Below are 288,358 nucleotides of genomic sequence, written 5' to 3'. Positions count from 1 at the left end.
GAAGTTCATGTTGTTTCATGACAGTTACTCAGTGGTGTATTTATTCAAGGTGTGTGTGTTGCATATGCACTCCCTGACAGACCTACCCCCCCCCCCCCCCCCATCGTACTTTAAACTCATTTCTGCTCCAGTCTTCACCCGGGCAGTGGTAGTGGCACTGAAACTCATAGGCTGCCTGCGGCCTGCACTGAGACCTTCTCTCTGAACCATCCTACCCCTTTGACCCAACTTCCTGTTTTGTGAAGGGCAGGACAGTTCATGGAGAAAGCTCCAGTGCAGGCCACAGGCAGCCTATGAGTGCCGCTGCCACTACCCGGCAAAAATTCCTAGATAAGCCACTACAGCTACTTAGGGGCCTTTGTAATAAACCTAGGTGTGCCCATCAAAAACCACTTGTGCATGTAATAACAGCAATGCCAAGTTATCCAGTTCCAGATTGGAGACTTTTTGGCCATTCCTGGTTTTGAAATTATTTCCCAAAGCAGAGTGGGATTTGTCCCATAATGCACCAGGATGGGGGGGGGGGGGTCAGAAATCCAGGACTGTCCAAAAACCTCCAGTCTGGAACTGGGTAACTTGAAATCTCTGCAATAAATAGTGATCTATAGAGAAAATCTTTAGCATACAAATTAAAGGAGTCCTAGTAGATATTAGCATGTGCGTACTAAAATTTGTGACCCTGTGAGTGTGAAAATGAAGAAATGTCATATGTTAATGGAATATGGAGTTACCAAGTGCTCATTAAATAGTGTGATATGCCTATCTCCAGTACTTGTTAAATTGTTACTAATTAGCTCTTGCTAGGATCAAGTTTTAAGTAACCTCTAGGTCAGATCTCTGAATTAGGATCTTATCAATATCTGCCATTTTCTATAGATATGCAGAAATGTCAAGTTACCCAATTCCAGGCTGGAGATTTTGGGACAGTCCTGGTTTTGAACTTACATCCCAAAGTGGTGTGGGATTTGGAGTACCTGATCCTGTCTACCGAAATCAGTGCTGCAACTCCCATAATACACCAGGATGGGGTAGTCAGAAATCCAAGACTGTCCAAAAATCTCCAGCCTAGAACTGGGTAACTTGGCATATCTGGATAAAGTAGGGCATCGACTTGCTATTTATATACTTCTTTTTACAGCTTTAGGTGATGGCTTTACCATGGGCTTTTAATTAACAACTTGCACCACAAACATACAGCCCTCTTGTACAACTTAATCCAGACTACAATTAGAAACCGGCGATCAAGTTCCCTAATCACAGCTGTTCTAACCCAACATGGTACAGACTATAGCTTATGGGGTTTAATATAGTAACAGTAAATGATGGAGAGAGAAAAAGACCAGGAAGTCCAAATAGTCTGCTCAGTAAGGGCTCCTTTTACAAAGCAGCAGTAAGCCCAACGCAGTCTTACCGCTCGCTATACAGGAACTACTGCCGGGCTACTACAGCAGCCCGGTGGTACTTCTCACCCCTAGCATGTCATCATTTCTGGCGCTACAAAAATTGCAGAGCATATACAAAAACATGGACTGATGAGACAAAGTCAGCACGGATTTAGTGAAGGGAAGTCTTGCCTCACCAATCTAATGCATTTTTTTGAGGGGGTAAGCAAACATGTGGACAATGGGGAGCCGGTTGATATTGTATATCTGGATTTTCAGAAGGCGTTTGACAAAGTGCCGCACGAAAGACTCCTGAAGAAATTGCAGAGTCATGGAATCGGAGGTAGGGTATTATTATGGATTAAGAACTGGTTGAAAGATAGGAAGCAGAGAGTAGGATTGCGTGGCCAGTATTCTCAGTGGAGGAGGGTAGTTAGTGGGGTCCCGCAGGGGTCTGTGCTGGGTCCGTTGCTTTTTAATGTATTTATAAATGACCTAGAGATGGGAATAACTAGTGAGGTAATTAAATTCGCCGATGACACAAAATTATTCAGGGTCGTCAAGTCGCAGGAGGAATGTGAACGATTACAGGAGGACCTTGCGAGACTGGGAGAATGGGCGTGCAAGTGGCAGATGAAGTTCAATGTTGACAAGTGCAAAGTGATGCATGTGGGTAAGAGGAACCCGAATTATAGCTACGTCTTGCAAGGTTCCGCGTTAGGAGTTACGGATCAAGAAAGGGATCTGGGTGTCGTCGTCGATGATACGCTGAAACCTTCTGCTCAGTGTGCTGCTGCGGCTAGGAAAGCGAATAGAATGTTGGGTGTTATTAAGAAGGGTATGGAGTCCAGGTGTGCGGATGTTATAATGCCGTTGTATCGCTCCATGGTGCGACCGCACCTGGAGTATTGTGTTCAGTACTGGTCTCCGTATCTCAAAAAAGATATAGTAGAATTGGAAAAGGTACAGCGAAGGGCGACGAAAATGATAGTGGGGATGGGACGACTTTCCTATGAAGAGAGGCTGAGAAGGCTAGGGCTTTTCAGCTTGGAGAAGAGACGGCTGAGGGGAGATATGATAGACGTGTATAAAATAATGAGTGGAATGGATCGGGTGGATGTGAAGCGACTGTTCACGCTATCCAAAAATACTAGGACTAGAGGGCATGAGTTGAAGCTACAGTGTGGTAAATTTAAAACGAATCGGAGAAAATTTTTCTTCACCCAACGTGTAATTAGACTCTGGAATTCATTGCCGGAGAACGTGGTACGGGCGGTTAGCTTGACGGAGTTTAAAAAGGGGTTAGATAGATTCCTAAAGGACAAGTCCATAGACCGCTATTAAATGGACTGGAAAAATTCCTCATTTTTAGGTATAACTTGTCTGGAATGTTTTTACGTTTGGGGAGCGTGCCAGGTGCCCTTGACCTGGATTGGCCACTGTCGGTGACAGGATGCTGGGCTAGATGGACCTTTGGTCTTTCCCAGTATGGCACTACTTATGTACTTATGTACTTATTTATTTTTGTAGCGCTGGAGTGTACCCAGTGGTAATCGGCTGCCAGGTTACCGCTGGGTTAGCGCGGGAGCCCTGACCGCCACCTCAATGGGTGGCGGTAAGGGCTCACCCTTGAAATGCCCACACGGCAAATGCTTTACTTGCCGCATGGCCATTACCTGTAGGAAAGCGAGACTTCCCTTTTACCAGCTGCAGTAAAAGGGGCCCTCAGTACGCGTGTTAAACACAGCCGATGGCAGCGCCGGCCAACCTTTGAAAATTTTGGGACAGTACTGGATTTCTGACGACCTGTTTATGGGACCTGCATCACTGATTTCAAAGGGCAGGATCAGGCTTTAAAATTCCACCCTGCTTTGGGATGAAAGTTCAAAACTAGGAATGGAAGTTCAAAACCAGGAATGGCAAAAGTGTCTCCAGCCTCGAACTGGGTAACTTAGCATCTCTGCCACTTCTTCTGTGTTTCTGTGAAAAAGTGTCTCCTGATGCTACTCTTACATTTACCTCCCTGCATCCTCAATCCACGTCCTCTAGTTCTGCTACATCCCCATCTCTTAAATTGTTTGTACATTCATACCTTTCAATTTGGTACTAACTTCCCTGTCAGCTTGTCATTTGCTGAGTGCAACTCTCCCTATCTATCTCTGCATGTCACAAACCTTACTCTTTTAACATGAAACTATCCCAACCAGTGGCACAGCTGGGGGAGGGGTGCCAGGGGAGCAGCCGCTCCCCCAAATTGACTTCCACCAGTGCCTATTTTTTACTGAACATGTTGCATTTAAAACGCATGACAGCTGAAGTCCACTCTCGCTCTCCCCGTGCCTTCAACCTGGCTCTGCTTCTGATCCCAACCAACATTCAGCCAGCCCTCTGGCACAACTTTAATTCAGGGTATATTTTTAATTATTATTTATTGCATTTGTATCCTACATTTTCCCACCTATTTCCCAGCTTGTCTCTCTTTCTCCTGTGGTCTGAACCCTAACTGCTGTATCACTACATTATCCAGACTATCCTTAACTAATATGAGCTCACTTCATGCCAGTTCAGGGCTCTCAAAAACTATATCTAGGCACTACTACTACTTATCATTTCTATAGCGCTATAGAGTTTCATATGTGACACTTTTGTTGAGAGAACTGCTCTCAGAAGTTGAGGAGAATTGGATGATATCCAAATCCTCTATCACACCTCTGACCTCTCTTCTGCCCCTGTCATCTTGACCTCCTGTCTTGCCACTGTTTCCGCCTGGCTAAAGGATAATGGTCTTTTCCTTAATCAGTGGAATGTGAATCAGTCACTTTCAGGGGGCCCTACTCTCCCCTACCGCCTGCCCACTTTCTGGATAACATTCAGCTGGCTTTCAAAGATTCAGTCCAGATCTTGGGTGTAATTTTTGTTTCCAAACTCACTTTTAAGAAACAAATAGACAATGTGGTTGTCATCTTTCTTTGCATTGCATTGCGTCATATAAACATAAAGGAATCCTGTTCAGAAGGAATGGATCCTCAGAAGCTTAGTGGAGATTGGGTGGCAGAGCCAGTGGTGGGAGGCGGGGCTAGTGGTTGGGAGGCGTGGCTAGTGCTAGGCAGACTTCTATGGTCTGTGCCCTGAAAATGGCAGATACAAATCAAGGCCTGGTATACACATAAAATAGCACATATGAGTTTATCTTGTTGGGCAGACTGGATGGACCATACAGGTCTTTCTCTGCCGTCATCTACTATGTTACTATCCAGCTTATTTTCAAAACAGATCGCCGGCCATCTTCTGACATAAATCGGGAGATGGCCGACGATCTCCTGAACCAGGGCAAATCGGTATAATCAAAAGCCGATTTTGGCCGGCGCCAACTGCTTTCTGTTGCGGAGCAGGCGAAACTTCAAGGCAGGGTACAAAAGGCGGGATGGGGGCGGGGCTACAAGATAGCCGGCTTCGCCCGATAATGGAAAAAAGATGGCTGGCTCGAACGAGCATTTCACTGGCTACACTTGGTCTATTTAATTTTAGAACCAAGTGGCAAAAAAGTGCCCCAATTGACCAGATGACCACTAGAGGGAATCGGGGATGATCTCCCCTTACTCCCCCAGTGGTCACCAACCCCCTCCCACCCAAAAAAAAATAAAACAAATTGATTGCCAGCCTCTATGCCAGCCTGAAACGTCATACCCAGCTCCATCACAGCAGTATGCAGGTCCCTGGAGCACTTTTAGTAGGTGCAGTGCACTTCAGGCAGGTGGACTCAGGCCATAGGCGTAGTTTGACTGTTTCATTTGGGGGGGGGGCAAAGAATGGGCGGAGCATATTAGCATATCATTTGCATATATACATATGCAAATGAATATGCTAATATGGAGGAAGGAAATGAAATTTACAGGCAAAATATCACAGATGCACATTTCAAAAAGCTGACACATTTCAATTAATAAATTATGAATAAAATACTTTTATTTACCTTTGTTGTCTGATCATTTAGTTTTTCTATTCGCTTTGATCCCAGTGTCTTCTGTTTTATGCAGTGTCTTCTTTCCAGTAGGCTTCCCTCTGCTCCCCACCCTCCCAGTCCCATCCATCTCTTGCTCCTTCCCTCTGCTCCCCACCCCTCCCAGTCCCATCCATCTCTTGCTCCTTCCCTCTGCTCCCCACCCTCCCAGTCCCATCCATCTCTTGCTCCTTCCCTCTGCTCCCCACCCCTCCCAGTCCCATGCATCTTCTGTTCCTTCCCTCTGCTCACCATCCCTCCGTCCCATCCATCTTCTGCTCCTTCCCTCTGCTCCCCACCCCTCCCAGTCCCAACCATCTCTTGCTCCTTCCCTCTGCTCCCCACCCCTCCCAGTCCCATCCATCTTCTGTTCCTTCCCTCTGCTCACCATCCCTCCGTCCCATCCATCTTCCCTCTGCTCCCCCCCCCCCCGTGAGGTCCAAGATGGTGACTCCGTTTACCTCCTCTCTTCCTCCCTCCCTCCGGCGCAGGCAGCAGTCTTTTCCAGCGTTCCTGGCAGCGGTAGCGATGTACACGCTGCCTTCGGTCTGCCCCGGAAGCCTTCTCTTCAAGTTCCTGTTCCCACCTATGCGGGAACAGGAACTTGAAGAGAAGGCTTCGGGGCAGAGCCAAAGGCAGCGTGTACAACGCTACCGCTGCCAGGAACGCTGGAAAAGACTGCTGCCTGCGCCGGAGGGAGGGAGGAAGAGAGAGGGGTAGACGGACACGTTCCTCTCCGTCCGCTTGGCTTCCCTGCCCTCTCTGTCTGCGTCCCGCCCGAAAGGAAATGACGTCAGAGGAAGGCGGGACGCAGATAGAGAGGGCAGGGAAGCCAAGCGGATGGAGAGGAGCGTGTGCCTGCATGTGTTTTTTTTTTAACTAATGGCGCGGCGGCGCCTCGCGTCATTTGGGGGGGCATTGCCCCCCCTCGCCCCCCCCAGTCTACGCCTATGACCCAGGCCCATCCCCCCCTACCTGTTACACTTGTGCTGGTATATGTTGAGCCCTCCCAAACCCCCCAAAACCCACTGTACCTACATGTAGGTGCCCCTCCTTCACCCCTTAGGGCTATGGTAGTGGTGTAGAGTTGTGGGGAGGGGGTTTGGGGGGCTCAGCACACAAGGAAAGGGAGCTATGCACCTGGGAGCACTGCAGTGCCCTCTAGGATGCCCGGTTGGTGTCCTGGCATGTCAGGGGGCCCGGCTATCTTTTTCGATAATACGGTTGGCTCCGCCCCTTTTTTGTTATTTAATCTTTATTAGTTTTCAATTATACATTTACATAATATAAATGTCAGGAAAAAAAGGGAAAAAATACATTAAGGAAAATATTCTTTTTCTAATAAATAAAAACATAGGAAAAGTGCCTTTAAACTTAGTCCACACTAACATCAAGATATAAGGAAATTAAGAACAAAGAAGGAAAAAAAAATTATTATCCTCTCAATTGACTCAAAGAGAAGAGAGAGCACATTTCCAAACCAGCGGTTTCAGCTACCTGCAGGGGCTGTCGAGGTCAGTTCAACACCACCACTTTCTTTAGCAATAATAAATTGTTGCAACTTAGCTGGATCAAAAAATACATAGTTAATTGAATTCAAACAAATTAAACATCTACATGGGAATTTTAAGGTAAAAATTCCTCCCAATGCTAAAGTCCGTGGCTTTAACCCGAGAAATTCTTTCCTCCTTCTCTGTGTAGATTTACTCAAGTCAGGAGTGTGGTAGCCGTGTTAGTCCACTCTTAAGGTTATCAATAGAAATCAAACAAAATAAAACATGGAAAAGAAAATAAGATGATACCTTTTTTATTGGACATAACTTAATACATTTCTTGATTAGCTTTCGAAGGTTGATCTGACGAAGAAGGGCAACCTTCGAAAGCTAATCAAGAAATGTATTAAGTTACGTCCAATAAAAAAGGTATCTTATTTTCTTTTCCATGTTTTATTTTGTTTGATTTCTATTGCTAACCTCAAGTCAGGAAAAACCTGTATCCTTGACCCAAAACATTGCTTGGAAATATGTCTGAAATAAAGCCTAAGTATGTTATTCCTATCAGTCTCAAAGGCGAAAGTAACCAAAAGAGTTTTATGTTCTGTAATTACCTCCAACGAGGTTTCTAAGAATTCAGTAAAATTTTGATCAGGAACAGATTCTGCAGATGGTAATTTTATTCCTGTGATGTAATAAGTTTTTACTATAGGAGGAAACAAGTCTTTAGAAATACCTAATACTTCTGAAAAATATTTTTGCAACATTTCTGTTGCGGTTATCAAAGGCATCTTGGGGAAATTCAAGAACCTTAGGTTATTTTGTCTCAATTGATTTTCTAAATATTCCACCTTTTTCCATACTTTATCCTTTTCAGCAATAACATTTCCCATACAACTTTGAAGTTTTTTAATCTCAGTTTCATTTAACTCACTTTTATCCTCTTGTGTTTTCACCCTCGAATTTAGGACTTGCTGTTGTTGTTTAACTTCGGCTACCTCAGCCTTAAGTGAGTTAGTAGATTGCAGTAGTGTTGAATTTAAGGCCTGGATTGCATCCCACAGGACCTCTAAGGTTACAACTGCAGGTCTCAAATGTTCACCAAGTCTCTCCACGAGGGTTACCAGAATAGGAGAAGGTGGGAGAACAACGTCGCTCAAACTTCTTCCCGTTGTTAAATCTTCTGGAGTTGAGAAACCAGCAGGGCCTCCTTTAGACACTATCAATTCCGATAGTGACTCTCGAGCTGGCGTCAATTCTTCTCCGGGTCTTGATGGAGCCGTTTATAGAGGCAGACTCAAAGATGCCATATCTATGCTAAGGTCTTCCAATCGTCTCGGGGACCCAACCAAGGTCAGAACCTGTGCTCCTTGTGCTTGAGCACAAAAAGCCTCCATCGTCGTCTGCCGCAAGGCTGGAGTATTACCAGGGCTAGAAGAGGCTTTAGCCCTGGTTTTCTTCTTTCTTTTCCCCATAAACCGGGAGAAAAGATGAACAGCTCTGTGGTGCGCGATGCAAGGTTCAGGAGCGCTCAGATGACACTTCCTGTCACGGATGCCATCTTGATCTAAATGCCTGGCTCCGCCCCTTTACGACGCCGGCCGCATAGATGGCCGGCCATCTACTTGGCTGGTGCTGTTCGATTATGCCCCTCTATGTTACTATGTTACTATATGCTCTCTTGAACTCCCTCTAGCACCAAACTGTTGTTTAACTAGCTGCTTGGCATTTCACAGTACCTCCCATGTACAGTAAAGCCTGAAATCCTTACTGGTAACTGGCCCGAAATGAACACGCTGGTTACCAATGGGGATTTCCTCCATTCCTCCTTGCAACAATATTCAGTCTAGGCCAGTGTTTCTCAGCCCAGTCCTCGGGACACACCCAGCCAGTCAGGTTTTCGGGATATCTACAATGAATATGCATGAGATAGATTTGCATACAATGGAGACAGGACATGCAAAGTTTTCTCATGCATATTCATTGTGGTGTGTCCTGAGGACTTGGTTGAGAACCACTGGCCCAGGCTATGATTTCTCTCTCCATCCCTCCTACCTACAGCAAGAACAAGGCATATTGCTCCTCACAGAATCAGCAACTTTTCTACTCACCCAGCAGTAAAATCTCCAGACCATGCCTTTACTTCATTTTTAAAGATGTAAAACACAAAAGTTACATTTAAAAAAAAATTCTTTAGTCTGTTGTTTTGTGCCTGACTTATGTCTTACTTATGACATCACCCCATCTGCTTCTGCTTTTTAAAGAAGAAAGAGACTGAGGAAACACCACAACACTACTTTGCAAAATGAAAACTCTTTTTTTTGTGTGATTAGTCATTTTCATTCATTTGGAATGCTTTCAACCTCAGTTCTGATGTTTCTTTTAATCTGAAAACACCTTTGCATCTCAATCCACATATATTAGCTGCAGAAACTGTACATTTCAAGTCAAAGTGGTCTGGTCTCGATGCAATAAATATGGTGTCTGCTTCACCTAAAGGGGAGATCTCTGTGTTTAAACAAATAAGAAGACCTAGGGATCCTTTTAGTAAAGCGCACTAACAGATTTAGCGTGCACTAAATGATAAGATACCCAGAGGAATATACAGGGCCACCGAGAGACTAGGCCGGGCCCAGGGCAAGGCTGCCCCGCCTCTGCCCCCCCCCGCTGCCGCCCCCATTGCTCCCCCCGCTACTGCCGCCCCCTGTCACTCCCCCCCGCCGCTGCAGTCCGTGGTCTCACCTGCCTGCTTCCACGGCTCCGGGCCCCCTTCATTCATAGCGGCAGCCGCAGATCGCGTCTCTTCTGGCCTTCCCTCCCTGTGTCCCGCCCTCGTCTGATGTAACTTCCAGTTTCCGCAAGGGCGGGTCACAGGGAGGGAAGGCCAGAAGAGAGGCAATCTGCGACTGCTGCTTTGAATGAAGGGGGCCCGGAGCCGTGGAGGCAGGCAGGTGAGACCAGGGACTGCAGTGCTGGCGGCCTGACCCGACACTGGGCCTCCCTTGGAGGCTCGGGGAATTTTGCCCCCCCCCCCTCTCCCTCCTTCTCGGCGGCCCTGGGAATATAATGGGCATCTTATCATTTAGCGCACCTTAGTAAAAGGACCCTGTGGACAATTGGATTGTTCAGTTCCACTTCATCGTGCATATAAGTCTTGTCTGTGTAGGAAACCTATGCTATCTGCAGAACCTCAAATTGTGGAAATGTGTTTATAGGCAGGAACTGTCTGCAAACACAAGCTGCCCTATGAAACAGAATGTTTCTCAAAAACTTACCCAAGTTCTGTACCAGCATACTGATAGGCCCTAACTTTTTGAAACTCTGCATTGTTGCACCATTCTATTTCATGTTTTTACTCTTGCCTTTAATCTCTATGGATTGCCCAGTGGCTTGGAACAAATTGGCAATATTCTACAAAACATACAATTAATAAAATATGATTTCATATAATTCATAAAATACAATTGATATATGAATCAAAAAAGCAACATGAACATACCCATAATCTGGGACCCTATCCTGCAGGTGAATCTCTGCTCTATCTATTTTCACTAAAGAAGACATCGATGGGGATAATTCTATAACAGGCACTGAAACGGATGCATCAATTTCTAGGAGAAATGTTTAGAATAATGGCATCTATGCACATATGTGTGTGCTTAGCTACATAAAATGGCAAAATTCCATCTAAGCACTATTATGTAAATACAGTAATGGGTCATTCCATGTCAAGTGGTCTGGTAGTCCCTGCGTGACCATCACGGATTTCGATGAAATTTTCTGTGAACAATCTCAGCAAGTATTGCATCGGCAAACGTAAAACTTTACCAATGTTAATTGGGGACATGTATGAATGTTCACAGAAAATTTCATCGAAATCCGTGATGGTCACACAGGGCACTTCTCTGAAATCAGACCACTTGACATGGAATGACCCTAATTACCTTGGTTTTTCGGTTATTACCTGTTTCGGTTTTCGTAGATTTTTCCGCAAAAAATTTGTCTTGGATTTCGTCAGCGTGCCCACGTGACCTCGCTGCTAATTTTGCAAAAACAAAGGGCGATCTACGCGTTCTCCTGTTCAGTGAGGCATTGTTTCTCGTTGTGTGAGCATTTATTCTTTACATTAGTCTTTTATATTCATATGGAAATAATTGCCTCGGTTTTCGCTGGTTTTGGATTTTGCCGATTGTTTTTGAACGGATTATCGACGAAAACCGAGGTATCACTTAACATAGTAACATAGTAGATGACGGCAGAAAAAGACCTGCACGGTCCATCCAGTCTACCCAACAAGATAAACTCATATGTGTATACCTTACCTTGATTTGTACCTGCCTTTTTCAGGGCACAGACTGTACAAGTCTGCCCAGCAGTATTTCCCACCTCCCAACCACCAGTCCCGCCTCCCATCTCTGGCTCTGGCACAGACCGTATAAGTCTGCCCTCCACTATCCTCGCCTCCCAACTACCAACCTCTCTTCCCCTACCTGCTCCGCCACCCAATTTTGGCTAAGCTTCTGAGGATCCATTCCTACTGCACAGGATTCCTTTATGCACATCCTACGCATGTTTGAATTCCGTTACCGTTTTCATCTCCACCACCTCCCGCGGGAGGGCATTCCAAGCATCCACCACCCTCTCTGTGAAAAAATACTTCCTGACATCTTTTTTGAGTCTGCCCCCCTTCAATCTCATTTCATGTCCTCTCGTTCTACCGCCTTCCCATCTCCGGAAAAGATTTTTTTGCGGATTAATACCTTTCAAGTATTTGAACGCCTGTATCATATCACCCCTGTTCCTCCTTTCCTCCAGGGTATGCTGACCTGAACATGTATACCCTGGAGGAAAGGAGGAACAGGGGTGTGCGATCAGGTCATAGTAACATAGTAACATAGTAGATGACGGCAGAAAAAAAACCTGCACGGTCCATCTAGTCTGCCCACGATAAACTCATATGTGTATACCTTACCTTGATTTGTACCTGTCTTTTTCAGGGCACAGACCGTATAAGTCTGTCCAGCAGTATTTCCCGCTTCCCAACCACCAGTCCCGCCTCCCATCACCGGCTCTGGCACAGACCCCGTATAAGTCTGCCCTCCCCTATCCTAGCCTCTCAACCACCAACCCCTCTTCCCCCCGCCACCCAATTTCAGCTAAGCTTCTGTGGATCCATTCCTTCTGCACAGGATTCCTTTATGCCTATCCCACGCATGTTTGAATTCCATAAGCATAAAGGAATCCTGTGCAGAAGGAATGGATCCATAGAAGCTTAGCTGAAATTGGGTGGCGGGGGGAAGAGGGGTTGGTGGTTGAGAGGCTAGGATAGGGGAGGGCAGACTTATACGGGGTCTGTGCCAGAGCCGTCATCTACTATGTTACTATCCTTCAAGGGATTCAGTGAATCCCCAAGTCTGCCGCTATACCCTCTTTTTTTTGTTTGTTTTGTGTTGTTTTTTTTTTCTTTTCAGTCAAAAAGATTCATAGTAGAAATAACAAAGAAAATGAAATACCATATATACTCATGTATTAGTTGATCTCATGTATAAGTCGAGGGCAGTTTTAGGACTAAAAATTGCCAAAAATGCTGTGATCTGTGTATAAGACAAAGTTGGGTCCCACATTGCTTCCTTTCTCTCCCTCCCATCCACCTCTGGGCACGACGTTTCTGTTGCCATAAGAAGGGCTAGATTAAGGCTATGGCAAACTATGAATATACCTAGGGTCAAAAGTTTGGAGGAGGGGTGCATGTCAGATGTGCTTAGGACTCAGGAGATAAGCAATTTTTTATGTCCTAGCTAGAAGAAGATAGCAGAATGGCTAACATGTCTAGGCATTTTTCAGCATTTAAAAACTGTGGACCAGATTTAGTAAATAGCACCCAAAATTAGGTGCCGGAATAATCCATGATAAATTCATATTCTGTAAAGGGCACTCCGCACCAAGTGCCCTTTATACAATAAGGCTTAGTACCGATTCCCATACCCAACTTTGGGTGCAAGGTTTTATGCCTGCTGAGACCTGGTGTAAATCCTGGCACACAACAAAGGAATGGTATAACATTCAGTTTAAGGTTTTGAAATGTCCCTGACCCTCCCATGGCCACACCCTCTTTTTAGTTGCACCCAAGGCACTTTGGGCACATAGCATTATAGAATAATTGATAGAGAGATCCATATGTAAGCTCCCTCTCTCTCTCTCTTCCTCCCCTACAGAATCTCCCCTACCTTTCCCAAACCCAATCCTCTCCCCATAAACCACAGCTTCACAGACTTCAATAGTGGTCATAATAGACTTAAAGTCAGAAGAAAACAGCTAAATCATCAGATTTCAGTATGTGAGGATTATATATTTATCCTTCATTGATATGCCTTCAATACAGTTGTATTCACCACTCTTTTACTCTAAACTTTGGCAAGTTCACTAAAGCAAAATGTTCTAGAAAAATATTTTCACAAATCACTCACTCTTCCTATCCAAGGAGAATGTTTTACTCAGGAATCAGTATTTCTCAGCACCCATACACACTCCTGTTTTGCTTTTAACAAACAAAAAAAGCCATCAAAATTTTACTCACCAACTCTTTCCACACCAACTGTCTCAGCTAAAATTCCTCTTTGAACCTACTGCTCAAAGCCATACAATTAACCAATCAAATGGCTTTTAGCTGTCTCCGAGTCATTCCCTACAGGTATGCCCGCCTCTCAATATATATGCTCAGCACAAACTTTGAACCAGCCAGAACATTTAAAGATTTTAAACAATCACTACTATTTATTTTTATCACTCTCCAGTCTCATTTGCACACCTTCTCCAAACCTCTATAATTTGAACACTGTACAAGCTTGCCCTGAATTAAGAGTTCTTCCCGCACCAGGGACATATATAGCACTGGCTCTATTCTCTGAAGTAGTTTCAGCACAGCCAGCAGCTACCATACTTTCATGAAGCTAAAATACCTCCTTGAAGCTAGCAACAGCAAGAGTGCTATGGCACTGAATGACCCATAGGTACAACAACCCTGGTTTATTGATGGGGATTTTTAAGTCAAAATTTCTCTATATATGAGTATAGACAGTATATATATCTGAATAACTTACAGGGGTGGATGTGGGTGGTAGTTTGTGGGGGGATAGTTTTTGGGGTGGGGCAGTTTGTGGGGTTATGGAAGAGTTGTGTGGAAGTAAGTTGCAAGATGCTGAAACAGTTGCAGAGCAATATTTTCTCTAATTTTTGCTAGCCCATATGTGCATGAAAAACATTTTGTGCATACATTTTCAGCATTGACTCGATGTGTGTAATAAAGAAAACCGGGAAAAATATTGTATGCATGGTTACTCCCTTCCTGACCTGTGTGGGCATGCATATACACACAGCTTAGAGCAAACACTGTTCCAGGGGGATCATTTTTGTGGTTGGAACAGTTTATCGGGTGGTGGAAGAGTTGTAGGTATAGCTTTTAGGGTGGAGACAGTTAGCAGGGGAGTTGCACAGTTGCATGAAGTTATATTTTTTGAGTGGGCAGTTTTTAGGGTGGTAGGACAGTTGTAGGAGGTAGTTTTGGTGAAGGGCAGTTTTAAGGGTGGCAGGGCAGTTGTAAGGAGGTATTTTGTAGGGTGTGACATTTTATAGGGTGGTGGGGTACTTGTGAGGGGATATGTTTTGAACGTGGGAGCAGTTTTGGAGGTGTCAAGGCATAAAATAATATAACATAACATTTTAATTTATATTCCGCTACAACCAGTATAAGTTCTAAGTGGATTACAATAAAATGTCAGCTAGAACAATACTAGCGAAAAACAAGGTCAATATAGAACAGAACCAAAAAAAGTCTTAACAGTTCAAGATTACATCGTTCAAACATATTTTCTAAACAGAAACATGTTAAAATATTTTCTAAAAGTCTGATAGTGAGATACAGTTTGTAATTCTTCTGGAAGATCACTCCACACTTTAACTGCCTGATAGGCTAAGAAAGCATGAAATAAAACCAAATACTTCATCCCTTTAGGGGGAAGTAAAGAAAAAACTGTGTTTTCTGAGTTTTCGCCCTGGCAGTGCAATTTGAAAATGAGCATACATATATGGAGGCAGTAATCCATATAAAACCTTATGAAGAACACACAGAGGGGCATTTTCAATATGTCTAAATCTGACTTTAGACATTTTGCTGAAAACATCCAAAAATCAAGTATGGGAAATGACAATTTTCAAACCATAAAACATCTTTCTTCTTTGAAAATGGTCACTTCTTAGATATTGTTGTGTTTAGTACATCTAGATTTTTTAAACCATTAAAAAAATGTCCAAGTGAAAAACACACAAAATCAAGCCATTAGGAAGTAGGAGGAGCAAGCTTTCCTACTACACTGGCCATACAGGCATCCCAGCAAAGCAGTGGGGCATCCTAGGGGCCACTGCAGTGGACTTCATATAAAAGGTCCTAGGTACATATCTCACCATTATCCCCTTATATTGTATGGTGAGTCTTTCAAAACCCACAAAAACCTACTGTACTCAACTATACACCATTACAATATCCCTTATGGCTGCAGGTGTCACCTATATGTGTATACAGTAGGTTTAGAGGTTTTCTTTTGGGGGGGAGGGCTGACACTTTCCACCACAAGTGTAATAGAGTGTGATTTGGACCTGGGTCACCTTCTCTACAGTGCACTGCACTGACACTAGGCTGTTCCAGGAACCTTCTTGCTGCTCTAATAGGACTAATCATAACACCTAAAATGATATACTACCACAACTATGAATTATTCCAACATCTTTATTACATACTTCAAAATTTATATTAAAATACTATGAAAATATAAAATCACATTCTTATAGTGCTGTTTGCCACACAACCTACTTGTACAGCGCTGCGTAACCCTGGCAGCACTATAGAAATGCTAAGTAGTAGTAAGCAGTAGTAGTAGTAGTAACCTAAACATGTATCACCACTATCCTGTAAATTATACCAAATACTACCCGCAACCCTGCTGCTCAATAGAATTGATGCAAATCTTCACAAAAAGTAATGTACTTATCTCAACAGTCCTCCAACAGTTTGTTCAAACAGGAATTTCACATTGCTCCACACCATGCTGACCCAGTGCAGTGGTTATATATCCAGAACATGCTCCATAATCTGTGCATTGATCAGTTGAGTCAACTTTCAAAAGTGCAACAATCCCCAAAATGTCATATGCAGTAGGGTGCCATGACGTGAAATGTCACCATAAAGCAAAAGCAATAGAACTTGAGTCCTTCTCCAAAAATTACCAAACCCAACACGGTCCGTGTTTCACTCCTAAAGGCATCATCAGGGGGCAGATATCTGATGAATGAAGAGATTGTGTCAATAAGCCATATTTCAGCATCTCCCCTGGGCACATGGCATGCTACTGGTCAGTCTGAATAGAGGCAGCAAGGACATCCAGTACCATGAAGACCTGTGTGCCAGGAAGTCAGCAACGCCGGAGGATGCAGCAAAACCCACAGAATGTAAGTAAACATTAAACAAGGTAGGTGATAATGGTGAACCATGGGGCACTCTACAAGTACTCCTCCAACGTTCTGAAAATATATTATCTTTAATTACTCTGTATCAACTAAAAATTGATCGGACCAATTAAAAACCTTCCCAGGCAGTTGCAGGAGATAGTTTTTGGGGGGCGAGCTTTTTACATTGTGGTGGGGCTTTTGCAGGGGGATTAGTTTTTGTGGGTGGGAGCAATTTAGAGAATTGGAAGAGTAGAGAACAGGGAGAAGCAGTTTGAAAAGAGGAATTCTTTAACTGTGATGTTTCACTGTATATAAGCGTCTATGTTACAGAAACTGGAACTCTTCTCCTATGGAAATGCATTGGGTCATATTTTTTTTTTTTTTTGGGGGGGGGGGGGGGGTATTTCTAGGGATAGGCACTCATAAAATTTTGATTTTGTGCCATTTCCTGTGCCCTTTAGGGGAATGTCTGTTTTGTTTGGGGGGGTTCCCCTTCCTTTATCTTCAGAGGAGATGACACAAAATGAAACTTTCCTGGGCCTTCTCTCCCCCTCCTTGCCAGAAGCAGACAACCCCCCCCCCTCCACACACTTTCCCTATGGCCCCCTCCTCCCATTGGACCTGAGCCCTACCTGAATTACTGTTCAGTGAAACACTGTTTGATGCCTATTCACTCCTGCCCCTTGCCATGTCCACATTCAATATGGCAGCCGTAATATTTTGTTCAACTAGGGTGTTTCAGTAAGGATTACAAAAAGATAATATTTCACCTGACTAGGGTGCTTTCAGAAAAATTACAAAGAGACAGTATTGCATAAACCATAACAATAATTTCTACCACATAAGTGTTTTCTGACAATACAACCATGGTACAGTAGCCAGACACTTCAAACAACATTGAAACATTCCCCAAACCACTAAAGATCCTATGGACAACAGATGAAAGCCAGGTGTTGTACGAGCATTGTGCAAGAATAAATAGGTAATTTGAAGAAAGCCAAATCATTGTTCTGGGAATGCAGCCACATAGGACTTGGATGCCACAGTGAAAACATTGACAGTAGACCTGCCTGCCTTCATTCTCCATGCTCTCAAAACCTCCATTATTGATTTGGTCTCTAGCATCCACTTGGGGAGGGCACTCAATGTATCCACAACCTTGTCTGTCTTCTATCTTGGAGGTCTGCATTACGTTCTGATGTTTTAAAATTTCCTTACCCTGAGAAAAGCTGTTTTCCTTAATTTTGGCTGTTTTATTTCAGAGATCATATTGTTTTATTTTGTACTTGTTATACCACCAGTATCTGAAAATAGAAAAAAAATGGAAAGGTAGTCACCTGTACGCAAGTACCCAGTTGTGAATGACTTATGGGGGCCACCCCTTGTGTGAGTGGTTCCCATAAGCAGACTATTACCGAGGTGGTTTGCCATTGTCTTTCCATCGGGCAATCATTTACCAATTAAAAGTGGATGGCTGGCTGAGCTAGCCAGAGGCTAGTGTGTGATTTGAACTTAGATCATGGGCACAGTAAGCAAGGGACCTATTGATTGTACCATGAGGCCTAAAATGTGATGAAAAATAATAATTCACATCCCAAAGCATGAAGAAAAATTATACCTCTCACTATAAGAACCTTAAATTGAATCCCATTTCTCAAAATTATCCCAGGCTTGCATATGTATATTGTGGCTGAGCCGATTGTAAGATCAAGGATAACAAATACATTACAATAGTTCTGCACACTGAAGTCCTTTACTAGTCTTTTTTTCTGTGCTTTTTTATTTTTTAATTTTTTACATGAGTGTGCCGATGCTGTACTTCAGGTCAATTTTGTGGAGATCGAGGCCACAGGGAATCAAAAGATTCAGACGGGCAGAATCACCTCTGCTCAGTCTTAGATGATTTATGTTCTTTCCCTGAATAGAGATGAAAACACATCAAAAGGCTTTTCTGAACAACAGAGTTGAGAAAGCATTAAGGGACTCATCCCCTGGAAGGCAGCCCAGGAGAAAATATTGTTCTAAAACCTCCCCCTGCTGCAGGATCTGACCAACCCTCTTTTTCAAACATTTTTCATCGTTTCGATAATAAATATGTCACAGTGCACGCTTGATCTCTTCCTTTCCTTTGGCTGCCTTTACCCTTTCCTGGGGGAGGAAATGCAGTGGAGAGGTGAACTAGTGACTACTGATGTGCTGAGGTAGAGATGCTTAATGACTTAAGACTTGCTTTGTACTGTGCAGTTCTGAGGGTGTACCTCTGCTTACTTGTTTGTGTGTGTGTGTGTGTGTGTGTGTAACTGTCATGAAACAAGACTTCAAAACAGTTTTTATAGTCCTGCATCTGCTTCATTGATCCACATATGAAGAACATTCATATAGGACTTTCATCATGTGATACTCAGCCCTCAGTGGTCAGTGGACCACTGCAGGCTGACTTACACCTGGATATTCACCCATAACCAGGCACTATCATTAGCTATCTAGGTCTTCGCAGGACCCGGAAATTATGCAGATGCCAGATATATTCAGTGTCAGTAGTCACACATCTGGCTAGGTAAAGCTAGAACTGCTTTTTGTGCAGTCCTATCTGCCCAGTTAGGTATGTGGCCACTGAATATCACCAGAGCCCAGATATCTTTTCTGAATCCACCCATAGGCCATCCTTGCAGAGAAGCTACTCAGTGGCACTGCCCAGTTAACTGCTGCTGAATATCCCTTCCTGGTCCACTGATCTGGGTTTAATTGGGCAGGAGCCTCACCTACCCACTTATACCCCTTTGAATAACTACCCCTCATTTAATGCAATCATTTATGTGACCCAGATCATTAAAATGCATTAGGGGCAGTGGCGTAACAAGGGCGGGGCAGTGGGGACGGTCCGCCCCGGGTGCACGCTGCTGGAGAGTGCAGAGAGCAGCCGTGCGCCTGTCAGCTCCGCTTCCGGGGCAGAGGGAGCAGGGAGCCGACAGGCACTTGGCTGCTCTTTGCACCCTCCAGCAGCCAAGAATGCACCTGGGGCGGGGGGCTTGATGCGCCGGGGGGTGTGTGTGTCGTGCTGTACCCTGGGGGGGGGGGGGGGGGTGCACAGCGGCAATCCGCCCCGGGTGGCAGCCGACCTAAAATCGCCACTGGTTAGGGTTTCCTTTACAAAGGTGCACTAGCATTTTTAGCGTACGCTAAAAATAAGCACATGCTAAATGTTAGACGCCCATATATTTCTCTGGGCATCTTTAGCATTTAGCACGTGCTAATCATTAGTGCACACTAGTGCTTTTTCTTTGAGGATCTCTTAGTAAATTAATATATTTGCTTCAGTTATTAACTAAGGGGCCCTTTTACTAAAAGTTAGCATGCACTAACAGACATTAGTGTGCACTGAGTGCCATGTGACCCAAAAGTATAAAATAGGCCATGCAGCATTTAGTGCATGCTAATATTTGTTACCACATGCTAAGCTTTAGTAAAAGGGCCTCTAAGTATCTCATGACTTGGTCTGATTTTTGCTGTGGTGGTACCATAACCCTGGTAGCTGTGAGATGCATAAGATGGGACTTACGTATGCAGATGGCTCTATCACTGGGAAAGCCCTGGGAAGAGATGTCGATGCCACAGTGGAGGTAAAATTGTGTTCTTTGTCTATTTTCTAAACAGCAAAAAAAAAAAGGATCAGGAGCCTTCACAAGCAGGGCAAAAAACTTTAATTCTACATGATATATTATTGACCTGACACGGGCCGTGTTTCGGCGCGAAGTGCCTGCGTCAGGGGTCGTTTGCTCTAAATTGACTAAGATGAAGATAACAGCTGAAAGCTGAGTTTGCATCAAATGTGACTAAAATCCACGGAGCAAGCAGGCATTTCACACTTGTATTTGGAATGGATTTTAGTTTCATTAGCGCTATAATGTCTTCACTTTAATTTGAATCGCAATATAGAGTGGAACGCCTACTATTAAAGCTCATAGGCCACCTTTCAGTCATGGAACATTTTGATTGGAGCAGCCCTTAAGGAGGCGGGGCGTTTCCAGTCTGTAGTTGTTACGAGGCAGGATTTAAACTTCCGGGTAGCGATCTGCTTCTTTGCGCCAGTCTGAGAATTCAAATTGTGAATAAGTTCGGTTTTTTCTAGGTCCTGAGTAGGATCCCGGTTACGAAATTTTCCTGAAGCAGCCAGATTTTGGCGAAACAAGGCGCACTTGTCGGAAGAGGGATTACAACGATAACTGGAAGAGTAATCGTTAAAGAGACACGGAAGGTGTTTATGTAACTGAACAATTAAGTACTAGTACCAGCTCCACGTTCAACTATCTACAGCCTGAATTTAGTATTTCTAAGGAGTCCTGCGTCAACAGCAAGCAGATAAGTGACTGTTGAACTATTTGAACTAACAAGGAATATTTGTATATAAAAAAGAACAATTGAGAATTAGTTCTATGTTATGTGATATGATTAAATAGTTGCTAGAGACCGCTTCAGGTTAGTGATATAAAAGCAGGCAGAGAGGTATTTGTTCAGGTGGTTGTATAGGAGTAGTAGTGGGGGGTCTATATGTTAGGGGAGGTGCACCTATCTTAACTGTTGATAATAGTGGAGAGGCAAGGAGTTTTTAGACCATCCGGTTTTCTCAATTATATTTGAGTTTTTTCGGGTGGCTTTTTTTCTCCAATCCTCCCCACCTGAACCAATGATAGTAATTTACTCCTCATTTGAATGGCAAACCAAGCTTGAATAGCAATGGGTGTCCATGAGGTGGTTTGAGGTTCCTTTGTTAAAGTATAATCCAGGTTTTTGATTTGGATTTCAAAGTTAAGAGTGGTGATACACCTTTTTCATGATTAAGTTTTCCAAACCTCTTGATAATTATAGTATCAATTTATTTATGCAATTATTTTAGAAAATACATTATATATGTTTATGTCTATTCTCCATGTAGATTTATCAAGACCCCTGAGGCAGGCCTTTGGGCCAAAACACGGCTGTGTTGGGTCGTTTTTAAGTACTTTCAATAAAGACTTTTTGATTATCCTCCTTGGATTCACCTCACTGTTTTTCTTTCGCTTCTCACGGCTTTGTGAGGTCCTTTCTTCCTTCTTGCTGATTTTTGAATAATGTCCATGCCTGATTTAGTGTGCTAACCTTTGCAGCCGATCCTTTTAGTTTAACCATTTTCCTCATTTTATAATAGTCGCCCTTTCAAAAACTAAAAGCAGCTACTGTAGATTTCCTTTGCAAGTTCATCCCAGATAGTAGCTCAAACTTGATTATGTTATGATCACTGATTGCCAGGGGACCCAACACCACCACCTCTCATACTATGCCCTGCACACCACCAAGGACCAGATCCAAAATGCTTCCCCCTCTTGTCAGTTCCTGGACAAGTTGATCCAAGAAGCAGTCATTTATTACATCTAGAAATTTTATCTCTCTGGCACACCCTGATATAACATTTATCCAGTCAATATCGGGGTAATTGAAACCACCCATTATTATAGCTTTGTCCAATTTGCCAGCTTTCCTAATCTCTGTAAACATTTCTTCATCCTTCTGTTTGTTCTGTCCCAGCGGATGGTAGTGCAGCCCTACAAGAACACTCCTTCCTTTCACAGATGGAATTTCTATTCATAATGATTCCACGTTGCTATCTGTTTCATGTGAAATGTTTATTTTATTTGACTCAATTCCCTCTTTAACATATAGCACAACCCCCCCTCCAATTTGATCCTCCCTATCATAGAGATACAACTTGGACCCTGTTAACACAGTGTCCCATTGATTGTCCTCTTTCTACCAAGTCTCTGAGATGCCTATTATATCTACATCATTTAGTGCCATATATTCTAACTCTCCCATCTTAGGTTTATACATGCACGTCAAATTGTGTTTTTTCCTTTGATCTACAAACTGCTTAGAAGTTGAAGGGGATAATGTGCATTCTTTATCCTGCTCTCTCGCTAAGCACACCTGGCTTACTTTTAGCACTGTTGAAACCTCTCTACTGAGATTCCCTAAATGTCCTGCTTCAATAGTATCCTTCAAGGATACTCCACACCGAACTGTGGGTGACTGTTGGCTCCCCCCCATTCTAGTTTAAAAGTTGTTATATCTACTTTTTAATAGTTAGCGCCAGCAGCCTGGTTCCATCCCAGTTAAGATGGAGGCCATCCTTTCGGAACAGTCTCCCTCTTTCCCAGAATGTTGCCCATTTCCTAAATCTACTACTACTATTTAGCATTTCTATAGCGCTACAAGGCGTACGCAGCGCTGCACAAACATAGAAGAAAGACAGTCCCTGCTCAAAGAGCTTACAATCTAATAGACAAAAAATAAATAAATAAAGTAAGCAAATCAAATCAATTAATGTGAACGGGAAGGAAGAGAGGAGGGTAGGTGGAGGCGAGTGGCTACAAGTGGTTACGAGTCAAAAGCAATGTTAAAGAGGTGGGCTTTCAGTCTAGATTTAAAGGTGGCCAAGGATGGGGCAAGACGTAGGGGCTCAGGAAGTTTATTCCAGGCGTAGGGTGCAGCGAGACAGAAGGCGCGAAGTCTGGAGTTGGCATTAGTGGAGAAGGGAACACATAAGAAGGATTTATCCATGGAGCGGAGTGCACGGGAAGGGGTGTAGGGATGGACGAGTGTGGAGAGATACTGGGGAGCAGCAGAGTGAGTACATTTATAGGTTAGTAGAAGAAGTTTGAACAGGATGCGAAAATGGATAGGGAGCCAGTGAAGGGTCTTGAGGAGAGGGGTAGTATGAGTAAAGCGACCCTGGCGGAAGATGAGACGGACAGCAGCGTTTTGAATCTAAATCTGTCATCCCTACACCATCATCTCTACCAGTCACTGAGACTTTGGAGCTCTGCCTGCCTTTTGGGTCCTGCGCGTGGAATAGGAAGCATCTCTGAAAATGTTACCCTGGAGGATCTGGACTTCAGCTTTCTACTTGAGCGTAAATTTGGCTTCCAGAACCTCCTTGCCACATTTTCCTATCTCATTGTTCCTATCTCATTGGTCCTGGAGTACACCCTTGCCAGTTGGGTTTTCAGGATATCCACAATGAATATGCATGAGATTGATTGAACACACTACCTCCATTGAATGCAGATCTCTTTCATGCATATTGATTGTGCATATCCTGAAAACATGACTGGCAAGGGGATACTCCAGGACTGACTTGAGAAAAACTGGCATATAGAATCTAAACCTATATGCACATAATTTTACTTGCATATAATCCAGACAATTTTATAAAACTCTATTTCTATGTGTAAAACATGGCTTTACTTGTGGAAATACCTTTTAAAATTATCCCCTTTATCTACAATATTGCTATAAAATTAAAAAAAAAAAACTATAACGTTATTAGCCTCTTTTCCTCTACCTGGAAAATAGTCAAAGATCAAACACAACAAATGATTTAGGTTTTATTTTGTACACTGGTCCCATGCTTTTTCATGACAGCTGCTCTAAATATCAGGGCTATTATACTAATTCACTTACAGAGGGCTAAAATACAGGATGTCAAAAGGCACAGTGGCTTAAGGAATAGCTGCCCTCAAGCACCTTTTTTATAAGCTATGGTTTTGACAAGGAATTGGGGTTATATGGCAACAGAGCCCATCTTGCAAGATATATATAAGAGCTGCAAGTCTGAAATAACTTTATGTGGTCATAAATACAGGAACAATTTTTAAGAAAAATAAAGGTAAGAATGTTGTAGGGTAGAAGTTTAAAATATTCTGGAAAAGAAAATGTGTATTTTTTTATTCTTTCCAACCCAATGGAATGCTGGAAAGAAATTATACTTAAGGGATTAAGAAGGGAGGGGGGGGGGGCTTGATCTTAGGGGGGGGGGGGTGTAAGACAGGGGGACCCTGCTCTGCCAGCCTAGGAGCTGCAGCTTTGCAACCTGATGCTCCCAGGCAGTGAAATAACCCTAGCAAAAAGGTGTGGTTATTGTATCATGATTTTTTGACCCTAACACAACTTGGGGCATATCACTGCAAGTCACATTAGGGTATCTGCATAGTTATGAAATGCAAAATAAGCATTTGCATGTTTTGCATCTCATTACAATGTAACCTGCGGCAACTTAAATATCACTGTTGTAATTGGGAAGCAAAGCAAGTGCTGAGCAGACTTCTACAGTCTGTGACCTGATCGTGGCTGGACAAAATCAGCTTCCATAACTGGAGGACAAGGTTAGTACTGAGCAGTCTGTGTGCCCTAAAAATGACAAGGACAAATCAAGATCAAGAGTACGTATCATACCTTATACTATGAGTACCATACGTATCATACCTTATACTTTCTCCCCAGACTCTGGCTGAGTACTTTCATGATAAGTTTCACAAGATTAAACTTGAATTCTCAACCAGGTCACCTCCACCTCTCCTTCACTTAGTCCATTCTCTCAACCCTCCAACCCCTGCCTCCTTTTCTTCCTTCTCTGAAATCACTGAAGAGGAAACTACACATCTTCTTTCCTCCTCAAAACTATCTGTTCCTCTGATCCTATTGCCACCCATCTACTTAACACTATCTCTCCTACTGTCATCCCTTTTATCTGTCATATCCTCAATCTTTCACTTTCCACTACGACAGTTCCTGATGCCTTCAAACATGCCATAGTCACACCACTCCTTAAAAAACCTTAATTGGACCCTACCTGTCCTTCCAACTATTGCCCCATCTCCCGCCTCCCTTTCCTATCCAAGATACTTGAACGTACTGTTCACCGCTGTTGCCTTGACTTTCTTTCATCTCAAGCTATTCTTGATCCACTTCAATCTGGCTTTCGCCCCCTTCATTCAACTGAAACAGTGCTTGCTAAAGTCTCCAATGACCTGTTCCTGGTCAGATCCAAAGGTATCTATTCTATCCTCATCCTGCTCGATCTATCTGCTGCTTTTGACACTGTTGATCACAGCCTACTCCTTGATACACTGTCCTCACTTGGATTTCAGGGCTCTGTTCTTTCCTGGTTTTCTTCTTATCTCTCGCAGTGTACTTTTAGTGTATGCTCTGGTGGATCCTCCTCTACTTCTATCCCACTGTCAGTTGGTGTACCTCAGGGATCTGTCCTAGGACCTCTTCTTTTCTCCATCTACATTTCTTCCCTTGGTACTCTGATCTCATCCCATGGTTTTCAGTATCATCTTTACGCTGATGATTCCCAGATCTACCTCTCCACACCAGAAATCTCAGCAGGAATCCAGACCAAAGTATCAGTCTGCCTGTCTGACATTGCTGCCTGGATGTCTCACCGCCATTTGAAACTAAACATAACCAAGACTGAGCTTCTTATCTTTCCCCCTAAACCAACCTCTCCTCTTCCCCCATTCTCTATTTCTGTGGATAACACTCTCATCCTCCCTGTCTCATCAGCTCGTAACCTTAGGGTCATCTTCGACTCCTCCCTCTCCTTCTCTGCACATATTCAGCAGACTGCTAAAGCCTGTCATTTCTTTCTCTATAATATCACCAAAATTCACCCCTTCCTTTCTGAGCACACTATCAGAACCCTCATCCACACTCTTATCACCTCTTGCATAGACTATTGCAACTTGCTTCTCACAGGTCTCCCACTTAGCCATCTCTCTCCTCTTCAATCTGTTCAAAATTCTGCTGCACGATTAATATTCCACCAGTGTCGCTATGCTAATATTAGCCCTCTCCTCAAGTCACTTCACTGTCTCCCTATCCGTTTCTGCATACAGTTCAAACTCCTCTTATTGACTTATAAGTGCATTCACTCTGCAGCTCCTCAGTACCTCTCCACTCTCATCTCTCCCTACACTCCTCCCCGGGAACTCCGTTCACTGGGTAAATCTCTCTTATCTGCACCCTTCTCCTCCACCGCTAACTCCAGACTCCGTTCCTTCTATCTTGCTGCACCATATGCCTGGAATAGACTTCCTGAGCCGGTACGTCAAGCTCCATCTCTGGCCGCCTTCAAATCTAAGCTAAAAGCCCACCTTTTTGATGCTGCTTTTAACTCCTATCCTTTATTCACTTGTTCAGGACCCTTATTGTATCATCCTCACTTTTAATATTCCCTTATCTCTTATTTGTCCTGTTTGTCTGTGCTAATTAGATTGTAAGCTCTGTCGAGCAGGGACTGTCTTTTTATGTTTAAGTGTACAGCCCTGTGTACATCTAGTAGCGCTATAGAAATGATTAGTAGTAGTAGTAGAGTTTATCTTGTTGGGCGGACTTGATGGACTGTGCAGGTCTTTATCTACCGTCACCTACTATGTTACTAGAGGCTCATTTTCGAAAGAGAAAAATGTCCAAAAAACTGTCATAAAGCACCATTTGGATGTTTTTCTTCTCAAAATGTGTATCTATGAAATTTGTTTGCATTGAATCCTAATCACAAGGGGGCATGTCAGGAGCATTTCGAAGGTGGAATTAGGGCGTGCCTAACACTTGGATGTTTTACAGCCATAATGGATAAAACAAAAAAGTCCAGGACTGAAACTAAGATGTTTTGGCTAGATCTGTTTTTAGAATGAACAAGGCACAAGAAGGTGCCCTAAATGACCACTGAAGGGAATCGGGGTGATCCCCCAATACCCCCCCAGTGGTCACTGCCCCCTTCCCACCCCCAGAAATCATGAATAAAAAATATGACTTACCAGCCTCAATGACAGCTTCAGATGTTAAAAAGGTATATTAGAGCAGCATGAAGGTCCTTGGAGTAGTGTAGTGGTCGGTGTAGTGCATTATGGAGTGGGGGACCCAGGTCCCTATCTCCCTTTCCTTGTCACACTTGTGGTGGAAACTATGACCCCTCCCAAAGTCACCAAAATCCTACTATACCCAAATATAGGGGTAGTGGGAGACAGTGTGTTTTGGGTGGGTTTTGGAGGGCTCAGGGGACAAGATAAGGGAGCAAAGGTGAGGTGCACCTGTGAAAAGTTTCATGAAGTGCACAGAAATGCCCTCTATGGTGCCCCATTGCTCTCCTGGGATGTCTGGAGGATCCGTCTACTAAAAATGTTGGCTCCTCCTACATCCCAATGGCATGAATCTCTACATTTTGCATATATGCGTTTGTTTTTTTTTCAAAAACAGATCGATCAAAAAGCAAAATGTCCAAAGCACCTTGTTTTAAACAGTATTTTTGAAAAAAAGAGATGTTTTTCTTTTTCGAAAATGACCTTCGTCGTATTTGGATTTTGGACATTTTGTGTAAAACGTCCAAAGTCGGAGTTAGATGTCATATCGAAAATGCCCCCTTTTGTTACTTTAGGGCTATTGTAATGGTGTACATTTGAGTGCAGTAGGTTTTTGGTGGGTTTTGGATAGCTCCCCATACAATATACGGGGGTAACGGTGAGATGTGCACCTGGGAGCTTTTATGTGAAATCCACTGCAGCACCCCCTTGGGTGCACCACTGCTCTGCTGGGATGTCTGTTTGGCCAGTCTACTAAGAATGCTGCTCCCTCCACCCCCCCCCCCCCCCCCCAATACATTCAAATGGTTTGTTTTTATGCATTTTTTCCTTGGACTTATTTTGAAAATGGCCACAAAAGAAAAAAACGCCCTGAACACAAAAGGTCTAGGAAATGGCCATTTTCAAAACAAAAAGACACACATTTTTCTGGTTCAAAAATGGCCATGTTTGCCACTTGATTTTTGGATGTTTTCAGCAAAACGTCCAAAATCGGATTTAGATGTCATATCGAAAGTGCCCCTCCACATAAACCATATTATCACACATGGTTTAATTTCAAGATTCTTTCTAAACCAGTGGAATATTTGGGTGCCTCACCATTCAAACCACCCTATCCCTTTCTCCCCTCCAGATACAAACATACAGTATATACATACAGGGATTGAAAAGAATTCTATGAGCCATTCTTAGCATGCTTTTCTCATTTGTCTTAAAATGCAGAAGACACTACTACAATAGTGCACCAGGCAATAAAATCCTTAGCAATTCATTCTATCAAAATTGTTCTATATATATTTATGATTATGAATTATTAGATGTGTGGGGGAAGAAGAGATGCCAAGATCTTAAGATGCTGATGTGATATACTGTCAGTAGAAAATATACAAGCTAATGCACTGGAAAACAGGTTATTCTACTGTCAACAATTTTGAAATACTGTGCAAAATGCATGACATGGTGATATAAGCTTTACCATGAGCACATTTTCTTTGTCTTCCTGATGTAATCTCTCAATCTCTCGTTTATTTAGCTTATATTTTCTTTGACAGCAGCATAGTAATGTAATATATCACTGGAGAAGTTACTGCCCATCTATTGTGAAAATGACTAATAGGTAGAAAATATTTTTTCACTCAATACATAATTAAGCTATGGAATTTGTTGTCAGAAGATGTGGTCAAGGCATTTATCATACCTGGATTTAAGAAAGAGTTTAGACACTTTTCTGGAGGAAATTGTTGTGACAGGTTCATTGGTCTTTGTATGGGGAGCACCTAAATATCTGAGTGATAGGATTTCAATATGTGCTTTGTACTTTTTAATGAAGCTCAGTGTTTTAGCCTTTCTATCAATATGAAATTGACTATGACCCACTTCTTTTCTTGGCTTGTGCCAATTCTTTATAATTCTTTGTTTTGGAATTAAGGAGAATCCAGGACTGTTATGGATTTGAGTATTAGTTAATGACCTAGCTGAGAGGTCCTTTTACAATGCCGCAGTAGAGCTACCATGGCATTTTTGCATGCCAAATCAGGACTACCATTGGGCTACTGCAGGAGCTCAGCAGTAGTTCCCACCCCCAGCCTGTGCCATTTTCAGCATGACAAAAAAATATATATAATTTTTTGTAGCACTTGGGCTTACCCGGCTGTAATCGGGCAGCGATTACCACTGTGTTAGTGCGGGAGCCCTTACCGTCACCTAAATAAGTGCTGGTAAGGGCTCCCTCTGGAAATGGCCGCATACCAATCCCTGTGATTAGCGCAGGACCATTTCTTTTTTTTTTTTTTGCCAAAAACAACCTTTTACTCACTGTGGTAAAAGGGGCCCTCGGCGCATGGCAAATCCACATGCTGAGGCCACCACAGGTCCTCTTTTACCACAGCTTGGTAAAAGAGACCCTGAGAGAGGTGACTGTTTTTTTTGTGGGATTTAGAAGGCAGAATTTGGTTTTGGTTTGGATTGGAGTTTTAATGTTGAGTTATCTGTTTTGATTTTATGGGTTTTATAATGTACTGTTTTATTTATATTACTGTGTACTTTTGCGGATTGATTTATTCATTTTTGCTTTTTTTATATTATGTACTCCATTTTGGCCTTTTGTATTGATTGAAAGGTGAAATATAAATGATGGAATGAAATCAAATTAAACAGATCTAGAAAATGATCTAGATGTCATCGTGGACAACACACTAAAATCTGCCCAGTGTGTGGTTGCAGCCAAAAAAGCAAACAGAGTGCTAGGAATAATTAGGAAAGGGATAGAAAATAAGACAAAGAATATTATAATGCCTCTGCATCGATCCATGGTGCGACCACACCTTGAGTATTGTGTGCAATTTTGGTCATCGCAGAATTAGAAAAAGTTCAAAGAAGGGTGACCAAAATGATTAAGAGGATTGAACTCCTCTCATATGAGGAAATGCTTAAGAGGTTAGGACTCTTCAACTTGGAAAAAAGACAGTTGAGGGGGGATATGATAGAGATCAAAAAATACTGAGTGGTGTAGAATGGGTAAATGTAAACCTTTTTTTTTTACTCTTTCAAAAAAATACAAGGACTAGGAGCACTCAAGGAAATTCCTTAGTACTACTTTTAAAATGAACAGGAGGAAATATTTTTTCACTTAATGTATATTTAAGCTGTTGAACTTGTTGCCAGAGGATGTATTATCAGCGGTTAGTCTATGTGGGTTTAAAAAAGGTTTGGACAAGATCCTGGAGGAAAAGTCCATGGTCTGCTATTGAGATAGACATGGGGAAGTCACTGCTTGTCTCTGCAATCAGTAGCATGAATCTTGCAACTATTTGGGGTTCTGTCAGGTACTTGTGACCTGAATTGCCACTGTTGAAAAGCAGGTTTCTGGGCTAGGTGGACCACTGGTCTGACTCAATATGGCTATTCTTATGTTCTAACAATTAATAGCTATGCAGGCTTGGGAAAGTCACTGTTTATCTCTGGGTATGAGCCACTGCCAGGGTATGACCTGGATTGGCCACTGTCAGAAACAGAAAGCTGGGATGGATGGACCTTTGGTCTGACCCCGTATATTAATGCTGGACATGAAAGCAGAAGGGTAGAAACAGGACAAGCACTATTTGCCTATCATTTCATAATATATTGTACAGAATTAAAACTCCTTTCCACCTTACATATAGCATAGAAAACAACAAACAGTTTAATCTGTTCTATTTATTTTATTCATTTATTTAGATTTTGCTCACACCTTTTTCAGTAGTAGCTCACAATAGTCTTCAAACTTTTAATTTTAAAACTTTTGTGACAACTGTTTTAGCATCTATGTCATACCAATCAGGAGCTTAGCTTAGTACTCCTAAATTGAAATCTCCCCACACAAGTACCAGCCTCCTACACAAGCACCCTGTTCCTTCCTCCAACCCCCTAATGCCCTGTTCAGAGTTCTCGGTTTTTCCACCAGCTCCCCAAATGGCCAGTTCAGGATCCCAAAACTTTCCTTCAATTCTCAGATGCCCCCCATCAAGAAAAATGGGGAAATATCTCAGCCATGTAAACCACCATGTAGAGTCCCTTAGGGCTCACCTATTTCAATTATGCTGTTTAATATTCTTATGAGTTCACTGGGGTTTTTTTAATTTTGGAAAGTGATGACATTTTGGGCCCTGTTTGCTAAGCCAGGCTGTAGGCGTGCTAAAAATTAATGCACAATAATACTAGAGACATGCATAGGAATATATGGGTGTCTCTATCATTAGCGTGTGCTAATTTTTGGTGCACACTAAAAATGCTAGCCCGCCTTGGTAAGCAGGGCCCTTTATTTTCTCATGTGGACGAAACCTTTGTACTAGTTCCAAATTTGATTAATCAGGATCAGACTTATCAAAAGATTGCTAATTGTATTAATAAAATTAAAATCTGAGCAGAATCTCAGCTATTAAAATTAAATACAACCAAAACAAAAGTACTATGGTTTAGTAACATACCCAACAAAATTGTAATAGGACCTAATCAGCAACTAGGCTGGGATTTCATTGCTGAAGAAACTTCAACTGCTTCAAAATACAGCAACCAGGCTCATTGTTAAACTGAAGAAGTTTGATTAGGTTTCATCGACATTTATAAAACTACACCGGCTACCGGTGAATCCATGGATAGTGTTTAAAATATCTTCTTTTGTTTTAAAATACTTAGGGGGCCCTTTTACCAAACTGCAGTAAAAAGTGTCATTAGCACGTCCTTACGAGGGTCCTTCCCATGCACTAAGGCTATTTTTATTGCAGGGGAAAAATAGCCAATTTTCAGAATTTTTGCATTAATGTCCATGCGCTAATTTTCCCATTAGCACATTAGCTGCTACCACCATTTTTTGTAGGCCTTAAGGGCTTGCACGCTAACCAAGTGCTAATCGGTTACTGAGCGTTCACTCTCCACCCCTAGATCCATCCCAACGCTAAAAAATATATTCTATTCTTTAGTGTGTGGGTAGTGCGCACCGATCCCCAAATTACCACAGAACACATGATCTTGCCCTGTGGTAAATCCATTTTACCACAGCTTAGTAAAAGAACCCCTTAGTGGAGAAGCTCCACTGCAGTTGATAGATCTAATATCTATTCTATCAGGCAAGAAAGCTCATGATCAAAGGACTCTCTCTCATATTAAGTTTTCCTTCATATAGGGGAGTACATTTTAGGAGTTTGTTGAATAGTTCTTTTTCTTATCTAGCAGTTCAACATTGGAATATGCTTCTGATATTTGTAAAACAATTATCCTCTTACGCTTTATTTCGTAAACATTTGAAAGCTATATTATTTCAGAAATATTTAAAAGCAGCTTAAGCGGTATTCAATTTATTTTTCTTTTTGATTATAATGTTTTCCTGGATATAGTCCTGCTTATAATCGAATGAGAAAAACGCCCAAGTTCCGACCTAAATCGGGAGATGGACGTTTATCTCACAAAAATGAATAAAGCAGTATAATCGAAAGCCGATTTTTGGACGTTTTCAACTGCAATCCGTCACGGATGCGGACAAAGTTTATGGGGGCGTGTCAGAGGTGTGGCGAAGGCGGAACTTGGGCGTGGTTATCTGCCGAACAGAGATGGGCGCATTTCACCGATAATGGGAAAAAAGTATGCGTTTTTAGCTAGAATTTAGGACACTTTTCCTGGACCCTGTTTTTTCACGAATAAGGCCCCAAAAAGTGCCCTAAATGACCAGATGACCACTGGAGGGAATCGGGGATGACCTCCCCTGACTCCCCCAGTGGTCACTAACCCCCTCCCACCACAAAAAATGAAGTTTCTCAACTTTTTATTTTCACCCTCAAATGTCATACCCAGCTCCCTGGCAGCAGTATGCAGGTCACTGGAGGAGTTGTTAGGGGGTGCAGTGGACTTCAGGCAGGTGGACCCAGGCCCATCTCCCCTACCTGTTACAATTGTGCTGCTTAATGCTTATTAGTCGTCCAACCCCCCAAACCCACTGTACCCACATGTAGGTGCCCCCCTTCACCCCTTAGGGCTATAGTAATGGTGTAGACTTGTGGGCAGTGGGTTTTGAGGGGGATTTGGGGGGCTCAACACACAAGGGAAGGGTGCTATGCACCTGGGAGCTCTTTTACCTTTTTGTTTGTTTTTGTAAAAGTGCCCCCTAGGGTGCCCGGTTGGTGTCCTGGCATGTGAGGGGGACCAGTGCACTATGAATCCTGGCCCCTCCCACGAACAAATGCCTTGGATGTATTCGTTTTTGAGCTGGGCGCTTTCATTTTCCATTATCGCTGAAAAACAAAAACGCCCAGCTCACACATCGTTGAATAAAACATGGGCGTCTATTTTTTCCCAAAATACGGTTCGGTCCGCCACTTCACGGACCCGTTCTTGGAGATTAACGCCCATGGAGATAGGCGTTTTCGTTCAATTATGCCCCTCAGTGTGTGTTATTATGCTTCTTTGTTAGCCGCATAAAACCAGAGATGGGATTGGCTGCCTATAAGTTCTGTGATTATGATTATGAAGAGTCAAGGGTTCCCAGTTTGGTCCACCACTGTCCCCTGAGGCATAGAGTGTTATAAAAGGAAAGATGGAAAGATCAGCATGGTCCCATCCTCAGCAGAGAGAGACAAAGAGGTGAAGAGTGAAGCTGCTAAAGCCCACTGTCTTCATTGGGAAAGGATTGGAAGCTGGAGAGTAGTGGATCTGGTGAGTGCTTGGTCCCAAATTTTTAGAAAGAGAAAGCATTGTTTTTAAGATGTAGGTTTTAAGGAGTTGATATTCAGTGTCTATATTCCTATCTAGACAAGCCCCACTGACTGGGTACACACCTGGATTTACAGTGGCATTATCTGGATGAGTCTGGTCAAACTTCCACAACATTATCCAGGTGTGGTCCAGAGGCAGAGCTTTGGTGAAGTGTAGTTACCCAATTAGTGGTGATGTTCAGTCAGCTAACTAGGGGTTCTTTTAGTAAGGTGCACCGAAAAATGGCCTGCGCTGTTGTAGACGTGTGTATTGGACACAAGCAGGTCCATTTTTTAGCGTGTCTAAAAAAAGGGCCTTTTTCTTTTTTGGCCGAAAATGGATGTGCAGCAAAATGAAAATTAACAGATTTATATTTTTGGGCTTGTGATGTTAACACTTATAGTCATTTATTTTTTTCTTCCGAAGACCTCAAGCTCTGAAAAACGCATATTTAAGAGCACATTTCACGCAGAGAGAATTATTATTGCGGAAGACACTAGATTCAGCGTCAGATCATATGACGTGTATTACCATATTCCAATGTGACAAGGGATATAGTGAGATCATTTAAAAATCATTGGCATATCCTTCAGTTATTCCCAGGATTTGAACAACATCCTATAACAGCATATAGACGAAGTAAGACGATAGGAGAAATGTTGGCAGGTCAAAGATATAACACAACAGTCCCTATGACAATGAGAGGGGAACAAGGAACATGTGGCTTATGTCAATGGTGCCCTTTGGCAATAACAGGGTATTAATGGACTGATCCAAAGTTGAATTACACAATCCGAGCAAAAGGGAAGGTGTTGTGCAACTCTAAATAGGTGGTATACTTACTAGAATGCCCATGCCATTTATACTATATAGGACTGAGCAGTAGAGCCATTAAACTTAGGCTTAATGAACATAAAAGCCATATTAATACTGAGAACCTACAAGCACTGATAGTGAGCCACTGGATAGAGAATCAACATAGTTGGAATGACATCAGATGGCGTATCATTGATACTATATATGAAGGGTGGGAGAGAGGCAATGTAGAACTGAGATTAAATTATAGCGAAAAATTTTGGATATTCACATTACAGACAATAGCCCCGCTAGGACTAAATGCTGAGCTAGAATGGATGACGTTGATTTGAGGGTGTATACTGAGGGGTGGGGAACCTAACAATGAATGATATATAACAGCTGTAAAAAAATGCCGCCGCCATCTTGCATCGGTAAAGACAGTGATAACACTGAGACAGTTGGTAGCAAGGAGATTGAAGCTAAGTAAATTTGTTAGCAAAGAATATCATGCGAAGCATTATTGTAATAATATATTTTGTGCAGGGGACATAACCATGAAGCAGCCAAACAGCGAAACATGGTGTCGTGTCGGACAAGAGATCCCCTTGACAAGAGATTAACCTAAGCTAAGTGCTTTTTGAAGTACCAACCTATATTAAATGTTTATGCTTGAAAGCTATAAAACAAATTCATATTTGAAGGTTGAATGAAACTCTTTAAAAAAACAAAAAAGATATAAAAAAAACTAAATGAAAAATTACATTTGAAGACCAGTGACGAGTGGAGAGCGGTGTAAAAAAATGTTATGTACACCATGGCTCTGTAAAACAGGTCTTCGGAAGAAAAAAATAGATGACTATCCTGCTTATAATCGAAAGAGAAAAATGCCTATATTGCGACCCAAATCGGGAGATGGGCATCTTTCTCCCGTGGGCGCCCAAATCGGTATAATCGAAAGCGGATTTTGGGCGTTTCCAACTGCAATCCGTCGCGGAAATGGGTAAAGTTGACGGGGGCATGTTGGAGGCGTGGTGAAGGCGGAACTGGGGCGTGGTTATCGGCTGAGGAGAGATGGGCGTCTTTAGCTGATAATTGAAAAAAAGGCGTTTTTACTGCGATTTTGGGTCACTTTTTTTGGACCCTTTTTTTTCAAGAACAGGTCCCCAAATTGCCCCAACTGACCAGATGATCACTGGAGGGAATCGGGGGTGACCTCCCCGGACTCCTCCAGTGGTCACTAACCCCCTCCCACCAAAAAGACCCCACTTTAAAAAGGTAGTGGCCATTTTTGTAAGCTAGTTTTAGATCCCTTTCACGTGTTAGCCACGTTACAGAACTTAGTTCTTACCTTGAATGTTGCTGAAAGAGGGCATTGTACACCATTCTGCCAGCTCGGACCTACTGCTCATCTCAGTACCAGGGAGACTCGTTGCCAGTGGGGCACAACCTCTGATCTGCAGTTAACTGTGAGTAAGCGTGCTTATTCCAATAAAGGACGTTTTTGGAGAGATTAGTCTTCAGGTGTCAACCGGTGTGCCAATGTTATATAGCAGCAACAAGTCCTAGAGGCCTGCGTGTATGCAGGTCCCTGGAACACTTTTAGTGGGTACCGCAGTGCACTTCAGCCAGGTGGACCCAGGCCCATCCCCCCCGCTACCTGTAACACTTGTGCTGGTAAATGGGAGGCCTCCAAAACCCACTGTACCCAGGTACCCCCTTCACCCCTAAGAGCTATGGTAGTGTTGTACATTTGTGGGTAGTGGGTTTTGGGGGAGGGGGGTTGGGTGCTCAGCACCCGTGGTAAGGGAGCTATGCATGTGGGAGCGTTGTCTGAAGTCCACTGCACTGACCTCTAGGGTGTCCAGTTGGTGTCCTGGCATGTCGGGGGGCAAGTGTACTACGAATCATGGCCCCTCCCATGACCAAATGGCTTGGATTAGAACGTTTTTGAGCTGGGCGTTTTTAGTTTCCATTATCGCTAAAAAAAACAAACGCCCAGCTGAAAACATAGACGCCCAAGGAGATATGCGTTCGCGTTCGATTATGCCCCTCCACAAGTGTTAACATCACAAGCGTGAAAATATAAATCTGTTAATCTGTTAAGCTTGTGCTGTTATGGTTTGGTAAGGTTATGAGTGTGGTTTTGCACAAGTTTGTGTATAGTGTTTTGCAGTGGAGAGATTGTGTGTTGGCCTTACTGAGGTGGCACCAAAATATCAGAAAGGGTTTTAGAGCCTAAATCATGACACACTACCTCTTGAAGGATCTACATATAGAGCTTATGCATTTCTACGGTCTACACTTGCATGGTATGGGAAAGGGGGTGGTGAAATTCTACTGGACAGGAAGAGGCAGTTCCGGATAAGGAGGAAGGAAGGAAGGAAGGAAGGAAGGAAGGAAGGAAGGAAGGAAGGAAGGGATAAAGAGCTGGCTTTTTTGGGTATATCCATAATGAAGGAGCATATTCATTATGGTCATTCCCAAAAAAGCTAGCTCTTTCTCCCTTCTTTCCTTCCTCCATATTAGCATATTAATTTGCATATACAGTATATATGGTTCGTCCTCCTCCCCTATCCCGCTCTCTGTTGGAGTTCCTCAGGGATCTGTCCTTGGGCCCCTCCTCTTTTCAATCTACACCTCTTCCTTAGGCTCCCTGATCTCATCTCATGGTTTCCACTATCATCTTTATGCTGACGACACCCAGCTGTATCTCTCCACACCAGACATCACTGCGGAAACTCAGGCCAAAGTATTGGCCTGCTTATCCGACATTGCTGCCTGGATGTCCAACCGCCACCTGAAACTGAACATGGCCAAGACTGAACTTATTGTTTTTCCACCCAAACCCACTTCTCCTCTCCCTTCACTCTCTATCTCAGTTGATAACACCCTCATCATCCCCGTCTCATCTGCCCGCAACCTCGGTGTCATCTTCGACTCCTCCCTCTCCTTCTCTGCGCATATCCAGCAGATAGCCACGACCTGTCGCTTCTTCCTCTACAACATTAGCAAAATTCGCCCCTTCCTCTCTGAGCACACCACCCGAACTCTCATCCACTCTCTCATTACCTCTCGCCTTGACTACTGCAACCTACTCCTCACCGGCCCCCCACTTAGCCACCTATCCCCCCTTCAGTCCATCCAGAACTCTGCCGCATGTCTTATCTTCCGCCTTGACCGATATACTCATATCACCCCTCTCCTCAAGTCACTTCACTGGCTTCCGATCAGATACCGCATACAGTTCAAGCTTCTCCTACTAACCTACAAATGCACTCGATCTGCAGCCCCTCCTTACCTCTCTACCCTCATCTCCCCTTACGTCCCTACCCGTAACCTCCGCTCTCAAGACAAATCCCTCCTTTCAGTACCCTTCTCCACCACTGCCAACTCTAGGCTCCGCCCTTTCTGCCTCGCCTCACCTCATGCTCGGAACAAACTCCCTGAGCCCATACGCCAGGCCCCCTCCCTACCCATCTTCAAATCATTGCTCAAAGCCCACCTCTTCAATGTCGCTTTCAGCACCTAATTACAACACCTCTACTCAGGAAATCTAGACTACCCCAACTTGACATTTTGTCCTTTAGATTGTAAGCTCTTCTGAGCAGGGACCGTCCTTAGTTATTAATTTGTACAGCGCTGCGTAACCCTAGTAGCACTCTTGAAATGTTAAGTAGTAGTAGTAGTATATATATATATATATATATATATATATATATATATATATATATATATATATATATATATATATATATATGCAAATGAATATGCTAAAATGCCCTGCCCCATCATTTGCCCCCCACAAATGAAACAGTCAAACTACGCTCATGCCCTTTTCCCCTTTCTCCTTTCTCCAACACTATTGCAGGACCTTCCATGAAAAATACTCAGTTTTTACAGTACCTAGACATACCATGTTTTTCCATGTTTAAGTTTTTTTTTTAACTAGATCTGATTCCAAACTGGCTAAATAAGTCCTAAAACCCTTCAGAGTTACGGTAGAATCTTGGAGTCCTTTACTATAATTGATGAACAAATATAAGTTATAAATAAACATAACAGATTCTGAAGAGAAGAATGCATTGCATTCTAACTAACTCACAAAGATACAGCTGAATGTATTATCATGTCCGTCATCAATCAAGTCTCTTCAATGTTCATCCCATCTCTCTTCCCTGTTATTAGGTATTCTATGACCCCAGTATGATTCTTTTATAGATAGTTCTATAAAATACAATGCAAAACAATAGTGGAGCACAAATGAAACAGACAACTTGCTGAATAGATCTTGAATAACAGTGACAGCTGTGTTTTGACAATGGCTACATCAGAGAACTATCTCACTATATATAATTTTTTATTAAGCAATATATATCTATATCAATATCTATATATCTATATCTATCATAAGAACCTAAGAGTAGCCATACTGGGTCAGACTAATGGTCCAGTATCCTGTTTTCCAAACAGTGGCTAAGCCAGGTCATAAGTACCTGGCAGAAATTTATCTATATCTATAGTCATATTCAGGAGAATGCCAGTGCCCCATGAATCTGTCTCCAAGATTGCTTTACCATGAAGAGCAGGGGTTCTCGAAACAACGAGTTCACCAGTAGATTCTAGACAAGGAATTCCCAGGATGGAGGGGAGGAGAGGAGAGACCTTATAATATTCATATTGACCTTATTAATATTTATATTAACCGTATTAATATTAATTTCAATATTAATATTGGAATTAATACTCAATATGGTGCTTGCTCACACTTCTCATCAAAATATCCGTAAAGAACAAAGATGGATACACAGATTACAAGCTTTGAGTCCCATAGGGTTAAATACAAGAGTAGACTGGAAGGTTTTCTTCTAGCTTAAGGGATAGTCTAGCTCTTTAAATAGCAAAGAGCATATGATTGGATAGCCATTGACGGCGTCATGTTAAATAGCGTCCACCATCTTGAAAGGCAGGACACTGCATCTGTTTAGTACAGGAAGGTCTCAAGTAAGTTTCCAAGCAGTTGGTGTATGACTTTCTCTACCCTCTTTAGTATAGTAATAGTCTGCTTGTTATATATTTTTAGAGATAGACGGTACTGCTCCTTAAGAAGCTGTTGGCGAAACGGGAGCTCGCTGTAGGGCGTACCTGGAGTCCTGTATGAGAAAGCAGCAGTAGATAAGTGTATTTTTTAAGTAATATGAAGTAAAGTGACATTACTAAGGATGCTCATGGTAGGCGAAACTTTGCATAGTAAAGTAATCAAAGTGCCTCCAAACGAGTCAGTGAGCCTATAAATTTAAAAAGATTGGCTCACTGAGCGTCTGAAGCCTTTTCCTCTGTAGTAAGATAATAGAGGGAAGTTGTCTTGCTTTTTGAGAATATTTTAATATTCATATTGGGCTATTTTGGGGAGCTGCTTTTGGGCCCAAAAATATTTGGTCACCTGACAACTCTGGCTGTAATAATCCTTTAAACTTCTACAAGTCTTTCTTCTCGAAGCCTCTGTTTACTTTTTCGGTTGACTCGTTGCTTTAGGGTCTATTCACTACCCAAGAATTTCAGCCTGTGGAACACCTTTCTCTTGGGTGGTATTCCCTGCCCCAAGGGATTTCATCCACTTGTCCTAAGAGGCTCTGTTCTCTGCGCCTAGCTGGCTGCTGGAGGTACCTTCTGTGTGATACTTCCTGCTACTACCTTCCCCCCATGTATTCTGCTTTGCCTGATTACAGGGAGTTCCTTGGAAGTAGACAGAGAAGCAAGCAGGTAAGGATATATTACTGAAAGTTTTCCATTTAACTTTCCTGGGAATAGAGGGTCTCCCAAGTGATAAGGTTTAAATCCTAATCTCTCTGCTCTCAGGGGTTTTGGCCCGGGGGGGGAGGGGGGGGGGGGCTTGATCAGATCCTTAAAATCTTTGCAGGTGGTAGGAAGAAGGAGGATCAGGATCATGGAGGAGAGAAGGAGATCAGAGGTGGGTGAGGGCACCTGCTTCAATTTATGTGGTCCCTAGCCAATATTCAAGTAGTTCCCGCCTAAAGATATTTTGTAGGTTCCAACTGAATGTCTGCTCAGGCGGCCAGCACATCAGTGGCATAGACAGAAGGCAATTTTGGGGTGGTCCAACAGGTTGGATGGGTGGGCAATAGAGAAAAATCTGATGCATCCATGCCCTGCTCCTGTCTCTACCCCTACTGCACATGTACCCCACTCAGAATAATTTCAATGAAGGTAGCAGTGCTGGCTTCAGTGGCTGCAGGCCATGTGGAGGGCTAGGAGAAGTAAAAAAGAGTGCACTCTTCATTTTCCATTGAGCCACAGTCCTCCAACACACATATGCATCCCCCAAATATTCTGCATCCACAGAACCCCCTGGCCCTCCCCCAACAGTGGATGTACAGCAGACCTAGGACATTTCCCTATAAAACATACCATACAAAAATGTATGCTTCTAGTGTTATCTCAGTAACAGGCATATTGTAAAGTAATAAAAAAAATCTAGAAAACAAAGTTACCCAGAACCTAGAGCAAATCTACCATGCCAGCATTAACCTGCAAAACAAGGATTCTACCTATGATATTTTAGGGCCCTAAATATTACAGTGGGGCCCTAAAATATCAATACTTCTATCTAGAAAACTGAACAAGCCAAATTATTAAAGAATACAACATAGGAACTTCATGCTAACAGAACACTTTAGCCACACACAAAGAACACAAATGGAGGAGTGGCCTAGTGGCCTAGTGGCCTGGGTGGTGGACTTTGGTCCTGGGGAACTGAGGAACTGAGTTTGATTCCCGGCACAGGCAGCTCCTTGTGACTCTGGGCAAGTAACTTAACCCTCCATTGCCTGCCTCATTGAGCCTGCCATGAGTGGGAAAGCGCGGGGTACAAATGTAACAAAAATAAAAAAATAAAAATACAGAATAAGTGACCACAATCCATAAACACATTAAATCAAAATCCCAAGAGGCCAGACCTTGCAGGCAGCACAGCACCAGAGAAATAGAAAAAGAAGCGTTTTCTCCTGCATTGTGCAAAATATATAATGATAGCACATGCCAAAGTTGGTGTTGTATGTGTGGTGGTGGTGGTGGGGGTTACAACTAGGGTAACTGCCCTTGGCCCCCTGGTCAGAGAGAACCCTAGTCCTGCCGGAAGCTGACAGAGGTGCAGTCTGGTTGTAAACTTTGGGGTCCCCTAACAAATTTCTGCCTTGGGTCCCAGCCATATCTAACACCAGCTCTGGCAGAATGTACATGTCAAATCTGGCTTATTCTAATCACAATAGACAAATAAAACTATTTTTCTACCTTTTGCTGTCTGGTCATTTTATTTTTCAAATCATATTGGTCCCAGGCTCTGGTTTCTGCTTCCCTCTGTCTTCTCTTAACTCACTCACCAAGGTCTCCTTTCTATTTGACATTTATACCCTCTCCATGTCCACTATCCATCTTCTTCCATCTCTGTGCCTCTATCTTCCTCCATGTTCAGTATCTCCCTTTCTCTGTGTCCCTATTTTTACTTGTCCATCTTCTCCCATCTCTTCCTCCCCCATGCTTATATATATCTCTCTCTTCTCCGACCCTACCCCATCCAGCTTCTTTACCTCTCACTCTCTCCCCCCTTTCCAGCATCTGGTTTGCTTGCTTGATTGCCTGCCTGCACTCCATCCCTCCTGCTGTGGGTTCAATATTTGATCCCCTCTTCCTTTATCCCCTTGGTCTGACATCTCTGTTTCCCTTCCCTCCACATTTGTGCTGTTCCAGCAGCTCTCTTCCTTCACTCCCTTCCCTCCAGCCCCCTTCTCCTCTTCTTCACACAAGTCCAGCAGCTTTTCCCCTTCCCTCCATCTCCCTCCTCTTCCTCCCACATCCAGCAGTTCTTTCCCCCAGTCCCCCTCCTCTTCCTCCCACGTCCAGCAGCTCTCTCCCTTCCCTCCAGCTTCCTTCCTCTTCTTCCTCCCACAAGTCTAGAAGCCCCTTCAGCCCCCTCTCCCTTCTTTCTAGCCCCCTCCTCTCCCTGCAAGTCCAGCAGACCTCTCCCTTCCTTCCAGCCGCCTCCCTGATCTCCCCCCTCCGCACCACTGCTGCAGTGCCTGCAGCTTTCAATTTCAGGCCATCACTGGCAGCAATTCACAAAAGCACATCAGGGCCTTCCCTCTGCCATGTCCAGCCCTCGCATAAACAGAAAGTTGCCTCAGAGAGGACCAGACGCTGCAGAGGGAAGGCCCTGAAGTGCCTGTGTGAATTGGTACCAGCAATGGCCTGAAAATGAAAACTGCAGGCATAGCGGCAGGGGTGGGGCAGGCAGGAAAAGGCAATGATCCTGGATGGCCGGACCTGCAGGAGATGTGATGATGCCAGACCTGTGGGAGAGAAGGCAGATGATGTTAGATTGGGATAGCTAGGATGGGCCTTGGGCAGATAGATGCAGAGAGAAGATGCAATAATGCCTGACCTGTGGGAGGGAAGGCAGAAAGGGATGTTAGATTGGGGTAGCTAGGGTGGGCCTTGGGCAAATGCGGGTGGGCCTGGGCCTACCCAGGCCCACCCGTGACTATGCCCCTGCAGCACATGCACAAATTGTCTCTCATATTCAATGCTAGTGCCCAGACATGACCCGACATTGAATATCCAAGGCTAATTCTGCATATTCTGAATATTGACTGACCACTTTTTAAGCTTCTAAATTTAGGATTTTAGTGAAATTTTGAGTGCAAATTAAGGCAGCCAGCCCTAGTAAATTTTTTAAGAGGCTGATTTATGAGAATAACTCTCAAAGTTAGGAGCATAAATCTTTTGAATATTAGGCCCTAGTTACGTCTATTTTCTTGGAAGAGAAACTCAATTTCCAGTTTCATTTTTGTGTTGTTATTTTTTAAGTGAAATTCAGGTTGTGATTACTGATAGATAACTGTGAGCTAGAGTACATTAAAAAGCAATCCATGGATCGTTTTAAGGAAGAAACGTGGATATCCAACTGTTTTCCTGTAGATATTATCTGAAGAATTAACACTATGTCTGACCTGCTTCTGGGAGATAAGACTGAAATGTCTAATGTCAGGTGCTGTGGCATCAGTCTTGCACCAGACTTTGCTACAGAGGATGCAAAGGTCTATCAGAGTTTCATCACGCAGACAAACTCAGTGCTGAAATAAGGGTCAAAAACCAAGTTCAAGTGACACCTTTTTATTGGACTAACTTAACGTGTCTTTGACAGGCTTTCAAGACTTATTCTCTCTTCACCAGGTCGATGAAGAAACAATGCAGTTATACTGGGTTTAAATAAGAATGAAAAGGTGTCATTCGAACTCCTAAATGGACTAACACGGAATCAGAATTCTAAAGTCAGTGCTTAAATCATTGCGAGGGTCCTTTTAAAAAAGACATGCTAGTGTTTGTAGCGCATACTAAAAATAAACACGCGCTTATTTGGTTTTTGACCTAGGGTTACCATATGTCCGGATTTACCAGGAAATGTCCTCTTTTTGAGGGCATGTCCGGACAACAGGGCGGGTTTTGCCAATCTGCCCGTTTCTCCGGATTTCTGGACAAATGGGCAGGCTGGTGGGCTGGCCGTCCTATAGGATGGCCCGCCCGCCAGCCTGCCCGTTTGTCCAGAAATCCGGACAAACGGGCAGATTGCTAGCCTCCCTCCCCTTACTTACTAGTGCCCTGGTCCGCCTTCGGGGCAGGAAAGAGCCCCATGTTTCCTGCCCATAGCGGTGCCCCGCATGCATCCTTCCTGTTGGTGATCCTCGGCACCGTTTCAAAATCGCCACTGAGAGTTGAAGTGACCTCGCGAGACTTCAACTCTCGGCTGCCATTTTGAATTGGTGCCGAGATCACCAACAGGAAGGATGCATGCAGGGCAGTGCTCCGGGCAGGAAAGAGGGGGCTCTTTCCTGCCCGAAGAGGTCACTAGACCACCAGGGCAGTAGTAAGGTAAGGGGAGGGGGGTAATGGGGAGGGGGGCGATGGGGTATGTGACAAGGGGAGGGGAAAATGTGACAGGGGGCGGAGCGAGGGTGTGAAAGGGGACGGGGCGGCGTGTGAAAGGGGCAGGGTGGGTGTGTGGTGGCGGCGGGGTATGCGTCTTCCTTTTTGGGGGACAAAATATGGTAACCCTATTTTTGTTGGATTATTTGTAGTAAATAATTAGCAGATTTTAGTACACACAGCTTCAGCTTTAGAAATGTTAATTTCTTTCTTCATCTCTCTCTCATTCACCCCTGAATAATTCACTGCTGAGTCACTTTAAAGTTGAAGTAACAAAACATCTGTTTACTCACAGTTTGCAGTTAGATTATAATCAGACAGGCTTATATATACATATTACTATACATTTGTATTATCAGCTCCTTCCATGTGCTTAGATGGTAATGGATGCTCACACCACCATAGATCCTCTCAGGTTAGGAGAGATCATGAGCTCCATGTGCTCCATGTGCTCCATGTGCTGCATCTAACCCCCACAGGAAGTTGCATAGCTGTGTGACCTCTCTAAGTAATTCACATCAGAGGTCACAGAGCAATCACAGAGAAATAATAGGTGACAGGCAATGCATGTAAAATACAATAAATTCCAACAAACCCCTTCTCATGCATAACTGTCATGCAATTATTTATTCATACAAAGTCCAAGCTTTATACGCAGATTCACAAAATGTTCTCTGGGTAACGGTTTGGTCATGATGTCAGCTGTCATCTCACTGGTGTGACAATAGTGTAGACTGATGACCCCTTCTTTTGCCAACTCTCGCACGTTGTGGTATTTCGTTGCGATGTGCTTGGTGCGTGACTGAACCTTGTCATTCTGTGACAGTCGGATGCAGCTCTGATTATCTTCCATTATCTGGATTGGTCTCTGTTCAGCTATACCAAAATCCAGCATAAGTTTTTCAATCCACATCAGTTCTCTGCACGCTTCCGATACAGCCACGTATTCAGCTTCTGTAGAAGACAAACTCACAATACTTTGTTTATGACTGGCCCATGAAATTTGTACATTTCCATACATAAACACATATCCACTTGTGGATTTATAATTAGAATGATCCCCTGCCCAATCTGAATCACAGTAACATATTAGTTTTGGATTACTATTGGCTGAAATCTTTAATTTACAATCAATGGTACCCTTTAAATACCTTACCATCCTTTTAACTGCAGTCCAATCTGATTTGGTAGGTGAGCTGACCCTTCTGCTCAAAATTCCTACTGCATTTGCTATATCAGCCCTGTATGTGGTAGCTAGATATAAAAGCTTACCTATGGCTGATCTATATTGGATGTTATCTGGTAAAGGTTCTCTTACTGTTTCATCCTTCAGAAAATCAGTGATCATGGGAGTGCTTACAACTTGGGCATCTTGCATACCTAAACTTTCAATAAGCTCATTTATTTTCTGCTTCTGGCTTAGAAGATAAGAACCATCATTTTGTTTCTCAATTTCTATACCAAGATAGTATGTCACATTACCAAGTTCTTTTATCTCAACATTCTGGTTTAAACACTTTACAATGTCCTTGTACTCTTGCTCACTTTCGCTTGCAATGAGCAGATCATCAACAAAAGCTAAAATGTATGCATATTGTCCATTTGTGCACCTAGTGTACAAACATTTATCTGCTTCACCTTGCTTAAATCCTAAATTTGTCAATATTTCATGCAATTTATCATTCCAACATTTTGCACTTTGCTTTAATCCATAAAGACCTTTGTTTAATTTACACACTAGCTGTCTTTGTTTTGTATTTATGAAACCTGTTGGTTGTTCCATGTACAAGTCTTCAGTTATATCTCCGTGAAGAAACGCTGTTTTCACATCAATGTGTTTGACTTGCATGCCTTTTGAGACTGCAATGCTCAGAAGTGTTCTGATTGTCGTGTGTTTCACTACAGGTGCAAACACTTCATCAAAATCTTCTCCATATTTTTGAAGATATCCCTTTGCCACTAATCTGGCTTTATACCTTTCCACTTTTCCTTGTGCATTCCTTTTTAACTTGAATACCCATTTGCATCCTATAGCTTTCTTGCCAGGAGGTAATTTTGTAAGAATCCAAGTATTATTTTTATCCAATGCATCAATTTCTTCTTGTGCAGCTTTATGCCATTCAGCAGCTTCTTCTGCTGACATTTTCTCAATCTCATCCCATGTTAAGGGCTCTTGAGCTTCTGCTGACTTTGTTAGGTAAGACAGTCTTGGGGGTGGAACACCTTTGTTTTCCCTGGATGAGCGTCTGACAACAGGTTGGTCTGACCTTTCCGCATCCTCTAAATCTGAGAGTTCTTCTCCAATTGATTCCCCTTCTCCAACTGTACTGTCTTCTTCAATGATCCTTTCTGTGTCTGTTTCCTCTGCCTGTTCCTCGTTAGATACAGATGAGTTGCTTTCAGACATCTGCCTTGGTATGGCATTTATATACACTGGCATGTCTATTATGGTTCTAGTTTCATATTCTGGATGATAAGGCTCATCTGGGATAATCCAGCCTTTATCAACCCTTTTGTTTTCATCAAAATATGTAACATGTCTTATGCCAACAATGCCAGTTTTCAGATTCAAAATTCTATATCCTTTGTGTCCTGGAGCATAGCCAACTAAAATGCCCCTTTCTGTTGTGGAATCCAGCTTACGCCTTCTTTGCTTTGGTATATGAGCATATGCTGTACTTCCAAATGTTCTTATGTGTGACAGGTTTGGCTTCCTACCATGCCATGTCTCATGTGGTGTGCGCTCAGCGCCTTTAGTTGGCATTCTGTTTTGTAGGTACACTGCTGTGAGAATTGCTTCCCCCCATAGTCTTTTAGGGAGATTGCTATCTGACAGCATACATCTGGTCATTTCCACAAGTGACCTAAATTTTCTCTCTGCAACAGAATTTTGCTCTGGTGTATAAGCTACTGTTGTGATATGCTGAATGCCTTCTTGTTCTAGAAATGTGCGCATGCTTTGTGAAGTGAACTCACCACCATTGTCAGTCTGAAGAACCTTTGGTTTTCTTTCAAATTTATTGCTCACCATGGCTACGTATTTCTTCAGCATGTCTGTGACTTGACTTTTCTCTTTCAGCAAATAGGCCACACAATATCTAGAGAAATCATCCAAGAATATTAGCACAAATCTGTTATTTCCCAATGATGGGATATTAAACGGTCCACATAAGTCACTGTGTATTAAGTCCAGCACTTTATTACTCCTATTTCCTGTGTATGCAGGAAATTAGGGTCTCACACCTTTTTGAGTAACACAGTCTATGCATTTCTCCATTTTACCAGCATCTGCACTTATCTGAATGCCGGTGGCCAGTTGCTTACTGTAAAGATCCTGGATCACCTTAGAATCACGATGTCCCAGGCGGCGGTGCCAGATTTCCAGACTACATTTACCATCATTCTTCCTTACTTGCGCCATATGTGAGGCTTCACCTGAAATGTTCAGCTTATAAACATCATTATGCATAAAAGCTTCAGCATACACTTCATCATTTTTAGAGATTGTGCACTTACTGTTTTCAAAATGAATCGCAAATCCCTTCTTATCTAATGTAGATACACTAAGCATATTGCAAACTGCTTGGGGAATATACAAGACATCACTTACAGGAATTTCTTTAACTTCATTAGACACTTTGCATTTTAAGAATCCAATACCTTTTGCTTGGATCTTAGCAGTCCCTGCGTTTGCAGTTTTAAGAATACCTTCCTCTGGACACATTTCCTGAAAGAAATCCTTACAATTGGTTAAATGGCATGTGCTCCCTGAATCCAAAATCCAAGTACTTTCATTTGAATTATTATTTACCATAGTCAAAGATTTTTCTGCCATTAGAAAACCCTTGTGTTTATCTTTGTCCTTCATACATTTCCTGGTTTGAAAATTCTTTAGTTCCATTGGCTTAGGTGAGCTAGAGGGAGTGTTTTGTGTTTCCTTACACCATTTAGATACATGTCCCTCCTTTCCACATGAGTAGCAAATCAGCTTGCCCTTGGGTGGAGTTTTCCCATAGCTCCGCCTTCCTCTGTTCTTTGCCAAGAAATTTGTTTCATTTCTCTCTGACTTGCTTTGAGAACACATCTCCTCAGAATCATTTATTATGCATTCCTGCCTTAGTTTTGATGTTGTCTGTTCAAAAGATTGCCCTTCAATGGCCTCATTTACAGACCTAAAAACATCAAACTTCTTTGATAGTGAGGTAAAAAGAAATGCTCTTTTCAATGCATCACACATGGGAATTCCAGAAAGTTCTAACTTTTGAAATGAAGACATAAGATGCATAATGTGATCATTACATTCACTTTTATCCCTTAATTTGGTTTCATTCAACTCTGCCAGCCAAATTGGTTGCTGCTTTGCATATGTAGTTGCATACATAGTTCTCAGTTTATATAAAATGTCCTTTGGTGTATCTTTTCCCTCCACTAATATGGCTTGTTTCTCTGAGAGAGCTTCCAAAAGCATGCACTTCACATAATAGTTTGCATTGTCCCATTCAGCCATATTTTCAGCTGTTCTGTCTTGGTCTAAGCATATATTTAATCTTTTTGCTCGAAGGAGACATATGAATCTTAGTTCCCACTGCTGATAATTAAACTCAGTTAATTTAGGCACCTTGAGAGAATAGAACAATGGTGAATTTCTTCCCTCAGCCATTTTCTTAGCCTTCTGTCTGCTGTGTGGGGGGAGAGAGAGACAGACTGAATTTTTCCTTTAAAACTTAAGAGAAAAAATGTGGCCTTTTTTTCTGCCTGGTAATATTTCTCTTCTTTTTCAATTCCTGGCCCTGGGCCCATAACCCTTTTGTTGGATTATTTGTAGTAAATAATTAGCAGATTTTAGTACACACAGCTTCAGCTTTAGAAATGTTAATTTCTTTCTTCATCTCTCTCTCATTCACCCCTGAATAATTCACTGCTGAGTCACTTTAAAGTTGAAGTAACAAAACATCTGTTTACTCACAGTTTGCAGTTAGATTATAATCAGACAGGCTTATATATACATATTACTATACATTTGTATTATCAGCTCCTTCCATGTGCTTAGATGGTAATGGATGCTCACACCACCATAGATCCTCTCAGGTTAGGAGAGATCATGAGCTCCATGTGCTCCATGTGCTCCATGTGCTGCATCTAACCCCCACAGGAAGTTGCATAGCTGTGTGACCTCTCTAAGTAATTCACATCAGAGGTCACAGAGCAATCACAGAGAAATAATAGGTGACAGGCAATGCATGTAAAATACAATAAATTCCAACAATTTTGACTCTTATTTCAGCACTGAGTGTGTCTGTGTGATGAAACTCTGATAGACTTTTGCATCCTCTGTAGCAAAGTCTGGTGCCACAGCATCTGATGTTAGATATTTCAGTCTTATCTCCCAGAAGCAGGTCAGACATAATGTTAACTCTTCAGGTAGTATCTGCAGGAGAACAGGAATATATGGGTTTCTGTAGTCTTTAGCACGCACAAAAAATGTAATGCATGCTAAAAATGCTAGTTTGCCTTTGTTAAAGATCACCTGATGGATTTGGTATAAAAATTAAGAACAGGCTGAACTGAAACACAAGGCAGCTCACACTTGAGTCTGCAGCAGCTGCCTTAAAGAAATAAACCAAAAAGACAGGGCCAACCTAGGTTAATCAGGAAATTGCTTGTACTAGTTAATGGTGGAGTGACAGCCAACATGGAAATCAAGCCTGAATTCTAAACAACAGTAGGCAGGGCTCACCTTAGCATGTGGGGCTCTATGTGGACCAGTTTTATGGGGACCCCCCCCCCCCCCCCGCTCCGGACATAAGACTTCAAATGAGGTGCCAGGGATTTATTTCTCCTGAAGTCACTTCACTGGCTCCCTATCCGTGTTCATATAAAATTCAAGCTCCTCTTATTGACTTATAAGCACATTCACTCTGTGGCCCCTCACTACCTCTCCACCCTCATCTCTCCTTACACTCCTTCCCAGGAACTCCGTTCACTGGGCAAATCTCTCCTAATTGCACTCTCCTCCATTGCTAACTCCAGACTCCGGTCCTTTTATCTTGCCGCACCTTATGCCTGGAATAGGCTTCCTGAGCCGTTATGTGTAGCTCCATCCCCGGCCGCCTTCAAATCCGGGCTAAAGGCCTACCTGTTTGATGCTGCTTTTGACTCCTAACTTGTCACTTGCTCGTAACCTTTATCTTGTCTTCCTCTCTTCAATAGTCCCCCTTTCCCTATATGTCCTTCTGTCTGTCCTACCCTTATCCTTATTGGTCCCGTCTGTCTGTCCTGATTTAGATTGTAAGCTCTTTTGAGCAGGGACTGTCTTTTCTTCATGTTCAATTGTGATAGCACTATAGAAATGATTTATAGTAGTAGTAGTAGTTATTTAAAGGAATTCTTTAATTGCTGACTACTATTGTAATCTTAATGGTTTTCAAGCTTGGGATACCCTGGATCTAAAGGCAATAAAATAGCACTATATCTCTGAGACAAGAAACCATGGGGTGAGAGGTAGTAAGAGGGAGGCATTGTAAAGGCTGGCCTGCAGTGCAGTGGGAGGAGTATAGAGCATCAGTACTGAGGGGAGAGGTGGAGTCAAAGAGGGAAAGGAAAAAAGAAGTCTTATCTTTTGGTCAGCTGCCAGCTGCAAACCTGATTCGGTTAAGCACCGAGTCTTTTACTAACATGTGGTAAATTTACTGTGTGTTTACCACAAAAATTAACATGTGATAAGTGCAAAACTTGTGCAGTAAATGCAAGGAGTGTGCAAGGAGTGTGGCCACACAGTTAAGGAATGGGCACTATTTTACATATGTGGGATGATAGTGTGGGCTCTCTATGCTATTGGCCCAGGTGTGTAGCGCAGTCCTGGGCACTAACTGTCACAAATTTATTTATTTATTAGTATTTATTAACTGCCATCATGAAGAGATTCACCCAAGGTGGTGTACAGCAGGTACAGTTTAATATAAAACTTGCAATTTTGTTAACAGCATAACGATAGTAAAAATAAACATGAATACAATAAATAAGGTAAACTTGAGGACACTAAATTAAAACCTAATAATAGGATTACCATGAATCAGTTTCTAAAATATACACATTTAACAGCACTGAAATTCAAATAACAGAGAGATAATACAATGTCAGCATATTACTAATACAATGACAGCTGTCTGGGGCAGTGCAACTATTTTGCAGTCCCCCTCCCCTGACACACTCCAAACACTCCTGATGTGTCGATCTCCCCTCCAATCTGGCAACATCCCCTCCCCTCCCCCTCCCCCCGACACACTCCCAACACTCTCGATGTGGCAACCATCCCCTGCCAAACTCCCAATATCCTCGATCTGGCAATTATCCCTCCCCCTGACACACTCCCAACACTCTTGATGTGATAACCACCCCCTGACATACTCCTGATACTCCCAGAACACCTCTCATGACAAGCCCAACCCCCAATCAAAAATGGGACAATGGCATAGCATGGCCTTCTCTTTCCCAAAATCTTGCTCTTTAGACCTTATCATCCTGCCCCAACCAAAGCCCTTACCCCCCATATCACTCTCTATATGTGTAATCCCCCATTATATAGGGATTACTAAACAGATGAGAAACCTATCCCTAGAGTCACGGGAGGGAAGTGGGTTGGAAAGGGGAGTGTTTATGGGAAAGTGCTGAGGGAAATGTTTCTGGTTATTGAATGATAATAGGGATGGAGTTTGGAGTTAATAAATGTTAATGTTGTGGATAGCATGAGGTCTTTGGTTGCCTCTACCCCCGCCATGATCCTTGTGGAGAGGGGGTGTCCTGGATGGGTTGAAGAAACAATAGCTGAACTAAGTGGAGGTTTCTGCCAGTATAAGCATTAACCATGAACGTGGAAGAGTGCTAGTGGCGTACCTAGGGTAGTTGACACCCAGGGCTGGTTATTTTTTAACACCCCCTTCCAAAATCCAGTACTAGGCATACTGAGAATACAAAACACTCAGGACCTATAGAGCAATTCTACCATACCATAAGCAGTAATTTCTATGAGTCACACAAGGAAAAGGAAAGCATCTTAAACACTACAGTGAGCACTAGAACATCAATTCACCTATTGTAAAACGAAACCAGACAGAATAGTATAGATCGTCGATCCTGCACAGTCAATGCCAACTGAAAGCTATGTCTTTTTCACAAACACAGATACACCCTAATCCACTATAGAATAAATAATCATAAACTTTATATTTAGACAAAAATTAAACTGAACCCCCCAAGATGCCAGACTCTGTATACAATGCAACACCACAGAAACAGAAAATGTCCCCTAGTACTGTGCAAAATATAAAGACAGCAGATGTAAATTTGAAAAAACTAACAAATACCAATCACCACTTTACAAATTAACAAATAGAAATAAAACAAATATAAAAAATAAAATAATACCATTTTATTGGACTAATACATTTAGCTTTCAGAGGCCAAAACCTCCTTCCTCAGGCCAATACATTATAGTGCTGTTACAGTATCCTATCCTGACCTGAGGAAGGGGGTTTTGTTCTACAAACGTTGGGCAAAATGTATTAAAATTAGTCCAATAAAAAGATTACCTTATTTCCATTTTCTGTTTATAAACATTTATTAACACAGCTACAATACTACTTTATCCTAAAGCAAAAAAAATACAAAAATATATTTTATTTACAATTTGTTGTCTCTGGTTTCTGCTTTCCTCATCTTCTTTTCACTGTCTTTCTTCCATCCAGCATCTGTCTTCTCTCTCTCCCTGCCATCCAGTGTCTGCCCTCTCTCCCTGCGCCTTCCATCCACATCTGCCCTTTCTCTCCCTTCCATCTAGCGTCTGCCCTCTATCTCTGCCCCTTCCATCCACCATCTGCCCATGTCTGCCCTCTCTCTCTCCCCCTTCTATCCACTGTCTGCTCTTTCTCTCCCTTCCATCCACTGTCTGCTCTTTCTCTCTGCCCCTTTGACCCACCATTTGTCCTCCCTCTCCCATCCATCCAGGGTCTGCCTTCCCTCTCGCTCTCCCTTCCATCCAGAATCTGTCCCCTCTCTCTCTCTCTCTGCCCCCTCTTATCAGCCCCCATTTCTAGCCCCATTATCCCACCTGCCACTAGTTCCAGCCCCACTATCCCAAGAGTCCCAAGCCTCAGCCCCAGCCACTTCTCCCTGTCCCCTTTTCAGTCCCCAGTTTCAGCCCCAGCCCTTTTCTCCCACCAGTCCCAAGCTTCAGCCCCAGCCACTTCTCCCTGTCCCCTTTTCAGCCCCCAGTCCCACAGTTTCAGCCCCTTCCCCCTTTCAGCCCCCAGTTCCAGTACTAACCCCCTAATCCCACCTACCCTCCTTTTCAGCCCCCAGTTCCAGTCCCCTTCATCCACATGCCTTGCATTAGGACCCCCCTTTTCAGCTCCAGATCCATTCTCCCACCTGCTCCTGCCCCAGGCATGGCCCCATTCTCCCTCCTACCCCCTTCTTAGACCTCAGTTCCAGCTCCAGTCCCATTCTCCCATCTGAGCCCCCCTGACCCAGTCCCCACTTGCCAACCCTCAGCTCCATTGACAGCCCTCTTCTCCCTGCCACCCAGCACCCTGCCTTTAAAAAAAATCTCTGAAGCGGCGGCGCAGCGCCTCGCGTCTGCGTTTAAAAGAAGTGGATCGCCTCTTCGGGCCTTCCCTCACTGTGTCCCGCCCTCCTCTGATGTAACTTCCTATTTCCACAAGGCGAGAAAATAAAGTGGGAAGTGGACCAATGACTTCAGGATGTAGAGACTGAGATGATATTCATGAAGCAAATTTTATTGTAGACTCGACACAGTACTGTGTTTCGGCCACAGGCCTGCCTCAGAAGTCTTTAACAGTGTAAAAATGTTGTTTGAAAGGTTGTTCGTCTTGGGTAATGCGCCAAGAGGATTAACACAGAAATGTCCAATGCTTTTTTGTCTCCAAAAAATCTTAAAGATCATGAAGATCAAATCTAGCCAAACTCATTGAAACATCTTGGAAGTAATTTTCAGTCCTCTTTTAAATCCCTCTATTTCGTAGCTAATTGTAAAGAAAGAAACAATGTGGGACAGTTTCCTTTGAAAACTGCTCACGCTCCGCAGTTTAAAAGTATTTGTGTACAGTTTGATGCAGTTTTTCTGTGGGCTAAAAAAACAGGGGCAAGACAAAATACATATGATTGAAAATCAGATCTATACACATTAAGAATATGCATTCATGAGTGTATATTTGGGTCATTAGTACACCATGAAAAATTTATTGTAAGCATAATTATGAATTAATACACATAAAGTTAAATTGCATGCATGAAAAGTTTTAACACACATTAAAACTTTTTTTTTTGTTAACATGAATGTGTGATCAAAGCAGAGAAAAAGGCCAAAAAATGAGAAAAAAGGGGCAGGTACAACAGAAGAAGAGGGACTGGGTTAGAAAGTAGGGTGGCTGTTCTCTGCTCTGCTCTAGGCTCATTTCCTTCCATCCTCTTCTTGCAGGCTGTTTGGAAAGGAAGAACCGGAACAGAACTGTGAAGTCTGAAAAGTAATGGAACTGTGTTCCAGGCTGTTCCTCCAGAATTAAGTCCTCTATACTTGCAGTAAATGCAAAAAAGTGCCAGCAATTTTAGAAACAAACCCACCCTAATACTTAACTTTTCCAGATAGGGAACACGTAGGGGACAATTTTGAAGCAGAGCTGTCAAGATATCCATTCCAGGAGGGAGTCTATTTGTCTGGTCCTGGATTTCTGCCAACCTCATCTTGGTGCATTAAGGGAGCTGCAGCACTGATTTCAATTGATAGAATCATGGACTACAAATACTACACTGCTTCGGGATGTAAGTTTAAAACCAGGACTGGTCAAAAAGTTTTTCTCCTGACATGGGTAACTTGGCAACTTTGCTACTTACATATGACTTACATGAATGCTGTATGTTGCAAACTTTTGAAGTTGACAATTAAAAACAAAACAGGATGTTTCTAGCCGATGATTGCATGAGCTGGAAGCTAATAAAACTGGAAAAAAAGTTGCTTCCAAAATCAAGAACATCTTTTGCAAGAACTGAGGCTGTTTCCTCCTTGAACTTAAAAAATGTAATAAAAAAATAAAACTAATATATACAAATTAGATTGAGTTAGAACATATACATCAGGTGAAACAGGATTTTTCCATTATTGAGTATTTGGTATTCATTATAAAACAGAGACCATACATATGCTTTAAAGGTTAGAACACATGTCCTTTCCATATGTGGAAATCTCTATGTCTTGCAGAGCACAAACAACACTTGTACCCTTTATAAAATCACTAGCTGGCTATATTTTGCTGATTTCATATGTTCCTGTCTTTTTTTAGATGTGTAAGGTTTATGAACGTACCACCATGGTGTGAAAATTAGAGCTCATGGTGATGGATCTCAGCCCCAATTATGAATGAATTAGAGGTCCAAAAGAAAAGGAGGAAATTGCTGAGCTCCCCCATGGCATGGCTTGGTACCCAAGGAATATTACTGCTTGGAACAAGCAAGTCAAGACAGCACAGACAAATACAAACACTAATTAATCCACTGTGTACTTTTAGCTTCCCAGTTAAAATGAAACAGCAAATAATAGAATGATTTATACTACACAGAGGACAATTTTCAAAGCCATTTACCCAGGTAAATAGTGATTTACTTGAGTACACTGGCTTGGTTAAAAATTGCTCTCCTCTGTTCGCTAAAAGGATATGCTGGCTATCACAGTGTACAGTTGGCTACGGTATATTCCCAAGGGTATGTTTGGATTGGCAGAGCAAAACAACTCATGCATATCTGATTTTCAAATCAACATGCATTGCTTTGCCCCCTTCTACTCCCAGCCGCTTGTACAAGTGGCAGGTTCAATGTAAGTAACCTTGTGTGACCAGGAATTTAGATCTGCCATTTTTCAAAGGGTAATTGCCCTTAAAACACGGGGTAAAAGCTCACATTGGAAGTTATGCAAGCCATTCAAAAAGTTCTGTGAGATTCAGGGAGGTGATATAAAAACATTTTTTTAAACAAATACATAAATAAAAATCACCCTTACCACAACCTATTAATTTTAAGAATCTTGTTTTTTTTTAAACAATTATGTCTACAGAAGCTACTGTAACAATGACAACAGTGGATATCCAAAAGAAAGTACATTGTTAGGTTTCAGAAAAGTACAGATATTCCCCAGGATTCTATACATGTCACCTAAATTTGGGCGTGGATCCCAGATCTGCGTATAAATTAATTAGTCAATTAGGCATTAACAATCAATTATTGGAGTTAACAAGTGCTTAATTGGCAGTGATTAGGAGTTACACATGGATCTGCCCCATGTCCTATTCTATAACATGCAAGCCTAAATGTCAGAGCGCACAACTCCAAAGGGGGTGTGGCCATGGGAGGGGCATTGGTGGGTCAGGGGCATTCCCAGAAATTAGGCATAATGTTATAGAATTTATGTATTTATCTATCACATTTATATCCTGCTTTTCCAGCTCATCTAAGCGGGTTCCAACTAACACTCATAACACTATAGCATTCAATTTTACAAAACATATAACATCCAATTGCCATACATGTGGCTTAAATGCCTCTTCAATAAAATGCATCATGAAACAGATTTGTTATTAGCTGTTTTTAAACATTAATAATGAAGTCATTTAGCACATTTCCAAAGGTAGGGTGTTCCATATAATGGGTCCAGCCATATAAAAAATACGAGTGAACAATCTTCAAGTTGAACTTGCCAAAAAGAAGGAACATTTAAAAGACACTGACCTTGCAATCTCAAATCCCTTGAGGGATGATAGACTTTCAAATTGTGTGCAATGTTAAATGGAGTATCATTATGTAAAGCCTTAAAGACTAACATAGAAATTTTAAACTTAAGACGCCAAATGATAGGAAGCCAATGGAGCTTGATAAGCCGTGGAGTAATATGATCAATCCAATTCATACCTCCAATTACCTAGGCTGCAGAGATTTTGGCCACCTGTAATGTCCTCAAAGACATTTGAGGAAGACCACAAAAGAAGGGATTACAGTAGTCCAAATGGAGCATAACTTAACTCTGCATCACAGAACAAATATTTTCTGCAAAGGTTAAATTCTTGTCTTACGATTAATATTTTTAAAAAATACAGTTTCGGTGACAGCAGCAATTTGTTGCTTAAATGACAATGAAGAACCCCAAAGAATTCCTAAATGTCTCACTGAATTCAGGATAGGAAAAGAAGCACTTTCAAACTGCACACTCAATAATAGACATTTCTCTCTCTGCTGAGACAACCACAAAATTTGAGTTTTCTCTATGTTCAGGGAGAAACCATTGGCATTCATCCAAGCTCGTATTGTTCTAAGATATAGTTCAATCAATTTAACTCCTTCTTCTACTCTTAATGGTATGGGGAAATAAAACTGGAGATCGTCCGCATATAAATGATAGCTAATACCAAAAGGGCTCTTTTACAAAGCAGCGGTAAGTCCACTGTGGCCTTACTGCATGGCAATCTGGAACTATCACTGGCCCAACATGGGCATGGGTGGTAGTTTCACCCCTGGTGTGCAGCATTTCCAGCTCTAGCGGAAATATTTGAAAAATATTTCTGCAAGGGGTTACCCAGCAGTACTCACAGCGGTTACTGCCAGGTAAATGTAAGAGCCCTTACCGCCACCTCAATGGGGAGGTGGTAAGTGCTCCCCCCTGCACGGCCACACGGTAAGTGCAATCTTACCATATGGCCATTTTTTTTTACCTTTTTTACCCACTGCAGTAAAAGGGGCCTTAACATGTGGCAAAAGTTCATGTGGCTGTGCCACATGAACTAGATCTTACCACATCATCACCCTATATTTGTTCACACCGGAGCCTGCAAAGGCCTCTCCGGTACTATGTAAGCCACATTGAGCCTACAAATAGGTGGGAAAATGTGGGATACAAATGTAACAAATAAAATAAAATAAAATAAATAAAATAAAATAAAATAAAAACGGCATCCGCCGCTAGCGCAGGGACCCTTTTACCGCAGTTTAGTAAAAGGGCCCCTAAATTAGCTAATAATTTGCCAACTGGGAACATAAACAAATTAAACAAAAGTTAAGCTAGGGAAGAGCCTTGTGGTATATTTGACTTCACTGCAGTTCAATCTGACTTTGAAGAATTTTGAATCACTTGAAAATGGCGATCTACCAAAAAACATTTAAGTTGTAGCAGAACTTTACCAGGCAGTCCCAAACAATTTTAAATGCTCAGTTAGTAGAGCACGATTCACAGTGTCAAATCCAGCTGCTACCTCTGGTGATTTAAAAAAACAAACAAACCCTTTTGCCTCTTTCAAAACCTAATCAAAATATCTGCATTTGCACAACTAACTGCCATCAGTTGAGCGTAGCTGAAGTTAGGCGTCAGATGCGCACTAAGCTATTATTTTATAAAGGATGCTTTGCTCAGAGGGCTTTTACAGAATACTAGCTTAGCGCAGGTTATCTCAGCGCCTAACTTCGGGTGCCATTTATTGAATTTAGCCCATTGTGCTCTGCCTCTACTACTACTACTACTACTTATCATTTCTATAGCGCTACAAGGCATACGCAGCGCTGTACACCATACACAAAAGACAGTCCCTGTTCAAAGAGCTTACAATCTAGATAAGACAGGTAAACAGACAGAACAATTAAGGGTAAGGGAATAAAGAGGATAAAGGACAGGGCAAGTGAGTTAGGAGTCAAAAGCAGTGGTAAAGAGGTGGGTTTTGAGTTTGGACTTGAAAACGGCTAAAGACGGGGCTAGACGTACAGGCTCAGGAAGTCTATTCCAGGCGTGAGGTGCAGCGAGATAAAATGAATGGAGTCTTGAATTAGCAGTAGAGGAGAAAGGGACAGATAGGAGAGATTTATCTACAGAACGGAGTACTCGAGGGGGGACGTAGGGGGAGACAAGAGTGGAGAGGTATTGGGGAGCGGCAGAGTGAATGCACTTATAGGTTAATAGGAGAAGTTTGAATTGAATATGGAAACGGATAGGGAGCCAGTGAAGTGACTTAAGGAGAGGGCTAATGTGGGCATAGCGACTTTGGTGGAAGATGAGTCGCGCAGCAGAGTTTTGGAATGATTGAAGAGGAGAGAGATGGCCTCAGAGGTGATATTGAAATTAAGGTCCTCCAGTAACAATTTTGGAAAGATCCCTGGGAAGGTTCATCTCAGAAGATCTGGAAGGGTCTGCAGTTGAGTTCCCTTCTTCAATGCTCCCTTCTGCTTAGGTAGAATTTATGCCTCCTGCTCTCTGTGCTTCTGAAAATAGACAGCCATCTCATTGTTTTCTTAATTGTATTAAAATGCACTGCAGCCACCTTGGTGCCCTGAAATATTGGCATTATATGTCATCTCTGCAAAATTCTTATGTGATCTGATCCATAATTACAGCTTTGAAGCAACACATAAGGATATTTCAGACCTACTAATTGTCCTGCCTTTATGGTCTATCTTACTGATTAAACATCTGCTGGTGTTTTGCCCAAATGAGGATTTTCTTGCTGTGGAATGTGTCTGCTATATTAAATTTTGTGTAAACCACTCCTAAGTCCATGTTTGAACAAACATGCATTACAGTTTAAAATTCTATCAAGATCTGCTCCCTGGTTGTGTTTGATAAAGAGCTCTCAAGCATTCTGCTGTTTTATCAAGTATAGTCAAATGAACTCACAATGATATTGACTGACTTCTTTGAGATCCAGGGATTGAATGGAGGAAAAACTGATCCGTTCCCTGGATCTCAATCTGCAATGGAACTTTGAACACACAGAAGGCATGTTGCTAACTGTTGTTAGCAAATATGTGAATTGAGCTTTGATAGCTGATTTTAAAGTGGAGAGATGACAATCCACGTTAAAGCCAGCTGCAGCAGTTACCATACAGACATTATCTTTTGCGCTTTGGGCTTGAAGAAAGGTCCATGATAGCCATGCTCTTCCTTCATCTCTCCAAACCTCATTTACTACTACTAGACCTGCTATTATTAAACTGCAACGTGCACACAGCTGTTTACAGACACATAAAAGGGACTGTCCCTGCATCCTGAAACTTACAGCCTGGTACTGAGCACAGGTGGCAAAGTAAAGATGTCATCTGCATTTCCTCTCTTTTCCTCTCAGATGATTCCATTAGAGGTCTTGTACCATAGAAATGTGCAGATGTTCAACTTACTAAAAAAAAAAAAAAAAGGTTCAGCTGAATCCAAATATAAACAACCAGACAAGTAAATGACAAGTTTCAGGTGTAATTAGAGTACAGGAGGATAACATAATGATAATTTGGCACTGGCCCTCTTCTAGCTTGAAATCTTCATCGTTGCTTTTATTTAGCATTTCTATAGCGCTACAAGGCGTATGCAGCGCTGCACAAACATAGAAGAAAGACAGTCCCTGCTCAAAGAGCTTACAATCTAATAGACAAAAAATAAAGTAAGCAAACCAAATCAATTAATGTGTACGGGAAGGAAGAGAGGAAGGTAGGTGGAGGCGAGTGGTTACAAGTCAAAAGCAATGCTAAAGAGGTGGGCTTTCAGTCTAGATTTAAAGGTGGCCAAGGACGAAGGGGCTCAGGAAGTTTATTCCAGGCGTAGGGTGCAGCGAGACAGAAGGCGCAAAGTCTGGAGTTGGCAGTAGTGGAGAAGGGAACAGATAAGAAGGATTTATCCATGGAGCGGAGTGCACGGGAAGGGGTGTAGGGAAGGACGAGTGTGGAGAGATACTGGGGAGCAGCAGAGTGAGTACATTTATAGGTTAGTAGAAGAAGTTTGAACAGGATGCGAAAACAGATAGGGAGCCAGTGAAGCGACTTGAGGAGAGGGGTAGTATGAGTAAAGCGACCCTGGCGGAAGACGAGATGGGCAGCAGAGTTTTGAACCGACTGGAGAGGGGAGAGGTGACTAAGTGGGAGGCCAGCAAGAAGCAGATTGCAGTAGTCTAAATGAGAGGTTACAAGGGTGTGGATGAAGGTTTTGGTAGAGTGCTCGGAAAGAAAGGGGCGGATTTTACGAATATTGTTTCGAGCTGAGGAGACAGGGAGAATGAGAGAGCCATCAACAGAAATAGAAAATGGAATGGGGGGGGGGGGGGAGCGGGGAGGTGGGCTTGGGGGGAAAATGAGAAGCTCGGTTTTGGTCATATTTAATTTCAGGTGGTGTTGAGACATCCAGACAGCAATGTCAGACAAGCACGCTGAAACTTTGGTTTGGATGCAAGGTGAGATATCAGGGGTAGAAAGGTAGATTTGGGAGTCATCAGCATAGAGATGGTAGGAAAAGCCATGGGATGAGATTAATGAACCAAGGGAAGAAGTGTAGATAGAAAAGAGGAGGGGACCAAGAACAGAACCCTGAGGTACGCCGACAGGCAGAGGGATAGAAGTAGAAGAGGATCTACCAGAGTGAACACTAAAGGTGCGGAGGGAGAGGTAGGAAGAGAACCAGGAAAGGACAGAGCCCTGGAATCCAAGTGAGGACAGGGTATCGAGAAGTATGCTGTGATCGACAGTGTCAAAAGCAGCGGAAAGATCAAGAAGATTGAGGATGAAATATTGACCTCTGGATTTAGCCAGTAATAGGTCATTGGAGACTTTAGTAAGCACAGTTTCGGTTGAGTGGAGAGGGCAAAAACCAGATTGTAGTGGGTCAAGAATAGCATGTGAGGAGAGAAAATCAAGACAACTTTAATTTCCCTTATATTATGGCTTTCCATGTCAAATGATGAAATACAAAAATGACTAGCTGGGTATTGCTTTATTTAATGAACCCCATTTAAACTGCCCATTTCATCACTGATCGGGGTGGAAAGGTTGGGAAAGTGAAAGGGTCTTAGGAGTGTGTCTACTAAAGTGTGCTATTAAATGGGCTTAGCACATGCTAATGTAGGACTACAGCATCTGCAATATACCATGGCATAAAGGTCTTTATTAAGACCACTCGATTTTGAGATCCCTTTTGAGTGTCAAGGATCTCTTAAGGAATGACAGACCACCAACCCTGAGGCAGTTATCAAAACGCTGGCCACCGTTGGTTGTGGTTGCACACAAAGGTGTTTGAGAGACCCAGAAGGCAGCCAGGGAAGCTAGTTAATAACGCGACCTGAGCTAAGTACTTCTTTGATTTGCATGGCTGATATAGTGAATGAAACCTAAAAGAGAAACATTTTTGAAAAAATAATAAGTTATTCTAGTAGAGGTTTTTGGCCCATGATGATGAAGCCCAGCCCCTGAAGCTTAAATATAAAAAAGCTGGGGGCTTCTCGAGGCCTTTTCCTCTAACAGCTGATTGCACCCAAAAGTTTGGGTGATGTTTTGCCGGATTAAACTTTAGTCGGACAAAGTAAATTATTGAAGATCTCCCTCTGTTTAAAGTATATGTTGAAGTTTGGAAGAAGGGAGGCCACCTCTTGTTCTGTTTATAGTTGAATGTAGGACTTTCCCACATGCTAAGCCCATTTTTAGCGCATCCATGAAATAGGGCAATTTAAAGTTTATAGTTTATTTCGATTTGCTAGACCACTCTAGCTGCTAAAGCAATACAGAGTGGTGTACAGGCTAAAAAATTGAGACAGGAAAGGAACGCCAATTAAAAACAGTAAAGATCAACATTCACATCAAATAATTCAGACAAGCAAGGAGAACAGCAAAGGAGGGTCTTTAGCTAGTTAACACTCATGCCATCTAATCAGTCTAATCCTCTGAAAGCCTGCCTAAAAAGCAAGGCCTTCAGGTTGGCCTTAATAGTTTTAAAGGAAGATTCACTACGAAGGGGAAGTGAGAGATTGTTCCATAAATGTGGTGACAGTGCCAGTATTTCTCTTTCAGCTCATGCGCTAATGTTGGCATTTGTGTGCATAACCTGAGAAAAATTAAGGGGGGAACACTTAGGGGTCCTTTTACTAAGATGCGCTGAAAAATGACCTGCGGTAGTGTAGACATGTGTTTTGGGCACGCACAGAATTATTTTTTAGCGCACCTACAAAAAATGCCTCTCTTTTTTTGCCGAAAATGAACATGCGGCAAAATGAAAATTGTCACATGTCCATTTTGGGTCTGAGACCTTACCGCAAGCCATTGACGTAAGGTCTCATGCGGTAACCGGGCGGTAATGGTCTGCGCGCGTCAAATGCCACTTGATGTGTGTAGCTGCCATGCGCCAGAAAATAAAAAATATTTTTCATATGCGCATAGCATACATGCACCAAAATTGAAATTACCACAAGGGCCACACAGTAACCAGGTGGTAACTCCAATTTGGCATGCGTTGGGCGCACATAGGTGCCTACACAGCTTGGTAAAAGGGTCCCTTACTGCCTCCGATTTTAAGAAATGGTAAGAACTCCTGTGTTATAGAAGCACTAACCAGTTAGTGCATAGTAATCAGAATGTGCTAGCTGGATAGTGTGTCCACACCCATTCTCCACCACTGACGGAAAAAAGTTTTTGAAAAAAAATACTGCTTGCTTAATTTGTGCAAACAAGTTACTTACCACAACATGCTTTAATGCGCTTTTCAGTATGCATTTTCACATGCACTAAGGGCACTTTAGGACTTAACTCCCTTTAGTAGACATGCCCCTTAGTATCCGATTCCTTGCTTTTAAGAATGCAACTTGGACGGTATTATATTAAGTGGCAAAGCTATAGATTTGAAACATCACTCTTTGATTGCTACAGGTTCTCTCTCTGGTACTGTTTGTGTGCATTTTGAGGACTAACGTTTGCATTTACAAAATCTGTGCAACCTTCCCTTAACATAAATCTTAAAGCCATGATTAAATTAACAAAGTTATCTGTCATTGCTCAGTTCCTAGCCTTAATCCCTTAGAGAAAACAAGATAAACAGTCAGGAGAGCCAGCATAAACAGACAGTGCTATTATTTTTCCTTTCTCCACATCTGCATTCCATCATGCACCCAATGTTCATCAGTTGGGACTTCCCAAACCACAGTGAATATCACTTTGCATGTACTGGGCCTCCAATGCATTCAAATTTATCTCAGTCATACTTATTGTTAATATCCTGAAAACCTGACTGGCTGGCTTAGGAAGTCTTCCCATGGGCTCTGATATTCATGATGTCATTGTTGAGTAATTGCAGTTCTCCAAAGAAATGACTAGGACCAATGATTGATCAACTCCAACCATATCAGTCTTCCCTCTTGTTATTTACACTTGATGCAGTGCCCTTAGAGTTCAGTAATACTCATTTTATTATGTGAGCTCTATGAGGGCCATTTTGTAAAGCGGTCTTTGTAGATAAGCAGGTGTTTATCCACAGAAAAGGCTCTTTTAAGAATTGCCTGGACCCTCTGAGGGGAAGAGAGGTAGCACTGGGGTAGGACCAGGTCAGGATTCAAAAGTAAGCACAGGAAATTCTGCAAGGTGAGTGAGTTAAAGAATCCCCACCAACACCAACCACTGCAATTTCTGAAAGGGAAACTTCAGTGGCAGGCAAGCAGGAGGAAAATTGACCTCTAAGGGGGTACATTTTCTAAGCATTTTCCATATGTAAACATATTTTTACAGGCAAAAAGTGGATTTTATAAAATTGGATGACTGGTTACATGTGCTAATAAGGTCATTCCTCACAGTACCACACTTTGATGTTCTGTAGTAGTCTAGGTGTAGGTGGGAAGGAATTGCATTGGACAAGTAGGGATCAATTCCACAACTGGGTATCTCCATTTAGGCACCCTGAAGATGTGTGGTAGGGGCCTGTTTCATAATGGTACTTGGAAATACATCAAAAAGCACCAAGAGCCTTCAAAAACGGGACACAGTTCCTTCATTGATCAAAATCAATATTCCAGTATAGACCCGACACGGGCCATGTTTTGGCGCATAGCGCTTGTGTCAGGGGTCAAATGTGATCAATAATAAAATGAGTATTTTGACCAAACTTCTTCTTAGTGATATAGGAGTGCAATATGCTCTACAAAAAAGCATAGTAGGAACAGTGAGTCCCTTCATTCCTTAATCATGGCATGAACCCCTGACGCAGGCGCTGTGTGCCGAAACACGGCCCGTGTTGGGTCTATACTGGAATATTGATTTTGATCAATAAAGGAACTGTGTTGCGTTTTTGAACGCTCTTGGTGCTTTTTGTTGTATTTCGGACTCTTTCTTGTACTTTGAACCCTCTCGGTACTGTTTCATAATAGTACTTGCACATCCAGGTTCTATTATAGAATATTAGCATAACCCTGGTATCAACACGCCTAACATTTATGTGTGCACAGTTACATCAACTATAGAGCTGGCATTAACTCCAGGTACCTAAATGTAGCAGAAACTTATGTAACATGATATTTTGTAAGTTACATGTGTTACTGGGAGCCCCTTCTATGTCCCTCCCAATCCCATAATCCACCTATGTATACCCTTTCCTTGCATTTAAGTGCTATGCAAGTTGGACACAACATTATAGAATAGCACTTAAATACCCTGCTGGCACTTTCACTAGTAAGTGTACACTTATGTGTATATGTTCTACTATTCTATATGGGTGCATAAATGTGGGAGCCTAGATTATAGAAATGCCTATCACAAGTACATATGTATATTTCTTCTTGGAGTGGGTGTAAATTTATGCATGAGAAATTAGGGATAGTTCTGAAACCCTATTTTATAAGAATACAGAGGTGCCAATACTGTCAAATGGAGAATTATTTGGAAAAGGTTGATATCTTAGATTCATTTCAATATGGATTCTGGAAAGTACATAGTACGGACTTGCTCTTGTTGTCAACTGTTGATAGTATGAGACAAGGGTGGATCATTGCTATAGTTATTTTTTCATAATGTTAGATTTATGGTATCTTAGACTTAAATGTTGTGGCATTTCAGGTACTGTTCTCCAGTGGTTGGCTTTTTTTCTTGGAAATAGCACAAGGTACAGCTAGATGATTGTGTTTCTGAGAAAAGAGCTTTAGACAGGAGGCTCCTCATTGTCTCCTACTCTATTTAACGTCTATCTTCAACCATTGAGTCGCTTGTTAAAGTCTTTGAGTGTCCACTATAGAGTATATGATGAAGACATGAAGTTCTTTTGTTCATTTGATACACACATTTCTGAGGCCATTAGTGGGTTACAATCAATTTTTGTTACACTTGCAGATTGGTTAGAAAGAAACAGATTGGTTTTGAATGTTAACAAAATGGAATTAATGTTGGTAGGACAAGTTTTTGAGGAACATATTCCTGAAAAATTAGTTTATATGATGAAGAAATCTGTAGTTCAAATTCTGTAAATGGCGCCTAAAACAATTGGCGCCGAGTCCTCCCCGCTAAAGTGGTATTCTATAAGCCGCGCCTAAAGTTCAGCATGGTTTCTACATGTTTAAGCACAGAGTTGCGTGTAAATTTAGACACGGAAGACCATTATTCTGTAATTACACATGTAATTCGAAGACACTCCAGTTCTGGGGTTTACATCCATAATTGTCTGACAACACACACAAAAAAATAAGTAAAAATAATTACAATTAATACTGTTTATTAAATTTAGATATTAGATATGTATCATATGTCAAAGAATAAAGTGGTTGCTCAAAGCATATACTAACCACAATCGCTCAACTGCAAAACACTATGCACAACTTTGTGCAAAAACACACTCAGAACCTTACTGTACCATAAATATTACACTGGGCAGAACCTAATACACCAATATACCACCCATATGGAAAATGCAGACCGTCTTCCATAGAGCACCAGCAGTGCAGCGGTACACCAAGGCCACCTGAGGTCTGCTCAAGAGCGTGTCCTCCAACATGTCCCTCCCATGCCTCAACAGGAAGTTGAAGTGAGTTAGAGGGCGCTCTCCAGAGCAGACCTCAGGCGGCCTTGGTGTACCACTGCACTGCTGGTGCTCTGTGGAAGAACTGAAGGTATGTGGAGGGGGGTCAATTTAGGGAGAGGTTGATTGTACAGGTTCAAATAGACTGGAGTTACAGCCAACTGCTTGGATTGGCCAAAAATATTCCAGAGATGAAACACAAATTATTTTTTTATGTTGCCCTCCTCTTTGTGAAGAGTTATTCTAAAATTCTGGGTAGAAGAAAGGGACCCACCCCCACAGTGCTGGGTGCAAATTTAAAATGAAGCCTTAATAGATGCTGTATAAAGAAAAGTGAATGAAGGCTAATTTCATTGATCTGAGCAGGTACTACCCCTGGCGAGAAAGCTAACGTTTGGCAAAAGGCTCAAAGTGTGAGTGTGAGAGGAAATGTGAGATATGGAAAATGGACATGACCGTGTGGCTATAAAGTGTGTGCATGTGGGAATAAAGCCAAAACTGCAGACAGGGCATTTGTAATGCTGATTTTTCATTTGGTATTAAAAGAAGGGGTTGGGAGAAGGAGGAATACTTTGTAAAGGCAACTCCTTTCCCTCCAGCCCACCTCCAGTCCAAGCCAATAAATAGGGTTGCAGCTGCAGGACAGATGATGATGATCCAGAGAACCTTTCTCCACTTGGTTTTCGGTACATTTAGTTCTCCTTACAACTGAGCTGATGCATCTTTTTACAAATTGTTAACAAAAAAAGTAAAATTTCAGTTCCTACTCACGCTAACATCGTATTACAGCTTGCTTCGGGGCTTCGGCCTCACTGCATGATGTGCCCGCCTCCTCTGACCAAACTTCCTTCTTCCGCAAGGGCTGGACAAATCATAAGGAAGGCTGGTCAAAGGAGGCGGGGCACGTCATGCCGTCAAGCCGAAGCCCCAAAGCAAGCTGTAATATGATGTTGGCGTGCCGCTACCGGCAGCGACGGGCGATCTGAATCACATTGAAGGGAGTGAGAGGGATAGAGACGCTGCATCAGGAGAGTAGCAGTGATTTAATCAAATTATAGGGACTGAAGGGAGGGAGTGCGAGAGATAAACGGTGCATCAGGGGGGATGAGAGAGAGAGAGAGAGAGAGAGAGAGAGACGCTTGGGGCTTGTGGCTGGGAAGGCTTAGCCTCCCCAAGCCTCTTATACCGGGCGCCTATGGCCAGCACCGTGTACTCCTCTGAGTCACAAAATTAGCTACTTCCGGTTTTGTGAAACCAGAAGGTTGTTAATCTGTGGCTCTGAGGAGCATGCATTGCTGGCGCATCAGACCCATTTGACTAGAGGCAGAGCTGGCGGCGGGAGCTGATCCAGTGGACGGGTGAGATAATGGAGCTGGAGCTGTGCCTGAAAAAGGGGGCAGGTGGGAGAAGGGAGGAGGGAGAAGAGAGAAAGGAGATGCTAGGCTGGGCTGAACTGTGGCAGGGGGTGACTAATAGTGTGCAGGGGGGCGTCACAGACCCTAACACCAGCCCTGGCACATTTATCGTGTTAATGCGATTAAGGCGTTAACCACCGGATTCTATATAGTGTACCTAGATTTACTCACAGTTCTGCAAGTAGATTAATTGTTTTTACAAGCTGTTATGCATTATTAACAGCTCTTAACAAGCAATAATGAGCACTAATTGGCAAAAATTATAATTTATGCACATACATTGCCAAGCATATTCTGTAATGTACTGCACATAAATTCTAACACACACAGGCAAAAAGGAGTGGCCTAATGGTTAGGGTGGTGGACTTTGGTCCTGGGGAACTGAAGAACTGAGTTCAATTCCCACTTCAGGCACAGGCAGCTCCTTGTGACTCTGGGCAAGGCACTTAACCCTCCATTGCCCCACGTAAGCCGCATTGAGCCTGCCATGAGTGGGAAAGCGTGGGGTACAAATGTAACAAAAAAAAATAGGCATTCCAAAATATATGCACGTTGTTATAAAATATGGACTAGTGCATGTAAATCTACACACAGGGACTTACACCAGCTTTTTGTTGAGGTAAATGGAGGTGCATAGATTCAGTCGCATAAACTATGCCTAAGCGTATTCTAAAAACCATATGTAGCTTTACACGCAGTATTTAAAATATGTTTAGGCATAATTACCTAGCGTGCATTAATTTTAGGTGCCATATATAGAATCGGACCCTAAATGTTTAACTTGCGTAAAAAGTTTTAACGCAAGTTAAATTAGCACTTTGCGAAGTCTCTCTCCTTTTTTATTCTTCCTGCCGGGATCTTACTTCTCTAATGCTCCAGCAGCCCCCTCTCCTTTATGTGCTTCAAGCCTCTTTCTGTAACAGGAAGTTCTGTCAGAGGGAGCAGAACTTCCTATTACAGAGTCTTTGGGCGGGTGAGGCAGGGAGATGGAGCTGCCGGACCAAGAAACTGCTTAGTGTGAAAGATCTGCTGGGCTAAGAAGATGCCGTGCCATAAGAACTTACTGCAAGCAGGGAGAGGAGCTGCCAAGTGAGACCCACAGGTCTATGGGGGAGTGGTAGAACTAGAAGAGGTGCCGGGAACCTCTTTGGCTGAGATTAAAAGAGAGAGAGAGAGAGAGAGAAATGACCATGGGTGGGGGGAGGGGGCTACCGCAGGAGAAAAAGGAAAGAGAGAGCGCGAGAGAGAAAGAGATGGGGGGAGGGGGACCACAGCAGGAGGAAGAGGAAAAGAAGAGAGAGAGAGAGAGAGATGGAGGAGGGAGTGTTAGAGAGACAGATAGTGGTAGAACTAGAAGAGGTGCCGGGAACCTCTTTGGCTGAGATTAAAAGAGAGAGAGAGAGAGAGAGAGAGAGAGAGAAATGACCATGGGTGGGGGGAGGGGGCTACCGCAGGAGAAAAAGGAAAGAGAGAGCGCGAGAGAGAAAGAGATGGGGGGAGGGGGACCACAGCAGGAGGAAGAGGAAAAGAAGAGAGAGAGAGAGAGAGAGAGAGAGATGGAGGGGGGAGTGTTAGAGAGACAGATAGTGGAAATAGGAGATAGAAGAATTAAAGAAAGGAGATGGTGGCCATAGAAGGGAGGGGAGGAAAAGGGAAAAAATGGTGATTATGGATGGAGGGAAGGGACGAGATGGTACCAGGGGAGGGGAAGGTAGGAGATGGTGCCCATGGAGAGGAAGGAGATGAGAGCAGATGGTGCCAAGTGAAAAAATGGTGATTATGGATGGAGGGAAGGGACGAGATGATACCAGGGGAAGGGAAGGTAGGAGATGGTGCCCATGGAGAGGAAGGAGATGAGAGCAGATGGTGCCAAGGAAGGGGAAGGGAGGAGATGATGCTCATTGGATCATGTGATTAAAAATGTTAATCAATATACAATGCTACCTTAATTGGATCATGCAGAACTCAAAAAGGGGTGTGGTCATGAAAGGGGCATGGGTGGGCCAGGAGTATTCACAAAAGATGCACACAGTGTTACAGAATAGCAGGGATCCGTGCCCAACTTGAGCACCAGATTTACACTAGATTTCAGCTGGCATAAGTCCCCACGCCCATAGTTGCGGATGGATTTGAATCTGCTCTTCCCATTAGTTTGCATAGGTGCACTGTTATGTACTTACCCCCATAAAGCATAATATTTTGAGGGGGACAAATATAATGGAAATATATAAGATTATAAGCAGCAAAGACTGGATGGGGAACAGCATTATGATAACTGGATGGAGAAACTGTTACAGGCAGCTGATGTACTAAAAAGCATTAATGCATTAAACACTATCATATGTGGTTAACACTGGTTAACAGTGCTCGTAACACCAGGAAAATACCTTACATTTAGTGTTATTAAAATCTTTGTATATGAGGTAATGCGATGCAAGAGTATGAAAAATAGTTCACTGAGTATTAGTATAGTGAGAACATGCATGTGTTAAAATATACATAATGTAAGACAGACATATTAATGCAAAAAAAGATAACTAATTCTTCATTTGCATCTCACTACCTTTGGCTGTTTTCAAGCTTGTTAAAACACTGCATTTATGCATGTTGGTGGCTGAAAAGTTTAAATATCTCCTCTCATGCCCTTAGGAAAAATCATAATGAATTTGTTTTTTGAAACCCCATTTATTTGTTACACGGCGCTGACCTTCCTTTTTCATCATGATGGGGAAAGATATACCTTCTTTCCTTTGTACTGAACTTTGATCTTTTAATTTTAATTTTCTAATGATGTCACCAAGCACTGTTGCTGAAACATAACAGTGCATTCCAGAGTACATAAGTAAATTATGCTATTATTATTATAGACAGTGATCTGTGATATCATTAGAGGAATCAGTCCAGATGAGAAAATGGATTAGAAAAGAGTGAGTTTGCATTATACATACAAATGTGAAATAATCATCAAGAATGGAAAGGCAATATATGATGTGTGAAAACTGAATGGACTCTTGTAAAAGATTCCATTTATTTATTATGGTTTTTTGGGTGGTGTAACTGCAAGAATAACCTGGACATACTGCAGGCAATACATGAATAAGATAATAAAACACACTCAAATAACAGTACATACTATAACACTATCTGCCAGATTCTATATATCGCGCCTAGCATTCTGCAACTAAATCTAAGCATATTCCATAACAATGTGTGTAACTTAATTGGCTTAAAAAACCAATCAGCCTTGTTAACAGCTCTTAAAGAATAATAAGCACTAATTGGCAATAATTAGAATTTACGCGCATATTAGTGGAGGAGTGGCCTAGTGGTTAGGGTGGTGGACTTTGGTCCTGGGGAAATGAGGAACTGAGTTCAATTCCCACTTCAGGCACAGGCAGCTCCTTGTGACTCTGGGCAAGTCACTTAACCCTCCATTGCCCCATGTAAGCCGCATTGAGCCTGCCATGAGCAGGGTACAAATGTAACAAAAAAAAAAAACAACTCACTAAACATATGCTGTAACTCACTGCCTAAATTCTAATGCGCACATCCAAAAAGAGGCATGGTTATGGGTGGGGCAATGGGCATTTTGTGGGCATTCCCAAATTTACATGTGTTGTTTTAGAATATGGCCCAGTCTGTGTAAATCTGCATGCAGGGATTTAAGCCACATTTTTGTTGGTGTAAAAGGATGCACATAGTTTTAGGCGCTGGGATATCAACTAAGTGTATTCTGTATACTGCGCATAAATCTTATAGGATATGTTTAGTTGAAAATGATTTCCGTGCAGATTTTCCAGGTACCATATATAGAATTTCCCCCATATACTATTTCCCATGTCAACACAATACACTTAAAATATCTTAATAGACAGCACAGGAGTTAAGTAGATCTAGCAGGGAGAGACAGGCATTAAGTATCTCATATTACATTCAAAGCATATGCTGTGCAGGTGCTGTGTATCTCTATGGGGGGAAGGGGTAGAATCCTATAGTTGATATTAGTGAATAATTGATGCTAGTTAGTGGTGGGGGAGATGAAGATATTCTTAAGAGTTGAAAACAATGGTCTCAGGAAGGGAAAACACTCTAGGTTCAAAGCAATGGTATCGTGGCAGTATGTTCCAAGATTGTGTCATATAACTGCCTATGGGGTCCTTTTACAAAGCCACGGTAAAAAGTGCCCTGCAGTAGTGCGGGCACTTCTTTTGGGCGTGTGCTGGGCCACTTTTTACTGCGGGCAAGAAAGACTGGGGATCTTTAATCCACTAGACCACCAGGGTGGCTGCCTTCAGGTATGTGCTGGGATCCTACGGCTCGGTGGGGAGGAGAGGCAAACTGGCTCACCCTATCTCAACAACCGGTTCGCAAAATGTCACAAAAATTAACAAATGGCTCTTGCGAGCTGGTGCGAGCCGGCTCCAGCACACCACTGGTTGTAGCTGCTGACTGAGGTGCTGTAAGGCAGTACCTTGTACGTCATTCCTGGTCAGTGAGATCCAGGAAGCGGGTACTGGATCTAAATACTCTGATAGGGGTTTCTCCTCCTCAACCTCCCCTCCAAACTCTCATCCACATCCAGCAAAGCATCAGCCACAATAGCATTCAGTGCATCCATGATTGCCTTGCAGGTGTCCCACCACCGCAGGTGCGACCCACTAACCCCAGTAACACTGTGCATACCTCCACCTACTGCACCTAGTGAGACCCAGCATCAGCACAGAGCACACATTCTTCCAGCACCAGCAAACAGTCCTCACACACAGCAGAAGCACACAGCACTCACTTTTCCAGCAAAAGCACACCGCCCTCACATAAACAGCAGCAGCACATAGCACAGTGACAAACTGGGACAGGACAAACAAAACAACGAGAGACAGAAGACAAGCAGGTAGGGATGTAGAATGGGAAGTGTGGGGATTTGACGCATGCAGGTGTGCCCATTTACACATGCCATTGACATGGAGTAAATAGTCATGCCTAAACTGAGGCACACCCATTCCAACTTAAGCTAGTATTCTATAATAGCATCATAGTGCACAGATGCTGTTATAAAATTGGTACCCAGCACATTGCATCGGTGTAACTAAATGGAGGCAAAAATTTATAAGATTGCCCCCGTAGAGTGTTTTATTTCATAGGTATACATGCACAGTATCAGATTTGCCCACACTAAAAATTTTAAGATGCTCAAACAAACCAAATGGGCACTAATGAATGCCCATGCCTAGAGCAGTGCTTCTCAACCCAGTCCTTGGAATATACACAGCCAGTCAGGTTTTCAGGATATCCACAATGAATATGCATGAGATAGATTTGCATACCAAAGAGGTACTGCATGTAAATCTATCTCTTGTATATTCATTGCAGGTATCCTGAAAACCTGACTGGCTGGATGTGTCCGTAGTACTGGGTTGAGAAGCACTGGCCTAGAGCCTACAACACTTCAGATCTGATCTACAGAGTCTACCATGGAAACCAAATATTTTTGACTCATTTCTTGTATATCCTTCTTTATCACCCTACTTGACTTCAGTGCTATATCTTATAAAATGCTTATTACCCAAAAAATAATGTGCCAGTGTTTTTCTCTGTATATAGATGCTTCTTGCTTTTACTTTTTTTTTTTTGTTCATATTCTTGCTGTGCTTACATCTAGGTTTTTAAAATTGTGTTTGTTACTACAAATTATGATTCCACTGCATCTTCAGATTTTCAGAAACAAAGAAGGGCAAGATTTTAGTAGACCAGCAGGATTTTACCAAGCTACAGTTTGTGTGACTCCATACTGTGCCCCTTCACCCTGTCCCACTGAATTTGCCTCTGCCAATGAGAAAAACTGGTGGGCTGAGATAAATTTTTTGCAACCCTCCATGTTTGTTCTCTGTGCGGCCTCATTGCTTGTACAGCCCTAGGTAGGACACGGCACACTGGGCGTAAAAAGTGCAGAATGACATTCTTGCTCTGGATTTTTATCAATGAAAAGCACCCTCCCCCCCCCCCCCCCCCCCCGATATTCAAAGCTATTTAACTGGTCAGACATGGCCGCTCACCAGTTAAATAGTATATTGACCTCTAACTGCTAATATTCAGCAGGAGATAACCAGTTATCTCTGCTGAATATTGCTGGTTAGCGCTTAGTGCATAAATGGCTATATTGCACGATTTATTTGGTTAGGTGCTGATATTCAGCACCTAACCGGATAGGTTTAGTGGTCAAATAGGACTGCATAAATAGTTGTCCTATCTTTAACCACTAAAAAGATAACAGTTAACCGGTTAACCGGTTAACCTTTTAGCAGTTAACCCTCCCCCCCCCCCCCAAGATATTCAATGCCAGTCACCAAAATGGCTAGTATTGAATATCCGGGTTTAATGCCAAAGCTGGACAGCAAAAGCGCTGCCAACCATAAGCTGAATATTGGGCCCACAGTGTTTTCTGGTCAACAGTCACTTTGTTGTCATTGTTAATTTGTGAACTACTCATTCCAGCAGCTGAAATAAACTTGGGGCCCTGTTTACTAAGGCGTGTTAGTGTTTTAATGCACCTATAATTAGCATGTACACTAACTGTGTAGGCCCCTTAGAGATATTGTAGGCGTGTACACAGTTAACGCGCCTATAACGTGGCTTAGTAAACAGGGCCCTTGGAGCCATTTCTTCCCTTAAAAATATCTGTTCACAGTGGGGCCCTTTCACAAAGGCACAGTAGGCTCTACACGCATGTGCCAAAATGAGACTACCACCAGGTTAGCGCACCCTGGCAGTAATTTCGGATTTGGCGTGTGCCCATTTCACCGGGACAAATTATTTTTTAATTTCCTACTGTACACTGCATTTCTGTTGTTAAGCAGCAGTTGGCGCACACCAACCAGTCACCGCGTGTGTAGCACGTGAGCCCTTACTGCTCGAGAAATGGGTGGCGTTAAGGGCTCAGGCCGTAAATAAGTGCTCGCTGGTTTCAATTTTACCGCATGCTTTTTTCCTGGCCCATTGAAAAAAAAAGCCCTTTTTACCAGACGTGGTAAAAACTGGCCCGGCATTCGCAAAAAAACACAAGCCCACACTACCTCAGGCCACGTTTTGCTGCGGCTTAGTAAAAGACCCCAGTATAACATAACCAGCTTCCAGCAAGGCTTGCAGTGCTCTGTCTAACTCTACAGAGTTCCACTTAGCTTTCACCACCTGCAGAACAGCTGTACTCGGTCTTTGAATGCCAGCTCCCAAACTGTCCAGCCCCTCTATGGTTTTTAGTTCCCAAATTCACAGGAATGTTTTAGAAACAACTGATTTTTACTTTTGCTTTTGTCATTCATAAAGATTGACTCAGGCTATATAATTTCTACACTTCCTCATTCCTATTTCATAGTCCAATTACGTATACTGTGAATGTCGACCTTCTGAGCCCCCAAGGCTATTAATATTTGGCTTCTGTTGGTCTGTAATTAGCATTTGGCATAGGAATTCTTTTCTATTCCAAAGTCTTGCATTGTTAAAGTAATTAAAAGTATTTTCCCTTCATAATTCAACTCAAAGGAAAAAAGTATATAAAAGGGTACCTTTTTGCACAGGGTTTCATTTCATGTTTTATAGCTCACTTTTTGGGAAAAAAATATTATGGCATTAATCTAAAAATCAAGGGAATAATGTAGCTTACATAATGGATGTGCTTCTGTTTTAGGGGTCTCAGTTCTCTAGTTTCTACCAAATCATTTCAAGAAACGCTATAAAATGTGCTCCCACTGAGGGGAAAAGAAGCATTTTCCATTGCTAATAAAATGCTTAAAAATAATTAGGCCACTCTCATTACTTTAGGTTTGTGCTTTAAGTATAATTATGAAGAATGCAGCTCTACAATATCGGTCCCTCTCTGTGTGGTAACACTTCATTTTAAGTGGACACAATTGCTGTATAATTATCTACTTCTTAAGTTGGCATAACAAGATTTTATTTATTTATTTATTTATTTATTATATCCAGGTGCACCGGGGAACAGAAAAACATGTGCTCATAGTAGTGGACCTGCATTATTTATGAACAGAGCAATCCTGGATGACTATGGATGGATCTGACTCAACCGTGACCTTTCTGAATGGTAAGCACCACAGCTCCATGAGGGAATCTTCTACTTTAGATGCGTCAAGAATGAATGAAATAAAATGTTCAAATTCCTGGTCATTTTTCTGAGCCATATTGGAACCAAGGGGGTCTTTTACTAAAGCTTAGTTCGAGTTATCTGCAGCAGGGCCCATAGGATTAAAATGGGCCCTGCTACAGATAGCTCAAGCTAAGCTTTAGTAAACCCCTTAATTTGCTAGGATTTGAATTAGATTTGTCAAGCATATAAACTGGATTTCCTCTTTACTTCAATAAACAAGTATTTCTGAAGTATTTTTGTGGCTGTAGTGGTTATTACAAAACTTGGTAATAAGACAGGGAAGGGGACCTGGGTGTCGGATTAAGTTTTAATCTTGGACGAATCAAAGTTGAAGATGAGGCCTGAAATGATCTACTTGTGGAGATGAAAGAGGACCTCCTGCCAGAGATTTGGAATATGAAGGGCAGTGTTTAAGAGTGTGCACCCTTCTAAAAGAGGCCGCACTGTTTGTAAATAGTGTACACGCTTTCAAAGAGTAAACTCTTTCTGAAAAGGCATGTGTCATAAGGACTTTGCTTCAATGACGACATAAGAGAAAAAAATACCCAAACTTGGAAACAGCGTGGGGAAAATATGAAACGAAAATGTTCTGCTGTACACCCCTAATGTATATTCCCACATGCAACCCAGTGTGTTGAGCTGCAGTGTATGGGGCCAGAAATTTTTCATTTTGTGTCATTTCCCATGTCGTTTTCTGGAATGTTTGTTTTGTTCGTTTCCTTCTTATGTCATCATTGGAGCAATGTGTTTAAGAGTCCATGCTCTTTCAGAAAGAGTGCACACTTGCCCTTTATTGAAAGAGTGTACACTATTTACATATAGAGCATTCTCTTTCAGAAGGGTGCACACTATTGATGACACACAAAAACAACAAAATTTCATGTTTTTATTTCTTATTTTAATATTCTAATGACAAGGATATGCCATTGACATTTCTTATGTGTTTCAAATGAATGCATATCCCTAATATATATGCACATCATCCCAAAGTAGGAAGAATTTCTGGGTAAACTAGACGGGCTTAGTTGATCTTTAATCTGTCATCATCTACTATGGTGTAAATATTTAGCCGGTGGTAGTCAGCAATTGTTTTGCCACCACTGGCTTTGTGCCCAGATACTTTATGCTAGCCCATGTCCAAGTACCAGTTAAGTGCCGATACCCAGTCTTAATCGGTATCGCCCTGCTCTTTATGCAGTCCTAGTTGGCTGGTTAACTTAACTGGTTAAGGGCTTGTTTTATCAAGCCACGCTAGCAGTTCCCACATGCCAATACCGATGAAGCCCATTCGAAGTGCTAGCCCAACGCAGCCACAGTGGTAGTTCTGCCTTGACCATGCTCCATTTCCAGCGCTATGGAAATTTATTCTGTAATTATTAGTGCAGCACTAACCTGGCAGTAATCGGGCAGTGCAGCATACTGCCCGGTTATCGCTGGGTTACTGCGGGAGCCCTTGCCACCACCTCAGTGGGTGGCGGTAAGAGCTTCCCCCGCATAGCCATGCGGTAAATGTAATTTTACTGCTAGGCTTTGACGATTTTTGGCCTTTTTCATCTGCTGCGATAAAAAGGGCCATGGTACATGGCAAAAACAGCCCTGCTGTTACCACAGAGGCCTTTTTATCATAGCTTGGCTAAAGAGCCCCAAAGTGACTGAAAGACAGACACACATTCTTGGCCGCTTTGTATAATTCTTTCCAACACCCATTGGATTGGGAAACATCATAAAATTGGTGCTACCCTGCCAAACTCCCTAATGTTTTGAGTAGGTGAGTGGCTGAATTTTGAACCAATCAAAACTTCCTTAAGATTGTTATGGCTATGGTATTGAGGTAGTAAGTGGTCTTAGAAAGTTTTTTCATGATGTAAACCAATTCTTCCTTTCTAATGTGCAACATTGAGTCAAAACCATTCCACATTAAATTGCAAGCTGGATGCTCAGTTCTCTTTTCCTCAATTTCTGAGTTGTATCAAAAATAATAATCAGAATGGAGTCAGTCCAGAGGGCAGATACTAAAAGGTCAGTGATCCTCATCATAAAGATCTAAATATTGAAGAAAGGCGGGAGAGGAGGAGAGGGGAGATATAGTAGAGACATTTAATTACCTCTGTGGCATAAATGCACAGGAGGCAAGTCTCTTTCAATTGAAAGGAAGCTGTAGAATGAGGAGGCATAGGATGAAGATAAAAGGGGATAGACTCAGGAAGTAATCTAAGGAAATACTTCTTCACTGACAGGATGGTGGATGTGTGAAATGGCCTCCCAGTGGAGATGGTGGAGATGAAGACTCCCCTGAATTTAAGAATGCAGGGGACAAGCACATAGGATCTCAAAGGGCAGACTGGATAGGCCGTATGGATTTTATCTGCCATCATTTTTCTCTTTTACTATGAACAGAGACAGGGTTGGTACAATTAATCTTCACTGCTTTGAAACAATGGGGTTGTGACTCAGAAAAATCCAGCAGTACAATTCTTCATCTTGTTCTTTGAAAACTTGTTTCAAATCTCATTCCACTTATCATCACTAAATCTACAGCAAGCACTTGCAGCAATTAGAAGTATCCTCTTTATGGAACAGATGGTGTAGAGAAAGACAGAGGTACGTCTTTGAAGACAGAAAGCTATGAATAAGACTGACATTTTAGTTAAAAATCCAAGTAATTTTTCTGTTTTCTATCTCTAAACTTTGCTGATGAGCAACTCTTAATGTAACATTTTAGTTTCATTTCCATTTACCTTTCTATAAAAGCTCAATGCGCAGGACAATAGGTTAAAAACAATGAAATTCACCACTTTCAAACATAAAACAAATAACCATTAGAATATAAGATGGAGAAAGAATGCAAATCAGGAGGAAATGATAAGAAATCTGAGGTGTGCAAGTGAGATTCTAAAATCTGCAAAAGAACCAAGAAAGACTGCAGTTCTAGAGGGGCATAATCGAAAGGGACATCCTTGTTTCGATTTGGACGTCCTCGCAAAACGTCCCCATCCAGGGGTGGGGAAACCCGTATTTTCAAAACAAGATGGACTTCCATCTTTCGTTTCCATAATATGGTCAGGGATGCCCAAATCCTGAAAGTTGGTTGTCCTTAGAGATGGTTGTCCCTAGACTTAGTAGTTTCTGATTTTCGGCAATAATCGAAACCAAGGACGTCCATCTCAGAAATGACCAAATACAAGAATGCTGGCTCCTCCCATTTGGTCATGGGAGGAGCCAGCATTCGTAGTGCACTGGTCCCCCTGACATGCCAAGACACCAACCGGGCACCCTAGGGGGCACTGCAGTGGACTTCATAAATTGCTCCCAGGAACATAGCTCCCTTACCTTGTGTGCTGAGCCCCCTAACCCCCCCCCCAAACCCACTACCCACAACTGTACACCACTACCATAGCCCTTACGGGTGAAGGGGGGGTACCTAGATGTGGGTACAGTGGGTTTCTGGTGGGCTCGCTGTTTCCTCCACAAACGTAACAGGTGGGGGGATGGGCCTGGGTCTGCCTGCCTGAAGTGCACTGCACCCATTAAAACTGCTCCAGGGATCTGCATACTGCTGTGATGGACCTGAGTATGACATCTGAGAATGGCATAGAGGCTGGCAATCAATATTTTAAAAGATGTTTTTTGAGGGTGGGAGGGTCTTAGTGACCACTGGGGGAGTAAGGGGAGATCATCCCCGATTCTCTCCGGTGGTCATCTGGCCATTTCACGCACCTTTTTGTGCCTTGGTCGTAAGAAAAACACGACCAGGTAAAGTCATCTAAGTGTTTGTTTCTTTTGATTATGGGTCGAGTACGTCCTAGTGTTAGGCACGCCCAAGCCCCGCCTTCACTACACCTCTGATACGCTCCCTTGAACTTTGGCCGTCCCTCCGACGGAAAGCAGTTGGGGACATCCAAAATCGGCTTTTGATTATACCGATTTGGATGACCCAAGGGTCCTTATTTACTAAGGCACGTTAGCCTTTTTAACGCACCTACAATTAGCGCACTAACTGTGTAGGCACTTATAGGGATATTGTAGGTGCGTACACTGTTAACGCACGTACATGGTTAATGTGCATTAAAAATGCTAACACAACTATAACGTGGCTTAGTAAACAGGGCCCAAAGATATTTAAGGGTGTAGTTATCAACATGGGCTACCATTAAGATATTTTATTTTACCACAAACTCGTGCAGTTTTAGCACAGCACCCATTTTAAGCAAGGAGACCTAGGGGCCCTTTTATTAAATTACATTAAACACCAGTGAATGGTAATCACGCGCTATTATTTTTTTGTTATTTTTTCAGAAGGGGCATATCATGGGTTGTGAATGGGTATGGAAATGTTATCTGCTAGCGTGTTTGTATTAGCATGTGCTAACTGGATAACGCAGACTTAACACAGGAGCATTAGTGCCTCTTAAATAGGAGGCAGTAATTGCTCCCATGTTATTATTTTTGTAGGTCTCGCATGCTAATGGAAAAATTAGCATGGGTTCAAAAAAACAGATAGGCAGATTGTGAAGATAATATTCAAACCAAGTCTAATTTTCCATCCTAAAATAATAGACAAATAATTAAAAGCCCAACATGGCCATGTTTCGTCCTCTCAAAGAGGCTTTTCTGGGAAAGAAGTTGTTTAAAACCAGTAGGTGAAACTGTGTGACTACATCTCTAATTTCTGTTACAAGCCCCTGATGCAGCCTTTGAGAGGGCAAAACATGGCTGTGTCGGGCTTTTAATTATTTATCTATCTATTGTTGTAGTGGTGAATAAATTGGACTTTTTTTGTCTCCATGCTATAATTAGCTTGAGCTGCATTAAAAATGGATAGTATGTGGAAAAGTCCTGTGTTAAGATATTTTAATACAAGGGCCCTCTAGTTACTAATAACTGGTGTGAACAGTAAAATAACATGTTTAGTTATAACGGTAGTCCATGTCGATAACATTCTCCCTTACTGGCTGGTAGGTAATTTCCTCCAAAACACAGCTATATATGTGCAAAGAAGAAAATGAATTTGTTTGAATATAATTTCATGGTTTCAGGTCTGAAAATTTAACAAAAACAAAGAGGGGGGGGGGGGGGGGATGAGAGAGAAACAGTTTGACCCTGCTCTCAGAATCCTATTCCTTTTCATTTTACACAGCTTTAGCTGCTGTGAAATGAACTTCAGCCCCAGACTGGAAAAGCAATCTTTTTTGGTTAGAAGATGGTTTAATCTCTCACCCTTCTCCTTTCATGGATAAGATCACTAGTTGTATTAAACTGTCTTAAATCTGGGGCTTCTAACTTATAGTATCCTCAGACAAACAGCTGAGGCTCTTTTGCTTTGCAGGAGGCAGACACAAAGCTCCATTTGAAAGGTGATAGGCCATTACATTAGTCAGTTTATTTTATTTATTAGGATTTATTTGCTGGTGTCCAAGGGGGTTACTGTGTTAAATTATGAGAGATTTTGAATCCAAGATATCAGAAAGCACCAGCTGGGTTAAGGACAGTTTTGTCCATTTGTATCGTTGAATTTGGTGCAAGGGTCAGTCATGGTAATTACATTTGCTATCTCTACAAGGCGGTCAGTAGAAAAATGATCTAGCTGCTGTGTTTTCTCATTTTTTTTATTTAAGTGCAGAATCTCAGCCTAGATGGAAAAACCTGGAAACATGCTGGTCTAAAAATCTCTGATTCTTCAGACAAGTGAGACAAAAGTTAGGTGGGCTTTGTCATATCACCCTGTGACTCCTAAGTGATGATGGTTGCCCGTTAGAGATATGCATTCATTTAAGGATGAATGGCAAAATGTAACCAGTGAGGACATTTTCAGTTTGTACTCTTTTTATTGTGGTTTTATCACATTGTGCACTGAACTAATTGGCCTTGGTACTGGTAGTATATGGAATGGAATGACCAAGGGAGCAGAAATTAACTGAGTCCTTAATAGAGCAATTTGTTTTTGGCAACAATATGACTAGAGGTGGAAGAGAAAATAGGTGGGGGAGTCAGACACAGTGGAGCCACTTTGGGAAGGGAAGAAGGCAGAAGCATGAGACACTTCACCAATCATGTTGAAAGGTTTTGACGCCAAACAAGCTTATACCTGCCTCCCTTCTCCCAAATTCCTAGTCTGAGATCAGTAGCTCAGTGGGAAACTCAAGCACAGCACTGCCAGAGCACCATTAACTCTTACTGGTTCAGAGAGAAAAGCTGATTGCAAATTGCTGCTTCACAAATTTACTCTGCTACAGTGTAAAAGGTGTAAATAAACAGAGAAATCGTTCAAAGCTGAAAAGTAGTCCTAATGCAAAAAGCATAGGGGCCTTTGACTGCTTAAATCGCTTGAAAGGGATTAGCCGCTAATATTCAGTGGCATTGAGGGGTCCTTTTACTAAGCCATGTAGGCGCCTACGCATGCCCAAAGTATGCCAATTTGGAACTACCGCCTGGCTACCACATGGCCCAGGTGGTAATGCCATTTTGTACACATGTCCAATAGGTGCGCCGGAAAATTTCCGGCGCATAGCACTAACCAGGCGATAATCGGCATTGTACGCGTGATGACGATTACCACCTGGTTAACGCATGAGACCTTACCGCTAAGTCATTGAGTGGCGGTAAAGTCTCATGCCCAAAATGGACGCGTGACAATTTTCATTTTGCCGCACATTCATTGTCGGCCAAAAAAAAGGCCTTTTTTTGCAGGTGCGCTGAAAAATAAACTTGCACATGTCCAATACACATGTCTACACCAGCACAGGCCACATTTCAGTGCACTTTAGTAAAAGGACCCCTTAACTGGCTAAGTACCGCCAAATATGGTTAGCACCAAACACAAAGCCGGATATGTTGCGAGCATTCTGGAGGCAGAGTAATGCTTGGTCGCTTAAAGTCTGATATTCAACTCTTAAGCAGCCAGGTTTACTGCATAAATGGAACTGCATAAGTGTCTGTCCTATATTTATGTGGTAACCCATAGCCGCTTAAGTGATAACTATCCATTTAAGTGGCTATGTGTTAGCCGTCTTATAAATAATCTGAATCATGGTTACCCGATACTAGGGTCCACCTTAGGAGTCAGCACTCAAGAAAAAGATCTAGGTGTCATTGTGGAGAATATGCTGAAATCTTCTGCCCAGTGTCCAGTGGTAGCCAAAAAAGCAAACAGGATGCTAGGAATTATTAGGAATGGGATGCAAAATAAGACCAAGAATATTACAATGCTTCTGTATTGTTCCATGGTGTGACCTCACCTTGAGTATTGCGTTCAGTTCTGGTCACTGTATCTCAAAAAAGGTTCAAATAGGAGTGACCAAAATGATAAAGGGGATGGAATTCCTTCCATATGAGGAAAGGCTAAAGAGGTTAGAGTTCTTCAGTTTGGAAAACAGATGACTGGGGGGGGGGGGGGGGGGGGGATATGATTGAGGGCTATAAAATCCTGAGTGGTATAGAACGAGTAGAAGTGAATTGATTTTTCATTCTTTCAAAAAGTACAAAGGCAGGGGGCATTCAGTGAAATTACATGGAAATACTTTTATTAAAAAAAAAATAAGAGGACATATATTTTCAGTCAATGAATAGTGAAGCTCTGGAACTTTTTGCCAGAGGATGTAGTAACAGCGGTTAGCACATCTGGGTTTAAAAAAAGGTTTGGACTAGTTCCTGGAGGAAAAGTCCATAGTCTGCTATTGACATAGACATGGGGAAGCCACTGCTTGTCCCTGGGATTGGTAGCATGGAATGTTGCTACTATTTGGGTTTCTGCCAAGTACTTGTGACCTGGATTTTCCACTGTTGGAAGCAGGATACTGGGCTAGATAGACCATTGGTCTGACTCAGTATGGCTATTCTTATGTTCTTAACTGGATATTCAAAGTCGAAGCCTGCACAGGTCCCAGCTTTAAATATCTGGGAATAATGCCATCGGCTTAAGCAAAACGTTCACCATTGATGGCTGAGTATTTCTCAAAAGGTCTCCTGTCGTTAGGTGCCTAAAGTTTGTGCTCTAAGAGTAAATTCTGTAATGGCAATTATGCACGTAAATGCTATTATAGAATACAATATAAGTCCATAGTTATCACTCTAAGTCTATAGAAGTCACCAAAAATTGGAATATATGGGCATCTCAAGCGTTTAGCACACACTTATTTATAGTGTGTGCTAAAAATGCTAGCACACCATTGTAAAAGGACCCCTAAGGTTCTAGAATACCGACTAAGTGCAGTTACGTGTGTTACTGCAAATTAGTGCCAATTAACTCCAATTATAGGCAGATATTGATTGTTAATGCCAATTAGTACCTAATTTACCAATTAAGTTAACTGGCAGTATTCTATAACCTGGGTGTGCAATTTTGCACGCAAAGGGCAAAAATGGGCGCACAAGATTATAGACTTAGGGGGCAAGGCTATTCATATATGAGGGGAATTATATAAATGGTGCTTAAAATTATGCATGTAAATTTGGGTGCACACCCAATTTGCATGTGAAATTTAATTGGGTGACGAACCTGTTAACACCAATAATTCGGTGCTAACAATTATTGGTTGTAATTGACAACAATTTGGATTTACACACACATCATGCTAAGCGCTATTCTATAAAGATGTGAACACAAATCTTTTATTGTGCAACTCAGTGCAATTTCAGTTTAATCTAATTTATTTTATTTAAAAAATGTATATGCCACACATTCCATGGTTCATGGCATATTACAGTTAAAAACATGCATACAGTACAGTCTTGATTATCTTTCAGTAAGTCGACCATCTGGCATATCTGACAGACCCATCTCGTGGCATCATCACATTTATTTCTATTAAAAGCCTTTGTTTTAGAACAATTTTTGAAAATTGGGAAATCTATGCCTTGGTTTATGTAATATTTTCCATATTATCTGACTTTTCAGTTATCCGACAACAGGTCAGTCCCGTTTATATTGGATAATTGAGACTGCACTGTAATTAAAAATCAAACCAAACCAAACATAATTAGACCAATAACACTGTATCTAATATAATAAAACGCACCGTGAACGTTCTAATGAGGACAACGTTCTGTGAAGCCCTGAAGCCCTGAAGCCATGCCCTGAAGCCATCTGACGTCACTGAAGCTGTAGGGTTCGTGGATTCGTGGTGTGAAGCCTTCAAGCCAGCCAGCCGTCTCTGCCCCGCCCTCGCGAAAAAAACAAACAAATCGGGAAGCGAAACGTCAGGGAAGGAGGCGGCGCTCCCGACGTCTAGCCTTCCCTTCGCTGTGTTCCGCCTTAAGGCGGTTACACAGCGAAGGGAAAGCTAGACGTCGGGAGCGCCGCCTCCTTCCCTGACGCTTCGCTGCACGAACCGCCACGGAGGTAAAGTTAAAAAGAATAATAAAAAAAAAAAAGGGATGCATGGATGCGAGGCATGGATGCGAAGGGGGGGGGGGGGGGGGAGAAGAGGGCGGGCCAGGCTGGGACATGGGAGAGAGAGTGGCATGGATGCGAGGGGGGGGGGTCATGGAAGGGCGAGAGGGGACTTGCTGGAAAAGGATGAATGGAGGCGGCAGGGGACAGAGGAGCATGGATGGGTATGGATTAGGAGGACAGGGCACAGGGAGAGAGGGGAATTATTGGAAATGGATGAATGGAGGGGGCAGGGGACAGAGGAGCATGGATGGGCATGGATTGGGAGGGCAGGACTCAGGGAGAGAGGGGAAATGCTGGATAGGGAAAAATGGAGGGGCCAGGTGACAGATGAGCATGGATTGGAAGGGCAGGACTCAGGGAGAGGGGAATTGCTGGATAGGGATGAATGGAGGGGACAGATGGGCATGGATGGATATGGATTGCAGAGCAGGCCTCAGGCAGAGAGGGGAAATGCTGGATAGGGAAAAATGGAGGGGCCAGGTGACAGAGGAGCATGGATGGGCATGGATTGGAAGGGCAGGACTCAGGGAGAGGGGAATTGCTGGATAGAGATGAATGGAGGGGACAGATGGGCATGGATGGATATGGATTGCAGAGCAGGCCTCAGGCAGAGAGGGGAAATGCTGGATAGGGAAAAATGGAGGGGCCAGGTGACAGAGGAGCATGGATGGGCATGGATTGGAAGGGCAGGACTCAGGGAGAGGGGAATTGCTGGATAGGGATGAATGGAGGGGACAGATGGGCATGGATGGATATGGATTGCAGAGCAGGCCTCAGGCAGAGAGGGGAAATGCTGGATAGGGAAAAATGGAGGGGCCAGGTGACAGAGGAGCATGGATGGGCATGGATTGGAAGGGCAGAACTCAGGGAGAGGGGAATTGCTGCATAGGGATGAATGGAGGGGACAGATGGGCATGGATGGATATGGATTGCAGAGCAGGCCTCAGGCAGAGAGGGGAAATGCTAGATAGGGAAAAATGGAGGGCCCAGGTGACAGATGAGCATGGATGGGCATGGATTGGAAGGGCAGGAGTCAGGGAGAGGGGAATTGCTGGATAGGGATGAATGGAGGGGACAGATGGGCATGGATGGATATGGATTGCAGAGCAGGCCTCAGGCAGAGAGGGGAAATGCTGGATAGGGAAAAATGGAGGGGCCAGGTGACAGAGGAGCATGGATTGGAAGGGCAGGACTCAGGGAGAGGGGAATTGCTGCATAGGGATGAATGGAGGGGACAGATGGGCATGGATGGATATGGATTGCAGGGCAGGCCTCAGGCAGAGAGGGGAAATGCTGGATAGGGATGAATGGAGGGGGCAGGTGACAGACAAACATGGATGGCCATGGATTGGGAGGGCAGGGCTCAGGGACAGAGGGGAATTGCTGGAAAAGGATGAATGGAGGGGGCAGGGGACAGATGGCCATGGATTGGGAGGGCACGGCTCACACTCTCTCTCTCATATACAATGTCTTTCTGACTCTCACTCTCACACACTCTGTCTCACACTGTATCACATTCACTCTCTATGTGCCACACAGTCACTCACACACTCGCTTGGTGTCATACACTCACTCTCACAGAGAATCTGTGTCTCACACACACTCTCTCTCTTGCCCACACACACACACTCTCTCTCACACTGTGTCTCACATACACACTTGCACACACTCTCATTCTCACACACACTCTCTCACAAACACACTCACACCCAGACTCACTCTCTCTCTCACACACTCACACTTTCACTCTGACTCTCAAACAGTCACTCTCACATACACTCTCCCAAACATACACACTCCAAGGAAAACCTTGCTAGCGCCCGTTTCATTTGTGTCAGAAACGGGCCTTTTTTACTAGTATAGTCATAAACATAAAACAGAGTTTTATTAATTCCACAGTCTGAGTGATAATAAATTATTCTGTACAAAAATGAGGAGCCATCATGAATATGCCTTTTGAAACAAAGAGGTCTTAAGTTGTTTCCTAAAAAGCATAGGAGAGTCTATTTTATGCAAATCTAAAGGTATTGTGTTCCATAATTTTGAGTCAACAACCTGAAAGGTTGGGTAATTTTAACTTACATTTACATGATCCAGATGATGTTATGCAAACTATTTTAAAGACTTGATGATTTTATTAGATCTTTCATGGCTATCCACTCCTGCAAATCATAAGGCAGATCACAAAATAACTGACTTGGCAATACATAATAAATAAATGTACTTATTTACTGATTGATTGGGATTTATTAACCGCCTTTATGAAGAGATTCACCCAAGGCGATGTACAGCATGTAACATAAAACTTACAATTTTGTTAACAGCTTAACAATAGTAAATAACCAAGCATAAACATAAATACCAATAAATGAGGTAAACTTGGAAGCAGTAAATTGAAACCTAATGAAAGCACTACCATGAAATAGTATCAGAAATATACACAACACTGGAATTCAATTACCAGAGATATAATACAATGTTAGCATAATACTAACAATACACCTAATAGACATGCATGAGAACATTCAACTAACATAGATATAATGCTAAAGATTTTCTACAATAGAGCATACCATATAGTTGAGGGACCAAGAGCAGGATATATGATGGCAACAAGATGTGTGGTACAGAGTCAGTTGGGATAATTTGATGGTTAGCTAAACTGAAGGCAAGTTCTTTGTATAGTTAAGCAAGAGATAAGGAACTGATCTAGATTACATATACAGAATGAATGTATAGAGGGGCAAAATGGAAAGATCGTCCAAGTACGAATTAGGGCGTTCTTACGATAACGTCCAAAAATAGACCTGTATAATGGAAAAATAGTGTGGGCGTTTTTCGATAATCGATTATCCCTGTAAGAAAACAATCAAATGACGAGCGCATAAGCGTGACTAAATTGGGCGCCCTAACACGGTCGACTATTGCAGGTGCAAACGACCAAATCACGTGGTGTGTAAAATAATGTACATAGGTGTATCGCAAGTACTACAGTACATGTTGTTCAGGCCATCCAGGTAGGGAAATATATGACGAACGCATATATGTGTCAACTACAGACATATCATGCTGCTCCACCCATTCATTCATCATATGTGCCCATCTGAATGTGCGGATCTGCATGCACTGTACACCTACTGAACATGCAGTAAATGTATATTGTGTATATGTGAAAAGGGTCGGGTGGGGTGCGTCATACTCATCTATAGAAGGCACGTTTCACACTCCTGCAGGCATGTGCACGTCAAAGACGTCTATGCTTACGAGGGCGTCCACGTGCTGATAGGGGCCATATATGGAATGGTCATCCATATATGGAGCTGTGCATGAAACGACGTCCCTCACGCAAGGTCGTCTATATAAGGCACTTCTTTTCCAACACGTGGGAAAAATGGCACAACGGCGAGAGCCGAATTTTGGGGAACAGGAGAGCTTGCTGCTCGTCAGGCTGTGCCTAAGGCACCGGCACACCCTGTTCATACAACATCACCACCTGCCCCCCAGGCTGCAGGCCATGTGAGCCTGGTCCCGCATCCGGGAACGATTAGAAAGGTAAGGTTATGGCCCAACCCCCCTCACCTCCTGTACCTACACATATAACAGCTCCGTCATCAATGTTACCACCAGTAACTGGAGTGTCCATGCAAGGATCATGAGTAATATAGGAACATGCACAATCACTAATAATTTGTATGTTATTTAAACGACCACCATTCCCACATCCCTACAAGAATGTATTTCGTTAGGTTAGTATCGTGACTATGCTATTAGTGTTATGTGAAAATTTCGTTAGTTATGTGAAGCCACATTTTCCAACCCCTCTTTGCAGCCAGTGGGTTACAACGCCTCCAAATAGTGGAAGCATGAGACCAATGAAACCTATACCATACTTTATAACATGGTCATGATAACACATATAAAGTAGTTTAACAAGCATACATTATAATGTATACAAACGGTACTGTCTGGCCTCATGCCCACCTCTCTGGCATCATCTGCATAGGAACCAACTCGGTGGCTGCTGTGGGTGCTTCACCACCCCACCCCCAATATCAAATATGTATGGAGGGAGGGGTCATCTCCACTGGGGGTTCCACCCCCCAAAATGGTAAAAAGGTGGCTCCTATGATTCACTACCAATGGAGGTACCCCCCCCCCCCCAACACTGTAGACCCTCTCTCTCTGGTATGTGAATAGTAAATGAATGTGTGCAGAGGACAAAAAGGACCAACACCCCTGACCCCTGCTCTACAAACTTATATCTTACAGACGCTTTGGAGTCCACCGGGACCTAGAGTCCCTGCGGAGGCGGTTCCGCAGGGTGAGGCGGGAGAGGCCTGACATCATCCGGGCGGTGCGAAGGCACCTCAGGGCTCGCCGTAAGTATTCAAAAACAGGACACCTGTACACATTACTACATACATTTCATGAATAAAGCAAATGTGTTGTACAATATCACTTCCCATGTGCCTAATAGCCACCTAGTAATACCATATCTGTCCCAGATCAAGGATGCAGGTTGCAGGGGTTCTCCCATGAGCGTGCTTGCAACGTCCGACCATCCCCCCGAGATGAATGAGATGATATGCCACACTTTACTATTCCCCTTATTGTGGTGGCTGATTACTGTGTCCTGGTACAGCTGCCTGAGGCCCTACTTTTACTGCATGTTATGGCCTAAATCACATAAAAGAATTGTGCTCAACACCCTTCCCACTGCCCCCCCCCCCCCCAATAACTCCTACAACAACTGCCCATCAACCCCTCGTTGCATCTCACAATGCAAACATGCTGGTCAGCAATGAATTTGGTATGCCCACATGTCCTGCGTGGTGTGTGTCAGAGGAGGGTCCAGGGTTCTGTTTCATGTCATCTGATGCAGCTCATTCCCCGTGGGCATAGGCTACGCCTTACCACACCCTGCCCCATCCCCTGCCTCACACCACCCAGCTACTGCACTATGCAAGCCATGGTGTATGCACTGATCTCAATCACACTCCTTTTACATACACAGGGCTCCACCAGCAGGAAGCTGAGCGGCACGATGAGGAGGGCCACCACCTCCAGGAGGAGGAGGAGGAGGAGGAGGAGGAGCAGGAGCAGGAGGAGCAGGAGGAGGGGCACATGGAGGAGGAGGAGGAGCAGCAGCCAGGCCAGGAGGCGGGCCACCAGGGAGAAGAGGAGGAGGAGGACTCGGAGGAGGGAGTCCTCATCATAGACATTCCTGAGGACCCCTCCCCACCTGCAGCTCCTTATGAGGGCTCTCCCTCCCCACCTGCAGCGCCATCGCCTGGCCCACCTCCATCCCCTGGGCCAGCTTCTGTGTCCCCTGGCCCACCTCCATCCCCTGGGCCAGCTTCTGTGTCCCCTGGCCCACCTCCATCCCCTGGGCCATCTTCCGTGTCCCCTGGCCCACCTCCAGCCTTTGGCCCGGCTACGGTAGTGCGCCTCCTGCAGCAGCTGGTAGATGGCCAGCACCAACTTATAGTTGGCCAGCAGCAACTTCTAGTTGGCCAGCAACAGCTGCTGCAGGAGGTGACAGCCCTACGGCAGGGCAATGAGCAGCTCCAGGGCCCACTAAGGGTACTGCTGGGGCTGCTCATTGCCCTGCTACAGAGGGCCTTACTAAGAGGGCGTGGCCGCCCTTAATTTAAATAGGGGGGGGCCTGTTGGGGTTGTGTGTGTGGGGGGAGGGAGGGAAATGTTGGGGTGTGTGGGGGGGAGGGAAATGTTGGGGGTTCTGTGGGGGGTGGGGGAGGGAATTGTTGGGGTGTGTGGGGAGTTGTGGGGGGGAGGAGGGCATTGTTGGGGTTATTTTGTAGGGGTGGGGGTGGGGGGGGGGGAAATAAATGTTTGTTATAATATAACTATCAGGGTGTGTGTGTGTGTGTTTGGCTCCCTTGTGCATTACATATCACCAAATGGTGCTGTTGAGTTGAGAGGAAGGAGGCAGCAATATGCATAGCATTAAATGTGCTGTGTGAATGAGAAGGTGATGTATGTCTGAGAATGTTGGCCAGACAGAACGCCACCTGTTCATTCCAACCTGCATGGCTATATGTGCAGGGGGGTTGGGCCGGGGAGGCTGGATGGATATTTGTGTTCATGAATAAAAATGGCCAGCCAGCATCTCTCTCTCCCTTCCTCCCTCCCCTCCACCATACTGACCCACAATACAGAGTGCCATCAATAAGAGATGAATATTGTACCACGTGTGATCTGCCAGGTACACACTTCCACATAACTCCAGGTACCACATACAAAGTGTTTGCTGTCTGATGGACACATATCCTTACCCACAAGCCACATTGGTGGGGGAGGGGGGGGCCAAGAAGGACCTACAAACAGCTGGCTCATATTTTCACATTGAATACATCAGCTATGGTATATAATGCTGAGGAGTAAAAGGGAAACAATGGGAAACCCAATAGATGGATGGTTACTTCATCACAGTTGCAATGTAATACTTGTGTTAGGGAAGGGCACAAATAAAAATGGTGCTCATTATTTGCAGGTGTGATCACACTTTCTCCAGTAGTCGATCAAGGTGTGTTACATTCAAGTATTCTGGGTTTGTGTCAAACTTTGTCCCTGAAGTGACTTGCCTTAGGTGGGATTTGAACCAGCAACCTTATGATTATAAGGCTGGTGCTCTAACCACTAGGCCACAGCAGCCACCAGGCTTTATCCACCACCAGTTACTTTGGGTTGGTACCTGTACACACACCCCTTTCCCTCACCACCACGTCATAGGCCTCAGTGGCACTACCTGTAGCCACCTCGATCATTTTGTCCAGGCTACCGATTAAAAACAATGTAATGTGCATGTTCCCTACCCTACTACCTATGGAGCAATTTAGGAAGGTGTTGCATAAAGTGCTATACACATCCATTGCATTAATCATTCTCCCCTCCCCCGCCTATGGACCTTGAGAATGGGTGGCCACTTCATAAATGGGGACTGGGTACACCACATAAACAAGGAAGATGGAAGCTACCGGGAACCAATACAGCACCTCCAACAGCTGGCCCACACCACTGAGGACCTGCCAACCCCACAGTACAGTGCACAGGAACCTGGTGAAAACAGAGCTACCTAACATCTGACTCCAGACTACATACATACAGTGAATGCACACTCCTTGACTATGAGCACAAAGAGAAGAGGTGGCAGACAAATGAGAGCTTACCATGAACGTCTGTTTCAAGACTGTGTAGTGCGCCTTTTATCTTCTGGAACATTAGCTGCACATCTCCCTGATTGAAATGACCCTTACCGAGGGGTGCTTGATTTGGGGTGAGTGTAGCAAATTCGTGGCCCCCACACACTGCCTGCTACAACCAGGCAGAGAGAATGGGAGAAAGGAAGGGAGCATCAGGCGATGTGGAAGACAGGAAACGGAAGGCGTGGTGGCTGAGGGCCAACAATAATTCCCCCCCCCCCTAAATACACAGGTGTACCCAAGCATGCTAAGTGAGGGTAAAACCCTGTAAATGATTATTATGAACAACCGGCAAGGTCTCAGTGCAGGAAATGGCAGGTAAAATGGCAATGAAGAAAGGGAAGGCAGGTGGAGACGCCCATACTTATCTACTCATAATCGAAACCATGTGTTCCTAATCGCTATCTCAGCTGGGCACGCTTAGGAATTATGTGTATAATTGAAAAAGTAGCGCCCAAATCAGAAACGCCTATTCCCCCGTCTCAATGGGCGTTCTTGGCGCCTATATAAACGCCCACTCCGTATTTTCGAAAACCCCATTGGTACAATGCCACCACGCATGCCGCCGACCCGGAAGGGTAATTTTCTCGAGGCAGAGGTGGAGCTCCTGGTACAAGAAATTGTACAGCGGCATCGGAGTCTGTTTGCTCCCACAGGGCAGAGGCTGGCAGCAACAGTAAAGCAGCGGGAATGGGAGGCAGTACGGGACAGCCTGAATGCTGTCTTCCATGCTGGGAGAGACATGGAGGACTGCAAGAGGAAGTGGCGGAAGCTGAGGAGGGATGTTCGGAGGAAGGCAGGGGCCAATCCCCCAGGCAATGACACTGCCAACCTTACACCAATGGAGCTGATGGTGTACTCCCTCCTACCCCAGGAGGGCATCCACGGGATTGGCTCCATGGACACCTCGGGCCAGGCTGAGGACTCAGGTAGGTGTTTCATTATGCAGTTGGGGTATCTGTTGTGCTGCAGTACACTTGTGTTATAGAAGTTGGGGTCAGGGGGAGGGAGGTGAGGAGTGGGGGGCAGGAGGAGGGAGGTAGGTGGGGGGGGGAGTATCTCTGGCTGTCTTTCTGTATATTAACAGGCCACCTTTATGATGCTGTTGTGACCTGGTAACCCCTACTCCCTAGCTCTCTACCCTTACTCCCTATCCCTACCGTTGTCATTGGGTTTCCTCTTACTTGTCCTGTGTGCCCATATTTATAGAATTAATTGTAAGCTCTATTTGAGTAGTGGTAGTGGTCATGTGTGTTATAGGAGCAAGCAGACAGGGTGGGTGCTGTGTGTGTGTGTGAGCACCCCCAATAATGAGGAAAGATCATGTAGCTGTGCAGGGAGGAGGGTTGGTCACTGGGCTTAGCACCCCCAATACTACTTTCCAGTTGGCTCCTATGGGTGTGTGTAGGTTACTACTGTGGCAGAACTTTGGGGGCCGTCCTTCCCTACTACTCCTCTATTTTCCCATTACCAACCTGTGCCTAGTTCCTCCTGTGACCTCTGTGCTCTACTGAGTGTGGGCCACATGCATTCAACTGAAGGAGCCTGTAATGGGGGTCATAAAGCAGTTCTATGCAGTTTAGCAAGTCAGTAGTAACACAACACATGCTGCAATGTTGTTCAATTTAACATTTATACAACTAACAGCTTGAGCACAACGTTGTGAGTGGTGTCCTTCTCTTGGCTGCTCATCCACCACCTCTGCCCAGCTGCCTGCGGGGCTCTCTCTTTCGTACCCGTGTCAATTCCATTCCTCCTCACCATCTCTTTGCTGGGTCATCAGGTTGGGGGACATACCAATGTATATGAATGCTGAAAGACAAAAGTGGGTTATTTGCACCAACACTATTCCTCACTCTTGTGCTATACAGGTGAAGACTCGGAGGAGGCCGGCCCTAGTGGCCTGCAAGGCCAACGCCCTACACCATCCGTCCAGCCTGAACCTCCACAGCCTGCAGCACCAGCAGTCCAGCCTCCACCACCTGCACCAGCTATGCATCCTCTGCGTCCACCACCACCTGCACCAGCTGTCCAGCCTCTGCCACCACCACCTGCACCAGCTGTCCAGCCTCTGCCACCACCACCACCACCTGCACCAGCTGTCCAGCCACCACCACCACCTGCACCAGCTGTCCAGCCTCTGCCACCACCACCACCACCTGCACCAGCAGAGGCCGCACCTCCAGCACCGGAGGACTTTGTTGAGGAGGAGGAGGGCCCAGCTCCCCGCCAGAGGCCATCTGGCCAAAGGAGGCAACTCCTGCGGCTGGCCACGGAGCTACTCCGCCACAACGTGCGCTTGGAGGAGTACCGGCAGCAGAAACTGGAGCTGCAGCGCCAAGCACTGGAGGCACAGCAGCGAGCACACCAGGAACTCCTCCAGGCGCACCGTGAAGGCCACCAGGAGGTGCTCCAGCAACTGAGACGGCTGGAGCAGAGCATCCAACACCTGCGCCCTCAGGGCACCGTGCCTACTCCAGCCCCCGTGCTGCTGGAGCAGCCCCTGCCATCAACATCCTCCTCCACTGACCACCAGCAACCACCAGCTAAGAGGTGGGCATTGCGCTCCTCAGCCTCCGCACCCACTCCTGCAGCACCCGCGAAATCTGCTCCCATTCTGGGTCCTGTGGCCAGACCACTAGAAGCAAGAAGGTGGCCCGATTTCCACGGTGCAGCCGAAGCCGCAGGCTGCCGTGGGGATACGGAGGAGGACACTGGGAGCAGCAGCTCAGAAGAGACTTCCCATGCAGCACCAGCTGCAAAGGAAGGGCGTGGGAGGGGTAGGAGGGGACGGGGGAAGGGAAGGGGAAAATGATGGGACATGCTGTAGGGTGAGGGTTGGAGGGAGGGGGGTGGGTGTGGGAGGGGGGTGGTGGTGGTGGTGGTGGTGGGGTTGACCAAACACATATGCACTGTATGTACAAAATAAATGTTCACTTACATTCACCTAAAACTTGTTTCAATGAGTCTTTGTCTTGCTCTTACGCCAAGCTGGTAGGCATTGAGCTCTGCTCTGTGGGCTGGGGGTGGAGGGGGCTCCTCTTCCAGCTCATCTGGGGCCTCTTCTGGTGGTGGCTGTGGCTCCTCTGGGAGAGGCTGTCCTCTGCGCTGGGCCAAATTGTGTAACATACAGCACGCCACAAAGATCTTGGCCACCTTTTCTGGACTGTAGAGCAGCTCTCCTCCAGACCGGTCCAGACAGCGGAAGCGGTTTTTCAATAAACCAAAGGTGCGCTCAATGATCCCCCGGGTGCTGCGATGTTTCCTGTTGTAGGTTTCTTCTGGCCCTGGTTGTGGGTGGATCAGGGGGGTCATAAGCCATGTCCTCTGCGGGTAGCCTCGGTCACCTTTGCGGAAAAGCAGAATGAGATAGATGAGTGTGTATCGCTTGGAGCAGGTACAGGGGGGGCGGGGGGATTTGGATAGTGGGTTGTGGTGGAGGAAGCCAGGGCGGAGGGTTGCCCAGTGGAGGAGGTCTAGTATGGGTGGTACATGCATGTTGCACTTACCTAGTAGCCATCCACCAATGAACTCCCCTCGCTCGAACCTGCGGAAGATGCCCGAGTGCTGTAGGATGTAGGCATCGTGGCTGGAGCCGGGGTACCTGGCACACACGTCTAATATCTCCCCCTGGGCATCACATACAACTTGCATGTTCATAGAATGAAATGCCTTCCTATTTCTGTAGGTGGCTTCGTGTGCCCGGGGGGGTCTGAGGGCTACGTGTGTGCAGTCTATCACACCGATGACCGAGGGGAATCTAGCAACAGCATAGAAGGCGGCCATGTTGTTGTGCAGGGCCTGGGGGGTGGTGGGGAAAGTGATGTAGTGTGAGGTGTGAGTTATGAAGGCATCCAGGAACTGGGTGAGACAGTGTGAAATAGAAGCCTGGGTGAGGCCTGTGTTAGCAGCTAATACGGATTGAAAACTGCCAGTGGCCAGGACAGAGAGAGCGGAAGTGATTTTGAGGTGGGCAGGGATGGGGTTACTCCTACGTGTCTGGGGCTGAAGGAGGGGGTTCAGCTGCTCACACAGCTGACGAATGGTGGCCCTATCAAACCTGAACCTTGTTAGACACTGCTGGTCAGTGAGTTGTAGGAAGGTGGTGCGGGGCCTAAACTCTCGGGGCCGTGAATACCTCCTGCGGTGGGTGGCCTCTTCGTGTAGCATGCCTGCCACAAGTGCATTAAGTGCATCCATATCCCCACCACCAGTGCAAGTATTAGGACTAGTAGTCAAACAAACAGCAACACACACAGATCTGTCACTTCCAGCCACCACGCCCTCTGGCCACTCACTCGCCAAACAGTACAGGAACACAGAGACAAACGGAGGTCAGGGAATAGAGTATACACGTGGGAAGAGTGAATGGGGAGGGATAGGGGGAGGGGAAGGGGGCGATGGAGCAAAGGAGTAGGAGTAAGGAACGGTGAAAGGGTAAGACACAAAAAGAGGCAGGGCACACAGACGACCGTCACAGGTACTCAACACGCTCGGCTTTCTCTCTGCAACCACCACTTCAGCTCTTCCACCAACAATATCGCCACTCTCCAACTACACACAATCGCTAATGGGTCTAAAGACGATTTCCTCCTTGCTCTGGTCGCTTTTATTTCGGGTCCATCATATTACGCCCATCTTCCCGCCCAACCAGAGCCCTTTCGCTATTCGTTATACGTTGTACCCGTCCACGTCGTATCACCGCCCCTAACACACCCCCGACACGCCTCTTATTTGGACGTTTTTATGTCCACGTACGAGCGACACGGACGCACTGAAACATTGCTTTCAATTATATGGATTTACTCGTTTTTGTGAGATTAACGTCCATCTCCCGATTTAGGTCGACTCTTGGGCGTTTTTTTTCGTTCGATTATAAGCAGGATAGTCAGTCACCCTATGTCTTAAAGGCTTGGGAGAACAGCCAGGCTTTCACATGCTTCCTGAAGTAGAGGTAGTATCGAGTTATATGTAGCACATCTGGGAGCAAATTCTAGATCGTGAGGGCTACTCCTGAGAAGACTTGCTGGCGGGTATCACATCATACAATTTCTTTTGATGAGGGTACAGATAGTGATGATCCTTGAGAGAGCCTTAGAAGTCTTAAAGGTGTGTAAAGGGCTAACTTTCTCTTTAAGTACTCTGGCTCATTTTGTCTGAGGACCTTGAAAATCAAACACAGTTTTAAATTTAGTCCTGTAAGGAACTGATAGCCAGTATAGCTTTTGCAGGAAGGGTGTGATGTGGTCATGTCACTTGCAGCCTTCTATCAGTCGTTGGATACAAACTCTTTTTGGTTTGGCCAATGTACAGGGTTTTACAGTAGTCTAGTCATGATGTTATCATGGCATGGACACTGTGGTCAGACTTATCTTTTCAATATATGGAGAGAAATTTCACAGCTGGCATAGGTGATAGAGACAATTTTTGAAAGTTGTTTTGAATTTGTGGGATTAGGATGAGTGATGAGTCTAGCCGTATCCCGAGATTCCTGACCTGTGATTTTAGGAGGAGATCATACTTCCCAAAAGGTATTTTGAAGTTGGATATTTGTCCACTTGTGTTTGGTACCCAAATGTTTTATTTGGGTTCAGGAAAAGTTTGTTGTTTGCCCATTCCAGAGTTGCGGTTAGGCAGGCAGGCAGCTTACTCAGAGCTGTGGGTAGATCTGGTTCAATGGGTATGAGTAGTTGCACATCATCAGCATAAATGTAGAATTTTGTGTCCATTGACTGAAGCAGTTCAGCCAGAGGCTTGAGGTAGATATTAAATAAAATGGGAGACAGTATGGATCCTTGTGGCACCCCACAGTCCAATGCCCAAGGTAATGATGTGATGTTGCTCAACAGAACTGATTGTTGTCTATCTGACAGATAAGATTTGAACCAAGTAAATACTGTGTTACTGATACCTGTTTCTGCCAGTCTTGTAAGCATGATATTATGATCCACGGTGTCGAAGGCTGCTGAGAAATCGAGCAACACTAGTATCGATGCAGATCCCCTGTTACGGTTTATGTGCAGATCATCGAGAAGGGACACAGGACACAAGAATGAACTGTCTCTGTTCTGTACCCAGGTCTGAAGCCAGATTGACACAGATCCAGCTAGTTACTTTCAATTAACTAGTCATTGAGTTGACTGCAGACTGTCCATTCTATAAGTTTTGCCAGGATAGGAACGTTAGTGACTGGTTGGTAGTTTTCAATCTTGTCCTGTCCAGTGAGCTCATTTTCAGTAGGGGGCACACCACAGCTCTTTTGGCAACTGCCCTTCCATAAGAAAGGAATTAACAATTTTAGTGGCTCCTTCAATGAGGCCTGTGCTCGCTCGTTGTACAATCTTTGTTGGGAAGGGATCAAGAGGGCAGGTTGTTGGCCATAGACCTTTCAGAATATTTTCAAGAGCTTCCTCTGTGACTTGGTTGAATGAGTTCCAGATGGCTGTGCATGGCGGGAAAGAGGGAACGTTCTCTTCGTTAGCTAGTAAGAGCTTTGATAGGACTCTGTAGGTCCTGATGGAGACCTTTAACTTTATTGGCAAAATAAGTGGCAACATCATTGCTGGTTAGTTGTGAGTGGGAAGGTTGGTTCTATTGTGGGGTTTGCAGTAGCTGTTTACTATTTTAAATAGCTGTTTGGTTGAATTTGCAGCTTGTTCTATGTGTTGAGAAAAATATTGGTTTTTTGGCTGTTGTTATGGCCTGGCGGTACATTGTCATGTTTCTTACAGTTGAGCCTGTCTTCATCTAGAGGAGATTTTCTCCATTTTCTTTCAAGTTGACGTCCTTGGCGCTTAAGGATCAATTAAAATTCATTTTTTCTATTAGAGGATGACTTAAAATCTAAGTCAAAAACAAATGGAGTATGGTGAAGACCACATGTAGGGGCCCCTTTGTCAAAGCTTAGTATGGACTAATGGAATTAGCATTTTACATCTATGGGCTTCTTAGCATTTAGCATGTACTAATTCTGTTAGCATGCATTAAACTTTAGTAAAAGGGACCCACAGAGACAAATAAGTTTCAAGCTGCTACTAAATTGATCTTTAAAGAGAAAAAATTGGAAAATAATGATGTAGAAACATTGATCAATGTTTGGAAAATGTTATTAGTTCACCTTGGTTTACCTCTGATCTAAATACCAGAAAACAGGAGTATAGAAATTTGGAAAGACAGCGGCATTGCTCTCAGCTTGACAGTGATAGAGCAAAATTGAGAGAAAATATTAATTTCTACAAATAAGAGATTCAAACAGCTAAAAAGCATTATTACTCAAAGAAGATTACCCATAGAAATAATGATTCAAGAGATTTATTTAATGTAGTAACATCACTATTTCAGGCTTTAACTAATAACACTAATGTTTTAGGCCCATCAGCAGAAGATCTAGCAAAGTACTTTAATGATAAAATTCAGATTATGAAATCTCAATTTAAGAACTGTATAATTGAAGATCTGATGCAGGATTAAATTTCATAAGATTCCTGTCAATCACAATTGGAATACATTTCCTCAAGTTGAACCAGAACAACTTAAACCATTAATTTTTAAATTCAGTAAGGGTCTTTGTGACCTGGACCTCTGTCCCATTATATTGTTGAAACATCTTTCTTTAGAAGCTTGTAGTTGGTTAATTTATTTACTTAATTTGATGTTTTCAAGTTGAACCAGAACAACTTAAACCATTAATTTTTAAATTCAGTAAGGGTCTTTGTGACCTGGACCTCTGTCCCATTATATTGTTGAAACATCTTTCTTTAGAAGCTTGTAGTTGGTTAATTTATTTACTTAATTTGATGTTTTCACTGGGTACATTCCCACAAACTTAGTGCCATAACGTTGACCCCTTTACTAAAAGATAGAACTAAATCTTAAGGATTATGTAATTACAGACCAGTTGCTAACACTGTTCCCTGTAAACTGAGTTGGAGTCCTCCAACTGCATTGCTGCCAGAAGGGGGTGGTGCTTCAATATTGTATTTTGAATTGTCAGGGACAGGCAAGCTACCTGGAGTCCTGCAGAATTTGCCTGTCCCTCTCTATTGAAAATGTGATAGTGAAACAACACCCTCCACTAGTAGGACTGTAGATGGAGGACTCTAGCTTAGCTTAGAGGGTACAGTAGTTGCTAATATTTCATTTCTACTGAAAATTACTGAGGGGTCCTTTTACAAAGGCTGGCTAGCGTTTTTAGTGCGCGCTAATGATTAGCGAGCACTAAACGCTAGAGACACCCATAGAACTATATGGACATCTCTAATGTTTAGCGTGTGCTAGTGTGCCTTTATAAAAGGACCCCTGAATCGGTTGTGGCACAGCAGTTACAAAACTATTTAGAAGAGTCTAACATTCTAGATTTACGATAATCCAATTGTAGTAAATGTTTTAACATGTCCAAACTGCATATGATATTGGATCAAGGAAAATGTGCATTGCTAATGCAACTTCTGGGAAGTGGTTCTTTAGATGTTCAAAGAACTGATTTTATAATGTTAAACACCATGGGCTATTCTCTTCTCGGTCTTGGAAACCAGACTGTGGAGTGCCTCAGAACTCTCCCCTGTCCCCTACCCTTTTTAATGTGTTTTACAGTTCATTGGGCAGCCTACTTCAGTCTCACAAAGTGTTGCACTACATATATGCAGATGATGTTCAGATCATTTTTCGTATAACTACTTCAGTCTCTGAAACATTCCATTTTGTAAGTGGCTGTTTTTGTAAGATCTCCCAATGGATGATTAACCACAAGTTTAAACTAAGGGGCCTTTTACTAAGCTGCGCTAAAAAGTGGCCTGTGCTATGACAAGCCTGTGGGTTTCCCACGCACTGAGGCCACTTTTAGCGCAGCTGTAAAATGGCTGCATTTTCTATTTCTGCAATAATGGCCATGCACTCATTTTCCCATTAACACGTGGCCATTAGTGCATGAACCCTTAACTACATCTATTTTCTAGAAGGTAAGGGCTCACACTTAAACCATGCGCTAATCAGTGTACGGCAATGTAGCTGCGCTAACTGATTAGCGCTGAGCATGCCTACTCTCCGCTCCCAAACATACTCCCAGTGCTAAACAAAAAAATATATATATTTTAGTGCATGGGAAGCGCATGTGATGTCAAAACTACTGCAGGACCCCTGGACGCATCCCATGGTAGTGGTTTTTAACCTGCGGTAAGCACAGGTTAGTGCTTACCACAGTTTAGTAAAAGGGCCTCTAAATGTAGATAAGGCCACAGTACTGTGGGTGAGAGGCAAGAATCACCCAGCTTCATCTGGGAAATTAGGTTTAGGTGGTACAGCTATAACATTACAGACCACCGTTCAGAGTCTGGGGAATTATGTTGGATTAAAATTTGTGTGATGCCTCAGATATGTTGTGTTAAAACAGTTTCTTTTGTAAAGTTACATTTTCTTCATTAGATTTGGGCTTATTTTTCTATAGATGATTGGTAGCAATTCGTACGTGCCTTTTTTTTTCTTCTTTTCTGGATTATTGTAACGTTCTTTAGGACTAACATAAAATTCATTAGCCTGTTTACAGTTAATTCAAAATACAGCTGTAAAGGTAATCCTGTTTAAATCCAAGTTTGATAGAATCACTTCATTGCTGACATTTCTACATTGAGTAGCAGTTAGAGCTTGCATTGAGTTCAAGATTCAAGTGTTTTCTTCACAAAATTTTGAATGGAATATGTCAGGTTTAGTCCTCAAAACAGATTAGGCAGACAGCTGCATTGAAATTAACCTCCCTGTTTACAAAGCCACGTGGCAATGCTAACACAGCCTATTCAAAGTGAATGGGCTGTGTTGCATTACTGTACCGGCAGCTGCTAGCATGGCTTTGTAAATGGGGTGGGGGGGGGGGGGTAGGGTTGTAAATTTATCATTACTTCTGCAAATTCAATTGTTATCCTCACTGAAAAAAATATTTGTAGCTGTGGTCTCTCTCTGTAAAACTGAGGTCTGAACAATTTTGTTTTAATTGAAATTTCAATTTAAGTACAAACAAAGGTACTCAGAAAAATATTAGTCCACATCACAGAAAGGAGAACAGTGCTAATATCATTAGAAAAACAGAACAAGAAAAGGTAAAACACAAAAGCAATAGAGAAAATTCTGAACAACATCACTCTTCTTGACTTTATCCTAAGGCGATCTTAAAGACAAACACCACCCTAAATTGACTATCTAACACAAACCTTTCTAGCTGATCTGGTTCAAAGAAAACAAATCGAGTATCAGGAAAAGAAATTAAACATTTGGAGGGAAACTTTAGGAAAAACATAGCCCCTAGAGCCAAAGCTCTTGACTTAAACTGAAGAAACTGTTTTTGCGTAGCCTAGATTGCTCTGGAAACACCAGGAAATATCTGCAGCTTATCTCCTCAAAAAAGGAAATATTTTTTCTTAAAATAAGCTTTCAAAACCATTACCTAATCTACATCCAGGGCAAAAGAAAGTTTCAGGGTAGAGTGCTGAGTAATATCATCCTGTGAACTCTCTCAAAATGTAGTCAATCACATTAGGTTGAGATGACAAAACATCACATTCCCTCTCCCCCTATTGTGATTCCAATTCTCTGTTTGGCAGATAACATTTAGAAATCAAAATAGAATCAGCATTACAGCAGAAATATGGGACAAACTGGAAAATTTAAGAATCTCAGATTACAAGACCTCAAATGATTTTCTACAACCTTGAGTTGCTCATGCAGGTATAGGCTATCCTTAATATTGGAAGCCCCAACTTGTTGCACAACAACAAGCGGAGACTCTACTTTCTTTAGTGAAACATCTAATAAAGATATGTTTATGTTTCAAATCATCTACTTTAGAGACCATAGTCTGGGAAAGATCACAGAGTTGCTGTACAGGTCTTTGAAACAATGCTTCAGTCCTTTTCACAATCTTCCAAACATCCAATAATGATACTTGTGAAGGACCAGTATCCAATACTGGTACTTCTTTAGGAAACAATACTGGGGAAACTGAACTAAGTTTAGGAGATGAGGAAGGTGAGGATTGTTGCGCTGCCATAGTTGCCTCTGTGGGAGAAAAAACATTCTTGGATAAACCCCCAACAGGAGAAAGATGGGAAGGATGGGGGTGGCTCAGGGGTCAGCCTTTCCCCTGGACTTAAAGAAGCATCTGAGTCTCCTCCAGCAATCAGAGGAAAGGAAAGTTCTTTACCCACAGGTATAAAATTTCTTTCAATCGGGCCTGGCAATACAGGAGTACTCACACTTAGAAGTTTGGTCTTTGACTTACGTTTCTCCATTCCGATTCATAGCAAGTAAAGAAGATGTCAAAATCCACTTGCCAATTAAGTCCTGTCCCATCAGGGCTCCAAAGGGTCTCACAAGGGGCCTGGCGTGCCCCTTAAGGCATGCCCTGCTGTCGCTCCCTGCAGCAGTGCCACAGAAAGCTGCAGACTTTTAATACTGAAGCCGGCCCACCAGGATGATGTCAGCAGGCTGGAAATGGTGTTCCCGCATCAGGGGGAAGCCCAACAAGCGTTTGGGTGCTCAGCGTTCTGTCAGATATGCAGTCCTCCTCCTTCAACCAGTGCAGAAAGCTGTTGTTTTTAATGCTGAAGCCAGCCCACCAGGATGACATCAGGGGGACTGAAATGGTGTTCTCGCATAGGGGAGAAGCCCATCAAGCCTTTCAATGCTCCTCTGTCAGGTACGCAATTCTCTTCCTTCCAATCTGAACAGTTATGTGCACTTCTGTAAACAACTTAAAATGTGACTTTTTGGATACTATGTTACATGATACATACTTTTGTTGAATGTTGTTTGCTGCTGGTTTAGTATTTATCTTGTAAACCATCTAGAACTCCTGATACTTGATGGTATATAAAAATCATTATTACTATTACTTTGCACAATGGTTTAGATTAAATTGTCCACTTGGTCATATGACTGACATGTTTTGGCACATTTAATGCATGCATATCAAGGGCAACTTAATAAAGTTTTCTAGGACATGATTCACACCTTTACAGAAATCACTTAATATTCCAAAGGCTGCCTACAGAGAGCTCCCTTAGCTCAAAGTCTACTTTACAAAATTGCTTAAAATTACTCATTTTACATATAAAAGTACTCTTATCTACAGCCAGTGATTGACATTGTGCTCCTTATACCTTCTGGCTTGGAGATTAGACCAGCAATAGTACATAAGGGAAAAAACATAACTATGCTCCCCAAAAGATAATATACAGACAAAAAGAGCAATATTAATGTGACATTCCTTAAGAAACCTTGAAAATAAAAACAATAACCTTACAAATAAAAGGAACATGGAAGCATCAGATACACACCAGAGGCAAGGCTATTGGATCTCCTATAATACACAGCTATTTCAAATCCATGAGCCTACTGCATATGATCAATCACTTGCGTCCATGATCCAAAGTCTCATATTCAACAAGAAATTGTCATCAACCTTTATTCTTATTCATCAAAAAACTTCTGAAACTGAAATATATATTAGACCTGTTTTTATATATATATATTATATATATATATATATAAATATATATTAGACCTGTGTGCAGTGCTGAGGTGGCAGTTGAAAGAGAGAGAGAGAGAGAGAGAGAGAAGACGTTTGAGATGAGAGGAAGGTGCTGAGTGACTGAAGTCTGAGAGAAAAAAAATGATTTGTTAAAACTTAAGGGAGAGGCATGCCAGCCAGTCAGGTTTTCAGGATACCCACAATGAATATTTATTAGAGGGATTTGCATGCACTACTGCCACTGCTACGTCACATCGGCATTCAGCAAGAAGGCTTCAAGTGACAAGTTCCCGGCGGTGGTGGTGCAAGGCAGCCCGAGCAGGCAGAAGGCTGCAATTCATTGGTCTCCATCCTCAGGGCTATCATGTTAACATGTAATGCGTTGTCTTCTCTGCTGCTGCCACAGCTGCTATAGGTCCTCATCCTTCTTCCTGACTCTGTGGCTACTTCCTGTGGATCTGTGGGCTGTGGCGTCAGAGAGAAGACAGGCTACAGGAGTTAACGTGAATCAATAATCTGGGCTGGCACACAGCACAGCAGGACTCAGGAGACAGACAACCTGTCCAACTCCGAGCAGGGGGAACACTAATTTGCAGACCGAGGTAGGTAGCATATTTGGTGGGGGCCCTTAGGATTGTTTGTCCTGGGCTCGGCTTTGTCTCTCAGCAGCCCTGGCATCCAGGACCAGGTTTGGGAAACAGGTTAAATATTTGAGTATAAGTTGGTAAGTGTGTTTTTGAGAGAATAGAATGTTGGGTGTTATTAGGAAGGGTATGGAGTCCAGGTGTGCGGATGTTATAATGCCGTTGTATCGCTCCATGGTGCGACCGCACCTGGAGTATTGTGTTCAGTACTGGTCTCCGTATCTCAAAAAAGATATAGTAGAATTGGAAAAGGTACAGCGAAGGGCGACGAAAATGATAGTGGGGATGGGACGACTTTCCTATGAAGAGAGGCTGAGAAGGCTAGGGCTTTTCAGCTTGGAGAAGAGACGGCTGAGGGGAGATATGATAGAAGTGTATAAAATAATGAGTGGAATGGATCGGGTGGATGTGAAGCGACTGTTCACGCTATCCAAAAATACTAGGACTAGAGGGCATGAGTTGAAGCTACAGTGTGGTAAATTTAAAACGAATCGGAGAAAATTTTTCTTCACCCAACGTGTAATTAGACTCTGGAATTCGTTGCCGGAGTACGTGGTACGGGCGGTTAGCTTGACGGAGTTTAAAAAGGGGTTAGATAGATTCCTAAAGGACAAGTCCATAGACCGCTATTAAATGGACTTGGAAAAATTCCGCATTTTTAGGTATAACTTGTCTGGAATGTTTTTACGTTTAGGGAGCGTGCCAGGTGCCCTTGACCTGGATTGGCCACTGTCGGTGACAGGATGCTGGGCTAGATGGACCTTTGGTCTTTCCCAGTATGGCACTACTTATGTACTTATTAAATTGTTTTATTCACAGTGTGTGAATAAGTAATACTTAAAGGGTCCAACATTCAGCATGAGGCAGCCACCAACTGATTAAATCATGTCTCAGTGAAAAACCAGTCATTTTCAGCCACATATATTTATTTAGATTTTGCTCACACATTTTTTAGTAGTAGCTCAAGGTGAGTTACATTCAGGTACACTGGATATTTCTCTGTCCCAGGAGGGCTCACAATCTTAAGCTAGTACCTGAGGCAATGGAGGATTAAGTGACTTGCCCAAGATCACAAGGAGCAGCAGTGGGATTTGAACTGGCCACCTGTGGGTTACAAGACCAGTGCTCTAACCACTAGGCCACTCCTCCACTCAGTTATCATTGCTGAAAATGCCCAGTTAGTGCCGAAAATAAAGCCGGTCATGTTGGTGGCATTCTGGAGGTGTGACCGGTTAAGTCCCGATATTTGGAACTTAGCTGGTCAGGTTTACTGGCTAAATAAGGCCACATGAAAAGCAGGCCTACCTTTGCCTTCTAAGCCATGGCCAGTTAAATTTGAATATTAACTTAACCGGTCATGTGCTAGTCAGTATTGAAAAACCCTGATATTCAATGCCAGTTGTTGGAAACAGACCGGCATTAAATATCCAGTTTGAATGTTGGAAGTGGGCAGTCAAAGCAGTGCCCACTGCCAGCTAAATATCAGGGAGAAAGGGTTTTGTGAAAGATTCAGAGAATTGGGAATATTATGAGAGGAAGCCCGTTCAATTCTTATGGCTTCCTCTCATTTGCCACACTGAGAATCAGTGGTGCGGCTTTGTAAAAGAGGACCTAAATTTACAGCTGGGAAAAGTGGTTAAGTTTTACCAGCAGAATAAAGCAAGTCCTGTACAGAGTTGTCCATATCACTGTGCTTTGCAAGTTGATCAAGGTATGTGGTGATGTCTTGCAATTAAAAGTTGGCTCTTCTAACTAAAACAACTTACCGTATCTATCTCCTACCATAAATAGCTTGTACCATGTTAACCCAGGAGTATTCTAAACTTTATGAATGCTGAGCCAGTTATTTTGTGTTCATTTTTCTTCCTGAATGGATTTAGTCATTTTGTATTCATGTTTCTTTCTCAATGTATAATAAAACAAGTCTGATCTGAAATTTAAAAAATTGGGAATATTATATTTAAAATGAGAAGCTCAGTTAAAGAGAAATAATATTATGAGACTTTCCAGTGATTTTCTGTAATTTGGAAAATCTTTACTTAGAAAAGGCAGTTTATATAAAGTCATAAATTTCAAACAAATCCTTGACAGGATTATAAGTGAACAAGTTTTTGTAAAAGTGAGATTTAAAAGTTGTAATTCAGTTAGAACAGATGCATATGTTTTATTGATTTTTTAAGGGAAATATGTGAGACTTCTCAGGTTTGATAGCCTAATTTAGGGTCTGTTTTACTAACCTGTGCTAGTGATTACCAGCGCAGCAAATATACTGCAGCCTATTTATTTTGAATGGGCTACCTCGCATTTGCCATGCGGGAATCGCTATTGTGGTTTAGTAAAACAGGCCCTTAAGGATTTATCTGAGAATAAGAAATATAATTCTCTTGAGATATAAAAAACAAAAACAAAAAAGAAAGAATATTTTACTTTAATTTCCTGTTTAATCTTCAAATTTAAACAAATTTAGAAGTATATGACAGAGGAAAAGGAGAGATTACAATAATCTCCAAATCTCCTTAATAGAGTTTTCCTTTTTGATGAGTAAAGTTTTTGATAAAGAGGAAACATTTTAAAGTGAGTTTTCTTAAAGAATTGTCTGAAAGAGCTAAAGACTCTGTGAGTGATTTTGTCTGAGTGGGTTCCTGTCAGAAGCAGCACTGAAACTGAAAAAGCCCTGGAAGATTAGTGAAGCTTAGGGAAACTGAAGTTTAGTTACAGTAAGGTCACTAGAAAGGGTTTTATAACGACTTATGTGGTATTTTAAAGTTAGTTGACACAGTATTGAAGGAATCCTGAGAGAAGATAGGAACATATTAGAGAAAATAAACCCACACACAAATAGAGACAGGAAGCCAGTTTTATTTTATTTATATAAAGAGTAGGTTACAGGTGCCTCACAAGCTGCAAGTGAAGAATCAAGGGCCCCAAAGTTACAAGAAAGGAGAAGAACTGAAAATTTAAGAGAGCTGGAAAACCTGGACAGGTAAGTTATGCAGCACTGAACTGACATCATAGAACTTACATACACAGAAAAGCAGGGAAACACCTCTATGCGAAGTCCAAGAAGAAAAAAGAAGTACAGAGTGTGACACAAGCTTCAACATGGGAGTGTCTGTCACAATTCCTTTATTGCACCAAAGACCCAACACGGGGCTGTGTTTTGGCAGTAAGAACCACCTGCCTCAGGGGTCAAAAATATAATATCTGTTGCTGATTGAATTAGAAATCAATGTTGCCCAAAAGGAAATATGTTGCAACAGTGGCAATTTTGGAACCATGGCGTTTTCTGCACACATTTGGAATCTGTGTATTCAACATATTCCTTTTCGGCACCATTGATTTCTAATTTATTCAGTAACAGATACTGTATTTTTGAACCCTGAGGCAGGCGGTTCTTACCACCAAAGCCCCATGTTGGGTCCTTGGTGCAATAAAGGAATTGTGACAGACACTCCCTATGTTGAATCTTGTGTCACACTTTCTACTTCTTTTTTTCTTCATCATAGAACCTACAACACAGAACTGAGTCTGAATTTAATAATACAGTAGATCCTTCTCATTTAGAATCTATTCTTTTAGATAAACCAGTGCTTTTTGGGCAAATTTCCTGAATTATTAAGTGATTGAAAAATGAACTTGCAGAACTATAGTTAGTAATATGTAAGTTATCTTTAAAATCAAGTATGGTATCGGAAGATTGGAGGGTGACCAATTTAATGCTGATTTTTAAAAAAGGTTCCAGAGGTGATCTGAGAAATTATAGATAGGTGAGTCTGATGTCAGTGCTGGGCAAAATGGTAGAGACTATTATAAAGAACACAATTACAGAGCATATTCAAAAGCATGGCTTAATCAGACAAAGCCAACATGGATTTAGTGAAGGGAAATCTTACCTCACTAATCTATTACATTTCTTTGAAGGGGTGAACGAACATGTGGATAAAGGTGAGCTGGTCGATATTGTGCATCTGGATTTTCAAAAGACATTTGACAAAGTACCTCATTAAAGACTCCAGAGGAAATTGGAGAGTCATGGGATAGGAGGTAATGTTCTAATGTGGATTAAAAACTGGTTAAAAGATAGAAAACAGAGAGTAGGGTTAAATGGTCAATATTCTCAATGGAGAAGGGTAGACAGTGCGGTTCCCCAGGAGTCTGTGCTGGGATGACTGCTTTTTAACATATTTATAAATGATCTAGAGATGGGAATATCTATGGGTCTTTTACTAAAGTGCGCTGGTCTCAAGATCTACTATTTTGGGGGCCCTTTTACAAAGGTGTGGAGGGCCTATGAGCATATAACGCGTACCAAATCGGCATTACTGCCTTGCTAGCGTGTGAATTGGGTGGTAATTCTGTATTTGGCACACGACAAATCCCGTGGTACAAAAATAATTTTCTATTTTCTACTGCGGGCCTCTTACCTGGCAGTAAACAGCAGTTGGAGCATGCTGCATGCTTACCGCATGGGTAGCATGTGAGACCTTACCGCTATATCAATGGGTGGCGGTAAGGTCTCAAACTGAAAATGGACGTGTGCTGGTTTCAATTTTTGCACACATCCATTTTATGGTCCCTTAAAAAAGGCCCTTTTTCCTAGACGCGGTAAAATATGGCCCAACGTTCGCCCAAAAGACATGCTCACAATACCACAGGCCAATTTTTACTGCGGCTTAACAAAAGAACCCCCTTGGTGATATTTGTATTTCTTCAGGATAAAGAGGCACTTCGGCATCTCTTTTTCAGAATCTCTGATACCACTTTTTTGGGTGTCAAGATTTCTATATTTCTTGATATTTCTAAATGGACGCAAATAAGAAGGAAGAGACTTATGGTATATGAACAGCATGTTGCTGTTTCTTTGGGGGCAAGGTTTCAGCTAAGATTTCCTTGTAAATGTATAGCAGCCCTTTTACTAAACTGTGGTAAAAAAGTGGCCTGTGCTAGTTTGGATGCATGAAATTGGCATGCGCTGGGCCATTTCTTGCCGTGACTGGGGAAAAAGGCCTTTTTTTAAAAATGTGGCAGTAAATGGCAGTGCACTAATATGAAAAGTAGCTCTTAATGCCACCCATTTACTTGCAGAAAGGACTCACGTGCTATCAGGCAGCATGCGCCAATGTGGCTGTGCTGCCAGGAACACCCACCACGGTAGAAAATTATTTTCTATCACAGGAAACAGCATGCACCATCTTTGTAATTACCGCCAGGCACCCATGCTACCCCAGTGGCAGTGTCGATTAGGTGCACACTTCCTGCACATTAGCCCTACTGTGTCTTAGTAAAAGGGCCTCTTCGTTTATTTGGATCAACATTCCTATGTGTTCTATGAACCCTCACAGTTACAGTTGTTTTTTTTTTTTTGGAAGGGAGAGGGGTAACATTATCTGGGTCTTAAATTGCTTAGGGGATCTTTTACAAAGGTGCGCTAGCCTTTTTAGCGTGCGCTAAAAATTCACACACGCTAAATGCTAAGGTGGAATATAGGAATATATTTATTTATTACATTTGTACCCTGCGCTTTCCCACATACAGCAGGTTCAGTGCGGCTTACATTGTAAAAGAAAGCATCTTACATGGTAGAAAATAAAGCAAAACAAGAAAATGTAGGAAGAGTATTATAAACTACTAGTAAAAAAGGCCCGTTTCTGACACAAATGAAACGGGCGCTAGCAAGGTTTTCCTCGGAGTGTGTATGTTTGGGAGAGTGTATGTGAGAGTGACTGTTTGAGAGTCAGAGTGAAAGTGTGAGTGTGTGAGAGAGAGAGTGAGTCTGGGTGTGAGTGTGTTTGTGAGAGAGTGTGTGTGTGAGAATGAGAGTGTGTGCAAGTGTGTATGTGAGACACAGTGTGAGAGAGAGTGTGTGTGTGTGGGCGAGAGAGAGAGTGTGTGTGAGACACAGATTCTCTGTGAGAGTGAGTGTATGAGACCAAGCGAGTGTGTGAGTGACTGTGTGGCACATAGAGAGTGAATGTGATAAAGTGTGAGACAGAGTGTGTGAGAGTAAGAGTGAGAGTCAGAAAGACATTGTATATGAGAGAGAGAGTGTGAGCCCTGCCCTCCCAATCCATGCCCATCCATGCTCCTCTGTCACCTGTCCCCTCCATTCATCCCTATCCAGCAATTCCCCTCTCTCCCTGAGGCCTGCCCTGCAATCCATATCCATCCATGCCCATCTGTCCCCTCCATTCATCCCTATCCAGCAATTCCCCTCTCTCCATGAGCCCTGCCCTCCCAATCCATGCTCATCCATGCTCCTCTGTCCCCTGCCCCCTCCATTCATCCCTTTCCAGCAATTCCCCTCTCTCCCTGAGGCCTGCCCTGCAATCCATATCCATCCATGCCCATCTGTCCCCTCCATTCATTCCTATCCAGCAATTCCCCTCTCTCCCTGAGTCCTGCCCTCCCAATCCATGCCCATCCATGCTCCTCTGTCCCCTGCCCCCTCCATTCATCCATTTCCAGCAATTCCCCTCTCTCCCTGAGCCCTGCCCTCCCAATCCATGCCCATCCATGCTCCTCTGTCCCCTGCCGCCTCCATTCATCCTTTTCCAGCAAGTCCCCTCTCTCCCTTCCATGACCCCCCCCCTCGCATCCATGCTCCTCTCTCTCCCATGTCCCAGCCTGGGCCGCCCTCTTTCCCCCCCCCTTCGCATCCATGCTGTCGTTTCTCCCCTGCCCTCCCGCTCCCATTGTTCTTCTTTACTTGCCACCCTCTTCTCTCCCCCCAACATCCCTTTTTGTTTTTTTTCTTCTTTTTAAATTTACCTCCGTGGCGGTTCCGGCAGCGAAGCGTCAGGGAAGGAGGCGGTGCTCCCGACGTCTAGCTTTCCCTTCGCTGTGTTCTGCCTTCTTTTGACATCATCCTTGACGTCAGAAGAAGGCGGAACACAGCGAAGGGAAAGCTAGACGTCGGGAGCACCGCCTCCTTCCCTGATGCTTCGCTGCCAGATTTTTTTTTTTCCGCCCTCGACGTCATGACATTTGACGCGAGGGCGGGGCAGAGATGGCTGGCTGGCTTGAAGGCTTCACACCACGAATCCACAAACCCTTCAGCCTGGGAGTGACGTCAGATGGCTTCAGAACGTTGTCCTCAGAACGTTGAGGGTGCGTTTTATTATATTAGATGATGATCATAACTACTTACATAGTGAAAAAGCATTAAAAAGGACATGTGAAAAGAATATTATGAACTAAGAAAAACACAGTGGCAACAGTGCCCAGGAATATATGAGTTGGAATAGGGAAGGTAGACAAGGATAGGATAGGTAAGAGGGAAGGAGATTGGGAGGGAAATGGTAAAAGGATGGAGGGGAGAAGATAAGGGATTAAGTATAAGGGGATTTGAGAATAAGGTCAAATGTGTCATTGGGGTCAAAGTTAGTGTTGACATCATAGCAGGAGTATGGTAGTTGGGCTGGTAGAATTAAGTTGGTCCATTAGGGTAAGCTTGCTTGAAAAAAATGGGACTTTAACATTTTCCTGAAAGGTAAATAGTTGTTAATTGCTCAGATGGGCCTTGGGAGAGCATTCCAAAGTTGACTACCCAGGAAGGAGAAACTGGATGCATAGTATGTTTTGTATTTGGTTTTGCATATAATGGGCATCTTACCATTTAGCGCATTCTAATTTTTAGTGTGCACTAAAAACGCTAGCATGCCTTTGTAAAAGGGGCCCTTACTGTGGCCTCTCTATTTTGAATCATCCTATTGGTGACAGGAGGAGATTTTCACTGCTTTTCCCTTTTTTTTTTCCTTTGGAATGTTCCTTTGTATCCAGCTTTCTCTGGTATTTCTGAATTGATTCCCCCATAGTGTAGTCTAGCAAGAAACCTAATATTGTTTTCATGTATAAGATTTGTTCTTTGATTTAAATTGTAAATTGGGCTTTAGATGGGTTTCAAGGAGTTTTATATGATGTGTCATTTTTTTCAAAATAAATAATCATTTTAAAATATAGCACTTTTTCAGTGCTAATTTTTGCGTCACCATATATAGAATCTATCTCTTTATGTTCGGTGCATCTATCTTTTTGGACCGTTTTCAAAACAAAAAGTCTATGAAAAAAAGGCACAGAAACAAGCCAAGGTGCTGTATGGCTTAGTAGACTGGCCAAACAGGCATTCCAGTAGTGTAGTGGGACACCGTAGGAGCAACTGCAGTGGACTTCACATAAAAGGCTCGAGGTGCTCATCTCACTATTACCCATTCCCCTTATATTGTATGGTGAGCCCTCCAAAATATACTGTACCCAACCATACACCACTACAATAGTCATTATGGCTGCAGGTGTCACCTATATTATTATTTTATTTATTATTAATTTAGATTTTGCTCACACCTTTTTCTGTAGTAGTGCAAGGTGAGTTACATTCAGGTACTCTGCATATTTCTCTGTCCCAGGAGGGCTCACAATCTAAGTTTGTACCTGAGGCAATGGAGGGTTAAGTGACTTGCCCAAGATCATAAGGAACAGTAGTAGGATTTGAACTGGCCACCTCTGGATTGCAAGACCAGTACTCTAACCACTAGGCCACTCCTCCTGTATGTGAGTACAGCAGGTTTTTTGTCGGTTTTGGACAGCTCACACTTTCCACCATGAGTGTAACAGTTAGAGTGGGATATGGGCCTGGATTCCCTTCTCTGCAGTGCACTGCACCATCCACTAGGCTACTCCAGAGACCTGCTTGCTGCTCTAATAGGAAGGACCATGACTTTTGAAGCCTTCAAAGAGGCTGGTATGTACTGTTTCTTTTATATCTTTGGTGGGTGAGATGGGATCAGGTGACCAGTGGAGGAGTAAGGTGTGTGGGGAGGTCATGCCTTAATCCCTTTTTTGGTCATTTAGGGCACCTTTTTTTGACCTAGTCATATGTGAAAGAGGTCTAGGCAAAAATGTCTAACTTTTAGCCCTGGAAGTCTTTGCTTTGTTCCATTATGGAAGAAAAATGTTCAAGTTTTGGGAATGCCCAAATCCCACCCAAACAGAACCCCAACATGCTCCATTGTGATTTAGTTTAGACTGTACACCACTCTGTTACTGTCATGCCAGCTAAAGCAGTCTAGCAAGTTGAAATAAACTATAAACAATAAGGATGCACTGCAGACAAACTGCATAGAAAAACATCTTAAAAATAGGTGTCAAAAATAGCAATTTGGATGTTTTGGCAAAAAAATAAAAATCCATCTGCTGATTTGTGCTGATTTCTGGATGTTTTACTATTTAAAAAATGAGCCCCGTAATGACAAACTTCTTAACTAGAATAATGCATTTATTTAAATTATTTATACTGCTGGTCATCTTTATTCAACATCAATATTTACAATAACACTGATACATATCAAATGTAATATCTTTTCTCTTTTGAGAGATTGTATTTCATATTTAGTACATATTTTCCTCTCAATTTCTTTGAGAAGTTGAGAAGAGGGTAGTTTTTTTTTTTTTTTTTGTAATGAAGCCTTTTCATTCAAGAACACTTTGAGGTATCACTCCGGTCACCAGTGACATTCTCAAAATCTGGTAAAAAGTAAGATAGGGTGTGCTTTTGAGCACTGAGAGGCTTACATTATTTTGGGCTATTTGCTCATTTTCAATGGCATTTAAATGGTTAGTGCTGCTGAAAATGAACAGTTAGCACCTAAAACAACACCAGCTATTTGGGCGGCATTCTGAGGGCGGAGTCAGTGGCGATTTTGGCGCCAAGGCATTTTTTAGTGTTCATTTCAGATACGTGTAATTACAACTTACACATTTGGTTCAAATACTTGGCACCATTGGTCTGCAATTCATTCAGCAGCAGATATTGTAATCTTGACCCCTGAGGTAGGCAGTTTTCACTGCTGTAACACGGTCCTGTTTCAGGTCTCTGGTGCAATAAAGGAATTTGTGACAGACATTCCATGTGTTGAAGCTTGTGTCACACTCTTTACTTCTTCATTTTCCCCCTGCTTGGTTTCCCTTAATTGCCATGCAATTGGGGGCAGGACTAAATGCAGAGTTCCACTAAATCAGTGCATCTCCACATTCTTTGCTTTCATGGTGTCCCTGGGTTTTTGACAGTTGCCATTCCAGTTGCTACTGCTCCGTCTCTTTTTTCCAGACAAGTTGAAGGTTCCCTGGGGGAAGGGATCTGGAAACCCCCAATTTAAACTAGTGGGCCCTTTAATTTTATTACACGTCTGCAAAAAGGGAATCTCTATTTTTAGCAGCTCTGGAAAAATAACCAGCTTTTGAGCTGTAGTTATTCTTCTGAGAAACTGGGTCTACGAAAGCCTTTTTGGCATGCTCATTTTCACATTTTTGTGAATTAATTAGATGTTTTAGAAGATGATTTTGCATCATAGCAGCTCTTTAATGCCAAATTTACATAAAATGTTGGGCACAGTGGAGTTTTGCATTTAAGTTTACAGCTATAAAGTGTCTTTTTGTAAAGTGAGTTTTGGTGATTTAGTGAGTTTCCAGGCATTTTATGCTATTTTTCACATGCACCACTATTTTGTGAAGCCACTTAACACTTTGGTACATAGGGTCCTTTAACTGCATATATTTATTTTTCTGTTTTTGTGAGGGAAAACATCCTTTTACAACTTGCAATAAATTGAAATTTTCAAAGAGACTTGCTCTGAAGAACATTTTTGTGTTGCTGGGCATAGAAGGTTTTTGGCTTATTTTATACATCAATTGAGCATTTGTGAACTAAGTTAAATGTCAACATTCTTGTGGGAATACAGAAAATGATGTCTTTTTTTGTATGCATACTTGCTTAGTTACAATTGGACTTTTCAGAACTCTACTGTTAAAAATGTGTAAAAAGAAAAGCCTTTCAGGGCAGGGTTGACTTGGTGATGGCCTTCATTGACAAGGTGTTGCCAAATAAATCTATAACACTGTAAAAAATAACACAAGTGGACAACAAAACAGAGTCAAAGGATCAAACAGGTATAAAGGCTGAATTACCCGCATACCCTTAACACTGTTCCCTCAAAGTTGAGCAGGAATCCTGCAACTGAATTGCTGCCAGTGAGGGGCAATATGCGAATATGTTTTCAATGACTCCTGAGAGGTAGGTTCCTTGAGTCCTGTAGAGCTTGCCTGTCCCTCACTATTGAAAATGTTGATAGTGAAACAGCAACTTCCCTCCTCCTACTGGCAGGACTGTAGATGGAACATTCCTGCTCAGCTTAGAGGAAGCAGTAACCCCTAATGATTATCTTTACAGAATACTGGTGTCCAGGCAGAACATTTTCACTCTTTTTTTTTCCCCATTTTGTTACATTTTACTGAATGCTATTCACTTTAGCATGCTATTTTGTGTCAGTATGTGCTATTTATTTTTAGTGCTCATTACAACTAAATAGTTCACACTAAACATATGAAGGGAAATAACAAAAACCAGGGAGTAATATTTATTCATGAGTTATGTGCCTAAATGTTTACACGCACATATGAAATATTCCGCCTAAGTGATATTCCATAAAAAAACATTGCTTAATGGCACAGCACATATTAGTATGGGGGGAGGCAAATGGAGGGAGCATGGACAGGACATAGGTGGGGCTCCCACTTGCACGACAACTTACAGAATACTGTAAGCCTGAGGTCTTCAAATCCAATCCTCAAGGTCCACAACTCAGCCTAGTTTTCAGGATTTCCACAATGAATATGTATGAGATCTATTTGCATGCAATGGAAGCAGTGAATGCAAATAGATCTCATATGTATTCATTGTGGAAATCCTGAAAACCAGGTTGGGTTGTGGTCCTTGAGGACTGGATTTTAGGACCCTTGCTATAATCTATATATGTGAGTGTTTAGGTGCCTGATACTGTATGCTTATACTTGTAATTTGTATTAGGGTGTATGACCTTGAGTGAGTGTGCTTTACTATTTGATTTTGCAGTTCTTGTCTTATTTTCTATTTTATTGTTATACGCTGTTGTGTTCTTATTTTCATAAGCCAAGCAGAATAGCCAATGTAATAAACTGTAACTGTAACTATACTGAGTTATGCTAGTACTCAATAATGGATGCCTTGCTTCCATTATAGAATATGCTTCCACCATATGCCCTTTGGGCATCTAAGCAGAGGGACTCTGATTTTGTAAAATCACCCTCTAATTCTATATCTTTTTCACTTGTATATGGCCATGAACACAAATAAATGTCTTCTTATAAAATACTGGCTGCTGGAAGAGTATGCTTTGACATGGCACCTACTTTGCCAGTAGGCATATAAAGAGGCGGAGTTTGGGTACAGCAAAGTTTGCAAGTATGCGGGGTTCAATTCCCACTGCAACTCCTTGTGATCCTGGGCAAGTCACTAAACCCTCTACTGCCCCAGGTATAAAACTTAGGGCCCCTTTTACTAAGCCGCTTAGACACCTATGATTGCCAAATGCACGCAAAATTGGAGTCCCTTGCGGTAATTTTAATTTTGGTGCAGGTCCAATACGCACGTCTGAAAAATATTTTTTATTTTCTGGCGCATGTAACGGACACACGCCAAGTGGCATTTGACATGTGTATGTCATTACTGCCCAGATTCTTTACCCTAGGTCTATGGCTGGCGGTAAGGTCTCAGACCCAAAATGGATGTGCGGCAATTTTGATTTTGCCGCACGTCCATTTTCAGCAAAAAAAAAAGAGAGGCATTTATTACAGGCAATAAAAAATGAATCGGCATATGCCCAGAACCCGCACCTACACTACTGCAAGGCATTGTTCAGCGCACCTTTGTAAAATGACCCCTTAGATTGTGAGTTCATTAGGGATAGATAAAGTACCTGTATAGAATATGTACAGTCTGTGTATGTATCTTAGTACTATAGAAATGATGAGTAGTAGCAGTAGTATAGATCATAAATATATGAATAATCTAGGTGTGGACATTTATACTTGCTCGAGAGCAGATGTAAACTTCCACACCTACAAGGTAGGTATGATTTTTGCCACTTACACTAGTATTTTATAAAATGGCACTGAAGTAGGTGTCTACTTGACCTCTTAAACCAGCTCCTTCCCTTATAAAACTACCCTCTTTGGGGGGTAATTCTATAAAGAGCCAAGTAAATATGGAGACGTATTTTCAAAGCACTTAGTCTTGCAAAGTTCCATAGGTTACTATTGGGCTCATTTTCGAAAGAGAAGGACGTCCATCTTTCAACATAAAACGGAAGATGAATGTCCTTCTCCCAGAGATGTCCAAATCGGTATAATCGAAACCCAATTTTGAACATCTCCAACTGCAGTCCATCACAAGGACATCCAGATTTCAAGGGGGCATGTCGGAGGCGTAGCGAAGGTGGGACTTCAGCGTGCCTAACACTTGGACATCTTTGACCCATAATCGAAAACAACAAGGAAGTCCCTGATGAACACTTGGATGTTTTCACCCGGTACGTGTTTTTATTACGAATAAGACACAAAAAGGTGCCCGAAATGACCAGATGACCACCCGTTACTCCCCCAGTGGTCACTAACCCCCTCCCACCCTCAAAAAACATCTTTAAAAATATGTTGTGCCAGCCTCTATGCCAGCCTCAGATGTCTTACTCAGGTCCATGACAGCGCATGCAGGTCCCAGGAGCAGTTTTAGTGGGTACTGCAGTGCACTTCAGACAGGTGGACCCAGGCCCATACCCCCCCCCCTACCTGTTACATTTGTGGAGGAAACAGCGAGCTCTCCAAAAACCAACACAAACCCACTGTACCCATATGTAGGTGCTCCCCTTTACCTGTAAGGGCTATGGTAGTGGTTTACAGTTGTGGGTAGTGGGTTTTGGGGGGCTCAGCACACAAGGTAAGGGAGCTATGTTCCTGGGAGCATTTTAATGAAGTCCACTGCAGTGTCCCCTAGGGTGCCCGGTTGATGTTCTGGCATGTCAGGGGGACCAGTGCACTACAAATGCTGGCTCCTCCCATGCTCAAATGGCTTGCATTTGGATGTTTTTGGCATGGACATCTTTGGTTTCGAAAATCGCCGAAAGTCATACATGTCCATGTCTAGGGACGTCCAAATTTAAGGATCTGGATGTCTCTGATGGTATTTTTGAAATGAATGATGGACTTCCACCTTTTTTTGAAAATATGGGTTTCCCAGCCCCTGGATTTTGCCATTTTGCAAGGACGTCCAAATTGCAACTCAGATGTTTCTTTCGAAAATGCCCCTATGTAGCTTTGTAAGTCTAAATGATTTGAAAATGAGCCCAATAGGAACCTATGAATTAATAGCATGTAGCACAAATCCTGCAGAAATCTCAAGTACATTTACACCAGCTTGACAGTAGGTACAAATGTATATGCGATCACATGTGTTTTATAAAGTGCATGCATACATTGCACCTCTGCCCGTGCTCTACCCAAACATACCTACAACAATGAATGATCATGCTGATGTGGATACCTTTACAAATGGAGTGATTTTACAAGTGGCATTAGGAGGGTAATTGTATAACAGGACACCCACTATAGACGCTGGTTATGGTCTTATATGAAGCATTCTCTATAAAGAAAAGTAGGCCCCCCGCTGTGCCCAAGGGGCAGAGATCTCATGTATATCTAAGCTTGACTGCTTACACCAGTACTATAGGTAGTATGAATGCCCACACCCAGATGTATGCATGAACATTTGAAAATTATAACATTTGATAATTTATGCATGTGCATTCCGACCATGCTCCACCCAAACTGCCCATGCACCATGTCCACTGGCAAAATACATGTCATCAAATCATGGCATGTACTTTTCCATTAGTTGTATTCTATGAGGTCATTTACTCACCTATGGGTGTACATGATTAAAATGTTACCAATTACATACCTTCTTGCCACCTAAATCTAGACAGCTCCTTATATGGCATATATTTTATTTATTTATTGGGATTTATTAACCACCTTTATCAAGAGATTAACCCAAGGTGGTATACAGCAGGTACAGTTTAACATCAAACTTTTAATTTTGTTAACAGCATAACAATAGTACAATGAACAAGCATAAACATTATTTATTTGTTACATTTATACCCCATATTTTCCCACCTATTTGCAGGTTCATAACGAATACAGGTTATATTGTGGTCGAAATGAGGTAGGTGTGTATCAGGCACCATGAGGATGGAAGGGATGAAGATTGTATATTGTCCAGTACGATCATTGGTTGTGTTGTGTTGCTGGGTGTGGGGATTTATGTTGGATCGGTGGGGTAAGCCTTTTTGAAGAGGGTGGTTTTTAGTGATTTCCTGAAATTTAGATGGTCATGGATTACATAAATACAATGAATGAGGTAAACGTGAAAATAGCAAATTGAAACCTAATAATAGGACTACCATGAAACAGTATCAAGAATATACACATTTAACAGCACTGAAATTCAAATAACAGCGATATAATATGATGTAAGCATAATAGTGATGGGATATCTAATAAGCACACAATTAGAACATTGAAATAACATTGCTATGATACTAATGCTTTTCTACAATACAGCTTACCATACAGCTGAGGGGCCAAGTGCAGATATATAGATGGGTAGTACAGAGTCAGTTGAGATAAATAGATGAGTGGCTAAACTAAAGGCAATGTCTGTTAATCAAGATATGTTGCTTTTCTCTGAACCACTTCAAGTCTTTTAACATCCTTAGACAGATACGACCTCCAAAACTGAAACACAATATTCCAAGTGAGGCCTCATCAATATTTTGTACAGGAGCATCAACACCTTTCTTAATGCTGGTTATACCTCTCTCTGTGCAACCTACCTTCCTTCTGGCCATGGCTACCACCTTATCACATTGTTTCACCACCTTGAGATCCTCAGACATTGTCACCTCAAGGTCCCTCTCCTGAAACTTACTTATTAATCTCTTGCCTTTGATCTTGTACATCTTCTTTGGCTTTCTGCACCCTAAGTGCATCATTCTGCACTTTGCATTACATTTTAACGGCTAGACCTTAGACCATATACACAAAAAGGATTTTACAAAGCTAGTCCCATGGGTGGGTGGGGATTCTGTAAATGGTGCTCAGAATTTGATGCTGGAAAAAATCTTCACAAAGTGTGATTCTATAAAGGGTGCATTCCCTTTATAGAATTGCACTTAGTGCCAATTTCCACATCTAATTTTGGGGCCCTTTTACTAAGCCGTGGCAAAACATGTGCTACTACTATTTAACATTTCTAAAGCGCTGCCAGGGTTACGCAGCGCTGTACAATTTAACAAAGAAGGACAGTCCCTGCTCAAAGGAGCTTACAATCTAAAGGACAAAAATGCAGTCAATCAAATTGGGGCAATCTGGATTTCCTGGATAGAGGTCCAATGGTTAGGTGCCGAAAGCGACATTGAAGAGGTGGGCTTTAAGCAAGGATTTGAAGATGGGCAGGGAGGGAGCTTGGCGTTTGAGCTCAGGGAGTTTATTCCAAGCATAGGGTGAGGCGATTAAAAATGAAGTTGAAGGAATCTTGGACCTTGAAATAAGGCACTGGGGTGAAAATCTACATGGAGCTAAGTATCTGTGGTTCTCCATTTAGAAAATTAAGTATATAAGGTGGGAAAAGCTCATAAAAAATATACACAAAATTGTACAAATGGAATCAGTGAAGATTACATGCCCACCCTTAACGATGTTATGGTCTAAGATATTAGGTCAATGTGGTGGTAGCATGCGATTCTGATGGTTCCAATAGCACTTCTTCACTACTATATTGATTAAATAATCTAGAGGGAGTAGGGTATAGTGATGTGATACCTTATAGAATAGCATGCAGACAGGTGTGTGCAAATTTTAATAAGTGCTAATTAACTTCAATAATTGGTTGTTAACGCCCAGTTATTGATAGTTAAGGGCTCATTACTCAATTAAGTTGTGTGCACATCTTGGGTGCATGCCCAAATTTGGTGTGCAAATCTGGGCACCATATATAGAATCCAGGGGTTAGTACATATTAATATTTATTGCATAATACAATTTGTATTGCATGAAACAAAATGAGTAGGGCAGGGCCGCCAATAGGGGGGCAGGGGGGGACAAAATTCTCTGGGCCAACAAGGGGGGCCCTGTGCCGCAGTCCCACCCGCCCTCCGTCGTCGACCGTCTGCCACCAGGCTGGGTCCCCTGCATTGAAATCACAGCATCTCTCACCTCTATGTGAAAGCGCTGCAGGCAGCAGGGCAGCAGATCGCCTCCTTTCGGGCCTCCTTCCCTCCCTGCGTCCCGCCCTCGTCTGACATAACTTCCGCGAGAGCGGGACACAGGTAGGGAAGGAGGCCTGAAGGGAAGTGATCTGCTGCCCTGCTGCCTGCAGCGCTTTCACACGGAGGTGAGAGGTGCTGTGATTTCAATGCAGGGGACTCTGCCCGATGGCGAACGAAGGGGGGGGGGTTGGCGGTAGGGGCGGGGCCCCAGGGGCGGCCTTGCCCTGGGCCCAGCCCAGTCTCTTGGCGGCCCTGGAGTAGGGTTGTAATTCAACAGACAGGTAGTGTGGGATAACATACGTTTCCTGTGGATAAACACAGGACTTCAGTTTCCATTGCTATCAACCCCCACCATTTAGAAACATAACAAATCCTGACTATTTTGTTCAGCTGTCACTGATTTCTCCCTCTGTTTACTTTCACTGTTTGAAACTACATTATTTGAAATACCACACAGTTGCTCTATAAAACTTACACAGTTCACTGTAGAACTGCAGAACATATATACTACCTATAAAAAACAAATAAAGACCTTCCTGGTGGGATAGTATTAGCTTTTGACATTTCTCTCCAGAAGGAGATACTGTAGGGGTCACCCTTCATGCCCATGGGTGGTCCTGGAGCTTATGCTCCCCAGCGGTAGATAAAGACTGTTTCTGGCTTGAAAATAATAAAAGCCATGGTATGCTGGAAATCTCTTTACTGTGGAACAGACAAAGAAATTTCCTAGTATACCAGAAGCCTGGCTGTTGAGGCTTTTCTACTTACACTTGGTTAGATTCCAGTTCAGGACTTAATCCTCATATTATTTAATGCAATTTAATTTTCCAATTAACAGACTGCCTTTTCAGTAAACTGGCCAAGACAGACTACAGTAACATAAAATCCTATCTCAGTAGTCATGACAAATGACATCATAAACATTGAAATATATATTAAACAATTAAAAAACATAAACTATCAATGAAAACACATACAAAATCATAAACATTAAAGCATTCCTTGAACAATTTGAGAAACAGAGTGTATAAGATTATCCAAACAGATGAGTAATCAATTATGCACGCTTAGTAGGGCTGTTTCCTCTTAATAGGACACTGCATCTCAAACATAATTTTTGCTGGAACCAATATTTATTTAGATACAGGTTAGATTATCATATGTTCTCATTCTTTTAACTCTTAGCCGCCACTGTTGGTATTTTACTGAAAGCCTGTGCTGGTGAAAAACAGAGACTGGCCAAATCCTTTCACTGAGTGGTATTTCAAGACATAAACAAATCACAAGTCACTAGCTAAGAAGCTCACAGATGAAAATCTGCAGATTATATTTTTGAGCTGGATCTCCTAAAATGAGAAAGATCAGTCAGATAGGCATACGTGCTAAAAATGTGTAAGCGTTTCTTAGTACACGTGTTATAATCTGAAAGCACTATCTTATGTAGTAAGTATGATATCCCCCAGACCGAATTATCTGAGTCCCTCTTATTCCTTGGGTCTCCTCCACAACCATTCCATGATCTACCATCATCCCCCTTTCTCATCAGAATGAGGATTTTCTTTTATCTCATACTGATTCAAGCACTATCTGTCAAATAGCAGAGGTAGGTGGTGCTAAACTCTATGACTGACATGTTGCATAGCACTCCCTTCTGGTACCATTTGGAATTGTTACTAGAGCAAGCAGGAAACAAAGAGAAAATCCTCTGCAAGTGAGGAAGATTGTGATGATGGGAGGGAGAGGAGGAAGGCAAAGAGAAGGATAGGAATTAGATAATTTGAATTGGTGGAACAAACTTGGAATTGCAGTTGCAACGAGTTGGGGAAATCAAACTTGGTACTGGAAATAGGGAGAATTTGAACTGGGAGAAAGGAACAGGGAAAGATATGCTATGGTGTTGGTGGAAAGTCCCAGCACATTACTTCCTTTCATTTGAAAATTAGTGTCATCTTAAATAAGTATCTAGCAGTTTACTACAGCTCTGGAAAGGAACAAAATTTCACATGAAACAAATCCAGGCTATGCTACTGGGTCTTGGTAAATTGGCAGGATAATGACCATGAGGTCCTGATAATATGTATGTTGATGGACATTTTGCACTGTGTCAAGGGCTCCCTAAATAGTGCAAAGTGTATCAACAGTATTCATAGTCCCTCTTATACCCTGATTTTCAAAAGGAATCTCCATGGGGAATTTCTGTTGGAAATAATCTTGCAAGATCTGAGCACACCCATTTTTTAAAAATTGCCTCTTAGATTCATATCAGATGTTTTGAGAAACTGGTTTATTTTTATCCACACTGCAGAAAGGAAAGATGCTGGAGTTTTAGCTTTCCTTTAGCAATTTAGGGGTGAGCAGCAGATTGCAATAAAGGTGCAACGTTTTTCCTAAGTTTTAAACTGATATTTACATACCAGGAAACCATTTAGGGTTTTTTTTTACTAAGTGGCAGTAAGCCCAATGCGGGCTTACCTCCCGCTAAACTGGAAGTGCCACTGGGCTACCGTAGCAGCCCAGCGGTAGTTCCTACCTCCAGCATGCGCCATTTCTGGCGCTATAAAAATATTTTTATAGCGCCGGTGTTTACCCGGTGGTAATCGGGCAGTGCAGTGAGCTGCCCATTTACTGACGGGTTAGTGCGGGAACCCTTACTGCCACCTCAATGGGTGGCAGTAAGTGCTCCCTCCCGAAATGGCTGCATGCCAAGTGCTTCACTTGCCACACGTCCATTCCTTTAAAAAAAACCAGCCTTTTACCAGAGGAATTAAAAGGGGTCTCAGCACGTGTCAAATCCGATCCCGGTCCCACCCCTCAAAAACAGGAAGTGACTTCAGAATGGGGGCAGGATCGGTACCAGCAGAGCCTATAGCAGCACAGGCAAAAGCAGGAAGACCCCACAGCTTCTGTCTCCTTTATTGCCGTCCACTTAGCAGGACTGGGGGAGAGGGCTTTCTTCACATTGCCGCAGCACTCACCGTAGTTTTAGGAACTGCTGGATTGGGGGATCGCTGCTGCCCATCCACAAGCCAAAGCCCCCTCCTCGTGAATGCGTGAAAGAAGAGGGCTATGGAGTGTGAGCTGGAGAATGGGGCCTAATGCATGTGACTTGGTATGTCTGAAGCTCTGTCGAGCAGGGACTGTCTCTTCTTGTACTAGTGTACAGCACTGCATATGTCTAGTAGCACCATAGAAATGATAAGTAGTAGTAGTAGTACTAGATAATACTGGTAGCATGTCCAGGCTGAAGTTGAACAGGAGAATGGTTCTGTGTAAGTATGAAGTCGAAAAGAAGGGTAGTGGTGGGGATGAAATCTTTCAAATGAGGGGGCACAAAAAAATAGAACATTATTATTATTATTAACATTTGTATAGTGCTACCAGATGCATGCAGCGCTGAACACCTGACACAGAGAGACAGTCCCTGCTCGATAGAGCTTACAATCTAAAAATACAGACAGACAAGACAATTAAGAGCGAGGAAAGTACTGGGTGAGAAGGAACAAGGATAGGGGAATTGAGTAGTGGTTAGGAGCCAAAAGCAGTGGTGAAAAGGTGGGTTTTCAGCATAGATTTGAAGACAGGTAGAGATGGAGCTAGGCGTACAGGCTCAGGAAGTCCATTCCAGGCATAAGGTGCCGCGAGGGAAAAGGAACGAAGCCTGGAATTAGCAGTAGAGGAGAAGGGGGACAACAAGAGAGATTTGTCCAGTGAGCGGAGTTTACGGGGAGGAATGTAGGGAGATATGAGAGAGGAAATGTAATGGGGGGCTGCAGAATGGATGCATTTAAAGGTCAGTAAGAGAAGTTTGAACTGTACGCAAAGTGGACAGGGAGCCAGTGAAGTGACTTGAGGAGTGGGCTAGTGTGGGTAAAACGATTTTGGCGGAAAATAAGTCGTGCTGCAGAATTTTAGACAGACTGGAGAGGAGAGAGATGGCTGAGCGGAAGACCAGTGAGAAGCAAATTGCAATAATCCAAGTGAGATAATGATAGATAATAATCAAAAAGGGCTATATATGTTGTTTTCATTTTCTGTTACTATCAGGCTTATTTTTGAAAGAGAAGGACACCCATCTTTCAACACAAATTGCAAGATGGGCGTCCTTCTCACAGGGTCGCCCAAATCGGCATAATCAAAAACCGATTTTGGGCATCCTCAACTGCTTTCCGTCGCTGGGATGACCAAAGTTTATGGGGGCGTGTTGGAGGCGTAGCAAAGGCGGGACTGGGGCATGCCTAACACATGGTCGTCCTGAACCGATAATGGAAAAAAGAAGGGCGACCCTGACGAACACTTGGACGACTACCTAGTCCTTTTTTTTAATGACCTAGCCACAAAAATGTGCCCTAAATGACCAGATGACCATCGGACGGAATTGGGGATGACCTCCCCTTACTCCCCCAGTGGTCACTAACCCCCTCCCACTCTAAAAAGAAATTTAAAATATTTTTTCCGACCGCTGTGCCAGCCTCAAATGTCATACTCAGGTCCATCGCAGCAGTATGCAGGTCCCTGAAGCAGTATGCAGGTCCCTGGAGCAGTTTTAGTGGGTGCAGTGCACTTCAGACAGGCGGACCCAGGCCCATCCCCCCATACCTGTTACACTTGTGGTGGTAAATGTGAGCCCTCCAAAACCCACCAGAAACCCAGTTGACCCACATCTAGGTTCCCCCTTCACCCATAAGGGCTATTGTAGTGGTGGTGTACAGTTGTGGGTAGTGGGTTTTGGGGGGCTGAGCACACACGGTAAGGGAGCTATGCACTTGGGAGCAATTTCTGAAGTCCACTACAGTGCCCCTGGCATGTGAGGGGGGACCAGTGCACTATGAATGCTGGTTCCTCCCACGACCAACTGGCTTGGATTTGGTCATTTCTGAGATGGGTGTCCTCGGTTTCCATTATCGCCGAAAATCAGGGACAACCATCTATAAGGACGACCATCTCTAAGGTCGACCTAAATTTCGCGATTTGGGCGTCCCCGACAGTATTATCAAAATGAAAGACGGACGCCCATCTTGTTTCGATAATGCGGGTTTTCTCGCCCCTTCGCTGGGACTTCCGGTGAGGATGTCCTCAGGAAAACTTGGGCGACCCCTTTCGATTATGCCCCTCTATATTTCTTGGACTTGCAATGTACTTCCTTCTGAAACTTAGGTGCTACCTTAGAGATGTAGTAGTATTTAATATTAATAGAAACAGATTAATAGTTGCATAGTTAATTATTTAGTACATAGCCAAGTACTTGGTGCCCCCATCATTCCTGGGATTTGCTCTTCATTGTAAAGTATCTAAATTCAGCACTGTTATGCTTCCAGCCTAGTGGTTAGAGTAATGGACTGAGATCCAAGCACTAGAGAATAACATGGGGATGGGGATGGGGATGGAGATGCACAGTAATCTGCTGCTATGGTAAACACTTTGAAGGGCTTACTGCAGTTGCAGAAGAAACACTTTTTATCTTTTATCACCCTGTGGGACTGGTAAAAAGTGTTTTTCCCACAGCAAAACGAAACAAAAGCATTTATTGCCAATTTACCGTGAGTCCCTATTTCCACATCTCTTGCAGCTCTTTCCCCCAGGTCAAGCTTCTGTCTTTCTCTCCTGTCTCCCCCCTCCCTTCTGTGCACTTTTAAACATTGTTTTTCCTTCCACAGGTCACCATCAGCAATTCCTATGCACTGCTCGTGCTGACCCAACAGCCTTCGGTCTGATGCAACTTCCGTTCAGGCGGGAAGCATCAGACAGAATACTGTGAGGTTGACACAAGAAGTGTGCATGAATCGTTGCTGGCTGCCAGAGACTTCTGGAAGGAAAACAACTTTTAAAAGGCACAGGGGTGGGGGGAGGCTACAAAAGTTTACACAGATGGGGAGATAGTTTGTGAGGATGGGTCGGGGAAGGGAACAAAGCTTGCTGCGACGGGACGGGGTTAGGTACAAAGCTTGCGGGATTGAGGACAAACTTTGTCCTCATGTTATTCTTTACTACAGACCAGATGAAGGTGTCACATTGTTTTTGTTTGTGCACTTACTTGGAAATAGAGTGAACCAGGACTGTGTGGACCTGTTACCTGCTGGGTGTGTAGAAGTGGTTGCAACTAGAATCTATGATGGTGGTGGCAGGTGAGCATACTGGTACTAGACCTGACCCAATTGTTTTTGTTTGGCGACCTATTACAGCCTTTTGAGCATTTTGATTTATAGGAGAATTTCCCGGACAATCTTCCCTATATGAGTTTATTTTGGGACATTGATTTGATACTGTGCCAACCCGTGAGTGAGACCTGAAGGAAGTGAACTTAAGATTGGGTGAGGCCCGGAGCCCTCCCTTGGCGACCTTCTCAGAGACTTTGAGTAAAGGTTAAGTGAAGAGAAGAGCAAAGGGTGAAGTCAAGGACATTACTGTCTTTGTTTTGGAGATAGAAGTCTTATTTCAGTTGGAGCCGCACCTTATGCCTGGAATAGGCTTCCTGAGCCATTACGTCTAGCTCCATCCCTGGGTGCCTTCAAATCCAGGCTAAAGGCCTACCTGTTTGATGCTGCTTTCGACCCCTGACTTGTATCTTTTATCTTATCCTTATGTGTCCTTCTATCTGTCCTTCCCTTATCCTTTTTGGTCCTGTCTGTTTGTCCTGATTTAGATTCTAAGCTCTTTTGAACAGGGACTGTCTTCTTCATGTTCAATTGTAAAGCGCTGCGTACGACTGGTAGCGCTATAGAAGTGATTTACAGTAGTAGCCAGAGGAATTGTGGCCAGCATGGATGAAGACGTGATCCTGATTGATGCCATTTTTTCTATATATATTTCTCCTGAAATGGCTGCTCCCGCTATACATGCTAGCAAATCTATGCATAGCTGCCGGCATCCTTATACCTATTTTACAAAAAGGTTCTCTGTTCAGCAGAGCCTTCAGTAAAATAATGGGGAAATGTGAATTTCCTAACCTGGATGTCCCATTTCCCACATAGTGCCCCCTATGCAAAATGGGACATCACAGCATCGAAATTCCATCCTGACATGCAGAGAAACGGTGACCAGCAATTTATTTATTTATTTAGGTGTTAACATGCACCTAACTCAGATTAAAATAGTGTACTGCAGGACATGCTCAGGCATCTTGCAGTAACTGTGAAATGTGTGTGCGCTAACTGTACGCTAAAAATATATTTCTTGAGGGGGCTTGTCAGGGGGTGGAGAGTGGACATTTCTGTGCTAACCAGTTACCACATCTACATTAGCATGTGCTAATCAGGGGCGTAGCCAGACCTCAGCGGGAAGGAGAGCCAGAGCCCGAGGTGGGGGGGCACTGTTTGGGACGGGTGGGCACAAGCGGACGGGTGGGCGATGGCGGCGAGGGGTTGCGGTTGCGGCAGCAGGGGGGCCCCACCGCCGACCCCCCGCCACTTTGGACCCCCCTGCTGCCGCAACCGCAACCCCTCGCCGCCATCGCCCACCCGTCCGCCCCCCCCCCCTGCCGCCGCATCAGGGGCTATATACACAGTGCAGGATGTAAGGCATCAGAAACAGATGAGCACACAACGAAGGCGCCGGAGTCGACTGGCACTGAAGAAGACTTTTCAGCTGGTAGGGATTGGGGACCCCCGCCAGCAAACAAGGTACCTGATGATGCGGCGGCGGGGCGGGGGGCGGGCGTGAGCAACGTGGTGGGGCTCAAATGTAGAGGGGGCCAAATGTAATCTGTGGGGGCCCATGCCCCTGTGGCCTCACGTAGCTACTCCCCTGGTGCTAATTAGCACAGGAATACTATGTAAGTCCTTATCACCTACAAAACTGGTGGCAGTAAATGCTCTCATAGTAATTTTTTTTAATGGCTGTATGTTAACGGCAACATTAGCACAGGGGCATTAATACAAACAATAGAAAATAAGCCATTCTCCCCCAGATTCTATATAGCATGCCTAGAAATCCGTGCCAAAATCCAAGCAGATTCTATAACAATGCGTATAACTTAACAAGCTTTAGAAGCTAATGAGTGCTGATAACAGCACTTAACAAGCAATAATGAGCACTAATTGGCACTGATTAGAATTTATGTGCACAACTCGCTAAGCATATTCTGTAACAAAGTGCGCCAAATTTCTAATATGTGCAGGTAAAAAGGGGTGTGGTTATGGGCAGAGAAATGGGCGTTTCTTGGGCATTCTGAAATTTACACACATAGTTATAGAACATGGCCCAGTGTGCATAAATCTACTTGCTGGGATTTACACCACATTTTCAGTGATGAAAATGGATGCACAAAGATTTAGACACTGAGGTATCAACTAAGCATATTCTATATACTGTGCCTAAATCTAGGTGCCGCTTATAGAATACACTTAGTCGGCACTGATTTCTGTGGCAAATTTTTAGACGCCATATATATAGACTCTAGTCCTTTATGGCTGTGGTAAAAATGACCTTAGCACATGGGAAAGACAAACATAAGAGTGTGCTAAGGCTATGTTTTACCACAGCTTAGTAAAAGGACCCCTTATTCATTTTATTTTTAATACACCTTCCTTCTGATAATAATTCTGATAATATACCAACCAGAGCATTTTACAATAGTAGATCAGCCAAAAAAATATATAAAAAGTAAGTATAACATAAAAATATCAGGACCAGGGCTTCATTGGATATTTTGAAGGGTCTTTCTGGTGCTGCTTCGCTGGAGAAAAATTGGAATAAAAGTGGTTGGAGGGCATGTTTCTTTGTGTGCCCCAGGCAAGGAAATATCTCATTTTGGCTCTGCACTGACATTTGAAAATTGTTTTTCACCCTGAATGAACAACAATGTGGTACACTTCACAAGACACACTTGTAAATCCTAGTAAACAAAAACTCATGCTCAAATCTCTAAGGTGCAGTTTTCAATAAGGATTTTTGGGCCTACACTACCATGTCCTTTCTAAATTTGTTTTTTTCTTTCTTTCCTGTGAATCTAAAATGATGCCTCAGCAAATTTAGGTAGGACTCAAGGGAGTTTATGCAAGGAGTGACCAAAAGCAGTGAATCAGAGGCTACAGCTTACTTTATTATCTCAAAAGACTAGAAAATATTAACCAGATGTTTTCCATTACCACCTCCTGTCGGGTGCTGGCAGGCCTCTCTCCAAGAAACATTTCTGTCAGCATTCCCCTCTTCTTTATGGCTGTTTTATATAGGGGTTGTTTTCCTTAAAAAAATGTAAACAGGGTCTGCCATTTGTTTTCATTACTGTTACTACTTTGCTGAGTTTGAAGAGCAGGCAGAGGTCTTGTAGCCCTTTTGGCCCTGGAGAAAATTGGATTCATTGCAGGTTGTGATAATTCTTATGCAGTAAGTGTTGACTAAGGATGATTAGGGGGATAGCGATAGGGAGAGAGGATTCCACCCCCCCCCCACACACACACACACAGGGCAATTGCTTCAGTTTACTCCCTGTGCACACACTCACTTGAGAAAGGGTGTGCACACAATGGGGGGCATTGTGCCAAGCTTTTGGTACACAGCTCTATTCTATGAATGGCGCTTTGGCGGTTTTTTTCACAGACGGCGTTCTGTTTGATTAAATGGACAATCACACCGTAGTGGGCAATATGCCCTAACTTCTTTGTTCATTTCCATTATTTCATATTATACACATAAGAACTATTCTGACCCCTGAGGCAGGCATTTGTACGCCGAAACATGGCCCATGTCGGGTCATTTTAAGATTAAAGGACGACCATTATCTCTATCCTGAAGGCCCAGTGTTGCTTTTTTTCTGTTTCTGTTTATGCTTGTATGCTGTTTTTACCCTCTCTTCTGTGTCTGTGACTGGCTTTGGAGTGAGTGCCATTTAAATAAAAGCACTTAGAGCCCATTTCCACACTAAAAGCTGGCCACCTGTATTTATGCTAGCTGAAACCTGGTGTAAATGCTGGAGCCACTGTTTCCTCTAAGCTGAGCGAGAGTCCTCCTCCTACAGTCCTGACAGTGGGAGGTGCTGTTTCCTATCACATTTTCAGTACTGAGGGTCAGGCAAGCTCTGCGGAACTCCAGGGGAGCTGCCTGTTCCTAGCGATTGAAAACACAGTATTGAAGTGCCACCCACCACTGTCAGCAATGCAGTTGGAGCACTCCTGTATAGTTTAGAGGGAACAGTGACTGGGCATTTTGCCGCATATAATCCAGTGCACAATGTTTAGGAAATCCCTGCCAGTTTCATAGCCACAGCTCTTTTTCAGTTGCATACCAGGGGATTTAGGGGCATGGGGTTATAGAATATGGCACAGGGAGATGTGCATGCAAATTTCAATTGTTGCCAATTAGCTGAAATAATTGATTGTTAACATTAATTAATTGCAATTAATTGTCTAAAAACAAATTAATTTGCATGCATTTCAATCCATGCACAAATGATGGTGCTGAAATTTCAGTGCCAAATATAGATTCTGGGGGAAAGTGACTTAACCACAACTTACAAGCAGATAGAAGTGATCTGTGAATCCCTTCTCCGAGCAGGTGGTGTTCACATGGATGAAACAGATCAGGGGTGGAGTATGTGTTCTTTCACAATTTTCTTCACTGTTTCATAACCTAAGCATTAGAATTTAAACCAGCTCTATGGATGGTGAAAGTACTTACGCCTAGGCATGTATTTGACCTGTTACGCTAATACAGTGTTTCCCATGTTGGTCCTGGAGGATATTGACAATGAATATGCCTGAGATTGATTTGCATATAAAGGAGGCAGTGTATGCAAATCGATGTCATGCATCATTGTGGATATCCTGAAAACCTGACTGGCAAGGAGTACTCCAGGACTGGACTTGGGAAACACTGTGCTAGTATACTATAAAGAAAAGTAGGTGCTTACTTTTTCTTAAAGAATAGGCTCCAAATAGGCACATCCTTGGCACCTAAAAATAGACATTCCTGTATAGAACTACCCTCCACTAGTGCATGGTCCTGTTGCGTCCCTCACCTGTTCCGGGACGCATCCGCCGGCGCGGAGTCGACCGCCGGGGTAGCGGTCGGGTGTTGCAGTCTGCGCACTGTGGTAGAGCATCTGGTGGTGTTGATTAGGTTCGCCGTCCGTTGGCTCTGTCATGGCTGGGCTCGCACAATTCGCACAGGATCGGGCTTTACGCGGCCTCGTTCTTCCAGGTTCACTTGGGGGTTCCCCGCCTCCTTGTTCTGCAGAGATTGGCTGGCTTCAAGGAGACTCCTCCTGTCTCGGGACCTGTGGCCTATCAAGAGCCTTGCCTTCCAGCTGTTAAGAAACTGCCTCTGAGGACTGGACTATTTCTTGAGAGTTTGCTAGCAGTCTCTTGCTTCGGCTTCAAGTAGCGTGACGGCTCTGTTCGTGTTGTACTTTTGCTTGCCGCCTGCCTTTGAACCTTTGCCTGGACCTGGACTGTGCTTTTGCTTGCCGCCTGCCTTTGAACCTTTGTCTGGACCTGGACTGTGCTTTTGCTTGCCACCTGCCTTTGAACCTTTGCCTGGACCTGGACTGTGCTTTTGCTTGCTGTCTGCCTTTGAACCTTTACCTGGACCTGGATTGTGCTTTTGCTTGCTGCCTGCCTTCAGACCTCGCCTGGATCTGAGAACTGCTTGGCTTTCCGCTGGTTCTGTGAGTGTTCCTGGTCCTGTCTTCTGTACCTAGTTGTGGACTGCTGTCACCCAGGAAGGGAGTTCCATTTCTGGCTTCGGACTTTACCTCAGGTAAGATCAGGGCTGTCCGGCCGCCTAGCTTGCTTGGTCCAGGACTCACTTCCTTACGAGGGAGTGGGACAGCTCCATATAAGACTAGTCCAGCTTCACTGGTATTCTTTTAAAAGTTAGTTATCTTATCAGATAGAACTTCCAGAATTTTTAAAAAGTCAAGGGTCCATTCAAACCCTTAATGTAAGGCTGGCAGGAATTCCTGAGCTGTAAGGTGTAAATGTCAAAGGAACATATCAATTAAGAAATCAAATTATTTTGACTTTCTGGCACAATCATTTCATAAGGCAACACAAACAGAAAAGGTGGTCCAAGGAAGGAGGAGATAACCAGGAGTTCACCAAACTGACTTTATTGTAGATGAACCTAACTTGGCAAGGTTTCAGCTTTGCCTTCATCAGGGGTCATCAGATTCTTCGAAACAAGAAATGTAAAAATGCCATAAGCAAATTAAACCATCAACCAATATCGATGATGACCTCTCTCTTCAAAACAGGTACCGATGGCTGATGATTTAATTTGCTGATGGCATTTTTTTATTTCTTGTGGACTGTAGAGAAGGAGACCCAGGCCCATATCCCAATCTAACTGGTACACTTGTGGTGGAATGTGTGAGCCCTCCAAAATGTACTAAATACCTACTGTACCTACGTATAGGTGACACCTACAAGTTTGAGAGTTATTGTAGCAGTGTACAATGAGTTACAGTAGGTATTTTACTGCTCCTGGAGGTCTCACCATAAAATATAAATGGGTTATGGTGAGATGTATACTGGAACCTTTTATGTGAAGTCCACTGTGGTTCCCCCTAGGCTGCCCCACTGTCTGTCTGTCTGTGTGGCTAGTCTGCAAAGAATGGTGGCCCCCAGACATCCCAATGGCTGGTTTTTGGGCATATTTCTCTTGGATGTTTTATTTTCCAAAATTATCTCTCCCTCCTCCAAAAAAAAAACACTGAGCACAAAATGTCTAGGAAAAAGGCGTTTTTCGAACCAAAAAGTGAGATGTTTTTCAGGTTCCAAAATGGCTATGTTCATCACTTGATCTTTGGATGTTTCTAGCAAAACGTCCAAAATCGGACTTAGACGTTTTATTGAAAATGCCTCTCAGTGTGTGCTAATGAAATCAGCCCACAGTAACTGCTGGATTGTGTATAGCGCACCTTAATTTCCGCATGGACATCAAAGCATATTCTATAACAATATGGGTAACTTAATTGGTTAACTAGCTAATCAGCGCTGTCAATTGGATGTTAACAAGCAATTATCAGCACTAATTGGTGTTAATTAAGATTTACATGCAGAACTCGCTAAGCGTATTCTGTAATGTGGTGCGCATAAATTCTAAGTCGTATAGTTGAAAAGGGGCATGGCCATGGGTGGGGTGTGAGCATTTCTAAAATTTATGCGTGTTGTTATAGAATACACCTGGTCTGTGCATAATTTATTTTTATTTATTTTTCTATTTTTCTTACATTTGTACCCCGCGCTTTCCCACTCATAGCAGGTTCAATGCGGCTTACGTATTATATACAGGTACTTATTTGTACCTGGGGCAATGGAGGGTTAAGTGACTTGCCCAGAGTAAATGCATCAGCATTTACACCGAGTTTTACTTGGTGTAACCGCCCACAACTAAATTTAGTCGCATGGCTGGGCGCTCGGCATATTACACAAACCGCGCATAAATTTAGGCTTATTGTATAACGTTTCACTTTCCTCCTGATGTAGCATGGCGAAACAAGGGATCCATCATTGAGGAGTCACATTTCTGTGTTCAGCATTGAAGAATTTTGGGCATAAATGGCCATGACTAAATTTGGTCCTGTAGAGATGTGTTCTGCGTATTCTATATACCGCATAGAAATTTAAACCTATTCTATAAAATGTAGGTGTACTTTAGAGAAAATGCCTAGGCTTACTTTTTTTTTTGCCACGCGGAATAGAATCTATCTCTAAATGCTAAAAAGCCCATAGGTATAGAATGGGCTTCTTAGTATTTAGTGCATGCTAATTTTGTTAGTAAAAGGGCCCCAAAGAGATATAAGCTAGAATAAGAGGATTTAGAGAATAAGGGAACCAACTTTTAAAAAGTTGCATGTGGACTCAGGTGCATGAAAATGATCTCAGCTAGGGTAGGAGTGAATAAGCAAGTCCTGCTACAGTACTGTATTTGCAGCTAATGCTAGTCCTTGTGTGGGTGAGACTAGCTAGTTATTTGCTTCTTCCTTTAAAGGCTCTGAAGAAGGCTCCTTTTGTCTTTTGTACTCTCCATTCTTCCCTTTTGTTGGCTTTGTATACTTTCCTTCCCTCCACCTCCGGTTCTCCTTTTGTGTTTGGCTTGTACTATGTGAGTTTGTGCAGTCTCCCCTTTTCCCCAATTGTTTATATATTGTACACCACTTAGATTTCTTGTAGAAAAGTTGTGTATATCAAATAAATTGAAATTGAAATGACACTCAAACAATTCTCTTTTTTTTTGCTGCTATGTTGCACTAAAGAAGAAATCTCTGCTTTCCTCCTCCCATCTCATTTAACAACTCAAAAACCCAATTTAGGTAAAGGCATTAATCTGAAACAAAATCTCAAGTTGTGGACGAAACAAAACCTCATCACTCTCACAGACAAGGGACATGAGAGAAATGCAGTAACAGCTTGTGCTTGATTTAATCTCTGGCTACTGCGTGATAGGATGGACAAAAAAGCAGAATTGGCCAATCAGATTATCCAGTTTGGTTGTTTCTGACATTTGTCTCACCTTTAAGTGGGAAGCATGTGCTAATGGCAACTGCTTCCATCTGGCTGTTATTAGATAAACAGCAACAAGGTCCCAGAAGGCAGTCAGCATGCTTGTAAATCAAAACAGAGAGCACCTCTGGTAGGAGAGCAATGCCTGGTATAAGAAAAGGGACCACTCTCAAAGAAAACCACCAGGATTGATTGGTCAGATTTATAAAACACTGATTTCAGAAGTAATGGCAGAGTGAGTGTTGCACAGACAAGTTACTATAAAGATATATTGACCTTATTTTTAAATTCTCCATAGTGGATCAGCCAGAGTCTGTAATTCAATTCCGGCTATTAAGGACACAAAGGGGAAAAAACCCACTTTAAGAGCTTAATTTGTAGACAAAAAGGAACTGGAACTATGAAGCTGGGGGAGGGGCTGGGCAAGCCAACCCAAGGCCAGGAGCAACAGAAGAAGGATTAGAAAGTAGAGTGACTTCTCTGTTATGTTCCTGGCTCATCTCCTCCCCTCCTCTTCCCTGCGGGCTACCTGGAAGGGAAGGACTGGAACAGAATACCCTTGTTGCTCTGGAGTCTGAAGAGGTAGAACTGTGTTTCAGGCCATTCCTCCAGAAATTGAGCCCTGCCATTGATTCATTTTCATTGGCTAGGTAGGGAGTAATCAGCTTTTGTACAATACTATTTGGGGAAATTCTATAACTGGACACCTCCAATTACATGCCCTGAGGGCTCGCAGTAGGAGCCTATTCTCAAGTAGACTCCTAATTTCTAAAAATTGCATACTAGTATAATTGGGTATTAATGTGCCTAACATTTAGGTGGCCATACTTCTGCCAGCCATACAGCTGGTGTTAAGTGCAAATGCCAAAGTGTGGCAGGTAGCTGCAGAACTTAAAGTTATATAAATGGAAGCCCCGCCTATGTCCTACTCATGCTCTACCACGTTGCAAATATGCGCCATGCAAGTGAAGTTGGTATTTGCAGAACAGCACATAGGCAGCATGCTAGCCCGAATTCTATATAGTGCCACTTAAGTTGCGCATGCAAATCCACTTGTATCCTGGATTTGTGTGCACAGTTTAATTAGTTAATAAGCCAGTCAGCACTGATAATTACCACTTAACAAGCTATTATGGACATTTTTGGCATTCATTAGAATTTACGCACAGAATGGTCTAAGCGTATTCTATATTGTGATGCACGTAAATTCTAAGCCGCATAGTTGAAAAGGGGTCATGGGCATTTCTAAAATCTATGTGCATTGTTATAGAATACACCTGGTCTGTGCATAATTTTGGCGTCAGCATTTACACCAAGTTTTACTAAATTTAGTTGCATGGAGGGGTGATCAGCGTATTTTATAAACCGCGCAGAAATTTAGGCTTATTCTATAAAGTTTCAGTTTCTTCTTGATGCAGCATGGAGAAATGAGGGCACATTTCTTTGTTCAGCATTGAAGAATTTTGGATTAGTTCCGGTGGTGTTTTAAGACTGTTGGAACTTTGGAACTGGATTAAGATAAGTGGCTTACTTTAAATATTTGCAGTGCACAGCTGTTTTAAAAGACTTGCTTTTGATAACGTTTGTAGTTTAGTTTTTCGTGGCACATGTTGTTTTTTTGGTTCTGTGAGTAACTATCTAATTAGCATTTTTTAATATTTTAATTAGCCAAGTTGGATTTTTTTGGGGGGTGGTACTTTTTCTCCTTTGGTGTTGTTTTCTACCACTTGATTTTTCTGACTGGAGCTAAAACCTATGATAGAGGCTACTTTGGGGGTTGTGGCACTTTATGACTCCCCCCAGGCTGTTGAAATTTTATAATTAAAAAGTATACTAGTTGCTAAGGTGATTCCTTCTCATTGACGGTATTAGGTAAAATTAATTTTGAATAATAGTTTTGATCTTTACCTCCCTTTTGAGTAAATACCTCATCTTAGATGCTACAAAGGGGCTCAATTAGCACCAATTCTATAATAGCTTAAAGGTGTGCCTAAGCCATTATAGAATATTAGCACAAAGTTGCATTAGGGGCCCTTTTACTTAGCTGCGGTAAAAGAGAACCTTTGCTAGCATCCGTGCATGATTTTGATGCACACTGATACCTCATTTTACCTCAACAGATAAAAAGCTGCCTTTTTTTTTTTGGAGGAAAAGAAATGTCCATATGGTAAGAGAAACACCGCATGGCCATTTTGAGGGAGCCTTTTCTGTCACCCATTGAGATGGCGGTAAGGGCTCTCACGCTAAGCTGGCAGTAACTGGACAGCATTGATTACCACCGGTTAAGTTCCAGTGCTACAAAAACAGATCCTGAAATGGCATGCGCTAGGGGTAAGAACTACTATCAGGCTTCTGTGGTAGCACAGTGGTAGATCGGAGTGATGCACGGTAAACCTGGAGTGGGCTTACTGCTGCTTAGTAAAACGGCCCCTTAGTGCACCAAACGTTAGGTGTGCAAACTTACAACAGGTGAATGGCTATGAAGGCATCTACCATATAGCGGTATATCAAGGAGAATTAAACCTGAAACTTGAAGTGAGTGTGCCTAAACTGTACCATGCAATGGGTTCAGCTATATTCTGTAAGTTGCGTGCATCACTTGGTGATGTGCACATAAAACATATGTGTTCAGCCTATATATGTCCTACTGACAGTTGAACTGTAAAGGGACTGTTACTGTAAATAGCGCCTAAACGTTTTTGCCAAAAAACACATGCTTAGCGCTATTCTATAAACCTCACCTAAGTTAGGCGCAATTTATAGAGTACGTGAAGAACCTGTCCCCATGACTAAAATTTAAGCCCAACCATAGCATTTATACCAACTAAACCTGGTGTATATGCCCGTGCCTAATTTAGGCACAGATGGGGTGTATTCTATAGCAGTGCGTGTCATTTTTGGAACGCCCATGCCTTTCCCATGGCCATACCCCCTTTTGTGTTCCGTGCACCACTTTACAGAATACACTTAGAAAATTGTGCACGTAAATTCTAAGTAGTGCCAATTGATGATGATAATTGCTTGTTAGTGGCCAAATATTAGTGCTGGTTAGCTTGTTAAGAAATTCAGTTGCATGTGCAAATTGGCTATGTACGCTGATTTGCATGCACAGTTTTAGTCACCATTTATAACATAGTAGATGACGGCAGAAAAAGACCTGCACGGTCCATCCAGTCTGCCCAACAAAATAAACTCATACGTGCTACTTTTTGTGTATACCTTACCTTGATTTGTACCTGTCTTTTTCAGGGCACAGACCATATAAGTCTGCCCAGCACTATCCCCGCCTCCCACTCTGGCACAGACCTAGCAAAGTTATCTGATACCCTAGGCAAGCTTTCCATGTGAAAGGTTTTCCATATGGAAAACCTTTCTAAAATTACCTCCTTGTGGCATAATTTAATAAATGTCCTGAATGTGATCTTTACCAGATTTTCAAAGTGAAAATATGTACTTTTGCTTTGAAAATTACCCAAATAAATTTTTGCCTATATGGTTTATTCCTGCTTTTCAGGGTACATAGAATCTGGGGGGAAATGCTAAGAAGCCCATAGGTATAAATTGGACTTCTTAGCATTTATTTTATTTATTTAGATTTTGCTCACACCTTTTTCAGTAGTAGCTCAAGGTTAGTTACATTCAGGTACTCTGGATATTTCTCTGTCCCGGGAGGGCTCACAATCTAAGTTTGTACCTGAGACAATGGAGGGTTAAATGACTTGCCCAAGATCACAAGGAGCAGCAGTGGGATTTGAACTGGCTACCTCTGGATTGCAAAACTGGTGCTCTAACCACTAGGCCACTCCTTTAGTGTGCACTAATGCAAAAAAATGCTCACTGAATGCTTATTTATAAATGGCACTCTGAATTGGACACCATTTATAGAACAGTGTGTAGTGCTGGTATCCATGCCCAACCTTTGGGCACAAAGAAGTGAAACCTGGTGTAAATCCTTATGTATAAATTAGACATGTATCTCCCAAATTCTATAATACTGCACACATCTTTAGCGAATGCCCTTGGCCCACCCATGCCCCTCCAATGGTTATGTGTTATCCCCTAGATTCTGTATAGCGTGCCTAGCGATCCATGCCCCATAACTTAACAAGCTAATGAGTGCTGATAACAGCACTTAAGAAGCAATAATGAGCATTAATTGGCACTGATTAGAATTTAGACAGGTGGACCAGTGCACCTAAATCTACGTTCTTGGATTTACACCAAATTGTTGGTGTAAATAGATGCATGTAGATTTAGGCACTGAAATATCAGCTAAGTGTATATTATAATTGGTGCCTAAATTTAGGTACTGATTATAGAATATACTTACTTGGTGATTTTTTTAGGTGCCATATATAGAATCTCCTTCTATACGATTTGCACCTGTACCTTAATAGAATAGCGCATAACAAGATGCATGTGCATATCCATACTGCTGCCAATTAACACCAATTGTTAGCGCCCAATTATTGATACTAATTAACTTGTTACGCAATTTAATTATAGAATCCATGGGGTAGCATGTACAGATAGCAAAACTAATGCAGACGTACTTCTACCACATCCTCTAATATCGCTCAACATGGCATTCAACCAACAAAACTGTACACAACCAATGTCCTACCTATAACATTAAATCCAACCTACACCCATCTATAATGTAATCCGCACTGCACCCTGAATAGGGGATATTAGCGGTATATAAGACCCAAATTGAATTGAATATTGCATCCTGCCTTAGGCCATTTTAGCTGCATTAGGTACACATTAGTGTCTAATGCAGCTTAGTAAAAGGGCATCTACATGAGACAATATTGAGACTCATAACAGAGGCATTCACAGTCACGCCATGGGTCCTGTAAGATTTAAACCAATTTGTAGATTCTGTGACAGACGTTGTCATTTGTGACGAGATGCAATGAAAGTGAGACAGATATGATTGTCCTGAGTTGTCTGGAGCTTGGATATCTTCTTTGCCTCCAGCATTTCTACTGAGAAGCTGCTCACACACCTACTACCTTCCTTTGAAGAAATGTTGCCTTATCTCCCTGCAGCATTGTAGCAATGATCACTGTAAGAGTGTGTTGTTTTTCTTCTTCTTCTTCTTTTTTTAGAATACTATCCATTTAGAGTCATTTGATTATGTACGTACAATAAATGTTCATGAAAAGCTGACACAATGCTGAGTCATTAGCTTAGGGACGATGTTTCAGGAATACATAAACAGTAATAATAGGATATTATAGCAGAAAGGGGTTTTCATTTTTGTGCAATTCTTTTCTTGTTAATCAAGGTAAGAGTCTTATACATATACTGTTTAAGAGAAGTTATTTATTTATTATCCATATATTCAAACATATACTCAAAGATTCTTGATGGAGCAAGTCTCAACTTTGGAAGTATAAAATTTTCTAAAGATTTAGAGGGCTAATTATTAATGTATATTAAAGGAATAATGCACAATTTCTGCATCCCCTAATTCCATAAATTTGTGTGCACAATTTTACACTTAGTGTTACTGACATGGGCAATTGTATGTGCTAACTCTCCAAAAGGAAGGAAAAGATTAAAAATGCTTGAATCGACACTGGCATTTCAAGCCGCCAGTCACTGGAAAGATTTTGCCAGGATAATTCGGTTATCTCATTCTTATCTAGCATTTAGGAAGAATATTAAGACTCTGCTCTTTCAGAAATTTGTACTACAAAACTATTTTAACCATAATTTTAAGTTTTCCTCTTTTTTAACTGTCCTCCCATAGCATTGTTCTGGCTCTTGATTTTACTGTTACCCGCTTTAAACTGCATGGTGTAAGTGAGATGTAAGACCGGATGTTATGTTATATTATAGATACTTCATTCTTTGAAGATTATTTAACCCCCAACAACAGATACTTGTGGTTAGAACTACTAAGAGTGTTGTCATTTCTGATGTAGGCAGTTGCATCGAAACATGGCACTGTGTCGAGTCCTTATGAACTTCCAATTTCCTCAAATCCTCAGTCTGTATGGAGACAAGGGGTGGGAAGGGAGAGGGAGGTTGAGTGGCAGGTACATGATGCTATCTTGCTATTCAACAGTCATCTTATTTCCAGGTTAGGACATATGTGGTGATGGCATTCTTACACTCTGAAATTAACATGCTGGAAGTTTGATGGATCAGTGCAAGTGCCTGGCACATTGTGCTGTAGAGGAGGGGGGCAGTAGCCTAGTAGTTAGAATAGTGTTCTTGACATTCAGGGGTGGCCAGTTCACATTTCACCACTGCCTACCTGTCATCTTGAGCTATTCACATCACCACTCATTGCCATTGCTACAAAATTAGCATGCAAACAATGCTTTCTTGCATTGGGGGTCACAGCAGATATAAGCAATCAGGATCTTTGCATTTATCCCCCTAGCGAAGGATGCCTCCATGTTAAAGGAGATGGTCAGTCTGTGCCAGGCCCTCCTATAATGTAAATATGACCTCCTCCTGTGGCCTTTTTGGCTTTTCAAGAATTAACCTGGCCAACAGGAGGGTGTGAGACTCAGAGAAATTTGGCTGTCTTCAGGTCGATGCCATTTTTCTTACTGTCCCCGCATAGATGACATCATCATGCATTACACACAGATATCGGCAACGATTTCCACATGAAAACATTTGCGTGGAATATTGGTGCAGAAATATTCTGTGCCTTCCTTCAGCATGCTTTTTTTTGAGTGTGGAAATCAACGCTAACCATGATTCTATCAACACACTCAACTTATAGTGACATTTATTGAACTGTGTTTAGTGTAAAATGTTTTTCAGTGCTGATTTTTTAGTTCCATTTATAGAATTGCCTCTATATTCAGTTTGTTCATTGTTTTTTACATATAGGTGGCAGACCAATAATGTTATAAAGTGGTTTGAGGCACCCATGGTGGCACATCTATGTTAGCTAACCCAACATCTATGTTAGCTAACCCATGATACAACAGGACTAGCTGGCAGTATCTAATAAGTTCTTTGTACCAGTTATATTTCACTGCTGGTCTCCCACCTTATATAAGTATTTAAAGAAATAAAAATATATATATTTTCTGAGCAATCAGGTCTATAAGGTAGGATTCATAGGAGGAATTTTCATGTAATATTTTGTTTTATAAAGGCAACACAAGCGTCTATATATCTTTATCACATAGGATCACTGTTTCTAAAGATGGACACACTCTTAATGATATTGCTCCCATAACAACAACAACAACAACAACAACAAAATGGCCAAGAAAATCCGAACATGACATGGGAAAAAAAACAAGAAATGAAAAATTTCCAGATGCCAATCCCTAATCCCCATCATCCACACTTTTCCCCTCCCAGCCTGTCCTCATCATTCCCTCTTCTCTACTTAGCCTGTGCACACCATACACATTCTCATCTCCCAGACCATCCTCACTTTTTTCTCACCCATTCTCTTAGGAGGTCTTTTACTAAGGATTAGCGCACATTATCTGCCACAGGACCCATTTTATTCCTATGGGCCTTCCTGCAGATAACATGTGCTAATCTTTAGTAAAAGAGTTCCTTAATCTCTTCTTCCTCTTCTTGTCTTCTTATCCTATCTTCCTCTCTCATTTTACTTCCTAGACATAATTTGGGCATAGGGAGCTTAATTACCCCCATACCTGCCCAACCCCCCCCCCCCCCCCATTCTAAACTTCTCTGCTCCTTATTTCCTCCTGACTTGACCTGCTCTACTCTGTCCTCTACTAGTTCCTCTCCTCATGAGGTTCCTCCTCACATCTCCTTGGTTAGCTCCCCATCCCCTGTATAATAGACTCATCCATCCCTCCTCCCTCTTCTGCAGATTCATTCATCTATCAATTTTTTATTCCCCCTTCCTGACAAACATGAATCACCTTACTACTCCTAGGGCCCCAGAACATCTCTATTCCTTGATACCACTCCTGTTTTCCCATCCTCTACAGCACTTCTTGTGGAATTCATAGATTGCAGGGCAGCTGCGTTTCCACATTCAGAAAGCCCGGCAAGCTGCTCCATGATCTGCATGCACAAATCATAGAAGCTCTATAGTTGGTAGCTCTACAGCCCCAGGATCACAGTTGTGCTTGGTGCTTTTTGACCTCAACGTGAAAACTCCAAAGATCACATGCTGAGTGAAAAAGCCATAGACACAAAGGTGTGCATTCATGTCAGTCCACTAGGTACCCCATCTCACATGCTAAAGCTTTAGTAGTCACAGGGTAACTGACTGGCCTGAGTTGCTGAGATAGGGGTTATTCTAGGCCTTGGTGCGGTGCAGAATTTATTGATAGGTATCAGTGATTTAACATGAGCCATGTTTCTTCCATAAGGCTTGCCTCAGGAGTCAATAACAGAAAATTACCTAATGGTCTAATAGCAAGTAATGTGATTAAGTAACTGCACCCAAAGCATGCATCGAAGAAAATCCTGCCTCTATGTAGCGCTGCAGAACAGCTTTGTAGTCAGCGCCCTATGCAAAAAGGAAAATTGGCATCCTCCTTTGATGCAGGTAGCTTTGCAATACCTTCTCCTTTATTAGAAGTGGAGGGGCATAATTGAACGAAAACGTCTATCTCCATGGGCGTTTATCTCCGAGAACGGGTCCGTGAAGGGGCGGACCGAACTGTATTTTCGACAAAAATAGACGTCCATGTTTTATTCGACAATTTGTGAGCTGGGCGTTTTTGTTTTTCAGCGATAATGGAAAATGAAAGCGCCCAGCTCAAAAATGAATAAATCCAAGGCATTTGTTCGTGGGAGGGGCCAGGAGTCGTAGTGCACTGGTCCCCCTCACATGCCAGGACACCAACCGGGCACCCTAGGGGGCACTTTTACAAAAACAAAAAAAAAGGTAAAAGAGCTCCCAGGTGCATAGCACCCTTCCCTTGTGTGTTGAGCCCCCCAAATCCCCCTCAAAACCCACTGCCCACAAGTCTACACCATTACTATAGCCCTAAGGGGTGAAGGGGGGCACCTACATGTGGGTACAGTGGGTTTGGGGGGTTGGACGACTAAGCATTAAGCAGCACAATTGTAACAGGTAGGGGGGGATGGGCCTGGATCCACCTGCCTGAAGTCCACTGCACCCCCTAACAACTGCTCCAGGGACCTGCATACTGCTGCCAGGGAGGTGGGTATGACATTTGAGTTGAAAATAAAAAGTTGTGAAACATCATGTTTTGTGGTGGGAGGGGGTTAGTGACTACTGGGGGAGTCAGGGGAGGTCATCCCCGATTCCCTCTGGTGGTAATCTGGTCATTTAGGGCACTTTTTGGGGCCTTATTCGTGAAAAAACAGGGTACAGGAAAAGTGCACTAAATTCTAGCTACAAACGCATACTTTTTTTCCATTATCGGCGAAAGGCGCCCATCTCTCCTCGGCCGATAACCACGCCCCAGTTCTACCTTCGCCACACCTCCGACACGCCCCCGTAAACTTTGTACGCATCCGCGATGGAGTGCAGTTGAAAACGTCCAAAATCGGCTTTCCATTATACCGATTTATTCGTTTTTGTGAGATAAACGTCTATCTCCCGATTTGGGTCGAAATCTAGGCATTTTTCTCTTTCAATTATAAGGTGGATAGTGACTCCAGCATAACATCCCTCTTTTTCTTTCCGTTTACCAAACATCCCCTTCTTTCTCCCCCACTCTTTGCCCAACACCTTTATTCTTCTACCCTTTTTTTCACATGATGTGGTAGGATGTGAGGTTAGTGCACCATTATAGCAGTGTCCCTTCATTCATGGTGCCCTGAACAGCCATACATATCATACACTCCAAAAGCGAGCACTGAGTCAGGAGTTGAGCACCAGAGCTGTGCTGGGAAGGAGAAGGGAAACCAGGCCTGGCACTTCCATTAAGTATACAGGTGGTCATCTAGAGCAGACTTGTATAAGTTCAGTTCTTGAAGGCTGTAAGTAGACCAAGTGTTCAGCATATCCCTAATGAATATGCATCAAAACAAAAATGAGTATCCTAATTCCAATCTAGTTACAAAAATAATAATATTGCACTGCTAGTAATCACTAACAACTTATAAATGTCATAAATTTGCTTTTATTGAACAATGCTTTATACCGCTTAAAAAATGTAAATCCTAAATAATAAAAACCAACCTCAATGTTCTGAAGCTCAGGCTCCATCTCTGTAAGCTCCGCCCTCGAGCACTTCCGGGTTCGTCACAAGCAGAAGCGACCAACCACATGAGGTTTCTTGGCTTCAGAATGTTGGAGGTGCATTCTATTAAATAGGATTGGTCAGTTCCTTGAAGCACAGTCAGAGCTCAGCGTCCTGCACAGTAATGCTCAGACACCAGAGAGAGAGAAGGGGGGGGGGGGGGCTGACACCAGAGAGAGGGAGGGAGGGGGGCCTGACACCAGAGAGGGGAGGGGGAGAGGTATCTCTGTCACACACACACTCTCTCTCACAGTCAATGTCTTTCTCTCACTCTCACACACTGTCTCTCACACACTCTATGTCTCACACTGTATCACATTCACTCTCTATGTGTCACACAGTCACTCACACACTCTCTTGGTCTCATACACTCAGTCTCACAGAGAGCCTGTGTCTCAAACACTCTCTCTTGCACACATTGTATCTGTGTGAAACACACTCTCTCTCACACACACTGTGTCTCACATACGCACTTGCACACACTCTCATTCTCACACACACACTCTCTCTCACAGACACACTTGCACCCAGACTCACTCTCTCTCATACACACACACACACTCGCACATACACTCTCTCAAACATACACACTCCGAGGAAAACCTTGCTAGCGCCCGTTTCATTTGTGTCAGAAACGGGCCTTTTTTTTACTAGTAGTTATATAAAACCTCATGTAAGTTCTATTGAGCAGGGACTGTCTCTCTGTGTCAGGTGTTCAGCGCTGTGTGCGTCTGGTAGCGCTATACAAATGTTAATAATAATAATAAATAAAACCTCATGTGCTCCTCACTATTCACTATACTTCATTCATACCACACACACAACATATAACTTTAGGACTCCAAATCATATTGCTTATATCCTAAATCCCGCTGTAACCTTGCATTAAACCCAATACTTTGCAAACTAGCTCTTAAACATACAAAACATCAGTATTTCTTCTAGTATTCACTATGTTGATATGAATTTGAGCTTTTAAGCTGAATATATAATTCAAACGTCCATTTATAGTCCCATCTTTATACAGTTAGAAGATTTATGATCAGTTCATAGGTTGTTATGCAGATCTTCAGCAACAAGTTGGTTTAGAGTTCCAATCTGTACAATAATTTTCAATTCACCATTATGTTGCAATATTACTCCTCGCAACTCGTTATATAACGAATTGACGAACTCTAATGCGCCACCTAATATTACTTTACAAAACAGCCCTCTTCCTCGCTTTCACTGTTACTTGAGCACAGCGTCCTCATGCATACAAGTTGTGAGCACCCAACACAAATTTGTGTTTCGCCAATCGCATCTTCAGGGGCAGTGACTACAAAACAAAATATGGCATAGTGAGGAGATTCTATTCTAAAACCACCATCCTTCTCAACCCATATATCCCAAACTATAATATAAACCCAATCATACCTGTAACAAAAGCTTAACTCTTTTTGGCTTTGCTCAGATGAAGCTCCAACAGGCTTCTGAGAAAATGGAGCCTCACTTCTTGGAGAACGCCATACATGTGCAAATTAGGCAAGGCCTTTGACCTGGGGACACAACCTGCCCTCTCATAAGCCTGCCCATTCTACCTCCTTATTTAGACCTGTAGGAGTCACTGTTTTCCATTCAAAGATAATTTGTTGCTCCACTTGTGTCATTCTTTGTAACACATTACCCCCCCCCCCCCTATTTAAATCAAACTGGACCAAAACCACAAATTTAAAATCTATCATATCATGTCTAGCGTTAATCCAGTGTTCAACAAGGGGGATCTCGACTTTATGCAATTTAATATTGCTCAGATGCTGGGCAAGTCTATGTTTTATTTTTTTCACCATTTGACCAACATACATTAACCCACACGGGCATATGATAGCATAAACCACAAAGGAGGAGTTATAATCAGTCCTAGAAGTTAAACAGAATCTACGGGTAACTGCTTGATTAGGAACTTCAATCCATTGAGTTTCAATTGCATGTTCACAGTACCTACAGCCCTAACACTTGAAATGGCCAATCTCACCGTTTTCTTTAGAACTTCTTTTCATCTTCATTTTTTTCACCTAAATGGAAAATAAAACTGAAACATTTTTTTGCCTGCCCATCTCTAAACGGAACTGTGCTAGTAAGTACTGGCCTTGGGGACAGTGTCAATCCTAGGGACCAAACTGCTTGGGGAAATGCTGGGGTAAGCCCCAAGAATCTCTATGCTCTAGATCAGGTTTGTCTAAGTTCAAGGTTTTCAGGATATGCAAATGAAGATGCATGAGATAGACCTGCATACAATGGATGTAGTAGGCAAGCAAACCTTTCATTTTTTACACGTGCCAGAAAATCATTTTTATTTTCCTGTGTGTGGCGCTAACCGGGTGGTAAAAGGCATTCTATGTGCGTAGACCATTACCGCCTGGTTAACGAGTGAGACCTTACCGCTAAGTCAATGGGTGGCGGTAAGGTATCAGACCCAATATGGACACACTCCAATTTTCATTTTGCCACACGTCCATTTTTGGCCAAAATGTTAAAAAAGGCATTTTTTACAGGTGCGCTGAAAAATGGATCTGTGCGCATCCAAAACACATGCCTACACCAGCGCAGGCCATTTTTCAGCGCACCTTAGTATAAGGACCCCTCAGATTTTCAGAAATTAAAGACTACACAAACTTTATGGAAGATGTTTCCATTACTCATGATGTATTGTAAGCCACATTGAGCCTGCAAAGAGGTGGGAAAATGTGGGATACAAATGCAATAAATAAATAAATAAATAAATGTTAATTTTATAAACAAATATATATATATATATATAATTCTCACCTCAAACATTCTGAAGCTCACTCTGTGGAAGGAAAACACTGAAGCCCTGCATTGTTGGTAGGCTAGGCTGTCAGCACCACTCATTGTCACTCATGCACCACTCACTATTACTCAGCCACGCCCCTTCCGCACATAATTCGCAACCCCAACGTTCTAATGAAGCTGCAACTTTCGAGGTGGTGTAGATCGGAATTTTTCCCCATGAGTGTCTGCCCCGCCCTCACGTCACAACGTGATGACGTTGAGGGCGGGGCTATGACACTCAGCGAATCACATCGCTCACCCCTACACCCCCCCACATTGCCACCGCTACCACCCTCCACCCCCCAAGGTCGCCGCACCCACTACTCAACCCTCCACCACAGATCGCCGCCGCTCCCCCTCCCTCCGTCCGACGTCAGCTGTGTTAAAAAGGAAGCGGGGCACCGCAGGCAGCCATCGGCTGTCAGCTCTGCATCCTCTACTCCTCTCATGTCACTGCCCCTGGAGTACAACCCCGGAGGAGCGCAGCGACATGAGAGGTGAGAGCAGGAGCGGATGCACAGCTCACAGCCGATGGCTGCCTGCGGTGCCCCGTTTTGTTTTTCAACAAACATGGGGAGGGGGTTGTTTTCCTTCCTCTGGCGGACGGCCGTTAAACGGAAACTGCAACTATCTGGAGGAGCCGGTTAGATTGGGTGCTGTGAGAACTCACACTCCCCCACCCCCCTTTCTATTTTTCTCTTGCCTGCGTTCGGCGCTCATACAGCAAGAAAACGGGCGACAACATCCGAGCCCTATGACGTCGCCGTCACACCGAGCCAGGCCGTAGCGAGGACTGATCCCTGAGTCAAAGGGCACGAATTCTCTAGCCTGCCCTGAACGTTACCTGCCAGGACCAGCGCTTGCGAATTGCTCAGAAACGGGGCGGAGCCTCACGGGACACGATGAAACCTACGGGCCAGCGAGCAAGCAGGAGAAGGGATCAGAAATCTCCATATTGGGCTCAGCAACAAGCTGTCTTCAACTTATATCCCTCTCTGTCCTCTGGAGAAAGAATCCTCTTTTTCACAGGCCAACAATAATACAACATTGTATTTGTTCATTCTGGAGATGGTGAACGCCCCTATGGTACTATGTAAGCCACACTAGCCATTAAGCCCGTTAAAACGGGTGACATTTCCAGCTAGCCTCCTGGCCGCTGCCACTCCCTCCCCCCTCTGTGCCGGGCCCCCTGCACTGACCTGACAGCGCCTCTCACCTCCATGTGAAAGTGCTGCAGGCAGCAACAGATCGCTCTGCTGCTGCCTGCACCGCTTCCACACGGACGTGAGAGGCGCTGTCAGGTCAGTGCAGGGGGCCCGATATAGAGGGGGCGGGAGCGGCAGCGGCACACAGTCACTGTCAAACACTCTCTCAATTTCATACACTCTCGATCTCACAGAGAGTCTGTGTATCGCACACATACTCTCTCACACAAATACTCTCTCTCACACACACTGTATCTGTGTGAAACACACTCTCACAATCACTGTGGCTCACACACGCACTCGCACACACTCTCAATCTCACACACACACTCTCTAACAGACACACTCGCAGCCACACACGTTCACTCTCTCTCTCTCACACAGTCACTCTCACACACACTCTGTCAAACATACACACTCTGAGGAAAACCTCGCTAGCACCCGTTTCATTTCTGTCAGAAACGGGCCTTTTTTACTAGTATATATATATATATATATATATATATATATATATATATATATATATATATATAACAGTGAAAACAGTTAATGTGAAAAAAATTAAAAAGCATGAAAGTTTGCCAATGTTGTTCTAAAAGTGCAGATTGTGGCAATGCCATGTAGTGTTAATGCTTTGATGAGATTAAAGCATGTGGCGTATTCTCATTATTGACTTTCAAAAAGTGATCTGCCATATGACAAATGCATGACTTCACATCTTTATTTTGATTATTTAATTTTTAGACCAATTGTCTATTAGACAAATTAACTTTTAGACGAATTGTCTCCTTGGATGAATTGGTCTTAGGCGAATTGCGTCCTTAGACCAATTGTCATTAGACCAATTCACCTTTAGACTAACTGTTGTTAACCAAATCATACCAAACCCTTTTATAAACTTAGCACACAACTTCCATAGTATGTAAATGCAAGGGGGTGTTCATGTAGGCAGGGCATGAGTATCTCCTACAATTACATGCACATGTTATAGAATAGTGACATTTCCACATCAAAGTGCAGCATTTAGCAGGACCGCTGAGAGACGGAACTGGGCCCGGGATAGGGCTGCTGCCGCCCCCCTCCCCCCCATAATCATCACCACTGCCCCCCCCCCCAATAGATCGCTGCCACAATTGAAATACCTTGTTGGCTGGCGGGGATCCCGAGGCCCACCAGCAGAAGACGTCTTCTTCTAGCGCTGCTCTTCTGCCAATTGCCTGCCCCTGTGGCTGCTTGTTCTCTCAGGGCATGCTCAATTTCAAAACTGAGCATGCGCACCTGAGAGGAAAAGCAGCCGCTCAGCTGGACAGAAGAGCAGCGATGGAGGGTCTCTTCTGGGTCCTCCTCAGCCTCTCTCCTGCTGCTGTCGGGACACAATCACTCGGGTCCCATCAAGAGAGAGAGAGAAACCGCAGCACTGGGCCCCCCTTGGAGGCCCGGACCTGGGGAACTTTGCCCCCTGCCCCCCATTGGCAGCCCTGTGATTTAGGTGCATGCATTAGACGTGGCATGTGACTACACCTAAACCTTGATGCATGAATGCTAACTTAGGCTGTATTATTTAATGGAATCTGGGTGCCCAGATCCTGTTATAGAACTCACGCTTAGTACCCAGCATTTTGGCACACTTTATAGAATTAACCTCACAGTGTTTCTATTCTAGGCTATAGCAGTTCCCTCTTCCTTCTGCAGCCTATTGGCCAGACACAGTCAGCCAATAGGCTGCCGGGGGAAGTAGGAGCACTAGCTGGGATACATAAATCTTTCTTCCTGTCTTCCCCTTGGACCGTGCAACATGGAGCTTTCTGCACCAAATGTAGAGAAGTACAGCAGAGAGTATTGGAGATGCTTATGCACCCTCAAGCCCCATCAGAGCTGGTGCCTATGTCTTTACCTATGGTCTGCTATGGTGTGAGCCTTCTTCATGCACCAGATATAGGGCTACTTGTTGGATCCAGATTCACCTGACAGGGTTGATCCAGTCCTGGGTTTACCCTATTGGCAAACCTTGGACCGGATCAACCCTGTCAGGCAAATCTGGATCCAGTTGGCAACCTTAGGTCTCACCAATGCTGTTTTTAAAGGCAAAGTGCTTCTGCAAGTTAGAAGATGTAACTCATTTTCAATTCACTACTGACCTGAGAGAGGTATGGGAGAGGTGTTTTAGGAGGCTAAAGGCAGGAGGTGAAAAGCTGTCTAACTCTGGGCCATTCCCATGAGCTAACCAGTTCCATTTGTGAGACAGTAAAGCAAGGCTTACATAAGAGAGCAAGTTGAGGCCTGCCTTATTGTAACATGGTGGAAATATGAGCAAACTGGATTGACCTTGCAGCTTCAGTCTGTCATTATATTTCTATTGTTTCTCTTATCCATTGTTTAGGATGAGTGGATTGGGCTATAAAAATAATCATATTTAGTTTAGCAAAATTACTTTAATATGACTCACGATATTCAAGGACTACTGAAAAAAATATGCAAAAGAGATATAAAGTAATCTGGTTAGAAAATAAAACAGAAACTTCCCATCAACCACATTAGTGATTCATTAAAAAAAAAACTTCAAACAAACCAGGCAACACAATGAGGGATTTACAAAAATATCAACAAGTGATACTATGCAGCAAGAATTCTGAAAAATGTATAACCCCAAACCCAATCATCATCCCATAAGCCTTCAATTTTTCATGCCTTAATGAAAATATTTATGACAATACATAACCTACATGCAATAATTCAATTTTGGGAGGGGTCCTTTATCTCCTGGTTTTATATATGGTGCTTCTAGTATCTTTACATTATTGAAAGTCAGAATATAAATATTCCTAAATGAGCTCTGCCTGAGGAGTGGCCTAGTGGTTAGGGTGGTGGACTCCTGGTCCTAAGGAACTGACTTTAAGTCCCACTTCAGGCACAGGCAGCTCCTTGTGACTCTGGGCAAGTCACTTAACCCTCCATTGCCCCAGGTACAAATAAGTACCTAAGCCTGCCATAAGTGGGAAAGCACAGGGTGTAAAAAAAAAAATTAGGGATTTGTTCCATTATGAATGTTTTCTGACTCTTGCCTGCAACAGATGCTGTGAGTCAGCAGTCAGAGCTACTTCTGCTGACTTTGTGAATCATCACCTCCCCCCCCCCCCCCCCCCTCCAGGTGTTGAAAGTTGTAAAAGTCAAGGCATCCTCAGGAATTTTTAAAGGGCAAAAGTGGTGAGATCAGTCATCCTGCAAAAATTACTTTTTCTCATTAATCTTTCTCCTCAAAAAAAGAATAATTTTAAAAATCACTCATTTTTACCTGTGTGTTTTGTAGTTTAACTATTTAGACACACATGTAGCCACCTCTGGAGTGAATCACTTGGCAGTATATCTCTGAGTAGATGGAAGCCTACAGCCTGAAAGAATGGTGATATATACGTTTTATAAATAATAATTCTAAAACCTAGCATGTATTTAACATATTACATTTGATTAAATAACATGAAAACAAAATGTCATAAATAAGGTAAAAACAGCCTATTCAAAACCAGATTTTGAATTCATCCAAGGATTTCTTCTGCTAATGGACAATGCTTGAACCGCCATCCCCAGCTAGCATCTTCAACTGTTTGTATTTCTTCTAGTAAGAAATGAATGCCTCAGTGTGTTGTCACATGCTCTTGGGATTTATGTGCACATCTTACTTTTGGGCGCATTCAACACTGCACAGCAGCCCCTGCTCTGATATACATAAGTGTTTAAATACATTTTGAGTGGAATCCTCAGAGGGCAGTCAGCATTTTTGTGAAAAAAGAAAAGTAAAATATTCCTTTCATAAATCTAAGCATGCATAGTACATCTGATAATCTCAATACATCATTCCCCAGCAGATTAATTTCCATCCTCTTAATCTCGTTAGAATAACACAGGAATACCTGCTACAATATGTTAAATGGCATTACCACACCATCTAAGAATGATTCCTTGCTTTTTCCCTCTGGCCCTCATGATCAAAAGCCCCGCACTGTTCCAAACAGCGCTCTAAATATAGCGCTGGAACAGCGCGGGGCTTTACTGCATGGATGATCAAAGATAATGCATGCAAATTTAAGCAGCATAATTATCTTTGATTATCATGTAAAAGTGTGGGCAAATTATCCTCCCGCACTTGTTTGACAGGTCTGGGCTGTCATAAGCCCAAACCTGTCAAACACCCTGCCCCGAGGCCCGAACAACGGGGGCTGGAGGTCCGGTGGGTCTCCAGCCCCCCAAACCCCCAGAAAATGTCAAGTGGCCGCCGCCGGACAAACCCTCTCCCACCCTCCCACCCAGTGATGGGGGGGGGGTGGCTGGAGGTCCAGTGGACCTCCAGCCCATCCCAACTCCCCCCCCCCCAGCATTGTCCTTCCAATCCCTGGTGGTCCGTGAGGATAAGTAGTAGTACTAATAGTAGTAGTGACAACCCCCCTCCTGGCCCTCCTACCTTTAGTTGGAGGAGGGACGCAGCCTGCCTCCCTCCTCTTCCAGTCGACACCGCCACAAAATGGTGGCACCCAGCCCCGCCCATTGCATCCTGGGATGTGCTGGGTGGGGCTACAGACCACGTAAGGGAGTGATTCCCTTACATGGTCAGTAGCCCCGCCCAGCGCATCCCAGGATGCAATGGGCAGGGCTGGGCACTGCCATTTTGCGGTGGCGTCGACTGGAAGAGGAGGGAGGCAGGCTGCATCCCTCCTCCAACTAAAGGTAGGGGGGCCGCGAGGGGAGTAGTCACTACTACTATGAGTACTACTTCTACTTATCCTCACGAACCACCAGGGATTGGAAAGACAATGCTGGGGGGGGGGGGGAGTTGGGGTGGGGTGGAGGTCCACCGGACCTCCAGCCTCCCCCATCGCTGGGTGGGAGGGTGGGAGAGGGTTTGGCTGGCGGCGGCCACTTGACATTTACTGGGGTTTGGGGGGGCTGGAGACCCACCAGATCTCCAGCCCTCCCTGAACATGGGGGTGGGGGGGTGGGATCGTCGGGGAGACCGGAGGTCCACTGGACCTCCAGCCCCCTGTTCGCGTTTGCTTTGGGGGGAACGGGGGCCTGCCAGCATGCAACTACATGCTGGACAGGGCTCACCGTTCCTCCCCAATGATTGGCAAACTCTAACGCCAGCTCGGAGCTGGTGTTGAGTTTGCCGCGGCCAGCGACCCAATCTTTGGCTCGCTGGATGCTGATCTTTGGGGATGAATGCGTTAAGCGCTGATTAGCATGCATTTGCAAGCTACTTGCGCTAAGAGCCCTGTTTAGCATGCATTTGCATGCTACTTCCGCTACGAGCCTGCGAGTGCGTTGTTTCACGCGCTCGAGGGCTCTGATCAATGGTCGGCAGCAAACTCCTGCACTAGTATGGCGTTAACAGCCTCTAGCGCCGGAGTTTGCTTTTGATAATGAGGGCCTCTGTGACTTACATATCCTCTTAGTTTCCTTGAAATACCCATATTTTAACTAGTAGAGCAAAAAAGCCCTATGAAGTAATCTTTCTCTTGTTTATCCGCGGAAGCCAGTAGGAGGTCAGCATGGCTTTTCCCTATGCACTTTTTAGAATGGGCACAAGCATGTGTGTGATGAACATAGCAACCGCCAACAGATTACAAACACTTTGCTCACTAGTATTTAACTTTCAAAACAGGGGCGTATCTGAACTGCGGCGGTAGGGGGGGCCAGGGCCAGAGTGAGGGGGCACATTATAGCCCCCCCCCCGCCGCCGCCGCCGCCATTGCCGATCCCCCTCCCCCCAGCCGCTGCCATTGCCAACCCTCCCCCTCCGTTGCTCACCTACCTTCGCTGGCGGGGGACCCCAACCCCCGCCAGCCGAGGTCCGCGTCCTCCTGCCGCTGCCTTTAAAAGAATTCCATCAGCTGGCGGGGGACCCCCAACCCCTGCCAGCCAAGCCGAGGTCCTTTCATTTTTCCACTGAAGCTGGCGCCGACGAAAGTTTCTTTTGAGTCTGACGTCGCTGCACGTTGTACGTGCAGGACGTCAGACTCAGAAACAGCTTCATTCTGTTTCTGAGTCTGACGTCCTGCACGTACAATGTGCAGCGACATCAGACTCAAAAGAAACTTTCGTCGGCGCCAGCTTCAGTGGAAAAATGAAAGGACCTCGGCTTGGCTGGCGGGGGTTGGGGGTCCCCCGCCACCTGACGGAATTCTTTAAAGGCAGCCGGCAGCGGCAGGAGGACGCGGACCTCGGCTGGCGGGGGTTGGGGTCCCCCACCAGCGAAGGTAGGCGAGCAACGGAGGGGGAGGGTTGGCAGCGGTAGGGGGGTCCAGGGCGAAATCTGCGGGGGCCCAGGCCCCTGAGGCCCCACGCAGATACGCCCCTGTTTCAAAAGGGAAACTATGATAAAATGAGGAAAATGGTTCAATAAACTAAAAAGGCAATTGTATAAGGTGTGTCTAATGTAAAGTGCCAATTTGTGCATCAAGGAAGAGATTCTATATATGGTGCCTAAAAAATCGGTTCTGGCTAAGCATATTCTATAATTGGTGCCATTCTAGAAATGAAGGGGTCCTTTTACTAAGGTGCACTGAAAAATGGCTTGCGGTAGTGTAGGCGCAGGTTTTGAGCACGAGCCGATCCATTTTTCAGCGTGCCTGTAAAAAAGGCCTTTTTAAAATTTTTGCAGAAAATGGACGTGGAGCAAAATCAAAATTGCCGTGTGTCCATTTTGGGTCTACGACCTTACCGCCAGCCATTGACCTAGCAGTAAATTTTCTCAAGGTAACCAGGAGGTATTGACCTACATGCGTCAAATGCCACTTGGCGCGTGTCCAATATGCGTGTCTGTAAATAAAAATTATTTTTCAGCCACGCACATCGGACATGAGCCAAAAATGAAATTACCACAAGAGCCACGCGGTAACCGGGCGGTAGCTCCATTTTGGCGCGCATTGAGCACGTTTAGACGCTTACACGGCTTAGTAAAAAGGTCCCTCAGTCTCTCATAAACCTCCAACAAAAGAGAAGTGATGTGCAAACCAATCGCCAAAACAGTAATACTATAAACACTGTGTTCAGTCTTACATACTTCAAAAAGTTATATATGTTTATATATGGAAAATAGAAAGGAAAAGCCTCAGACTTCTGATAGGTGCCTTTTCTACCCATTCATATATCTGTCACAGGCATAAAAACCTTCCAACCTTCCTACTTTCACTCAAACTTTATTTTTAATTAACATGTTCAAAAAAACCCTTTCCTTTAAATTATACTTAGCTTAGTTTCATGGTATCCCCGAAGTTGGCCACCGTTTTGCAGTTAACCATTTCCAGATTCAAACTATGCTCTTGAAGTTCTTCTCTCCAAACTGAGCACTTAGTGTGTAATCGTAAGTGGGTTGTACCTGTGAATGGAGCATTGGTATGTCATGGGCACAGCATAGAATATTATCTGTTGCCCACATTGCAAGGTGCACATAGGTATGCCAACTGATGCCAGTTTAAGCAGTTACATCTAACTTTTGGCACGCCAAACTGGATTTGCAGTAGTATTCGTGGTAAGTATGCCCTTTTCATGTGCATTAATGTAGGGGCCACCTTATAGAATTGCCAGCTAAGACTTAGCTGGCAATTCTATAAGCTGACTTGAGCCCAGAAAGATGAGTTCCACATATTAAAAAAAAGGCAGACGGGTGTCCATATGACAGTAGGCCTGGTTAAAAGGCGAGGTGAAAGAGGCTATTACAGCCAAAAAGAACTTTCAAGAAATGGAAAACAGATCCAAGTGAAGAAAATAGGAAACAACAATAGGAAACTGGCAAATCAGAAGAAAAACATTGATTAGGAAGGAAAAAGAGAATTTATTTATTTATTTGTTACATTTGTATCCCACATTTTCCCACCTATTTGCAGGCTCAATGTGGCTTACATAGTAACGTAAAGGCGTTCACCAAGTCCAGTAGAGAGAAACAGATACAAGGTTATGTTGTGGTCAAGTAAGGTAGGTACGTTTCAGGCACCATGGGGGGGGGGGGGGGGGCGAAAAGAGGGAAGGTTGTATATTGTTCAGTACGATCATTGGTTTTGCTGTGTTGCCGAGTGTAGTTATTTATGTTGGGTCAGTAGGGTATGGCTTTTTGAACAGGTTGATATTTAGTGATTTCCTGAAGTTTAGATGGTCATAGATTGTATTCACAGCTTTTGGCAGTGCGTTCCAGAGTTATGTGCTTATATAGGAGAAGCTGGATGCATAGGTTGCTTTGTATTTGAGTCCTTTGCAATTTGGGTAGTGGAGGTTTAGGTATGTTCGTGATGATCCGGTTCTGTTTCTGGTTGGTAGATCTATGAGATCAGTCATGTATCCTGGGACTTTGCTGTAGATAATTTTGTGGACCAGGGTGCAGATTTTGAAGGTAATACATTCTTTGATTGGGAGCCAATGCAGTTTTTCTCGGAGGGGTTTAGCACTTTTGAATCGTGTTTTACCAAATATCAACCTGGCTGCTGTGTTTTGGGCGGTCTGGAGTTTCTTTGTGAGTTGTTCTTTACATCCCGCATAGATTCCGTTACAGTAGTCTGCATGGCTTAGAACCATTGATTGTATTAGGTTACGAAATATTTCCCTCGGGAAGAAAGGTTTTACGCATTTACGTTTCCACATTAAGTGGAACATTTTCTTTGTTGCGGAGTTTACTTGGCTCTCAAGAGTAAGGTTGTGGTCGATTGTAACACCGAGTATTTTTAGGCTATCTGAGATAGGGAGGGTGTGGTCTGGGGGTGTTTAAGGTTGTGGGTTTGTATTTATTGTGTTGAGGTGAGAGGATGAGGCAGTGTGTTTTTTTCTGTGTTCAGTTTCAGTTGGAATGAATTTGTCCATGAGTCCATGGTGTTCAGACCGAATTTGATTTCATTGGTGATTTCTGTCAGATCGTGTCTGAAGGGAATGTAGATTGTGACATTGTCTGCATAGATGAAAAGAAGCTTGTTGTAGAGGCAAAACTCATAGTAAAATCTTTTTCAGGTACACTGAAAGGAAGTCAGTTGGATCATTAGATGCTCATTCTGCAGCCTTGACCCATGTCAACACCAACCCTACATTATATGTTCTTTTCTTGCAGTAGTCTGCAACAAACCTGCTTGAACTCTGTCACCACTTTGGCTTGTATCAAAAGTCTCATTTCCTTTATTCATATCATATAGAAAGGACCATTTACTAAAAGTAAATTGCATTATGAATTTATAATTAATTCCTTTGACTTTTCAAAGACATTCAATATTTGGATCTATGGTTGCTATCTCACCCAGGTCAACTAAACAGACTAAAGACAGTCAACATTTGTATCTATGGCTGCTGTTTCACCCAGGTCAACTAAACAGACTGATCCAATCCTGATTTCATCCCTGCATTGAAAAAGAAAATAAGATGATACCTTTTTTATTGGACATAACTTAATACATTTTTTGATTAGCTTTCAAAGGTTGTCCTTCTTCGTCAGATCGGAAATAAGCAAATGTTGGTAGATGACAGTATATATACGTGAAATATCAAAGCATTTCAGTGACAGTCTAACAGGATGAGGGTGGGTTAGGAGAGAGACAGGGAGAACTAGGTGGATGAGGGACAGGGAGATATGCATGGAGATAAGAGGGTGACAAAGCAGTACAATTTTATGTTTTATAATGGGCTAGAAAGCCCAGATCTTTGTTAAGTCCTGTCTGGTGGGTGTCAAAATATTTAATCATTCTGACTTCAAAGGTCTTACGTTCCTGTATTGTTTTAAAGTTCCCTTTTAGGATTCTTACCATAAAATCACTGGTACAGTGTTCTGGTTTTGTAAAGTGCTGCCCCACAGAGGTGACATCCTGGTTGGTACTAGCATTTTTTCATATGGTGTCTATGTAAATTAAATCTCTTCTTTAGCATCTGACTTGTTTCTCCAATGCAGCACCCTTCATCGTATTTTTTACACTGAATGATATATACTTCATTGGAAGATGAGCATGTGAAAGATTCCTTAATGTTGAATATTTTTCCTTTGTGAATGACCGTGGGGTCCTGTGAAATGTTTTGGCATAGTTTGCAGCTGGATCTATTGCAAGGATGTGTGCCATTTTTTTCTTTTTGAGTCTGTGTTGGGAGCTTACTTCTACTTAGCTTTAAATTGGGTGGCTGTTGGAAGGCCAGAATCCTAAAAGGGAACTTTAAAACAATAAGACAATAAGGTGAGCCGGTTGATATTGTGTATCTGGGGTTTCAAAAGGCATTTGACAAAGCTCCTCATCAAAGACTCAAACATACTGTTGAACCATCTTCTACAGCCACACTTTACTTTGCACTGTTTCAGCTTTTAAACCCAAGTCCCTGAGGAAAGATTTTCTGAAACCTGCGGTGTTGGGCGTTCTCAGGGGAAGCCAGCTGATGGGCCGAATATAGAGACCTGTGAAGAGTAAAGTTTTTCATTGAAGAGTGAAGCCTTTTAATGATATCACCTTTAAAGCTAAGTTCACGTTTTGATTTATTTAGTGCACAATCAGAACTAACTACATAGGCAATAGCACCTTATATATAAAACATTTTAAGAGTAGCCCGATGAAAGAAGTGCTATACCACTTGGCATAAACCAGTATTGCCTGAAAAAGTGGATATTTTTCTGAGGGCACTCTTTAAAATCTTTAAAATATTAAAGAACATATAGTTAATATTGAATTTCAGAAGACAGTTGGATTGTGTGATTGAAGCATATGTTACAGCTGATCGTCCTGGTTCTAGTATATGAATTTGATTGATTGTTACCAGAGACTGTGAGATTTAATTTATTGGTTACCAATGCTGGGGTCATAGCATTACCCATGAATCAGATAGCAGATAATTTCAGAAGACTGAATTTCAGTCATTTGAAGTTAAGCATTTAGCTACTAGAAGTAATAATAATAATAATAATTTAAATAAATAAATAAATATGTGATCATTGGACTGAGACAGAGAAGAGTAAAAGGGCCAGAACTCTGAAAGAACAAGAATCTAGAAATGAAATAAATCAATCAATCAAGGATTGTAACTGCTATCTCAAGTCCAATCAGATGCTGAGTAAGGAGTAGGTTTTTCATGAAATTGAAGGTAGCAGATAGGTCTAAAGCAGGGGTACTCAACCCCTTGCATGGGAGACACCATGCCAGTCAGTTTTTAGGATATCCACTGTGAATATGCATGAGATACATTTGTATACTCTACCTTTATTGTATGCAGATCTGTCTCATGCATGTTCATTGTGGGTATCCTGAAAACCTGACTGGCTAGATGTGCTGAGGACTGGGTTGAGAACCACTGGTCTACAGAGACCAAGATGGCATACTTCCCTGTATCAAGTGTTGCATGTTTGTCATTAACTAGAGTGACAAGAACAGACTGTGCTGTGGCAGTGCTAGAAACCAAACTGCCTGGGTATAAGGAGTTTGTTTTAGTCATTGATTCCGAAAGCTGGGTAAACACTGCCTTCTCGGTTACCTTTTATATATGGGTGAGTTATATACAAGGCGAAAGCTAAATAATAGAGTTGGCTCCGGATTTTGGCTCTTCAGTGTACAGTGCACTGCTGCTTCATTCCATACACTGGGGGCTTTCCCTGAAAGAAGACTATTTACCATGGTACACATAACAGGTCTTAGACAAAGTGAGGGATTTTCATTAAATGGATTGGCATAGGATCTGCCAAGGACAAAGAATTGTTATAGAACTAAAGATTTTTCCAAGATGAAATTCAGAAAATAAATTGAAGGTTGTCCAGGAGCTGGACTGAGAAGAATTAAAAATGTTTCCATCTTAGACTGCATTCAGAGGACCAACTATCTCAAAAAGAAAAGAGGAAGGTGGATGGATTATAGTATTAAAAGAAGATGTATTGGCTATTTCATGCAGTATAGTCTGGATCTTTGAGATAAAAAAAATCAGCAAAATCATTAGCTGAATAGTTTGTGACAGAATTAAAAGGAGATGAATTCTGTGGTTGAGATAATCCATTAACTATTTGAAAAAGCTTCTTAGGCTGGTTAGAACAAGATTGTATCACATTTGAGTAATAGTTCTTTTTTGCTTCTTTTATACGCACATGGTTTGATTTAACCCTTTCTTTGTATAGCTGAAAATTGTCTAATGATGTGTCTTTTCTCCAGATGCACTCAGAAGGGTATGCTTTCCTTTTTAAAAGGCAGAGCTCCTGAAGGACCCATGGATCAAAGTTTTTTTGTAGTAAAGGGGCTGCTTCCTGCAGCACAGTGGTTAAAATAGAATCCCACTGTTGACTTGAATATCTAAGGAAAAGTTCAAAAAAATCAGAAGGAAATTTTCCACACTTCATTGCCAAATGATCAAGATGTTACCTGATCTTCAGATTTCATGCCAGGATCCAAAAGAGAAAACATAAAAGCAACTAGGCAGTGGTTGCCCAGGGTAGAGTTAAACTAGATCTAACCTGTGTATTGAGGCTAATGTGCTCTGAAGACATAACAAGATTTAAAGAATGCCCTGCTGCATGCAAGGATGTTGAGAGAAACCAGCGGTGCTACACAATTTAATGTTCTTCTCTTCTGATCTGTTTGGATAGTCAGCATGAATATGGGTTGATTATATGGGTTAGAAAAGGCAAAGAGAAAGGGCTCAGGCAAATCAAGATGTTAGGCTAAAATTAATCAAACAATTTCCCACTATCAAAATCTCCTGTTTATCTAAAAGTACCATGCTAGCATGAGCTAATGTCTTCTATCATGTTTATAAAGCTTTTTCTGTGTGTGAGCGTTTTACACATTGAAAAGGGTTTTTATAAATTTGCACTTATATGTGTAAAAAAACAGGTGCATGAAAAGAGTGCACTTACTTTTATGTTATCAGCATGTGAGCTTTTCAGGGGTGTACTTTGGAAGGAGCGGAGGCAGGATTGTGTAATATATGCACATATTTTATAAAACATACATGCAAATATTTACACCTTTTTCAGAGCAGGTATAAATTTGGATGCTGTTAGCACTTGGTTCAAAGAGCCAGATTCAGTAAACAGCACACAAATTGAGGTGCCAGGAAAAATCCACGCTAAGCGCTTTTCTCTAAAATATGCTCCAGGTTGAGCATCCCTTATTGAATAGTGTTTAGAATGGATTCCCACACCCGCGCCTATACTACCTCAAGCCATTTTTCAGCGCGACTTTGTAAAAGGACCCTTATATCTACTGGAAGAAAGTCTGTGAATACTTTTACTTATGGGCTTTGAGTCACTTCTCAAGTGAAATTACATGGGGAATTTTGCTTTCAAACTTTGGGTACAAAAATGCACAGTACCTGTTTTTTGTTTAGGTAGAATGTTGCTGAAAATCTCTGTACAAAGATTTGAAAATGGAATCTACACCTGTATCTTTCTTACCCACACCTAAACATAGTCTCCTGGTTATGCCTCCTCTCTGTGGCTAAAGGTTTGCAGTTGGGTACACTATCCGTCTCATAATCGAAAGTCAAAGGCGTCCAAAAAGTGACCCAAATCGGGAGATGGGCGTCTTTTTCGCATGGGTGCCCAAATCGGTATAATCGAAAGCCGATTTTGGGCGTCTTCAACTGCACTCCATCGCGGAAAAGACCAAAGTTGCCGGGGGCATGTCGTAGGCGTGGTGAGGGCGGGACTGGGGCGTGTTTATCGGCTGAGGAGAGATGAGCATCCTCGGCCAATAATCGAAAAAAGAAAGGCGTTTTTACCGCGAATTTGGGTCACTTTTTTGGACCCTTTTTTTTCACGAACAAGTCCCAAAAAAGTGCCCTAAATGACCAGATGACCACCGGAGGGAATCGGGGATGACCACCCCTGACTCCCCCAGTGGTCACTAACCCCCTCCCACCCAAAAAAACAACTTTAAAAACTTTTTTTTCCAGCCTGTATGCCAGCCTCAAATGTCATACCCAGCTCCATCACAGCACTATGCAGGTCCCTGGAGCAGTTGTTAGTGGGTACAGTGGACTTCAGCCAGGTGGACCCAGGTCCATCCCCCCCTACCTGTTACACTTGTGGTGGTAAATGGAAGCGCTCCAAACCGCCCCCAAAACCCACTGTACCCACATCTAGGTGCTCCCCTTCAGCCATAAGTGCTATGGTAATGGTGTAGAGTTGTGGGGAGTGGGTTTGGGGGGGATTTGGGGGGCTCAGCACCCAAGGGAAGGGAGCTATGGACTTCAGAGGTAGTTTGCTTTGTTTTTTTAATTGTTACAAGTGCCCCCTAGGGTGCCCGGTTGGTGTCCTGGCATGTCAGGGGGACCAGTGTACTACGAATACTGGCCCCTCCCACAACCCAATGCCTTGAATTTGGTCGTTTTTGAGCTGGGCGCCTTTGGTTTCCATTATCGCTGAGAAACGAAACCGCCCAGCTCAAATCCGCACAAATCCGATGCATTTGGCTGGCACAAACCATATTATCGGAAAAAATATGGACGCCCATCTTTTTTGAAAATACGGTTTGTCCCGCCCCTTCACGTATCCGTTCTCGGAGATAGATGCCCATGGAGATGGGCATTCGCATTCGATTATGCCCCTCCACGCAAACTTTTAGCGACATTGAAGGAGAGTGGCTTTCGGACAGCTAATTAATGCTACCAAAATGGTTTTGAAAATTGCCTTCCCCATGAAAAATAACTTTTTTTTGCAAGTTATTTAATAAGATCTGCTGGGTCTAAGGACTGTCTGACTTAGCCACACCATGACACAATTCAACAGATTTTATTAAGGCTGACAACAATGTTCAACATTTAGTAATAGTGCAGACAGGAACATAACTAGTCTCTCTTTAGCTGTCTGTCCAGTAACTAAAGAAATATTATTTTAAAAGATGCTCAGGCAGAGCGTCTTCTGCAGTTCAGAAGTTCTGCGGGGTCTTTTTTTCTTAGACACAATAGGGCAGACTTTTCATAGTCTCCTTAAACCTGGGTGTGTCTATACTGGGAACATTTTGTTGTCCAGCAGGTGTGTATTTAGTTATTTATTAATTTTTGCCCAGGCTTTATTCTGTGCTAGAAAGAGAAGAACAAACCTTGACCTGGATTACATGTATGTAATGTATGCAATTTTATCCTAGCATCAGTTAGTTTGGGTCTGTATTCCATTAAAGGTCAAAATACAGAGGACCCAATATTCAAAATGATTTAAATAGCCAGTAGAGGCTCCTGGCCATTTAAATCACCTGTATAGGGCTAACCGGGCATTTGCAGAGACACTAATGCTCAATTGTGGGGCATTCTGGGACGGAGTCAGCACTTAACCACCAATTTTCAGCACTTAACCTGCTAAGATAACCAGATAAATAGAAATGCATAAAATACATTCCTATGTTATACGGTTTGTCATAGCTGGTTAAGTGCCAAATATTGCCCTTAACCAGCTATATTTTCACCGGCTCCTTCTACTCAGAAATTCAATGCTGGAGCCTGGATATGGCCCAGCATTAGATTTCTGGGTATATTGCTGGTGGCAGTCACTCCTGGCTGAATATCAGGCCCATGTCTTTTATTTCTGGTTTTATGGGGTTTGATGGTTGACCCTCAGAGGTTCAATATTGCTGGTCTTCTTTACAGAGGTGTACCTGGGGGATAGAAGGATTTGGGGGTGTGGGGTAGGGATCAGATGCTGTGGAGGGTGTAGGGTGGATGTTTCAGATGCTTGGGTGTGTGTGTATGTGTGGGTGGGGGGGGAGGGTTCTGATGCAGCAAATGGATCGGGGGATCTGATGCTGTGAGAAGAATGATGGCAGGGCCTGACCTTGGCATTGATACAGTCCTTTTAGAGAAGGCACTTATTCATGCCTGAGGGGAAGGTTTAAATGCCAACATCTAGTTATTTTTTTGGATCAAGGTGGATTCCCTTTGTGATATGAAAGACAGATATAGATTCAACAACTCCAGTAGTTAAGAACTAAGGCTAGTGCTGGACAGGCGTCTACAGTCTGTCCCACAAATGGCAAAAGACAGACGAAGATCAAGTCTGTGTATTGTATATCACTTTATTAAATGCTATGAGTGAGACTGCTGTGTATCTCAAGGGAGAGGGGAAGACATCTTAATTAGTAAGTTAAATACTGTTGGCAATACTTTTGATTGTATCATATATTGTTCCAAGACTACATCATATTAAACTGCCTATATACAGTTGGCATGGTGATAAATTGCCAACTGCTGTTTAATCTTGAATGACTATAACCTACAGAGTGGTAGGTGTGGCTCTGGCCACCTTATTGAGCAGTCTGGTTGGACCATGCAGCTCTTCATCTATCACCACACTACTCCCTCTCCCCGCCCCTACTACACCTGCTGAATTTGTATGTGTTAAGCACCTGTGCATGAAAATCATGTATTTTGTAAAATGATTTTTAAACATGTATGCCAATCTACACATGTAAAAGTTGAATTAAATGTTCTTTTTAGATGACAGACTTGCTCATTAGGGGGTATCAGCCTAATCTCAGTTAAGGATCTAAGAAATCTTTTGAGTTGGTAATCATTTAGAAATTATTTTAGATTCCAAAGCTCCCTCTTAACCTCCCAACTCTGATCTCCCCCTATCCAGTAACCCACAGCCCTTCCCATTGTATGCTCTTTGGGGTAAAACTTCCCAAACAGGAGACCAGGTCTGAGAAAAAGCCCACCACACCTTTGGCTAACTTCTCTTAACATCCAATCTCTCAAATTTTAACAGTTGATATAGTTCATTTTTCCACTGTGTTAGTGTAAGTGGCTCTGAAGGTCTCCAGTGGAACAGAGTACACTTCCTTGCAAGGAGATATGCTTTCTTCAACCAGGGACTGTCCCAAAATCTCCAGCCTAGAACTGGGTAACTTGGCCTCTCTGAGTCTAGCACTGTACTTCAACAAAGTTGCTGGGTTATGGAATAGAGACTTGATGTGGATGGGCCAGATTACTGGTTAGAATCTCCAGATTCTATTGAAAGATTTAATGAAGAATGCTCGCTCAGCATTTTTGCAAAAATAGCAGTATAAATTTCTGTTGAGGTTGTTTATTTCTTCTCATCGTGCATTCTTTGTAAATACTCAATTACTTTGGCAATGTTGGTCCACATTTTTGGGCTTATGAGAAAATTTGAGATTTGTTTTTACAAGCAGTGGTTACCTATTTGTCTAGAATACTTCATCATCAGCTTTTGGTTAAAGCAGAAATGCAATTATTTACTGACACACTTTTTTTCAATCCCAAAGTGTGTAATCCTTGCCCCTATGCCTTAGGCCTACCTAATGCAGTTGTATCATTAGGAAATTAACTGGAGAACAGGCAGAAGCAGACTTCACACCAGGGGCGTAGCCAGACAACAGATTTTGGATGGGCCTAGGCAAGACGTGGGTGGGCATCAAGTGTTCTCCCGCCCTCCCAACCACCACCTAAAAATATCTCAGCTGGTGGGAAAACACTTCTTTCCACCTTGGCAGTCCGCAGCAGGCATGTGCTGAAAAATGAGCATGCTCAGGTGCCAGTATTATGCAGAGTAGTGTTTTCGTTACCATCAGGGGGAAGCCTTCAGTTGGCTGAGCTTGGGATCCCCACCAGCTACCGCTAAACATATGCTACTGTTGGGTGGACCCGAGCCCTAAATGGGTGGGCCCTGGCCCACCCAGGCCCACCTGTGGCTACGCCACTGCTTCACACTGGGTTGGAGAAAGCTGCAGAGTCTGGTCAGCGTCCAGCATTTTAGTTGAATTCTTTCTCCTTGCCCCTGTCATCAGAATTGAAGTAACAACTAAATGAGCTCTGGATTTTCCTTCTTTCTCCTGTATACAGCATCTATCACAAATCCCAGACTACCTTTTTCCATAATATTATGTTCAGAATTCAGACTGCAATATAACTGAAACCTTAATACTATATGTGACTGTTCCAGAAGCTAAACCTTTAGAAAACCACAGGTGAATTCTCAGATGTATCAGATCTATGCTTTGTTATCCTTCCTAGTCTGTGTATTTGAATCTCCCTGGTAGAAGAATGTGTCTCTGTTGTTTCGGAACAATTCCCTAGTCTTGGGTGGTACATTCTAACCCTGCCTGCACAGTACCCTAACGAGCATTCTTTTTCTCTTTTTTCACTGTTTATAGCTAATATATAGCGTTTATACATAGGGCTTAAAATAATATAAACACATTTTTCTGTACTGTATGCTGCCTAGGCTAGATGACATATTTTATTAACAGACTTTAAAGATTTTATACATCTTTTTTTTGCTGTATTTTGTTATGCTCTACACTTAAAAATAGTAACTTTTCTCTAGGCAAGTTGACAGAGAGTTTGAGACCCTTTTACTAAATCATGTTAAGCAGTTACAGGGGAATTCTATAAATGGCACTGCTTATTTCTGGGATAAGCAGCATAAAATGTATTGTACTGTTTTGGGATCTTGCCAGGTACTTGTGACCTGGATTGGCCACTGTTGGAAACAGGATACTGGGCTTGATGGACCTTTGGTTTGTCCCAGTATGGCAATACTTATGCACTTATATAATTGCATGCATAAATTTGGGTGTATGCCCATTTTGTGCTTGCAATTTAGTTACATTTGGTGGCTGTTAGCACCAATAATTAAGGGTTTGGCAACAGTTTGGTATATATGTGCATATCTTGCTAAGTGCTATTCACATGCAAATTCTTTAGCGTACAACTGAAAGGGGGCATGGCTATGGGAGGGGCATGGGCAAGTCAGAGGCATTCACTAAAGATGCATCCACTATTATAGAATTCAGGGTAGAGAGTTGCACGGGGACAGAAATCTTACCCATCCCCGCCCGTCCCTGCTGGAATCTTACCCGTCCCCACCCGTCCCCGCTGGAATCTTACCCATCCCCACCCATCCCCGCAAAAAGTTAACCCATCCCAACCCTTCCCCACCCGTCCCCGTAAGAATTTAACCCATCCCCATCCGTCCCCGTAAGAATTTTAATGGTACATAAAAGAAAATTCCAGTTAGCTCCCTCAGTCTCTCTCTGGATTTGAGCCACAGCACTGTAGGCAAGGAAGGAATGGAAGTTGGAAGTTGGAAAACTCTGGTGCGCACATGTAAGACTTGTCTCCAATTCACTTGCACTGTGTGCTGAGAGGTCGCCACATGCACGCGCCAGTAGGTCAGGTGACATCTGATTCTCGTGCCTGTGTCAGAGCTGAGGTCTGTGCACCAGCCTGGTAGCAAAGAGGATTAATAGTAACATAGTAAGTGACAGCAAATAGACCTGAACGGTCCATCCACTCTGCCCAATAGTCACACTCATGATCAATTCATCATTAAATCAATGAGTGTGATATTATATACTTGATTATGGTCTTTCTTTCATGTTTCTAGAACAAAGACCACAGAAGTCTACCTGGCCCTATCCTTATGTTCCAACTACTGGGGTTGCCGTTGAAGCCCACTCCAGTCTATCCGTCTTCTCATTTGTGGGACACAGACCGTAAAAGTCTGTCCAGCACTGTCCTCATGTTCCAGCCACTGAAGTTGATGTCTAAGCCCTTTCCAGCCCATCCTAAACCAGATTGCCATGTATGAGACACAGACCATACAAGTCTGCCAGGTATCAGCCCTAGTTCAACACAGCCAGAGTCGCCATCTAAGCGTCACTTGACACATCCACACACATGCAGCCATTTAAGGTTAGGTTTTATATAACGTCCATTTTCTAATTAGAGATCCTCTGTGTTCATCCCACGCCTTTTTGAATTCAGTCATCATTTGTGACTCTACCACCTCCTTAATGGAAGACTTTCCACATTTGTGCTGTTAAAGCAAAGAAGAAGAAGAGGAGGAGAAGACAGCACTCAAAGAAATTGGTATTCGGTAGATGAGAGGCTGGTGCAGGTGCAGCTTACACTTCTACGAGAAGACCGCAGAACTGCTTCCATCCCCGTGGGAACCCCGCAGGAACTGCCTCCGTCCCCACGGGAACCCCGCAGAGCTGCTTCCATCCCCGCGGGAACCCCGCAGGAACTGCCTCCGTCCCCGCGGGAATCCCGCGGGTTCCGCGGGATTCCCGCGAACCCCGTTCCCGTGCAACTCTCTAATTCAGGGTTCAGTTGGTGTAAATCCTTGTGCCTAAAAGTTGGGCACAGATCCTGGCCTACCCACTATTCTATAAAAGGCACCCAACTCGGAGTGCTATTTATAGAATAGGGCTCAGTGCACATTTATTTTGGCGCCCAAATTTGGGTGCCATTTACTGAAATTAGAGGTCCTTTTACTAACCCAGAGCAAAACTTGGCCTGTGGTAGTGTGGGTGCATATTTTTGGTGCACTCTGTGCCAGTTTTTACCGTGTGTGGGACAAAGGGCTTCTTTTCAGTGGGCCTGGAAAAGGGCCTGCAGTAAAATTGAAACCAGCGTATGCCTTTTTACACCCTGAACTCTTAGCGCTATCCATTGATCTAGCGGTAAGGGCGTACGCACTACATGCACGGTGACTGGTTGGTGTGCGCCGACTTACGATTAATGTCAGAAACCCTGTGCTCAGTAGGAAATAAATAATTTTACTGTGGTTTAGTCAAAGGGTCCCTTAGTTCTCCTGCTGGTCTGGCAAATAAACCAGATTTGACTGTGACATCAAGCTTGGCATGAATTGTGGACTGGAATTGGCTCTTACCCAGTTCTGATGTTTTTGTTTTACTAGGCTCATGTTCTGATTGCCTGCATTCCAGAGGCATTATCACAGTTCTTGTAACAGATCAAATACAGAAAGGTCAGAACCAAATGAGGATTGAGTCTCAATTTAGGATGAACTACTTCTTCTACTTTTAATTTCTTTAGTATTACTAGATGTATGCAGCACTGTATTAACAATATATACTCCATCTCACTTTAGAAAATAGCCTCTTCTCTGAAATTCTGGAAATAAAAGGAAAAGATCTAGGGGTCGATTATCAAAGTGATTTAACCAGCCAGAAATGGCTCCTGGCTGGTTAAAACACCTGTTCGGAGCTAACTGCTAAATTTCAGCGACTCTTAACTGGTTAGAAAAATGCAACAATTAACTGATGGAATAATTTTTAGTTAAGGGCCCCTTTTTAAGCAATGGAGCCTGTTAACTAATAATTCAGATTACTGCTATTAGCACATAGTAATATAGTAGAGTAGTTCAGTAAATTTAGCTCTTAAATGGGAACCATTATGTTGCTTTTATAAATTTATTAATATTTTAATATTCAGTTGTACTGTGTAAATCAAATATTAAACACATTCAAAGGAAATAAAAAATATAAAAGCTTTAGAAGTGCAGTGAAGATAAAATGTGAGACTATGGATGAAAGACTGTACCCTATAGGCTAGGGTGGACTGTGGCTAACTCCCCCCCCCCCCCCCCCCCCCGTTTACTAAGCCGCACTAGTGGCTGCTGTGCACTAATGTCAACACAGACCATTCACTTTGAATGGGCTGTGTCGACATTGCTGCTCGGCAGCCACTAGCGTGGCTTAGAAAACAGGGGGGTTAGAAATTTAGGGGCCCTTTTACTAAGCTGCATAAGCATCTACGTTCACCCAACGTGCACCAAAATGGAGTTACCGCCCGGCTACCACGTGGCTCTTGCGTTAATTTCATTTTTGACGTGCGTCCAATACGCACATCTGAAAAATTATTTTGGATGCGCGTATCAGACGCACGTCAAGTGGCATTTGATGCGCAGAGATCATTACCACCTGGTTAGTGCGTGAGACTTTACCGCTAAGTCAATGGCTGGAGGTAATATCACAGACCCAAAATGGATGCGCACACGTCCATTTTTGGCAAAAATTGGCAAAAAGCATTTTTTGTAGGTGCTGAAAAATAATTCTGTGCACGCCCAAAACACGCATCTACACTACCGCAGGCCATTTTTCAGCGCACCTTATTAAAAGGACTTCTTAGAGAATGAGATTCAGTGTACTGGAAAGTGCATTGAAATGTGATGTGTCTTTCCTATGGGGGCTCCATGTCTAAGGACATCTCTGCCTCCTAAAACATCTGTAGTAACTCCCGTTGTTGTTATCTATAGGTGGATTGGGCTGAGAGTGAGACACCATGCCATTAAGTCATGTTGTGTATAATTGTAGTGAATGCCCTTGGTTTGAATGTTATTACTTTCCTTTACTGATTATGGAATCCCTGCTTAATTTTAATGTTATAATATTTTTATTGTAAACCACTATAATCTGATGCATCAGTAATGGCGGTATATCAAATATGTAATAAACATAAACATATTTTAGTGCAAGCTTGGATCTAAAACCATACTAAAGACATCATAACAGTAGTCAGTTTCAAAAATCAGTCCTAGATAGCTTACACTTTTTTAAGATTCTTGATCAAAATTTGATCCGTTTAGTAACTCTGCAAACATTTCTCTCAAAAGCCATGCCGAAAATCAAGCATTACTTTTTCAAAGGAAAACTTTAAATCTAACTTAGCATTTTACATTTATTTTTTCCTCAGAGCTATGTTTATCACACCTCATTGTGATTAGCAAATTTTAGAACTACTCTAGGCATCTCGATCCCTGAAGGTGACCTTTCTAAAAGCACGTAGACCCCAGCATCCACAATTATTGAGCTATAGGAAGACAGGAAACAATGTAAAAGAATTTGTAACAATGACAGACAAATTAGTTCCTTATCATATCATTTTGAATCATTATACATAACTAGTCAAGTCACTTACTGATCATTTTGTCATACAATGCAATTTCATCACAGGCAGGAAACGTTAGATGTTTTAGATGCTAAAATCCTCAGAAGTGGCAGATTTACTCAGTAATGTCCCTCACACCCTAGCTGTGCATTATACCACACAAGAGAAGCAGCTCCTCTCAACAATTTTTTGGGATGTGGTGTGTGCAGTTTCCTTCCGTTTATTAGAAGAAGATGCAGCTTTATAGCAAATGAAAGTGTTGGATATGAAGAATCATATGATAATTATATACAAAGAAGTAAAATGTGGAGAACATATGTGGAGATTAGCTTACTGTTCAGAATTCTTTCCAACCCCCCTCCCCCACCCCACTTTTGTGTGCATGCATATGCTTGCATCTGTGCTGCTTCTGGACATATATATGTAAGAGGGGGAGATCCTTGGTTTGGGGTGATCCTCTTGTAGTTTCACATCCGAGGTCCCCACAGGATACTTATTTTACCCCAGTCCTCTCCCTCTCTTTACTCATATACTCTTTTCCAGGAGAGCAGGTTCTTTCTGGGGGAGGGGGGGGGGGGGGAAGAGATATGCTTTCAAGGCCCAAGTATACATTCTTTTCATACCTATATATACATATATATATATATTTATTTATTTATTTTTTATTTGTAGCATTTGTATCCCACATTTTCCCACCTATATTAGAATCAGATATGGGATACTGAATAAACATATAAAAGATGTACTTATTCAAGGTAGTCCTTCTGTCCTGAGGTTGCGATCAACACTGTAGAGCACATGACTCACATCCTTTATCTGTATCTGTTACCCTTTTCAATAAATATTGGAAAGTATAGGGTTCTCAGTTGCTGGGCAAACCTACTTCCTTCTGCATAAATTAATGATTACTTGGAAGGTAAGGGTTTCCTAGTTGCTAGGCAAACCTTTTCCTTTTTGGACAAATATTTTACAGTCTCCTTTTCAACACAGACTACCTTAAAGAGTGAATTTTCCTCTTTAATACTATATCCTGTACTTAAAATCCTAGACAGTGCTTTGCTTTGTTTTGTTTTTTTCTATCCTTTAGCTTTGTGATGGGTTGTCTGGCCTGTCGTGAAGCAGGGAGAAGCCCCAACCCTGAAAAGGTGCTTTAACTAGACCATAAAGAAGGACAACGTGGGTATAGTCCTGTAACCCATTCAAACAGAGTGAGAGTATTGGGACCATGCATGGGGTGGTTGTAACAGCAGGGAAGGCCATGTGGGAGATGGCAGGGGGGGAACGGGGAACTAACCCTTCTGGAGTCTAGTAGCACAATTCCCTGAGAGCTGGGAGTGAGAAGAATACCCAGCAACTGAACTGAACTATATAGGCAGATGAACTGAGAACTTTGGCTTGCCCATAAGACCTGCGAAGAGGAGAACGGGACCCTATTAGAGCCAAGAGGGTCAAGGGTGGGAATATTGGGGTCCACAGGACTGCACAGATCCCAGTGTTGGGTGAAATATTGAGGGCTTTGGATTCACCCTAATTAAAGAGGGGGACTAAGATCAGGACCAACCAGCAGGGGAGGCCATAGGATTGGATACTAATTTATTTCTTTTTGGAGGTGAGATGAGTTTTGGCTGGTTTATTGTGACTTGACTATTTGTTGGCTTATTAATGTGAACTGACCCTTGGATGAAAGAGCTGCTCTATTGTGGATAGTGGTGGGTATTCAGCCGTTTGCAGAGGGTCAGTGGTAGATACTTGGCTTTTATCCTCAGGTAGACAGTGGTATCATAAGCTTGTAGGTCAAGCTCTGAAATACACTCCCTGTATTAGCCTTCAGGGTGAGTAAGCCTCCTGACTGCTCCATGGATTTCATATAAGACAATAATTTGAAAGGTTTCATACTGGATACATATATATATATATATATATATATATATATGTATATATATATATATATATATACTGTATATATATATATATATATATATATATATATATATATATATATATATATATATATATATATATATATAATTATGCCCAAAGACTGAGTCTTAAATAAAAGCACTCCTTCTTACACAGCTACGTATCCACCAATATTCTTCCTTATGTGGTTATTGTCCTGAATTCAGGAGCATACTGGAATAGTAGAGTGTGTAATATATCTTAACTTTAGATGTCTCTGTCAACAGATTTCAAAGGATGGTTTTTAACATTTTAACCACAGGGTGCCATTGTCCCAAGGCAACATGTGTTGCTGCACTTCTCCAACACTAGGTGCCAGTAAACATAGCAACCAGTAGCAGAGTGTAGGTGTCACCATGCATAGTAGCCATCAAGAAACTTAGGGACCCTTTTAGTAAGCCACAGTAAAAGGTGGCCTGTGGCAGTATAGGTGCGTGTTTTCGGTTTTTACTGCCTCTGCAAAAAGGTATTTTTTTAATGGGATGGAAAAAGGGCATGTGGTAAAAGTGAAACCAACGGGCATCTAAAACCGGCCTGAGCCCTTAACATCACCCATTGATCTAGCAGTAAGGGCTCACATGCAGTGACCGGTCGGCGCGTGCCAATTGCCGATTACCACTGGAAATGGCGCACATGGGAGGAAATAAATCATTCAGGCATAGAGCCTACCGTGGCTTAGTAAAAGGGCCCCTTATAGTCTTCAGTCACTAGCTTTCACAGTAGAATTTACAACAAAGAAAAGTAAATATACATCTGAACCACTAGGAGTCAGCTCAGCTGGCTTATAATGTGAGAACAGGGGGAGAGGAGTGGTGGAGAAAGCATGTTGACCATGCTTTTTGGAATTATTTCCAACCCCTGTGTGTGTTTGTTTATGTATTTCGGTGTATGTATGTGTGTGTGTGCATGCATGCATGCATGTTTGTGTTTGTGTTTATGAATATATATGTGTGCATGCATATGTGTGTGTGTGTGTGTGGGGGGGGGGGGGTTGTTGCTTCTCTGCATGTCTGCTACTGGGAGAGAAGGTGAAAGAGGAGGGCCATATGAAAGGTACAAGTTCCTAACCATTATGTTACATTGTACATAAGTACATAAGTATTGCCATACTGGGAATACCAAAGGTCCATCAAGCCCAGCATCCTGTTTCCAACAGTGGCCAAACCAGGTCACAAATACCTGGCAAGATCCCCAAAAAGTACAAAACATTTTATACTGCTTATCCTAGAAATAGTGGATTTTCCCAAAGTCCATTTAATAATCGGCTATGGACCTTTCCTTTAGGAAGCCGTCCAAACTTTTTTTAAACTCTGCTAAGCTAACCACCTTTACCACATTCTCTGGCAACAAATTCTAGAGTTTAATTACATGTTGAGTGAAGAAAGGTTTTCTCTGATATGTTTTAAATTTACTACTTTGTAGCTTCATCGCATGCCCCCTAGTCCTAGTATTTTTGAAAAGCGTAAACAGATGCTTCACATCTACCCATTCAACTCCACTCATTATTTTATAGAACTCTATCATATCTCCCCTCAGCTGCCTTTTCTCCAAGCTGTAGAGCCCTACCCACTTTAGCCTTTCCTCATAGGGAAGTCATCCCATCCCCTTTATCGTTTTCGTCGCCCTTCTCTGTACCTTTTCTAATTCTACTATATCTTTTTTGAGATGCGGCAACCAGAATTGAACACAATATTCGAGGTGCAGTCGCATCATGGAGCGATACAAAGGCATTATAACGTCCTCATTTTTGTTTTCCATTCCTTTCCTAATAATATCTAACATTCTATTTGCTTTCTTAACCGAAGCAGCACACTGAGAAGAAGGTTTCAACGTATCACCAACGATGACACCTAGATCCCCCTCTTGGTCTGTGACTCCCAACGTGGAACCTTGCATGGCGTAGCTATAATTTGGGTTCATCTTTCCCACATTCATCACCTTGCACTTGCTCACATTAAACGTCATCTGCCATTTAGACACCCAGTCTCCCAGTCTCGTAAGGTCCTCTTGTAATTTTCACAATCCTCCTGCGAATTAACGACTTTGAATAACTTTGTGTCATCAGCAAATTTAATTACCTGACTAGTTACTCCCATCTCTAGGTCATTTATAATTACGTTAAAAAGCAGTGGTCCCAGCACAGACCCCTGAGGAACCCCACTTACTACCCTTCTCCATTGAGAATACTGACCATTTAAACCTACTCTCTGGTTTCTATGTTTTAACCAGTTTTTAATCCACAATAGAACACTACCTCCTATCTCATGACTCTCCAATTTCCTCTGCAGTCTTTCATGAGGTACTTTGTCAAACGCCTTCTGAAAATCCAGATACACGTGGAGGGGCATAATCGAACGGGGTGCCCAAGTTTTCCTGAGGACGTCCTCACAGGACATCCATGCAAAGGGGCGGGGAAACCCGTATTATCGAAACAAGATGGGCGTCCATCTTTCGTTTCGATAATACGGTCGGGGACGCCCACATTGTGAAATTTAGGTCAACCTTAGAGATGGTCATCCTTAGAGATGGTCATCCCCGATTTTTGGCGATAATAGAAACCGAGGACGCCAATCTCAGAAACGGTCAAATCCAAGCCATTTGGTCATGGGAGGAGCCAGCATTCGTAGTGCACTTGTCCCCCTCACATGCGAGGACACCAACCGGGCACCTTAGGGGGCACTGCAGTGAACTTCAGAAAAAGCTTCCAGGTGCATAGCTCCCTTACCTTGTGTGCTGAGCCCCCCAACCCCCCCAAACCCACTCCCCACAACTGTACACCACTACCATAGCCCTTAGGGATGACGGGGGGCACCTTGAGGTGGGTACAGTGGGCTTGTGCTGGGTTTTGGAGGGCTCACATTTACCACCACAAGTGTAACAGGTGGGGGAGGGGGGGTTGGCCCTGGGTCCGCCTGCCTGAAATGTACTGCAGTACCCACTGAAACTGCTCCAGGGACCTGCATACTGCTGTCATGGAGGTGGGTATGATATTTGAGGCTGGCATAGAAGCTGGAAAAATATTTTTTTAATTTGTTTTTAGGGTGGGAGGGGGTTAGTGACCACTAGGGGAGTAAGGGAAGGTCATCCATGATTCCCTCCTGTGGTCATCTGGTCATTTAGGGCACATTTTTGTGGCTTGGTCATAAAAAAAAAAAAAAAAAGGACCAAGTAAAGTCGTCCATTATCGGCCGAGGACGCCCATGTGTTAAGCATGCCTTCGTTATGTTTCCGAAGCCCCCGGGAACATTGGTCATCCCCGAGATGGAAAACAGTTGAGGATGCCCAAAATCAGCTTTCGATTATGCTGATTTTGGCGACCCTGTGAGAAGGACGCCCATCTTGCAATTTGTGTCGAAAGATGGGCGCCCTTCTCTTTTGAAAATAAGCCTGAATATCAACTGGCTCACCTTTATCCACATGTTTGTTCACCCCTTCAAAGAAATGTAGTAGATTGGTGAGGCAAGGTTTCCCTTCACTAAATCTATGTTGACTTATTTTACTTATTAATCCATGCTTTTGAATATGCTCTGTAATTTTGTTCTTAATAATAGTCTCTACCATTTTGCCTAGCACTGACGTCAGATTCACCGGTCTATAATTTCATGGATCTTCTCTTGAACCTTTTTTAAAAATCGGCGTTACATTGGCCACCCTCCAATTTTTCAATATCACGCTCGATTTTAAGGATAAATTACATATTACTAACAATAGCTCCGCAAGCTCATTTTTCAGTTCTATCAGTACTCTGGGATGAATACCAGTCTGTATTTCTCATTCCGATAATGGCAATTGCCACTACGGCATAATGTAAGCCACATTGAGCCTGCAAATAGGTGCGAAAATGTGGGCTACAAATGCAACAAATAAATAAATAAATACCATCCGGTTCAGGAGATTTGCTACTCTTCAGTTTGTAGAACTGCCCCATTACATCCTCCAGGTTTACAGAGAATTCATTAAGTTTCTCTGACTCGTCAGTTTCGAATAACATTTCCAGCACCCGTACCCCACCCAAATCTTCCTCGGTGAAGACCGAAGCAAAGAATTCATTTAATCTCTCCGCTTGTCAGCAGGGGCGTATCTGCGTGGGGCCTCAGGGGCCTGGGCCCCCGCAGATTTTGCCCTGGACCCCCCTACCGCCATCAACCCTCCCCCGCTGCCGTTCTTACTTTTGCTGGCGGGGGACCCCAACCCCCGCCAGCCGAGGTCTGCTTCCACCTGCCGCTGCCTTCAAAACTTCTTCTTCAGCCGGCGGGGGACCCCAAACCCCCGCCAGCCGCCCCGCGCTGTTTAAAATTCATCTTCGGCCTCCGTGGCCGTGCTGCTGGGATAGGCGGCGCTGTTGAAATCCACTTCGGAGTCTGACGTCGCAGCACGTACAACGTACAACGACGTCAGACTCCGAAGTGGATTTCAACAGCGCCGCCTATCCCAGCAGCACGGCCACGGAGGCCGAAGATGAATTTTAAACAGCGCGGGGCGGCTGGCGGGGGTTTGGGGTCCCCCGCCGGCTGAAGAAGAAGTTTTGAAGGCAGCGGCAGGTGGAAGCAGACCTCGGCTGGCGGGGGTTGGGGTCCCCCGCCAGCAAAAGTAAGAACGGCAGCGGGGGAGGGTTGGCGGCGGGAGGGGGGTGGAGAGACTAAGTCATTGGTGGCGGTGGGGGCTCGGCGGTGGGGGCGGCGGCGGGGGGGGGGGGCGCTAAAATGTGCCCCCTCTCTCTGGCTCTGGCCCCCCCTACCGCCGGAGTCCAGATACGCCCCTGCTTGTCAGGATTCGTCCCTGGAAGCACTGGGTTTGTGAGCCCTTGGACCAGTACCGTGGAGTGGCAGTAGCAGGCAAGGTCACCTTCAAAGCAGAGACGAGGCAAGGCTGGACTGGAACCCCGAACTGGAGTTCTGCACTGAAATACACAGGACTGGAACACACCGGACGGGTGTGCACTGGACTGGAACCCACTGGACTAGTACACACTGGAGTGGAGCCCACTGGACTGGAACACACGGGGCCGTAACCCGCTGGACAGGAACACACTGGACCTAGGCTTCACCTACGCTTAGCCACCGTTCCCCGAGGGTTGAGCCCTCAGGTTCGGGCAACCAGCAGGGCTTACAGGAAAACTGGAACTAGCAAGCAGGAACAACAGAAATCAGGATACAGAAGTGCCCCCAGGCACCTAGGCGAAAGCAAGGCAGACAGGCAGGGAATGTCCGGGTTCCGGCAATAGTCAGGTCTGGCCACAGGCAGAGAATATCTGGGTTCAGGCAGTAGTTGGGTCAGGCAGCAGGCAGCAAGTATCGGGGGTAGGCAGTAGTTGGGTCAGGCAGCAGCCAGAGAGTAGTCAGATTGAGGCAATGGTCAGGTCAAGCAGCAAGCAGAGAATATCTGGGTACAGGCAGCAGTCAGGTCAGACAGCAGGCAGAGAGTAGTCAGATTCAGGCAATGGTCAGTTCAAGTAGCAAGACTATGGCTGGAGCTCCAGTAGCAAGGAGTACTGGCAGCGGACAGGACTAGGGCTGAAGCTCCAGAAGCCTAGGAAAACACACACGGGAAAACCAGAAAGCTAAACACAAGAAAACTAGTAAAGCTGTACACAAGCTAACAAGAAAGCTATGCCCAAGCTAACTAGTAGTAGTAGTAGTAGTAGTAGTCACAAGCTAGAAACTCACACTAAGCAAAACACAGGAGAACTAGTAAAGCTGTACATAAGCCAAAAAGAAAAGCTACAGTGGTGGAAATAAGTATTTGATCCCTTGCTGATTTTGTAAGTTTGCCCACTGACAAAGACATGAGCAGCCCATAATTGAAGGGTAGGTTATTGGTAACAGTGAGAGATAGCACATCACAAATTAAATCCGGAAAATCACATTGTGGAAAGTATATGAATTTATTTGCATTCTGCAGAGGGAAATAAGTATTTGATCCCCCACCAACCAGTAAGAGATCTGGCCCCTACAGACCAGGTAGATGCTCCAAATCAACTCGTTACCTGCATGACAGACAGCTGTCGGCAATGGTCACCTGTATGAAAGACACCTGTCCACAGACTCAGTGAATCAGTCAGACTCTAACCTCTACAAAATGGCCAAGAGCAAGGAGCTGTCTAAGGATGTCAGGGACAAGATCATACACCTGCACAAGGCTGGAATGGGCTACAAAACCATCAGTAAGACGCTGGGCGAGAAGGAGACAACTGTTGGTGCCATAGTAAGAAAATGGAAGAAGTACAAAATGACTGTCAATCGACAAAGATCTGGGGCTCCACGCAAAATCTCACCTCGTGGGGTATCCTTGATCATGAGGAAGGTTAGAAATCAGCCTACAACTACAAGGGGGGAACTTGTCAATGATCTCAAGGCAGCTGGGACCACTGTCACCACGAAAACCATTGGTAACACATTACGACATAACGGATTGCAATCCTGCAGTGCCCGCAAGGTCCCCCTGCTCCGGAAGGCACATGTGACGGCCCGTCTGAAGTTTGCCAGTGAACACCTGGATGATGCCGAGAGTGATTGGGAGAAGGTGCTGTGGTCAGATGAGACAAAAATTGAGCTCTTTGGCATGAACTCAACTCGCCGTGTTTGGAGGAAGAGAAATGCTGCCTATGACCCAAAGAACACCGTCCCCACTGTCAAGCATGGAGGTGGAAATGTTATGTTTTGGGGGTGTTTCTCTGCTAAGGGCACAGGACTACTTCACCGCATCAATGGGAGAATGGATGGGGCCATGTACCGTACAATTCTGAGTGACAACCTCCTTCCCTCCGCCAGGGCCTTAAAAATGGGTCGTGGCTGGGTCTTCCAGCACGACAATGACCCAAAACATACAGCCAAGGCAACAAAGGAGTGGCTCAGGAAGAAGCACATTAGGGTCATGGAGTGGCCTAGCCAGTCACCAGACCTTAATCCCATTGAAAACTTATGGAGGGAGCTGAAGCTGCGAGTTGCCAAGCGACAGCCCAGAACTCTTAATGATTTAGAGATGATCTGCAAAGAGGAGTGGACCAAAATTCCTCCTGACATGTGTGCAAACCTCATCATCAGCTACAGAAGACGTCTGACCGCTGTGCTTGCCAACAAGGGTTTTGCCACCAAGTATTAGGTCTTGTTTGCCAGAGGGATTAAATACTTATTTCCCTCTGCAGAATGCAAATAAATTCATATACTTTCCACAATGTGATTTTCCGGATTTAATTTGTGATGTGCTATCTCTCACTGTTACCAATAACCTACCCTTCAATTATGGGCTGCTCATGTCTTTGTCAGTGGGCAAACTTACAAAATCAGCAAGGGATCAAATACTTATTTCCACCACTGTATGCCCAAGCTACTAGTAACAAGCTAGAAACTCACAATGAACTGGACAAGGTAGCAGTGCACAGAGCACTCTAACATACCAGGGACCTTAGACGATGCAAAGGCAAAGGCTGCAGTCTCTAAGTGATTAATAAAGCCCTTCAACACCTGAGGAGCAGCTGCAGCCATTAGTAAGCAACTATGGAGGCTGTCCAGGCACAAACAAGAGAGACAATTCCGGCAGCCTGGAAGAACCGGACCGGACTGAGCTAAAGTCTGGAACGGGTAGGAACAGCAAGACAAACTATGGCAGCCACTGGCTTTGGCCACCAGCGGGTGAGAGGAGCACAAACCAAGGAGCAGGCAGAGCGCACACAAAACATAGAGAGACTTAGAATACCTAGGTGCAGCACAGAGGAGCAAACAGATCCAGGATGGAGACAGAGGTAGAGCTAATTCAGGCAGCACCCCCAGGTGCAGTAGAGTGGAGTAATTAGAGCCATGCTGGAAGCAGCCAGCACACAGAAGGAAAACTACTCCAGAAAGGATAGGCAGAAGCCAGCTTAGAAGCTGACTCCCAGAAATAAGGTAAGTCTGAGGGTGGTCACGGCCACAGACGTGACACCGCTACAGCTTTGTCTTCCCTGATCTCCCCTTTTACTCCTCGGTCCTCTAGCGGTCCAACCGATTCTTTTGCCGGCTTCCTGCTTTTAATATACCTAAAAAGATTTTTACTATGTATTTTTGCCTCCAACGCAATCTTATTTTCGAAGTCCCTCTTAGCCTTCCTTATCAGCGCTTTGCATTTGACTTGACATTTCTTATGCTGTTTCTTACTATTTTCAGTTGGTTCCTTCTTCCATTTTCTGAAGGATTTTCTTTTAGCTCTAATAGCTTCCTTCACCTCACTTTTTAACCATGCCGGCTGTCGTTTGGTTTTCCGTCCTCCTTTTTTAATATGTGGAATATATTTGGCCTGGGCTTCCAGGATGGTGTTTTTGAACAGCATCCACGACTGATGTAAAGTTTTGACCCTCGCAGCTGCTCCTCTAAGTTTTTTTTCACCGTTCTTCTCATTTTATCATAGTCTCCTTTTTTAAAGTTAAACGCTAACGTATTTGATTTCTTATATATACTTACTTCAAAGCTAATATCAAATCTGATCATATTATGATCACTGTTATCATGCGGCCCCAGCACCATTATCTCCCACACCAGATCATGCACTCCACTAAGGACTAGGTCTAGAATTTTTCCTTCTCTCGTCGGCTCCTGTACCAGCTGCTCCATAAAGCTGTCCTTGATTTCATCAAGGAATATTACCTCCCTAACGTGCCCCGATGTTACATATATCCAGTCAATATCGGGGTAATTGAAATCACCCATTATTATTGTGTTGCCCAGTTTGTTTGCGTCCCTAATTTCCTTCAACATTTCTGCATCTGTCTGTTCATTCTGGCCAGGCGGATAGTAGTACACTCCTATCACTATCTTTTTCCCCTGTACACAAGGAATTTCAATCCACAGTGATTCCAAGAAGTGTTTTGTTTCCTGCAGAATTTTCAATCTATTTGATTCAAGGCTCTCGTTACTATACAATGCTACCCTTCACCAATTCGATCTAGATCCTGCAGTGCCTGCTAGATTCTATCTGTTAATGCTGTGGTACAAAGTTTTTAAAACTAAGTGGAAAAGACTATGAAGATTAGTTGATAAAATTAGCTTTTTATATTTTTATTTTGCCTATCACTAACCTACAATTCCTCCTTTAAACCCCAATCTTTAAGTTCCCAAAGCACAAAGTAAAATAGTGTTCACTTACTAGAGAAATGTCCTCTTCTCTCGGAACTTCTTAGTGGATCCATGTTTGTATGTTACATGTGTTGAAACTGCTTCTCTCATAGAAATACTCTGTGCCATTTTGGGGGGGACTTTATTTCTCTGGAACCCTTGGAGGGGCATAATTGAACGAAAACGTCTATCTTCATGGGCGTTTATCTCCGAGAACGGGTCCGTGAAGGGGCGGACCAAACCGTATTTTCGAAAAAAATAGACGTCCATGTTTTATTCGACAATTTGTGAGCTGGGCGTTTTTGTTTTTCAGCGATAATGGAAAATGAAAGCGCCCAGCTCAAAAACGAATAAATCCAAGGCATTTGTTCGTGGGAGGGACCAGGATTCGTAGTGCACTGTCCCCCCTCACATGCCAGGACATCAACCGGGCACCCTAGGGGGCACTTTTACAAAAACAAAAAAAAAGGTAAAAGAGCTCCCAGGTGCATAGCACCCTTCCCTTGTGTGTTGAGCCCCCCAAATCCCCCTCAAAACCCACTGCCCACAAGTCTACACCATTACTATAGCCCTAAGGGGTGAAGGGGGGCACCTACATGTGGGTACAGTGGGTTTGGGGGGTTGGACGACTAATAAGCATTAAGCAGCACAATTGTAACAGGTAGGGGAGGGATGGGCCTGGGTCCACCTGCCTGAAGTCCACTGCACCCCCTAATAACTGCTCCAGTGACCTGCATACTGCTGCCAGGGAGGTGGGTATGACATTTGAGGGTGAAAATAAACAGTTGTGAAACGGCATATTTTGTGGTGGGAGGGGGTTTGTGACCACTGGGGGAGTCAGGGGAGGTCATCCCCGATTCCCTCCAGTGGTTATCTGGTCATTTAGGGCACTTTTTGGGGCCTTATTCGTGGAAAAACAGGGTCCAGGAAAAGTGCCCTAAATTCTCGCTAAAAACGCATATTTTTTCCCATTATCGGCGAAAGGCGCCCATCTCTGATCGGCCGATAACCACGCCCCAGTTCCGCCTTCACCATGCCTTCGACACGCCCCCATCAACTTTGTACGCTTCCGCGATGGAGTGCAGTTAAAAACGTCCAAGTTCGGCTTTCGATTATACCGCGTTATTCGTTTTTGGGAGATAAACGCCTATCTCCCGATTTAGGTTGCAATATAGGCGTTTTTGTCTTTCGATTATAAGCTGGATAGTCTTATCTGATCCATTTTTGAACCTGATCTGTCTTTTCACCAGTTTTCCCTTCTTGTCAAATGTGGTCTCAATCTGTTAAATATTTGGAGAGTTATTTGACCCAGATAGACATTTTTTAACCCAGTATTCCACTGGGTTGGAAAGAATAGCATGATATCTGAGATAATCATTTAGTTCCAATAATAAATTATCAATATGAAAGTCATCTGGTGCCATAGCACATCAGCATTATAGGAACAGTGCACTGTGGAATGAGAACCCTGTTTGTAGTTTTGCAAATTATGAGTGATCTTGGTTTGTGGTTTAGTGTCCATGAACTAAAAGATTCAGACTCATATCACAGTGGAAATGAACTTCTGTGTCCATTCAAAGGTTTGTTTTAAACATATTGATTTATTTATTTGTTGCATTTGTACCCCACATTTTCCCACCTATTTGAAGGCTCAATGCGGCTTACATAGTACCGTGAGGCGTTAGCCACCTCCGGTGATGAAACAAATACAGAGTGATGTTGTTACAGTCACATTAGAGAATCAAGAGGGGAAGAGTTATGTACTGTTCATTGCAAGTTTTGGTTTTGTTGTGTTGCTGAGTTCAGGCACTTAAGTTGGATATGATAATGAAGACAGTGCTCTCTTAGAAATCTATCAGTAAATCAGTGCCATAGCGAGGGCAGCTGACACCCGGGGCGGGTCGCTGCTGTGCACCCCCCCCTCCCCGGGTGCAACACGGCGCACCCTCCCCCCTCTGGAGCGCACCCCCCCCCCCGGAGCGCGTACCTACATCCAAAAGTGTCGAGGGATGGGCGGGAGGGCCGATCCACCCCGACTGCACGTTGCTGGGAGCTGCGTTGGCTCCGCTGGTTCCCTGCTCTCTCTGCCCCGGAACAGGAAGTAACCTGTTCCGGGGCAGAGGGAGCAGGGAACCAGCGGAGATGACCCCCCCCCAGTGGCGTGCACCCGGGGCGGACCGCCCCACCGTCCCCCCTTCCTATGCCACTGCAGTAAATAGGCTATAGTACAGATGTTTTTTGACACAGTGACTTGAAATAATAAACTTCTGCCTAAAGTACCCCAATATCAGATCTACCTTCTGCATAACTTCTTCAGGCTTCAAGATTCACAAGAGCTGAGAGGAGAAACTAAAGAGGTGACAGGTGAAGCAGATTAAAAAGCAGGGGTGCTCAAGGACCCAAAGTGCTGATGGAGCTGTCATTTGTTAGACACTAGAGATTGAAGTGATTGATAAACTAAAACATTGATTATGCACATAGTGATTATTTGGTGTCCTCATTATTAATCTGCATTAACATTTTAAAGTCTGTAAATTCACATTAATGTGAATTAAGCATATGGAAGGCAATTCTATAATAGGTTGTTTAGGTTCAAAGGCAAATTAAGTGCTTCTTTTAGACCAACTCTATTAAGATAACATAGAGGGGCATAATCGAACGGCGCAGGCCATCTATACGGGCGACCATCTACATGGCCAGCACTGCAAAGAGCAGGTCCGAACGGTATTATCAAAAAAGATAGCCAGCCATCTTTCGTTTCGATAATATGGTTGGGGCCGGCCAAATGTCAGAGATGGCCGGCATCGGTTTTCGCCGATAATGGAAAACAAGGCCGGCCATCTCAAACCTGGCCGAATCCAAGGCATTTGGTCGTGGGAGGGGCCAGCATTTGTAGTGCACTGGTCCCCCTCACATGCCAGGACACCAACCGGGCACCCTAGGGGGCACTGCAGTGGACTTCAATAATTGCTCCCAGATGCATACCTCCCTTACCTTGTGTTCTGAGCCCCCCCCAAATCCCCCCTAAAACCCACTCCCCACAACTCTACACCATTACCATAGCCCTTATGGGTGAAGGGGGGGCACCTAAATGTGGTTATAATGGGTTTGGGGGGATGGGTGGAGGGCTCCCATTTACCACCACAAGTGTAACAGGTAGGGGGGGATGGGCCTGGGTCCACCTGCCTGAAGTGCACTACACCCACAAAAAACTGCTCCAGGGACCTGCATACTGGGGCACTTTTTTGAGGCTTGGTCCTAAAAATAAATGGACCAAGTGAAGCCGGCCAAATGCTCGTCCGAGCCGGCCTTCTTTTTTCCATTATCAGCTGAAGCCGGCCATGTCTTAACAACGCCCCCGTCCCGCCTTCCATACCCTGCAGAAATGCCCCCTTTAACTTTGGACGGCTCTGCGACGGAAAGCAGTTGGAGTCGACCAAAATCGGCTTTCGATTATACCGATTTCGCCGGCTTCAGGAGATGGCCGGCCATCCCCCAATTTGTGTCAGAAGATGGCCGGCGATCTCCTTCGAAAATAAGCTGGATAGGTACCCATGGAGGTCATTTTGGAAGTATCTATATGTGTAAATGGCATCATTTACATGTCTAGATTACATACATAAAACAAAGAAAAGGTTCAAAGCACAAAACAAAGTCCAAAAAGCAAAAAAAGTACTAGGAGCCTAGAGAAAGGGGGACGCTGTGCTCCTGTGTTGAACAAGCAGGAATGTTTTGTACACATTGTGTGTGGACTTAAGTTACATTTGATGTGCATTCAGCTGGTTTCTTCATTCCCAATAATAACAATTAAACAAGCCCCGATGCATGCGCTTTGCGCCGAAACATGGCCCATGTTGGGTCGATGGTACAAGATTGATGTGCAAGACACATGTTTTGCAATTAAAGGATTTGTCCTGCTTTTGAAGGCTCCTAGTACTTTTTTTTTTTGCTTTTTAGATCACATGCATATGCATATAGTGATTTTAGAAGGCTAATTGCTAGTGTATAACCAAAAAATGCAAAGATTTAAAGAGGGTGTGCCTTAAAATAGATTTGTACTTTCCACTGTATACTGTAAGTCACTCTATAATAATAATAATAAAGAAAATCCTTGTCAACTTTTGCCCTTGTCCCAAGGCATGCTCTAGTGCCAGCTACCACTTTAGAGCTGAGGTCTAAATCAAGGGGTAGGTGCATAAGTCAACAAAATGTCCCTTAACATCAGTATCAACCCCTCCCCCCATATTAACATGAGTCCCCAGAGGAGGAAGAGGTTTAAAATGGCAGGAAACATCAGAGTACAGACTGCTATAGCTCCAGTAAAGACTAATGTTGAATCTTTGATTAAGCTGAAAGGTTGAAAGTGCAGGAGACAGCTTATGGGCAAAATAAATAAATGCTCAATGCATCAGGTTTATAGTAGCCTCATACAAATTAATGACATATGTTCTTGTTAAAGAAAGGGAAATTATTAAAAAAAAAAAGAGAAAACCACATAAAAAATGAGAAAGAACATATTGTGAACTCCTTTTTTCCACAGCTTATCATTCTAATGCTGGGTGAAGTTAGGATGAGTTCAGCAGTTCAGAGCTGCTTCATTTTTCACCGTCTCTTGCTTCTCACATCTCTCCGGTATGGATAGAATGTCCTCGCAAACTTGTCTCGTGTAATGGGTGCACATAAAAATAAATCAGTCTAACATGATAAATTAAGAAGTGCTGAATATAATCTTGTTAAAAAAATGTTAGCCCACATGGCTTTTTGTTGGCGCAGATGCAAACAAATCCAGGAGGGACGGTGAACAGCTGTTTCATTCCATTCTGCAGGGCTTAATATGCATATGTGGGGGCAAAATTTGGATACCACCTATAGTCTTTTTTCTTTTAAATAAATCACTGTACTGCTGGTCTAGCAATTTAATACAAACCATAGTGAACATAAGAACATCAGAATAGCCATACTGGGCCAGACCAATGGTCATTCTAGCCCAGCATCCTGTTTCCAACAATTGTCAATCCAGGTCATAAGTACCTGGCAGAAAAACAAATAGTAGAAACATTCCATGCTACCAATCCAGGGCAAGCAGTAGCTTCCCCCATGTCCGTCTCAATAACAGACTATGGTCTTTTCCTCCAGGAACTTGTCTAAACTTTTTTTTAAACCCAGATATGCTAACCGCTGTCACCAAATCCTCCAGCAACAAGTTCCAGACCTTAACTATTCTTTGAGTGAAAAAATGTTTTCCTCCTGTTTGTTTAAAAGGTTTTTCCATGTAATTTCATTGGGTGTCCCCTTGTCTTTGTACTTTTTGAAAGAGTGAAAAATCGATTCACTTTTACCTGTTCTACACCACTCAGGTTTTGTAGACATCAATCATATCCCCCCTTAGCCATCTCTTTTTCAATCTGAAGATCCCTAACCTCTTTAGTCTTTCCTCATATGAGAGGAGTGCCTATAGATATTGACTCAATGTGCTTTCAAACCAATTTATTCAATCCATTATAGGATTTAGGGGGCTCTTTTAGTAAAGGGCATTAAGCCCTTATCCCCAGATTCCATAAACAGCGCACACATTTCCCTGAGCAAAATTGAGCACTATTCTAAGATGTGCATGTAACTAAATTGGCTAATGAGCCAATCAGCACCAATAATTGGCTGCTAACAATCAATTATTGGCATTAATTGGCAACAACTTGGATTTGTGCACACATCTTACTACATGCTATTCTATAAAGATCCGCATGCAAACCTTTTAATGTGCAATTCAAAAGAGGGTGTGGCCATGGGAGGGGCATGGGCAGGTCAGGGGTATTCACTAAAGTTGTACGCAGTATTACTGAATACCAGGGATCTGTGCCTAAATTATGCACCAGGATTTACATCAGGTTTCAGTTGGTGTAAAGCCTCATGCCCAAAGTTTGGTGCAGATCTTGGCTGTAAGCATTATTCTATAAACAGCGCCCAACTCAGAGTGCTCTTTATAGAATAGCACTCCGCACAGATATTATTGACACCGATCTAGGGTTGCCAACTTCTTAACAGAGAAAAACCGACACCTGCCCTGCCTATACCCCGTACCTTGCCTCACCCTTGCTCCTCCCTTGCTCTGCCCCAAGTCTCTTGTTACACCCACTGTTTCACCTTTTCTCCACCTCACTCCTCTTCAACTAACTGTCCACACTAAGGTTACCATCTCAGAAGATGAAAACTGCCTTCTCACACCTTTTTCTAGCATTGCCTGGTCCCTAGACTCCTCCTGCCTAGCATCTCTTCTCTTTGTCCCTGTCCCTCCCCTGAGTCCCCTCTTCCCTTCCTCCCACACCCTCCTAGCCCCCACCTGGCTGGGATGCAGCTAGCATTTTCTCCCTATCTTTCCCCTGACTGGCATCATAATCTTTCCCTTCCTTCCCTTTCTGTTCCATTAGGTCTATCGGTTCTTTCCCTCTCCCCCTCCCATCCAGTCTTTCTGTCTTGTCCCTTCATTTCACATGCAATCATAATGTATCAATAAATTAATATTCCTAATCCTATAGCAAAAGGAAGGGAGCACACACAAACACAATGCAGGCAGCTGCCAGGTCCCCTACTCCTTTTTTCTCACTCCCCCAGTTCTGTACTATTGTGCACTGCTTCTAGAGCTGGCACCTGCTGCAACCATACTCCCTCCTGCAGCATTAAACATTTATTTGGAAATACCACTTTAAAAAAAAGCTACTCTATTACTTCCCCTGTCCTCTCATGCTCAATGCACAGCCCAACTTTCAGGGGCAGCAGCCAGGCAGCAGGGCAGGGCAGGACCTGGGACAGCCTGGAGTGGAGAGGTGTCAGCTGGTCAGCATTGTGGTTGGGTGTAAAGAGTGTCAGGCTGTGCTGTGGCTTCCGGCAATGACTCTTTCAGGCTTCTTCTGCTGCTGTGGCCCGCCTACAAGGAGGAAACAGGGAGTTATATGGGGAGGTGGGCAGACCACAGCAGCAGCAGAGAGTCTAGAGGAGGGAGGGACTACAGTGATTCTCAGTAAGTAAAAAAAAAAAAAAAACGTTTTAGACACATGGAGACTGCAGGGAGGGGGCAGGAGAAGCAGGAAGTTAAGGGAGGGGGGAGGGAAGGTCAGGGTCTGTGACACAGCCAGCCTATCTATTGGATGGACATTGATGTTGGCAGGGCAGTGCAGATTGGCTGGCAGCTTCCTTTGCCGGCTGCGGAGACTGAAGAAACTCCGCCCCTCCCCCGGCTTTTCAGTTGCCAATTTAAAGGGTCTGCCAGCAGTTGGCCTTGCCTTTCAAAAAACAGTCAGGCCGGCTGAATACTGACCAGTTGGCAACCCTATGCCAAACTTTCAGCACCATTTACTTAATCTAGTCCTTAATGTGCGGTTAGTGCACGCAAACAGGCTACTGCAGAAACACATTAAAATGTTTTATGGTAATTTGGCTGCGTACCAGCATGTTATTGATTTTTAAAAAATATTTTTGGGATGGAGCTTAAGTATTATGATTAGTGCACACTAACTGGGTAGTGCACAGTTAACAGGGGAACACTTAGCACCTCTTAAATAGGAGGTGGTAAGTGCTCCTGTGTTAATTTTTTTGCAGGTTCTATGTGCTAATGGAATTAGTGCATGACCTGCAAATAAAAAAATAGACATGCCCTACAAAGTGCCACATTAAATCTAAGCAGGCAGGAAAATCCCACATTACCATGCATTAAGGCCAGATTTTACTGCACTGTAGTATAAGGGCCCCTTAGATAGTGACCTATTAAAGATCAAAATTTTGGTCCATTATCCTTGAGAGACATGTGTTTTCTGTTTGGGTTCCAAGCCTGCTCAGCACTTCCACAACAAAGCATACCAGAATTTTGCACTCCCTATCTGCTATTTCCAGACTCTGCTTTACCAAAGCCTATCATGAGGTTTACAAAAGTGAAGAAATTGGTTTACGGTATATTGTATATCTCTTTGAAATGCTGTCTGGAAAGCAGGAATCAGTTCTGTTTCATGTCTGTCTCTGGAAAGAATGCTGCCAGCAGACCACAGAAAGTTGTTCCCTTTTTTTTTTTTTATTAACCAGGAAAACTTTAGTGTTGAAACATCAATAGAATAACAAATTTGGAAGCGTAGCAATTTGAATTATTCGATTATTCTGCTTTATCTGGTAACCTGGGACTCCGGATCAATATGCATGTGTCTATCTTAGCAATACATTGGAGGATTAAACACTGCAAGTTTCTGGACCTACTGAAGATTGTGTCAAAGCCTCTGAAATTTGCATTATGTTACCCGTAACACTCTGTGTTTCAGGTCCCATGGTCACAAATTTAATTTAGGTTAAAAAAAAATTCCATTTTGTTCTACTATAGACAGCTGGTGTGCCTTATGTTACAGGAAGTAAGATTAATTCTTTTTTAGTCAGAAGGCTTTTCCTCTGAGTTTCGGGTGATGCTTAGTAGGTAGGTTCAACTAGCAAATAGCAAATCATATAAATATGATGCTGATTATTGCTGGCAACACTGTAGTGTCCCAGCTACAACTGGAAATATAGGTTGTCAAACCTGTTCATATTTTGGAGAACTCAACAATAGAATTTAATGTGTCTGACAAGTACCTTTAGGAACATATAATTTTCACAGAAAGTTTTAGTTTGTTTTCTGGAGTTGTGCCATTAATCCACTGATATCAAATATAAACATATGCAAAGAATATTTCCATATTAAGGGTAATTCTATAAAGTATACACTACCCCCCCCCCCTGTTTACGAAGCCACACTAGCGACTGCCACGCGGCAATGTCGACAAAGCCCATTCAAAGTGAATGGGCTGTGTCGGCATTAGCGCATGGCAGCTGCTAGCATGGCTTAGTAAACATGGGGGTAACAGCTGTGCATATATTATGCATGTCGATCATTAGAATAATTGCACATATGAACATATGTGTAAATTCAAAAAATCCACCTAAGTGCTATTCTGTAAATATGTGCATACCTTACATAGGAGATGGGGATGGGACTTGATATATTGCCTTTCTGTGGTTACAATCAAAGCAGTTTAAATATTTTATACAGGTACTTAGAATGTATTTTATATTAGGTGGAGGCTAGGCAGAAACTCACATGTACATAACTTATGGAACACTGTAAGTTATGCAAATATCAACAGAACTTAGGTACACAATTGCCAACTCTATGGTGTAAGTGCTTGTGCCTAACTTATAAGGAAGGGCAGCCAAAAAAAAATGTTCATTTCATCTCATTTCCAATGTCATTTCTAGGAATGTTCATTTTATTTTTGTTCATTTGGCTATTTTTTTCACCATGGGAGCAGATAGCAGCAGCACCTGGATTCCAGTGCACAGGTTAACAGAGTTTTATCTTTAATCTACGCTATGTGACAGGCACAGGGACTATCATGTCTAGAAAGGTGTATCTGACGAGTATAGGGCCACTATTCCCTCTTTGCTGAGTGGGAGTCCTTCAACTGCATTGCTGCCAATTGGGGTGGTGCTTCAATATTGTGTTTTCAATTGCTAGGGATACGCAGGTTCCCTGGAGTATGCAGAGCTTGCCTATTTTTCACTATTGAAGACATGATAGCGCCCTCCAGTGACAGGGCTGTAGGTGGAGGACTCTTGCTCAGTTTAGCAGGAACAGTATATCGGGCCTGTCCTGTCAGGAATAAAAAGGTGTTTTCCTTTAAGAAAATGAAGAAAACTGTGAGTCCCATAATGCCCTGCTATAGGGCAGGCAAATCAAAGAACCTAGGCAAAAGAAAGGTCTCTTTAAGAATGAGATAGCCGAAGCTGAAGTATCAAACTTGGAGGAGTGTCCCTGAAGGGTAGTGCAGAAACTGTGCCCATATTAAGAAAGGTTGGGAGGAACCATTCCAATAAGCCTAATTGGAAAAGCTCCCTGATAGGTAAAGGGCAGTAAGGGGGGGGGGGGGGGGGGGGGGGAGGAAGAAAGGAAACATCCACAGCCATGGAACTTAATGAAAGTCTGACCAAGGAAGCCATGAAGAAGATTGGCCAAAAGAGCCAAAGATGAACAGAAGGACCAGATACTTAACTTTAAGGGTGCTTTTTACCAAACAGCACTACAAAGTGGCCTTAGTGTGCCCTTAAGTGGGTGTTTCTCATGTGCTAAGGCTATTTTTACCGCTGAGGTAAAATGGCTGAATTTTCTGTTTTTCATATTAATGGCTAGGTGCTAATTTGCTCATAAGTGTGTAGCCATTAGCGCATGAGTCCCTACCAACATGTAGAATTGTATGATAGAGCGGTTTAAAAAATAATTTTTAAATAAATGTTGTAGGCAGTAGGGACTTGTATGCTAAACCTGCACTAATCAGTTAGCACATGGTAATACCCCATACTAATCGATTAGTGCAGAATATACCCAATCTCCACCTCCAGTGCTAAAAAATAAATGTTATCTTCTAGCGCATGGGTAGCATGTACATCCCCAAATTACTGTGGGATGGCTTGGCGCACCCAGAAATAAGCCATTTTGCTCCAGTAAGCATGCATTAGTGCTTACCACAGCTTTGTTAAAGGGCCCCAAAGTGATTGAACAATGATGTTTTGAAGTTTTTTAGCAAGGGCGGAGGATAGGATGGTAAAGTATTGTTGAATTTTGTCCTATCCAGTGTGCAAAGGCAGTTAGATCGGTCTTCTAATACTTGCTCAGAAGGGATCAGTCTAGTTGTTTTGCTCAACTAATAAAGGTGTTGTCTTTACTTCAAGAAGGAGTAGTACTCAACTGCTAGGAGCACCTGTTTGACCCAGGGGCGTAGCCAGACTTCGGCGGGAGGGGGGTCCAGAGCCCGATGTGAGGGGGCACATTTTGCCCCCCTGACGCCAACGACCCCCCCCCAGCCATTATCGACACCCCCGCTGCCACTGCCGACCCCCCAGCCGCCGCCAACTTTGATGACCCCTGCTGACGACCCTCTCGACCCCCCTCCCGCTGCCAACCCTCTCCCGCCATCGCCTACCTTTGCTGGTGGGGGACCCCAATCCCCGCCAGCCGAGGAGGTCCTCTTCTTCCCGCGAAGGCTTCGTTCTGTTTCTGACGTCCTGCACGTACAGAAACAGGATGTCAGAAACAGAACAAAGCCTTCGCGGGAAGAAGAGGACCTTCTCGGCTGGCGGGGAATGGGGTTCCCCGCCAGCAAAGGTAGCCCACGGTGACGGCGGGAGGAGGGGTCGAGAGGGTCGTCAGCAGGGGGGTCCAGGGCCAAATCTAGGGGGGCCCAAGACCCCTGGCCCCACGTAGCTACGCCACTGGTTTGACTAGTGGTGGGAATTCATCCTGAGTGTACAAGCTACCAGGAATATGGGCTACTGTTACTAAACGAACTGTATGTGCAAGTTGTTTCTGATCCCATTTTACTAGAGACAAGGTCCTATCCTTGGCACTGAAAGGTCAGTAACCAGACCTATTCCCTAAGCCAAGGGATGCAGGTCTCTGAAGCACTCAGGACCAAGAGCTTTATGACACCTGTCCTATATGCTATATGGAATTCCTTTCTGATATTTATATTATTTGAATTTGTAAACTGCATAGATGGCTTTTTGATATGTGGTGTATCAAATAAATTGAACTCAAATTTGAACTTGAGTGCTCGCTCTTTTGAAAGAGGGTGTACTATGTGCAAAGAGGGTACACTCTTTCTGAAAAGGTTGTCCCCTATGGGGGTAATTCTCTATAAATTACCTAAAGTTAGGCCCAGGGATGGTGTGTGCTAAGCGTGAATTCTATAATGGTTTGTTCCTAAAGTTAGGTGTGCAAATGCAGACATACTAGCTCGATGTCTGGTGTAAATGCTGGCTCCTAACTGTAGGCAGTTAGGTGCATAAATTCTACTATTCTATAATCTTCACACATAACTGCCTGACATGGCCTGACCTGCCCATGTCCTCCCAGGTCCACACCCTTTGAAGCTGCACAATTTGAAATTTGAGTGCACCACTTATAGAATACCGACTAAGGGCAGTTACGCGCATAACTACCAGTCAGTGCCAGTTAGTGCCAATTAACACCATTATAGTCAATAGTTGGTTATTAATGGCAATTAGCAGCTAATTATTAAATTAAGTTACATGCAACTGACCTTATTCTATAAGTTGCATGTTAAAATTTGCTTGATAGTGAGAAATTTGGGCATACAACTTTCTAGAATTAGAGGTTAAGTACGCATGCACAGTAGTTCACACATATATGATAGTTCACACATATGCAGTGGGCACTATGAGGGAATAAATGATATAAGCCTGGGGTTTCTTAAGGACACACCCTCATTGAGACTAGGATTGAGCTACCTTAAGGTAAGGAGATCTGGAGGGGCATAATAGAATGGGGCCGGCCATCTATATGGGCGGCCATCTCTAAGGCCGGCCCCGTAAAGCGGCATACCTGACCGTATTATCGAAACAAGATGGCCAGCCATCTTTTGTTTCGATAATACGGTCGGGGCCGGCCAAATCTCAACATTTGGGCCGGCGTTAGAGATCGCTGCCATTGGTTTCTCACCGATAATGGAAACTAATGGCGGCCATCTCAAACCCGGTCAAATCCAAACCATTTGGTCGTGGGAGGAACCAGCATTTATAGTGCAGTGGTCCCCCTCACATGCCAGGACACCAACCGGGTATCCTAGGGGGCACTGCAGTGGACTTCACAAATTGCTCCCAGGTGCATAGCTCTCTTACCTTGTGTGCTGAGCCCCCTCCAAACCCCCCAAAACCCACTATCCACAACTGTACAACACTACCATAGCCCTTATGGGTGAAGGGGGGCACCTACATGTGGGTACAGTGGGTTTCGGGTGGGTTTTGGAGGGCTCACATTTATCAGCACAAGTGTAACAGGTGGGGGAGGGGCTGGGTCCGCCTGCCTGAAGTGCACTGCAGTAACCACTAAAAACTGCTCCAGGGACCTGCATAGTGCTGTGATGGAGCTGGGTATGACATTTGAGGCTGGCATAGAAGCTGGCACAAATATGTTAAAAAAAGTTTTGGGGGGTGGGAGGGGGTTGGTGACCACTGGGGGAGTAAGGGGAGGTGATCCCCGATTCCCTCCGCTGGTCATCTGGTCAGTTGGGGCACTTTTTTGAGGCTTGGTCCTAAAAATAAATGGACCAAGTGAAGCCGGCCAAGTGCTCATCAGAGCCGGCCTTCTTTTTTCCATTATCAGCAGAAGCCGGCCATCTCGTAACCACGCCCCGTCCAGCCTTCTGTACCCTGCCGGAACGCCCCCTTTAACTTTGGCTTGCCCTGCGACGGAAAGCAGTTGAAGCCGACCAAACTCAGCTTTCGATTATACCGATTTGGCCGGCATTAGGAGAAGGCCAGCCATCTCCCGATTTGTGTCAGAAGATGGCTGGCCTTCTCCTTCGAAAATAAGCAGGCTAGCCTCCTGAGTCAGGAGGGTGGAGCTCAGGCAGGGAGGAGGTTAAGAGCCCTATGGCAGAACAGGACAAACAGGTTCCAAATAAGGAGAAAGGTATTCTCCAAGTATGTTTTAACCCTGTGGCTGCAATGTTGGAAGACAGACCCAGGGCAGGAGAAGGCGTTCTCTAGGAGAGTTCAAGTTGAGGGTAGCAGTGTTGCAAGACAGGCCCAGGGCAGGAGGATGGGTTCTCCAAGAGAGTTCAAGTTGAGGGCTGCAGTGTTGGAAGAAAAGCTCATAGCAGGAGAAAGGGTCCTTTAGAAGAATTTTCAAAGGGCTGGGGTTGAAGTATCTGAAGATGGACCCCAGAGAGTCCAGGGAAGGCAGGAGCTACCTCCCTTCCTATGCCTCCAGACATTGTCTATAAGGTAGTAGAAGATGGCCAAGGTAGGTTAATTTATCCTTTGGCTTGTGAGAGTCTAACACATGAGGTTAAATGGGGAAGACAAGGACTAGTGAATATTGAGACTCTGAAGCTTGCCTGTCCAGACAGGACTGAAGGAAAGAATATATGAACTCAAGAGACTTGTTGATCTTACTTGCTCAGTCTGTGAAACAATCAGGCTTATATATCTGCTTGTACATGCGAATAATGTATTTTGCTTTACTTGCAATCCTTATGTGGCTGTCTGTAAAGGATCCATGCCTGGCCGCTAGAACATACTACCATAGGCACCCTCTTTGCAAATAGTGCACACTTGAAAGAGTGAGTAATATTATTGGTAAGCAATAAAACACAAGTTTATTCTGTATTTTCTTCCTGTTTTCATTTGTTAATGACATGCAACAACATGGGCCCATATTGTTGCGAATGATTGCCCATCCCTACTAATTTAGGTGCATATTTTTACAGTTACACTAGTATTCCATAAAAGAAAGTAATCACCTACAGTATATAGATTTATACCAGGCATCCTTTGGGTGCCTATTTATGAGCGCCCAGTTACAGAATTACTCCATTGTGTTAACACAATCCCTATCACAGCTGGCAACATCTGTGAAACACTCTATGTATGTTGACCTAGTTAGCAGCACTACTGGGAGGAAGTTAAGTTCTGTTCTTAAAATGAAATCTCAGATTATAGTTAAAGAGCCTGCCCTCATTTACCTAAAGTCTTTTAATTCTTTATGAAATTAGAAAGTTTTTAATCAGTCAGTTTTCCCACCTCCCCATCAAAAAGTGACTTTCTCTAACGTCATTCCTTTTTTATAGGCACATACAGTAATTGTAAGCATTCTGTTGAAAGCATATAAGAATATAAGCATATAAGTTGAAAAAAAGTCCCATAAATTAAACAATAACGATATAGGGATAGATATTCAGCTGGTGGTGGTCAGCAGAAAGGACTACACACACAGGGCTCAGGCAGTGCCAGTCAAGTGTGCGTGTCGACGGGACCCCGCACAACCCGAGGATGCCACTTGCGTTGAGGTAGGGGACATGACATACATTTAGATGTGAACATTTACTTCTACTATTGACATAGCGTAAGTGGGCATGCTTGAATATGGACACATAGATGCCCACTTATACTATTATACTATAATGGAATCTTGGTGCCCAGATGCCATTATAGAGTTCACACTTAGGGATCCTTTGGCAAAGGCACGCTAGCGTTTTTAGCATGTGTTAAAATTATGCATGTGCTAAATGCTAGAGACTCACTTATGAGTATCTCCAGCATTTAGCACGCGCTAAAAATGCTAGCGCACCTTTGTAAAAGACCTTCTCAGTGCGCTGCATCTACGTTCCTACCTTGTGGCACCAGTAATTGAATTGTCCCCAAAGGGGGTAATTCTATACAGATGGCGCAAACACTTATGTGGCAAATATGTGTGTAAATGATTAGAATAGAGACATGATGGCAGATAAAGGTCATATGACCTATCTACTCTGTCCATCCATACCATCTGTCTATTCCTGTCCCTAAGAGATCCCACACACTTGTCCCATGCTTTCTTGAATTCAGATTCAGTCTTTGTCTCCACTACTGCTACTGGATGGCTGTTCCATGTATCCATCACCTTTTCGGTAAACACCTATTTCCTTAGATTACACCTGAGCCTAAAACCATTTAATATCATCCTATGTCATTCCAGATTTTTCTTTCAATTGAAAAACTCATCTCCTGTGTATTTATGCCACAGAGATATTTAAATGTCTCTATCATATCTTTTCTCTCCCACCTTTCTTCTTGAGATCTTTAAATCTGTCCCCATATATTTTAGGATGGAGACCACTGACCAGTTTTGTAGCCGCCCTCTGGGATGACTTCATCCAATTCATATCTTTTTGAAGGTGTGATCTTCAATTGGCATCCAAATGAGGCATCATCAGAGACTCACACAAAGTCACCATTACCTCCTTTTCCCTGCTGGCCATTCTTCTCCATATGCACCCAAACATCCATCTGGCATTGGCTGTCGCCTGTTTGGTCACCTTAAGGTTGTCATATATGATCACCCCACCACCACCATCATCACCACCACCAAGTCCTGCTCTTTGTTTATACACAGAAGTACTTCTCTTCCTAGACTACATTGTTCTCTTAGAATATTGCAGCCCAAATGCACAACTGCATTTTTTTAGCACTGAATCGTAGTTGTCAATTTCTGGACTATTTTTCAAGTTACGTTAGATCCCTCCTCATGCTATCCACACTGTCAGAGATGCCTACCCTATTACAGAATTTGGTATCATCTGCAAAGAGGTAATGAGATGACCCAAGGACCAATCCTTGCGGAACACTGCTGATAACAGCCTATTCCTCGGCAGGAACTTCATTTACCACTACTAGGGTTACCATATGGCTCCAGAAAAAGGAGGAAAGATTGAGCCAGTCTGGGTTTTACTTCCATTGCTGTCAATGGAAGCAAAACCTGGACTGGATCAATGTGTCCTCCTTTTTCTGGAGCCATATCCCTCTGTCTCCTTCCACTTAACCAATTTCTAACCCAGTCAGTCAGTTTAGGGCTCATACTGAGTTCTCTCAGTTTGTTTATCAGTTGCCTAAGAGGAACAGTTTCAAAGGCCTTGCTAAAATCCAAGTACACCATATCTAACACTTCCCCTAAATGCAACTGTATGATTACTCAGTCAAAGAAATTAATCAGATTCATCTAAGACATACATTTAGTGAAACCATGCTGCCTCAGATCCTGCAATCTATTTGATTCTAAGTAGAGAGGTGTGGTAGCCGTGTTAGTCCACTCTTAAAGGTTATCAATAGAAATCAAACAAAATAAAACATGGAAAAGAAAATAAGATGATACCTTTTTTTTGGACATAACTTAATACATTTCTTGATTAGCTTTCGAAGGTTGCCCTTCTTCGTCAGATCGGAAATAAGCAAATATGTTAGTTGATAGTATAGAAGTAACATAACATAAAAGGTGCATTATCGAATGGCGCTGGCCATCTTCGGGGCCGAATCGCTCGCCTGGTTTACAACAGGATCGCCGGCGGATCACCGGGTTTATATGAGATGGCCGGCTTCGATTTTCAGCCATAATGGAAACCGGGCCCAGCCATCTCAAACCCGGCGAAATGCAAGGCATTTGGGTGTGGGAGGAGCCAGCATTTGTAGTGCACTAGCCCCCCTCACATGCCAGGACACCAACAGAGCACCCTAGGGGGCACTTACAAAAATAAAAAAAAAAACCAAAAATAGCTTCTAGGTGCATAGCACCCTTACCTTGTGTGCTTAGCCCCCCAAATCCCCCCCAAAACCCACTCGCCACAACTCTACACCATTACCATAGCCTAAGGGGTGAAGGGGCACCTACATGTGGGTACAGTGGGTTTTGGAGGGCTCTACATTAACCACCACAAGTGTAACAGGTAAGGGGGGGATGGGCCTGGGTCCACCTGCCTGAAGTGCATTGCACCCACTAAAAACTGCCCCAGGGACCTACATACTGCTGTCAAGGATCTGGGTATGACATTTCAGGCTGGCATACAGGCTGGTAAAAAAAAGTTAGTTTTTTTTTTGGGTGGGAGGAGGTTGGTGACCACTGGGGGAGTAAGGGGAGGTGATCCCCACTTCCCTCCAGTGGTCATCCGGTCAGTTGGGGCACGTTTTTGAGGCTTGGTCCTAAAAATAAATGGACCAAGTCCGGCCGGTGAAATGCTCGTTTGAGCCGGCCTCTTTTTTTCCATTATACGGCGAAGCTGGCCATCTCGTACCCACGCCCCCGTCCCGCCTTCGCTACCCTCCCAACAGGCCTTGAAGGTTGGCCGGCGCCGCGACAAAACAGCAGTTGAAGCCGGCCAAAATCAGCTTTCAATAATACTGATTTGGCCGGAATCAGGAGATCGCCAGCGATCCCTTTCAAATATAAGCCTGATAGTAACATAGTAAATGACGGCAGATAACGACCTGAACGGTCCATCCAGTCTGCCCAACAAGATAACTCATTTTACATGGTATGTAATAATTGATATGTATATCCGAGTGTTTTCATTAACTTATTCACCACAGAGGTCAGACTACTGGCCTATACATGAATATGGGTGCACATATGTATGTAAATGCCAAAAATCCATCTAAGCACTATTCTATAAATGCACACATACTCCCAGATTCTGTAAAGGTCACCCCAATTTTGGTGTGATCTTGCCATCCGTATGCAAACTAATTAATTAATAGCTGTTAATCAATGACTGACATTAATTGGCATTAATTTGAATTTGGCATGGATCTGCCTACACATTATTCTATAATGCTGAGCACCCAAAGTGTCTTGCATGTAACTCAAAAGAGGACATGGACATGGGAGGAGCCTGGGCAGGTTGAGGGCATTCCAAAAATGTTGGCGCAGTGTTATAGAATACCGGAGTTACACCCAACATGCATGCCAGGATTTACACCAGTTTTAGCAGGCATATGTGTACATTATAAAATAAAGTAGAGTCTCGATTATTTGGTGGAAATGGGACTGACAGGTGGTTGGATAATCAAAAAACTATCGGCACTATTGCTGGGGTAGCACATAGCACGTGCACCCGGCGATAATCCCGATTTTGGTGCATGCCGAATCCCACTGTAGAAAATAATTTTCTATTTTCTAAAGCGGGGGCATTCTCGGTGGTAACTGGCAGCGCGCCCACATTGGTGCTCGATGCATGGTTATGGCGTGAGTAGTGCATGACCTCTTACAGCTAAGTCAATGGGTTGTGGTAAGGGCTCAGGCCATAATTAGGTGTGTGCTAGTTTTAATTTTAGCCATGGAAAATAATGGCCCAGTGTGTGTCTAAAAGATGCACCCACACTACCGCAGGTCACTTTTTACTGCGGCTCAGTAAAAGCACCACTAAGTGCACTGAATGATCCAAACCTCAGTGGATGAAACACTACTGGCTTGTGACTCAGCTGAATCATCATTAGTCCGGCAATCTACAATGTCCACTATTTTATTCAAAACATCTTATAAGAACTATTGTTTTGTATAAATTATTTTTCTTTTTTTTTCAATTCTGGCGGTAATTCCATTTTTTACGCGTGTCTGATACGCGCGTCCAAAAATATTTTTTATTTTCTAACATGTGGCACTAACCGGGTGGTAATCGGCAGTGTACGCGTGCTGAAGATTACAGCCTGGTTAATGCGTGAGACCTTACTGCTAAGTCAATGGGTGGCGGTAAGATCTGAAGCCCAAAATGGACACACGCCAATTTTTATTTTGCAGCACATCCATTTTCAGCCAAAAAAAGACCTTTTCTGCAGGTGCGCTGAAAAATGGACCTGCGTGCGTCCAATACAGCACAGGCCATTTTTTGATGCACCTTAGTAAAAGGATCCCAAAGTACTCTACTGCCTAAATCTATGCAGCTTCTTGTGGCATTACCCCTAAAATTCGCTGCAATTCAGCAGCAGACAATTTTGCTCATACAATTGAATCTATATGTTGCAAATTATGCAAGTGGTAGCCACCATACCTTCTCCCATATTCCTCCATCACTACTGCTTTGACTGTTCTTTAATAGCTGCCAGATTTTTCTTTCGTCCCATCTTTCCTGTTCTCCTCTGCTCCTAACTCACCAATTTCTTTTCCAACCACAAAGCACATCTACTTTCACCCTAGCTGTTTTTTCTGTTCCTCTGTTTCTACCCTGAGCCACTGGTTTCTTCCCCCTACTTTGTCCTTATCTTGTTAAAAAAAACCCATCTGCTGAAGGGTTTATTGTGCTAGTTTTATTGCTAGCACTTTAAGTGTTCCATCATTCCTAATTTATTTGGATCCATCGTAATAACATTGATTATATTGAATTCACTAAGTAGGAATGCGTATGCCTTATGTGCTTTCACAGAAATGTCATCATAATTCAGCATTAATTAGTGCATCATTAAAACGATGTGTTATGGATTTATTCTAGACTTGTACGGTACGGCAAATCACCTGTCTGTTCTGTTACATACAGTTTATTGATCACTAAAACCTGTCTCAGAAGTGACCACCCATTTATATATTTTCAAGCGAGAAAAAAAAAGCCAACTAATTTACACAGAATACTGATAGAAAACAACATTTCATTACAGACCAAGGATACACAATAAAAACCTCAGCCTTCTAATTAAAAGATGATCACGGCAAACTGTGGGCTCCTTTTACAAAGCTACACTACCATTGGCGGCGTGCTGAAGGTGAAGAAGCTCATGTGAATAGAATGGGCTTTTTTGCATTTACTCCTCCCTCCTTTTACAAAGCCACGCTAGTGGCTGTCAGTACGGTAATGCCGACACAGCCGTTTTGGCACCTACGTGCGCCCAATGCACGTCAATTTTGAGTCACTGCCCAGCTACCGCGTGACCCTTGCGGTAATTTCATTTTTGACACACGTCCGCTACGTGCGCCAGAAAATATTTTTATTTTCTGGCATGTGGGCGGTAATAGGCATTTTACGTGGATAGATCATTACCGCATGGTTACCGCATTAGATCTTACCGCTAGGTCAATGGCTGGTGGTAAGGTCTCAGTCCCAAAATGGACGTGCAGCAATTTTAATTTTGCCGCATGTCCATTATTGGCAAAAACTTAAAAAGGCATTTTTTACAGGTGCGCTGAAAAATGATTCTGTGCGCACCCAAAACATGTGTCTACACTACCACAGGCCATTTTTCAGTGCCGCGTGGCAGTCACTAGTGCAGCTTTGTAAAAAGGGGGGGGGGGGTTAGTGCACTGCTAATCGGTAGTGCAGCTTCGTAAAAGGCTCCCTATGCTATTAACTAAGGTGGGCTAAAGTGGGCAAAACCATTTATTTTAAATTCAAACTGCTTTCACACAATGCATCGAGTGGGTAATCTGGGACAAGCTATAAATGAATCAAGAACAGTTTGAGCCATCTTATCATACTGGTACTTTGAACATGTTTAGGTAATTCATGATGTAATTCTAAGCTTAGTATCTGGTCTAGTTCTCATTTCTTTGAATGCAAATATTTGCAAAATCTCATTTCTACTCAAAGTGCTGAAAAATCAAGACTAGTTTAAAATTCTTCAAGCATTTGAATGTGCAGCCAATATACAGGTGTTATTTCTAACCTATCCTAGTAAATCAAGTAGTTAATATAGAGCTCAAAGCAGTTAGTATTTTATGGTTATTTTGTTTTTTCCTCATTTACTTTTTTATTTTATTTTATGACATTTATATCCCGCATTAGCGTGAGTAGAACTCAGGTTCAATGTGGCATACATAGCGATTAGAAAAGCATGCCATGCATCTACCTTTCCCTACATTAGTGCATAGGCGGTCGGTGGCCCAACTGTTTGGGGAGGCTAAAGGGGGTGGGGTTAGGGGCAGGTCAGGGTGGGGTTAGGGGCAGTCCGGGGTGGGGCTTACATCCATAATTGTCTGACAACACAGCGACATGCACTCGGGGCGGTTCGGCCCTCCCGCCCGTCCCTCGCTGCTTTCCCATGTAAGTACGCACTCGGGGGGGGGGGGTGCACTCCGGAGGGGGGAGGGTGCACAGCAGTGACCCGCCCCGGGTGTCAGCTGCCCTCGTATGGCACTGGATCACAGTCTGTCATCACAAACATATAGGAAAAACCAAAAGCATTAGGGGCTTATAGCCCATTTAGCTATGTTTAAACAAAGAGATCTGCATGAAACTTACAAAATATATATAAACCTGCTTCAGAGTTAGTCAGCAGCACCTACCTCTGTCTCCTGAAATCCAAGGTACGGCGGTGGAAATTTCTGGAAGGAACATCTCTCAATCACTTTCTTCTTCTTCTTGCCTTCCCTACATGCCCCTCCCGCGCGTTCCCGCTGGAAGAGGCTCAAGGTTGACTGGCTGCTGCGCTGCCTGAGCTGAGGGCGAGCCCAGCCGAGGGGCAAAAGAAGAAGCAGTAGAGAGCACTGCACTGCAGGCACACAGGACCGGAGCGCCAGTGAGATCCTGAGCGGGCCGGGTGGGCAGAACTCAACTGCCTGGGCTGAATTTGGGATGGCGTGTCCATGTCGGATCGGCGTCGTGGTCGCACGCGTCGGCGTCGGTCCGAAACAGTCTGTGAGTCAGAGTCTTGATGATGATCCTATTCCGGCAGTTGGGCGAGCGGCGAGCCCCGCGGGCGGAACTGGGGGCTGATGGCGTGTCGTGTCGGCGGCGGCGCGTCGTGGTTCGTCCAACCACCTGCCAATCATAATCCGACTGTCCTCCGGCTGGGGAGGCTTAGCCTCCCCAAGCCTCTTATACCGGGCGCCTATGCATTAGTGCACGTTTGTGGAATGGTTTACCAAACTCAGTAAAAACTACCTCCGAACAACAGGCTTTCAGAATCTCCCTGAAGACCGCTTTATTCAGGAAAGCTTACACTGCAGCTCCGCACTGCCATAATGTTTTCTGACCCATTATGTGATGCGACCATACTGCATTCCTTACCTCCTTTCTCACTTCTTTCCCTCTGTCTCTCCCCACCAACTACCTCGCCCTTAATGTGTCTGTTTGTCTATTACTAGATTGAAGTGTCCTTTTTTATACTGCTGTTAGCCTTTTGAACTAATGTAAGCCACATTGAGCCTGCCGGGAAAGTGTGGGATATAAATGCCTAAATAAATAAATAAAATATATTAACAGAAAGTAAAATACATCATATAATGTTAGACCAGTAAAAGTTGAGTTAGCAACAGTTGTAATTAAATACTTAGGAGACCTTTTTCTAAGGCGTGAGAGGGCTAACGTGCGGGTAACGTACACCAAATCGGCATTACTGCCAGGCTAGCACGTGCACCAAGTGGTGATTCTGAGTTTGGCGCATGTCAAATCCTATGATAGAAATAATTTAGCAGTTGGCGTGCATTGCATGGTTACCACAAAGGTAACCATTTCTCCTTCGCTGTTCATTTGTGACTCTGGGGTGGTTTTTTGCCCATGATGAGGAGTGGATCCTCTCAGTGGCGTACCAAGGGGGGGGGGGCAGTGGGGGCGGTCCACCCTGGGTGCACGCCGCTGGGGGGAGGTGCCGCGCGCCTGCTGGCTTCATTTGTTCTGTGCTCCCTCTGCCCCGGAACAGGTTACCCCCCCAGCAGGTAAAAGCGCACCCGGGGGGGGGGGGGGGGTATCCTTTCGCCAGGGGGTCGCGCTGCACTAAACCACCAAGAAAAGTTCAGGAAAATTAAATCATAACATGAATACCTGTCTACTTCATTTCACCAGTAAAAAAAAAGTTTCCAATTGCAATGGGTCAAAAAACATGTAGCTATTCACCTGATAGGTAATAACACTGCTGATATTGTATTATAACTAATGTTATTTGAATGTTCTAATGTGTGCTTACTTGGTATTTCAGTGGTATTATGCTCACCTTGTGTGTGTTGTATGCATGTTATATGAATGGTCTTTCATGCTTTCCATCGTGGTATCATTTGTACCCTGATGACATTATCATATTTCTGTTATATGATTGTTTTACAATCCTGTTAAAAGTTTATATTTCTGATATTGTATCATGTTTATTCTATTCCTAGGTTTCAATTTGCCATTTCCAAGTTTTCCTCACTGAGGGGTCCTTTTACTAGGCTGCAGGAAAAAGGGCCCTGCACTGGCAGCTGAGGCTGTTTTTCCCGTGCACCAGGGCCCTTTTTCCCGCAGCCAGTTAAACCCCCCAAAAATGGCTATGCTGTGAGAACTCTCACCACATGGCCATGTGGCGGGGAGCCCTGATTGCCACCCATTGAGGAGTGCTTAAGATCAGTACTCTCCATTGTCTTATAAATACCTGTCCTGCTCAGCTCTGTACTTATAACCATACTTCAAACAGTAAACAAAAGAAATTAACAACTCCATAACAAGAGAGCTACAATGTGGCCTCTCGTCTGCTCTAACCTCCTCCAACTGCTGCACGATTGACTATGGAAGAATGGCAGCTTAAATGAGGAACCCTACCTAATATAGAGTAATAGCATCATTCCACCCACTGCCACTCAGAGTTGCAGTCATCTACCGCCCCCCTGATAAATCCCTCCCTTCCTTCCTTACCGACTTCGATGCCTGGCTCTCCGTTTTTCTTGAGCCCTCATCCCCATCCCTCATTCTTGGTGACTTCAACATTCACACTGATAACCCATCCGACTCTTATGTTTCTCAGTTCCTCACTCTTACCTCCTCCTTCAACCTCCAACTGAGCCCCACAACCCCTACTCACAAATCTGGCCACTGTCTTGATCTCGTCCTCTCTTCTACTTGCTCACCGTCCAATTTCTGCGTTTCAGCTCTTCCTATCTCTGACCACCACCTAATCACATTCACACTTCAGCACCCTCCCCCTCAATCTCGCCCAACACTAACTACTACGTCCAGAAATCTCCAGGCTGTTGACCCCCCCCACCTTATCCTCTAGTATCTCTGATCTCCTCCCTTCCATCATGTCCTCCAAATCTGTTGACATAGCTGTCTCCACTTACAATGCCACTCTCTCCTCTGCTCTAGACACCCTTGCACCATCCATCTCCCGTCCTACAAGGCGTACCAATCCCCAGCCCTGGCTGACCCCTTGCACCCGTTACCTTCACTCCTGCGCCCGTTCGGCTGAATGCCTCTGGAGGAAATCTCGCGCCCATACTGACTTCATTCACTTCAAATTCATGCTATCCTCCTTCCAATCCTCCCTAGTCCTCGCTAAACAGGACTATTACACCCAACTAACTAACTCCCTCAGCTGTAACCCACGTCGTCTCTTCACCACCCTCAATTCCCTCCTCAAAGTGCCCTCCGCTCCCACCCCCCCCCCCCCACTCTCTCCTCAATCTCTGGCCGACTACTTCTGTGACAAGGTCCAGAAGATCAACCTCGAATTCACCACCAAACCTTCTCCTCCTCTTCAGCCTATAACCTACTCTCTCAACCAACCTACCCAGGCCTCCTTCTCCTCTTTTCCTGCTATCACCGAAGAGGAAACCACCCATCTCCTCTCCATCTCGAAATCCACCACCTGTTCCTCAGACCCCATCCCCACCAACTTACTTATCACCATCACTCCTACTATCACCCCCACCATCTGTCATATCCTCAACCTCTCTCTCTCCACTGCAACTGTCCCGGACACCTTCAAGCATGCTACGGTCACACCACTCCTCAAAAAACCATCACTTGACCCTACCTGTCCCTCCAACTACCACCCCATTTCCCTCCTACCCTTCCTCTCCAAGATACTTGAACGCGCCATTCACAGCTGCTGCATTGATTTTCTCTCCACTCATGCCATCCTCGATCCGCTCCAATCCGGCTTTTGCCCCCTACACTCGACAGAAACGGCACTATCTAAGGTCTGCAATGACCTGTTCCTCGCCAAATCCAAAGGTCACTACTCCATCCTCATCCTCCTCGACCTATCCGCCGCTTTCGACACTGTCAATCACAACCTACTTCTTGACACACTGTCCTCCTTTGGGTTCCAGGGCTCTGTCCTCTCCTGGTTCTCCTCCTATCTCTCCCACCGTACCTTCAGAGTACACTCTCATGGTTCGTCCTCCTCCCCTATCCCGCTCTCTGTTGGAGTTCCTCAAGGCTCTGTCCTTGGGCCCCTTCTTTTCTCAATCTACACCTCTTCCTTAGGCTCCCTGATCTCTTCTCATGGTTTCCACTATCATCTTTATGCTGATGACACCCAGCTTTATCTCTCCACACCAGAAATCACTGCGGAAACCCAGGCCAAGGTATCGGCCTGCTTATCCGACATTGCTGCCTGGATGTCCAACCACCACCTGAAACTGAACATGGCCAAGACTGAACTTATTGTTTTCCCACCCAAACCCACTTCTCCTCTCCCTTCACTCTCTATCTCAGTTGATAACACCCTCATCGTCCCCGTCTCATCTGCCCGCAACCTCGGTGTCATCTTCGACTCCTCCCTCTCCTTCTCTGCGCATATCCAGCAGATAGCCAAGACCTGTCGCTTCTTCCTCTATAACATTAGCAAAATTCGCCCCTTCCTCTCCGAGCACACCACCCGAACTCTCATCCACTCTCTCATTACCTCTCGCCTTGACTACTGCAACCTACTCCTCACTGGCCTCCCACTTAGCCATCTATCCCCCCTTCAGTCCATTCAGAACTCTGCCGCACGTCTTATCTTCCGCCTTAACCGATATACTCATATCACCCCTCTCCTCAAGTCACTTCACTGGCTTCCGATCAGATACCGAATACAGTTCAAGCTTCTCCTACTCACCTACAGATGCACTCGATCTGCAGCCCCTCCTTACCTCTCTACCCTCATCTCCCCTTACGTCCCTACCCGTAACCTCCGCTCTCAAGACAAATCCCTCTTTCAGTACTCTTCTCCACCACCGCCAACTCTAGGCTTCGCCCTTTCTGCCTCGCCTCACCCCATGCTTGGAACAAACTCCCTGAGCCCATACGCCAGGCCCCCTCCCTATCCATCTTCAAATCATTGCTCAAAGCCCACCTCTTCAATGTCGCCTTCGGCACCTAATCACTTCATCTCTTCTCAGGAAATCTCATCTAACCCAACTTGACATTTCGTCTTTTAGAATGTAAGCTCTTCTGAGCAGGGTCCCTCCTTATTCGTTAATTTGTATAGCGCTGCGTAACCCTTGTAGCGCTCTAGAAATGTTAAGTAGTAGTAGTAGTATTTTGAAGCGTGCAACATCAGCACATCCACACCTCCTCACCTTACGAGTACCTGAGATACCATGACCTCTCCTCACCATTGGTGGCATCTACCTTCAAGGAGGACTCTGTTCTGAAGTCTTTAACAGCGCACATTTAGGACTATAAAGAGCGCTACACCCGACTGACTTAAACTAGCTCCGAAAGCTAACATCATAAAATGACTCACATGGATTTGCTTAGTCCTTTTGAGCACATCAGGTGGCAACCTAGCAGATAACTTAATGCTTAATCCTATCCCCATAATCTATAATCCATCTAGAAAACCCTGCACTAAGAAATGCCCTAAAGTCAGATATCTGTTAGACAATGCCAAAACATACCTTCAGGACACTACTATGTGTGAGGGGGTCTAAAAATATTAAAAGTGTGCTCACCTGAGCCTCGTAGACAGGCATCATCGGCAGTGTCCGTGCCGGAATGGGGCGGAGCCAAGGTTCCCGCGACCCGGAAGTGCTCCTGTGCCAATAAAAGGAGGCTCTTGGCTTGTGGGACTTGGGGCTCCGTAATACAGAGGCTGGATTCTGGTGCCCAGAGGCAGGGGAGCCAAGGAACCTGCCGGTTTGGTGCTGCGGCAATCCCGGGTGCCATGGGCCTGCTGAGTGTGCCTTCCATGCATGTGCGGTCAGCGTGAATGTGCATTGTACCTTTAAGGGAGGGATGAGGAGCAGGATCAGGCACAAATGCCCAGATGATAAAGGCATTAAAAATGCCGGAGAGGAAGCATCCTGATTGATCAGGATGGGCCCAGCAACAGAGTGGGGACAGAGGAAATGCCCGGATGACAGTGGTGCGAAAAGTGCTAGAAGAAACGGCCCCTGATTGGCCAGAACATACCCACCAACAGAGGGAGGGGCTAGAACAAGCCAGTGCAGAGCACTATGTGCACAGGAGTGTGCATGGGGCTGGAGAAGAGAATGCAGGCTGCATTTTGCACAGTCACGTTTGCCCGCGGCTGAAATTTTAAAGGTCCCTAGAGCTTTATTTTGGCTCTGGGGCATATTAAAGCTCTGGGGCAGGTTGAGACAGCTAAAGTGGGGCTGGTAGAGGAGGCTGTTGTCTAGCTGGCTGGACTGGCTGGAGAGAAGTTTTGGTGCCAGGCTGCTAAGAGGAAGCTGCTGTGGTGAGTGCTGTGTATTATGAATGTTGGGATGAATGCTGAAATGAATGGCAGAGCTCTGCATGTGTATGTTTGTGTATGTGTGTTATGAAGATTGTGCAGAGGAGTTTTCATTTCAGTTCTGAAAAATGCATGAAAATGTAATCTTATGTTGGTGAAACTTGGATCTGGAATGGTATGAGGTCACTGGCTGGTAAAGAAAAAAAAAAAAAAAACGTTTTGGCAGTTGGAAACAGACTAAGATAAAGTCTTGATGTGTTTGAGATGTGTGCCAGAATATTGAGTTAATTTAAGAGGAAATTGTGTGAAAGTACATTTACTTGGAAGGTTTTAATGTTTAAGAGGCTGGGATGAGTTAACTAACTGTCTAGAGGCAGAAAGCTTTTAAATTCTTTAAGGTAGAAAACGTTTGGTTGGCTCATGAAGCTTGGATTGATGAGAGAGTTCAGTATTTGACAAAATGATCCAGGATACCTTAGGTTCTGGTTGGTTTTGAAAGTAATCTGTGGAAATTAATTATTTTAAATGACTAAGGTGGCTTCAGGGGAAGAATAAATTTTCAAATCTCTGAGCAGAGGTGTGGAAGAAAAAGATTTGTTTTAAAATATATAAGATTTGTGAAACTTCTAGCCAAGTTTTAGAAATTAGAACTTTGGCAAAGAGATTACTGCTTAAAAAGCAGGGCTACTTTAGAACTTTGAGAAGCAGAGTTGCTTTGGGATTTTGAGGAGCTGTGCTGTAGTGTGCTGTGAAGGCAGAGTTCCAATTAAAGAGACAGCATCATATTAAGTCAAGGCTGCCGGGAAGTGGCTCACAAATGGAACTGGAATGGTGGAAAACCACAGAGGCAGAGCAGAGTGAAGCGCAGCCTGCTTAAGGAAACTGAACTGAGGTGTTGCACTGAAGATTAAAGTGCAAAGTCCAATTGTGCCATGTCACAATTTCAAAGATTATTTTCCAGTGAGACTTAAACCTACACTTGGAAAATGATGCATACGCCAATATTCAAAATTTCAAATCATTCCTGAAGGACTGTGCACTAACTGCATTCTCCGAGGGTGCAACTCATGAAAGAGGCCATATATTAGACTTCATGACTTCCTATCCTAATAGCTTGATTAGCTCATTCAAATGGAAGCCAGTACAATGGTCTGACCACTTCCAACTGGATTTCACCATTGATATCTATACAAGTCATCCAAACTCATCTCTACCAGAGGTAAAATCAACAAGATCATTTTCTGGTCTGAGCTAACAGATTCCCTCCTTACTGCATCTCCTACACATGGTTGGATCAAATCCCACTGGGACACCAAGGTTAAAAAAGGGAATGTTGATGCCTTGAAAAGCAATGGAGAAAGAACAGAGACTACTGATAAATCCAAATGGAAGTCAAACTTCCAATGCTACAAAAAGAAAGTAGCTGACTCAAAACGCCAATACTATAGCAGCCTAATAGGTCAATATGATCTTGACAACAAAAATCTTTTCTCCCTAGTTAAACAGTAGCTTCCACTAATAAGGATGAACATTCACAGAAAACATGTCCCACTGCCCAAGACCTAGCTGATCATTTCGCCAATAAGATCTTCCAAATTAGGTCCGAACTATCTAAAGCTATACCAACAGAGGAAAATAGTCCAACCCCTAGCTCAACATTAATTGCCGGAGATTCTACAACCCAAAGACTCAAAACTGACCAAAACTGGGAATCTTTTCAACCACTAACAGTTGAGGATGTAAGATCAATGCTGTTGAAATGCTCCCGAGCCAACTGCTCCCTGAATCAATGCCCAAACACCTACTCAAATGCTTTTGAGTTCCCTTCTTATGAATTATTTAATAGAAAATCTATTGTCTAGTGACACTTTTATGGTACCATCCCCCAAGAGCTTACATATGTTCAGTGTTACAAATCTTTCTTTTAATTTCCTTTTTTTATTATATCTATTTTATTTTTACTATCTTTGTAGTTTGTTTCAGGGGCTCTTCCCTGGGATAGGCTATATTTTTATTCTATTTTTTATTACTTTTATTTTCTTATATACCAGTGTCACGCTATAACCATTGGGTTTGATATCGATGCCTGGGGCTTACACCCATTGGAGGTGATCCTTCAATGGATGACGGTATCTCAATTAGTAGGAGCAGACTTCCATTCCATTTTCGGAGTGGCCTGCGGATTCGGCCTTATTGCCCACATATGAGTTACCTAGTACAGATGAGCGTGGGGGCAATAAAGAGACGTCTAGCGCCTTTCATTGCGATTGTGTACAGGTTGACTCGGGCATTCAAAATTCTAGAAATGGTTAGTTGTATACGCGGGAGAGCCTAACCTATAAAATTTTCATTTTACAGCGTTGTAGCGCTAAGGGTTTGTTGACCCTGCAGATGGTTTGTAGATCACTGCAGGTCCATTGGGGTGATTATGTTGTAGCTAATCAGCGGAAACCCATTGGACCGCTGCTCCTCGACTCAGAAGACCTTATTCGCGGGTTTTTTGGGTTCTTTTTGGGAGTGTTTGCAATGTCCCTTTTTGGGGACTCTATCTTGGGTTGGAGCCCATGGCCAATTAACCGGGACAGTTCTTGGCAGACAGATAATCTGGGATTACTCCTGTCTTTAGAAGCACACTCTGGGGAGTAGTTTTCATTAATTTGGGATAGAGTAGTATAAATATATAATAGCTGACACTAGGTATTTATTCACTTATTCACCCACTCTTTGGGTACATCCCTGTTTGCTGTTTTTATTTCTCTGTTAATGTCACCTGCGGTCAAAGCGTTGAGCTTTCCGCCAATTAGTAATTTTTATTTTGGGTCCCTATGTTGGAATACATTAATAGATGCGTGAGTATGAATGTGTTATGTCTCTGCATGTTCTACTATCATGTTTTTGTAAACTGTTAGCACGTTATCATTTCTAGGTCTCCTTGTTATCCCTGAAGCTGCCTTTTGAACCACTAACCTTGTACCAGGTTCTAGGTCTGGTCAATATATATATTATTATTAATCTAGTTCATTTTTTCTATAGCAAATTACAGATCTAAAGCTTATTTGTAGACCACTTGCTCACTAGGTCCCGTTATTATACATATTGGGTGATGTTGTTCACTACCCATTATATCATATCCTCCTCTCCGCACCCAACACCAGATACTGGTGATCTGACATCTATTCAGATCTCTGGTAAGGACTTTCCGTCCGAAACAAACCTTTCTATTTTGCGGTTGACCTCCCTATGCCACCGAGAGTTCGGAAGAGCATAGTGATCCCGCCAACTGTTCTCTTTCTCAATTGATTTTCTGCGCTGGAGATTACATTGCACGAATCGTGAGTATATTTTCATTTATTGTATGTATTGCTATTGAGCTTGCCATTGTATACTTTCATAGCCTGTTAGATTAGCACTAATTTAAATGTTTTATTTTACCAAATTTAGGATTAAGATTTTGTCCTCAATACACAGGGACACCTCTGTATGTGGGACAATAACTTTGTATGTGTATGAGTGTGGTTTTCCTTTTCTATACTGTCTGTGTGCTGTGACTTGTAATTGGCTACTGGAATATTTATTTTTATGTTTTTTGTTTTAAAACCCTAAACAACTCCTTAACCGTGCACAATTCCAATGCTTGGTTTTGAACTACATTTAGAAATATCTTGCTTCCTCTTCTGAACTTTAAGTTTTCTACGTATCAGGATTAGGTTACTGTTTTAATTTTATGTCTGTATGTTCCTGTGTGTCCTATAATAAATGGCATATATTAAACCAGCTAATTATTAAGGAATCATTTCTTTAGTTTTAAATTAGTGCTTTAAAGTTAGTCCGCGAGATTGCCTATCAACTGCAGTGGTAGTAAATCTCAAAGGAGTGTTTTTTTTTCAGGATTGTATATTATTTCATTTAAGCAATGTTTGTTTGATTTGTGACGTGATGTTAAATACCTGATTGTTTTTGACTTCTGGTAAATTGCTTTCACCAGAAATGCAAGCACTTTTTAGTTTTAATTTTTTAGGTGTGCGTCCGTGTATGTGTTCATTGAAAATTGCATAATTATTTCAGATATTTACTATGAAAGGTTCTATATTATATGCCATCTAAAACACTGTTTATTTGTGACGTTGTTTAAAATAACTAGTGCTGATGTTCACTTCCTGGCTTTTTATTGGGGATGTGTTCCGTAATAATGAAGTAACTGTTTTAATTTTCCCTTTCACGTCTTATCTACAACTTTCAAACTTCCTTCCCTGCTTCTTAAAGATTTATAGTTTTAAGATATATTATTGTATAGAGTTCCAGCATTTATGGTTCTCAAACCCCAAATGGCTCAGTTAAAATTCATTTCCGGATTCCATAATACTACAGTGCTTGCCTTATTATCTATGCAATAGGGTTTAGAGATTAACCCTTGCATAACATAACTGACTGGTAAATCAGAACTAAAGAAATTCAGGTTGCTATTATTTTAGAGCTATGTTCAGATAAGACTAGCTACAATTGCCACCTTCCTTTTTATTGAAAACCGTACCTCTGGTAGCAGATAAAGTAATAACCTTCTCCTCTTTTCCTCTCCTGAAGTATTAATTCTATGAAGACCAATTCCACCAGCATGAAGTTTTAATACGAAAACTTGAACTTACAGTTTTTATTTTGATATATAGTCCTATTTTCAGTCACCATGATATCCAATGCTTGCAGTGAGCAGTAAACTCAAATTTGACACAGGAAACACCGTTATTTCGTGATTTCCTTAGGACCGAATGACAGAGATTAACCCTTGTAGTTCTTATTTTCTCTTAAGTTCATTTTTACAAAAGCTTTGAACTCAGTATATGATACAAGAATTCATTATGTGTTTCAGATTTTTAATAACTAGATGGGTTTTTCTGTGGTCCTGTGTTATCCTTGCTACTCTTTGTTTAGAATTCAATTTACAATGTAAGCTTACAAGCTGTTCCAATATCATATGAACATATCCTACTGGTCAATTTGTGCATTTATTGCATTAATAAAAATTGTTATTATATTCTTGATTTTTTGAACTTTACTAAAATGTTTTAAGAAATGCTTCTACTTGTCTTCTGCTTATAAAGCGGCTCCTCCTCTGTATTTATAATATACTCTAAATTGTAAATTGATTCCTGGGAATATATAAGCTTATTTTTAGCTATCCCTCTGAATGTGAATCTTGATATGCTGTCATGATTTAGGGCCCAAATTGTGAAAGCATAGAAAGGATCAGTTTAGAATTTAATATAATTTTAATTTTCCAAATTGGCTCTGAACTATTACAGAGGACTATAGGTTATTGTCCTCCTCATTTGGCCTATTTGAACCTTGTAAAGGTCACGTGAGGAGCCCTCGTAGAAATATATAGTTTTTACATTTCTGATATTGGCTTTTCTCTATCTCTCTACATATCATATTAAAGGCTGCTGTATTTTCCTGGAGCAGACTCTGACCACAATGTTTCCTCAGACTCTGCTGACTTCCTGTGCCACCAAAATCTAATCTGCAGAGAAAAATTGTTTTCTACTTGTAACTTATGATTTTATATATTGAAACTATGCTCCACCTATTGGTGCCCCAAGGAACTAACAATGCATTCTTTGATTTTTTCTTTCTAATGGTCCTGTGCTGAGATTTGACCACTTGATATTACTTCTTATATTAGCTCTATTTATTAAGTCCTGTAGGTTGAGTGAAGACTGCTAATCCAATTCCTGACCTACCGCCTCTATTCCAGTTTGGTACTTCTGCTACAACTGACCTCTGACAAGAAAAAGAAGCGCTACCTTCTCCAATGAGAAATTTCTTTTGTCCAGATGATGTCATTAACTTAGACCTTCTTGGTTATGCTCTTAAATATTCTGCTGTATTAAATATTTTTACAGGCTCATCTTTTCCAGAACATATATGTCACTTTACGTATGAGCTCTCTATTACAACAGACAGCGACCGTGATTCCAGAAGATACTTCCATCACCTGGACTAGTTATGAGTTTTAAATTCCTACACATTAGACTTCTGCTCTGATTATGACTATTTCCTAAACCACCCTTCTTTCTGAATCATCTAACTCGTAAGTCCTGCTGGCCTCCTGCAGCTGAGGGCCCAACCCTTGGTGAATGTTAGTCATCGCAGGTGAAGATTCCATACCTATTGGCGATAGATTGCAACGCATTGCCCATGCCTTTTGACTATTTTTGTGCACCATATTCCTGACCCTCCATACATCAATAATTTGAACAATCAACATCATTTCTAAATTTTAATTTTTATTGTTTTTTTGTACTCTTTACTTTTGTTCCATATACTTAACCATTGTTATTTGATCATCTCTTCGTAATAATTACCAATCTGTCTTGCACATTATGCAAGCCAGAAGTGGGGATACATTCTGCAAATCCCAATTCCTAGTATTAAGACTGTCACTTCTACTGATTCCTTGCCCAAGTTGCTGTTAGATCGTCCAGATTCTTCTGCACTTCCACCGCCTCAACCATGATCGATGAAAGAGGATTAAGAACTGATACTTCATTTGAGATTTACAGTTGCTGTTTATGGACATTATAGACTCATATTTTGTTTTATTTTCAGTTTAGCAGTAATCCTGTCTATATTTTGAAAAGGTTTTATTTTTATTTTCCTATTATTTCCTTTATTGTTCTAATTGTTTTTCTAAGAGTTTCCCCGTTATTTCTGTTTATGTAATTTAAATTGAAGTTGATATTGCTCAAGATACAGGGGTAACATCAAACCCTAATACTGGCTAAGATATCATAATGTAGGTGTAAACCCTGTTAGTATCAACCAGTTATGCAATTGTTTAACTTTGGTGTAGGCTTACTTAAGCTGCATGTCTTTCTGTAGGTTTGACTGAGCTCCAAGTGGGGTAGCGGATATATAAAATGCTTCCCATACTTCCAGGTCATTATGCATATGTCAAGATCCATGATCCATGCATGACCTTTGTTAATATAAATATTCCTAGGATTGACCATTTTTTGCAGTATAAGGCAACCTCATACTTGCTATCCACTTTTTAGTGCTCATGATTGGATGCCAATGATGAGTAATAGTAAGGTCCAGGAATTCCGACCTGTTTAAGGATTCTGAATACCTACAACCTTAAACAGCCTGCAATCAGAGTACTAACCATATATTTGTTGAGCCCATAACAATGCTTACTCAAAACCACTATTCCTTCCCAAGACCACTGAGATAGATACATTAGATTATCTCTCCATGCGCTATGCAACAGATACAATAGAAGCCATAGAAAGACCTGAAAGTGTTTATTAGTATGATCCACCTGAAATTGCTAGTACCCGCATACCTATACTTCATGGGATTTTGTAGATGAACTCATGGATTTGTCCCATTCATAAAACCTCTCTCACTACAGGTTTGAGTAAGTCTCAAGAGAGATGACATCAGGATTAAGCCCAAGGGATTGGGTAATATAAAGGGAATTCCATATGCCCAAAAAAATATAGCATCTAAGAATGAAGTTTCCTGTCTTGCACCATACCTTCCAGCAATTTGTAAGACCAAAACTCCCCCTCTAGTTTGATAGCTTGCCACCTTCTGGAATGGATGATGACAAGCTTGACGAGCTTTGTGTCACCCCTCCTCAGAGGGGGTGACAAGTGGGGAATGTATAATTATACTACAGCAAGAGGCCCTCACTGGATGCCCACCGGAAGGGTGGAAGGCCAGATTTTAGGACTCAGGCTGTAAAAATACCAGCTAGGTTTAAAAATCTATGACTGGCTGAGCAAGGACGTGCTTTACCTGTAAGTTAATATGTGTCCCCGCTTGGGATCCATCCACTGGAATAGTGGTGGGTCAATTTACATACCTTAAACAGCTTAAACTGCTAAAAGGCACTGACTAGGCCTAAAAATCTGATGATGGCCTTGTTGCTAAGCACCTGCAGAAGTAGGGCTGCAGAATAAGCCTCATTAGAATTTAGTGTGACATTCAAAAGCAGTGCAAAAGCCAAGATCAAGGAATTGATGGCTAAAATGCTAAGCCAGATCACAAGATGATATAAGACAGAGATGTCCATGTTTTGATGTTTGGATGTCCGTATCTAGGGAGATGTCCATGTTTTGATGTTTGGATGTCCGTATCTAGGGAAATGTTGACAAAAAGGGAAATTGCACAACAAGTTGCAATACTAAAACGGAAGAGCACCTGGCCGGAGGTCATGACTCATAGATTAAGCAATATTAGAGAAAAAAAGTCCCTCTCAATAGACTTGTATGGGGACCAGATGGTATATAAGGACTGGTCTCCCAAGCATATTTCGGAGGTTCTCCCCAACGTATCTAGGACGCAGAGCTCCAGTCAGCTGAATCCAGAATTTGTCTGATGAATGTATCTGATTAAAGTCTGATTTGCAAATAAACTCTTCATTCCAAATGATGATTTGTGGGCTTCACTTAATGATGAAAGGCTGTAAGTATAAATGCTTTTGCTACATCAGGCTATCATTCGCTGCATTATATAACCTGTAGCCTAAATCCAGTTTGTCATAAGGCTGGTATCTATTCCTTGCCAGTGCTGAGAGGCGGACTAATGCGGGTATTTGAGACCTAACGTCTCTCTCAGTGGCAATTCCTTTTAAAACCTCATAACTCCTGGATTACCCCAGTACTAGTGTTATTTAGAGATGGAGTCAGATTGAGGTCACTCTAGCCTTCTTGGGGGGCTCGGGACCCCCCCAATTCTCAACACTATGGAAGCAGTAAACTGGCTACTTGATAATCTCAATGAGCTGTTAAAAACTGTCTCTCTTCCTCCTGACATGAGCAGAATTGTTCTCACTCCACTACTGAAGGGATCTAGGCTGGATGTAACATCGCCTGCAAATTACCATACAGCAGCAAGCATACCCCTTTTTACTAAAGTATTAGAAACCTACATAAGTACATAAGTAAATAAGTAATGCCATACTGGGAAAAGACCAAGGGTCCATCGAGCCCAGCATCCTGTCCACGACAGCGGCCAATCCAGGCCAAGGGCACCTGGCAAGCTTCTCAAACATACAAACATTCTATACATGTTATTCCTGGAATTGTGGATTTTTCCCAAGTCCATTTAGTAGCGGTTTATGGACTTTTGTCCTTTAGGAAACCATCCAACCCCTTTTTAAACTCTTCCAAGCTAACCGCCTTCACCACTTTCTCCAGCAACGAATTCCAGAGTTTAATTATACATTGGGTGAAGAAAACTTTTCTCCGATTTGTTTTAAATTTACTACACTGTAGTTTCATCGCATGCCCCTAGTCCTAGTATTTTTGGAAAGCGTGAACAGACGCTTCACATCCACCTGTTCCACTCCACTCATTATTTTATATACCTCTATCATGTCTCCCCTCAGCCGTCTCTTCTCCAAGCTGAATAGCCCTAGCCTTCTTAATCTTTCTTCATAGGGAAGTCGTCCCATCCCCGCTATCATTTTAGTCGCCCTTCTCTGCACCTTTTCCAATTCTACTATATCTTTGAGATGCGGCGACCAGAATTGAACACAATACTCAAGGTGCGGTCGCACCATGGAGCGATACAACGGCATTATAACATCCTCACACCTGTTTTCCATACCTTTCCTAATAATACCCAACATTCTATTCGCTTTCCTAGCCGCAGCAGCACACTGAGCAGAAGGTTTCAGTGTATTATCGACGACGACACCCAGATCCCTTTCTTGGTCTGTAACTCCTAACGTGGAACCTTGCATGACGTAGCTATAATTCGGGTTCTTTTTTCCCCACATGCATCACCTTGCACTTACTCACATTAACCGTCATCTACCATTTAGCCACCCAGTCTCCTAGTCTCGTAAGGTCCTCTTGTAATTTTTCACAATCCTGACGCGATTTAACAACTTTGAATAACTTTGTGTCATCAGCAAATTTAATTACCTCACTAGTTACTCCCATCTCTAAATCATTTATAAATATATTAAAAAGCAGCGGTCCTAGCACAGACCCCTGAGGAACCCCACTAACTACCCTTCTCCACTCTCTGTTTCCTATCCTTCAACCAGTTTTTAATCCACAATAGGACATTTCCTCCTATCCCATGACCCTCCAATTTCCTCTGTAGCCTTTCATGAGGTACCTTGTCAAACGCCTTTTGGAAATCCAGATACACAATATCAACCGGTTCCCCTTTGTCCACATGTTTGTTTACTCCTTCAAAGAATTGAAGTAAATTGGTCAGGCAAGATTTCCCCACACAAAAGCCGTGCTGACTCGGTCTCAGTAATCCATGTCCTCGGATGTGCTCTGTAATTTTGTTTTTAATAATAGCCTCTACCATTTTCCACGGCACTGACGTCAGACTCACCGGTCTATAATTTCCCAGATCTCCCCTGGAGCCTTTTTTAAAAATCGGTGTTACATTGGCCACCCTCCAATCTTCCGGTACCACGCTCGATTTTAAGGATAAGTTGCATATCACTAGCAGTAGCTCCACAAGCTCATTTTTCAGTTCTATCAGTACTCTAGGATGAATACCATCCGGTCCAGGAGATTTTCTACTCTTCAGTTTGCTGAACTGCCCCATTACGTCCTCCAGGTTTACCGTGAAGTCAGTAAGTTTCTCCGACTCGTCCGCTTGAAATACCATTTCCGACACCGGTATCCCACCCCAAATCTTCCTCGGTGAAGATCGAAGCAAAGAATTCATTCAGTCTCTCTGCTACGTCTTTGTCTTCCTTGATCGCCCCTTTTACCCCTCGGTCATCCAGCGGCCCAACCGATTCTTTTGCTGGCTTCCTGCTTTTAATATATCGAAAAAAGTTTTTACTATGTTTTTTTGCCTCTAATGCTATCTTTTTTTCGTAATCCCTCTTGACCTTCTTTATCTGCGCCTTGCATTTGCATTGACACTCCTTATGCTGCTTCTTGTTATTTTCAGATGGTTCCTTCTTCCATTTTCTGAAGGCGTTTCTTTTAGCCCTAATAGCTTCCTTCACCTCACTTTTCAACCAGGCCGGCTGTCTTTTGGACTTCCGTCTTTCTTTTCTAATTTGCGGAATATGTATGGCCTGGGCCTCCAGGATGGTATTTTTGAACAGCGTCCATGCCTGTTGTACAGTGTTTACTCTCTCAGTTGCCCCCCTAAGTTTTTTTTTTACCGTTCTTCTCATTTTATCATAGTCTCCTTTTTTAAAGTTAAACGCTAACGTATTTGACTTTCTGTGTACAGCTACTTCAAGGTCGATATCAAAACTGATCATATTATGATCACTGTTATCGAGCGGCCCCAGTACCATAACGTCCCTCACCAGATCATGCGCTCCACTAAGGACCAAGTCTAGAATTTTTCCTTCTCTCGTCGGCTCCTGCACCAGCTGCTCCATAAAGCTGTCCTTGATTTCATCAAGGAATTGTACCTCTGTAGCGTGTCCCGATGTTACATTTACCCAGTCTATATTTGGATAATTGAAGTCACCCATTATTATCACATTGCCCATTTTGTTCGCGCCTCTGATTTCTTTTATCATTTCTGTGTCTACCTGCTCGTCCTGGCGAGGCGGACGGTAATACATTCCTATCACCGTTTTTTTCCCTTTTATACCTAGAATTTCAACCCACAATGATTCAAAGGTGTGACTTGTGTCCTGCTGAATTTGTAATCTATCTGAGTCAAGGCTCTCATTAATATACAATGCTACCCCTCCACCAGTCCGGTCCACCCTATCACTATGATATACTTTGTACCCCAGTATGACAATGTCCCACTGGTTATCCTCCTTCCACCAGGTCTCAGTAATGCCTATTATATCCAATTTTTCATTTAGTGCAATATATTCCAACTCTCCCATCTTATTTCTTAGACTTCTAGCATTTGCATATAGACATTTAAGAGTATGTTTGTTGTTCCTATTTGCATGATGCTTAGTACTTGACACTATTGATTTGCCATCTTTTGTCTGATCTTTAGTTGTATTTAAGGGCACCTGACCTATGGTCTGTTGTGCAACCTCACTATCCAGAAACCCTATCTTCCCTGTTTGTGAGGTATCTTTGCAAGATACCCTTTCCCGAACCATGCGCTTTTGAGCTACACTGTCGGCCTTCCCCCCCATTTCTAGTTTAAAAGATGCTCTATCTCCTTTTTAAATGCCGACGCCAGCAGCCTGGTCCCACCCTGGTTAAGGTGGAGCCCATCCTTTCGGAATAGGCTCCCCCTTCCCCAGAATGTTGCCCAGTTCCTAACAAATCTAAAACCCTCCTCCCTGCACCATCGTCTCATCCACGCATTGAGACTCCGGAGCTCTGCCTGTCTCTTGGGCCCTGCGCGTGGAACAGGTAGCATTTCAGAAAACATCTCTCTTTATATATGGAAAATGTTTCTATTTTACACTGGTCACAATTGGCTTCAGATCATCACATAGCATGAAACATTGCTGCTAGTTCTAACTAATATGTCAAACAACATCTATACAAAGGTGACCAAGAGGCACATTTTCAAAGCACTTTGGGAGGCTAAGTTTCATAGGTTTCTATGGAACTTTGGGAGGCTAAGTGCTTTGAAAATAAGCCTCCAAGTAATTCTCCAATTTGATATATCGGCGGCGTTTGATGTGGTTGACCACACATTGCTACTTGAATGCCTGGATCAGATTTGAATAACAGGGATTGTGTTCAAATGGTTCAGCGAATTCCTTTGAAATCAAAGTTATTCTGTCAAACAAAACAACCAACTTTCCAACTTCTAGTCTCCTAACTGTGGGGTTCCACAGGGATCTCCCCTCTAACCTATCCTGTTCAATCTCTTTATATCATCCCTTGCCTCAATACACCTGAGACTTAAAGAACTACTATTACCCTATGTGAATGACATCCTGCTTCTCTTACCAGTGACAGCATCAAACATAGATCCAACTCAGTCTGTAGTGAATGGTATGACTGCCCCGACCAATAAACCGAAATTGAATGTGCAAAAAACCAAGGTCCTGTGGTTCTGAAATCATGCAGTTGAGGTCCCATCATCAATATCCTTGACCAATGGTCAAATCTTTACAGTTGAATCTGAAACCAGAGTACTAGGGGTCTTGCTTGACTTTTCACTCACCTTCTCTTCCCATATTAACCAGCTATGGAAAAAAAACACTATTCAATAAGAGACAGCTACATCTAGTCAGATAATTCTTGACCAAAAAGCCTTTGCACTACTAGTTCAATTGTTAGACCTACCTCACTTGGATTACTGTAATGTTCTATTTCTTGGTATTAAGTGTCAATATCACAAAAAACCCTGCAAATCATACAGAACACTGCTGCTAGACCAATATACAGATTGAATAGATATACTAGTGTTTCAACTCATCTAAACAAACTGCACTGGCATCCCATAGCAGAAAGACTCAGGTTTAAAGCTGCTTGTTTAGTTTTTCAAAACCTACAGGGCTTCACCTCTAAACTGCTGACTAAGACCGCTTCACTATGTCTGGTCCAGTCTAACAGACTGAAACAACTGATGCTAGCATCACCATTCCAAAAGACAATTAGAAATAAGAAGATTTCCTGCTCTCTATTCCCTGGTCTTGGAGTCAAAATATGGAACTCTCTACTTATTCCCCTCAGAACAAAAGACATCTACCTCAACTTCAGGAAGAGGCTAAAACCTTTTCTCTTCCCAAAGACAATCCATCATGACTTCTACCTCCTAGTATCATCCATTATCCTTTCCTTAATGATTTTAGTCTAATGCATTAATCCAATGGTCTCTAAAGTTTCTCAAACCTCACACGAACACTGTTTGCTTTTGTCTTACCTATGATGTAAACCACACTGAATCCTGGAAAGGGGATATTAGCGGTATACAAGCATTGATTTGAATTGAATGTTAGTATGTTATGTTGCTTAGCTGATACTGCCATTGTGGGTGGTTGGATATGCACTAGCAAAATATGTTTCATTCTTTTTAGTTTTTTGAAAAATCAGACTTTTCTCCTGACTTTTCATATTCACATGCTCATTAAAAAAAATCAATTTAGATGAATACTGGAACTTTTTAATGCTTGCAAATTGATTGCACATGTGTTAATTTGTAGATTATTGTGTGCAAAATCAATTTTGTGGGCATTACGGTTTTTTAAGGCAGGCTGACAAACTGAATGTGTGCTAATGAATAGACATTCCTAATAGCTGACCCTCTAAAAGAAATGAGAATTCTATGCTAATTCTATGCTCCCATTCCTCTTTTGTGAGTAATAGTTGTAGCTATTATTCACCAAGATGTCTTTTATTCAATTCTCACTTGTTTAATTATAAGGGGGCTAAACAGAAAGCCCCGTCTGTCCATTTTAGAACGCAAGCACAGATCAGTGATTTCCTGGTATGTATTTAAATCAAAAGGGAAACTTTATGAAGGGTTTTAATTTGAGAATCAGAGCAGCCTCGTGTCTTTAGGCTGGCTTTCACATCCCCTTGGCATATAAATAAAGTCAATGTACCCCAATATTTTATAAAGTTGCACATCCAAATGTTGTACTAATGTGCAAATTTGGGTGCACAAACTATAGAATAGTGCCAGTTGTGTGTCTAAGTTAACTGTTAAATTAGGCACCAATTGACCTTAAGTACCAACAGTAGTACTTAAGTGGTTTTAATAGGTGCTAATTAGCAGTAATTTGTAGTTACGCTTGGAACTGGACTTAGGCACTATTCTATAAACTTAGCACCTAAATGCTATAGTGCACATCTACAAGTGGGAATTTGACCATGGACAGGTTCCCCCCTTGCTTTCACATTAACAGTGTGTATATCATTTGAATATAATTTCCGTTGAGCATTGGCGAGCTAGGTTTTTGCGCTGTTCTGGGGGTATGCTTTCTGCGCTGTTGGCTTGCTGCAGCAGTTCTGAACATCAGCCTATGAGAGGGAGTTAAAAGCTGATTTGCAGCCAAAAAGTTGTTTAATTGTAAAGGCTGGAAAAAGCATTTCACTGATTTATATTTCACTATTCATTTGCATGGAAACGTCAAGAAAAAACAGCACCCAGGAAGTTTTTAGTCAATATATGACTGATATATTGAAAATATCACCAGGATTATTCCCTCTGATTGTTCAGGTATATTAATGGCCACAAGCAAGATGGAAAATCAGTAAAGGTGTGCCTGGATCTAATGAAGCTCTGGTTTTATATATGTCAGATATAGTGGAGACCTCTGACTCAGGAATGGTTATAATGTCTACATTAATGGTCTCACTTTGAGATTTGCTAAAGACTGGCTATTGCATCTTTATTTCTCTCATAAAGATGATTTATTTCTTAATGTGCAGATTAGAATCTTTCCAGATGTCACTAAAGTTATTCAGAAATGTAGGAGAGAATTTCTTTTGATGAGACCTGGTGTTTTACAGCTAGGAGGCCAATTCTATAAGAGGGTACCTTCTTTTAAGCACCCTGAATCCACATGGTGAAAGTCTATTCTATAACAACATCTGGGCACCCAGATTCCGTTATATAATGCTAGTGTAAGTTGGAATCCAGGTGCTGAAAATCTAGGTGCCTGCAGTTACACCAGCCAGTGACTTGTCATAAGTGTGGCAAGGGCGCACATAACTTACAGTATTCTGTAAATGACACACATAAGTGGCAGCACCACCCATGTTTCTATCATGTTCCACCCATGTGAACACCCCCTTGCATTTATGCTTTATGGGGCCCTTTTAGTAAATTGTTGGCACGAGGCAATGGACTTGGTGTGTGTCAATAGCCCAGCGGTACTTCCCACCCTCAGCGCGCACCATTTCTGGTGCTACAAAAATATTTTCTATTTTTGTAGCATCAGCGCTTACACAGCAGTAATCAGCGGTGCTGCCTGGTTACCCCTGGGTTAGTGCAAGAGCCTTTATTGCCACCTCAATGGGTGGCAGTAAGTTGTCCCCCAAAAATGGCCACACAGTACATAAGTACATAAGTATTGCCATACTGGGAAAGATCAAAGGTCCATCGAGCCCAGCATCCTGTTTCCAACAGTGACCAATCCAGGTTACAAATACCCGTCAAGATCCCAAAAAAATACAAAACATTTTATACTGCTTATCCCAGAGATAGTGGATTTTCCCCAAGTCCATTTAATAACGGTCTATGGACTTTTCCTTTAGGAAGCCGTCCAAACCTTATTTAAACTCCGCTAAGCTAACCGCCTTTGCCACATTCTCTGGCAACGAATTCTAGAGTTTAATTACCCGTTGAGTGAATAAAACTTTTCTCCGATTCGTTTTAAATTTACTACACTGTAGCTTCATCGCATGCCCCCTAGTCCTATTATATTTGGAAAGCGTGAACAGACGCTTCACATCTACCCATTCAACTCCACTCATTATTTTATAGACCTCTATCATATCTCCTCTCAGCCGCCTTTTCTCCAAGCTGAAGAGCCCTAGCCACTTTAGCCTTTCCTCCTAGGGAAGTCGTCCCATCCCCTTTATCATTTTCGTCGCCCTTCTCTGCACCTTTTCTAATTCCACTATATCTTTTTTGAGATGCGGCGACTAGAATTGAACACAATATTTGAGGTGCGGTCACACCATGGAGCGATACAAAGGCATTATAACATCCTCATTTTTGTTTTCCATTCCTTTCCTAATAATACCTAACATTATATTTGCTTTCATAGCTGCAGCAGCACACTGAGCAGAAGGTTTCAACGTATCATCAATGACGACACCTAGATCCCTTTCTTGGTCCGTGATTTCTAATGTGGAACCTTGCATGACGTAGCTATAATTCGGGTTCCTCTTTCCCACATGCATCACTTTGCACTTGCTCACTTGCTCACATTAAACGTCATCTGCCATTTAGATGCCCAGTCTCCCAATCTCGTAAGGTCCTCTTGTAATTTTTCACAATTCTCCCGCGATTTAATGACTTTGAATAACTTTGTCATCAGCAAATTTAATTACCTCACTAGTTACTCCCATCTCTAGGTCATTTATAAATATGTTAAAAAGCAGCGGTCCCAGCTCACATACCAAACGGCCATTTCTTTTCAGGAAAAAAAGACCCATTGCACTAAAAAGAGGCCTCAGCATGCATCAAAAATACATGCTGATGCAAACACAGGCCCCCTTTTTACTGCAGCTTAGTCAAAGTACCCCATGCCATTTAAGTGCACCATTTAAGTGCACCATTACAGAATAGTTGATTTGCTGCCACTTGCACATGTGCCAGTTTTCTTAATATTTACGTAAGCAAGTGGCAATTAACTCTCAGCACTCTATTTTAGACTTGTCCTTTAAGTGTGCTTCTTAGCACAGCAAACATTCAATGACAGCACATGGGAACAAACTTCCACTTTCTGACTCTTTCACTCATGCAGTTATGGCAACCCTTACATTTAACATTGTTTGCACACTACTGCAAATACATTAAATCTGATACTGCTGTAATTAATCTAGGGGCTTGGCTTCATGGAATTTTCTCCATGCAGAAAAACAAGCTTACCACTGCATCCTCTGCTCCTGCTAAATTCAAGTTCCTGAAAGAGCAAGAAGAGATGACTTTAGAAAGAGTCTTTCCCCTACAACAAGGATAGCTTGGTAGTGGAGATATCACATGGAAAGTCGGCAGGATCCTACAGTAAAAAAAATGGAAATTTTCTAAAGGACCCTTTTACTAAAAGGCATTAAGAAATGGGCTTAACTAATTTTAATGTGGTACTTTTCCGCACACTAAACCCATTTTTAATATGGCCCTAAAATAGGGCTTTTTTTTTTTGCAGGTCCCACACTAATCTTTCCATTGGTGTGTGAAACCTGCAAAAATATTAATGAGGGCGTTTTTACCAAGCTGTAGTAAAAGGGGGCCTGTGGTAACATCGGCGTGTGGATTTGCTGCACACCGAGGCCCCCTTTTACTGCAGTAGGTAAAAGAGAAATGGCCCTGCACTAATCACAGGGATTGGCACATGGCCATTTCTGGGGGGAGACCTTCAGGCTTATTTTCGAAAGTGATCGCCGGCCATCTTCCGACATAAATCGGGAGATGGCCAGCAATCTCCCAAAAGCGGCGAAATCCGTATAATCGAAAGTGGCTTTTTTGACACCATCACTGCTTTCCTGTCGCCGTGCCGGCGAAAGTTCAAGGGGGCGTGTCGGCGGTGTAGCGAAGGCGGGACATGGGTGGGCATGGGCGTGGCTACCAGATGGCCGACTTTTGCGGATAATGAAAAAAAAAAGCGGCGTTAAGCAGTATTTTGCCGGGTTTACTTGGTCCTTTTATTTTCACGACCAAGCCTCAAAAAGGTGCCCCAACTGACCAGATGACCACCGGAGGGAATGGGGGATGACCACTCCGTAGTCCCCCAGTGGTTACCAACCCCCTCCCACACTAAAAAAATTAAAATAAAAAACTTTTTTTACCAGCCTGTATGTCAGCTTCAAAATGTCATACCCAGATCCCTGACAGCAGTATGCAAGTCCCTGGAACAGTTTTTAATGGGTGCAGTGCACTTCAGGCAGGCGGACCCAGGTCCATCCCCCCCTACCTGTTACACTTGTGGTGCTAAGTGTTGAGCCCTCCAACCCCCCCCCAAAACCCACTGTACCCACATGTAAGTGCCCCCCTTCACCCATAAGGGCTATGGTAATGGTGTAGAGTTGTGGGGAGTGGGTTTTGGGGGGGGGATTTGGGGGGCTCAGCACCCAAGATAAGGGAGCTATGCACCTGGGAGGTATTTGTATATTTTTTTACAATTTTTAGAAGTGCCTCCTAGGGTGCCCGGTTGGTGTCCTGGCATGTCAGGGGGACCAGTACACTACAAATGCTGGCTCCTCCCATGACCAAATGCCTTGGATTTCTCCGGGTTTGAGATGGCTGGCATTTTTTTCCATTATCGCTGAAAAACAAAACCGGCAATCTCAAATCTGGCGAACTCTAGCATTTGGCCAGGCTAAACCGTATTATCGAAAAAAAAAGATGGCCGGCCATCTTTTTTGAAAATAAGATTCCAGCCAGCTGTTGCACCGCTGCCAAAATAGATTGCTGGCGACGCTCGATTACTTACGTGGATAAAGTTTGTATTGTTGACAAATGATCTGACAATATGGAGTTTAAAATTGCTGTTTCTACCAGGTAGAATATTTTTTTTTAAACTGTTTTAGTGATATTTAATTTAGATTTCATGATATTCATATGTACAGATGGGTAGCTTTCAAATAAATTAAAAAGGTGTGCAGTAAGAAACCAAAAACAAAAACCTTTTGTCCTTTACCTTTTAAGGCGCAGTTTATCCAGAAGAAACAGCTTTAGACATGTTTCAGATGGAAGAAGAAAAAAAAAACGACAATGTGGATCTCCTAGGTGTGCTTGGTTTTGAGTGTATGGGAATGACGGCTATGTTGGGGAGTGGAAACAGAGATTAACCAATGGGCTTCCTTGCTTACAGTGTAGTTGATTGGGTCACTTTAACTCGTGTGTAGTAATCGTCCTGCTGCATGGCCAGAGTCGGAGAGGAGAGGGGGTGGAACGGTGAGTGAGCGGCTGCGGGAGGTTGGGTGAGGGGGACTGTGGGCGGGGGGACGGGGTGCAGCGGCGATTTTGTTTGATTTTTAGTGTTTGGGAATGACGGCAGCATTGTGGAGTGGAAACAGAGATAAACCAATGGGCTTCCTTGATTCGTTGAGTGTCAGTGCTCCGCCCTCGACGTCATCACGTTTGACGCGAGGGCGGGGCAGACACTCATGGGCAAACCGGATATCTATGCCACTTCAAGTTTCCGGCTTGAGGCTTCATTAGAACACTGGAGGTGTGTTTTATATAGAGAGATTACCCAGTTAGCGCACACTAATACAAATGTACTAGCTAGATAATGCTTCCACACCCATGACACCCCCCTTCCAGAAAAAATAACACAAAAAAAAGCATGCCAGTAGTGTGCACTGACAGGCAAATTACCACAAAATTCAGGAAGTGTTTGGGATGAGATTTAATTCAGTACTGCTCTCACCAGATAACCAAGGCGTTTGTATCAATTAAAATAAATGTGTTAAATAAAATTTGGCAACAATATGCAGTACATAATATGTAATAAACAAAATAATTAGGATTAGAATACATAGAATCATACTTGGGAAAGTGGAAAATACTGCATGTAAATTGCGTTTTTAAATTGAAGAATGTTATTTGCTGTCAAATTTTTACCTGCAGAAAGAACAAGGACAAAAGTCCACAGAGACTCTGTAGCTATGGGAATTTTTAAAGGAAAAATATGCATATACTTTCCCTTTGAAAATTAGATACAAGGTGAATTGGGTGAATTGGAACCTGGGTGGACAGCTTAAAAACTGCCTTCTTAATAAGTAAAAATAAAGAGGCAAAATCGCAGATTTATTAGATATTTCTTTCTACTATCTGGTAAGACTTTAGGTGGCAAATTCTGAACTGCTTGCTAGGTTCCCTGTGGAGTTTCATTTTGAAACCGTGGGGCACTGTGCACAGTATGAGAGCAAAGTATGCTCTTTGAAATATATGCTAGGATTTCAAAATGAAATCCCCATGTGTATTTCCCTTCTCTTTACATAACCCCACCACATTTCTTCTGCAGGTAAGATTACAAGCTCTTTGAAACAGCATGCAGATTTTTTTAAATCTGCACTGCAGGAGGTGGGAGACAATTTTAAAATGCCCTTTTTGGATGGGGTAACAAGTGTGCAGTTGTATAAAAAGTTTTGAAAAAAACAAGACCAAAGCAGAATTTCCAGCTCCTTGTTCCTCAGCTGGTCGAGTGTAAAGTTGGGAAGAAAGGAACTAGACCGAAACAAGCAACTGTTGTCTAGGGACCATAGACCATCAGATAGCAGCCCAGACTGTAACAGACAGGTTGTATTTACTGGTCTCCCCTCTAGGCCTCTCTTGCATCAGGTGAATGAATCCCACCCTCTCAACCTCCTATTCTGAAGGATGGGTTAGAACCGGTTTAGTTCTAATGAGTGTGCGATGCCCGTCGAGATTTCTTTCACGAATGGTGTCTCTCCTGTCAGTTCAAATTCTGTACCAGATGAAAAGAAACTGCCTTTGCTAATTCCAGTTAAAGGCCCTTCCTTGGTACAAACATTAAAATGTCTGAAAACTGCCCCCTCAGACATTGAGGAGGACTATGGGAATTGTGTTTCCCAAACTGCGTGCCTAGCCAGCTTCCTGGGCTTTGCTTTCTACCTGTTCCTCTTCCTGTCTGTTCCAGCAACCAGGTTTTCCAGGACTCTGCCGGCCTACTTGCTCAGGACAAGGTTCCTATTTCTTGCTTTCTGCTTGGATGCTAGGCAAAGTGGCATTGGACTTTTTGCAATCAAATGACTTTTGACGCAGGCGCTATGCGCTGAAACACAGCCCATGTTGGGTCTTCAATGTACAATATTTATTTACATTGTGTAATAAAAGATCTTGGAGGGCACTAGTGAGCTGCCGACTAATGGATGCCCGATTCCTCTCCTCCCACCAACAGGACAAGAAAATCTTATAGAGTAACACACTTAACGGAAATGTCTTCGTTTTTTGGCTTTGGCGTCACAAATCAACTATTTCAGGCTCTAAAGCATCAAAATCTGTATCAGGATCAAAATGATTGTATATTCCTTCCTATGCTAGGCCTGTTACAAAGGCTAGGCCTGTTACAAAAGCCTTTACATTGCTCTGTTTGGTTCTCACAAGTTAGCCTAATAAGTTGCCATTTTTGTAACATACAGTGCTTTCTCAGGACTGAGGAATGACACTTCAAGGATGCAACTTTGGCTGGAGCTGAGTATGCCTTTCATATAAGGTGGATATAACCTTGGGAGGTGGTGAGAGACTGAGGAGGATACAGTGAGCCTAAGATGCCCAGAATGTTTCAGTCTTGGGGAGAAAGGACAAAAGGGGATTGTTAGTTTGCTGTGTGACTAACGGCACACTGTACTGATAACTGTGCACGTGCACACACATATCAGGAGAGACTGATATAATGCAGGAACATCTATATATGGCATAGGCTACATTATGCTTTTAGTTTAGGAGAAATCACATGATTTAGGAGAAAACAAAACTTACAAAGGGTATATATGTAATGGCTACAGTGGCGTAGCCACAGGTGGGCCAGGGCCCACCCACTTAGGGTTCAGACCCACCCAACAGTAGCATACATTTAGTGGTAGCTGGTGGAGATCCCAAGCTGTATCAGCTGAAGACTTCCCTTTGATGGTAAGCCAAGGTGGAAAGAAGTGTTTTCTCACCAGCTGAGATATTTTTTTGGTGGTGGTGGTGGTGATGGTGAAGAACACTTGGTGCCCACCCACAATCTGTTGTCTGGCTATGCCCTTGAATGGCTAGGAGAGGTGTTACTGAGCAGACTTTTTTATTCAGTGTTTGCGTCTGGCTTTGCTGTATGACAACTTGCTCCAGAGAGAACGATTACTTTCTATTGGCTTTGTGATATACCAATTAAAGAATTTTACTGGTTGTGCCTATATCTAAGCCTAATTGTCTCTCTTATTTTCAGTCCATTGGGCTGAAGTGTTTCCCCTCCCAAGGGACAAGGGACAGGGATTACACAAGATCAAAACTGGACCCTCCGACGCTAGAGAAACACTCTCCAGCATTAACGGAAGCAGTATTAGAGGAGCTTCGAGCACCGCGAGAACTTTCCTCAAAGCACTACAAAACCACTTGCGATCTGAAGATTGAAATTACAGGTTTGGATAGCTTCCTAAAAGAAAAGTCCACAAGCCATTATTAAAATGACTGGGGAAAAATCCACTGTTTATTTCTAGGATAAGCAGCATAAAATGTATTGTACTGTTTTGGGGCTCTTGCCAGGTACTTGTGACCTGGATTAGCCACTGTTGGAAACAGGATGCTGGGCTTGATGGACCTTTGATCTGTCCCAGTATGGCAGTACTTATGTACTTATGCAATTGGGTAGACACCCCTGATGATGTGGATTACATGAGGAAGCACTCAGCGAAGCTAGAAGAATGGTCTGGAATTTGGAAGCTAAGACTTAATGCTAAAAAATACAGGGTCATGCATTTGGGCTGCAAAAACCTGAGGGAATAATACAGTTTAAGGGGTGAAGAACTTTTGTGTACAAAAGAGGCGTGGACTTGGGTGTTATTGCATGTGATGATCTTAAGGTGGCCAAAAGGGTATCAGTTGGTGCTTGCTGCTAGTGAAGATCTGCTATTTAAAAGGTACGCAGGGGGAGGGGAGGGTTGAGAGACCATATGGCATATGGGCGGGTGGGAGTGGGGTTCTTCTGCCCACCTACCAAAATTCATGCTCTGAGCCATGGAAGTGTGACCCTCCCCCTGAAAATGCCCCTGCTTGGAGGGTGGGAGGAAGGTTTTTCAGGGTGATCACTAAGGAAACAGAGCTGACACTGATAGCCTGGTGAGAGAATCAGAACAAAGCCCAGCCAGGAGCTGGTCTTTGCTAGCCTACCCCCGCCGAGACCCATAGCAGCAAGAGAGAAGTCCTGGGTACCAAGGCAGGAGAAGTTTGCAGTGTGTGGTGATTGGAAGCCTCTGCTACTTGGCAGCAAGTGCCTTCAGGGGCTTCCCAAACTGGGAACAAGAAGGCGTGCTTGGGAGACAATACATCCCAGGTAGGAGAAGTGGGAGCGGTTATGCCTCACTTCTGGCAAGACTTTCATTGCACGTATGAATGACCCCTGTTCCAGGATAGGACAGGCAGCAACTATCACGTTTGTGGCCGTGACCTCTCTCAGACTCACCTTATTTCCTGTGGTCAGCTTCTGAGCTGGCTTCTGTCTGTTCTTTGTGAGTTAGTTCTGTCTCTGTGTGCTGGCTGTATTAGATTGTCGGTGTGCTGTCACCCGTTCCAGATTTTAGCTCAGTCCAGTCCGGATCTTCCAGGCTGCCCGACCCTTAGTTGCCTGGTGATTGTTGCACCTGAGTCTCAGCTGCCTGCTGGGCTTATTAGCCATTTGGAACCTCTCTGCCTTTGCCTTTGCATTGCGTCTAAGGCCCTGATATGTTGGTGCTTGTTGCACTTCTGCTAGTCCAGTGTTTGCCTGAGATTCTTGCCTGTTTCTAGTTAGTCTGTGTTTAGTTTAGGTTGCTTGCTTTCCTTGCCTGGTTTCTTGTTTATAATTCTGTGTTTAGTTTCTGTTTGTCTGTGTTCTGGCTTTGGGGCTGCTTGCAGCTCTTAGTTCTGTGTCTTGTTAGTCAGTGTTTGTTCCCGGTTTAGTGGCTGTTCTGCAGCTTTCTGTTCTGCCCTTTAGCTTTCCCTTCCTTGCCCAGCCTCCTGCCTTGCTGCCCATGTTCCTCCCTTTCCCCTCTGACCCTCAGTACCTGTGCTGCCTTGCTGTTATCCAGTCCTGCCCTGTCCAGCAAGTCCTGCCGGCCACCTGAAACCCAGAGCTCAACTCTGGGTTAAAAGTGGCCACGTGCAGGTGAAGCCTAACTGCTTGCCTGAGATTTGCCTAGTCTCCGGTGTGGGGTGGTTTTGCCTGCCACTGCCGCTCCTTGGCAGTGGCCCAAGGGCTCACAACCCAGTTCCTGTTGTGAAAACGTAACAGAATGCAAAGGCCATGAGCTCGGCAGGATCACCCTTGAGGGATGCTCTCAGCCGAATTGCTCCGGAGTTCAAGCCAAGTTCCAGCCACGGCCAAGCCGCGGAGCCCAGGCTGAGTTCCAGTTCCAGCCAAGTTCTGATTCCTGTCCGAGAAGCGTTTCTAACCGGCCCTCCAATCCCAGGTCAAGTGGCGCTCCCACTTAAGCCTCTGATTCCAGTTCAAGCGAAGCTGTTGACCGAGCCTTCAATTCCAGTCCAAGTAGCGCTGCCACACAAGCCTCTGATTTTAGCCCGAGCAAAGCTTCTGACTGCGTCTCCAGTTCCAGTCCAGGAAGCACTTCCACTTGAGCCCCTGAGTCCAGTCCAAGGGACGCTTCTGACCGAGCCTCCGATGCCAGTTTGAGTGGCCCTGCTAACCAGGCCGCTGCTGAGTTCTAGTGCCAGCCAAGATGATGCTGAGTCCACTCCGAGTTTGAGTTCCAGCCAAGATCATGCTGAGTCCACTCTGAGTTTGAGTCCCAGCCAAGAGGATGCTGAGTCCACTCTGAGTTTGAGTTCCAGCCAAGATGATGCTGAGTCCACTCCGAGTTTGAAGTCCAGCCAAGATGATGCTGAGTCCACTCCGAGTTTGAGTTCCAGCCAAGATGATGCTGAGTCCACGCTGAGTTCCAGTTCCAGCCAAGCTACTGCATCCATGCTGAGGTCCAGTTCCAGCCAAGCTGCTGAGTCCAAGTCAAGTTTTAGTTCCAGCCAAGTTGCTCAGTCCCAGTCGAGGTCAAGTTCCAGTCCAGCTAACCATGGTCCTGTGATGAAGCTCCTCCATAGGTTTCGCCATTGTTACCCATGGAAACCTAAAAGCTCCCATGGGGACATGGGAGCCTTGAGGGGGAGGTACTGTCATGTCTGTGGTCGTGACCCCTCTGACTCACCTTATTTCCTGTGGTCAGCTTCTGAGCTGGCTTCTGTCTGTTCTTTGTGAGTTAGTTCTGTCTCTGTCTCTGTGTGCTGGCTGTATTAGATTGTCAGTGTGCTGTCACCCGTTCCAGATTTCAGCTCAGTCCAGTCCGGATCTTCCAGGCTGCCCGACCCTTAGTTGCCTGGTGATTGTTGCGCCTGAGTCTCAGCCTGCTGGGCTTATTAGCCATTTGGAACCTCTCTGCCTTTGCCTTTGCATTGCGTCTAAGGCCCTGGTATGTTGGTGCTTGTTGCACTTCTGCTAGTCCAGTATTTGCGTGAGATTCTTGCCTGTTTCTAGTTAGTCTGTGTTTAGTTTAGGTTGCTTGCTTTCCTTGCCTGGTTTCTTGATTGTAATTCTGTGTTTAGTTTCTGTTTGTCTGTGTTCTGGCTTTGGGGCTGCTTGCAGCTCTTAGTTCTGTGTCTTGTTAGTCAGTGTTTGTTCCCAGTTTAGTGGCTGTTCTACAGCTTTCTGTTCTGCCCTTTAGCTTTCCCTTCCTTGCCCAGCCTCCTGCCTTGCTGCCCATGTTCCTCCCTTTCCCCTCTGACCCTCAGTCCCTGTGCTGCCTTGCTGTTATCCAGTCCTGCCCTGTCCAGCAAGTCCTGCCGGCCACCTGAAACCCAGAGCTCAACTCTGGGTTAAAAGTGGCCAAGTGCAGGTGAAGCCTAACTGCTTGCCTGAGATTTGCCTAGTCTCCAGTGTGGGGTGGTTTTGCCTGCCACTGCCGCTCCTCGGCAGTGGCCCAAGGGCTCACAACCCAGTTCCTGTTGTGAAAACGTGACAGCAACTGAAGCAACTGTGGAGATAATTGTGAACTGAGAGTTTAATCAAGATTACTTTGTTCTGGTTTACAAGTAGTGGAGATTTAAGATAAAACTGAATTCTGAGTTTGAAAGCCCTGATTTCATGTGGAGATTGTTTTGCGCTGTGCTGACCGCCTGATGAAAAATATCATAAATTGTACAGACCAAGTTGACAAGTTTATGAACTTTTTTTTTCAAGTTATTATGTGTAAAGTAAATTGAAGTTCAACACTGAGCCTACTGACTAATTCTTTTGCGTGAGAGTGCCCAGAGAAAGAGTACCCTTGGCCTACCGGAATTATTCTAGCCCTGGCCTGTGCCCAGCTCGAGTGATCCCAGTGGGAGCTCTGTGTGTGCAGAAATATTCTGTTTGTGTGACCCAGTGTCGGGCGGTGTAAGCAAAACCCCAGGGTGGAGCTGAGCCGGAGGTGTGCCCAAAGTTACAGAAGTATGCAAAAACTGACTGATTCAGAGCTTACATTTTTCTTTTAATGTGTTTTCTCTACTGTTTTAAAAAATGTATTTAACATAACAAATATGTATTTAACATAACAAATAGTTGGTCTGAAGATTTGCTATTAGTGTTGCAGGAATCTACGGAGATTTAAATTAGGATTTGTGAAGACTCTCAATTTATGGCCTTGGTGGAAGAGCGTGAAAATTGGATCTAAGGATACAAAAGTATACTGACTTCAAATAAAGGATCCACAGTCTGCAAGCTCACTCAACTGTTCTGCCTCAAGAGTTGTATGGACATGTTTATATTTTGTTTTGGATTGTGCTGACAACCTGTAAACTGGAGCAAGCAGCAATCTGTTTTCTTATAGGTTAAAAATTTGCATTCTGTTTCATGCCTAAGCTCATGGAGCAACCTTTGACCTTTTTGGTCAAGTCCACAAACCCTAGTTATTTTGGGTATTTTTTACTCCTCTCCCTCTAATGCAAAAGTCTCCTTCTTGACTTAGAAAACAAGCATCTCACAACCTCTCACCCCTTCTCCACTCTTGGAATTCACATAATTTTATAAACCAATTATTTCAACATCTACTCCTTCAGTGTCCATCTCCTCAGTCATTTAGCATCTATTCCTTTGGTATGACAGTGAATCAATTGATCAATGCCCATCCACAAAAATCATCTGCTTGAACCAGAATCATTTACAGCACTCTTGTTTCAACTACCTATAGTAAGTTACCTGTTTACTTATTTGTAAGAAAGAGTTGGAAATTAAGAAAGCAAGTCTCCTTTTTGAATATTGATCTAGATTAGCTCACTGTTTAGTAATGAATGGAAGCATGTGTTATGAGTTCTAAACCATGGTGAAGGAGGCCAGTTTTTAGACAATCAATGCAGGCAAAATGCTTTTTACCTGTGTAAATTGCTTTGAAATTGTTTCTCTTTGTTGAGCTTGGAACAACTCAGACTAAATTTCAAAAGTTAAAAAAAATGAGAAGAGCCTTGATGTAGATGTGGAAGGTCATAATCAAAAGGGACATCCTCGTTTTGATTTGGACGCCCTCGCAGAACGTCCCTATCCAGGGGCAGGAAAACCCGTATTTTCGAAACAAGATGGGACATCCATCTTTTGTTTTGATAATACGGTCAGGGACGTCCAAATCCTTAAATTTGGTCATCCCTAGATTTGGTCGTCCCTAGACTTGGTCGTTTTTGATTTTTTTGTGATAATTGCAACCAAGGACGTCCATCTCAGAAATGACCAAATGCAAGCCATTTGATCATGGGAGGAACCACAACTGTACACCACTACCATAGCCCTAAGGGGTGAAGAGGCACCTAGATGTGGGTACACTGGGTTTCTGGTGGGTTTTGGAGGGCTCGCTGTTTCCTCCACAAACATAACAGGTAGGGGGTGGACCCGAGTATGACATCTGAGGCTGGCATAGAGGCTGGCAATCAATATTTTGAAAGATGTTTTTTGAGGGTGGGAGGGCGTTAGTGACCACTGGGGGAGTAAGGGGAGGTAATCCCTGATTCTCTCTGGTGGTCATCTGGTCAGTTCGGGCACCTTTTTGTGCCTTGGTCTTAAGAAAAATACGACCAGATGTCGTCCAAGTGTTCGTCAGGGACGTCCTTGTTTCTTTCGATTATGGGTCAAGGACATCCTAGTGTTAGGCACACCCAAGTCCCGCCTTCGCTACGCCTTTGATACACCCCCTTGAACTTTGGCCATCCCTGTGATGGAAAGCAGTTAGAGACGTCCAAAATCAGCTTTTGAATATACCGATTTGGACGACCCTGTGAGAAGGATGTCCATCTTCCGATTTATGTTGAAAGATGGTCGTCCTTCTCCTTTGAAAATGAGCCCACAGACACTTAAAAATCTTGAACTTATAAAGAAAAGCAGATATCCTCTTTTAGTGGCCTAGCTGTGGAGATGTTAGGTATTTAACATGTGCTAATGGTGTGGTGTTGCATTAATGATATACATTAATTGTTAGTGTGAACAAACTGCCGATAATTTCAGATCAGTGGTTCAAAGTATTGTTCTTTGTAAACTTGTAATTCACTTTACTTAGGCCTCTCTCTGTAAGTTTTTAGACCTTTACAAATAGTACAGAAGCTGCAGCTCACCTGATCTCAGGAATCTCTCAATGGCAACATATTTCTCTAAAGTTGTTAGAATTACATTGGTTAAGTGACAACGCACAGTGGCCCTCCGAGGATGGGTTAGCATCTAAAGTTTATTAAAGGACTGTCTAAGGCACCCCAGAAGATTGTTCATCTTACATTGCAGGACCAGAAAAATGGAACTGTCTTTTGTTTCCACAAAACTGAGCAACTTCTGAGCTTAAGGATCGATTGGATTGACAAACTTAAAGCTACCGACAAATGGCACGGTTCCTGTTGTAGTGCTGTATGGACTGTAGATCTGATTCTGGCATGAACTGGCAACAAATGTAGTTCTACAAGAGAAAGGAAATCCACAGCACAAGAAACCAAGCTAAGTGAAAAAGCTGCAGTGTTGGCATCTAAATTTATTAAAGGACCCAACTCAGGCCATGTTTCGACAAAGTGCCTGCATCAGGGGTCATCAATGTAAGTCCTTTGTTTCCTCAAATATCAGTAAGGGTTGCCAGTACAGACAGTTAAAATAACTTGGCTAATCCATACAGCTAAAAAAAAAAGCTGCCAAGACTATCTAACAACAGACCATTTGTCTTTCCTTCTGAGCAGTCTACCCCTAGACAATTATCTGATATGGTTGCTTTCAGTAGACAGTTAAAGCCAACTTGTTTTACATATTTAGGGCTGAGGGGCATTAACCATAGTCATGACTGTTACCTGAATTTATTAGCATCCTGTTTATGTATTGATAAGTAAGCTATAAATTGTGTTCAATGATTGCTATTGTAAATGTTTTAATTATATATATGTTTTCTTCTACTCTGCCTAGGTTTAGGTGGATTATAAATACAATAATAAAGATAAGGAAAAACCGTCTAATGTGGAAATTCTAATTTGGGCGTAATATATGTGGGGAATGGGCAATCTGTTGGGCTCATTTTCAAAACAGAAAAACGTCTAAAAAGTGGCATAAAGCAGCATTTGCACGTTTTTCGGACAAAAACGTCCAAATCAGTAGTTTCAAAACCTATTTTTAGACATTTTTCTTTGAGGTCCATCAGAAGTCCGTCCAAATCTCAAGGGGGCATATCAGGGGCGTGTTCAGGGTGGGACTTGGGCGTTCCTGAGACTTAGATGTTTTTCAACCATAATGGAAGAAAACAAAAACGTCAAGGACTAAAACTAAGACATTTTGAGGTAGACCTGTTTTTACAACGAATAAGGCACAAAAGGTGCCCTAAATATAACCAGATGACACTGGAGGGAATCAGGGATGACCTCCCCTTATTCCCTCAGTGGTCACTAACCTCCTCCCACCCCCCCAAAAAATGTGATGAAAAACATTACTTGCCAGCCTCTGTGCTAACCTCAGATGTTATACTCAGGTTCATTAGAACAGCATACAGGTCCCTGGAGTAGTCTAGTGGTGGGTGCAGTGCACTGCAGACAGGTGGACCAAGGCTTCTACCTATTACACTTGTGGAGGAAACTGTGAGCTCTCCAAAACTCACCAGAAACCCACTGTATCCACATATAGGTGCCCTCTTCACCCGTAAGGGCTACGGTAGTGGTGTGCAGTTGGGGGTAGTGGGTTTTGGGTGGGTTTTAGGGGGCTCAGCAGACAAGGTAAGGGAGCAATGGTCAGATGTGTACCTGGGAGCATTTTATGAAGTCCACTGCAGTGCCCACGAGGGTGCCTTATTGCTGTCCTGGGATGTCAGGGGGACCAGTGTACTAAAAATGCTGGCTCCTTCTACATCCCAATGGCTTGATTTTGTGCATTTTGCATTTGGGACTTTTTTTTTAAATGGATGAAAAAAACAAAAAAGTCCAAATCACAAAACCTTGTTCAAAACGGTAAAAAAAAAAAAAAAAAAATAGATGTTTTGCTTTTTGAAAATGACTTTCTTCTCTGTTCAGATTTTGGACGTTTTTTGCATATTGAAAATGCCCCATCACATCTTGCAATTAACACAGAAGATGTTACCAGTCATAAAGTGCTAACATTTCTCAATGCCTTGAGCATGCTCAAGGCCCTGTACCAGCTTAGTGCCATAACCGGAGAAATTGTCATTGCGGTGGGGGGGGATGGGGGACAGTGGAGGAGAGCAATGCCGGTTACTACAGAGGGCACTATGGAGGAGAGAAATGGTTGTCATTGTGGGAAGGAGGATTGGAGAAGAGAAATGGTGCCTCCATTAATAGCCCATCCTAGACTTCAGAATCCCATTGATCGGAAGTTTATTAGAAACAATATGGTGGTGCCTAAGTGAAGAGCACTTGTGGTAAAGTACAAGTGGGGATGGGGCTGGGGGAGGATACAAACAGAGAGAAGAAATATGAAAGAGGGAAACAACAACCCTCTACCTACCCTTCTCCGTCCCACCAAAGCTGATGGGATGGACAGAGGATTAAAAAGTAGAGCAATAACTTATTTGGCATGTGTGAATTTTGAATGTTCTCTTGACTTGTACATTTCTCTCTCACAATGTACCTGCTCAGCAATTTCATGGTCTTGAAGAGTACAGAATAACCCTATCCAACCAGCATCCTATTTCAGCTAAAGCAAGATCCAGGGAAACCCATTCATATCATGTGACAGAAGCATTACCTGAAGGAACATGCAGAAAAACTTGTCAAAAGTAAGAAGCATTATTTTTGTTTCTTTTTGAAAGATACAATCTGATGTAAAAAAAAAAAAAAGTCCCAAAAGACCAGTGATTGTCTATTTCTTCAGGCAATAAAGATGAACCCACCTGCAATTGATCTGCTCTCCACTGGAATTTACAAGATAATATGTCTTTGTATTATTCTGTTGAGGGGAGGGGAGGGGGGAGGAGAGGGTCTAGGATGAAAACAAAATAACAACTATATATATATATATATATATATATATATATATATATTGTAACCAGGTACCTCTCTTGTGCAGCCAAGGATAGAACAATCCCCTCCAGCCACAGGCTCCCGGTACAATGAAGAAATAGATGTCCACCAGTAACTTCAATCTTAAGGACTTTTATTCCATGCAGGTTTCTAGTACACAGTTCCAACAGCAGCATAGCACATACCAGGATTCAATACAGGCTTACAGGCTTCAGCCTGGGCTCTTTATCCAGTGCACAATAAACAGTAATTCAATTCCTAAGACAAACAGTTCTTTCAGTTCATCATCACAGTTCAGTCACCAAGCAGCATTTTCTACCTTCTATCCTCTTTACCTTCAGGAGAGTTCAATATTTTAGGGACTCCTTCTACCCAAGGGTTTTCCCCTGCATCAGCTTCTACTACTACTACTACTATTTAGCATTTCTATAGCGCTACAAGGCATACGCAGCGCTGCACAAACATAGAAGAAAGACAGTCCCTGCTCAAAGAGCTTACAATCTAATAGACAATAAATAAATAAAGTAAGCAAATCAAATCAATTAATGTGAACGGGAAGGAAGAGAGGAGGGTAGGTGGAGGCGAGTGGTTACAAGTGGTTACGAGTCAAAAGCAATGTTAAAGAGGTGGGCTTTCAGTCTAGATTTAAAGGTGGCCAAGGATGGGGCAAGACATAGGGGCTCAGGAAGTTTATTCCAGGCGTAGGGTGCAGCGAGACAGAAGGCGCGAAGTCTGGAGTTGGCAGTAGTGGAGAAGGGAACAGATAAGAAGGATTTATCCATGGAGCGGAGTGCACGGGAAGGGGTGTAGGGAAGGACGAGTGTGGAGAGATACTGGGGAGCAGCAGAGTGAATACATTTATAGGTTAGTAGAAGAAGTTTGAACAGGATGCGAAAATGGATAGGGAGCCAGTGAAGGGTCTTGAGGAGAGGGGTAGTATGAGTAAAGCGACCCTGGCGGAAGATGAGACGGGCAGCAGAGTTTTGAACCGACTGGAGAGGGGAGAGGTGACTAAGTGGGAGGCCAGCAAGAAGCAGATTGCAGTAGTCTAAACGAGAGGTGACAAGGGTGTGGATGAGGGTTTTGGTAGAGTGCTCGGAAAGAAAGGGGCGGATTTTACGGATGTTGTAAAGAAAGAAACGACAGGTCTTGGCGGTCTGCTGGATATGAGCAGAGAAGGAGAGAGAAGAGTCAAAGATGACCCCAAGGTTTCGAGCTGAGGAGACAGGGAGAATGAGAGAGCCATCAACAAAAATAGAAAACGGGGGGAGCGGGGAGGTGGGTTTGGGTTTTGGGACTTCCTCTCACCCAAGGAATTTCAGCCTGCAAATACTTTAGGGACCTCTCTGCCCAAGGGTTTTCAGCCTGCAACTGCTGATCTCCGTCAGCTCCTCTCTCCTGAACTGAACTCCACTCCTGGGACTCCTTCCCACCTGCCTAATCAATCCCTGGCTTCAGCTACCACAACCAATCATTCTCCTTCCATTAGCTTCCCCACACCCATACCAGCTGAGTTGAGCATTAAACTAATGAGACCAATGATGAGCTCCTGCACACAGGGTTTCCTAACTCTCTTTCCGCCTAGTGGCAGCCACTCTACACAACCTGCCAGCTTACACCCAAGTGTTCCCCGATTGCAGCTAGGAGTCCAGTCCGGGTTCTTCATCTCACCCTCTGGCTCCTTGCCTGCAATGCCTTCTGGGACTTGTATTTCAGACTGAGACTGCCTTACTATCCTGGAGGTCACTTTATTACTATATATATATATATATATATATATATATATATATATATATATATATATATATATATATATATTTACTATGGAAGGGTACTGTTCATCTGCAACACATTGATGCAAGGACAACTTCTAGCTAATTACAATTGCCATTCTGCAAGGATCCTGAAGCTCTTCTTTAAAAGAAACTTACTCAGCTCTCAAGAGATGTTTTGCCAGGGTAAAACAGAGCAATCTAATCCTCTTTCACTCTGTCCTTAAGTGAATTACAGAAGAATTTTACTGGTCAGTGGTGAGAACCAAAGCTATGAAAGCCAACAAGAGCAGAATAAAATTCAGGGCTTTGAATCTCACCAGCAGTCCTCCCTGCTTAAACTAGTCTTGCCACAAACAGTTCATGGTAAACTTTCCAAAGAGTCTAGCTACACTTAGTTATCCCCCCCCCCCCCCCCCGAGTAATATAGCTGACTTTTTTTCACTATGTAGCGAGTCCTCTGGTTCCAGAGGCTACATGACAAGATAATTTTATTGCGTGGATCTTGAGGGGCAAGGGGAAGATATGTTTTCAAGTTCTTAGCTTGTGGATTATCAGTTACTCTTGCATTCTGTTTCAAGCCCCGATGCACAAAGGCAGCCATAAAATACGTCTGCCTCGCTAAAATTTAGCGAATCGCTAACAGCCAGCAATGCACTAAGGGGATCGCATGCAAAACAGCTGCATGTATCCCCCTTTGTGCATCCTCACTGTTTGAGAGTTCGAGCTGGCATTTTCAGCGTATAAATTCTCTAGTGTACTAAAATTAGGCCATCTCTGCCCTAAGAAACTAAAAGGGAAATACAATCAGAAGCTACAAGAAACTTCTAGCCGCAAAAGCTAATCCAAGAAAATGCAAGGGTAAAGACTGTCCCTGCGCACACTGTTATTTGACCCAGTTCTGTCCTCTGCATTTATACTTGGTGCCATCATTCCTCCTGACCAGAATGTTCTTGCTCCCATCAAACTGAAAGAGAGAGACAGAAAGAGCGAGAGAGAGGAAATTAGTTGGGTGAAGGGGAAGCAGAGAATGGTTTTACAGCAGTGTTCAAGGCTGTCCTAACAGAGGGTTAACTCATCAATCCATCTGTTTTTGTGATTCAACCTCCTGCCCTGCAAGATAGAATGCTGGCCAGAGATTCAGAAAGGATTAACCTTCAAGAAGTGCCAGGTGGGGGACCATTTTCCTCATGGAGGAGGTGTGAAATGATTGTGTATGTATTGTACCACATTATTCCAACTTGTGTTGTCAAGCAACACTGAGAAGCAGATGTTGACGGAACTGGAGGAGGATACTGCAGCTATTTATGCAGGATAATAGAGTTTGCAAGTTTTGCTATTGTGTGTGTAGGCGAGTGTGTGTCTGTGTGTAGTGATGCATTACAAATGTCTTAGGAAGGAGCTCTGCTCTGCTCTACTTGAAAAGGTACACTTGGTTTAAAAAGAAATAATTAATCAAGGAGTTCAAGAAACCTGGGAATAGCACAGAGGATCTCTAAGGGAAAAGAAGGGACTGCGAACAGATTGGATAGGTTGTCATGTTCCATGTTCTAGCACCCCTAAAAGCTCCTTTCCATACGACACTCTGTTATTTATCAGTGAGCAAGTGAGAGAAAGTGTATGTATGTAGTATATGCATGAATAAATATATATGTGTATGTAGGATGGTGAGCATGTATGGTGCGTAATTAGAGAACTTTTTATATTTAAGGAAAGAAACTCTAACCTGATTCACCTTTTTCTCCCAAGCCCAAATCACCTTTTTCTTCTAGCAGGCCTTTGAATCTTGCACTGGAGCCCTGATTCTGCAAAACTCCTAAGGCACGTGAATGATCAAGTACCAGGACATATTTGGCTCATGATATATTGCTTTATTTAAAAAAAAAAGGGGGGGGGTTGTTGGGCAAGCTAAGAGGATTTTTGTCTTTGTATTTCTGTCTCATGAGGATTTTTATTTTTGCACACCATCAAGTTAATATCCCTCATTTCAAATACATCTATAAGTGTTTCTGTAAGTGCCTAAAAAGAAAAATGGTTACACAAAGGTACATTTGATGGTCCAAGTACCTTTTGAAAATTGACTTCTATATAGCTTGGGAATATGTTGCTTTCTTTTTCTTGGGACAACCACCTAGCTGGTGTTCTGAGTGAGAGGACCTCCAGCTCCCTTACTGAAGCTCCCAATTTTAGACACATTGGTGTGTGTGTGTTTGTAGGGGAGGAACAGTGGCGTTCCTAGGGGGGGGGGCAGTGGGTGCCGTCCGCCCTGGGTGCACAACGCTGGGGGGGTGCCGCGCGCGCCTGTCCTCCGTTCTTTCCATGCTTCTTCTCTGCCCCGGAACAGGTTACTTCCTATTCTGGGGCAGAGAAGAAGCATGGAACGAACGGAGGACAGGTGCGCGCGGCACCCCCCCCCCAGTGGCGTGCACCTGGGGGGTTCTTTCACGGGGGGTGTCGAGCTGCATCCGGGGGGGGGGGCGCTGCACCCAGGGGGCGGGGCGCATCGACGATCCGCCCCGGGTATCAGCCCCCCTAGCAACGCCACTGGGGGGGGGGGGAAGGAATCTGCGTCTACTCATTCCTTGCCTCAGGCAGCAGACATCCGCCACTGAGTCCTGATATATATGTGGTTCAAACCGCAAGATTGGACCCAGAGTGGAGGAGCCAAAACAAAAGTTGGCTTAGGGTGAACAACCCATTTCAGCTAGCCCTGTGTGAGCATTTACACTAGCAAAAGTTGATGTAAGTGTTAGTACCTAGATTGTTAAAGAACAATTAATTCAGTAGTGAAATCAGGTTGGGCTAGGCAACGTCATCTGTTGTTACTGATATTGTAAAAGAAAAAAACTTCTATTATTAAATCTGGTTTGTATGTTTGCCTATCCTATCGAATTAATGGAGATTCTTTCCTTTCCTTTTTTTTTTACATTTTCAATTAAATTTATAAAGATATTACAATAAAGATTCTAAATAGGAAAACATCCAACAATAGGAAGAAATATTCAATACAATAATATGTGGACTAATCCACATTATGAGGAAGACAAGCTAAAAACAAAGCCTTGGAATAATCACCACAAAAAGAAAAGAAAACATAACAGATATTATATTATCTAATTAGCACTCCATTATCCATCAACCTAATAGAAAATCAAACATTTGTTGAAGAACCTGTTTATTATTTAAAAATTTCTCTAAAGGGCCCCTTTTACAAAGCGGCGGTAAGCACAACGCAGGCTTACAGCTTGCTAAAAAGGAAGTACTGCTGCAGCATCCCTATGGTACCTCCCGCTCCCAGTGTGCCATTACATCTGTCGCTACAAATATATATTTATTTTTGTAGCACTGGTGTGTACGGCAATCGGGCAGTGCCACGTGCTACCCGGTTACTGCCGGGTTAGCGGGGGGAGCCCTTACCGCCACCGCAATGGGTGGTGGAAAGGGCTCCCCTTGAAATGGCCGCATGGCAAGTGCTTCACTTGCCGCGTGGCCATTTCTTTAAAAGGAGAAAGACTACCCTTTTCCCTGCTGCGGTAAAAGGGGTCCTCAGCGCGCATCAAAAACACGCAATGATGCCAGCGCAGTCCCCCTTTTGCCACAGCTTGGTAAAAGGGGCCCTAAATGCAGAGGATGTAAGAAAACAAATTTATTGTTTCCATATTTCATCAGGCATTTGAAGGGAAATATTAAAAAGAAAGTGGCGCTCACAGCCAAGACTTGAAGCTTTAAAAGCAAAGAAGCTTTAATTTCCTTTCCTACATTTTTTAAAATTTGGTCTGTAAACTATTTAGTCCTGCCAGCCAGTTTAAGTGGTATAGTAAATACTCAACAAATAAATAAATAAACAACACATTTTATAATTTACACATGCAAATGTGCATCCCTCCGCGCTCCATTCAAACCCTGCCCTGTGTGAACGTACACCTCCAAAGTACGTGTCATTGCATCTAGATGTATTTTTACAGAATGGCTGTGAGCCAGAAAATAGTCATGTATGTGTATTATTCCCCAGATTCTATAAATGGCACCCAAAATTGGACACTGATATTTGGGTGCCAATCTACGATGTGTACCCAACTAAAGCTCCAGCATATATGGATGCCCTTATCAGCCTACCACCTAGGAACTCTTCCAGATCGTCGCGCACGTACTTGAATCTTCACTACCCAGCTGGCATCAAGTATAAAACCACCTACACATCCACCTTTCCTTATGTTAGCGCTCACTTGTGGAATGGATTACCAAAATCTGTAAAATCTATTCAAGATCATTTGGCCTTCCGAAAGTCTCTAAAGACCCTATTATTTGGGAAAGCTTATGCTGCAGACCCGCCTAGCATCTCTAACTTCTGAACTGCTGCAGATGTTACGAGATATTGAATTCTATTACACTTTCTCCTTTTCCACTCCTTTGCTGTTACTTGCTTCTCTTTACTTCATTGATTTTGATTGTTAGCTGCATTGATGTATGTTTTTTGCAGACTGATGTAAGCCACATTGAGCCTGCCCATGGGTGGGAAAATGTGGGATATAAATGCTATAAATAAATAAATAAATAAATAAATAAATAAATAAATAAATAAATCGGGCTAACGAGCCCAATTTGTACAAATAATTGGGTGCTCATCGGTACTAATTGGCACTAATTTGAATTATTTTTGTAGTGTCGGTGTGTACCTGGCAGTAATCGGGCAGTGCCACATGCTACCCGGTAGCGCAGAAGCCCATACCACCACCTCAATGGCTGGAGGTAAGAGCTCCCCCCGAAACGGCTGTGCGGCAAGTGCTTCACTTGCTGCATGGCCATTTCCTGGATAAAAAGAAAGACCTACCTTTTACCTGCTGTGGTAAAAGGGGGGCCTTGGCGCATCAAAAACACGTGCTGATGCCAGCCTAGGCCCCCTTTTTCCGCAGCTTGGTAAAAGGGGCCCTTAGCCTTATGTGTTTACATATGCACATAGCTAGAAAATAGGCATTTGTCATGTACTTGTTATCTAAATCTAGGCAGCTCCTTATTTATTTTATTTATTTAATGCATTTTTACCCCACATGTTCCCACATAAGCAGGCGTAATGTGGCTTACATTAAGTCAAAAGGATACAATTCAACACAGAGATGGCACAGAAACAGAATGTGACAGGAGAGGAAGGCACACGGAATGACACGAGTAAATGACAGGGGTGAAGAGCCAACAAGAGAGAGAGGTTAAACAGTGGAGGAGCCAGAGGAATAAGACTTTGTGAATAAGGTTTTTAAGGACTTCTTGAACTGTTGATGGTCGATGAGCTCCTTAAGCTGTCTTGGCAGAACATTCCAGGATTGTGGACTGATGTAGGGGAAGGACGAAGCATAGAGAGTCTTGTATTTTACATGCCTGCAGGTGGGGTAATGAAGATTGAGGTAGGTCCTTGCAGATCTCAGGGCATTTCTAGATGGCAGATCGATTAGGTTAAGCACGTATTCAGGGGCTTCTCCATGTATTTTCTTGTGTGAACAAATTTTAAAAGTAATACGGTCTTTGACAGGTCTTATGGAATTACTCCCCCCCCCCCCCCCCCAATAGTGTCACTGAATATCAGTCGCACTGATCTGGTTAGCAAGTGCTGCTAAATGGATAATTGCCACTGAATATTGACCTATGTCTTTTTTTTTCATCAGACCTTTGGTTAACTAATATGCTAGCAATTTTATTTCTCTTCTATTTTCATTTTTGTTTTAAGGTTTAAAATGTTGTTAAATTTGTTATATATGTCTCTTTTCTTGCATTGGTATTTGTTGTTTATGTCTTGTAACTTAATTATGTGTAATCCAGCTTGATCCATTTTTAATTGCATAGCTGGAATATAAACTTAGATAAATAAATAAGATGAAAATGAGTGGCTAGATAAAAACCTTTAACTAGACTCCTAAGTATAAGCAAGGACTTGGAAAATTGCCAAGTCTTCTATTTCTATACCATTATTATTAGGGTCATACCTGCTGTTCTGTGCATCTTACCCCAGAGTCTGCCATTCTTCAAAACCTGATGCAGTTTTGCTGCTGCTCTTTGAGGTGTAGTTACCACTCTGTGCAGGTTACCCTGTGCCTTCTTAGTAACCCATTGGCCTAGTTGTTAAAGCACTGTACTAGACATGCAGAGGTTCCCAGTTCAAATCCTACTGCTGCTTCTTGCAATCTTGGGTAAGTCACTTATTCCTCCATTACTTCAAATAAAAAGTTAAGTCATGTAACTTACTTTGAGCTACCACCTGAAAATAAATACTGCTGCTGCTATGGTCATAACCACAGATTACCCATGGATTGTATTGCTAGTAGGCCACAATTCCTTCATTTTTTTGCAAACAAGGGTCCTTTGTTTATCTGATAATATTTAAATTCTATAACCATTCTAGATTCCACCAGCTATTCAGGGAGGGAATTTCAGGCACCCATAATTGTTTCTATGAAAAAACAAATATATATATACATACATACATATACTGATGTTGTTCCTGGAGCTTTGTACTGTGCCCCTTTTTTAGTTAATCTTGTTTGTTATCCTTTTAAATCAGTGGACTTTAATGCAAGTAGAGATTTGGAATTCAATTCCCCCCTCCCACTTTTTATTTAAAGTAACGAGCTTAATATCCTGTGTTGTTTAAACAGGCAGGAGAGGCTGCATCCTGTTTAAACCATATTGAGTAGACCAGCTGCCAATACTCAGTGGCACTTAACTGGGCAGTTCTGCAGAATATCCGCAATGACTGTTCGGGCACAGTCTGGTCAGTGCTGGGGTGGTCTGGTCTGGAGGTAGAGTTGGGGAAGAGCCAACAGTTATACAGTGCCCAAATATGATCACACAAAAGGCTATGCAGGTGCTGGCATTAAATATCAGCTGGTATTGCCATAACCTGGGTCACCTCCTGACCATGGATTTTCAATGGTCCTAGTAAACAGGTGGGCAAGCGTTCCGCTAGTCATAATCGGATGGAAGATGAAGAAGCAGACATAGTGAAAACAAATTGTCTTTTTTCTAGAAAGTCAGATAAAAGTCACCCGACACAGCCATGTTTCACCCAGCAGGGCTGCTTCAGGGGCAATATTTATACTTCAAGGTGTAATACCTTCAGTTCACTCAAGGTAAAAGCCTGGGGTGTAACACTGCCAACACACCCAGGGAAAGCAGAGAATTCAGACATATCGGGAGTCTCTGCTCTCTTTTCCCTGGGTATGTCGGCAGTGTTACACCCCAGTCTTTTACCTTGAGTGAAGTGACGATATTACACCTTGAGGTATAAATATCACCCCTGAAGCAACCAAGTTAGGCAAAACATAGCCATGTCAGGCGCCTTTTATCTGATTTTCTACAATAAAGGCTTTTAATCTTTTTTTTTTTCATCGAGTCTGTTCCTGGATTTTCAATGCCAGTACCTGGACATGGCCTGGCATTGAATATCTGGGCTTTTCTGGCTGTGGTTGCCAGCTGCTTAAAAACTGCTGACTACCATGGGCTGAATATTGGCCCCAGGGTTTCTTTGTATATATAATGGTGTAGTTATTACATTATTAATGCATGGAAAATCAAATGAAGTCAAATGAAAAACTCTCCTGAATTACTGTAAGTTAACAAATGTTAAATCAATACATAAAAAATGAAAATCAAATAAAAGTGCTTATAAAGTGTGAAGGTGCTCAGTATATTCCCATGATTGATTTCTGGGAAATTATGATGTTCCAATGAGAATCATTGTACCATCAAAGCCAAAACAATAAAAAAAGAACATTGTAAAATATCAAACAATTACTTATCTTAAGAAAACGCACTGTAGGTGTTCAGCTCCTTCCTATGAATATCCTGGAATGTTTTACCAATAATTCCACCCATGTGAACAACTAAAAATCATCACTGACGGTGTGAAAAAAATCTTAATCCACTATTGACAAAATCTGTTCTCAATGATGCATATTACGAAATAAGACAACTGTAAAAAGTTCTTCAGTCCAATCCGAAATCGCAACAAACCAAAAGTAGAATTGTCCATGCTCCGAAGTACTGTGATGTTACAAATTGAATTCTAGTGTCCATCCGTCATGCTGCAGCAATCACCAATAATTCTTTTGCCAAATTCCAATGAACATACTTATAAAGTGCCAATCCATTGCTAGTGATGAATAAGTCCAATCTCAAATTGTTACCTCGCTCTCATCACCATTCAATCTAGTATCTTGGTCCCAACATGGGCCACTTTTTGCACTATGCATCGTCAGGAGACCAAACTGTCAAACATTTTTCAATATGAATAAAATTGTCTTCATTGCTTCACCAAAAACTTAAATTTGCAATAACTTCAAACTTGTTAATTTTAATGTTACGTACCAACTGCTTTGTCCAGATAAGAGTCTGTACTTCCCAGATTATTGCACCCTTCCAAAAGAAACACCAATGCATGTGTCGCTGACCCTCCCCCCAGATTTAAAAAAAATACTGCCCCTTAGGATTCACTGTGTCCCATGAATATATGAACCTCTGCTCCTTAAAACATAGTTTTTTTCTGTATATCTCCTCCACTTGTGGTCTTCATTTATGTCAAGACCACAAATCAGCGGCCGTCCACATGATATCCCATCTGCATCCAGTGACCAACCAATGGAGTGTCCTCGCACTGCAACCTGATGTTGCTTAAATGTTGGGCAATACAATATTTAATCTTCCTCATTGTTTGTCTAATATACCATAAAGCGCATAGACATCGGATGGCATACATAATTTGTTGGGAGTTACAGTCTGTGGAAAATGTCCGTGCAAAATACCTATTACAATTGGTCACCCAATCTTGTCCATAATCAAAGCATGTTGCAACATACACAATGATTACACTGCTTATGATCTCCCTGATCATGATCTATTTAAGTAAGGCCATTCCATATTCCCTCTCATGCTTGAAAAACAACGCAGTAAGCTCGGGTGCCCTTACCGCAGGAAACCCTACGCCAGCTCGGAGCTGGAATTAGGGTTTCTGAAGAAGCAGGGAAGCCTCAGCAGCAGGAAGGAGGGTGATTGTCCTTAGATCACCGCCTTGCCCATTGGATACATATAGTGAATGTGGCTCTGGTTTTATACTGTTCGGGACCCTTCAGGTCACTGCTCAGACAGGAACTTGCTTCTCCCTAGTTCTTCCCCTCAGGATGCCTCTCATTTAAAATGCTGGGTTGGAATTGGGACTTCTAGGACTGGGAGGGGTATTTTCCCTTTCTGATTGGAATGAAGTCCTTGTTTTACATATACATTCTGTTGATGGATCCCATAACAAGAAGGGAAATAGAAAGTTTGCCAATAATAGCATTTGTTCTGCACCAGTTGTGGCCTGTCTGGGGCGGGTGTTGTTTGGCATGTGGTGTGCAGGGGGATTCTGTGGCCCTTTTGCTGTTCCTCGTGGCAGCTGCCATGGGCAGTATACAAGTGTATAAAGCAAATAGAATGTTAGGTATTATTAGGAAAGGAATGGAAAACAAAAATGAGGATGTTATAATGCCTTTGTATCGCTCCATGGTGCGACCACACCTCGAATATTGTGTTCAATTCTGGTCGCCGCATGTCAAAAAAGATATAGTGGAATTAGAAAAGGTGCAGAGAAGGGCGACGAAAATGACAAAGGAGATGGGACAACTTCCCTAAGAGGAAAGGCTAAAGCAGCTAGGGCTCTTCAGCTTGGAGAAAAGGCGGCTGAGGGGAGATATGATAGAGGTCTATAAAATAATGAGTGGAGTTGAACGGGTAGATGTGAAGCGTCTGCTGCCAGAGAATGTGGTAAAGGCGGTTAGCTTAGTGGAGTTTAAAAAAGGTTTCTAAAGGAAAAGTCCATAGACCGTTATTAAATGGACTTGGGGAAAATCCACTATTTCTGGGATAAGAGGATAAAATGTTTTGTATATTTTTGGGATCTTGCCGGGTATTTGAGACCTGGATTGGCCACTGTTGGAAACAGGATGCTGGGCTCGATGGACCTTTGGTCTTTCCCAGTATGGCAATACTTATGTAGAATGGAATCTTGGCACAGACCCCCAAAAAGTTTCCCCAATTTGGGACCTTGAGTAAATGCCAATTATTGTAAGAGACTACTGAGGAGAGAGAACAGTTGATTCTACTGCTGCTTTTCCTGGGCACATCTGCAAAACAATATTTCATTCTCTACCAATGTTAATTGTTAATGCTGATGATCACCAATGTCACTGGAGAAAAAAACAGAAATTACCAGCTAAACAGATCACATCTTCCATTCATCTGAGTGCTCTTCTTCAGCAATAGTTTATTGGCTGCAGAGATACAAACAATAGAAGTGAAAGAGAAAGAAAAAAAATTGTTGGCTAGGACAATAATCTGCAATTATTACACTGTATTTTTAATAATTCCATAGGCAAGATCTCTTTCACTTGATGAAATGCTATCCACTCACAGGCATAAGCAAAAAGAAATGCTTCTAAAGGGCAACCCATATCTCCATAGAAAAGTAAAGCTATTATTATATTTAATGCAGTTGCATAGGGTGTAATGGGCAGGCATTAGAGCTAAGATTATCTTGCTCAGTAATTAAACCTCTCTTCTTGTTTCACTTCAGAGGATTGGATCATATGAGCCACTTTAAAAAAAGCAATTTTTTAAAGTGAACAAGAAACTTGTTGGAAGCTATTGCCAGAAGGCCTTCAGAGGGTAGAGATTTGGTGGCTCAGAACTATCCACAATGGTCACTTAACACCAGGAGATTGACTGCAATCTTCCAGCACTCCACCTCCTCCTTCAAGTTTCTAAAAGGCTTTGAGTGGGATATTTTATGAGTTCTGATAGTCCCCAAGCACCTTCCAATTAACCCGAGCTTTTATCATTGACCTATCAGACAAGTGATACACAGATGTCACTTTAATTCATCTTGGCTGAATGTTGAGGGCAGGAACTGTGAAAGGGATAGAGGCAGACATTTGCACAGGATCTTAATTTTCTCAGCATGACCAACTAGTAAAGCTACAAGTTTTACCAAACCTTTACAGCCAAACAAAGATTCTTCAAAGACACAATCTTACTCGGATCATTGTAATGAAATTCCTATCAAGTCATTTAAAAATCTCAATAAATGCAACCCCCTTCCCCCACCCCAAGTATCTCATCCACATGAAATGTGAACAGCAAGAAATGAAAATCCATTTTGACATTTTAAATTCAGTGCATCCTTCAGTTCACAGACTCACAGCCCTTCAACATTTGTCTGAATGCAATTTCTCACTTCTCTGCCTCCTGACTCATAGTCTGTTACTATCACAAAACTCACTCCTTGTATGACATAATGCTTTTTTATATTGCCATTCAGGAATTTTGTCATGGCTTTTATAAAAAAAGACACATAATAAAAATGTTTTATTGACTGTGATAGCTGGCAAGCCTGAAGTTCATGTACTGCTGGGGTGCAGGACCTCATGCAGGTTCATAGTAGGAAGGAGTAACAGCCTCTGCTTTGTTCAAGTCAAGGTTCAAATCTACAAATATTTGTTTCTAAGTTACTTGGTTAATCAGAGTTGGCTTCAACCCAGATTAATTTTGGCTTGGATTGCTGAAAATATCTGGATAGGCTTGAAACGGAGAGATTTGAAGTGCAGGAAGAGAGCACAACTCTTTAAACAGGTTGAGTATTGATGCATTTACACCACATCAGAGATCCAAACGTAGGGGGCCTTTTATGAAAGCATGGCAAGCCTACTGAGGGCTTGCCATGCGGCAATTTGGTTCTACCACAGAGCTCCCGGAGGAGCCCGGTGGTAGTTCCGATCCCCACCATGTGTGATTCCCAGTGCTAGAAAGTATTATTATAATATATATATACAGTGCACTCCATTTAAGAGCACGTCGGATAAGCGCATGCTCTGTTTAACTGCATGCCGTACTTCGGTCCCATTTTTGGCGCCATCAATTTCCGTGGGGACAAACTGCGGTTTAGTGCACCACTGATAAGTGCAAGGTTTGCTTATATGCATGGTTTAAGACTGCTCCTCTGTAGGAAAGACTCTGCATAAGCGCATGCACAGAATATGAAAGCCGATTGGCTTGTGACAAAGGGGCGGTAAATTTGAAATATCGTTGGTTAACTGCCACAGGCAGAATAAGCGAAAGAATGTTGTTGGAGTGTACACTGGAGTCGTTGTCGTCGCGCAACTGTAAGACTTTAACACTGGCTGAACGAATAGAAGTTCTTAAAAAATTAGAAAACAAACAGTCAAACATCTATTGCTAAAGAATATGGTGTCAGGAGCAGACAGTTTCCTGTCAGTGGTCCACTGCTTGTGTAGTAAATGCCAATTATTGTAAGAGTAAATGTGGGATTTTCCCAAGCACCACAAACTCATATTTAATGTGCCAATATTTTAAGGATGTGCTTTGGTTTTTTTTTGCAGGTCCATTGCTATTTTTTCTATTAGTGTGCAGGACCTGCAAAAATTAACATGGGAACACTTACCGCCTCCTATTAAGGATGCACTAAGTGCTTTCACATTAACCCTGTATTATTCAGCTAGTATGCCCGAATGTGAATGTGCTAGGTGGATAACGCTTCCACCCATTCCTTGGCCATGACATCTACCCCATCCCCCAAAAGAAAAACATAAATAATGTATGATTTACAGGAAGTAAGCCTTTTTTCCTGTGCTAAGTGTATGTTAGCACTTAATATGGTTTAGTAAAAGGGCCCCTAGGTCTCATTGCATAACATGGGAAATGTGCTAAAATAGCATGAGTAAGTAGTAAAATAACACATCTTAAAGGTAGGTCACGTTGATAACTTCCCTCCCTTAGCGTGAAGAGTTTCAGTTTCTGGTAACCAGAACTGATTGTGATGTCATAATGCCTCATTTTACCAATGCCTAAGAGCCAACCTCATCAGTGATGTCACAATGGCTTGAATGTCCTACACTTGGTCACTTTTATTACGTATAGCAGTGATTTCAATTTCTAGAGACATATTTTCTTTAAGTGGGGAAATTATCAATGTGGGCCACAGTTAAGATGGGTCATTTTGTTGTTATTCTGGGTTTTTAATAACTAGGTCTCATTGTATGAAATGGAACCTGTGCTTAAATAGCACAAGTTAATGGTAAAATAACATGTTTTAATGGTAGTTCACACTGATAACTTCCCTCCCGCCTTACATAGAAACCTAGTAACGAAAATAGCTCCTAAAGCCACAGTTTTGAAGCATCTCAAGAAACATCTTCTTTTGTGTCTGTGCAGAGCCTGTGATTCCGATTTAGCTGCCCTGTGGAGATGATTGCTGTGCAGCTCCAGATTTATTTTGATGGAATCCATTACAGCCTTCTAAATTTTCTCAAACAATAACTTAGGAGTGTCTGAAAACACTTTTCAGGTGGGGTGGTGCTAGAGTAAGGCTACCTGATTCTGGTGGGTGCATCTGGGATACTTGCTCCTTTTGGTGCCAGTAATGAGTAAGCAGTTCATTTCAGGTGTGGATGGGTGCTAGGTTAGTGAAACATCTCCATGGAAAATATACCTAAAAGTGCTTTGTTTAAATTTTGTTACCATTAAATATTTCAAACTCAATACAATGGCCTTCCAGCTATCAAGCAAACTAGCAAATATGTCCTAGATACACATGAATTAATTATGCACAGACATTTTTAGTGAACATAATCCAGATGCTATCAACATGTAAATTCTGGGTGGCCGACATATTCCAGCCACAGGCTCTCACCTGGGTTGCAGGATGTTTCATACTGATGAGTTATTAATATTTATCAGATAATAAAATCGTTTCCAACCTTTGCTGCCACTGACATAATTTTACAGCTCACTGTTTCTGTTGTCTCTAGTGTCCTTTTCATTCAGAGTAGATACTTTAATACTCTATCTTTTTTATTTCTTTCTGCTCTCTTCTGATTTTCCTCTACCTCCTCCTACTATTCCTCCTTGCTTTTTTTCTTCAACCTTTGACCTCTTTCTCATATGCTCTCTCCTCTACTGCTCATCCATTTTTCTCTTATGCTATCTTCCTATCTTCTACCTAAAGCTGGGGGTTTTTTTTCTCTCATATCCCCATCTCTTCTCTCACCAGAGGTCCTTGGAGTGGAGGAGTAGCCTAGTGGTTAGTGCAGCAGACTTTGATCCTGGTGAACTGGGTTCATTTCCTACTGTAGTTCCTTGTGACTCTGGGCAAGTCACCTAAATCTCCATTGCCCATGTACAAATAAGTACCTGCATATACCATGTAAACCACTTTGAATGTAGTTGCAAAACCATAGAAAGGCAGTATATCAAGTACCTCATGTTCTCAAACCCACAAAAGGTTTACCAATTTCTTCCTCCCCTCCAAAGATTCTTCTCATATTCTTCTCTATTTTATCTAGCCCTGAGTCCATCTTCATATTGCCCCATGTCTCACCTCTGTACCCATACTCCTCTTCCTTGAGCTTTCACTGCATTCTTTCCCTATCCCCCCAAATACTCTTATGGCATTTTCCTCACCCTTTCTCCTCCACAAAGCTCTCAGAGAATTGTCCTTATGTCTTCCCTCCTTCCCACACAAACACACCTTCTCTTTGATTTCCCCTTAAAAGCCCTCATCATACTCCCTAGATGGCTCCAGCCTGATGATCTAGCAATCCTCTACTCCTAGCTCCATGCAGGGTTGAGTCAGGGAGAAGAGTGACCAGCAGCAACTGACTCTTCTTCTCCAAGTCAGTAGTGGCAGCCAATGAGGCTTATAACAGTCACTTCTGGTGTGTAGGGCCATTGAACTGCATGTTGAAAGTGAATACTATAAGTAGCATTGACGGAGAAAAAGAGAGTCAGCCAGGGTTGGCATCACTTACTTTTCATACCGCTGGGGCTGAATTGAAAAACCTACGTCATGGTCTATGCCTTTGTTTACTCCTCCAACCAACTCAGCAGTGCAAACCATTGCTGACTCCTTGGATCCACCACCTTGTGCAAGTGCATCATTTGCATAGTGAGCCATACTGACCCTGGATCTATGTCTCTCAATAACAGTTCAGGAAAACCTGTATTTTATAATCCAAAATTAAGGCATAACAAAATTCAGTAATACAAAGGAGAATAAGGGACCTGATTATTAAAGCATGGTAAAATTTTGCACTTACTGCCATATTGCATGCAAAATTAAATGAATTCTAAGTGCATGGGCTGTGCTCTATTGGAGGAATGCCCGCATGCTGTTACTGTTCTTTGCCACATATTAAGGGGCATTTTACTAAGCCACGTGTCTACGAGCACCCAAAGTGTGCCAAAATGGAGTTACCACCTGACTTCCGCATGGCTCTTCCGGTAATTTCATTTTTGGTGAGCATCTGATATGTGCATCTCAAAATTATTTTTTATTTTCAGGCGCACATAGTGGACACGCACCAAGTGGCATTGGCTGCGTGTAGGTCATTACCGCCCGGTTACCGCGTGAGTCTTTATCGCTAGGTCAATAGCTGGTGGTAAGGTCTCAGACCCAAAATGGACGTGCAACAATTTTGATTTTGCCGCATATCCATTTTCTGCAAAAAAAGGCCTTTTTTAGAGGCACGCTAAAAAAATGGATCTGTGCACGCCCAAAACCTGCGCCTACACTACCGCAAGCCATTTTACAGCATGCCTTAGTAAAAGGGTCCCTAAGTGTGTTGATAGTTAGTTCAGAGGCACATACCCCGGATTCTATATAGCATGCCTAGAGTTCTGCACATAAATCTAGGCATTTTCTATAACTACTAGTAAAAAAGGCCCGTTTCTGACACAAATGAAACGGGCGCTAGCAAGGTTTTCCTCGGAGTGTGTATGTTTGAGAGAGTGTATGTGAGAGTGACTGTGTGTGAGAGAGAAAGTGAATGTGCGAGTGTGTGTGTATGGGAGAGAGAGGGTGAGTCTGGGTGCGAGTGTGTCTGTGAGAGAGAGAGTTTGTGTGTGTGAGAATGAGAGTGTGTGCAAGTGCGTATGTGAGACAGTGTGAGAGAGAGAGCGTGTGTTTCACACAGATACAGTGTGTGCGAGAGTGTGTGTGAGACACACAGACTTTCTGTGAGACTGAGTGTATGAGACCAAGAGAGTGTGTGAGTGACTGTGAGACACATAGAGTGAATGTGATACAATGTGAGACATAGAGTATGTGAGAGACAGTGTGTGAGAGAGAGAGAAAGACATTGACTGTGAGAGAGAGAGTGTGTGTGAGAGAGAGAGTGTGTGTGTGACAGAGATAACCCCCTCTCTGGTGTCAGCCCCCCCCCCCCCCCTCTCTCTCTGGTGTCTGAGCATTACTGTGCAGGACGCTGAGCTCTGGCTGTGCTTCAAGGAACTGACCAATCCTATTTAATGGAATGCACCTCCAACATTCTGAAGCTGAGAAACCTCGTGTGGTTGGTCACTTCTGCTTGTGACGAACCTGGAAGTACGTGATGTCAATTTAGGAGATGGATACAGAGAGCAGGATGCCTCAGCCATGCAGTCAGCTTCAGAATGTTGGAGGTGCGTTTTATTATATAGGATGTGTATAGATTAATTGTTTTAACAAGCTAAGTGTTGTTAACAGCTCTTAACAATCAATAACGAGCACTAATTGGCAAAAATTAGAATTTACGCATGTACATTACTAAGTATATTCTGTAATGTACTGCGCCTAAATTCTAACATGCGCAGGCAAAAGGGGCATGGTTAAAGGTATGAAAATGGGCATTTCATGGGTGTTCCAAACTCATGTGCATTGCTATAAAATATGGGCCACTGTGTGTAAATCTACGCATAGGGATTTACACCAGCTTTTCGTTGGCATAAATGGACGCGTGTATATTTAATTGCATGAACTACGCCTAAGTGCATTCTAAATATCATGCATAGATGTACATATGATATTTTAGAATATACTTAGGTGTGATTGCCTACTGTGCATTAATTGTTGGTGCCATATATAGAATTGGCGCTCAAAAATTGGTGCCAGAAAAAATGAGCATTATGTGCTATTCTATAACAGGCACTCTGAAATGAGTGCACTTTATAGAATAGCAGTTACAGCTGATTCTCATGCCTAAAGTTGAGCACCAGAATTTACGCCAGCTGAAACCTGGTGTAAATGCCGGTGCCCAACTCATGGCATTTCAGCTCACAAATGACACTATTCTATAACAGTGCATGCAACTTTTTGGAATGCCCATGCCCCTCCCTTGGCCATGCTCCCTTTTGAGTTGCATGCTAGAGGATTTAGGCATGGAGTGTTATAAAATAGCGTGCAATAAGACGCATGTGCAAATTTCAATTAGTGCCAATTAAGTGCATTTATTGATTGTTGAGGCTCATTAATTCATACTTGACAGCTTATTTACCAATTTAGTTGCACACACATCTTGACACTGAGCTACTCAGTGCCGATCTTTGGCTCTATATATAGAATCTGAGGGTTACTTTTTTGTTGTTGCACTGAGTGAAAAAAGAAATAGTCATAGTCTTGCAATAGTAGAAACTCTTCTTAGGCCTTTGTGATCAGTTAAAAGCAATGGGAACTAAATACAGTCTTTTCTTCCCGAAAAGGATGAGGGTAATTGTAAACGATAAAACCTGTATGTTTGAGGAGCTGAGGGAGCTGAAAAAATTCTTTACAGAGCACGCAGAGCACTTGCGGACACCCAATTAATGGGTGAAACAAAAAAGGAAATGCTGGAACTGGTTAGTTCTTATTTGTCCTTCTGTTCTGCATTAAAGGACTTGCACATTTGTGAAGTTGATGTGAGTTGATGATTGAGACATTTCTTTCAGAACTTTATGTGTGCCTTATGGGAATGGAGAATGTTCATTAGGCAAATGGAGATCTGGTTTGCCATGTCCAGACTGAATCAGGAAATGAAAGACAGAAAAGATCAATGGGTTTGCATCAGTAATGGAACACCCAGAGATTCAGGATTTGGTGCTTGGACAACATGGAGCAAAGAACCGATGTGGAACTGCTTCATGTTGCTAGTACTGTAACAGAATCTTCGGCTAAGTAAATCAGGAGACAAGAGGCAAATGGTTCCAATAACGAGGCAGCTTTATTGCTAGCAATGAACAGCACCGAGATCAGTCTCAGGATACTGCGTCACGAGCGTCATCTGACACTTGTTCTTATACAGATTACTGGTCATGCGCATAAAACGCATCATACGTCACACATACACATGCGCAGTACAGGCACATGTGCAATACATTAGTAGTTCTGTAGTTCTCACAGAGAAAATATACGTCAGTTTCACAGCTTTCATAGAAATTGTTACTTTGCAAGAAATGTAACTTATTGCAGTGTCCCAGCACATTTACACAATACAGCCTCTATGCCTGAATCACAAGACTGCGCTGGCAGAGCCAGCTGCCTTTCCTACAATCCTAAATTGCTGACTACTACAACTTGTTATCTAGCTGCTGGTTAATAAATACATACTACTAGTAAAAGTCTAAACTGCACAGGTTTAGGTCTTAGTCTAGGCTCATTATATGTAAGCTTAGGTTTTGGTACAAAGCAAAGGTGCAAGTGTGTATGCAAAGTTCAAATAGAAAATCCTGTTAGTACAAAAAGTCCACAACAGTCTACACAAAATAAACAGTGTGTTATGCTGTCTATCTAATGCATCTGCATCCTGTCTCAATCAGTTATCTATCTAGCTATCAGGAGCTGACAGTTGATAGTTAAGGCACAATACAAGAAGATGCAAATGTTCAGTAAACACCCAAGTATAAAGTATGCCACAAAGAAGGCAAAGTCCATAAGTTGTGTGCAAAGAGCAAAGTCCATAGGTAGTATGCACAGAGCTTGAGGTTGTCCTGCCAGTCTAGTGATGACCGCAGGCCGAGTACAGTGTTTGCTTGTCCACTCCTACAATTCCCCTCTTTTGATACTTGAACATCCATTCTGGTGGAGAGTATCATCTTCATGAGCCCTAAAAAAGAAGAGAGACAGGGACAGTTAGCAAGAGGAGGCAATAAGAGAGCCCTAAGCCCTTGTGCAGCCGTTGGTTACTTCGCCGGGGTCGAGACGGAGGGTCCCTAATGGATTCCCCCCCCTTTGTAGCCGGACTTGTGCTGTCACAAGGGTGCCGGCCCATCGATCGCCTCGGGAGGAGAGACTTCAGCTTCATCGTCAACATCGGATTGCGGTAAGGGGGAATACATCTGGAGGGCCATGATGTGGGTGGCTGCACGCCGATCGGCAATGGTTTCCATGGTGGAACGGAGACATCTAAAAACAAAGGGAAGAGACAAGGGAATTAATAAACAGGACAACAAAAAGAGGCCCCCCATGACAAAGAGGCCCTTAAGGCTCCCAGAGGTAGGTAGCCAGTCGGTTAAGGAAGAAGTCCAATCCCAGGCACTATTCCGGGTTTGGACAGGGATGTGGGCCAGCTTCACCATTCGGTCGGTGATATCCTTGATGACGTGACTGGTCGTCGATCTGCAGGCAGCAGTTGCTGAGGTTGAATTTGCCACACACCCCACCATCCTGGGCCAACAGATAATCAAGGGCAAGGCGGTTTTGATACACCGCGGTTATCAGCTTGGTGTTCTGTCGTGCCAAGACGTTGAGCGCCAGGGCTGAGTCATTCGTGAGGATTTCAAGCACCGCCTGCAGGCGGATGATGCGGTTCAGCATATAGATAGGGGTACAGTATCCATACGTGCCATCCTCCGCCCAGGTGGCCGGGCCATAATAATGAATAATGCGTTCTGGCGGCCACTCGTTGTCCTTCCAATCTCCAATCCGGACCTTGGTGTCGCGGGTGGACCGTCTCCGTCTGTCTCTGGGCCCCTGTTCCATGTAGAGGGGAATACCAAGCGCCTCGCCCACCCGAAGGGGCAGGAGGAAGAAACTGGGTCGGACTGTGCCCAGGAGGCAGGTGCCAAACCAGCGGGCCGGGAGCTGTTCGTAGGCCCTGCGGCCGCATATGTAATAGTAGCCTTCCGGGGCTATCCATTTAAGGGAGGCGTTACCCCCGTGTGTCCACGTCGCGTTCAGAGTGGTTTCAGTCCAAATGGGCATCGGGACAGGCAGATCGTCAGTTTGCCACCAGGTGGTCCGGCTGCCATTATACTGGAGGACTCCCGTGCAGGCCGAGTCCCCAACGGGGACAGAGTACCGTTTCGAGGGGGCCCGGCTGACACACAGAGTGCCTATAATGTTTGTTCTCAGTGCCCATTCATAAGGGCGCGGACGTTGGGGAAAGGAGATATTAGTAGTGTTCAGGACATCCCACATATGCTGGTGGACTTCCTTCGCTTCCCAGGGCCATTGCTCACCCATGTCGGTGCCCCCGCAGACAAAACAGTTAGTAACCCCAAGGGAGAGGGCAATGTTCTCGGCCAGATTAAGGAACATGTTCCGGGCTTCAGGGGAAACAGGAAACTTAGTAGCTACTTCCTCTGCGCAAGCGATTTCATCAAATACCTCCTGGAATCCAATGATTGTGGTCTGATAGTGCGTGGGAGGCTTCTCTTCGAGGCTCTGGCAGATGGTGATATAGGTAAGCGGATCCGTCCCGGCCCCATCAATGCCAAGACCCCAGGTTTGTTTCCAGGGGTTTCCGGGTCCTCTGAGGGGCCAATCCAGGAGCACAGTGTTACCGGGACCCCGACGGAATTCACCCAGACCGGCGCATCCGGGATATCCGCCTCCCGTGTAGGCGCACACTCGCTCCCATCCCGAGGTCCGAGTGTCCGCCGCACACGGGAGCCAAGCCCAAGGGGAACCATATCTCCAATCTAAGGTAAGAGGACAAACATATTTGTGGTTGTTAGCATAAGACTTACGCCAGCTTTGGCTTCTGCACTTATGAGACCAGGGATGCTTGTCCATGGCAGCACAAACGTCAAAAGTGAGGGTGGCCGTAGTCTGTACTCTGGCAACAAGGACACGGGTGGAGTTAACGTAATATAGGATGCCACCTCCCTGGACCCCGGTAGACGACGTGATGATCCGCCCTCGATATGCTTGGCCTGGATACTGAGGAAGACCCACACTCAGGGTGACATTGTAGTATCTGGGGGCTGAGGGAGAATGGCAAACAGTGTGGTTCTTATTCTCAAGGCATCTGTGTAACTGCTGGGGACCACCAGGGGTAGTAATAACACATGAAGCAAGAGGATGACAATCCTTCTCCGGGGGCTGAGACTGGTGAATGAGGGTAGTAACTAGGTTATACCCTTCGGCCGTTCAGTGACACACCAGGCGCAAACACTCGGTACAGTTCAGACTAAGGACAGCCGGCTCCACCGGGACTGGGCAGAGGCGGAGGATGAAGAGTAGTTTGAACATCATGGTTGATGGATGAGGTATCCGAGCTGTTGCAATAGGAAGATGACGAGGCTTAAGATGACAGCTCCAATAAACAGTGAACCAAAGGCGCAGAAGGTCCAAGGGCTGAGCTGCTGACTAGACATGGACCTGGTTCACTTCCTCTTCAGGGTTAATCGCAGTGGAGCGTCTGGATGGCTGTGAGCTGTCCAAACTGTGGGTGAGCCGTCGGTAGGTGCAGCTAGCTTCAGCCGGGTCCAATGTATCCACACGGGGCTTCCTGCAATTTTAACAGCGGTTGGGGTGGTTAGGAGAACAAGGGAGGGCCCCTTCCACTTGGGCTTCAAGCAGTCAGATTCGTCCCATTCTTTCACCCATACCTCATCTCCCACCCGAAATTGGTGTGTAGGGCTGGTAAGGACTAGGGGACCTACACTCTCAGTGTACTGTTGGATGTCCTGCACTACCTCGCGTAAGGCCCTGAGCTGTTTTACTAAGGAACTCTCACCCTGTATCTGCAAGGAGTCGGGGAAGGAAGGCAGAGGTGGTGGCCTGGCATACATCATCTCATAAGGTGTAAGACCTGTAGCTTTCGGTGTGCACCTTAGATGCAGTAATGCTAGTGGGAGCAGGTCGGGCCATTTGGCTTTGGCTTCTTGGCATAGTTTAGCAAGCTGGTTCTTCAGGGATCGGTTGGCTCTCTCCACTACCCCACTGCTCTGGGGTCTCCAAGCACAATGTAGCTTCCAATTGAGGCCCAGTCTAGTGCTAAGTTGCTGGGTCACTTCACTGGCAAACGCAGGCCCATTATCAGAGTTGATTTGTTTAGGGAGCCCGTATCGAGGCAAGATGTGATGAATGAGTAAGGAAGTAACTTCTTTAGCCATCTCTGTCCTAGTGGGTACGGCTTCAATCCATCCGGTATACGTACACACTGCCACGAGGACAGCTTTGTAGACCCGGGCCGGGGGCATGTGCGTGAAGTCAATCTGGCAGACGTGGAATGGGCTGGTGCCCCGCAGGATGTGACCAGGAGCAGGACCTGGTCCTGTCCGTGGGTTGTTCCGGGCACAAGTTGTGCATTGGCTGGAAGCATTCTTGGTCCAGAGGGATAGTTTGTTGACATAGTAGGTCTTCTCGAGCAGGCGTCCCAAGGCGTCTCTGCCCAGGTGGGTGCGGTTGTGGGCTTCCCTGACCACCGTCCAGGCCAGGGCTTCGGGTATCCATATTCGGCCATCCTGTAGTATCCACCATCCATTTCGCGATTCCAGGCCCTCTTGCCGGGCCCACTCTGTTTCTTGTTGGGCATAGATGGGGGCTTTGGTGGGGAGATGGACGAAAAGCACGGGGTCAGAGGAATGAGGGAGCTGACTTGCCCTTTTTGCTGCATCATCCGCCCGCTGATTTCCCCGGGCGATGGGGTCCGTCCGGCCTGTGTGAGCCCTGCAATGTATCACAGCTACTTTCTTTGGTTTCCATACAGCCTCGAGTAGTTGGCAGATCTCAGTGGCATTTGCGAGCCCTTTTCCCTCAGCTGTTAAGAAGCCTCTTTCTTTGTACAAGGCCCCGTGTACCTGGAGGGTAAGGAAGGCATACTTGGAGTCAGTGTAAATATTCACAATTTTTCCTTCTGCCCAGAGGAGAGCCCTGATGAGGGCGATCAATTCGGCTTTCTGAGCTGATGTTCCGGGTGGCAGGGCCATAGCCTCGATCACATGATCCTCAGATACGACGGCATATCCAGCTTTCCGGATTCCTTCGATCACTTGGCTACTTCCGTCCGTGAACAAAGTGATTCCCCCCTGCCAAGGCTGATCTTTCAGGTCAGGTCTGCTGGAATGTACAGTGGCCATTACCTCTGCGCAGTCGTGGAATGGGGGTTCCGGAGCCGGGAGAAGGGTAGCAGGGTTGAGGTTGGTGATGTCCTGGATTTGCACCTCCGGGTTCTCGCACAGTAGGGCTTGGTACTTGACTAGTCGGGAGTTAGTCATCCATCGGGGCCCATGACTCTCGAGCAGGCCACGGATGGTATGGGGCGTAGTCACAAGGAGCGTCTGGCCAAAGGTGAGCTTGTTGGCCTCGTGTATCAACAGGCATGCAGCCGCAATGCTTCGGAGACACCCCGGCCAACCTCTTGCCACATTGTCCATGCCCTTGGAAAGGTATGCTACAGGGCGTTGCCAGGTGCCAACCATTTGGGTGAGGACCCCAAGTGCCAATCCCTTCTTCTCGTCGACGAACAAGTGGAACGGTTTAGTCACATCTGGCAATCCGAGCGCTGGTGGGGCCACGAGGGCCTCTTTGAGGTCCTGGAGAGCCTTTAGTTCGTGTTTCTCCCACTGGAGGGTCTGGCCCTCGAGTTCAGGTCCCTTCAGCGTGGTGTACAAGTCCTGGGTCAAAACAGCGAAGTTAATGATCCAGATCTGGCAGTATCCAGCTGCTCCTAGTAACGCACGCAATTCTTTCTTATTTGCAGGAGTGGGTTGGTTGCGGATAGCTTGGGTCCGAGGTATACCTAGCCTTCAGGTTCCTTCTCGGAGGTGAAATCCCAGATACTCGACTTCGATCTCACATATCTGGGCCTTTTTTCGGCTGGCTCGGTACCCTTGAGCTTCCAAGGTTTTCAAGAGGTGTAGGGTAGCTTCTGCACAATCCGTGTATGTTTCCCGGGCTACCAACAGGTCGTCCATGTACTGGATGACCGGCCCATACTCGTCCTGGTAGACCTTTAAGTCTTGGGCAAGTTGGTCACCGAAGAGGGTAGGTGAATTCTTGAATCCCTGGGGGAGCCGGGTCCATGTGAATTGCTGCTTACTCCCAGCCTGTAAGTCTTCCTACGTGAAGGCAAACAACTGCTGGCTATCGGCAGCAAGAGGGATGGAGAAGAAAGCATCCTTCAGATCTATGACACTATACCACTTGGTTTGGGCTGGCACTTGGGCTAGAATGGAATATGGGTTAGGTACGAGGGCAACTATGTCAGCCACCTGGTTGTTAACCTTCCTCAGGTCTTGGACGGGTCTGTACTCTGATGTTCCTGGCTTCTTAACGGGCAGCAGTGGGGTGTTCCAAGCAGATCTGACCTGTTTAAGGACCCCTTGCTGAAGGAGTTTCTGTAGATGCGTTTGCATACTGTGTCGAGCTGCATAGGGGATGTGGTACTGTCCTTGGTTGACAATCTGGGCATTTGGTTTGAGTTCGACCCAGATGGGGATGGCGTTGATAGCAAGTCCGCCGGGGTTCACTTCTGCCCACACGCCAGGCACCCCAGCCATGAGGGTTCTTCTCTGCCGTGCGAAAGGGGTATCCTGGCAGTAGCGGCAGTCGTCAGGGCCTGCAAATAAGGGGGCGTGCAGTCTCCATTCTTCTTGTACAGGACAGATAAGTGTTACTGGCCGGTTTTCAAACTGGGCTTCTACTTCTCCTGTAGCCTTGAATCTTAAGGTAGCTTGGAGCTTGCACAGTAGGTCCCGGCCAATCAGGGGGACCGGACATTCGGGGATATGTATGAACTGATGAGACACCATTGTCCCTCCGATTTGGACATGGCGTTCCTTTAGGAGCGGGCAGTCAGGGATTTTCCAGAGGCCCCCACAATCGGTATGGTTTCTTTCGTGGGAGGGGCTATGGCAGTGGTGATGACAGATCGTTGGGCCCCAGTGTCTAATAGGGCCTTCATTAGTTGTGTCCCCACTCGGATTTCCACCAGAGGGTCAGTGGGGACTCTGCTCTCCCGGTCACTTCATGCAGGATAGCCCCGGGCCGCGTCAAGGGCCATCTGCCATTCCTGTTGTTCAATGTGTCCCCGGCCGCGGCCTCGGCCTCGCTGTCCTTGCCTGGGGCCTCGTGGCCGGTCGTCGTCCGCCCCTTCTCGATTCTGGTCTCGTGGCTACTCCAGGCAGTCCGCCCACCAGTGCCCTTCTTGTCGACAGTTGGCACACTGGTTCCGTCCTATGGGGGACCGCGTTCCTCTACCCCTTCGGCCCCTTCCTCTGCCGCGCGGTCTTGCTCCCGGGCGCTCTTCCAACACCGCGGCCAGTACATCTGCATACTCACGCATCCGTCTGCTTGCCTCTTTCCAAGCCTCGGATTTCTCTTCCTGATCACGGTATCCGAACACGCGATCGGCTATGGCCTTCAGTTGGCTTATACTTATCCCCTCAAATCCTTCAGTCTTCTGGAGTTTCTTTCTTATGTCCGGTGCTGACTGACTGACAAAGCTCATGACCACTGTGGGGACATTTTTTGGATCCTCGGGATTTATTGGGCTGTGTCTCCTAAACGCTTCCATCAGGCGTTCTAGGAAATCCCCTGGGCTCTCATGCTTTTGTTGAACAACGTTATGAATTTTTCCCATATTAGTAATCTTCTGTTTGCCTTTTTTCAGGGCCGCCAGATAGGCCTGCTGGTATTGACGGGTGTGGGTTTGACCATCCTCCGTCCGATAGTCCCAATCAGGACGTGCGGTGGGCACCTCCCTCCTTAAGTGGTCCTCTATTTGCGCTTCATCCGGGTGGGCCCTCTGGACCGCTTCCTCCATATTCTGTTGTAACAGGCGACGTTCCTCAGTAGTCAAGATGTGGGCACTCAACTGCCTGAGATCACCCCAGGTTGGGTTGTAGCTGTATATTATGCCCTCCACCAGTTCTACAAGTTGTTCGGGTTTTTGGTCGTAGGAAGGCCCATGCACCTTCCAGTTATACAAGTCAGCACTGGAGAATGTGACGTGACTGTAGACGGTTGACTCGATGGGCTGGCCTCCCGGGGTTGGATTGTATGTTGTTGATTGTCAGATTGGAAACAGGTCGGTAACATCCGCCCTCTTGCTTGGAGGGAGGGTACTTATCGGGCTCGACTGGGGAAATCGGGTTATCGGTTTAGTAACCCTCTGACTCTTTCTGGAGGTTCCGGGGCCCGTTGATTCGGGAGTACTTGCCCGGGAAGTTTCTTCCGCGTCCAACTCTGGGCCGGAGGCCTCGGCGTTATTCAGGCCCTCTGTCAAATTTACGAGGTTGGGATATAGGGGACTATAGGGGGGAGGCGCTGCCTCCTCCTCGTAGGCCTCTACCGTACTAAGTACAGGGGCCTTCGGAGGAACCTTTTCGGGATTCTGGGGGTCCTGAACTTTCCCTCGGATTGCTTTCAGAGGTCTTGGTCTTGGGAGGGTACTGGAAGTACTGGTAGTATGGGGCGTGGCCTCCGGGTTGGTAGTACAGGACGTGGCTTCAGTGATGGGGGTGTTCCCTACGGCCTTCGCGACGGCAACGGTTGCCGGAGAGTTGAGAATATTGGGCGTGGTCTGGGCTTTCAACTTGGTCTTGCGACCCTTCCTCTGGCTTATCACCATAAGGGTGGCCTTTTCCACCTTATGCTGGGCCCAGACCGGCGGGTTCCAGACTACATCAAGCCACCCCTCCACATATGGGATATCCTCAGGACAGCCTGGATTTCCCTCAACTATAACCACATTCATGACTGCCGTCACTTTTTCATATTCGAATGACCCTTCCGGTGGCCAATCAACACATCTCCCTAACCCGGGCCACATAAACTGACATCGCTGTATCATCCCGATTTTACTGCATTGTTCCTGGTCGAACACTTCGCTAAAGTGTTCTGTCATTAAATCTAACTGAGTAGATCCACCCCCGCCCATCCTAACCTGAGTGCCAAAGGATAGGAGACAGACAAAAGGGGGAAAGGGATGGTGGAGGAGTAAGGGGTTTCGTTCCACCGGACACAAAAGGGTCAACAGCCGGCCTGACCGGAATGCGGTCGCCTGATCCGAAACTGCAGGCCCACTCACTCAACTTTCATACGCCACAAGAAACCCTCCCGTTCGGTTCCTTTGCAAGGCCTAGTGGGTTTCGGGACCTAGTCCGTATTAGCCACTGGCCAAGAGGGTGATCAAGCCTCTTCTTCGACCCTTTACCGGGCCGGTCACTACCCAGAGTATACTCGCCTGTCCACCGTCTTCGGACGTGGCCTGTTGGCGCGCTTCTCTCCGGAGCTCGAGCAAACAAAAAGGAAAAAAGAAAAGGTGCCTCGCTGGAACCACACGGCCCCACCGCCAGTCAGCCGGCGTCTATCAACCCTTTTCGGGAGATGGACGCTGAAATCAGCGGTGGCCACTTACCACCGTCTCGGAGGGGAGCAGATTACCCGACCCGACCGCGGCGGGGGAGTGGAAAGAATACAATCCGTTTTCCCTCTATGTACTCCTGGCTGGCTCGCCAGAAAATGTAACAGAATCTTCGGCTAAGTAAATCAGGAGACAAGAGGCAAATGGTTCCGAGAACGAGGCAGCTTTATTGCTAGCAATGAACAGCACCGAGATCAGTCTCAGGATACTGCGTCACGAGCGTCATCTGACACTTGTTCTTATACAGATTACTGGTCATGCGCATAAAACGCATCATACATCACACATACACATGCGCAGTACAGGCACATGCGCAATACATTAGTAGTTCTGTAGTTCTCACAGAGAAAAGATACGTCAGTTTCACAGCTTTCATAGAAATTGTTACTTTGCAAGAAATGTAACTTATTGCAGTGTTCCAGCACATTTACACAATACAGCCTCTATGCCTGAATCACAAGACTGCGCTGGCAGAGCCAGCTGCCTTTCCTACAATCCTAAATTGCTGACTACTACAACTTGTTATCTAGCTGCTGGTTAATAAATACATACTACTAGTAAAAGTCTAAACTGCACAGGTTTAGGTCTTAGTCTAGGCTCATTATATGTAAGCATAGGTTTTGGTACAAAGCAAAAGTGCAAGTGTGTATGCAAAGTTCAAATAGAAAATCCTGTTAGTACAAAAAGTCCACAACAGTCTACACAAAATAAACAGTGTGTTATGCTGTCTATCTAATGCATCTGCATCCTGTCTCAATCAGTTATCTATCTAGCTATCAGGAGCTGACAGTTGATAGTTAAGGCACAATACAAGAAGATGCAAATGTTCAGTAAACACCCAAGTATAAAGTATGCCACAAAGAAGGCAAAGTCCATAAGTTGTGTGCAAAGAGCAAAGTCCATAGGTAGTATGCACAGAGCTTGAGGTTGTCCTGCCAGTCTAGTGATGGCCGCAGTACAGTGTTTGCTTGTCCACTCCTACAGTACTAGTAATTGTGACTGGAACTTGAGGATAGAAGAGATACCCCCAAGAATATATAACACAAGTTATAAATGAGTATTTAGAGGGCAAGCTAGAGTGTGGTACAGGGAATAACCTTTAGACATATATATACCTATGGAATATTCAGAGGCAGAAGGATGGAAATATTCTGCCAGTTTTGCGTCCTATGTTTTGAGCTGAATAATTCCCTATCCTGTTATTTCATTTTCTTTGCTCTTAATTTTACTGTGAAAACTATGTCAAGAATTAGACAGTTTTCTTACTGGAGCATATTGCTGAGTAACATCTGTTGCTATGGGCAGGGTCAGATTAAGCCACTGGCAATGCTTAGGAGGGCTCTCAAATGTGCTCAAGACTCAGGAGGTTAGGATTGCCAAATGTCTGGCTTTTTTCAGATCAGCAGAAGTTTGCATTAATACCCAGAAAATAAAAGGATGGGAAAAATGTCCGGACATTTTTTGTAGTTTAAAACCTCTATTTGCAGTTCTCTAGCCCCCCCCCCCACACGTATATGTGTGAGCCTACCTTGCTTGCTTCCATTGTAACTTGCAACAGAAGTGGTTACCTGGGGGGGGGGGGGGGGGGTAGGATTACCATATGGCTCCAGAAAAAGGACACATTGATCCAGTCCGGGTTTTGCTTCCATTGAAAGCAATGGCAGTAAAACCCAGACTGGCTCAATCTGTCCTCCTTTTTCTGGAGCCATATGGTAACCTTGGGGGAGGGGGGGAGCAGTTAGTCAAGGGGCCTCTCCAGATGTTTAAAAGCTACAATTTGCATGTAGGGATGGTTTTATAATAAGCATCATCAGATTTTCTAAGGTTTTATGTACAAGACTGGCTAATTTGGGAGTCTTACTCCAAAACAGTTCTAGATCTAGCAACTGTGGTACCAAGGGCAATGCCATTTGAAATTTTAAGGCTTCAGTTTCCTCCTTGTGCCCCTAGATCATAAGTCAGTGACCCAGTCACTTCACCCTAGTTACAACCCTGTTCCGAAACTCTAACTTTTTCCACACAGAGATGGTTTTTAATGTTGGAGAGCTAAAGACAGTTCCCTCCACAAGCACTCCTCCAGATTGCAGGTCCAGATGTGAAGTTACCTGGAGGAGGGTTTTGAAGCAGGTGTAAATGCTGACAAGGTCATTTTCCAAACTGGATTGCCTTTCTAAAATATAGAATAGATAAATTCTTTGAAAGAGGAATTACACCCAGATGTACCTCCTTTAAATTTCTGCCTGCTACCACATATACATATAAGAAGCTAAAATCACCCAGGTCAATGTTCAAATGCACTAATCCAGAGAGCAATGCCTAAGTGCTGCTGAGCATAGAAACCAACGTTTCAAAATGATCGGGGATGTTAAATCCAATGGAAATCTCTCCTCCCTGGACAAAATCAAAGAGTTTGCTCAGTATCGGGGGTGCTCAAACATTCATGACACCCACAGAGCTGGTACTTATACGATCCAGATAGTGCCTCTGAGGGGGGAAGTTATCAACATGGGTTACTATTAAGATGGGATGTTTGACTCTTCTTATTAACTAGGTTTCATTACATAAAATGGGACATGTGCTAAAATAGAACGAGTTCTGGTAAAATAACCTGTCTTAATCGTAGTCCACGTTGAGTGTCCTTACAGACCACCTTGGCACTATCTTGATAGTGTCAGGCTGGAGAATGGGTAGAGTCTTGGTAGTACTGAAACGTGAGAGTATTTATCACATAGTAGAGCAGTAGCAGCTTATTCATATACCGGCACCCATGACTGGCTCAGGAAAGGATTGTTGTTTTAATACAAATTTCCTGTTTTTTTTTTTTTTCTTTTAACCAACATAAGCTTCACAGGTTTGATGACCCCTGAGACAGGCTCACAACATGGCTGTGTTGGGTCCTTCAATGATTTACTACAATAAAGGTCCTTGAACATTGAATATACTCCTTGCAGTCACCTCACTCATATGTTTGATAGTACTGAAATTTATCCAGATAGTGGGGATAGTCAGTCCCCTATCTGGGTGGCAAAAAGGCTGTCCTAATTTATCTAGATAAGATATCTGGATAGCAGACTGAATATCTATGCTATTTGGATAAGTTCTGGCACTGATTGCATTATCCAGATATTCATTCCTGCCCAATTATCTGGACAGTAGCAGAAATATCCAGATATTTTTTATCTGCTGCAGCTTGTGTAACAACAAAAGAAAAAGCTGACCGCTGCAGCTGAATATTGATCATATGACAATTTATACATGTAAATCTGTTTTTTACATTTTTAAACAGCACTGAATATTTCTAAAATGTATTACAGATTGAGAGAAACTTTGAACACAGTACCAAGCATTTTACATTTCCGGTTTTATGATCCTCTTCTTCGTTCTTATTACTTCCACACTTAATCCACCACCAAGGTACCCTTCCATATTGTACTGTAAAGCTTTGTAAGATCAACTAGAGAGAGAGGGGGGGGGGGGGGAATCCATTTTGTGTCCTTGTCTGAATCTTGATTATTTTAACATTGGTCTGTGGTGTAACAGCACAGATAAACTGGAGGAAAGGGATTACCCTTTTGATTGGCTGCAACTAAGTCCCTGTTGTTGAGCCAGTTTTTGATTGGCTGCAACTAAGTCCCTGTAGTCAGCCTTTCCCCATTTTATCAGCCCTTAAACTTCCTATTTAATGGTTGTAGCTCAGATTCTACATCCCCTATCACAACATTCTTTTCCACAGCATAATATCTAAGCACAAAAGAGGCCTGCAATTTCTAACTGATATATTATTGTTAAATCATTGCTAATAGGTAACCTTGTACTTATTCAAAACAATAAATTAAAATAAAACTGCTATAGGCACATAGTACAGGAAAACATTGGAAAATAGGCTCTTCATTGCTTTTACAAGCTGATTTTAGCATTCAGAGAATTAAAGTATCCTAACAATTAGCTTCTCTTGTGGTACGCAGGAAATATACTCTTCCTTTTAACTATTTGATTTATTGTTGTTTTGCAGTTTCAGTATTTAAATGGTTTATCTTTTTGCCAGTTATTGGTTTAACAAGGTTTTATTGTGCAGCCTCCCTTGTTCTCTAGGGAGAATAAATTACTAAAATACCCAGGGTAGGATTTGGCTCTAGTCCTAGAAAGAGGCATTTTGAATATGATGACTCAGAACAGAACAGTTCATATTGGGCTTTTTGCTTTCTAATGGCACCAGCAAGACTTAGGACAAGTGCAAAATATCCTGGGTGGCACCCAGGGTAAAAGAGGAGATCAAGGGTCAGCTGGATTTCAGCAGAGGGGGAAACAGCAGATTTGCATGTATTTATCTGCTGCCATATGCTTTGCAGCTCTGCATCTTTGAAAGTAGAAGAGGCACTATTAAGACAGTACTTCTCAAGTTGGTCCTGGGGCACCCTCCAGCCAATCTGTTTTTTAAGATATCCATAATGAATATGCATGAGATACATTTGCTTGCAATAAAGACAGGGTATTCAACTGTGTCTCGTGAATTCTCATCATGGATATCCTGAAAACCAAACTGTTTATTTGCTTGTTCATTTAGGGGCCTTTTACTAAAGCTTAGAGCATGCTAATGGATATTAGTGTGAGCTAAGTGCCACATGGCCCATAGGTATAAAATAGCATGCACAGTATTTAGCACATACTAACGTCCCTTAGTGCATGGTAAGCTTTAGTAAAGGGCCCCTTATTTAGTTCAATTTTTTTCATGCTTTTTCTAATTTAGCTCAATGTAAGTTCCAACATAGTAAAAAACAACGTAATTAAAATTAATCATAAAAAATTTAAAATTGACTAACATGAAAATTGAGAATAAGAACCCAAGATAAGCCGTGTTAAGTCTGACCAAGGTCCATCAAGCACAGCTTCTTGACTCTGACTGTTGGATATGCCAAAAACTATTACTATAAATCCAGGAGAGATCTTAAAGTTCAAAATTTCTTCAAGGGTTCTAGATGTAATACTTAATACACAATTGAATATGAAAAAATCAGATAAATTCTCTATGTAAAAGAATTTTCTTTAAATTACATCAGTTGCAGGCAGTGCAATCTTTGTTTAGATGATAATTCTCTCACAGATTGATTATTGCAGTGTTCTGTATGCTGGTATACATGATATTTGGTTGTAAGAAATGTGATCATGTGTCGCCTATTTTGAGAGAACTTCATTGGTTACCAGTGAAAGCGCGTGTAGATTTTACAGTGGCTAGTTTATAAGATTTTTATAGTTAATTGTCCATTTTCTCACAGTCAGTTATTAACTTGCCCTTCTAGTAGATTGGCAGTTCATTCTGCCTCATTTTTAAGACTGGGTTTTCCTTGTGTCAAAAATGTGCGATATAAAAGTATACATGATAGTTCTTTTGCTTATCAATCTTGTAAGATCTGGAATATGATTCAAACAATTCCAAATTATTTAAAGTTTAGGAAGGCTTTGAAGTCCTATTTATCTGATAGGTATTAAAAAATGTTTCTATTAACTTGGGGCCCTGTTTACTATTAGTGTTTTTAACGCGCCTACAATTAGCATGTGCGTTAACTGTGCAGGCGTCTATAAGGATATTGTAGGTGCATATACTGTTAACGCGCATACATGGTTAACGCATGTTAAAAACGTTAACACGCCTATAATGCGGCTTAGTAAACAGGGCCCTTAGTATATCTTTTTGTATGTCGCTTTGATTCCTTGGTTGATTTAAGTGGTATATAAGCAATGGAACGGAATGGAACGGAACAAGTATCCGGGCCAGCAGACGAATCCCAAAAAGTAGATCTGTTTCTGATGACTCATATCCAGGCTTGGAACAATAGCTCTCCCATGTCTATCTGGCTTATTTATTATGGAACTTGGCCCATGGAACTTGCCTAAATCTCTTTTGAATATGGCAATGTTAGTCATCATGACCACATGCTCCGGGAACAAATTCCACAGCTTAAATATGGGGCCCTTTTACTAAAGCTTACCGTGCACTTAACTTAGTCAGTTTCTGCTTAGGCACTAAATGGGCATTTTCAGTAGCATTATCAAGTTAAGTGCCACTGAATATGCCCAGTAAGCCATGGGCAAGTGATTTATTTATTTATTTATTCATTCTTATATCCCACATTATCCAAAAAGTGAATTTTGGTCCAATGCGGCTTACAATAAAACAGTCACTATAACACTGTACATATCCTATATAATAATTTGCACCTCCAACGTTCCATCGCTGTCTGGCTGCCTGGGTTCGTAACATCTCATGATGTCAGCCAGCCTCCAGTGTTCCATTCCCCCTCACTGCCCCGCCCTCGCGTCAAAACGTAATGACGTCAGAGGGTGGAACAGTGAGAGGGAAGGGAACGCTGGAGGCGAGCTGATGTCAAGATGTTACCAATGGAAGGGAAGCCAGCCAGGCCAGCCAGAAAAGGATGAGGTACAAAGGAAGAGAGAATTGCGGCACATCAAGGGGAGGGCAGGACAGAGCAGAGCAGAATTGATGGATATGGATGGGATGGGAGAAGAGGACAGGAGAGAAGAGAATTATGGGACACGGATGGGAGGGCAGGGAAGAGGAGAATCGCTGGACATGGAGGGGAGGGGAGGGCGGGGGAGAGACAAAAATCACTTACATGAGAGCCTTTCTAGGGCCCGTTTCATTGTTGAGGAAACGGGCTGGGTTCCACTAGTATTAGAATAATAATTCTGCAATTAACGAATACATGGAGAAATATTTTTTAATAGGTAAGTTTTTAAAGCTTTACGAAATTTCTGAGGAGATTTAAGACTATACTGTGAATTTGAATGCCTTGATTTGCGCTGTGCTGACCATATGAAGAAAAACACCCTAAATTGTACAGACCAAATTGACAAGTTTATGAACTGTTTTTCCCCCCTAGTTACATGTTGAAGTTCAATATGGAGACTGCTGACTAATCTTTTGAATGAAAGTGCTCAGAGAAAGAGTACCCTTGGCCCACTGGATTAATTTCAGCCCCAGCCTGCACCCAGCTCGAGTGGGAGCAAAGTGTGTGAAGGAAGTATTTTGTTTGTGTGACCCCAGTCCTGGGTGGTGTGGAGCGAAACCCCCGGGTGTTGCTGAGCTGGAGGTGTGCCTGGGGTTACAGTAGGAAGGATGTGAAAAGAGGGAAATTGAAGACTTGATGGTGAGAGAAGTGGAGGAGGAGGAGGAATAAAATCTAGAGTATATAGAAAGGCAGAGGAGAAACGGAGAGAAAAGATGAACGAGAAAGATCATTGTTATATCTAGATATAGTAGAACGGGGAGATGTAGTAGAACAGGGAGAGAGAAGAATCTAAAGATGGAAAAGAAACCCCGGGGAAAGACTTAAAAGACTGACAAGTGGACTAATCCAATTAGAAAAAAAATCTATTTCGATATTTTAGTGATTGAAATATTTCTGCTTTAGGAATGTGCATTTTTTTTTTTTTAGATCTTTGCTTACTACAGTACCTGAGAAAATGCATTTCTCTTTCACTTTCTTCAATGATTCACTGCTCAAACTATGTTTTGGGGAGTGTTCATGTGTCCCGTATGTTTCTGGGATGTCTGGAATGCCCTCCGTGGGAAGTGGTGATGAAAATTCAAGAATGCTTGGGATAAACATAGAGGACCCCTATATAGAAAAAGGACTGAATCAAATTAAAACACAGCTTAAATGATCTTATAACTGGAGTGAGCTTTGTTGGCAGCTCCAGAGGTTGGCAAGAAGACCAATCCAGGCAGACTTCTATAGTCTGGGTCCCATAAATGGCAAAGTTGGATGAGGATCAAGACTGCAGTAGGCTTTGATGGCAACTCCAGTAGTTGGGGAGTAGAACCAGTGCCGGACAGACTTCTATGGACTGTACCCCAAAATTGACAGGGAGTGCTGAGAATTAAGTAAGCACATAACATATCACATTCAAAGCCTAAGCTATGATTGCAGGTGCTGTGTATCTCTATGGGGAGAAGGGGTAGAATCTAAAATTAATATCAACAGATAAAAGATGCTAGTCAGTGGTGGAGGAGGGAAGACATTCTTAGGGTTGAAAGCAATGGTACAATGGTATTATGTTCCAAGATTGCATCATATAACTGCACATATGAGATGGGCAAGGCCAGTTGCCGACTGCCTTGTTTGTGATGCCAGTGCTTAATCATGAAAAAGTGGAACCAGTGTTGAGTACCAGATACAACTCTGGACACCTTATTAGGCAGACTGGATGGACCGTACAGGTCTTTATCTGCTGATGTTTACCACTGGATTCTATATATGGCGCTCAAAATTGCACGTGAAAATTGGGCATGCACCCAAATTTCTGCATACAATTTAATTGAATAATGAACCAATTAGTGCTGATAATTGAGCACTAATAATCAGTTATTGGTGCTAATTGGCAACAACTAGAATTTCTGTTCACATCTTGCTAGATGCTATTCTATAAAGATACATATGTAAATTCTTACATGCAGATCTGAAAAGGGGGCATGGCCATGGGAGTGGCATAGGTGTTCCAAGAATTTGTGCATACTCTTACAGAATTTACCTGATCTGTACCTAATTTAGGCACAAGGATTTACATAAGTTTTCAGTTGGTGTAAATCCTTGCATCTAAAAGGCATGGATCTTGGCATTAAGTGCTATTCTATAAATGGTGCCCAGGTCGGAGCACCATTTATAGATTAGTGCTTAGCGCTCACTTTTTTCAGCACCGCTTTTTCAGCACCTTTATTAGAATTTGGTTCTTACTCTGTTACTACATTTCTAATTTGTAGCCTCTTTATTTTCAGTTAAGTAAGAGTCAGTCTTTGTTTTCTGTATATGACTAAGATACAGTATTTCTGCTAGCATGTAGGGATCTGTAGCAGTTAGACTTCATCTGACTTCACAGTAGGTGGTGTATTGGGGTTTTTGCTGTTTGATCTATGGTAGTGCTGTTTTGCTATGGTATGGTTATGCAAGCAGAAAACCTGTGCTTGCTGCAGGGAGACCCAGTTAGGAATCAGGTACAAGAGAATCAAACAGGTCTCCCTAAAACTTAGGGGATATTCAGGCTTATTTTCTAAAGTGATCGCCGGCCATCTTCTGACATAAATCAGGAGATGGCCGGCGATCTCACACAAGCGGCAAAATCGGTATAATTGAAAGTGGCGTTTTTGACAGCATCGCCGTTTTCCCGTTGCCGCGCCGGCAAAAGTTCAAGGGGGCGTGTCGGTGGTGAAGCGAAGGCGGGGCATGGGCGGGCATGGGCGTGGCTACCAGATGGTCGGCTTTTGCGGATAATGGAAAAAAAAAGCGGCGTTCATCAGTATTTCACCGGGTTTACTTGGTCCTTTAATTTTCACGACCAAGACTCAAAAAGCTGCCCCAATTGACCAGATGACCACCGGAGGGAATGGGGGATGACCTCCCCATACTCCCCCAGTGGTCACCAACCCCCTCCCATACTAAAAAATTTAAAATAAAACACTTTTTTGCCAGCCTCTATGCCAGCCTCAAATGTCATACCCAGCTCCCTGACAGCAGTATGCAAGTCCCTGGAGCAGTTTTAATGGGTGCAGTGCACTTCAGGCAGGCAGACCCAGGTTCATCCCCCCTACCTGTTACACATGTGGTGGTAATTGTTAAGCCCTTCAAACCCCCCAAAACCCACTGTACCCACATATAGGTATTTGTATATTTTTTTTACAATTTTTAGAAGTGCCCCCTAGGGTGCCCGGTTGGTGGCCTGGCATGTCAGGGGGACCAGTACACTACAAATGCTGGCTCCTCCCATGACCAAATGCCTTGGATTTCGCCGGGTTTGAGATGGATGGCATTTTTTTCCATTATCGCTGAAAAACAAAACCGGCGATCTCAAACCCGGCGAACTCTGACCAAATGCCTTGGATTTCGCCGGGTTTGAGATGGCCGGCATTTTTTCCATTATCGCTGAAAAACAAAACCGGCGATCTCAAACCTGGCATTTGGTTGGGCTAAACCGTATTATCGAGAAAAAAGATGGCCGGCCATCTTTTTTGAAAATATGGTTCTGACCAGCTGTTGCGCCGCCGCCAAAATAGATCGCTGGCGACCTATTTCGCTGGCGACGTTCGATTATGCCCCTCATTGCCTATTCAGACACCTATACATTGTTTCTGCAAGTGTGTATGTGGTTTAGCATTGATGTGTGCTTGAAATGAGTTTAAAACACTTAAAATGTTACTCATGATGCATAACAGTTATTGCAAATTACTAAGAAATCTGTTGCCAGGAGCACTCTAAAGCATTATTTTGTCAATAAAAATATAATTAGCATGGTTCAAACATGTGTGTCTAGTACCAACTCATGTTAACCTAGGACCTCCTAAAAAAATTCAATTCTGGTATGCCACTGATTTCAAGATTTAGAATTAGAATGGTGAAGAAAGTTTGAATATAGGTGTATTTCATACAAATGGATCCAGATGTGCTTTCAAAATCATCTACAAACATATAATGAGCTTGATTTTTAACAGTTTTCTAAAAGTGTTCTGTCATCTAGTTTCTTTCAGCTTCAGCTGAAAATTGAAGGTGAGAATGGGTAATTTGCAAAGGATAAGTATCAAAGCTTTTACCCGACTTCTGATGTGAAAATGTTTGCATGTTTTAATTCAAGTATTAGCTGGAGTTTGGAATATCACAATTATTGAGCCCAGCAGATTAATTTCCCTCCCAACATTTCTAAATATGACAATGTCTGCCTCACTCTTCAGAAATCTCATCAGCCCTCAGATACACTGGATGTTTTGTGCTGATGAGGAAAGACCTTCTTTGTGTGACAAAAGGTTGTTAATTTTGCATTGCCAATTCAGTTCATGTGAAATTTCATGCATGAAAGGGTGGATAGCATCGATATATGAAAATGCCAATTAAATATTATTTCAGTCCTTATATACACGGATTTACAACCAGTAAGAATGCCTTTCTTTGTCTGATTTGCTATTCCTCAGATTCCAATGCAACACATACAGGGATGAAGGATGGCCTCACTTGATGCCTTTTCAGAATATACAATGGTCTTTAAAGTCAATCTATTCCAACAGATCTGAGGTAGACAATACCCTGCATTCAGCTGACTTGATGAATATTATACTGAATGCAGAAATGTGTATCAAGGAAAAGAGAAATGTAAAGTTGAGAACTTGAAGCCTTCAGATTTCATTTTGTGCTTTATGTGAATTTCTAACTTTAATTGCTCATAGTGCTTTTCAGAACCCTTCAGATCTACTGCAAGACAATACAAATTACTGGCATTTAAAATGTTTATGTATATTGCTAAGAAAGCAATAACGTTTTACTGAAACCATGTGCTTGCACTGAATAAAAAAGGAAAAATTTTAATACTATGATTGGAACCTTGGTCATGGTCTTGCAGTTGGGAATTCTTTGGATCGAGAGAGAGCACTAGACATTAGATATTAACAAAACATTTGATATAGATGACATAAATAAACTGAGTGCCCTCGGTAGGGACCCTTAAGTGACTGGCAGGATTAGGAACTGGTTGAGTGCAAGGCAGCAGAGGTAGTAAATGGAGCTCACTCTGAAGGAAAGGATATTGTCACAAGGATTGATTCTTGGGTTGTTTCTTTAATATTTTTGTAAGTGATATTGCAGTAGGACTGTCTGGTAAGGTTTGCAGATGATACGAAATCTGTAATAGGGTTGCACCCCTGATGGTGTGGATAACATGAAGAGGGACTTAGTAAAGTTTGAAGAATGGTCCACAATTTAGCAGCTAAGATTTAATGCTAAAAAATGCAGGGTCATGGATTTGGACTACAAAAACCCGAGGGAGTGGTACAGTATAGGGGTGAAGTACATCTGTGCACAAACGAGAAGCAAGACTTAGGTGTGATCATATATGATGAACTTAAGGTGGTCAAAGAGGTAGCAACGGTGATGACAAAACCAAAAGGATGCTTAGGTGCATAGGGAGAGGAATGGAAAAGGAAGTGATAATGTCTCTGTAAGTCGCTAGTGAGACCTCATTTACAGTATGGTGTACAATTCTGGAGACCACACCTTCAAACAGATATAAACAGGATAGAGTCAGTCCAGAATTCTGGAGACCACACCTACAAACAGATATAAACAGGATAGAGTCAGTCCAGAAGGTGTCTACAAAAATGGTCAGTGGTCTTCATCATAAAGTGTATGGGGACAGAATGGGAAGAAGGGCGGAAGGGTGGGAGAGTGGAAAAATGAGAAATATGTTTAAATACCTCAGTGGCATAAATGCACAGCAGGTGAGTTCCTCAATTGAAAGGAAGCTTTGGAATGAGAGGGCATAAGATGAAGGTGAAAGAGGACAGATTCAGGAGTAACCGGAGGAAATAGTTCTTCACAGAAAGGGTGGTAAATTCATGAAACAGTTTCCTGGTGGAGGTGGTGCAGATGACAACTGTAACTGAATTCGAGAAAGCATGGGACAAGTACATAGAATCTCTTAGGGAGAGGAAAGGATAGGAGAAGGTATGGACAGGCAGACTTGATAGGCCACATGGTCTTTTCTTTATATGCCTTCATGTTTCTCTGTTTAGTGTTCCTAGGGCATTAATCCAGGTAGGTGAGTGGGATGAAGCCTTCTTTGCTTCACCTAATATATATTAAGTGCTTGTGTTCAGCTGGAAGACGGCTTCTGTCACAGAAAAACAGACCAACAGTTGTCTCTGTACAGAATGTATTGCATGCATATTACAAAAAAGCTAGTCTGCCTGTGTTATTTTAACTTCCAGACTGTTAATTGCATCCATAATTTCAGTTATTAACTTATCCACTTCCAGTTGTGCCAGCATTTTGTTCACCTTTAACATTCTAAGTGTTCTTTGATGGTTCCAAACAGCAACCACTTGCCTTCTTCAAGGAGCTCATGTAGCTGACAGCTGCTTCTTGATTGCATGCAATTTGCCTTCTGTGTATTTTTATGTCTATTCTCAGTGTAAAACCTATAACAAGATAATAGGAAAAAATGTTCTAGCTTAATATTGGTAAGCAGGTTGAGGAAAGGTCTCTGATAGTGCTAAAAATTGTTTATGCTATTATATAGTTGGAGAGGCCAAAAATACTCCCTGGGGGCTACCAAGACCAAGCTTTTTAAATTGCCTAGTAGTTGTTATCAAAGTCTGCTAACTAAGTTGGCCCAGCTAACTGAAAAATCCAAATAAAGAGCTAGACAAGGTAACAGATTGGTATATGGATTACCTGCATATTAATGGAGGTCTGATTCTTATATGGGAATATATGATGCAGCAAAAGGGGGGTGGACATGTGATGTATGAGTATATATGCTGATTTTTATAATAGGCAATTGGTTGTTTATGGAGGTTTTTAGTTGCTGTTTGTTTTTAATATTTACATTTTATTGTATTTTAATTGATTTTGTATTTGT

Source organism: Microcaecilia unicolor, chromosome 5 (assembly GCF_901765095.1).
Source record: "Microcaecilia unicolor chromosome 5, aMicUni1.1, whole genome shotgun sequence".
In the NCBI taxonomy this organism is placed as follows: Eukaryota; Metazoa; Chordata; class Amphibia; order Gymnophiona; family Siphonopidae; genus Microcaecilia; species Microcaecilia unicolor.
The sequence above is the reverse complement of the archived record's forward strand: the minus strand, read 5'-3'. Positions refer to the sequence as shown.